This window comes from Calypte anna, chromosome 7 (assembly GCF_003957555.1).
Source record: "Calypte anna isolate BGI_N300 chromosome 7, bCalAnn1_v1.p, whole genome shotgun sequence".
In the NCBI taxonomy this organism is placed as follows: Eukaryota; Metazoa; Chordata; class Aves; order Apodiformes; family Trochilidae; genus Calypte; species Calypte anna.
Window position 1 is genome coordinate 22,258,867 of NC_044253.1, and position 288,358 is coordinate 22,547,224.

At 39.6% G+C, this 288,358-nt stretch overlaps 4 protein-coding genes across 11 annotated transcripts; all 4 read right to left on the bottom strand.

Moving 5' to 3' along the window:
* Window positions 1-4,515: 4,515 nt before the first annotated feature.
* CHRNA1 (cholinergic receptor nicotinic alpha 1 subunit) lies at window positions 4,516-15,229 on the bottom strand. The gene is made up of 9 exons (XM_030454606.1): window positions 15,128-15,229; window positions 13,138-13,283; window positions 12,979-13,023; window positions 12,477-12,586; window positions 12,198-12,393; window positions 11,314-11,551; window positions 9,961-10,184; window positions 8,452-8,691; window positions 4,516-6,536 (listed from the first exon to the last, which is right to left on the bottom strand). Exons 1-9 carry the CDS (start codon window positions 15,165-15,167, stop codon window positions 6,405-6,407), a joined length of 1,371 nt encoding a protein of 456 aa, XP_030310466.1. The 5' UTR covers window positions 15,168-15,229; the 3' UTR covers window positions 4,516-6,404.
* Window positions 15,230-29,723: 14,494 nt separating this feature from the next.
* Window positions 29,724-126,703, bottom strand: CHN1 (chimerin 1). The gene is made up of 13 exons (XM_030454058.1): window positions 126,444-126,703; window positions 104,366-104,404; window positions 99,787-99,842; window positions 94,170-94,201; window positions 93,171-93,284; window positions 79,081-79,369; window positions 59,761-59,838; window positions 46,951-47,035; window positions 36,612-36,785; window positions 35,856-35,933; window positions 34,564-34,701; window positions 33,456-33,561; window positions 29,724-30,647 (listed from the first exon to the last, which is right to left on the bottom strand). Exons 1-13 carry the CDS (start codon window positions 126,547-126,549, stop codon window positions 30,476-30,478), a joined length of 1,467 nt encoding a protein of 488 aa, XP_030309918.1. The 5' UTR covers window positions 126,550-126,703; the 3' UTR covers window positions 29,724-30,475.
* Window positions 126,704-141,618: 14,915 nt separating this feature from the next.
* On the bottom strand, window positions 141,619-183,987 carry ATF2 (activating transcription factor 2). 8 transcript variants are annotated; one of them, XM_030454214.1, is made up of 14 exons: window positions 183,892-183,987; window positions 180,087-180,120; window positions 174,326-174,394; window positions 173,612-173,681; window positions 171,353-171,449; window positions 169,803-169,921; window positions 167,730-167,858; window positions 165,563-165,741; window positions 165,122-165,236; window positions 164,857-164,943; window positions 158,084-158,233; window positions 156,832-157,038; window positions 150,650-150,755; window positions 141,619-144,305 (listed from the first exon to the last, which is right to left on the bottom strand). In XM_030454214.1, the coding sequence occupies exons 4-14, from the start codon at window positions 173,657-173,659 to the stop codon at window positions 144,079-144,081; spliced, it is 1,464 nt and encodes a 487-aa protein (XP_030310074.1). In that variant the 5' UTR covers window positions 173,660-173,681; window positions 174,326-174,394; window positions 180,087-180,120; window positions 183,892-183,987; the 3' UTR covers window positions 141,619-144,078. The 8 variants fall into 8 exon arrangements, with proteins under 8 accessions (XP_030310074.1, XP_030310073.1, XP_030310075.1 ...); XM_030454213.1 differs by having other exon boundaries at window positions 183,638-183,987; XM_030454215.1 differs by lacking the exon at window positions 183,892-183,987 and adding an exon at window positions 183,349-183,446.
* Window positions 183,988-188,069: 4,082 nt separating this feature from the next.
* Window positions 188,070-191,605, bottom strand: ATP5MC3 (ATP synthase membrane subunit c locus 3). The gene is made up of 5 exons (XM_030454447.1): window positions 191,432-191,605; window positions 191,270-191,347; window positions 190,213-190,290; window positions 189,640-189,833; window positions 188,070-188,314 (listed from the first exon to the last, which is right to left on the bottom strand). Exons 2-5 carry the CDS (start codon window positions 191,306-191,308, stop codon window positions 188,200-188,202), a joined length of 426 nt encoding a protein of 141 aa, XP_030310307.1. The 5' UTR covers window positions 191,309-191,347; window positions 191,432-191,605; the 3' UTR covers window positions 188,070-188,199.
* Between the last annotated feature and the right edge of the window lie 96,753 nt (window positions 191,606-288,358).

A 288,358-nucleotide genomic window follows, 5' to 3' on the forward strand; every position in this document is an offset into this window, starting at 1 on the left:
GATGCAATGGCTCAGCATCCACTCAAGCTGTCTGAAAAGTGTCCAGTGTTGGGATATGCACTTTGTACCTGTGGAATCCATTCCAATGTCCAACTGTTCTCATAGTAGAAAAATTTTCTTCCTGTGTCCAATCAAGATCTTCCCTGGAGCAACTTGCACCATTACGCCCTACCTTTCACATGTGACTCCTTGTAAAAAGGGAGTCTCTGTCTTCTTGGCAGTCAGCCTTTAGGTACTGTATCATATTGGTAGCTTCTCCAGGGATTCATCCAGTTCAAATGCTCACCGGTTGGCTGGAGGTACCCATCACCGGCATGGGCAGCTCTGCTCTCTGTCCCCTCCTCTGCACCCGTCGGCAGAGTGTGCCTGAGGGAAGCGATGCTCTTTGCCCTCCCGCTCCTGCTCAGCACCGCCCCGGCTGCCTGGGAGACCCGCAGTTAGTCAGGGTATCCCCCTGCCCCAGCTCCTGATGCTCTATTTGTCCGCAAAACTCTCCACACGCTTCGTTTTCCTTGCCCGCCCCCCACCGCCTTGATAGCAACCAGCAGGGGAGGGGTAGTGGAGCCTGGGGAATGGCAAGGCAGCAGGCAGAGATACACATAGTGGAGTAGAAACATGTATTAAATAGTGGGAAAGAAGCATTTGCTTTTTCCCTTTTAATGTCTGCAGTATGCAGAGGTGTGGGAAGGTCAATTACCCTTCTCTACATGATGCCCCAAAAGGCATTTGTGCTTCTTACCACAATTAACTCATGCAGATTTTTTTGCCAAACAAGCAATAGATTCTGCTTCTTTTCCCCTCCCAGCTTGACTAAGTTTTCTAGAAAAAAAAATTCTATTAATGCTTTTGAGTCCAACACTGAGGTCTTGGATGGAAAAATGCCCAAATTATATGCAACAGAGGAGCCTGGGCAGATAGGAGCAGGGTTGGAAGAGCAAGAGCTGAGTGACTGTTTGACCCAACACATTTATCCTGCATGCTTTTGTCTCTGTAGGATTTCATATTTTGGACCAATTTGAATGGGTTTTGTTTATTCCATGCATGAGTATGGTCCAGCCAAGCAGCTGCATAACACTGTTGTCTGAAGTATATGAATGTTAGGGACAGGTGTCCTGAAGAATTCAAATGGGTTCTTGATTCCCTCGTAATAACATGTCCTAGAAAGGACAAAGACTGAGTGATCTTAGTGCTGAGCTAACTTGCTACAATTTCTTTCTATGTTTTGAGCAGGACAAGACCAGTTGCCCAAAGACAGCATTATGGTGAGACACGCTGCTGTAAGAGCAATGGCGTTACTGATTTGCCTTCAGCATAAGGTTTCAAATCTTGCCAGGCTTAAATGTAGGTCATGTCTCTGTTTCTGTGTCATTGCATGCTTGGAACATTACAAGGTGGACACAAAAACAGATACAATTTTTTCTCTCTACCCCCTTCTGCCCCGTGCACACAACACAGATTACCTTGCAAGCAAAAATTATGGAGCTCACAAATGCAAAAACAGTAGGTACTCTGTGTTTACTGCCTTTACAGGTCTGAAGCTCCCTAAAGAGGGTCACAAATCCACAAGAGGCTCCTAAGAACAGCATGCTGCATTTGGGTCACTGGTTAGCTGAAAAGTCGCATAGAGGCAAACAGCTTCCTCTTGATTATGTTCTGGATAAATAGCATGTGATATGTTTATCCCAGGCTACATCTAAGATAAATAGCAAATGCTGATACAGATCTGCTTGGCTGTTAGAAGTTGGGAAAACACACTGGTGGGAGATCTGTGCTGGGTTGGCAGGAAACAATGACAACTCTTGCTAGGAAAGAGTTTCTCCCTTTTTGGGGAATCCACTCAGTGACCACATTGCTGCACTACAGTGGCCTTCAAAATGCTTTGGACTCTTGCTTGTTGATCAGTCTGGCTTGTCGCATGTTAACAAGTCAAATCATCCTTTTCTCTTTGTAGATAGCCCACCTACAGCCAGTGGGAGTCAGAAGGGCTCTTGCAGTGAGCATGGAAATAGTTGGTTTTAGGTCAGCTGTTCTCCATATCTCTGCCAGTCTTTCCTACTTTATCAGGGACGGAAGTAAAATTATTTAGATATTTTTTGCAAAGCAGTGCATGATTGCCCTCAGTATGTAGTAGGGCTTAGATTTGCAGAAAGGGAGAAAATACCTCAGAGCTTTGTTGGAAGTCAGTGTCAGCACAGCATTCTTCTGAGAGGTGCTTGAGAGACCTTGTACCCACTTCAGTTTTTAAGGAAGAAAAAGAGTGAGAGAATTTGCACCAAAGAAAATGGCTAGGGCCCTGGAGGCTGTGTTAGATATTATCTAGCACTAGTAAACATGAAAATGTGAGATCTGACAACCTGGATCCAATCACAGCGACCTTCTAAAAGTGTTCAAAGTGAAAAACATTCCTGATGTGTTAAACTCTCAGTGACTTTAAAGGTGACATCTTGCATGCCACCCTACCAGGAAACAAACTGTGCTTCCCTTTTCCAATCCTAGCACTGTGTTTGTGTGCTTCCTGGGTCCTGTGTGAGATACTCTTTTGCTCTGCTGTCCCTACCCACTGTGGCTGGGTTCAGCTGTGGAAACAGGAACTGCTGAGTCAGCACACTGATGAAACTCACACTGCTTTCCCACGTCTCTTGGAAGACAGCCACAGCACAGAGGCTTGCAGCAACTTATATCGTGGAGTAAAAACGAGTACTTAAATTGTTTTACAGCTGTCTGATACAATTATCTGAATTCTCAAAAGCTCTCAGACTGAAGGGGCCTTCTGTATCCAAGCACTAGGTGTAGGTCAGTGACCACACCTGGCATAGGCAAGCTCACAATCAAGCATTTAAACTTCAGTGAATGTCATTTTTCTGCTCCCTTTGTTGATCAGTTAAAATCTTTAAGAAAGCTGAGATGCAACAGGCTGACTAACAGAATAAGGCAGTCAAATTTATTCCATCTGCCTGGTGACAATGGGGAACAGCAGCCTGTTCTGATTACAGACTCATGTAGAGGTGAAATTTCTCCCTTGGAGCTGGTATAGGGTAATGGACTTTTAAAAATTCAGATAACCCCTTCAGAATGGTCAGGTCTCCTGAATGATGCAAGTGCCAAAAGGTAAAGAGACTTGGGATGATTGCATCTCTGAGAACAAAGCATCCCATGACACAGTAGAAAGTAGAATGAAGGTCAGCTAAAGGATGTGAAAGGGAGAGCTAATTGACAAATTGTTTAAAAATTGGAAAGAGAATCACACTGAAAAAGTTCCAGAGAGCTGCTACATTAGGGACATAAATAGGGTATTATCAAGAAGATCAGAGTGAAGAAAAGCAGCTTTAATAGCAAGAAGAGGGCAGTCAAAAGCGGGACAAGTCAACTTCTCTGAGTACCATTGATGTCAAAGTGGCACCTTCTCGCTCAGAGGCCCCTGGTCTGCCTTCATTTAAATGAGGTCTATTTACTTCAGTGCCACAGTGTTTACTTCTCATTATTTTTTTTTTACACTTTTAAAGAAATCTAGCAATGAGAGTGTGTGAGGTCTGTTGCTTGTTTTGCTTATCAGAAGCTGAAATTTGTCTGTTGAAGTCAATGAGGCAGCAGACACACATATGGGTCACACAAGGATTATCCAGGGCATCTCCCTGGGGCTGCCAGTGCTACCCAAGTAGGATAGAGGGGAGTTCAGTGTTATGATTGCAGAGAGAGACTACAGAGCTGTAACTGAGAGACTGTCAGACAATATGTACTTACACATGACAGTGAATTAGCTGTGACAGTGACTTGAGACAACATATTTACAGCCTCCAAAGCTACCCATTTTAACAGGCATACTGATGTGAGGACATGTTAAAAGGACAGTAGCAGATGAGAAACAGAAATAGACTGAGTATAGGTAAGGGTACTCTCTTCAGTAGATGGATACTGGTAGCAAGGGATATTAGTGGCACCTAAGAATAATGTACCACAAAGGTGAGCTAGGAACAGTGATTACAGAAGACCTGTACAATTTGTGTATTCAAAGCACAGCAAAAGAAGAAAAGCAGATGAACTGTCTCCTGAAGTGTGCTGACTGGTATCTGGGGCACTGTCTCATTGGAGACTCAGAGCACAATGCTCAGATTCTGCAGCCCAAGGAGGAAAGTTGTTAGCATTTGTTTTTTACATATCTCAAAGTTGTGACAACAGGCATAGTTCATCAAGACTCAGAGCAACAGGAAGGCAGATTTGCTATGCCTGTAAACAGATCAAACTGTCACAAAACTTTTCAAATAAATAATTCCAAACTTTTTTTCTGAGAAAGTGGACAGAAAACACTGCAACATGGTTGGCAAGGAGAGCCAGAGTTGAGAGGACAGGCAAACATGAACACCCACATGCAGGCACACAGGTGGAATTTGGAAGGTAAGACCTAGATCTGCCTTGAGGAAGCTGAGCAAAGATAATGGGAATGCTCACCGTAAATCTTGTTACTTGATGTTTATTTTTAATACCAAGATACAAGCACACATCACTCTAAGAGGATTGTTCTGTCAATTTTAGTGCCACTTGCAGTCTCCTAAATTAGGAGTCCCAGGCACCAACACACCACAGCTTAGCTCATCGTGACCCAGGGAAGTGCATGACTCTCTCCAAAGGCTGAGAGGTGATACTTCCCAAAGAGAGCTGCAGCAAGCACTCATCTATCAGCAGAGACCTCTCTCAGCATACACCTTCAGCAATCGCTTACAGGGTTAATGATCATCCAGGGAGGCAAAGATTTACCATCATCTAAACTGTAGAGCTGAGGAGTGTTGCAGGGATCAATTGCCCCGACAAACTGTTTGCTTTGCTCAGGACTGCAGCTCACCAGAATAATTGTCCAGCAACACTACGCAATGATGGAAGTATTGCACAAGGCCTCTTTTCTCTATAGAGCATTTCAAGTGCCTGCCCTCTGCAGACGTGACACATTCCTGGAGAGCACTGACATAGTACACGTTATTTTATTAAACTCTCAGCAAATTATTTACAGCTGTTAACAAAGTAGTCCCGTTGGGCTAGACAGTCATCTGGGAACAGATGAGTAACTTGTATCATTTTGCCCACCTCTCATTATTTTTGAGAAAAAGTAAGCAGCACTGCTAGGATTTCCATACCGGCGTACTGAAACACACAGCGGTTTGTTGCTTGTGTTGAGTATTTGCGTAACCCCTGTCTTTAGCCTAAGGCAGCGCTACTTCTCTTAAGCCACTAGAGTGAGCTGCTGCTCAACATTTGGATAAAGCTTGGGTGGTTGGTTGAGTTGCTCAGAAGCCTGAGGGTGTCCTGGCATTTTGTCATACACAGATAAAGCTGAGATCCTCTTTCCCTAGCAAGAATCTTCGTGATGCTGCATCTGAATTTAATGCTCACGATATATTTCAGCAGAGCAGGGGACAGTGTTCAGGGAAGAGAGAGAAGTGGCTTTAAGGTGTCACACTGGGCACACCTACCCACATTTGAAGTTGCACCACTCTCCATTACTTGTCACGAACCCAGCTTCCCACAACAGAGTAAGCAGAGTACAGAGGTTATCCTATGGATATATTCCTTCCCCTTTGGCCTAAACTTTTCCCTTAGCATGCAGCTGCTGAGCATTCATGCTCATAACTGAAAATTTTTAGCATTAGTGCAGTAAGAGTGCATTAGTAGGAAAAAATAAAGAGGACCATACTGCAATATGGTCACCAAGATGCCTGATGGCCACAGAGCAGGGCTCAGTGATAAAACAGGGGCAAAAAAATCCTCCCCTACAAGTCCTTTACCATGAGACTTGATAGCATAAATACCTGTGGGACCCAACAGGCTGGATTCTTCACACAGTAAGGAACAGTCTCCTCTTTGCTGCATCAAGATTTTCTACAGGTAGAGTCACGTACAAGAGTCAGTCATTTCAGATTTGTGCATGAAAATCAAGTGCATAAGCATAGAGTTTGAGGTATTTCTGCTGGTTACATCTAGTGTTACAAGAATCATTTGTGACCCTGCCAATACAAAAACCACAGAGCAGATATTGAAACCAGCTTGAATGCTAAAGCTGGATACAGATTTACAGCTCAGCTAAAGCTTATTACACTGCTATTGATTTCTCTGGAATTGTATCTGTGGGTTACAAAGTCAGACAGTCTTATTAACACAGTAACATTTTTAATAAATGGTAAAATGCATCAAAACCTGGCTGACGGCCATTCAGTCTACCAGTAACACAAGTGTTCCTCTTTGGCAATGAAATGCTGCTCAGAAGTGCTAAGTATGGAGCCTTAGGTTTTATTATCCCTGCTCTTCCCCAGCAGGGACCAATTCCTGTCTGTGAAACTTTCAGAGGCTGGCCAGGCTTTGATGGTTAAGATGCTTTCAGATGCTGATCAGGGTAGCAAATAGTTTCCAGCTGATGTTCATCCTTGCTGATTTAATTCAATAAGGCGACCAGCAAACACAGCTAATGTTCCAATAACACAAACTAGCATAAATATACCAAGGAGAAGATGATCAACCACCATTGCAACAAATTTCCATTCTTCTGCAGCCTGGGAAAGAAACAAAGGGGATGGTAAAATCTCTGCAAAACCTTTTTTGTTGTGGGTATCTTATAATTCACTGTCTTGAACAACCAAAAGGCTTTTCTTTAAGTTCCACTATTAGTATGCCAAAAAATACTTTTTTTTTTTTCTTTTTTCTTCTCAAAAGCACACAGCCCATGGTTCAGAAAGCCTAAGTTGCCTAGAAATGCAAGTTTCAAGACTAAACTGCTTAGATACCCTGGCAGTTTGGTGAACAATTTAATTTAAAATAAATTTTTGAAAAGCTTATTTTTAAATCAAAAGTGTTGCTTTTGGAAGTTTAAAACACTAAAACAAAACACTTGGTTTGATCCAACTGGCTTTTGTTTTTCTATTGCATTTTCATTCTGTTAGGATACCTAAACAACTGTCATCAATTTAACCTTGTTCTCTGCTTCCCATGCATAGTACACAGTCTCAGGCCTGAGAAAACATTCTCTGCATCTTTTTTAGTCTTTTTTTCAACTGTGGGACACTGTGAAGCACTTGCTCTGTGACGGTGCTTTCACAGGATGCTTTTGTGGGAAGCCAGCACCATAAGTGAGCAGAGTGCAAAGTGCTGAGTGCAGGTGAGCTCCAAATTTCCACCCTGTAACTCTGCCTTACAGAGTGACATATACTGACCTAATTTTCTCTAATTTTCTCTCTAATTTTGCCCCACAAGTAGAAGAGGCTGTTGTAATTCACAGATAGGGCACTCACAACCAATAGTGTTTTGAGGGCAATTTGTAACTGGCAGCCTCCAGAAGCCACAACCTTCTGTTTGTTTGGGAAAATTGGATCTTGAACCCTCCTGGAAGTGATATCAATAGTGCCCAGATGACACAAGCAGCTGGACTCCACTTCCGAAGGCAGCACTTGCCAGTAACCTGAAGACCCTCCTTGTAAGCCTAGAAGGAAGTGAAGCCCAGAGGTACTGAAGCAGTGCCAGTGCAGATGAAGGTAGCACCTTATCTGCAGGGAGGCAAAGGAGTCAGGGGGAACATGAGAACATGGCCACAGCCATTCCACATGCTCCAGGAATCTGGTCACAGGAACAAACACCGTGGTGTAAATCCTGCCCTTGAGAAGGAGGCACCTCCTTTTCAATAGTATCCCCATCTTCAGGCTAGCCTGCAGCTCAGCAGGAAAGGTCTATGATCACCTAGAAAGGTGAAGTACCAGGACTGAATTATCCATGCAAAAGTTGTGTGAGCTGCAATAACTGAAATAAAAGAGGGGGCTAATTGGATTGAATGTCCTAGAATGAGGCAGAGATAGGTTTTCCTGGGGAACACTGCCATGTGTGACTCTACAGGCACTTATCCTTCCTTTGGCTTGCACTGTGGAAAAAAGTCAGTAATCAGAGTAGCTCATGAGACGTGCTTTAGTTGCAGGAACTAATTCAGGAATAAAAGCCTTATCAACACTGGAATTATAATTTTTAAGTTATGTTTAGAACTTCTCAGATAAAACTACTAGCCTTTGGGAGTTTGGCTTGGTTCCTGGCTTTTCAAAAGCAGCAGGAGCTTGATTACCACAAGGGGAAGATGCCCGAGTGGAAGACAGGAGGAATGTGTTTTGGAACGTGCTTACAGTTCTTGAAACTGCTCTGCTGCATACAGACACTCCATGTCCACAGCTTCACACACAACATTTAGAAAACCTGAAGCAATGATACTCTTTTCTTTTCCCCCCCCTTTTTTTTTTTCTTCCCCAAGCCAAGATTCCGTTTCCATCTGCAACTAGTATCTCTTGCTCCTTGTTGACTGCACCAACAGGAGATGGTCCCCTGCTAAAGCCAAACCACAGTTTGCAGTGTTTTTGTGAGGCAGATATTTTGCCAAAAAGAGATGTAGCAATTGGAAAGCAAGAAAAGAATCATGCACAAAATATGCCTTACATTACTGGCTTCTTGGTCCGATTTCATTGTTTCCGCAATGTATTTGATTCCCTCTATAGCATTTTTCACATCTGGATTTCTGGTAAGCGGGGAGTAGAAGTTGACAGGCACAGAATCTGGTTTCCCAGAGATTTCAGAAATATCAATATCTTCTGCAAAAATGTTTTTGTCTTGTTTGTCCCTGGATGGTCGTTTCATTGTAGAGAAAAACATCATATTTGGGATTGTGTCAATAAAGATCTGAAAACAAAGAGGGAGAAGATGACATTTGCTGGTCAGTGGGGCTGTGTTACAGATGCAGCTGTGTGCTGAACAAATCAAGCCTCCCCCACCCCAGATCGCTTCCCATGCTGGAGCAGCTACAGATTCCCTCTTGGAGTTTGTCAGAGCCCACACCTCAGTCACCCTGGGGCTTTTGTCAGCCTTGTGCCCTGGGGCAGATGGAGTCACTCTTTCTCTGGAAACCATTTCCCCCACCATATACTGAACATCTAGGTGTGAGGAAGGGGTGTGACATTCTGGACCAGACCCTCAGCTGGGATGGGCTGACAGAACTCTCTCAGCCTCATCTAAACGGGAACATTTGGTTACAAATCTGGATTGAAGAATGGATTACAAAGGATCTCTTTTGGCTGCTTTTGTTTGACTTTGCTGTTACAAATGTTTGCTATACATGCATATAAGGTCTACAATAACTTCTTTTGGAGAAAAAGAGGCTTGCTGCCAGAGCAACCTTAAGCATGTCCAGTGTTTGCCTGTTGAAATCTCCCTTCTGCAGGGACTGTGCTGCAAAGCAAATTTGATGTAAGCTGTAGCCTTAAACGTATAACTAGAAAACCACAGAACAATCTCCTGTTCATGTCATGCTTTAACATGAACCCAGGCAGGTTTAAAAAAGGTGAGAATATAAGAATGGATCCACTTTGGTACTGTCTCCCTGGCAAAGAACTTGTAATGATAGACATCCAATTTTTTCTACATCTCATGATTCCATCCAGACTAATGTGCAAGGATCTCTTTGCTTTCCAAGGACTGCAGAGCAACTGTATTTATTGGAAAAGTACAGAGAAGGTCCTGGCTTTTGCAAAATGGGATGCTGAACACAGGTATCCCCCATGGCCTTTGTGCTCTGCATTCACTGGTACCGATGAACTTGGCCACCAGCAGGCAGCAGTGTTTTGCAGTCAGATGGAGAATTAAATCAGGAAATGTAATTTGAGACCAGCTAATCCTTTTTCTTTTCCTTGTCCCTTTGGCTTCTCATGTTTTTCTTCATTTGTTCACTGCAAGGCTCTACCCCAGTGGGCAATTTTGTTACTTAAAGCAGCACTTTAGCAGTCTTGCTGACTTTATGCACAGCTAAGTAGTAAACACTGGCTCTTGTGCCTACAGAGATTTAATGTGATGCATTTACTTCCCCAATTCTTGTTGACTTTTATTAGAAAACCTGCCAATAAAATATGGAGTGCTCAGTGGAAACCAGGAAACGTGCAAAGCCATGGAGCTCACCTTCCTGACCCAGTGTGGCATGGTGTGAGCGCTGGGGGAGCGGTGGTGGGTGTTGATGACGATGACCGTGATGACGATCGAGGCGCTGACAAACACCATTGTAAACAACATGTATTTGCCTATCAAAGGCACTGCACTGGAGGTGGAGGGAATCAGCTCCACGATGACCAGCAGGAACACAGTCAAAGACAGCAGGACAGAGATGCTGAGAGTCATTTTCTCACCTGCGGTGCAAAAAAACCCCAGTCAACCCAAACCAAAACCAACCAAACAAACAAAAACAAACTAAGAAACTGTTTGTCAGTGAAGAAAGTATAAATTTAAGAGGATAGGGTGTGGATGATGGCTGTTCACACAAGTACATGTGTGTGCATCCAGACTGCTATCATCTCCTCCAGCATCCAAAGCAGTGACAGGGCTGGCCAAACCTGGGAGCATCAGCTCTGGCACTAGGGTGGGAATCAGCAGGTACTACTGGGGTGAGGTACAGGCAGTGGACATGGAAATCTTAGTTGCCAGGAGCACCTCATGGGCCGTGGGTTTTGAATGATGAAGTGTGTGCACCTGATTAATGTTTACTCCACAACCTCCTGGGGCTTTGCTTGTCTTACTCTCCAGCAGGCTCATGCTGGGCTGGGAAGACAGTCAAAAAGCACACCTGACACTAGAGGTCTGTTGCTATTTGATATCTTCCAATACGTAGGATGTCAAAACTGAACCACAAAACATGATTCACACATCTTTTTTTTCTATCCAGGTCAAATGTCTATAAAGCTTTCCAACAAAAAAAAACGCATCAAGTAATTTCACTAAGCTCCTTCCTAATGCTTTCTTTATAAGCAGTAGGAAAAGTTGCAGTAAGCTGGAGTAAGTCATTATAGGGAGCAAAAGCTGCTGGGCAGGGACAAAGCAGGCCAGAAGAGGCCAGGGTTACTCTGTGTTCCACATCAGGTAATGCATGTGGATGGGTAACAAGCTCCCTGCTCCCCTGCAGCACAGAAGGGCCTCCTTCACCCTGTGAGCTCACTTACCATGGGATGTCCTAACACGTTAACTCAAAGATGGCAAAATACAAAAAATAAACTAGCCAAATCTGTGTGCTGCAGGAGATTACTTGATAGTTCATCAGTGATTTCAGTGAAAAATCAGACCAATTTATTTACATCAATAATTCTAGCTTTCAGCGCTTACCCTGTGTTTGCAGAATGTTTAGAGCCACCACCTCAAGCTGAAGTGTCCAGTCCTAGTAAGCACTGCCCTTCAGGGTGGCTGCTTCTTTCATGCACTCCAAATCTCTGAGGAACTTGTTAGAATAGAAATTTCTATGGCAGCAGAATTAATAAATTCACATACCTGAATCCGTGGGTAGATAAAAAACAAAGCCAGTTAAAAAGGAGAAGAGCAGGCAGGGAATGATGACGTTCACAATGAAGTAGAGGGGCAGGCGCTGCATGAGGAAGTGGTAGGTGATGTCCAGGTAGGGGGTGTCGGGGCAGCAGGCATAATACACCCAGTGCTTCCAGCCACGGTAATCCTTCATCACCCACTCCCCACTCTCCATGAAGTTACTCATATCTGGACGGTCACTCTCCTGATAGCAAAAAATATTTGTAAATTCTTAATATTAAATATTCTGAACAAATCAAAACTGGGTTGTCACTCAGGGCTTCCAATAACTTGCACACTTGATGCATTTTTGTGAGCAAACCACTATCGTCTAAGTTATTTTGCCTTAAAATATTGTCCTTTACCCAGCATTCGACTAAGTGTTTCACAGAAACAGTCACGGATAGTTGACTAAAAAGACAGACTGATTAAATATTTACAGGTAGGAGACATAACTGAGGAGACAGGAAAAGAGTCCTTTGAAATGGAAGTAATGAGCAGAGAAAAGTCACACTTCCCCCTCCAAAAATTAAGAAAATTAGGAATGGTGTGAAGGTGTAGGGGGATAGACAGGTAGGAGACTATTAGGGTAGGGGACTTAATCTTACGCAGAAAACTAAAAGTCAAATGGCACTTTTTGTACTAGATCTATAAACTGGGGTGCCATTCTGGGGTTTTTTTCCAATTTTTTTCCTTTTCCTTTTTTTTTTTTTTCCCCCCCCTTCTTTTTACAGGTAGTACCTGTTTATTTTTTCGTCATAACAAGGTTATATTCCATTCTAAATCTGAGATTTCTCTAAAAGCATACCCAGATATTTACTCCTTTTCTCAATTACAAGCTGCTTGCTTACCGGGTTAATAACAACCACTGTACCATCATACGTCCAAGTTCCCAACTTCATGCTGCAGTTCTGCTGGTCAAACGGGAAATGTGTGACTATAATTTCACAGTAACTTTTAAAAATAGCTGGTGGTGTCCAGGTGATCCGGCCCGTGTGCTCCAGAAGGACTTTGGTGTATTTAACGATGGCAAAATCACCGTCCGCGCTGCAAAAGTCAAAGGACATTAATTAACCATATGGGCAGAATAATTAACACAGCTCCCCCAGTGCCATCATGCTCCCCCTTACTTGTTGTACAGAACAAGGTCTGGCCGCCAGATATCATCTGAGGGGATGCGGATTTTTTTGACGCCACCGTAGTCATCTGGATTCCACCTGAGGTTCACGTCTGTCCATTGCTAAGGAGGAAGGATTTCAGCCAGTGAGAGCCTCTTTCAGCACTTCTGGAGAAACACACAGCTCCCTTGTTTTGGGACATACTAGTGGGATCCTCAACCTTTTTATATTAACTCAAATTTTGGTTTAAGAAGCTTGTTTTTAAAAAAGGAAAAAAAGGAAATAATATAAAAGATAAGTATACCAGAAGTCTACTGTTTGAAATACAATGCAAAATAGTTTTTTTAAGGATCCTAATGTCGAGTGCATTTTGTTCTTGAGACCCCTGAAAAAAGAAATGCTTTGTTATCTGGCCCATTCATCCAAGTTGCCTCTGAGAGTATAACAGAGTCAGCTATTCCTGGCTGTGCCCGGCACATTTATTTAAACTGGAAGAAAGACATGGTTGAGTTACCTGTTTCAGGCGCACATTGGTTGTTACAATCTGATTTACTTCATCCTAAAAAAAAAAAAAAAAAAAAAAAAAAAAAAAGATCCAGTAGCAGCAAACATCGAGATTAAAGGAAGAAAATTGTTTCATCAGAAAAGTGACACTGCCACTTTCATACTTTACCACACTAATAAGTTGAATGAGCTGCAGCCCCACAGTGACAACGACAGCATCCCGATGGTCCTCCACTGGGCGCACCACTTTGTTGTAATCCTTGAACAAGTCCTCCACAAGGCGACTTTCATCTTCATAGCACAGGACCAGCCCAGCTGCAAAACAGCAGGAGTGGCATTAGGGAGATGGGACAGGGGACAGGCTAAAGCACGACCAGCCTGGGGTGTGCTTGAAGGAAATACAGTCAGCAGCAAGCAGCCCACTGTGGGACTCCCCATTTCATGTGTGTGTTACGTGCACTGCAAATACAGTCAGCAGGGACAACCACCTATCTGGTCTGCAGGAGAACTTGGGAGTAAGGCAACAACAACCGCTGATGAACAAGACCAAATAGCCACCATGACTGTAGACATCAGACTGAGGATTAGGAATCTTCTGCAGGCTCTCCCAGCTCTCAGCTCTGCTTATATGCAACACTTGGAGTGCGGAGAGTACCCTTAATAAGAGATTTCTGAAGTGGTCTTCTCCACCTTCAATTCCAGGGTCTTGCCTGTAGCTGTAGCATTAAAGGACAGGGCCAACCACATCAGTCACTGAGCTGAGAGCACCTTCCAGGCTCCTTGCAACAAGTCTAGACAGAGCAGGAGCTCACACAGGCTGTGTTCGTGGGGAGAGAAAAGGAAACCACTCACAATGAAGTCTCACATTTCCCTCTCCTTTGGGATTGTCTCAGCTTGGCCTTGGAGAGCTCTGCCCACCCCTTGCCCAGAGTGACTCAGCAGTGTAAGAAAAGCATCAGGAGTGAAAATGGCAGCAGTGGCCTTGTTCAGCACAGCTTTAGCCGTGGGTGTGCCTGGCATTGCACTCCCAAAGGCTGAGAGCTCATAGAAGAACTTTCTACCTCACTGCAAAACAGATGAATCCCGTTCATTTGGGTGGTCTGCTGCAGAACAAGCAGGGGCATCACCAACCCAGACTGGGCTGCTTCACTGTTACAGAGTAAAGCAAAGGGATGGAGTGCTTGAGGTTTTTTGCTATGTGACCCCTCTTAAAGGCAGGGAGAGGGAACAGAACAGCTGAGCCTAAACCACAAGCACTCTGGGCAGATCCCATCCTTGCTTTACCCCCCTCTCAGTTCGAATCCTGGGTCATTGAAGCCAACAAGAATTTCGCTGCTGACTCCAAACTAAGCCAGGATTTCCCCTTGTTTCCTAGCTGACTTTTCATAAGCTCCTTTTATATAGTTGATCTGAGGTGCTTAGGATTCTGTCTTGGCCTTATCCTACCATGAGATAGTATTAAGCTGCTTGGATGCTGTTGAGAAAAGCTGCAGACAAGCACTGCTTGCTTCCCTGGACAGGAGGCTGGGCTGGAGTGAGCAGGAACCATCTTTCAATTTTTAAGTTATAATCACACCATCATATCTAAGTCAAAATCTTTGCTTTAGCAAAATCCCACAAATTATTGCCTTCTGGTGTAGCTTAGTAGGAATTTAGTATACTGCTTGAATACAGTGGAGAGTTTTTAGGAACACAAAATACTTCTTTTAAGGGACAGTTTAAGAAGAATTATCCTGGTACAACACATGCAGCTACAAGCCAATTCTGTTTCCTTGCCAGTAGGCTCACAACTTAATGAAATTTCTGGTAATGAATTTTTAGATTTCAAGCCATGTTTACTAGATCCTTTCACACATTTTGGGATACATGTAAAACTAAAGTAAACAGAATCATAGCAAAAGGATAACAGAGAGAAATACAAACACAAAACCTTATAATTTCAAAATACTTGGTTTCTGAAATTACAGTTATATCTGAGCTATTAGCAGTGCACTCCAAGGCTGTCATTTAAATGATCTGATGTGTTCACAAACCCTTATCAGTGGGACAGGCTGCTCCCAGAACACACATTTGCTCATACCATGGTACCCAACACCCTGGTCCTGCATGCTCAGCAAGGAGCTGGCCCCCATTCAAGGCAATGTCTAAAACACCTTTACCTGCAGAGATGAGGAGGAGTATGAGGTGGACCTTCATCATCCCTGCTTCCTCTTGCTGCAGTCACACAGATGGAGAAACACACAAAGCGCCTTTGAGGTCTCTTCAGAAGGGGGCTGTGCTGCCTGCTGCCAGGGTGCTGGGAAATATAAGCACTGAGGTATTCATTTACAGCACCTGTTTTTTTGGGAATGACAGCTGAGGGCCACTGCACTGCCGGGCTGGAAATGGGAGTACAATGTGTTTCACCAGTCAAATATTCTATGCGGTTTACAGAAGGTCATTTTTCCAAAGTGGCAATGTGATCTGAGACTTAATAAACAAATAAACATAAATAAAGAATTATCTGGACAGTAACTGAAAATTTCAGAAAAATGCTGAGAGGTCTCTGAGCTGGAGACCCAGAGCTTTGTGACCAGAGAAACTTACCAGATTTGAGATTTTGTTTCTCTGAGGGAAAACAGATTGCAGTAATTTATTTCTGAAGCACCTTCACCAGAGTACAGACTGTGTGCTAGGATGAGGCTGCTCCCTTTGCAGCCATCACTGATGGATGAGAAATCTTTGAGCAAATATATTCAAGTGAGAAAGTGAGATCCATCTCATCGAATCTACTGGGATTTTCACAAGATTCTTGGTAGAGCCTCCCCCTTGAAAGCTGTTCACTAACTTAAGTAACCTGCAGTAAGAGGAAAACCCCTCCCATGGATATCTGAAGACTTACTGAACTGTGAAAGGCAAGTAGCAGGAGCATTACTGGTTTCTATAGCTGGGAAGATCCAGTGGATTCCTGAAGGGCATGCTTGTGCTTGCTCATTATTGTCATAAATCACCTGGAAAAGAGGGGAAAAGTGAGGTGTTTGGTAATAGGACTCAGTTATTCAGGCTAGAAAAGCAAATGACCAACTGTGTAGAATGTTAATTGTATAAAAAATAATATTTATATGGTGAGCATCTTTGAGTTCACCAGTATCACTCAAAGCCAAAAGCCTGAGACACAGATAGTTCTGTGATCAGCAGTGTGAGAAAAGCAAGTCTGTCAGTTTCTAGGAAAGCAAATTAAGCAAACAGTAAAGATACCAATAAATCCATGGTGTCCTGAGTGCTCTTTGCAGTTCTGGTCCTCTGGTTTCAAAAGGAGACCTGGTAAAGTCCTGGAAGAATGTGACCATGTGACATACATGGTACAAACTGGCCTCTGTACTTGGGACAGATAGATATTCTGAAGAGTCTGGAAGAGAAGCCAGAAAGAGCTTTGGTAGGGTTTGTGAAATCCCAAATGGCTGGAGAAGGCAAGATCTGGATTCACTCACTGTCTCAGTGCAAAAAAAGCAGAGGGGCATAAGGGAAACGTAGTCACGCATCCCTGTCTCCAGAATTTGTCACATAAGTCCCAGAGTCACCACCTCACAGAAGGCCAGGTTAGTGTTTCTGGGGAAATACTGCCTAATGCTTCAGCTGTCCTTGCACTTTTCTCCAGGCACTTGCTGTTTGGAGACAGGATACTGCATTAGGTGACCTAACACAATAATTCTTACACACTGCCTCCAAATTCCTTTTCCAGAAAACATTCTCCACAAAAACCTTTCTTAGCTTTGGTCTCTGGGTGACACCCTTTGTGCTGTCTGTCTGCTGTGTTTGGCATTTCATGACAGATTTTTGTTGTCTTTGTTTATTTTTTTTTAATGTTTTTTTTAATTACTCCTCCTCACTCTCTCCCCTCCAATAACTCAACATCCAGCTTTCTGCCATGTATGTTTATCCTCCAGTAAAAACTCTCCATCTACATAACTCTGGCCTTGTTCCTGGGCTGTGCCTTTGCCAGAGCTCCCATTGTAGCAGATATCTTATTTCAAACAAGCGTCTGGCTGCTTCCAACCTTTATCCCAGGCCAGGCAGCTGCCATGCCCCGTGGAGATACAATTGCATGGAAGCACTGCAGGAATGCTGACGATTGCCCTCCGGATCCTCCCAGGGTCTCTCAGAGCATTCCTGCCCACCCCCAGGCAGGGCTGGCAGGTCCACTCCAAAACAGATGGAAGAAAGCATTGCCATGGTCTCTGGCAAATATATAGCACTTGGGTAACCAAATTTCTGTCCCTTATTAAAGAAAAAAAAAAAAAAAAAGGTCTAGCTGATTGGAATGGGCAGGATGCATAATCTGTAAGCAGCCCCAGGAAGGCTGCAGCCTATGTTTGGGTTATTTCTTCTTGCAGCCCCCAGCCCAAGATCCAGCTGCTCCCCCTGGCTGGGAGTCAGAGCTCCCGCTGGAAGAGGCAGGAGCAGGTATTTGGAGAAGGCCTTTGGAGAGAGACAGCCTGGCTGCAAGGAACATTTGCTGGCAGAGACACAAGACTATTTCCCTCCCCCCCAAAATCAAGGCAACCCATGCTCCTGTGGGTTAAATATGTACAGAGAAGTGAATACTGCTTATTGTTAACAGAGGAATGTCACCAGTCAGGACAGAGAGGAAAAAGCAAAGGGGGGAGACAAGCTACAGTGAGTGCCTGAATTTGATCCACTGTTATGAAGGCTGCTGCTTTGTTTTGTTTTGTTTTAACCTTCAGAGCATCAGGACATTCTTTGAAAAATGTTTTACTCCCACACAGCAAAATCTTTTTCAGATCTATCTCAACTCCAAGCTTTCTGGCTCGGTTTTTGAGCTCTCCCCCTCAAGACCCCAGACAAACCCACTTCCTATCATACTATTCTAGCAGACAAGGTCTCCTCCATATCAGTGGGAAAGAAGCAGAACTCACTGATAGCTGAATTTAGGACACTGCTTCTTTCATTCACGTACCAGAAATGATTGCTGGGAGGGCTTCTGCCCACTCCAGCCTGAAGGAAGCCTGCCATGAACAAATACAACATCAGGCAGGTATTTTTGATCAGGTGATGTCATGTAGCCATGGTACATGTGAGCAGAATACCTACTGAGTTTGACAGAATGAAGAACACAAGATTTTCACTGAAATCTTTCTCACAGAATTGTGTACATAAATGCAAAGATCAGCAAGAGCAGGAGAGGAGGTTCAGAGCCTGGAGGGGGAAGCAGAAGTGAAATTAATAAAAAGAATAGATAAAAGGTAGATATTACATCAGGAAAATTAGGGGCACAATCTAAAAAATAATACCAGTGTTAATTTCATCTTTAGCTTACAAATGCAGTATTTGCATCTTAATGCATTTTGGTATCAGAAAAATGGCACTGCTGGTGCCAGTAGATTATGGCAGCACTGGATAAGAGAAGGCAGATGGTTAGACAAGTAATCTGTGAGTTTGCCTTGTGTTTGTTACCAGATTGCCCCTAATTATGGACTGCACGGCATACATTGCCCCCTGGAAGCCATCTCGCAGGAGTCTGTCGGATCGGCTCTATTGCCACCAGATGGCAACCGATGGCTGCAAAAGATGCAGAGGGCACACGACGAAGGACCGCAAACAGCCCCTTGCAAGAGCAAAACTGGGAGTTACTACTTCCAAGAAAAAATACGTGCAAGGAATTGCGACACTCTCAAGATGCCAATGGACTCCACTTCCCCTGTTAATTCCAGGGCCCATAAGCACATGCTAGGCATTATTATAACACCAGTATGCTTTGACAGATAGGATTTAAGTCCACAAATCAAGAAATTCAAAGTTGCAGTTTTGTACTGACACACACCTCAGCCATCCTGCAAATATATTTTGTCTGCATAGATGTTTGTGGCAATATTTTTTCAGCGTCTCTTTTCTATTAAACAGGCCAGAGAATTAAAAATACCAAAAACTCACTCAAAATTAGTGATCTTAAGCTTTGCAGAACTTTCATATTGTAGCATAAACATGGCACATTTTTATCTAAAAAGGATACTTCTGAAAATTCCTCTGTAGTCTGGAAAGAAAGTGAAGAGGGAGGAAAAGGTTCATGGTCAAATAGAGAAACCACATTTATGAAATACAGAGATCAGTGGCACAAGAGTTAACCTGGTGCAGGTGAGAAGAAGCACTGCTTCCTTTCAGAGGCATCAGCCCTCACAGCCAAGCTACTCAGATAAAAATGACTCTGGCAGCAGACACTTGTGCATCCATCTGGAGCAAGGTGTCTGCAGTAGTGAGAAGGGACACGAGCAGGAACTACAGGTACAGAGGAGAGGAACTGGTAAGAAGGTTGCAGCTCCATGTTGCCTTTCTGTTAAGGAAACTCCAAGAAGCCAGCCCTGGAGTTGAGGAACATTGCTAAATGAAGTAGCAGTAAATTCCAGCTATTATCCCTGGCTGCGTCCAGGACTGAGAACCAGGGATTATCTGTGGGACCTGGGTGAGTCACGCTGAAGACCCAAACAAGACAGCAAAAGAGGTACAAATCCATTAGATAAACATTTGCCTGGCGTGCTCCTACGGGGCACAGCAGCTTGCATGGGCCATGCCAGGCAGCAAGGACAGCAAAGGGACAACTTCACTTGCCTGTCCTCTCATGAAGACCTTCCTGCCCTGCAGGACTCCTCAGATACTGCACCTGTGTGGCCAGGAAAATCTCACTTTTACTTGGATGCAGTTAGAGGACACCTGTATTAAAGTTATTAAAATCTCTACCCTTTCTCAGCAGCACAGATCAGCAACTAGAAAATGCTGTCATCCTGGTAGAGACCGCTAGTATTAGGTGTTACTACAGAAAAAATCCTGTGCAAGAGATTTGTCCTAGAGATATTAGAGGAGGGAAAAAGAGCAAATTGTTCTGAACTGTTATTCTGTAATTGTAACCTCATCAGGAACAGGAACCTCATCATCCCTGTGCCCAGAAGCACTGTGTCTTCACTGCTCAGTCTAAGCAGCACATGACTGCACAGACTTGGTTACTGATGTGAAAAACACACTGGGGCTTCCTTAGATTTAAACTTTTTTCAATGACCATGCCAAACTGGTGCTAAACCAAGCAAAGGTTCAGCACCTGGAAAGCCATTTTGTCTGCAGCCTCTGGGCAGAAGTTTTCTCTCTGAAGACGCAGAAAAACCCTGTGAGGCACAAGTCTGACAATTGATATAAAACTGGCCAGGGACAGTGGCCTGGGTGTCAAAGTTGGGACCCAGGTGGGCATTGTGAGCTCTGCCACACACTGACAACAGAGAAAGCCAAGACAATGTTCAAGCAAGTGCTGAGCTCCCAAGTGCTCTCCTGGAGGTGTCTGCCTCTGGGGATATCACTATATTATCATATTCTATCTGTACATATTCTGATACTGATTTACTTTTGTAAGTATATAGTTGAGATACTACAAGAGCAGAAAGTAGAGCCTGACATTGCCTGGCTTGTGGAAATGCATGTATAACACTCCTATCCCTTTTCATACAGTACCTTTCATGAGTGGGACCACAGATTGCATGAAGTCTGAAGTGCGTCTCTTTATGCTCACATTTACATGTTTAGATACACAGATCTGTTTTTTAATGAGGATGATTCTCCAATGGAGTAATTGCAGTGCAGACTATTCAATTTTATCTTTACATAAAAGCAAGCCACTTACTCAGCTCCTGTGAAGTCTGAAGCATTTTGGTCAGTATGGTAGAATCCAAAGTTTTTCTTAAGACATTCTAGGGGGGAGCTCTACTACACAGCCAGTAGGAAGAAAAACTAACTATGTAGGAAGTATATATTAATGTCCAAAAGCTGCTGTGCTGATTGGCTGCTCCTCTTATCCAGTTTCTGGGGAGAAAAAAGAAAATACAAAAATCACATTTAGCTCTTAACTTACACAGGCTCTTCTCTGATTGCTGGCCAATGACATAACTGACTACAATCCTTTTGCAATGTCATCACCCCTAAATACAAAATCATTTAACTCCTGGAGCATGGAGCACCCCACAGCACATTCTCTTCATAGTCCCAGCTATGGGATGAGAACATAAACATCCACCTGGAGGTCATCAGCTTCCCATGGAGTGCTCACACCATGGCAAGAGGCAGGTATGCTGAACTATCCCACATCAAACCTGCTGTAAGCACAACTAGGATAAATTCTTGCAAGCATAAAAAGCTTTTGCAAACTTGTGAGAGCCCTGGAATATCTAGCTTAGAGGTGCAGATTCTCTCATTGCTAGTATTAGCTGGATGAACACATAGAATCAAGCTTATTTTATTTTTAAATCTGCAACTAGGCCAACTGATGGAGCACTCTCTCCCTTTGCACAACACTTCCCTTCCCTAAGCCCTCACTGAAAACAGAGATCTCTGCAAAGCATCCCTTTCACCTACAGCTGCAGTGGTTGCCTTTAAAAAGTCAACATTTACCTCACCATACCATCTGAGCCAACATGGCATTTTAGAGCAGGAAATACTGTCCTCTACCTATGCTGCCATTAACTCCCAGGGACAGATTTGTGCTCCTGCACATGGATTTGTTGATGTGGGCTTTACCCAGGGCTGACCTCATGCCAAAATCTGCACTTTTATTGCTTATGTTGGGATCTTTGCCAGCACACACATGGCATTTTGTTGGTAATTAATGGAAAATACTGGCTTATGTGGCTCCTGGTGTGTAGCTCTCACCTGTCACACAAAGTTTATTTTGCCTCCTTGGCAGGCTGCAAGATCTTTGCCATGCTGGTCTTCTGCATTGGATGACAGGGAACTTACAAGCTTGTGTTTGTAACTGATAAAACAGAAAAACAAAAACATACCCTAAATTCAAGAAACACCTCCAGAGTGATAAGTAAAATATTTTAAAAGCCACTTTTGGAGTACATTTTGCATCACGTGGAGGCTCTGAGTTCCTATGGGAGTGGTGGGGGCTTGCAGGGCTAAGGTAGAGCTGAGTGGGACTGAGGGCTGGACAGGAGTCAGGAGGTGATTCCCACTCCTCTGACAGCCCACACTATCTTTGTATTCTGGAATGCACATGAAGCAAAATTCCAGATTTTCCTTCTCACTGATACTTGGGATTTGGCAGGAGTTCAGAACACCACAGTCAGGACTGTCAGGAATTCCTTGGTAACCACATGGCACAGCAAAGGGAGGGAGCAATGGAAGCATCACACAAGCAGCACAGGAGTGAAAACCAACACAAGAAACAACCACAGAAGAGAAACTGGCAGTGAAACAACAAGTTCCAGCTTCATGATCCTTAACACTGTCTCATTTTCAGATCAACTTAATTGTGAAGGTCTTCCTCACAGTAGGCAAATGCCACATCCACACCAACTTCTCACACAGCCCTTGAGTCTGCCTTTGTTTCCAGCAGTGTTTACACACAGCAGCAGTTTACACAGTACTGAAGTGCAATGGTTTTATGGTGCTGGCAGTCTTGTGTGCCCAGGTGATAGGTGTCATTTTGCACAGCATCCAGCTGGTCCAGACTGCCTTCATGATAAAGGCAGAGAAAATTCCACGTGACCATTTTACTTGGTCGGTTTCCCTGACTATTTTAAGCATTTAATTCTGAAAACTTTGTGAAATTTTTCCTTTCTTCTCTTTCTGTGTCCTCTGCACTTGCAGGTCACTGGCTCCCCAGGAAGGTTGTGAGAGCAGAAAGAGCCTCATTTCTCTGACTGTGTCTGGTGTATTCATGTGCCAGCATAAATGGAAGGAAAGGAAAAAATAATTATAAATCAACATCTCGCTGTCTGGTACATGTGCCATCAGTGCTATCCTGCAGATAGGTGGAGAGAAGACAGTGTTTGCACTCCTTCTTAGTATGCTCTTAATTAATTATAAGCAGACTAAAAAGAACCAAAGAATAAAGTGGAAGATTTGGGCCATTAAAATCTTTTTATGATGCAGAGGACACAGTTTCCACACACAATGCAAACATTCACTAGCAAACAGATAGCTGCCTTCCATCCCTTTACAAAATGAACATACCTACAGGCAGTGGGCAGGTGCAGGGCAGGATGTCCCTCAGGCACAGTGCTGGCCCCTCTCAGAGCACTAAGGGTGACAGTCCGGAATGGTGTCAGCACACCCAGGCTGCTGCTGATCCCTGCCTGCCAGCAGCAATGGTCTCTTGGGAAGTTCTCAGCCTGCACTGTTGGGTGAAGCAAAGCATTCAGTTTGTCACTGTCACCTCCCAAAGTGCATTTTCCTTTTAATTTATGGCACTGAAAGGAGTCTTTGGCTGGAGTCCAAGGAAGCTTTAGGAGGTGGGGGCTAGCTAAGTTAAAGCTCTCTGTTGCAGTTACTCAGAAGAGGAGACTTCGGTGTAGATGCACTGGCAGATAAGTTTTCTGTACTTAATTAGCAAACAGACATGATGACTTAGGAGTGAGGCTAAATCTGGTGCCAGAGCTGCAGATGGAAAAGGTAACATGAGTTGGGGGTTTCCTCCCACCATCGCAAGAGAAGAACGTAAGATCCTTTCTAATGCTGGAAGAGGTTTCCAACCCAAGGAGGGACACAGACAAGCCAGCCCATGCTTTCCACACAGTACCAACAGCTCCTTCTTTAGCCTCCTCCACTGCCAAAATCTTCTCCAGGCAATGCCAAGTCACTTCTCTGCTGTAACCAGCCCTTCCTGATTTACATTACAGAGACAGAACTTCGAAGAAAGCTTTAGACAGACCACTGCTCTTTCTCCAGTGCAGGAGCAAGAAGCAGCTGTAGTGACAGCTTGGCACCACGTTGGAAATGATTAAGAAGCATGAGCATCTGGATTGCTGCACATGGACTATTGGTTCTGGGTTGTTTTTGAACAAGATTGAAAACCAATGTATCCACTGTATTGTAACACATTTGGAAATGATGCCTTTTTGCTGAAAAGCAAAATGACACATAGGTTGGGGACTACTTCCAGGAGAAGTTCACAGGTACCTGTAAGGAAGTCATTTGCAAATGTCACTGCAACTTATTTAGGGAATAGCTTGCAACAGATCCTATCACTCCTACACATATATTTGATTATTGGCTTCTGCCTACTTTAAATAAAGATGCTCAGCTGGGCATTTTTTTTTTTTTTTTTTTTTTTTTTTTTTGGTGAGGTATCTTGTACTACACCACACTGATGGTGATTAATCCCACCTTGCAGCAAACTCAGTGTGCCTGAATTCCAGTAGTTCCCTTGAAATTGTCATGTTAGAGTTGTTGCATGGTACATACAACATACGTCCAGCATCATGATGCCAGAGAAAGTGAAAAGGGTTAAAAGAACAGATAGCAGTTAAAGGAATCTCTCCTCTTCTGCTTTTTGAGAGCAGAGTAGGTGCTGGAGATGAGCAGGGAATTACAGCATCGTGCTGTGCTAAGTTCTTCCAGGCTTTGTGACTGATCCTTCAAGCAAGCTTTAGGATACACTACCTTATGAATAGCAGTCTACAAAATGAGTAATTTCAATACTTTGAACAATCCTATTTGCATTACTGGCAAGTAATAAGGCATGAAGGGAAAAAAAAAAAAAAAGAGGCACTCAGTATTAGGCTTGAATTACAAAAATTACAGGCAGCATAGTGCTTGAAAATGAATCCTGCTAGGCTGCCAAATATATTTTTCAAAACAATTCCTAATTGCCTCAGGAAATACATTAATCAGAGGCTCCCAGAGGTCTAAGAACCATTTGCTCCAATCCACCGAAGCAGAGTAGTGATAAAGACCTGAGTAATACAAGGAGCTACATATGTCCTTGAGACAAACTAATGACATGAGAAATAGGAACAGATACCTAACTAAAAGCTCTGAAACAAATTCCTTGAGTAGCTTATTGATATCACTCCTGGGAGAGAATAAATAAGAAAAAATGGTAGTCTGACCATGAAACTAGCAACAGACATTAAAGAAGTTCATGACTCGTACTGTCCAAATTGAGATGTAGAAGGTGACATCAGGAAGAGTATCTCTGTGCCATGGCCCACATCATTTAGAGAGCAAAACAGGCCAGCATGAAGAAACAATCAGTGTATGCAAGGGCTGGATCACTTGATCTACATGTAGGTCTTCCTCTTCTTGGCACACCTGCCTAGGGACCTTGGGTCCTGTTGGAAGAAGAGCTGGCAGCACTAACCAGTCCAGTGCTGCAGAGAGGGGATGCTGGGGAGCAGTAAGAAGGGATGCAGTAAGAAGTAACACTCAGCTTGCACGCCCCACTCTCAGGCATGTATCTGCAGCCCTGTTCTTACACTCCTGCCAGCCCATGAGCAGAGCAGAAGGCAACATTCCTTACATGGGCTGCTCTGCCAGTGTTTTGATCCACAGCATGTTTCCTGACCCTCCTTCTCTTCCACTTTCCAGGCCTGTGTGCAGTTGCTAAGCAGTAATTTTGCATGGCTAAAAAAGAAATCCATGATTGCTAGGTTCACTAAATGTTTTTTTTTTCCTTATTGCAATATAATTATAGCTATAATGAAAACATTGCAGAACATTCATCAGCAGGGAAAAATTAGGTCAGGACCAAAGCAAGTATATCATATGTGTCTTTTAGAAGTCATCACTTCTTCCTTTGCCACTGGAGAGAGCAGGAAAAGTTTGGTGTTACATACAATCATAAATAATGAGATTTTTCATCCTGCCAGCCAATGTGGCATAAACAGAAGCTTGCATTCTTGTTTCAGGAGGCATCTTGCTTCCCTCATCACAGAGCTCTTCTAAATCCTTGTCACAGGCTCCCCATGGCACCAGCACACTGTGCTTTTCCCCTGCCCCTCAGGCCCAAAGGGGGATGGTGATGCACCCTTCTGGCAAGGAGCTGGAGGCAGTTGCACCCCTGCCAGGGAAGGAGGCCCCTGCCCAGGCCACGGAGCTGGCAGGGAACATGTTGCTTGCCTGAGGGGTGGATGGATGTGCCTGGCACACCCTGGGCCATGCTCATGCCAGGCTGTCCTGCATCCCTGCTGGGAGGGGACCATGAGGCCCTGGGCCCAGCTGGGGCACCTTTCTCCCCAAGGTGTGGAGGTCTGGCCTAGCTGGTAAGAGGGTTAAAGCAACCCTGTGCTAAACTGATGGGTTAATTCATTGCTGGGATGTTTTCCTGAAACTGCCACAAGATGTTTTCCCTTTTCCTTTTAAAGCTCCTAATTATGCCCTCAAGCACTGTCCTAAATACCTTAGTTCCCCAACAGTTCTGATGTTTAACTTACACTAGACATACATTTATAGCAGTTATTCACTAATGCCACAATTTTTTATAGTTTTGCCTTCTTTTATCCTTGGTGAAGACTTGTTTTTCCTCTTACTCTGTGAAAGTTCCTTGACAGCTACCAACTTGTACCTCTTGCCCATGTCCCTCATTTCCTCCTTAGAAGTCAGAAGTTTTTCCTCAGTTTAATCCCTTCTTTCCCACCTTTTCCACTGTGCCCAACTGCCTTTGGATGAGATGTTGCCAGTGGTGTGGCTCCAGTCTTTGCCCAGCCACGTGGCCCAGCCACACACCCCGCAGCCCAGGAGACAAGGTCAGCTCCTGAACTAGAGAGAACAGGCATTCATCATGGAAATCAGTTCCTTCAGAAAACAAACCAACTGAGTGATATCCTTTACTTCTTATAGACCTAGGTTATTTATAGTATTGACATTTATCTAATACAAATATTAAAAATACTAGTTTTGTGTTTTATTAAAAATTTGAATAAATATAACTTAAAATGTGTAAATGCTTATATGTCCATGCAAGGCATCTTTCTGCTTAACAAAATGATGTGCCAAAGACAATATTTATCTCTTTGTTACCTGCTTTAATGATTACCACTTGGGAAAGATTGGTTTCATTAGCACAGTAACAAAAATGAAAATAAGATTAAAACGGAATCTGTGTCTGCAAACTTAATGGAAAGTCACAATGAAGTTAAAGAGATTAAAAACCATTCAGATTCCAGAGATTCAAAGCAACCCAGTATTTTATTAGCTGCTGGAGTTCTCCCATACCTCATCTAATGTGACATTTGAGGAAAATGAAGTGTGCTTGTTCCAGCAACGACCTGGCTGCCTGACCTCTGAGCTCCCTACTAACCCCAGAATTAATCTAAGCTTGCTATTTTGGGTGTCTTTTCTCTGACTCTGATCCAGCTTTGCACCTACCATTGCTGCTTCTGAAGGCAGTGGAAAATACCTCAAAGCAAGGGAAGCAGCCGTGACTGTCAGCAGCATCGAGACAGAGGAGCTGGATTTTTCATAAAGAAGAAAATGTAATTATCCTAATTAGTCCTGTTTACTACATACATGCTTCCTGCTATAAGCTTTAGAAGTGGGACCTCATTGGCCTACAGGTTTGCTTGCACAACAGTGAGGCACAACAGGTGCCTTTACTCAGCTGAATCAAGTGCTCCTCTGGCTCCCCATGGATGCTGAAGGACATGAGGTGCCTGCAGCACATCCAGAGCTGCTGAGGGGGCAGAGCCATACCCTGTATCAGCTACAAAGTGAGCAAAGAAAAGGATGCTCTTGCCAACTGGCAGGGACAGTAACACAGACACTGCAGTGCAGCAAGCAGGTCATCCGTGTGCAGAAAAAACTTGCCAGAATTATTTAGAAAAAAATCCTATCTGCTGATCACAGAGCTAATAATATAGGAGTGCTGCCACACCATGGAACTGAGAGCTGAGTGCAGTGACATTAACAGGACATGACAAAGGGCCAGCCACATTGCAAGGTACCCCAGGAGGCAAGGCAGGAGGGATGGATTGCACAGGAGCATCAGGCTATGCAGGAGTGAGGAAATGCACCACATGCTGTGGAGGCAGTGGGGAAATGCAGGATGTTTAGAGGTGCTGGCTTGGAAACAAGGTAGCAGTGGACATATGTGGCTGCTGGAGATTGCAAGGCAGATGTGACTGGGGAGCATATGGGCCATTGCTCTTGGGCTGGGGGAAGACGGGGGGGACAAGACTGTGGTCAGAGACCCAGTTTTCCAGCTGTGTCAGTTCACTGAGGTAAATAAAATTATAATGTGTACTAATTAATACATGAGTTATAACAGCAAGTCGCTTTCAGTACTGCAGCTTTTAAAAAAATAATAAAACAAAAAAAATAGGAGAAAAGACCAACACCTTAGATTCTCTCAAAAGCTCCCCCTGCTCTGCCCCTACCCCAGCCCCTCAATAGTCCTCCCAGCCCAGAGCAGCACTCCCCACAGGCTTACCAGCATGCATCCCCAGCTTGACCCTTTCCTTCCTGGGATCCTTCATTGTCCTCTGCCAGAAGAACTGGAGGAGAGCTGTCTTCTTCCCTTCCCTCCCCTCTCTTCTCCTGGCCAGGAATGTAAGGAAATGGGATAGAGGGAAGCACCTCTCTGCTCACAGGAAGGGAGCACAGCTGCTCCCAATTGCCAGGAGATTATTCCTCCTCCTCCGGATCCTGTTGGCTGTCTCTAAGGAGGAAAGGGCAAAACCTCTAAGCTGCCTCACTTGGCTGCTCTCCTTTGGGGCAGGCACCTGACCAACCCATACTCCTAGGATTATTTTTTTCTTCCCTGCAGTTCCCACACTCACTCATTCCTTTCTCCTTTTTCCTTTCTACTGCCAGTCATTCAAGCTGGGACTTTTGCCAGACCTTGCCTCCCCAGGAGCAGCTGCCCCACTTCTCTGTGACTTGCTATTTCACCCTCACACCTGCCTTCCATCACTGTTTTACCAGCTCCCTCAGGCTTGTCTTGGGCCATGGGGTTCTGCTTTCTTTGATAGTCAGATGTTTCCACTGATCATAAAAAAAATCAGGGTCCAACACATTTCTCAGTAGTTTTGAATTGAATCAGTGTGCCATTTGCCACTGATCCCAAAGCAATGAGGAAGAGGAGCCAGGTGGGTGATGACACATTCAGTCACAGGGGATGTTGCTGCCTTCTCTGCTGCTCCTGGCTGCAGCAGTGCCACCAGAAACAGGGCAAGCAGGGTGGTTAGGGGTAGGAGGATTACAGCACAGAAAATCCTAATAACACCACACCAAACTCACTAGCAATACATTTTTTTTCCCCAGAAATGGTAGAAATGGATAAATTAATACTTGTAAGGACTGATAGTCATTCCAGTGTGAAACTCCACATGCACACACCCAGGCACAGCTTCTCCTCTGGGATGGGTGTTTCTGCCATGCTGGCAGCACTCTTGGGAACAGGCCATCAACAGAGGGGCTGCAGCAAGGCGGGTAGAAGTGATTTTTTTTTTAATGCATTGCTTTACCAGAGCGAACACAGAAATTATTTATAAATTTTGGTGATTTTCCTCTCACACAGAAGAAATGTGCTTACATGAGGGCAGCACTTGCACCAGTGCCAAATAACTTAGGTGCAAAGCAAGAGTTGTCTGATGTATTTGCATTTGAAACTTACCAACTCTGGGCTGCTACAGCTGCTTAATGGTAAACTGCAATTCCAGTTCACATATAGGCAATTATAACAATATGTATATAAACCATGAAGTAGTAGATGGCTTGAAAATATTTTTTGATTTAAGAGTTCTGAAGCTTCCTTGAGAGGCATCATGGACAACCAAGAAAGAAATGTTCAAACTACAGAGTGATTTGTGGGAACCTCACCAAAGTGTGACACTCCAAAAGCATTCAGGACAGAATGGTCTTGACAAAATCAGTAAAACTCTAACTCCTTTTGAGTCAGAGGTTGTTCTGTGGTTGAGTCAGAGGGTTAGTGTCGAAGTAAAAAATGAAACAGTATTTTCGAAACGTGCTTGTTAAGTAAAAATAAATAGCTTAATGTTAGAGGTCTAAAAGCAAAATTTAATAAATTAATATATGCATGCCAGATAAAAATACAAAATTACAATTGAAATAGCAATAATAATAATAAAGGAACACTGCTCAGCATTGCAGATTCACTGCAACCACCATAAACATCATGGAGAATTTCTTAAAGTAAACAGTTAAAGTACAGGTTTTGTTTCTGTTAAAAACAAATTCCTATATGATGAAAAAAAGTTAAAGAAATCCAAGAAGAAATCAGTGGCAGAGAATGATATGAAATGTCAATAAACTGCCAGCGGCTCCATTTCACATAATCCAGTCTTCTTTTTTAGTATCAGAAACCAATTACATAGAACATAAAAGCAAATTCACTACAGGTTTACACGAAGAAACATGCTGAATTACAATCACAAACTATCCAGAACAAAGATGCTGCACCAGTTCAGTTGTTTTCTTCATAGAACGAGTCTCACCAGAACAGGGAGAATAGGGAGCAAATCATGCAATAGCTTTAGCCTTTTTGTTTTTTATTTTAACATGATAAACACCCAGGATTACTAGTACTGGAAAGTATGTGTTAACCGTTTTCAACATCAGCTGAATGGCACTATAGAAACGACAGAAAGTTCCTTCATTTTTATCCTGAATACACTGAAAGCTCTAGCAAATATGGAATTCAGCAACAAGAGCCATTAAATTACTTTAAAATATTCCTTCATCCATAGAACACTGTTGCTTCCTTTTTTATTACAAAACCCCCATAATATTCAAAATAAAATGTCTTCATTTTTTATAAGCATCTCCACCACAAGTCTCTGATAACGGATGTCATTCAGTGCAGCCATCGCATCCAGCTCTGGCGCTCTCATAAGAGTTGGTCCAAAGACTATGCCCAGATTCTCTGCACTCATCAGATTTTCCTTTTCATGGAGTGTTACCCTGTAAAAAAAGGACAGTGTTTTTCACATTCCTTCTGTGCCAAACTATACCTGTATATGCTTGAAAACCAGGGAAACTGGACAGAAATGTCTGCCTTTCCCCCAAGCCTCGGAGCGGCTGCCGTTTCCAGCAGCATAGACAGGGGGGTGTGGGGTGAAACACTCAGGAGTCAGAGAGCATGAATGCTGTGGGGGTGTGTAGTGAGTCAGATGTGTCTGTCCTCCTGCCATGCACACAGACTGTGTTTATTTGCAGGAGGGTTGGTACTCCACACCGAGGGAGGGGGCTGAGGGTGAATTCAGACACATCAGAACAATTTTGCTTTCGTTCTTTACAGCAGCACCATTTGGAGGCCAACCCCACAGGGAGCAGGCAGTGTTAGTAACTATGTTAGCAGTATTTTAGTCACTAGAGATGTACTACTGTGCCCACTCAGGTGGGATTCTTGCCAGGCCCCCTCTGGTGGCACATGGTCACACTTCTCCTCCCTAGTGCCTGCAGCAGCAATGGGGGTGAATTCACGGATGAATTCTTTGCCTTTAGGCACTACAGGCTAACTGTGCTAAGCTGGAAACCTGGTTTCTCTTCAAGACAAATTATGTCCTGTGGTGTGTACTAAAAAAAAGTGAAATCATCACTTTGGGGTGGCTTTGAAGCCACCAGGGTCTCCCTATAACCTCATGCACATGGCAGTCTGAGCGAGTCATTATAAACCGTGTGCTCTGACAGACCCACGTCCACACTCCCCTCTCTGGGGGTCCTCAGCAGCTGCCAGACAGCTGAGCCCCCAGCTCAGGGAAGCCTCCAGTGCCTGGTTGCCATCTGCAGGAGAGGAGGAGGAGGAGGGGAGGTCATGTTCTGTCACTCCACAGGAATCTGACCTGTGCAAAGCTGTGGGCTGAGGCCCTGCTGGTGTGGAGGCCACCTCCAGGAAGGTAATTTGCCCAAGAACTGTACTCACAGGAGAGAAATCCTCTGCTGGGGCTATTGCAGAGCCACATCTGCTCAGCAAATGCCAGAAGGGTCTCTAATACCCAAGCATGATGCTCTCAGGGGCAGTGAGATTGTATTTCTTAACATGGGCTCGGGGGCAGCTTGTGCTCTCCTGTGCTGCTCTGCTTCAGCATGGAGAACTTTGGGTCTGGCATGAGGGGCAGGAGGAGGAGAGCCTGGCTGGGGGGTCCTGACACCCAGTGCACCATCGCTGCTGCCCACTGCAACAGGCACAGGAGACACAGATGTGCCCCAAAACCTAAGCTTCTGCCTTGTTTATCATGCTGAACTGCCTCACTCAAGGAAACAAATTTAGATTATGCAGATGTTTGAATACACACTATGGTTTTAAAGAATCCGTAAGGATTCTCAGAAACAATTAAGAATTCAGGGACAGCAAACAAAAGAATCTTGTTAAATTATTTCTTTTTTCATCACTGTGGCACCTTGCATTCTATGAGCAAATTCTTTGGTATATAAATAATTTTTTTCAAGATTTTTCTTCCTTTTTTTTCCGTGCTGCCATTAATTTTTATTTTAAAACAAGTCAGACTGATGTTTCCAAGCTGCTGTATCTTCAGTCTGTAATTATTCCAGATAATGGGGCTGTGTCTGATTAGCAGAATTCAGCAGCAAGACAACAGTCTGTTGAATCCCACAGCTGTTTTTAGCAAATGAATTAGAAGGAAGTTTGAAAACGAGTGAATTTAGTCACCCTTCTATGCTATCATTCACCTATACCAAAAATAAGATGTGCAAAAGCAATTTGCTAACTAGAGCAGCAACAGCTACTCTTGAACAGGGTAAGGAACTTCATACATCATAAGCAGAAAGATGTATTGTGGGGTTTTTTTTGTTCCCATGACTCTCATCCCTGTATCTGTTCTAAGACATAAATTAGAAATGTCATTGAAATAAATGCACAAATCAGGCAGAAACCCTGTAGTTGAATTTTGCCTGAGGCACTCAGCAGTGTCAACATATTCCTACTTATAGAAGAACTAGAAAAGGAAAAAAGCAGAAGAGAAATGAAGTTTATTTCCAGGGAAAGGAAATGTTTCTTATGTATGGAGAGTAAATGCACGTTACTTGAGAAACAGAAATGAACACCCTAACACACTACATTGATTTTTTCACCCTGCTTTCCTGAAAGAAATTGAACCCATGCTGTTGTACTGGATATTAATTCATCAGTCTAACATTTTTTCAGTCTACTGAACAACTTCAATCATGTCTCATGGAGTGGGAGAAACTTTAGACAGAATTTATGCTCCTGTAGTTTTCAGAAGGTGGCAGGTGAACAAGGGGCTTCACACTGGTGAGGAATGGCTGGCAGATCCCACCAGATGTGTGACTGGAGGGCAAATTAACACCATACCTAACTGGCATCAGCTGAAGCCTAGCATGTGCTGTCTTTTTTAGGATGTTAGGGATAACCAGGGTAAATGGGACTTACCAGAAAAAGACCCCTATATATAGCCATTAAGCTATGTAAATTTTTTGCCCAGGGAGTGACTTATTACTCCCAAAAGTACAGACATTTTTTTACTATATTCACTGTAGCCTTAAATATAAAGAAAATTTGTTAGGCATGTAACTTTTGTGCTTCAAAACTGTTTTGGGTTTTTTTTACTAATTTCTTTTAACTTCTTTACAAGTGCTTGAAGTGGGATAAACCCCAGTGCTCAGGTATTTCCTGCTGCGTAGTCTATCAGTCTGTCTCCAGGATTTGGTGGGCTCTGCCCAGACTTTTCTGGAGGTTCTTAATTATAAACTAGTTTGGCTCAGTGAGTTCCTGCCAGCCAGTGCCCATACCTCTTCAGATGTGCCATGAGATACCGTAACGTTTCACAGTGTGCAGGCGGCAGCAGCTTCAGCGCCTCATGGAGAATTTCCAGCTGTTCATCCGGATCGGCGGTCTCTGAAACACAGATGTTCGACTGTCACCACATGTACTGCAAGGATTCACACACAGAAAGGAAACAGCGGTGGCCTGCAGCAAAGATAGGGTCTCACAGCTCTGCTGGATGACTGATTTCCAGAACCTATCCAAACCTTGTAGTGGAGGATTTGCCTGTCCAAAGTGGTGCTCAGAGAACCGTCAGGATATGACTGGTTTTGGACAAAACTCCCCAGAGCAAACTGCACTCCACCAAAAGATTCCCTGCAGCCTACTAAAAAAATTCCTCCAGCAATCCTTCCTGACTGGATTAGTTTTGCACAAATAATGTACAGGTGCAACCCTAGGACAGCAGAAAGTACTGGGAACTTTGCCATCAGTGTCTGGCTGTGTCCATACTACTTGGAATCAGCCTTCTTTAGAGGAGAGATAAGGCCAGAGGCAGGCTCTGGATTTCTACCCAGGGCTACCTCACACCTTTCCAGGTGGGGCTGCTGTGACTGCTGCATGGCAGGGATGCTTTAGGCAGCCAGGGAGCCTGGGAGAGATGTTCCAGCTGGGCTTACTGCTGTGCTTGCAGACTCACTGTCAGCCTTGAAGGTGGGCTTAGGATGAGTGCTTATTAGCTTACAAAAACACTCCAAATTTTATTTATAAACATATTCATAAATCACCTTCTTCCTGGCAACAAGCTTTAAAAGTTAATGTTTAAAATCAACAAGCTTTAAAAGTCACTGCCAAGTAGCAGGGACTGATGCAAGACAGGCAAAGCAATGCTATCCACAATGTGTGATAAAAAGGAAGCATTCCTGGTGACAAATGCAAAGAAAGCTGTAACCATGATCATGTAGCACCACACAGCCATGTCAGAATGTGTAGTGAATATTTACTCCTGCAGTCCTTACTAAACTGGGCATGCAGGGTAAGAGCTGGTGGGAGAGCTATAAATGAATAGGCAAGCACTGTACAAAAGGAGAAGAAAGGTTCAGCATGAAAACCGTGAGGAAAATCTGTTTCACTTACTTGCAGACTCTATAAACTTTGGGTAGGCATCATACGTGATGAGTGGAATTGGCAAATCCCTGAAGTACAGTTTAAGTGCACCAGTGATAATATTGATATCTTCATACATATTCACAGAAATATCAGCTTTTTCCCCATCTGTGTGGAGAAGGCACTGACATTAAAGCCTTGGAAATGTAAATAGATGTAAAACGGCATTCAAAAGAAAAATAGTAACTTGCTTAAGCAAACATTATTAAAAAGGACAGAACTACAGAATCTGGCTTTTATAAGCAAAACAGAGAGTTAACTGGGCTGTGAAGTTCATAATTTCAGGTTAAAGCCTCAAGCATTTTACAAAAAAGCCTGTATTTTTTTGCTTCAAATGATCACAAAAAATGTTGGGTTTTTTTTGAGGAAAAAACCTGCCTGCCTGATCTAGCAGTACCTATCTTGTAGGAATGTGTAGAAGTTTAGCTATTTCTGAACACACTGCATTGCCACACAACACATTTGTCAGCACTGCATGAGAAATCATGGGAATCTAGGAAAAAAAAGTGAAAAAACCCTAACTTAGTCCACAGCCTCCTCTTTTATAGGAAAAAACGTGTTCACTATTTAGCTACAGCGTACTACCTACTCCTGACTGCAGTGGACACAGATCCAGAACTTGGCTTCTCCAGCACACCCCCACCCTGCTAAAGCTGCAGAGGAGGCAGATGTTGTCTGAATAGGTCCAGTGCTCCGGAGAAACAGGAGAGAGAGTTTCCAGCATGGATTTTGGCCTTGATTTCCACTGGGATAGGGGGACTACAGCTGGAAAGCCTTTAATTTTCCCACTGCCTTTTCTAAGAGAGAAGAGTTTGTTCTCACTGACCTTCTTTTCGACTGTAATAATTCAAACTCTGTTTTCAGTATTGTATTCATCTTATTATTTTGGAGCTTTCATCCAGAAAGATGGATTTAAGTTGCACAGCTTTCTTAGGGCACTTGCCCTCTATCCCTCCCCTGCTGCCCTGAGCGTAGTTTTACTTGCAAACTAGGGCAGTAGTTCAGAAAGCTTTGTCCTTTCCTATGCACGTCATTACTGAAGCACAGATACTGATGGAAGGAGAAAAGCAGATTTTGGTAATAAAGGGCAAAGTGAAGCTGATATGCTTTTCTGATGGGGAGGCTCCCCTTCTGCTAGCACAGCTGCCAGACTCCTTCAGTCCACTGGTGCAGTGAAGCATGAGACAGACAGAGGCTGTGCAGAAAAATCGTGTATATTTAACAGATCAGCACAAAGTTCCAGCATGCAGGAAAATCTGTACCTCTGTCAAATGCCATTTTGACATCTTCAATAAGATCACTAAATCCTGAGACTCTGTATAGTCCTTCAGAATTGAGACCTGCAATAAACATTTTAGCAAGATTAAAATTATTCTTCATTTTACAGTTTTCTCCCACCCAGTTCTTCCTTTGCCAAGTTTTCATTTAAGGCACAAAAAGCAGACACATTTTTCTTTCAGAATGAAATTTTACCCTGGCCTTTTAAACCTTGACCCTTGCCATTAGCTGCCTTGTTATATCAGCACTAAATTATATTTACATAAATTACTTCAGAGATGAAGTAACATATTAAACCAATTACAAATGATTTTAAAATAACTGAGATTAGCATATGTGATGTTCAGTCATTATTTCAGAATGAAAAAAAATACTCTCATTCTAGAAAAGGATACTTAGTGTGTGCTAAGGGAACTAGGAAAAGAAAACGCATCAATACAAATAGCAAATTCATTTAATTTTTTAAAATAAAAATATTACTGGAAGGATATGTGCCAATATATAACTATAAAGCAGTAATTGTCCATTATGCTATTCCTAGCAGAATCTATAAAAATTATAAATGGATATGAACCATGAAATAATGCAAGAATATTAGGTGTGCAGGGTAACTGGCAGCCATAAAATGTCTTGTGCAAATCTGTTTTGAGCAATCAGACATTCAGCAGAAACCCAGATGACCCAGATCAATCTAAACAGATTACCAGTAAAGCAACGAAAGGCCATTTCCTATGCCTTACCTCTAGATTCAATTTCCCTAATGCACATATCTACTACCATTGGTCTCTTAGTGAAGTGTGCTTTTACTAGCGTTGTAAGGTCACAGCTGTACACTTTTTTGACATGCTTCAGGTCTGGCTTGCAGTCATTTGGGACCATCTTGGAACATTGCTTGTGCACATTTAAACCACAATCTGAGAGAAAGATGAAAAGGCAATTAGGCTGGTGTTTAGTGAAAACCTATCCCGAGATCATTACATGAGGCTCCTGCAGGATCTGACCCAATCTCACAACTGCTACTTCAGACACCTTTTAACCATCACACGTGTGAGGTAGGAACAGAGCTGAAATAAAACAAATTTTCTACTCAAGACATTTCTTTTACTCACAGAAGATTTAACACAGAGTGACAAACTTCCCATCTGTCTTTTCAAATGAAGATGTAAGGGCCAGTTGTGATCCCCAGCACTATTACATATGTTGCTATATGGAGTTCCCTGGATTTCTACAGAATAAAGAGATTTAGGAGCTTGAAGGATCAGCGCCTTGATGAAAGCCCGTACTTCTCACTGCAGTACTGAGTATATGTCTATATGGATTCCCTTTGTAGTCCACTTCTGCTGATTTTTCCCGTACTTGTAGTTTCATCAGTGCTCCACAGATTATTTGATAATGTTCTTTCCAAAACCCCAGAGTTTATCACCAAGTTTAATTTCCAGTGAGTCAGCTGCAGCCTGCCACTAAAGTGGTTTTATTTACTTAGTAGGCCTTTACAGCACACAGCTTTGTCACTTAAGCTCCTCTGTAAAACATCCAATCTCTAGCTGCAATTAAAGTTCAGCATGTCACCTTCAATCAGTCAAAACTGACACAGATCCCCATCCAGATGAAATGGATGATTAAAATTCCCTTTAGTTATTTCTATGCAGGAGCAGCTCCCTTCCTTGTGAGGAATGGTTAACACACAGGACAGGGAGCTAGGAATGCTGCATTTCCCACCTGGTTCTGATTTTGTGCTGTGAACCCCACCTTGGCCAAAGCCATGCAGTGCCTTGCCTGCCCCCCTGCAAACAAGCTGTACCACTGGGGTGCCATGGGGGCCCACCTTGGCCAGCCTCATGGCTTGCCTGGACCCAGAGCCCTCTCCAGAGCTTTCCCCAGAAGCTGGATGTCTCAGCTGGTTGTGCTGAGCCCTAGGTGGCGGCAGCCTCAGCCACTGTCCCTCCACAAGTCCCTTTTGGTTACTCGGTTCCTTCAGTAGTTGCTCAGCCACCTCGTTTGTGACAGAGAGGAAATAAAAACAGCCAAAGCGCTTGCTGTCATCTGAGCACTTATTTAAATCCTGCATTTAATTAAGTTCTCTAAGCCCCCCCATTGGAAGGCACATGACCACATGACCTCTATATACACAGCATCTACCATACTGGTGGTTCTGGGGTGTGGAGCAAAGAAGCTCTGAGCACAGCATCCAGAGCAGGTCAGGGGAGCTCCACCTACGCTTTACAGATCTAGGCCAGTGCTACATTTTGTATGAACTTGGAAAAAAGGTCCCTCCATGCTTTAAATAGGAAACACAAATTCATTGGAAACATGACCTCAACCTTTTGGTGCCTCAGTGCTTCATGGGAAGAAGCAGCTGTTCTTACCTCCTTGGGGTCTTGTAGAAACAAAATCATTAAATGTTTGTGGAAATGCAGGGGAGAAATGTCTCCTCTTTGGTGTAAGCTGTGAATGCTCTGCTGTAAGAGCTGTACTTTTAGCAACAGCAGGACAAGATACTAAATAGGTACTATTAAGCAAGTACCATCCATTCTGCTTTCAGAATAAAGATGAAGTTGTGAAGTAAAACTAGTAAGTCAAATAATGAAATAATTAAACAAAGAAAACCTCTTAACACACACAGAAGGGAAGCAGATTAAGTCTACACAGGAAATTTTAATGCCTTATTTCCATTATTTTGAAATCTTAACTTCTCACTAACAGTATTTACAAAGCAAATGTAATTATTATATATGGAATTCCTAAAATTTCTGCAGGAAGCACCTAATCCAGCATGTGTGAAATTCTTTAGCATGTCTGTCAAACATGATGCTTACAAAACTGGACCGGCAGCATCTCACTCATGAGGATTCACAAGTGATTTTTTTGAGCACAGATTAGCTGCTTCACACAGACAACAATATAGCTCCGAGTCATATTTCTGGGAGACCAAGGATAATTAGGACTAAAATATACCCCAAAAATGAAAAACAGGTTTTCAAGTGTCTTATACTTAAAACAATTATCACATTCACTGAGATCATCAACAAGAACGTTTCATTAAAAAAAAAAAAATCTAACATGTTTTCAATGTGAAAAATCTTGCTCTTGAATATAATTGTGCTGTTAATCCCACAGACTCAAACGGGCTTTGGATCTGACCTCATTAATGCCAGGATAATAATTACAAGTGCTAAAGTCAAGTTTTCTCCTCTCATTTGTTCTTCGCTTGCACTCGATTAGATTTTATGTACCAGTCTACTGCTTAAGGGCTCACAAACATTCCTGAGAATATTTAAAACCTAGAAATATTTCAGATACTTAATGCTGAGAAAATCCATGAGCACTACGTTCAATATTACTGGGCCATGTGGTATCCTTTTAATAATGGAGGCTCTTCACCTCTCATGTAAGCATAGGAGACCACCTTACTTTAGCAATTCTGCATCAATAAATACTTCTAAGAGATTTCAGTGAATTTTCAACAGCAGAATTGTATTGTTTTTCCAATAAAGAGGCTGAAACTCACTAACATGGTGCTTCCCTTTTCCCCAGCTAACAAGAATTCATGAGAGGCAAGAAAGCCATGTCCCAGTCACTAGCCTCTGGTTCAGCTGATAACTTAGGATGAAGGATGATGCCCTGATAACTCCAAGAAGGTAAAAAGCACAATGGCAGGAGGTCCGTTCCACTCCACAGAGCACTGGGAATGTGCCAGTCTTGTACTCCAACTGTAGTCATCCTACTTGTTAGTACTAAAAGACAGGAATTGCATATATTAAATAAAAACATCCTCTCTTCTAATTGCAAATGCTTCATGAAAGCTTCAAAATCCATTGTTTTAGAATTAACTAGGAAGGAACAAGAAAGCTGAGGCCAGAGTCTCTCTGCATGCTGCCACATGGTTAAGTCTTAGGACAGCTTGCTTTGTTCACATGTGAGCTTCAGCATCTGGCTGGGTTTGTTAAGACCAAGAAGATGGAGTTGATTTCAGATTTAGGTCTATTTACTTTTGTTTGTATCAAATTAAATCCAGAATAGCAAATTGGCATTACCAGCTTTACTCCAGATCTAATGTAACCAGAAGCTTTATCCACTTCTTACAGAAGGCTCATCAGAGGTTACCTTCTGGGTGGATATACCATTGGAGAGAAGCTAAAGCAAACCCCCCCTAAAGCATTTTATCTTCTGACAAATCCTGTAATAATACAGGACAGATTTAAAAGATACAGTTATGAACCCTTGATGGTCAATAGGAAAACTTCTACTAAAATCAGAATTTCACTTTATACAGAGATGATTTCTCAGGAATAGAATTGTAAGTCAAGCTTACCATTCCTTTTTACAGTGCCTATTGAACTGCAGCCACCAAATATGATAAATGCATTCATAAACTCAAGAGTTTATAGGAAGTCTGGAAATTTAGGAAAAAAAAAAGGAAAGAGTAATTTTAGATGACAGGTTTAAAAGTCTGTGATAAGCTGCCTTGTCTTTAATAGCATATTGATTTAGGAGTTCACATGGACTGTGACATTTCTTTTAAGAGAAGTAGTAAATTTAAAACCAGCCTGACAATACTTTCCTATGATGCCTAGAAAAAGGTTTGGTAATGTTTTAGAAACAGCTAATGCTGATGCTAGTCCACTGGGCTGAAAGAACAAGTAACGTGTTCATATTAATACATGAGCAGAGGCAAAAGATATACTTATGTTAATACTGCCCCACGAGCACACATATAAATGTCTGCAGAGACTAAAATATACTTAGTTGTCATTTTTTCTTATACTGCTGATTTGACTTTAGTCAGTTTTATGGCTTATGATTTACTGGCTAACATGGCTGCTGATCATGCTCCATTGGAACAATACCATATGCTACCTGCATCACTCTAATCATATTTCTGAATTAAACCAATGAAAATTTATGCATTTTGTCACTCTGAGGAATGGCTGTAAGAGCTAAAAGGTAAATTTACATTATCTGCAAAAAGTCCTCAAAGGCTCTTCAGGGGCTGAGGGTAAGCAAGGGAGGGTGAGAAGTGTGGGAGTGGGGTGCTGATACCACACACTGCCTCGGGCAGGTCCACTGTGGCACCCACCAGGCAGCGTAACTCCTGCACCTCTGGCAAGCTGACATGTGAAGGTGACAGGTTCTACACAAGCACAAAGTATTATCATCATTACTTTTGCAAAGGTGAAAAGGTTAGAAAGGAATTTGCTCTTATAAATCAGTCATGAACTCATAGCTTTCCTTTAATAATTTAATGCTCTTTCCTGTAGCAGAGGAAGCAATGTTTTCTGTTCCCTTGGATGCAGTGTGTGTGAATAACCAGATGAACATAGCAACCCCACTGGCCTCTCGTGCTGTGCTATGTGCTTCCAAGAACAAGGCAGAGGTTGCTATAAAGCTCTGTTATCTTCCTCCTCCTCCTCAGCAGACCTGTTCCAGCCCACGTGGCAACACTGGAGCTGCTACACTGCCTTTTGTACATAGCATATGAGAATGTGCAGTGCACATCTGAAAGCAGCCTTGGTTCCATCGGAGCCTTACACCACTTCATGACACAGCACCATGACAAAAACTGCTTCCCCAGTCCTGCTATCATCCATACTACTGTATCATGCACTATAGGGGACATTATATTTAGCAAGCATTTTCTAGATGGCAGATAGTTACTTGGCAACAAAAAAACCCTAATACTAAGGAAAAATCAGAGCTTATGAAATAAAACAGAAAAAAGCACATCAAACCAGCCAATTCCCCCCTATCCCAAATTAAAAGATTACATATGTCTGTGCCTCCAAAAGCTGGTTAGAAAACACAGGTGAAATGTTCTTTCAGCAGAACACATTTGGTGGCAATGGTATGATCTTATGGAAGTTTTAAAAGATCACAGTTGCTCAAAACTTCCCTGGCTTCTTACCACAACACCTGCCTCCCTCCTTCACAGCTCCCCACAGGCCACTGGCTTGCTCAAGGCTTCCAGGTCTGTGTGGGCTTGGAGATAAAGCTGCTTTTAGGACTTATAGTTTCAATAACGCACAGCTCCAGAATAGCTTCCCCATGGGAACGGCTCTGCAGTAAGACTCCAATGCCTGATTAGCATTTCAAAATTTTGGAGCTCATTCCTCACAGGAACTCAAACAGATCCTGAGCTGGTGGAACAGCCTGTCAGGCAGTGCACGTCTCCTCCAACAGCATCACCACCTGCCTGAGGTGGGCAGGGACTGCTCTCCAAACTGTCCCCTTCCCACAGCTCTGATCTTTATGGCCTTGCTTTGCTCTTGTTCCCTTTTTGGGCTGAATGCCTGTGCCTTACATGGTCAGGGAAAACAGCAGAATTGGGGTGCATATCACAGAAGCAGCCTGGATGGTGTTTTTAGGGTACAGGTGTGGGCAGAACAGGAGCTTATAACAACCAAGGCATGCAAAATACCTTGACAGCAGATAACACAATAAGCATGCTTTGCCTTCCTTTTGCTCAGGAATGGCATCAGCTGTTCTTCCAGGCACTAAAAGCAGGAGCACTGTGCCTGGACAACCAATGCCTGGGGATGGGCAGGCTCCTGTGTGGTATCCTTCATCCTTATGCACCAGTGGAGCGATACAGGGCTGTCCAACACACAGGATTTAATAGCAAGGCAAAACAACCCAGCACAGGAAATGGGGCAGTTGTATGTTTTTCAGCTGCTGGAGAAGGAAATGGATGAAACGGGGAATTAAAGCATCTGAGCAGTAATTCACAAAACAATCCTGCTTTGAGACTGCACTTTAACTTTTCTGAAAATGGACTCTTGGGGCTTACTGCATTCAGGGCTGGCAGTGATTTGCTTGGGTTCAGCCAGTGGCAGCTCGTTCCCTCCACACTGATAGTTCAGCTGCAAGTTTATTTCTATCAGTTCCTCAGAGAGAAGTTACCTGCCCCAAGGAGAGCAAAATACAGGCAACAGCTGCATGGGTGGCAGGCTGAGATAGTTCAGACCAAATCTACAAAGGCAGCAGAAAATTTTTTCGCGTACCACCTTAGAGGGTGATGCTGCCTAGTGTTAAAAGGAGCAGTTCAAGATACTATCAAAAGCATCCAGTGCAATATAGTAAAAAACCCCAAACTTTCCTTTAAGATAAACTAATTAATGGTCTTAAACCAGCCGATTACAAAAAAAGAAAAAAAAAAAGAAAAAAAAAGAAAATAATCTGATTAAATCACTTACTAAGAACAACAAGCAAAAAGAGAGAGGATGAAGCAGATTATATAATAACTTAAACAGTTTTGACAGGCTGGGGAAGGGGACAGGACACAGGCAGAACTTTGACAAGTCTACTCGTCTGCTTAACTAGAGCTCTACTCTGGTAGTACACTAACAGCATCATTAATGCCATGGTCTAGTCTTTGAGAATACACTATGCTCTGCTAATGCTTCTGGGTGTTACATGTTTGTATCATTCATAAAATCATACTCTGTAGTGCGTATCTGCAAATTTTCTTTGGATATTGTAGTTGCTCTCCTGAACACTTTCTGGGCAATGAGATGAGCCCTGTGAGCACAGGGGGAATGTAATTAAGAATACGCTTTTTTTAAGTTCATGCATTGGATTCTGAGCTGAGGTAAACTCACCGTCATTAGCTTCAATGTTTACATAAGCTGGTGCCATTATAATTTCAAACACTTCTTCAGTCATTCCTACTTATGGCAAAAGCCTGCAGGAAAGCACGCTGGAGATGGAGCATGCTGTCAGAAAAGCCAGATTCCTTGCATACAGATGAGTCTTCACCTCACAAAAATTTTAAGAGCCTATAGCTATGAAGGCCTCTCTTTATGGCAGGAAAAGACATACTCCTCTTCCTTTGTTTGCTGTAAACTTGAACAAGGATAACCTAGGGGCAATCCATCTGCCAGGGGTTAATTGTACAGGTCTGTACCCAACAACAAGATACTGAGTGCAGTCAGGGCTGTGTTTTGGCAGAGAGGGACACATTCAGTCATGCTGGACTGCGACCAACAATGAGTCAAGGCAGTTCAAGTTGCTAAGGCATCCTTGCTGGTTGCTATGGCATGTCTACTGTTACGAATATTTAGTTCTTGTTTATGATTTTTCAAAGGATTGTCTTAGTCTGTGTGACATAAACTGATCTATCAGTCATTAGAAATAAGCTCTGCTTTTTCCTCTGGCTCCTCTTTCTCTCTGAAATGGGTGATACTGATCTTTGTTGTCCAGCCTTGGACTGACCCACTCTTCCTGCATGTTTTTGTACTTCCACAGAGAAGAGGATTTTAAATGGGTGAGAGTAGCCCATGCAGTAATCCATTTATATTTTTTAAACTTACCACCTCGATATAACAAATAGAGGCCTCTGGATATGTGCAACTGTTTGCTATAAAAAGCAAATGCTTTAAAAAGTACAAAATTACAAATGATCAGTACAGTTTTGCCCATAGGCATTTTCAAAGAAATGATTACACAGACCACCAAGCTGATTTTGTGGACTCCCCTGGAGTGGCATTGAAGCCCATTCGAATGCAAGTGGGCTGCTTCTGCCAAAAGCTGTAATTTTTAAAAGTATGTACCCACTCTGAAAAACAATGGCCTCTTCTGGTACCTTTTTTACTGTGCCTCACTGTTTCCATATTAAAATGGCTCAGCTCAGAAGCAAAATTATTACTTTGTTTGTAAAAAAGCAACACTCTAAAACCCACGTAAACTCAGCCAGACTCACGACATTCAAGCCTGAGCTCTTCCACACTAGTATGTTAATACTGGTTGCACTTTGTGTCTGTGCACCTCTGACTTTCCTCCAAAATGGCCAGATCAGAGCAGCTTCTGGCTCTGACAGCTTGTACAGCCTCAGCTGGGAGCAGGGAGATCCTGCTGAATGTGAGGCACAGATGAGGTAAGGTCAGTGAACTGCTGAGACTGTCCTGCCATCTCCACAGGGCACTGCCTGGAGTTTGTCTGCTCTACCCAGCCACTAATTTCTATGAAACTTATAAGAACAAAATAATCTGGGAAGCGCCTCATCCTCCACCAGTTATTTCTGAGCCTTGGAGTGAGGGGAGGACAAACAAGGTGGGTCAGCTGCAACTTTTGTCCTTGGAAAGCCAATCTCTCCTGCTCCTCAGCCCCAAGCAGGGCACACAGGACACACTGCAGGGACCAGACCTGCCAGGCTGAGGCAGCCCAGGCTGCTGCAGGGCTGCTCCACAGCTCCTCCTCACACCCTGGCTGATGATGCTGCACATCAGTAGCTCTCCTGGTTGTGCCCAGTGACCTTGAGCATGACCTGAAAAGCTTCAGCCTCCCCCTGCCCCAATGCCTCACTGATGCTTCAGCAAAGAAGAGAGGTCTTATGACATGGGAGTACAAAATATAAGTAAGACCACAGAAATTACCAGAAGCTACCAAAAGTGAAATGAAACCTTACACAAGATACAAAGCCCTAATTATAGCTTCTGAACCTATGAAGTCATCTAATACACATATGTTCTTCTACACCACAAGGAGGAAAAAGGAGACATACAGTAGTTATTACCATCCTCATAAGGAGGAAAGGAAAACAGACTTTGGAAAATCACAATTTAGAAAACTCTGCAAAAAACCCCAGAAAATCAGCTCTACACTGCTTTAAAAAGCAAACAAACAAAACCAAAAAACAACCAGTACAAAAGCATATGCACTGTGGATTTAATTATAAAAGCAATATTGCTTTTTCAATCCACAGTGCCATGAAGCATTGCAAGCTATCATAGTGTTCATTTTTACTGATTTTCTGGATCAACGTTACTTAATATAATTATGAAAAACACATGAAATTTCTCCATAATGCCAAAACTGAGGAGTTTATTACAGGTGAGCAAAGAAAATGGCACACTTACTGCCTCATGTGTTATAAAAAATGATTGCTTTACTCAGAAAATAATTCAAGAGCAAAATTAGACTTAAGTCTTTATCTTTTAGCACTGTGCAAAATCAACAGCAGTAAAGAGTACTGACAATTGTCATTCATAAGTGAAGGATGTGGCTACTACCCTAAATACATAGTGGGGGAAAATACTCAGAAAGGAAACACCATTTATTTCCTGGACAGTTCTAAGACTATCAGTAACAACAGAATATTACATTCAGATAATTATGGGAAAGGATTTTAAAATATTTAAAGTCTGTTTGGCTATAGATTGTTTAAGTTTGACATGATTTTGCAGTTCTGTGATAAAAATCCCTCTTATTTGCTTGAGACCAGACTTCAGAAAGCTTCAGACAGAGCAGATTTTCTTAAATTAGCTTGAAAATTCAGTTTCCAGGGCAACATATGCAGGTCTTCATACATCAACATTTCTTTGCACCATTTTATAAATGCAGTTGCTTGCTAGAATGTCATAAATACTTCTTAAATACAGTAAACTATTTTGATCACTTTGATCCTTTTTTTTTTCCTTTGAGAAGAGCTGACTGTCCTTTCTTTTCAGAAGAATCATATTAATAAAATTGTCAAATTTTTTACTTCAGAGAGGCTTTACCCCAGAACTGCCTGCAGTGACACCTGTGCATATAATACATTTGTACCGGCACCTGAATGGGTACGTAACATTTCAGTAGGCATCCCTTATTCATCATTCCTTTTCTTACTTCCAGTTTGCAAGGAGAACTGACTCAGGGTCTATGGCAAGATGGGAGTCCTGCTGGCTTGTACATAAAATTAACCTGAATGCCTGTTTCACAGCAGCAAAGTGAAATTTGCTGATGCCCATTCTGCACATCAAGATCCCCATCTCACACCTACCAATACATCCAAGTGATATAAAATTAATAAAGCTAACAAGACATCTACCTATATTCTCCTCCATTCTAAAGGAGGGAAAAAAAAAATCCCTTAATGATTATATTTCTCCTTCATGAGTGCCTGAGAGGTGCTCTGCACCACTGCAATGACGTTACTGGAAGAGGTACCTGAAATCACAGGCAGCAGAGTGGATGTTTCCTTCTTCAGTTCTAACAGGGGTCAGATCAGACCCTTGCCATACAGAGCTATGGTGGAGCAGGCAGTATATTAAATATTTACAATATGAGGACAATCTTAGGAAAAGCAGATTGAAGGACTGTTACCTGCACATTTTACTCCCTGAGCGATGAGGCCCCACATAAAGTTCGCGCAGTATTCACACCAGTGTGGGCCCCTGAACGTGTGCACCTGGAAGACAATAGAGGAAAGGAAAATTAGAAAAAATGACCCAACTACTCCTCAGGCATCACTATCAATGGGTCTAAACATGGCAGAATTCCTCTTCTTTGAAGGCAGCATGGTGTGAGGAAGCTTTCCTTTATCACCTCAGAAAAGGAATAAAGAAATGTAAGAAAGTATTATCTGCCAAGACTCATGCAGACCTATAGGAACCAGGAGCTCTCCATCCCAAGTCATCCTGAGCAGCAGAACAGGGTCTGTGGGGGTGTGCTCCCAGCCCAGGGGGGACAGAGAAGGAACGGCAGGTTGCAGCCCTTCTCCTGCCTCTTGGCATCCCTCTGCCTGGGCAGGATTTTAGCCATGAAGGGAGGCTTTTGCAGCAACCATGCAAGAGTTCACCTCTCAGTTTAAAATGTCTCCTGCCTTGCTATCCTCTCCATAAGGTACCATGTGAAATGCGTAGGGGGCTGCAAGATTTTGCTTCGGGCAGAGGGAGTCCTGCCAGGCAAAAATGCTGGTGCTACAGAAATGCTGCAAATGTACTTATGCACTTCCCAGTTCAGCGTAACTCTAAAAGGAAATGAATTCTCTTCAGATTAACGCCACATATTGAAAACCCAAGTGAATCTAGGATATGGCAAAGAGAATCCACTGAACCAGGAAAAAATTCAAAGCTAAAGAAGAAAAAAATTAATGCTGCTTTCAATCCCAGCTCACGTGCTTGTTACAAATCCTGCAGGCACTATTAGCCGCTTCTGATTTTATTCTGATAAAGTTCCTGCTGTAGGAAACCACAGGATTCTTTACAGAGAAAATCATTACTTTCATGGCCAGCGTAAAAGGCTTTGAGCCTGCATTTAGAAGACACAGGCCAACAACAACAACAACAAGAATCAGTAACTGATTATGATAAAGTAATGACATTTGCTGTGAAATGTAATAAAAATGCTTTAGGCTTAAGTCACTCCAGAATTACTGAGTGGGTATCAGAGCAGGCAGTAACCTCAAGCATGTGCACTGCCTGGTAGGATCAGCATGGAGCAGAGAGAAGGAGCTGTTGGAAACATGCCTGCCCAACATCCACACAGGGCTCTGGTTATAAACATCAAAATATGACGTGGCCTGACTGAGGTTGTGAGCATCCCCTGTGACACTGATTTAACTAGCAGCTGAGTCCCAGGTGACACTCAACTCGAGCAAGTGCCAACTCAGAGAGGCTCCCAGCATTCCAGATTGTGTTTCAGTTTTGGCATTTGGAAGCTCTACACCCTCCTGGGCATTTGCTGCCCACGAAGCAGCAGCACAGCAGATTGCTGCTTGTCTGTAAAGTTACTCTGGAATTCACCAAGCAATTCATGTGCACTAAGCAAGGCTCATCATGGCCTCTAGCCCTGAACATCTCTGTAGGAAGGCTGATGGTGCCCAAGGCCATGTCCTCACAGCACTGGCACAGGCTGCCTCCCCCTAGATGCTGTCCCCACCCACTGCCACACGCCTTCCGAGGGTGACAAGTGCTCCACCAGCCCCCTTCTCCCTACAGCTCCAGCTGACTTGCACAAAGTGAACAATGACAAGACTGTCAGCAGCTGTAATCTCCATTTTCTGTTCTCCTCTTACCACAAAGAGATTTTTCACACCTTCTTCTCTGTTACCCACCTGCACTACCCACATCCTCTTGGCTTTCTTCCTCAAGCTTGTGCTATTTTCCAGGACTTTGGCAGTGTTCCCTTCCCAGAATAAGCACATTCTAATATCCTCAAGCAAAAAACTGTGCTTTAATGCCTGCAGGACTTACAGAACTTTTTCAGGTAAAAAAAAAATTGTCACCACATTTTTTTTTGGTCACAGGAATATTCCCACAAAAAGACATTTGTTGGAAATATTTATCAAAATTCCTGATGAGGAAAATTGAAATAAAATGATAATTCAAAAGTCGATGCAAAATCCATGCTTTTTTCAGAATCTTTTTCAGTTTTACACATTATTTACATATTTTTATTTTTTCAGTATTTCTGATTGCAAAGGAGGAAGAGAAGAATTTTTTCTTGTTCCTTGAAATGCTGACATTTTAACCTCTTTCTTTAGGCAGAACAAAGAAAAATTCTGAAACTTTAATATTTCTTGGTAAATAAGAAGAATGATACTATCCTGTGCCTCTGCTTGCTAATTTCAATTCATCAAATTCAACATACGTGCCATTTCCTGAAGCATTTCTAATGGCTTTCCTGGGAGCTAGGGCCTTATCCTGACCCCTCAGGGCCACCTCCAGCACTGGTACTCACCAAATCTCAGATGCCCAATCTCTGCTGGCTGTCATTTCAGCAGTGAAAATCCCTCCTTCCTGACATCTTGCTGCTGGCATGGTGCTGCCCACCGTGGTCTGCATGTTTCCACCTCCTCCTGACTCTCCCTAGGAACTCTCTGGCAACGTTCACCACGTTCTAGATCTGTCACCCCAACCTTTTGCCTCAATTTTTATTTTTACTCCAAAATTTATTCCAAATTTTTTGAGCTTAGTTTCTCTTATGTTTCTAATAATCATTATCCACCTGGATTTAAAAAAAAAAAAATTAGCTTCCTGCTACAGCCAGTTCTCCTTACACATCCTGGCTCTCAGGTCACCCCTCAGAAGCGTTTACATTACTCATCATCAACTTAAAAACAACAAGGACAAAACAGACTTTCCTCTTCTCTACCAACACTTCGTGTATTGGTCACCCTTCACAAGATCAAGACTGACTTTGCCCCTTCAGGATCATTGCCTCAGCATCATTAGCACTGTTCTCTTGTCCCATGCATCCAGGCTTCCTCCAAATACTGAAATAACTTTCCATATCAGGCAAGAAATTAACATCTCAGTTAGAAGATTTATCCAAAGCCTACTCATCTTTATGCTGCCCCATCCAAATTACTCTTTTTTAATCCCTTCTTCTGATCTCAAGTTCAAAGCAAATTAAAAGGTGAGGGTTGGTTTCTCTGTGTTCCATAATGCTCTACCTTGCTTTGTCCTCTATCTGACATGCAACAGGAAGGTTCTCTGGCAATATTAATGAGGAGACCCAATGGCCATAAAGCCCTTCTGTCCTCACTGCACACAACCCCACAGGATCAGCTCTGAAGCCTCTCTTGGAGTTTCTAAGTGGTGCTGACTTTTCCTGGGGTTCAGTGGTGCCAAAGCATTAATCTCCCCACTGCCATGGAGGGGAACTGGACATCTAACCTTGTGCTAAACACACAACATCTCTGGAAATTAAATTAGACGCAGCAAGTGATGCCAAAAAATAGCAATAAATTGATCTTCTGAGGTCAGAACAACCTCTAATCCTGTTTCATCCTCCAGAGCCAGGGTCTGGCAGCATGCTGAAAAGAAACACGTTTGCATCACTTTGCTAGTTCAAGAATCAGCACCTGCAAACAATACTGCATTTATTACATGACACTGTTTATGCAGCATTCTGATTTTTATATTTAACTCCCCATTCTAAAAATCTGCCAAGCAACTTGCTTGTTTTCAAAACTGAAGCATGCTTTCCAGAAAAAATTCTGAAAGCACACCCAGCAAAGTCCCAGAGATCCTGACTTAAATTACAAGGGGTTTCTTTCTCCTTATAAAAAGAGCATCTGCCATATGCAGATTTTACTGTCTTATAAAATGTGAGAGAGCAAGATTGCCAACTGTGGTTTTATATCTCCCAGACCTTTCATTCTCACTCCCACCCTAAAAATCTTTCTCTTTCCATAAGGTTTCAACTGTGAGTAATTTTTTTAGGAATGGGGAAAATGGGTGAGCAGGAGAGCAAAATAAACTGGTTTTAATCTTAATTTGTAAAATACCAGGGATAACTTTCAATTGAAAAGAAAAATCTAGATAATTTTAAAGGACAATACCTGCTTCAAAAACTAAATAAAATACTCTTAGTGAGCTATTACTGGAAGTCTAAGGTAAGAGGAGAGATTCATATTGGACTTACAGCTAAGCATTTCTATTTTGGACTCTCCGGAAACATCAGCAAGGTGTAATAAACATTTAACTATGGTGATCTTATGTAGAAGGACAGTTTTTTGGCTTAGGCTTGAAATACCTCTTCTTACACACAGAGTAAAATAGCTTACTAACTCTTGTGATTAATAACTCTGAGTTAGAGAATTTTATGTATTTTGCTTTGCATTTTATTAAAATATTTCTTAGATAAAGACAGTTTTAGAAGCAAATAAAAATTGATCCAATGGCTCTGACAACAGATTATACCACAAGCTGCAACTCCTTAAACATCTCCCACCATTATTTCTAAGGCTCTCTAAAGGTCACTGTTGAAGTCAGTTACCCATGTATCATGTAACTCCACTCATTTTTTATGCTTTTGGCTTCTACTAGGCAGTTGTTGAGCCAGCCTTGATTACTATCTGAAAACCAAGAATGAGGCAGCAGATAATTAGAATTCCTAACCAGGAAACTTTCATTATATCACCTGTCACTGCACGGAAGCAGAGAATGAGGAAATATCACCAAAATGTGTAAATGTGATATGAGAGAACAGGATGGATTGGTTGAGCTTTAGCAAAGCCACTGCTGGGAATAAAGGAGGGATGGATCTGACAAACTATGGTTATGCCAAGTCAACACCAAACACAGAAAACAAAAGCCTTTGTGACAGTATGCAAAAAAGCCTTCTTTTGCCTAGAGGCTGCTGCCATGGTCTCCCTGAACACCAGCTCTGGCAGTACCCTGCTCCATGCAGAGCACCTCTTCCATAGCCCTTCCATACAGTTCTGCTGGCTACACTGCCTGTCAAACAAATTCCCAAGGCTGATAGGACACTGAGGATGAAGGCTGTCAGCTCAGTGGTCCTGGCTGATTTGCAATTCCATCAACTGAATTCTGCCTGTTGGGACTCTACCAAGGTTTTAATTGGATATGGGAGACATCTTAAATCTCAATTAAAATGATGAATTCAGCCTGTATTATTAATGCCTGCCTCTCCTGTCACAGCTGGTTACATCAGGCACAGAGCATACCCATGTGAGCACCCAACAGGCCATGATCCATCCCTGGTTCAGCCAGAGATGACCTGGATGTGAAGGGTACAGAAAAGGTAACAGTGAGAAAGTGAATTGACTCAACTACCAGTTTGGGCAATGCTTCAATTGAATCGCTGCATATATTACTGTGATTAGATTGTGCCTCTGAAACAAAGGTCTTGAGCGCTCCCAAAATTCCAGTACATGATATTCCTCCTGTGAGGCAAATATTGCTGCTGATGAGCAATCCGAGAAGTGAAAAGACTGCCATGACAACCCACACAGCAGAGCCCTAGCTGCGAGAAAATCACTTTCATGCAACGATGTAGCAGCAAAGGCAGTAACTGAGCCCACTGGAAGGTACCTTCTTTGCCTACATCAGCTGGGGTGTTACCGTAAGAATTCAGCCTGGGATCACCCCAATGACTTTGGCCAGCAGCTTTAGAGATGCTGGCTGAACGCTGCATGGCTCAGAGCATGGAGTATGAACAGAACCCTTAGTGCCAGTGAAACATAGTGTGAAACGCTGACACAAGTGTTGAGCCAGCAAACCTTCCTGCAGGTCCTCACTTGCTTGGAGCCAGAAGTGCTGCTGTGTCTTGTTTACCCTCTGGCTTGCACTGATCATGTCAGCAGCAATGGGAACAACTGGAAATAGCAGTTAGGTCATGCTCTATGAAAGCAAAACCAAAAAACTAGAAGGTAGCTGGTTATTGTCTTTTTTTCTGCTTGTAAATTCAGTTAGCATGGCCACTTTTCTTTTAGGATGGAAGAGCAGATTTTCTTTAGATTTATAGCCAGAAACCGGAACACTGTCCATTCGACTTCAGGACCAAGTTACTTGATACCTGTGCCCATGCAAAAAATCTGAAACTAGACATGAAAACTGAATAAAATTCTTAGAGTTTAAATGGTATATATACACATACTTTATATGCGATACGCAACTGTGTAAATCTAATAATGATGTGAACAGACTATAAAATTCCAAGAGATTCCTAAAGAATTGCTTTTGCAATGCTGCTAAGGCTAATTTGCACGAAAAGCTGTTAACAATGAGAGAGCACCACTTGTGCCAGATGCTCCATGAGGCAAACTCCCCACCCTACCCAGCAGAGTGCTTTGCTTCTCACCTTCACCACAGTCATGAGCTGGTCCACGTGGAAAACTCATAGAATCCACATCTGGGGATTATTAAAAAGACTGGTGATGTGGGAAGAAATTATAGCTTCAACAAATTAAGGATTTAGAAAAAAGGTGGTGGGTTGTTTGTTTTCACAGAGGCAAAGTTTGAATTCAGGGACAAGCCTTAAGAAACAATAAGGGGTTAAATAATACTGTGCTATATGGAATCTGCTTTGGAAAATCCCTGGTTTAAAAAAAAAAAAAAGTAAAAAAGTAAATGTAACATTAAATAAATACCTCAGGAGACTAAAACCCATCAATGCCCAAAGCTTTACTGGCTTGAGCTGTCTTATAAAACACTCAAGAGTTTCAGAAGCAACAACACAGAGCTTATGAGATCTTCACAGGAGTTTTGTGAAATTTTTCCTCTATTTTTGTTCTCCAGATATTTTCCCTGCCTCTGAACATTTTTTCCCCTCAAGTAACAGAAGTAGAAAAGAAATATCAAATTTCCTGTGGTTTTCTTATCTGTGAGAACACACAGAGACTCTCCCTGGGGACTCTGGTATAGGCACCCAGTTCTCTTTCTGAATATTCATTTGAGTGCAGTGACTCACTTAAAGATGTTTTGAAAATACATTCAGTGCCAGGTCTGTACCTAATAAAAAAAATGAGTATCCTCTTTTCAGCAGAACTAGACCAATTTACCCCAATTCGGCATCTGCCCCAGTTTTCAGAAGATCAGAAATAGAAACGAGTTCATGTTAAAAGTCAGAAAAATGGCTCTGCTTAATATAGTAAGAGTCTGTTATAGTTTCTGGTCTTTTCACAGCATTTCCTCTGCACTTTTCATCTCCTCATTTCCCAGGGTTTAGGCACAACTTTGCTAAGCGGTTCTTGTTAGAATAACAAGATTTGGCATGGAAGTGATTTGCTCTGACTTTTTACACTAGCAAAGCACGTATCACAGATTCAACTACACCAGTAAAATTTAGGTAAGGGACAGGTCAGCTTTTTTGTTTCAAAGAAGCAGTATAAATTTCACTGGCAGAGTTAGCCTTGTTAAACTCAGCAGTCTCTCCCTTACAAGGATGCTTGCATCTGCCTACACCAGCAAAGCCTGTCCAGTAGACTGGTCCTCATCTGAGCCTTCACTTTTTGTGCAAATTTAAGGCTATATTCTACCCCCAGTTATTTCTGGAAAAGCATGTCTCTGCTCCAGAGCTCCCCATTTGGCCTTCCTAATGGGTCACACTCAAACAGAAAGCCAGGGTGCTGCTTCAGTCGACAAGGGAAATGAGGAATCTCAACAAACAGGAATAATCAGCATCTCTTCTGACTTGGCTTAAGCAGCTGTGGAAAAACAGCTTTGCTTTCTGGAAGAAGTGTTGGCTTGAAAGGGAATTATGCTCTGAACCGATTCACCAAGCAACTGTTACTTATTACAATTAATTGACTCTGCTGTCTCAGGCATTAGTAAGATAGTGACTAAGAAACAGCATGACAGAACAAAATACTGCAGAGAGAGAGAGAGAGCAAAAAAATAGTCTTCTGGAGACACAATGCATCTATTTTGTGAAGAGCCAGAGAGAAATGAGACAATACCCCAGTGAAAATGATGCATGGAAACACAGATTTCAGTCCATCTCTGAAAGGCACAGCCACCTTCCTGCTCCAGTGAAGCACCACAGTGCTAATCTAGGCAGCAGAGCTGTTTCATGCCTTGCACTATTGGCAGTTACAAAACACCTGCAGAGTGCTCCGCAGCTCATGTCATCAGGACTCAGAAGTGTCTCAAGGAATACCTATAACCAGCCAAGGGAGCTAAAAATCCCCCAGGGCTCATGAGTCACACAGGCTGCTGGCAAGAGAAGACCTTTAAGGTATTTTGTCCAGGCTTATTTTAAATTTGTCAAGTGAAGGAAAGATTATTGCACTGACTGAGTTTCATCACTCTAAAGATTTCTTGCTGTTAATCTCAAATTTTCCCTTTCTTCCTCCTTTTAAGCTACCATCCCACAATTCCCAGCTAACAATTCTCTTCCATGACTGCCCTCCATGCCATTAACATTCTTCAAGCAGAATTTTACTGTGTTCTCCAGTCCCATACAAAGGGCAGGCAAAAGAGGGAGGTCAGTGTCCAAGACCAAACCGTGGCACCAGGTAGGGAAGAGGTGCAGGAGATGTTCCAGGTTAGGTAGGAATCAACTTGGGGCAGAAGGCACCTCATTAGATGTATCTTTTTTTTCTAACTGCAAAAAAAAAAAAGGGACATATATGGGAAGACAGAGAGAGGAGAACACAGAGAAAATCCAGGTGATTGAGCAAAGGGAACCCTGTGTGTTCACTATTCTAATAAAATTGCTGCACCAGAGAGAGCTGAGGTTACCTTAAGCCCAGCACTGATTCCCCTGCAGTACAGGACCTTTGGCTAAAGCCCACCTCACACATTCCAACACAGAGCTCCTCCTGGTCCTCCATAACCAACCTGAAAGTTTCAGTCCACATGGCACCTTAACACAGGCCCCTTTTAACTGCAAATCTGAGGCTCCTGCTGCTGCTGCCTTGAAGCTCCTACACCTGTCTGCCCAGGAGGTGCCCAGCTGCTCCCTCCCCTTAAAACTATTGAATAGATCAGCTAGGTAAGAAACTGTATTTTAATTTAAAAGCTATCACAGTTGCTGCACTTTGGAGACAAGCTAAGCAAATAAGGGATTTATAAGGGACAGGAAAAAGCATTCGTATTGTCAGAGTGAGTCCAGCTGTAGAATAAATTTATGTGAACTATTAGGTAAAAATTTAGTCTGTCCACTTCTGTGACATGTTACAGGACTTTCCCCTACGATAAAGCTGCTTTTTTTTGCTTCAGTTATACTCCTTGACAGCACTTTAAAGAGCACCCACAGATCTCTTGGGGTTTCCGAATAAAACACACTATTGTTCACCTACATTGGGTCAAAGAATAAATGATATCAATCACACATGTGTCCATATAGGTATATGTGTACCACAAAGTGTGGGGAGATTTCTTACCCATAACGGGTAAGAAACTGAAAGAGAAGAAAAGCCTTTCTGTGAAAGAAGGTGGGGCTGAAATTTTGAGGATGAAGTGACTGTCCTGGTTTGGTCTGATGATTCACTTTTCCAGAGATCTCATTTGGTGTGCTGGATTCAGAAAGGCTGAGTATATGGCAGAACAGCAAAAGAAATCAAATATGTAAATAGAGAGATCCAATCAAGTCCCACTCACAGTCCTAGCTAACCTCCAAATCTCATTATTCAATTCCAGCTAAATAAAATACCATGTCAAACAACATAGATGTCTTTTAGCTGATAATTTGAATTAACAGAAAATTAATCTTTTATATTAGATTTCTAGAGGAGAACACAAATATTAACTTAAAACTTTTTATAAATTAGAAAGTTCAAATACACTTAAAAAAATATTTGTAATACCTAGCTCTCAGCCTGAGAACAGGAAAACTCAGTCAGATCTGGCATTTATAAATCATCATCCCTTTCTTTACTTATGAAGATTAATTTAAGGTAATTCAGCACTGTGTTTGTATTTGAGATGTGCTTATGAGAGACCAGACCTCCCCAGCCAGGAGAATATTATGGAGCTGGAGGAGATCATTACTCCTGCAGAGCTCGCATCACCCCAGCTGGCTAGCCTGCTCGCTTCAGGCAGGAGACAACTCACATTCCAGCAGATTTAAGTAAGATTACAACCTTCCAAAACCTGAGCCATGCCAGCACTCCTAGCAGAACTGTGTTTTCATAGATTAATGGATTTATTCAGGAGACCTCTTGATGATTTAAGAGTTAAAAGCAGTTTTCACATTCACCCCTTCCCGAGGCATCTGCCCTCCTAGGAGGGCCATCACCACACAGCTTCTTGCTTACTGTGTTCTTCTACCTGAGCTTTGCCAGAGTCAACAGTCTGAGGGGCCAAAATACACCTGTGTCCCTATCTACCCACCCGACAGGGACAGGAGGTGCAGGGGTGGAGGGAGAACAGAGATCTCCTAACCTGAGGCCAAGCTGCTCAGGCATTTGCCTGCGCATCCTGCCTCTGGAGCGGCTGCTGCTGCCTTCGTCCCTTCTCCAAGACAGCGGCACTGCTCACTGATGTGCCCTAATGATTTTCCCCTTCTCCTCCCTCTGCTGGGATGCTACAGCATTTCCAGTATAAAGGCATTTCTGAAACCCCTTTCATTTCTGTCACTAGTGATGTGCTTCATCAAAGAAGCAGCTGGGAAAGGGCTTGGGGTCCTGATCTGTTGCCTCCTGTCTGTATAACAAAGAGATTAGCCGCAGGGGTACAGAGCAGCCTGCGTCCTCCTTTTTGCTGGTGGAGCCTCTGGGGACAGCAGTCACTACTGGTTAGCTACACTATGTAAATTTATTTAATTTCTGGGTTGTTTTATCTTGTTTTGTTTTAAAAAGCCTAGCTTCCAAGTTTCGGGGACTGACATTTCCTTCCTTCCTTCCCACATGGGTGGCATATTTGCTGCTCAGCAGGCAACTCAGGAGACTTCTGTAGACATTTTAAATGATGACGTCTATGCATGTGAGAAGAAAAATTTGACATATGCAAGGAATGATAGAGAAGCAAAGCTCATGAGCTAATGATGGCCATTCATATCACATCCATAACACAATAATTACGAATAGCTTATGGTTATTTTATTTTTTTTTTAAGTGGGACAGTGGCCACATTTAGAGCATGTGAACACCAGCAGCACTCCTTCAATATTATGATGGTTGCTGCACACCCTTTAGGAGTAAGAGTTTCTTTTTATAGCAAAAATTATTTGCATAAGGTGAGTCCATTTCACTGGCTTGAGTAAAGAGTTACTTCTCAAGATATATTATTCTGGCAACTGTATATATGAAGGAACTGCAGTGCAATTATTATAATGAAAACAACATGTGTGCAAAGTTTGTGCTGTAGCTATGACCTTAGACCAAGCAAACAGTTTGTTTTTGAAAAAAAAGACTAGAAAACTTGCAGCTTCCAAACTTTCCATAAAGAGTATCTGGAAGAAAAACAAACAAACTCAAACCAATGAAAATCAGGTTACCATATTATTTTCGAAACAGATGTGTTTCATCCTGTTAAAGGCAAGCAATTAAGTAATACAGATATGCTTAAAATTAAATATGGATTATCCTACATAAAGTGTAGTACACGGGAATTTGCTATCTCTAAGAATTATCTTCAAAGGAAGGAAAAAATGAAAGTTGCAAGGTGTTTCCAATCTCTAGGACACTTCATGAGACTGTGAAAAAATATTCTGCATTTAGCTGACAGCCAGTAGGAATATCTTATACTAAGCATCCATATTAAACAGTTTTTTATATAACATTTTGTACATGGGTTTCAAATTCATTTGCATTTCATTTCAAATTCAAGTGAAGCAAAACATCCTGATCATATGAGGTTTCCAATTTTGGTGATTATCAGAACCCAAAAGACAGAAGATGATTTAAATAAAATCAGGTAGATGAAGATGAACAAACATACATGCACACATGTACATTCAGACATGCATATGCATGTGATGGAAAGCAAAACTGAAAATAAAGGGCCATTGACAGATGCTTATATCACCAGATGCCTGTATTATATTAATGAATTCTCCTCCTCTTAAAGAAAATAAAAGGAAGAATACATGGGAGAAACCTCCACACATTAAAGATAAAGTCTGGGCTCTAGGTTACTTACATACAAAGTTTGTGCAGTCACCTACAGGAATTCAGTACAACACGAATTCACCAAATTTTACAAATAAAGGCTATTATACAATGCAATTAACTGCCAAAAGGTTAAATTACTATATCCTTACTGGACACTTATTACAGATACAGACACAAAACATGCATATATTGTATTGAAATGTTACTTTCTTACCAAAAAAGTGTAATTTATTTAAAATAATTAAAATAGTAATTAGAAGCTACATAGAAAGCTAAGCAAATTTTATTAAAACACAAGGTAATTGCTAATGCCAGCAGCTCCAATATCCCCACTGCCATGCTGCTTTCAACAGACTCAATTCATTAATACAGGAGAAAAGCCAGAAACTAAGAGAAATGCAGACCATCTGCTCGATCCAGATGCAACAGAACATGCTTCTTACCACCAAAGCTATTTACCAGCGACAAACTGAGGTAAGATCACTTTAATCCTCTAATGCAGATCTAAAAGATTTTTTGGCATCATATAATCATAAGCGAAACTTAACTACGTTAATTTCAATGGAAGGAAACTTTTCAAGTTTTTCTCACCTTTTGTGTCTCTCGTGGTACAAAGCCGCTAAATAAAAGAGATAAGCTCGACGTGGCAGATATCATTGAAACAAATACATGCACACAAGCAGTCAGCAATAATGTCCTTGTTCTTCTGCTGATACGTTCTAAAGACATATAACTGATTTAACCAGCAATAAGATTTAAGCTTGTGAATTAATTCCTAGAAAGTCCTAGCCTGTACGTACATTATTTCATTGCAGTACTGGACCCATTTAAAAATAAGAACTATAGTCACTGCACCTTAAAAAGAAATAAGCAGCTTAATTTCTTACCTTGAAGTTATGAATCTTCTCGTATTTTGGAATATGTTCATTTTCTTTCAGAGTTGCTCTTCTGACAAGCGATGTCAACTGTGAATAAGCAAAGAGTTTAAGAGGTTGCCAGATTGTCACAGATGACTTCCGAGTACCCAGTTTCATCCCCAAGGCTGCTAGCAATAAATCTTGTTGACGGCTCTCCTGCCTCGAGTTGTGCACCGCAGACCTATTCGCTTTGTGCCCTGGCCAGGACTCTTTGGATGGCATGTTGGGGCTGCGGGGAAGAAGGCACAGCCCCCCGCACCGATCTTCGCCCTGCGCCTATCAGATTCGGCTGGAAAACACGGGAAGGACCATCTCGGGAAGCTAAATGGCTGGGAAGGGCAGCGGGGCCATGTCAGGGCACCTGTTCACGGCACGGATGACTGCGCTGCGGAGGCTGAAGCCCGCCGGTGGGGGGGCGGTGGGGAGCAGCGGCGGGGGGCAGCCCGCACCCGCTCCCTCCATCAGCGGCCGCTCACCCGGACCCGCAGCTCCCGCCCCGGGGGCGAGGCTGCACGGCGCGGCGGGAGGGGGGAGAGAAGCGGGCGGAGCGGCACCGCCCCGGGGCGGGGGCGGCACCCACGGACCCCCCACCGACCCCCCTGGCCGCCGCCAATGACGCCCCTGCCCCGGGGGCTCAGGGAGAGGCACCAGAGGGAGGGCTGTTGGAGGGTCGTGAGTCAGGCAGAGCCACAAAATGGCATCTCTTCACCCGTGGGAGTGCGGGGGTGTCAGGGCAGCCGCAGCTGCGTTAGCAGGGGGACATGACAGAAAGTGGCTCTTCCCGACCCCCTGACTGACAGGGTTTGGACACCAAGAGGTAAGGCTGGGAGCAGCTAATGCAAGCTTCGATGCTCATCACTTCGACGTTTTTCAATGCCTTTCGTATGAAATGAGGCTCGTCAAGCTGTCCTCATGTAACAGCCTTCTCTTGTTGCCTTGTGAACCCAAATGCTACCAAAAGTTAATCACAGCACACTTTCCACCAAACATCTGAACCCCAAATTGCTGTGGTGCCTCTCAGGGATTTATGAGCATTAACAGAAAGTGAATGACACAGTCTCAAATCAGCCTGACACCTGCCATTTGCACTGATGCAACTGACCATGAAACATGCACCGGACAACTTGGTCCTCGCTACCCCTCACACAAGCCAAAGGAAATTACTTCACACCAGGATCATTAAAGCGTTTCCCCAGGCTGCAGCAGAGCCGAGGTGTAAGGGGTTCACGTAGGATCCAGGCAGCCCGTGAGCCCACCCAGCCGGAGCTGCTCACGGGGCAGCCCATCCCAGGGAGACTCTCTCCAGATCCTTGCTGACAGCCGGGAAGGGACGCCACTACAGCAATTCTGCTCCTGCCCTCGTTTTCTAGTGCTCTCCAGGCATTTTTGAACAGTCTTTGTCAGAGGCTGCAAAAAATGGACCTTTGGTCCGACTTACTACGGCAGTGATTTATACTGTGGGAGTGAGCACCATCCCGATATTTGGGACACACAAGGACCTTCCCGTGTGCCCAGCCTGCCCGCGCAGCCAGCCAGAGCCCAGCCCACAGGCTGCAGCACCACAACCGCTCGCCCTTCTGCAGCAAAGGTATTTTTATCTCTCCTGACTCAGTAACAACCAAAGACGAGCACAGTTTGTCGCAGTCTTCTGTGTGGAATTGGTGTGTGTTTTGCGGCTGGATCACAGTATTATCACTTAGCTCATTCCCGCCAGTACAGCTGAGAGTAATGCTGACTGTGAACCCTCCTCTGCTCCTTTGCATGGCGACCACTACCTTCCTACCTTCTCTACAGGTTTTAAAAACCTGCAGGGTTTCAGCCAGGTCAGGTAGCAGAGATGAAGGATCAACATATGTCCTTCACCAGCCACTAATCTGCAATGCAAGTTAATAGCTAATAATAAAAATACTGGCTATAGATTATACAGGATGAAGCTGTCAGACATTAGTGGCTCATTCAGGGACCTTGGAAGTATCTGGCTCAGTTCCCAGCTTCAGTACAAACAGGAGGTTGTCTGATACATCCTATTGAGAAATACCTTTCCAACAGCTACCTCAATCTACCTGTCTTGCTTTTAATTGCTCATTTCTGCTGCAGATGAATAAATGTCCCTCTCTTGTATTTTTCTGCACATCCTTCTAAGTGTAACATTCCATGGCGGAGATCAGGAAAAATGAGGTAAGAGATGGCAATAACTGACCACATTATCTATGTAAAGTGTGAAAATAGTAGGGACTAAGGAGAAGGAAGCAGACAGGCTTTTGAGCTCATTCTCTTCTTTCTTTCTAGCTAAATCCATCTCATGGTTTCACTCCCAAGGACTACCATGGGAGTCCTTGGCAAAAGTCCTCATGGAGCAAGGTAGACCTAAACCTGCCCCAGAGGGTCATCCTCTCCAAACAGATTTGAGTGACAAGAGGGACAATATGGTGTTCTGGAAGCGTAGTTCCATTACATGTTTCCTTGAAAATCAGAATTCCTCTTTCTTTTTTTTTTTTTTTTTTCTTTTAATTTTTTAAGGAGAAGAAAAGAAATCACAAACTTCATATTAGGAAAGAAACTCTTGGAAAACTGAGTTTGTTTCAAATAAATAACCCAGTGATTTTTAAGGGTATATGTACTATCAGATTCAAACCTTATTAGTTTTTGTATAATTCCACTTAAGAAGCAAGAGAAAGCATTATGAATTTTCCTTTCAGCTGTTGGCAGAGTGCTTATTTGGTTTTTGACATACTTATTCCTTAATTGTCATTTTCTCTCTTCCTAAATCTGAAGAACTGATTTATTTTCAATTGCACTTCAGAGTCACGTTAGTATAAACTGATCTCTGGATCCTGGAAAATTAAATCTTAAGAATGCCAATAAGAAGGTAAGCAAAACTGCCCAACAGGGAAATGTCCTATCTCATGGCTGTAATTATGAAAATGTGTTATGATCTGGAAAGTAGTTATAAGATTATGAATTTTAATTCTAACACTACTTTGTATTACACTAATCTAACTCAGACTGTGCATTGGTTGTACATAAATCAGCTTCCTGTTGTTCAGTGCAAAGCACTTTCTGCTGTTTACAAGCCCAGGAACACTGGGCTCAGCTACACTTACTGCCCTTTACATGTGCTCTCTTCACTATAGTTGAGTGCACCAGAAACCTAGATTGAAAGAAATCCATAAAGTTAGCAATTGAAAAGCTAAGAGAAATATTTTTTATGTATTTCCCCAAAAGAAATTAGTGTTGCAATTAAAATTCATACAACTGCTTTCAGGTGACATAATTCTACAATACATTCACTCATTCTTCTGCTTTTGCCTAACTTTGGGAACTCAGCACTGCAAGCTAGTGGTCTTAACTAAACTAAACTTAACTAAAACATTCTGAAAACTAAAATGAAGAATGACATTTCTGGTATACACACCCTCCTGACCACAGTTTGGGTCATCAGGCAGGTCCAGATCTTCAGCTTACCAGTATATGAGACAATAAAGAAAGAGAGAGCAAGTCACTGTCTTCAGGTAGCCCTCATCATTCTGGAGATGAGCCACCATCTCAAAGAGCAAACAAATGAAGTCATGGACCTGGGGATTCAACTCAAATCCCGTAGGAAGATGTTTTCTCCCAAAGCACTTTCCTGCTCCAGGCATTCCATGCTGTCTCTGTTCCCATCCTCCAGGTCCTGCTCTTCTTACACTGTTGGTTGGCTTTTGATTCCATGCCTGTTCTCCACCAGAGGCATCCCCGCCTGCCTGGAGCCCCCTCTCCAGAGCGCTTTCATTTCCCAACAGTTACAACTTGCTCTGAAGTCTGCCTTAATGGGGACAATTATAAGAAACTAGCTGCTACGTAATGGATGAAAAAGAGGTAGAAATCTCAGGAGAAAAGTCTTCTCCCTTCCACTTTTCCGAGTCTTGATTTGATTTTATAATTAATTGTTTGTGCCAGACATTTGCAATCTTTGCATGTCTAGGGGACAATATGCCATGCATACTCCAGGAAGAAGGAAACTAAAGGGATGTCTTTTTTAAAGTTAACCTAAGGATGTCATTTCACAGGATTTAGTTGAACTGAAAATGGAACAACTGGAAGTAACAGCTGAGCAACCTCTCAGTAAAGCACGCAAGCAGAGCACCCTCTCATGAGACCCTGCACATTTTAGTGACTTAAATGCACACTAAAAAACCAAACCCACCAACAGGACAACCTTTAAACCAAGACACCTGTTTATAGATGCTACACTGCACACTTGGACTCATGGAAAAAATAGAAAGGAAAAAAGACGGTATCCTGCTATTTCAAATGTTGCCATTTGTTCTAAAATCTCAACTATAAGAGGGGTTCAGCCTAGGTCCTAATGAGACACCACTTTCCCTATTTCCCCCTGGAATAGTCCTTCAGGCTGCAGGAGAAACAGCTGTTTTCTTGAGCATTATTTGCTCTGGGTGCTAGCTGTACAATGTATGCATATTTTCTGGTACCAATCTCACAATCAGTAACTCTTATTAAGAAGTCACCCATAGGCTGCAGTAAATTCCAATCAGTTACTCTCTGAAAGACATGACATGCAAGTTTAATCTAGTGGTGCATTTCAGTCAACACTGGACAAACTCTTTCTGAAAAGGCAAACTGATGCATTTCCCATTTGTTGTGTAATAAACCAAAATCACTTCAGAAAAAAACCCCAATAAGTCAAGAGTCAGGTTAAGCTCAACAAGTTCTAACATGCCCAGACTAGACTTGATCAGACCTCCTGAAGCCCACATGCATTTCCAATACGTTGTAGTGTTTAGTTTCATGACCACTTGGCTCCCCTCCCAAACACAGTATCATATTTTCATCAATCTTGAGAATGGACTGCAGGCTTTTCATTCTCGTATGGTATTTTCATATTGTTATGACTAAATATGCCTTTATTGTTCCAGATTTCATATATAATATGATCTCTTCCCTCTAAGGAATGCATTTTAATAATAACCAGCAGTTATATTGCACACATTTTAAAAAAATCAAAGATGATGTCCTATTGTACTTATCTCAAGTAACAAGATATTCGGGTTGCTATGTGGTTAGCCACTGTATATTTTGTTGTGTTCTGTTTCACTGTATAGCTAACTTAGCCAAATGTAAATGCTCTGAAAATCCTTCCTTGCCTGAACACTTTATGAGCATATTTTATGGGCTCAGTACATGATTTTCAAAAGCTAATCAGCCACACTGTGAAACTGAGTCAAATTCCCCCAAAGCAGTTCTTGATGGAGACTTGTTCCATGCTAAATATAATTTTCCCAGTCATATCTTTCACAGAATTGTTTCAGGGGGAGAAGGGGTGTCCAAATTTTTGCTTTTTATTTAAAATTGGTGACAAGCTGGTTTTTAATTTTTCTTCATTTGTAGCCATGCTGATACCAGGCATAGCCTCTGCTCACAGAAAGATGGTGTGGGCAAAGGGCAGGAATGCCGGTCAAAGAATTAACTTTTTTACATATAGAAATTAAAAAGTTTTGTTTTGTTTTAGTTTTTAATTGAAAAAATCCAGCCAGTGTTGCTTGGTTTTAAGTATTCTTGTTAAGTTAAAAAAAAAATCAAAGTTTAAATTATGGAAAAAACTATGCCCTGTATTGCTGGTAGAAATTACTGCTTATGAAGTGAGATCCTTTGGTACTGTATTGTGCAATACAATTAGAGTGTATTAGTATTATTTAGGAAGATTTTATGCTTGCACTGATGTGCTTACCAGAAATACCCGGCAGTACCCTTGTTTTCACAGCAAGGGAGCATACTCATAGAAAATCTGAGTGATCTTAGGGGAAGCCAACAGAAAAGTTCTTTTTCTGTAGTGTTTGTCCTAAACCTACTGGTCACTGCAGCTGATTCAGAACTAGGTCAGCCAGCTTATTTTGTTCCTAGTGGAACAACGAGTTGTAGATTTGCTCCCGGCAGTTACCAATATGGGCCTTTGGAAATGACAAGTTGAAACTGCACATGGGCAGAAAGCATCCACTGTGATTATTTCTCTCTCAGTAACTGACAAGGCAAAAGCAATTAATATTTGCTGTTCTAAACAGGGACAAAAAAGCAAGACACTTTTCAGTGGCAAATGCCACATTTCTCTTTTTAGGGAGGGGGGTATTTTGGTATGTAACCACTGATGTAGACGTGGCAAAAATAAAAGAAAAATCTCACAGTACCTGCAGTAACAAGTTCTGCTTTTGGTCTCGTTCTGGAGGAAGCATGATAACATCAAGCAACCTAGCTTTTAGTGTGGGTCAGTAACTGGCCCACTGTGACCACTGAAGGAGGGGAGTTAATTCTGGGAACTTCCTTCACACCCATAGGTACAAATACCACTACAGGGGAGTATGTGGGCATGTGAGAATGTGCACATGCAGGGACAGGGACGTTGCAATTCACCAGTGGTGCTAAGATAGATTTTACAAGCAAAAGCTACAACTTCAGCTGTGCTGTGTAAGTAATGACAAGGTTCCTCATGGGGTCAGGTTCTGGGCAAGGGGCACAGTCCTGCCCATCTCCTGGGGCTCTGCTCTTATTCTGGTTTGGTCCCGAGCTAGTGTAAGCCACAGGGTTTTCCCTACAGACACTAACACACGACACCCTCATGGCCAGAGATGCCTTTGTTAAAATAACTCCTTCCCAGGAGAGGAAGGACAGAGAGTACCAGTGTGCTCACAAGGGGTAAGATGATTGATCCACAAAAGCAGAGCTGCTACCGAGCTGCATGACACTGAGGCAGGACATGACAATCAAACAACATAATAGCTACCCAGAAAGCTAAGAAACAAGTTCCTTTCTCTCCTAACTCTGACTGTGTTGAGGAAAGCAGTTCCCCATGATTTCAAGTCCAAGTTGAGGTATCAGCTTCAAAAATTCTCTCATTTTAAGGTTGGACCAGATGATCTTTGAGGTCTCTTCCAACCTGGAATTCTGCTATTCTCCTTGCTTTGCAGCAGCTCATTACCAACTCTAGCAATTCTGTTCTTTTCTTAGGAAAAAAAGCTGCATTAAAAGGAGGCCAACCCCAGCCAGACTTCGTAAGTAGAACACAGAAAATATCACCTCCTTGCTAGACCAATCTTCTGAAACCACAAGAAGCTGGTCATAGTTTATTTCTGATCTGACCCACACTACTATAAGGATTTCCTCAAATAAAAGGAAAAATAAAATTAAAAAAAAAAAGGCACACCAACAAGTTTAACCATTTCATTTGATGAGGAACCTTACATGCCTCCTAGCAAGAAAATGTTGATGGTGCCCAAACTTTATAAAAGAAATAATTTACAACACTCTCCTTATGATATCCATTTAAGAATCACGTTGATAAAAGCAGTTTTCACAATAAACGTTTATATCATTTTGTAGCTGAAAATGTATCTACACTTAGAGATAATGGCATTCATGTTATCCACAAGGTCTTTCTACTGTTGTATTTATTAGGGCTATTTCATTTATTCCTCATGAAGTAGTAGCTTTGCCTACTAGTATAACATGGGCAAACAGTATGAAAATTTCTTTTTATGTCTCAATAATATTTCCTTACCTGATGTATAATATTAATGCCATATTAGCCTTGTCTGGCACTCTGACATGGCTAATATAAGCCCTTTTTGTTCTACAGTAGTTCAGTAGTTCAATTTAGAGTAAATTAATGCATGTTATAATTGAAAACTGCAGCTCATTAGTTCATAAACACTGTATTTCAGACCACACCTGTTCTTTTGGAGCATCCTCTATTCTGTATCCATCCACTTCTTCCTGAATAAGCTATGTTGCTATGATACATGTGTTGTCACCACAGTTTCTTCCTCCAGCATACTGTCAGTCCATAACCATCCTTGCTTAGCATAAGACTAAGAGTACTAAAGTCTCCTAATCCTTCCTTAATTATCATTGATTCAGCCTCATGAATCAAAGTGAAAACAATGCTTAACCAGAGGGAATGCTAGAGGTGTGACACGGGCACGCATCCTTCTTGCAAAATGTATAATGGTGAAAAGCTGCTTGTGGACCAGCTCCCTGCAGAAAGGTTACCAAGTAGGGTAACCCCAATGTCCAGCAGCATTCCTTGAAGCCCCTGGCCACCAGCCTTCTAGGTGCACTTGTCTCCGTGGGCATAGCTGCACCAGCAATGTGGGTCAAGATCTAAATTCATTTTATACAATACAATTATTCAGAAAATGAGGTAGGCTGATCATCTTTCAAATGAGTCTCTCATGTAGGCTCCCACTACCCTTGCATAAATCTCTATTTAAAGCAAGGCTGTTATGAACCTGCAATGAATGAAACCAGAGCTGAAATGGCAGTGGAATTATACTCTGCTCCCAAAGTCAAATTATCAGTTATTATCAAATTATCAGTTTATTGCCACCCATAAAATCTTCTAATCCCTAATCACATTCTCAAAAAGGCTCATTTTACATTCTGTTTACAAGCGTTCTAATTTTCTCATTTCTCTTTTTTCACATATGGTTCATCTTTCCTATTTATTCCCTCTTAATTTCCTAATCAACATTTTAAAATGCCTCAGTCATGAATTTTTTCATGTAAGGGCAGGAAGCATCCCATTTCCCTAGAGGAAGCTATAACTGTTAAAAATTCTTGCTTGAGACAGGCACACTGGAATCCATGGTCAAACCCAGCATTTTTGAAACAAATTTTAGTAGTGTCTTGATTTGAAAACTGAATAATTTTGAATTATTAAAAATGGAGCTGGCAATTCAACTTCCCATTATAACTTTGGGCTATGCAGATTATTTACCTCTGGGGGAAGAAGTAGGTGTTGGCACATGGACAGGTTAGATTTCTGTTACCCAGGAGGGTCTTTGAATGTTTTTGGGGTTTTTTGTGGGGTTTTTCTTAAATTTGTGGTTTCTTGTAACACAGTGTTTAGATGATGCTTATTTTCAGTTGAAGTACCCTAGTTCTAGGTCTGAATCCGTAACTCGAAGATCTGACTTTTGGCATTTCAGAGGCATAGGATCTTAAGATAGAAGCTCTTCTTTAGAGTATTAGGCACATTGAAGCTAAAAGACTGTTTGGGGTATAATTCCATTTTTAAATTCATTTGCAATTAATTAAAGTACTGGCAATGAACAAAATGTTTATCCAGCACGACTACTTTCTTCTCACTCAGTGAGATTTTTCATGCCATGTTACAGGGCATTTTTTTATTTCTACTGCCACCATCAACTAGCTCTTTTAAGTGACAGTGGTCAGATTTCTAACACTGAAGTTGTCTGAATTTTCAACAGTAAAAATAGCCCAAGAGAATTAATCCATAAGGCCCATAAAAAAATAAAAATCCAGTAAGCTGTCAGCATTATCAACTTGCTGAGCAGTGACTCTGCCTGATGAACTCCAGCATGTGATAAAGGTGACTGGCAGCTCCCAGGTACCAGGCTGCAGTGCTGACACAAGTGCTAGCAAGGATTTGGAGGCTGGAGTGAATGAGAAGTTGTCAGTTAAGACACTGGGCACTTCAAACTCTGTGAAACATAATAGCACATGATACTATTTGCAATTTTTGAGCATTTGTATTAAACACATCATTACTTTAATCAGCAGCCAATTCACATAAATACCAAAATGCAGATGTAACTCACTATCATATTAACTTTGCTGGAAATGCCTTGAAGCATTTCCTAAAGTAAAATCAGAGATCTCCGACTAACTATTTGGTACGTGACATAAAGCACAGAGCCTTCAAAATATTTCACCATTACATGCAAAATAGGAATTGGGAATACAGCCTTTTATATTTTCACAGTATTCCTCCACTCTTCTCTCAGGAAGGAGAAAAGCTGCTTGCCTCTAAGAGATACTAATCTAATTCACAAACTGGAAATATATATAAAAAAAATTACTAAATCACATACAGATATGATTAACTTTTAATAGAGGACATTATACTTTGTGCTACTAGCGTTAAAGTTCCTTAGGCAAGATACTTCAAATAGCTTTAGCTCTAATTAAAGCAATAATAATCCTCACTTAAAAGGAATATAGTCTAAGTGTATTACAATATGAACTTCACTATTAGAAACACATCCTCTGCTTATCTTGGAAGTTATATGGATGTGAGGAATATCAATACTAAGATGACAAGGATTAGAGCCACAACTGTTCATCAGTTGACGATCAGTTTTTTCCCTGTGATTCTTACCTATAAAACATTAGGACTGTAGGAAGAGTGAATGCCAGAAGCAATGCTGTATTTAACTGCTGATGCTGTGCAGAAAAAAGGTTTAATATGGAAAAGTTTAATATTCTGAAAGTTAATGATCTAAGGAAGACTTTGCAAAACTGTCAAGAGCCACAGTCTTTGCTAATGATGGGTGTGACAGATTTGAAGTAATAAGAGCAAGCAGTTTATTGAGCTTAGTAAGAAAACTGCTCTTCTAACGTTCAAATTCAGAAAAGAAAAACATTCAGCTTGAGACTAAAACCGAGTATGACAAGTGTTATCTGAAACTACCTTTTTCTTGTGAAAGATTAAAAGGAAAGAAATAGGGGCCAGAACAGATCAGCTTCTGCAGCATTAACCACAGGATAAATGGCTCTTTTTTTCTTTCACAGTCTCATACTTCATTTAGGCACCTCTAACTACTCCTTCCGCTACCACTTTTAAAACAAGCATTTCACTCTCCATGGGTCTTAAGGGTTTAGTAATTACTTATGAATGGGCAATTATAAGTGGAGCAGATGTGTCTGCCTATCAGGGGATTCTCTAACAAAAAGGGGGACAACACACCACACCATTACAGCTCCATGTCCTTTCCATCTTTGGAAAGGAAGCCAAATTACATGTATTTGTACTTGTGAACATGTAAACATTGCTAGATGTAAAACGCTATCCCCCTTGGATCTAAATAAAAACCACCCCCCTCCTCCCACTGCAAACAGTAAAATGAAAAAGGATCTGAACAACACCAGAGGTAAGTAGAGAAAAACCCTGATAGTCAGGCTTAGCATGGATTTATGCAGGCTACAGAGCTGCAGAGGGCATAAACCACAAGACATATTGGATATTAGTTCAAGCCAAAGGTGCTACCAAGCCCATTTCCTGCAGCTCCAGCTTTTCCTTGGGCCTCTCACATTCAACTACTGACCAGACCTGACCCTGTCTATTTTATGAGATTAGACACAATCATAGCCCAAGGTGATTATTACCAGCTATACAGTGTCACATTATAAAGTCTAAGTGAGGTAAGAAACTTGTAAATAACAAAATTATCCTTTTATAGGGCTCTTAATTCAACAGTCCAGTCTGTTTCCTGTAGAAGCGATTAGTAATAGAAAATAATTAGGAAATGCCAGATGGGAGGAGGAGTTAAAAAAAAGACCCAGAACTCACATAGCTCAGGAAAGAGAACAACAAATGAGGGAGCTGCCAGTTAGCAACCCAACGCAGTCCCTCACCATCCAGGAAGTTCTTTGCACAGGCAAGAAATGACAAACAGACCCCTGCTTTAGAGACTGCTCTGAAAGAAACCCAACTTCTCCTTTCTGTCACCACTGCATGGATTATTCAGTTGTGTGAAGGCACAGAAAGTCAAGGGAAACTACAGTGGATTGTTTTCTTAAAAAATAAAAAAATATCTAGTTTCCTTATATATGGCTATGAGGTTTCTCCACTAGACATTAAGGCAGTTGAAATCTCAATTATAAGGCCCAGATTTCTACAGGGTGTTAGGACTGATACCATGACAGCTCTCCGTTGCTCATCAGGAACTGAGTTGGACCCGTGCCTTTCTATGTCCAATCTACTGAAGTCCACCAGAACTGGAAAAATCTCTCTCCTCCTGAAAAGCCCCCAAAGCAAGATACCCTCTTTGGCTCTTCAAGAGATTCCTTCCTCCCTCCCTCCTCCCTGCAATCTTTCTTGTTTGAGCCTATCCCAATTAAAAAGGAAGAAAACTTTTTCTTGTACAACTAAGAGAAGGTATGGTACTTTCTGAAGAGGATAAAAACATAACCAGATCCAAACCACCAATCATTAGGAACCCTGGAAAGAACTGCTGGTGAGGACTTACAGTGCCAAGGAAAAAAGGAAAAGAATAATAGCTTATTCATTGCTAATGGTTTCATTTTATCAGTAACAACACAACCAGTATTCTTCAGATTTAATTGCACAGCAACTGTACTGCTTTACAGCCTTTTTAACAGTTGTGTACACTATTCATTTCACAAAGACTTGATCAGGCACAGAAGATAATTACTGTCCACACTTTTGCTTAGGGTCTGGCCTGTGAGTCTGTGAGCAGACTCCAATTTCACAGGGCAGCTGCCTGTCTCAGTATAATTAGACACTGGACTTTCTGATAACTGTATCTTTGTGTACACATCTCACATGCCAGATCATAAAGGAGACACACTTGCAGAAAAAAGCAGAAAGTAACATGGAAATTCATCTGAGTCAAGTGACTTGTACCCAAAACAAAAGGCTGAGGCAGGGTGGTGGCCTTTAGCTGTGCTTACCTACAAAATGAAGGAAACCTCTCACGATGGGAAGCACACTGAGTGTTTGAAATGGAACCTGAGCTGCTCCTCACTGTCTGCAGTTTGTGGAGCCTTATTTGTTTTAAAACCTGCAATACTAGACCAATGATACAAGCAGGCTACAAACACCAGCATGTGACTTTTACTTCACATTAATCCCACCCATTATTGCCTAAGCATTAAATTAATGTGCTTTGGAGGCAGAGGCCCACACACAGCAGCAGGCAGGTGAGGTCCTGCAGGCTAACTGCAATCAGCTGGGATGCCATTTGTAACCTCCAGCAGCTAATAGAGCACAGCTGTGCTGGCAAGGAGAGAAGAATTTGGCTTGGAAAACCAGGAGAGCTATGGGACCATGTTTAGCCCTGGAGCTGAGACAGAGGTCCAATAAGAAACCCTCAAAAAAGAAGCCTGGCTTGCTAATATATCCTTTATAAGCATGGGATACTTATAAGGGAAAACCTAAACATTCTGTGACCCTGAGATTAAATTAGCAAAGTTTATGCTTCATTTGTAAATTCTGAATCTTAAAACAAAATCAGTTTATATAATCTTTTTAAGTGTATCAATTTTACTGCCACATTGAGCATAAATAAGAGCTTAGGTTGCTCCTGGTGATAATGAGTAGAAAAAGTACCCTGGAGCTTGGAGAAATTTCTTTGTGCTGATGACTGCACACTGGACAGCATGTGCTATTAGCTATCTTTTCTTAATGTAGTTTATTAAGTTAAAAACATATATGCTTATAAAAGGCATCATTACCATTGGTAGTATTAGTCTGAACTGTATGTGCCATGTATTATGGCAGATATGGCACTAGACCCATACTGCCATAAATGCTAATTCTCAGAAGGGCAAGATGAGGAAGCCTGAGGCTGGGGCAGCCTCTGCACAGTATGATGTTGCTGATGTGCTGCAGCAGCTACCTAAAAAGTAGATTTCATTCTGCTAGGAACTTTCTTGGTATTGAGAAAATTGCCAGTGCTTGGAAGTCGCTGATGAAAGATTAGTTAAACCCAGAAGAAATAAATAGAAGTTTTTGCCTTTCCTAGAGTTATGTTTTATTTATAAATTACATTAAACTTACAGAGTGATTGTCATGGACACCTGCACAGGGACTGGAAAGGAACATTTGTGAGAAAAATTTGACAATCTCCTTCAGTTAATCCATGGGGCTCTTCAGTGCACACTCTCCTGCGTCTTTAAGTGTATTTTAAGGTAAACATCTAGTAGCTGTACTTTTAAAAACATTATTGCTTTGTTGCTCTACTTGTTATAGATTACCTACATTATCTATTGCTTTACACATCACACATCCATCTTCTCTCATCAAATTTAGTTAAACCAAATGAACATTTCAAACTACTTCCAACACTGAGATTGCTTCAGTCTCAAAGTGCACTTTCTGCCCTGATTATTGAGGCCATGCTTTCTTTTTAGGTCCTACCAGGTTCAGCACTGGCATTGCTGGGCACTAAACAGTGTTGTTCCAAGTGTCTTACTCCATCAAAGACCTTGCTAAAGGGCCTTATGCTACTATAACTTCCTCAGCTACATTTTTTGACGTCCTTTCACTGGAGATAAAATAAGCCTTGGTGAAGGGTTTTAAGCAGATCTTACCAACAGATTTAATTACAAGCAAAATTAAAAAAGCAGTAGTGTCATTAATGAAAAGATTAGTATCAGTTCAAGGCTGGAAAGTGAGACAGGTCCCTCCACAAACACCCATATCACCCTTGATTTGTACGTGGAGGCTGTTATGAATCCATTAACAATGTGTGCAGAGATTGCAATTAACTTTGTGACTTAGATTATGTTTGGAGGCAGGCTTAAAAGCATGGTTCTTACTAAATGGCACAGATTCACACTTACAGATCTCCTTGCACAGGGCTGCAGACAATCAGTCTTCAAAAATTGTAGTGGAAAATTGTATTACAACTAAGGTAACTGAAAATAGAACAAAAAAGAGCTTTTTTTGGGTTACTGCTGCCACAAACTTTCTCTCAAATTTCTTCCATCTGTAGGAATTGAAGATATTACAGTCTAGAAGAGGTCTTTAATTGATCTGCAGCCACTGATGTTTCTTGAAGAAACAGCACTTTATCACCAAAGTAAACATGAATGAAGGTTTTTCAGTTGCTATCCTAACTTTAACCTCAGCATCTTTTTCTGAAGTATGGAAAAACTCAGGACTAATTATTTCATTGTACTGTACTAAATAATCAATCTTTAACAAATCACTCATACAACTTCTTACATTAATACCTCAAAAGCATATCAAAGTGAAAAAATATTCACGTTTTACAGGGCTTTCAAGAAGGGCTTCAATATAGGTATCTAGGTATTTATTAATTTTTGAGAGCTACCATTTTTGTAAGGTACTTAACTGAATCAGGTCATCTGTTCCAAGCCCATAATTACCTCTGAGAATGGAGAATGTTCAGAGATGCATCAGTATTCAAAGCACGGGAGGAACAGTAAATCTTGTGATACTGGGTATTATTTCCAGTTCCAGACAAGGCCATAGAGACTGAATCCACATGGGAAGCCCTCTTTCAAATCACTCTTAGCCCTCTCTTAACACACAGACTACGATGGCTGCACAGCTGAGTTCTGAACAATCTGCAGACTGTTTTGGGAACTAGAATTACCTTTTTAGCACAGGAGCTACAATATCTATTCAGGCTATTTAAGTATGACAAGCACTCTCTTGTTTTCTACCTCCACTTCTCCAGTTATCTCTGACTTAATTTTTCATACATTATGAAAATAATAAATCATTAACCAGAAATTTAATGTTAATTGTTAATATATATACTTGTATATGGTAGGTAGGCAAATTCCTTCTCATAATCCATGAAGCACATGCTGTGCACTGGATTATATTTTCATGCTTTTCCTATTAAAAACTTCACCTGAAATGACACCACAATATGGTCTCTTGCAGGACTCAGGAGTACTGCAATTTGTGTCCTACGGTCCTCATCTAATGATTGCATAATTTTTGCTTTTGTCTCTTTTACAGTCTTTAAATCCTTCCCCTTTAGTAAGGTTCATTTTTAATATTTTGCATAGGACGAGTCACCGAACACATGCAGAATTCTCCTACTATAAACTAATTGCTGAAAAGAGTGGGGAACAAATTAAGTATCATTAGCACACGCTGGGAGGCAGCTCACACAGCTCTGGTGGCATTCCCTGCTACTGCCCCACCCCAAATTCAAAGCTAGGTGAACTGCTCGTTTTTATTTCATTCTCAGGTTTGAGGTGTGTTCTCTGGCTGCTCAATTTCCTCCACTTGATTTTACAGCAGAAAGCAAAATTACATTCCCACCAGCTGTTCCCAAGTCAGAGCCTGTGTCTCTCCTTTCCTTCTTCTGAAGGGTTTATCTTTCACATACCACCCACACAGGATTGGGCAGCAGTCATAGGCAAAGTTTAGATTTGGATCTGAACAGCCTCAGATCTGCAAATCTGGGAGTATATTTTGGCTCAGAATGACCTATGCTCAAGACCCTGAATTCTTCCTCTCTTTATGGAGGAGGGAGCATATACGAAAACACCATAAAACTGATAAAGATGCACTAATTGCCAAATGCTGTACCCTGGAGAATTTTTCATCCTCACCATGGGTTAATGGGCTAGTGTTGTAGCACACACATTTTCTGTTTGGATCATAAGACAATGGTTATTTTTCTTGTTGGATTTTGGGCAATTTTCTTTGTATTCTTTGTGAGAATTGTCACTATCAATTCAGTGATACTATCTTTGAACTGGACAACAGGAACTGCTCTGCCATGTCTCTCACTAAAGAGAAAGAAAACCACTTGACCTATTTATTAATGTCTTATAAGAAGGTTTCCTTATATCATGGTTAAATGATTAAAAAGGTAAATACTGTGCTATTAACTAAATTTTCAAATAATTTTCAGTGAGAAGTAGAAATCTGCACAAAAAGGGTAAAATAACTGTCTGTGCACTTTAGTAGAGGATATATATATTTTTTCTCATTGTATTTTTACTATTTTACCAAAAAATCTTTATAAAATAGCTGAGAGATAGGGTCTTCTGTTTAAGTGAAGATGTAATCATTCCATTGTTCCTCGTGCTACTGTTAAACCAGGAAGGCTTTTTTTAAAAAGCCAGTGAAATATTTCCTGCCATGCAGTACTGCTCATGCTTTAGATACAACTTTATTGTTAAATGAATACATATCTCATTATTTCAGTGTTATTTTTACAAAAAACAACCACCACAGGTCATTCAGTCATCCACTTCTTCAGTCCTTCAGCCAGTTAATTGCATTCACCCCACTGAACCTGTAACAGTTCCCCTAGGCTGTCATGGTGACAGCTTTAGTGGGTGTGCAAGGAGCAGAGTCTCCCAAACAGGGATAGCAAACATTTGGGAAAGCCCACTGATGTCTCCTCTCCCCACCACCACTCCTCTGTTGCACGTAACTACCACACTTCATGAACCATTTGACGAGGCTGCCACCATATCTTTTCCCCTACCCACGCTCCCCACATCTTGTGACTTACAGGGGAAGAAGAAAGGATTTGGCAAGCTTTAGCTGGAGACTGAGGCTTGTTCCAAATGCCGAGTTTGCTACTGGGGTTGGGTGTTGGCCATGGGGTTGAATGTGGATATGTGCCAGGTGAAGTGGCACTCAGGATAGTGTCATCTTCCAGCAAAGTCCCTGAGAAGTGGAAAAGCAGCAAAGACGTGACCTATGTGCCACTCCACAGTAAAAGGATCACTATGCCTCCTCCACACAGCCACAGTAGTAATCCCAACTGGATTACTTGAAAATTAAACTAAACTCTCCACTTTTAACTGTCCTGTGATGTCTGTGTGCCTCATTGTGATCATATCAACATGGTTTCGAATCAAATAAAAAGAAAGGCTCAAAAGCTGGGCTTCAGGCCAGTCAACACTGCTGCTGTTGGACTATGCTGCAGATGAAGCCACTGTAGCTGCTGGTAAGTGCCAAACAAACTGGGTGGGATGTTGCAATTACACTAACCTCTGTAAAGGTTTTACTCCTAAAATTAGAAATATTTAATAGTGCTTGATTTATTTAATGAAAAATGTTTCAAAACAATAGGCATACCTAATTGGTGAGCCTGATATAGCTACCATGAAATCTACTAAAAACTGCATTCTTCAATAATAATAATTGAAATTCCTTTACTATGAAAAACTCTTAATCAAGCCAAATATATTCTGAAAGAACAAAGTTCTGTTGTAACTCAGAAGTCACTTAATGGAGGAAGAGGTAGTTTTACCAAGGAAACCCAAAGCAATGACTTCCAGAACTCTCAGAGAAGATTTGAACCCAGGCTTTGCATTATAATGAACATCTTCTGATACCATGCAAAAAATCCTTTTGAAACAGCCGGCTTCAAGTCAGAGACTGTGAGTAACTGTAACTCATAACTCACCCCTCTACTGCTGGTACCTAACAGGCAAGAAATTGGATATTTAATGTGGTCAGCTGGCATCAATATCCTCACAGTATTTCTTTTGTCAAAATGATCTGATAACAGTGAAGATTCATACTTTAAGCTAAGTTGGATGCTTCATCTTTCAGCAAATTCAGTGCAGGGTGACAGACTTTGCTGGAGGATTTGAAGGATCAAAGCTATGAGCCTCCTCTCTGTGTGGACTCAGTATGGAGCTTAGTTTCACTGCAACAGTCATGTATGTTGGAAATTATCAGTGAGACCTTTCCTCTAACTCAAGAAAAATTCAAATCACAGACATTTCTGATTGGAAAGACAAACATGATCCAAACTAAGGTTAGCATTTCTTCTTAGCTCTGTAAGGATGTTAGATACTCCTAATGTCATTCTGAAGGGTGTGAAATAGGGGAGAATATCACACTATTCTACATACATTAACACCTACACATGTGGAAAACTACACTTTAAAAAGAATTTCCTATGTCATCTTTTCAGTAAACAAAGTATTTAGTTTAATACAAAAGAACTAACATTAGGTTTTCTTTTTAAGTTTAGTCTCTGTCACAAAAAAGAAGTTTAAGGCAGCTGCTTTGTCTGCCTGATACATTCCCAACCTCCTTTAATATTTCTTTTTTCATTGGTTCTAAGATTTCTTTGTTGTTCATTTTTCTTTTATAATCCAGGGCACACTCAGTCTTCAGCTGATACTGCAACTCTTTGAAGAGAGCAATCCTTCTTAATAAATCTGGATGCGGCCAAAAATAGCTCTGTCAGCTTCTTCTGACAGGCTGAACTTAGCCAAGTGAAATGTTTTAACATTTTATCATCTTAACGAAGAGTTTTATTTATAACATGGACAACTTTACTTCCACTGTATGCAGACTGCTGAATAGATTACTGAATGCTTTTGTTTGGGAAATGCTGAATATAGTTTTTGACCAAGTTTGAATTTTTGAGCAAAGGGTAATTGTCTTAGATGCTGTAGAAAATTTCAAGAATATTCTTACCTCATTTGAAATAAAGGAGTGGCTTAATGGTAACATTTATAACTGTGGAAATACCTGAAGAAAGGAATCTCACAATGATACCTAACCTACCTCCAAATCAGAAAAATTTGCAATATGCAAAAAGTACCACTAAACCTATAACCACTGAACCTATAACCAGTTCAAATATTACTAGTAATGCAATATTAGAAATAAATGTGTAGACTAAATAACTACAGACACCTTTTAGGTCTATATAGTAGGGGGGGGAAGGTTAAAAATGCAAATAAAAAGTCTAGCAGGAAAAGGAGCATGGGTTAACAGTTGCTTACCCTCTTTTCTGCTACCTCATCCTCTCCTGTAGACCCTTTGTCATCATGTTCATCTCTCAGGGTTGGCATACGGTTTTTGTGCGCTGGCTCTCTGTTTAACGTTGTATATCCTATGTGTTCATAAATTGGATTTATTGTCATCTTGGCAATGTATTCAGCTGCCTTCGTTTCAATATAAAGAGTAATCAATCCATCTGTCACCAGGTCATGGATGGACTCAAAACGTTTCTCCCCGACAAAGTGCTTTCCATCGTAGTAGAGCCTGAAGTTTCTGGTTTGACTTCCAAATCTGCCTCAATGAAATGGGAAAAGTTTTTTTTTTATAAATAACAGTAAGCAGAAGAAAGAAGAGTAAGCAAGCCTTTGCAAACAATAAAAAATACTTAATCACTTAAAGCTGTGACTATGCTCTGTGTCTGGTCCAGAGGAGAACGAAAAACTCAACTACTACTTAGCAAAGATAGGAAGGAGAGATCAACATGTGCAGATAGCCAAAACAGTGACTGTCCCAGAAGGAGCTGTTTGTTCTCTTATTCTTTAGCCTCCCCATTATCCCATGGAAAAACTGAAAATTACTTCACACTCTTTATGGCTTTTTTTAGAACTTTACTACTGCATTGCTGTAGTCAATTTGCTTGGCTCTGATATGAAGAGTTCTCATAATAGAGTTCTCTATTACAGCTGATCAATACAGAACTAGTTTTGATGCCGTCTCAGCCCTCTGTGCCCTGCCTGCTTGCAGGAAGAGGCCACTCAGGGTTCAGCTGAGCATAAGTGCCAACAACTACACTGAAGGAGAACTGCTGCCAGAACTGGAACAGCCCAGGACAAAATGGCACAAGGGCAAGCATTCTTTATTCCTGGCCAAGGGCCAAGGACTAACTCTACGAGCTTTCTACAAAAGTCCTTCTGTGTTATGCTTGTTGAGTCCTGAGCCTCAAACAAATCTTTGTAATATACAGGATATGTAACACATAAGACATCTGATGCTAGCAGTCCTGCAGTTGCAGAGGGATAGGACTTTGATACAGCCTCTTAGCAACCATGAGAATGCCAATTTTACCTGAGTATTATTATATTTTAAAAAAAATGCACTTTGAATCCACAACAGTTTTCTGCCTGAAAGCACCCAAAACTGCTTGCACTTGGCAACAATCAATACACTTCCTGCAGAGAAAATGGAATCAAGAAGCTGCTTTCACAGCTCACTCCAGTCTTACTCCCTGGTCAGAAAGCAGCAAGGGTGGCTGCCTGGGGTATTGGGCCCCCTTGTGATGTCAGATCTCCCAAATAAACATTAGAAACTAAATCTGAAAGGATGAATTGCTTTCATTTGACAACCGAATGCTTCACAGGAGATGGTAAGGAACAAAGTAAACACTGGTGCTTTGCTGAAGTGGCTCCTTTTCAATGGGGCCTTGCCAAACAGGGAAAAGCATCATTTTTAGGCCTCGCTTCAGCTGAAATATTTTCTTCTTGCAAGTATGCCCAAAACCACTTCTTCTGCAATCTACGTGTTTTTCTTGTGTTCTGAATTGAATGCCAAACCTTCCCATCCCCCTATCAATAATCTGACAGTAACTGTAACTTCAGGAACTGCTATTTTTATACAAGGCTCAAAGGTGAGGAAACTGTGGCTTGAGGAAACTGTGTTCTGCTCAATAAGAAAAGAGAGCATGATGTGTAGAAAGTACCTGGACATTTCACCAGAAATGGATTGGTACTTCTAAGCACAATGTCATGCCATATAAACTAAAAGTTCACTAAATCAAGTGATTTATTTCACTGAAAAAAAGAAATTACAAAATGACAGAAAAAATAATTTTTACCCAATATGCGTGAATACGCATGATGTTGAAACTAGAAAGATAATGTCCTAAGTTACAGCAGGAGGGATAGGAACATGTTTAGGCTCATTCTTCAAAGCACCTTTCTACTGACCGTAGTGTGTGGCACACAAGTGTTGACCATGAGAAGAACTCCTGCATACACTCCACTGCCACAAGTCAACACGTGTGCCAAGAGTGCTCAGTACTGTGCAGTGCCAAGGTGAGAAACCTTCACTGTCTTCTGCTCAAGTCAGTGGCAATAATGCACATGGAGCATATACATGCACTGTGATGTTAAATTGGATAGGAGAATGGAGTAAGTTTAAAGGTGAAGAATAATGGTCCTTGAAAGACAACATGCAACAGTGTTATTTTTATTAAGACATGTAGCAGGTGAATTGTTCTAATCAGTAAGATGCTCTGACAGTACTTACTGATTACTCTTACTTACTTATTGCTCTTAGCTTTGTAGAAGAGAAAGTATTTCATCAAGAGAAGGCACAGAAAAGCTTCTCAGGGCCTACTACTAAGTACATGTGATGTCTTGATTTTAGTAACATCCTTCAGAGTCTAAAACAAAGTTCTGAAGAGCAAGATGGCCAAATACAAAGAATGAATAAAGGTTCTTAAAAGGATTAATCCTGTTCACAACAGGGTCAGCAGGTGCATGGCTCTGCCCCAGCTATGTTTTTCTGGGTAGCTGCTATGCTGTACATCTGTTCAGAATGCTGCACATAAATCATAACTTGGAGAAATACTATAAGGAAGAGGATTCCGAAAGTACACAATCTTTATCCCACTGCTCCTGACCTGCATTTAGGCACAGAACTATCTCGTGAACAATGTTCCACAGTTTTCATTCTGTAACAATGTCCCATGTCTAAAGTCATCTCTCTAGAAAACAGATGAAAACTTCCTCCTGTATGGACACGGGGAACTGCACATCAATTGCTATTGGCGAGTGTGTCCTTCTAAAGGTACATTCTAGGTTTAAAACACATTTGATAATTTAACAATTACCACTTAAAACATTTAGACAAATTACTCTTCATCAGTGTTATAACCACTTGGAAAAGGTGCTTGTATACCAGCTGCAAGAGGCACACATTGAATGGTTTGGCTTCAATCTGATTTTCCCTTAGTTCCAAATCAAACATTTTTCTCTATCCTAATTTCCTTTTGTCTGTGTTGTGGTGGAACAATTGAATCCTATTAGCAACAAGGAAGAAAAAAACTTCCAAATCGCCACTAGTCAATGAAACATCAATCTCTTACAAAGACTGTACCATCAATAACATGTCACAGAATCCTTTTTTTTTCTTTTCGAACTCATTAAAATTTCTGACCACACAATGATACTATTTTGATCAACATAAAATATAGATGCAAACATGTGTCCAACTGCAGATGATTAATTAAAACGCAACCTGCAGTCCTTTCAGACTTACTTTATACTATATTTGAAAATTTTCCATTAGCAAGAATATTTCCTTATGCTTACTTTCTATAACATTACTGCAGCCTGGTTAATTATACATCACTGTGGCAACTAAGTAGAGCCAAGATGTGATATTCTAACTTCCTGATGGTCTCTTCCTAAAGGCAAGCATCAGTACCAGCTGTTTTTTGAATAAGAAATAAAAAGCAGGACACAGATAATGTATGTTCTCTTTTGATTTAAAAAGGGGAACATTAAATGTTTTTGCTAGAAAAAGAAATAGACCTCTGACTTGTCACACAGTCTCATTGTATCCATTGTGCATTTGTTTAGAAGCAGCAGGACTACAGATAAAAGACTTTTTTATTCCAAGTTGTCTGCAAAACAATCACTCTGTCTAGTCCCTTTGGCTGCCAGTGAGGTAGGGTGGGTAACAACGTGGGAAAACAGATTAAGTGACAGAGCAAATGTGGCTAGTAATAAAAGACTGAGGAATTGAATAAGGTATCATAGCATGAGACAGGCTTCAGACTCAGCCACCTACTCTGTATGCAGCATTCATTGATGAAACAAAAGGAAGAAATGAAGGACCGAGAACCCATCTGCACCTCCTCACCGTCCAAGAAGATGGATTTTACAGTCCCCATGCAATTTGTACAGTAGCTATTCACCTCTTTCACAGGCTGTTTTATGATGAAAAGATTATCTAGACAAAGGCATTATTTAAAACATGTAGCTGTAACCAAACCACAAAGTTAACACTCCTCAGGGCTACTTGTGTTCTCATTAGTTTTGAGCAACTTCATAAACTGAGCTAGGAAATCTTCAGTTCTGCACATGTGCCTGAAGGTCACTCAGACTTAATCTTCTGTTGAACAAAAAATGTCTTAATGTGCTTTGTGGACAGAAGGTAGAAGTCTCATTTAAAATTAGGTGCCAAAATTTCAGTTCAAGCTTTTGAAAACTCTGTCATCTTTCAAGTCACTAGAGTCTTGACTAGACTAGAGTCTTCATAAAAAGCCACAAAAGCATAAGCAATCTTGCAGTCAGGAATGTCTTCTAACCATGCTGTGTTCATGTGAAAGAAAAATTATTCCACAGATCTTCTTTTGTCCCATTTCCTTGCCAAAGGAATGCAAGTCTTGCATGCAGCCAAAACCTCTTCTACACAGTTATCCCTGAAGGTCTCCCAATTCCTGAAAGCAGCTCTTTTTTTTTTTAAATTTTTATTATTTATTGGCAACAACATTTCTGAGGATGGCTAGGCAATTGTAGAACTTGCCATCTTCCCAAAGTATCTGCCTGACAAATAGCATCATGTTAAAAAAACCTTAGCAGTAGTTTAGGAGAACACAATATGCAAAAATTAAATCACATGCATCTAATATGAAAGTAAAGGTGCATGTTACAGAGGCTGAGACAAAAAGTCCTCATTGTCTGATATGGCTGAGAAAGATGGCAGAGTGCAGCTACTATAGATGGTGTTCCTGTGCCATTTGGAAGGGCAGTATTGGCTGGCTGGCTAACTGTTGCTTGATGAGCATTAATTAGGTATAAAGTTATCCCTAAAAGCTGATCAGAACGATGTACTGCCAGAATGCATCATAGTTTAGTTTTGCATGAAAAAAACACAGTATCCTTCAGAACAAGTCTCAGGTGGAACAGCAACATATCTACCCCATGCCAGTGCAGACCAAACTTCAACTTATTCTGTCTAATAACATTCAGGCCATGAGTAAAAAAACTCATAGCTGGTACTGGATCACTGACAGCAGCCTCCCAGCAGTCTCTCTCAATGAGACTGAAGGCTGTTATAATAGTCTATGTATAACATATTCATTTTAGGTAGTATTCGACACAGTTTTTCTGGTGAACTGAGAAGCAGAACAACATCAGATCCATAATGGAAATTCCACTGCAATGACATGTACTGTGGAGAGAGACCTGCCACAGCATAGGGATCAAACAAGTTCAGTTGTGTTTCACTTACAGCACATTTTCCTGACAGGAAATTTCATGACTGTCATATTTCTTTTTTGCTTCTACAGGTTTTCTCACACTAAAAGAAACGTGATATTAACATCTGCCTTACAAAATATGCATATTTTAATTCAGTATATCAAGATAACCTAAGCTAAAGACATCAAATGAAACTCTAAAGAAATGTGATTATCATAAAATAACTTTGCAGGCACAAAAACTGTTTTTGGAGAGCAGACTGGAGAAACATTGGTTTTGTTGTTGTTCATAGTTTTTTGTTTTGTTTTGTGCTGTTGGGTTTTTGGGTTTTTTTTTTGCTTTCTAAATGTCCACTCTACAGACTGTTGTTCAGAAGTCTAAAAGTTTAGATTTAAAAAAAAAATTAAAATCTCCCTTAGATTAAAAAGATTAAAAACAATGACAGTCAAGATTTCTGTTCCAGAGTTTGTGTCAAATCTGATTTGCCTTAAACCAGTTAATCCCATCTTGACAGGTTTACTTAATTGACTTAAAGCTATTACAGAATTTGCTACTTAAGTTCTTTCCTCAATGTATTCTATCTTTCATCTTCAAGTAATCACTCACCACTTTTTCAGTGAGATTCACCAACATATTTGCCCTGCTCGCTAAAATGTTTTTTCTCAAAGCTGCCTTCCTTAACAAGAAAAAAGTATATTAATGCAAAATTATGCCAATTTATTATTGAAATTTTTAGAGCTCATGGACTCATCAAGTTATAAAATAAAGAAAATTTGCTTGCATCTCTTCCTAGCACCTATCAAATCAGGAGGAACTATACTTAGCTAAGCTGAGCTATGTCAAGTATAGAAGAAGGAGAAGGAACAGGAACATGGGGACAGGTAACATTTTTTGCTGTCAGTTGTTTAAGTGTTTCAATGATTCATAAATGTTTTGATGGAAACAATTCTAAGATTAAAAAATAATATGAACATATTGTGTGTTTTTTTTTAAAACCATATTTATAAAGCATCCATAGTATCTACAGTTGAAAGTCTTTTTGTTTATAGATGAAGCACAGGAAAAAAGTTGTTTCTCCTTTCAGAGGGCTTCTGAGCTCCACCACAGTGTCTGACCACCAGCCCAATGCCTCAGGTGCAATGCTTAATGCATCAGGTTACAGCAGATATTTGTAGGGTAGCAGGAGCTATAGTCAGGGGTGAAGGACAAGGCACAAGAGAAATGTGAGCTACATGAACTGAGCACAGACAGTTCATGGACAAGTTACTGAAAAGTTCACACCACCACCAAATCAGAGAATATTCCTCTGAGAGGTTCTGAACATGAGCAGGAGAAAGACTGCAGCAAGCTGGATTGCCAAAGATAAATTAGCCACCCTAGCCAAAAGAAAGCAGAGCTGACAACAACAGATGGGAGGAGGAGGGAAGGAGAACAGGAACACAGCAAGAAGACATCAACCATAAGGAAAAAAGGATTCTAGTCTGCAGGAGGGCCTAGGTAGCCAGTTAATTACTCATTAAGGTTAGCAGCTATTTATTATTATTCTAAATACTTAAGCAAATCCACCTCAGTAGTGCTCAGCTGCACTTACATAAGGCTGATGACACATAGGGCCTCAATACTAAACCTTCATGTTATTGACAAAGTAATAGTTTACTACTTACTATGAGATCTTATATAGGAAAATAAACTTTTTATATGAAAGAAAATTTAAATAGCGATCTAATTGTTTTACTTCAGAGCAGAAAAGCAAGCTCCTAAATTTATCAACATCCTTTCCCCTGGGGCTAGCTCCTGTGATGTACCCAGCCAACAGAAGGACAGCTTTAATTTCAGCTGAATTGAAGCCTTCATAAAATAAATATTTGGCTCTTCACGACTAAAAATAATAGCCCAGCATATTAGCCAGAATACCTATTGTGTTTGCCTATTAAAACAGCTTTAAGCACGAATGGCTTCTTTCATCTAGAGACAGCCACAGATACCTGAGTGACCAGTTTTTGAACATCACATGAATTCTGTGCCTATAGAAGTGTGTTGGGTTAAGCTCAGGGGAGAAGGGAGAGTTCCCCTTCCAGAGCCTCAGCCAACTACAGGGAAAGGAGCAGACTTCTGCAATTTCATTCAAAATAAAGGAAAATGTTCAAAGTGGGTCAGAATGAAACACATTTATCTCACAGATAGGTTTGATCACATTTTGGAGCAATGCTTAATATTTAAGCCAGCTAAGCTTTAAAGTTGGTGTCTGTACATATGTGTGTATGTATATATTTATATAGTTTCCCAGGTAGCAACCAAGGAATATTGTGTAAATATTTTAGAAAGGTTTCTAGAAACTGAATTTAGCCCTTGCTACTGCCAATCACTGCATCTGTAAATCAGGTGCAAAAATTATGGACATAGAAAGATATGCAAAGTTCTGTCTTTAAAACAGTCTTTATAATTCTTTTCTACCAGCTAACATGGGATCAGAATACCATTACCACAGAAAAGTGAATGGATGCAGTCAACTACTGTTTTGCTGGGCTCCTTCTGACTACTTGTTGATCATCTGTGGATTCAGGATAAACTATGATCAACTTTTGGTATAGTCATAATAAAAAAAAAAAAGCAATTTGGCTATTATAACATAAAAACTTGTTTCAAACAATTCTTCTTTCCTCAATTCCTCTCTTGTGCCCCAGTCTGTACAGCAAGACTTTCCAAGAGAATGCAGATGCACAATTTAAACTCTGAATTCAAGCAGCCTTGTGCAGATGTCGAATGTTACACACATAAGAAATCCCATGGCAATCACCACATGTTCTGGAAGAGCATGTGTCCCAAAAGAGCCCACTGAAAACTAGCACCATTTGGCTACCAAAGCAGTTGTCTGAAATTTCAAAGGTTCATTTGCAGGGCTATGGTCTAAAAGCTACCAATTATGTCTCCCTTTAAAATATCAGTGGATAGCATCTTAATGCGATTTCATAATTTAGGGAGAGAGAACATTTGTAACAATTTCTTGCACAATGCAAGCAGCTGGTTGACTAAACTAAGGATTACTGGGTTTTTGACATTTTTTTCCCTCAAGAATTCTCTCTTGATGCTACATAATCCTGATTGTGCCCTTACCCCAAACATAAAGAAAACATGACTCATAATCATGGCTAACATTATTACTTTTTTTTTTTAATCATACTGCAGAACCTTGTTTCAATTCATTTTCAGTATCACAACAATAGAATTTGCAGGAAGGGAAACCATGGTAACCAACTCAACGTGTTACAGCAGATATCTGCTGAAAAGAACATGCAGAACCATCACACTTCAACGCCTACCACTAGTACAATCTCTACCCGTTTCCTCTTTATCCCCATCTTAATTATTAAACAAGCTCTCAACTACAAAAGGCTACATTGCAAACCATGTCTTACTGTTGCTGTCATTTGCTACAGGTCCCAGCATTAAGCACTGCACTACTTTTTTTGCCAAATATAAAAACAGATCTAATACCTACAGGAGTAATTAGGTATTTTCCATTCTTTTCATCTGTTTTGAACATTTAATTAACATTACAATATATATAATATATTTTCATTGCCACAGAGACTTGCTGATATGTATGGACACACATAAATAACTAAAATAATTTTCTTGTAATTTTTTTAAACCTTCGGGTTGCAAAGCATTTCCAGTGGCATTCTCTGATTAATTAATAAACACTGGTGAATTCTGCTATGCTCTCTCTATTATTCTTTATTTGTTTTAAACAACCTATGAGATACCACATTCATGATTAAGTACAAGTATTAAACATAATAGGGTACTGATTTGCTGTTCTTATTTGTGTTTATGCTTCACTCTCTTTTATCCAGTGTCTGAAATGATACAATTTCACAGGTCTGCTTAGTCTCTGAACATCAATTATATTTGAAGGGCAGCTCTACACATTTAACTATACTTACATTTAAATTATGATTTTCTTTTTCCCTAAGAACAAACTTCTACCACTTCTACAAATTCTGAGAAATTTGTTTTCTGAAAATAAAACCTCTTTTGTTTCAAATTTGGATTTAAAAGGTAGTCTATCTTAAAAAAAAGAATGAAATTATGATTCAAATCAATTGCACAATAATGGATGAAAGTAGACAAAAATAGCACACCAGAGCATGATCAAAATGCAACTTCTTATATAAGTGGAAAGCAGATTTTACAGTAACTCACTGGCAATCTTAATAAATGAGAAGTTTTTTAGGGGTAAGAATCACTTTTTCTATCTGTTAAAGAAGAAATACTCAGTGTCTTCACTTTGAACTCAGTTAACTATTCTATGGCATTAGCCTAAGAGTATTTGACTCCCTCAGTTAAGGCTGCAAAAGTTGTTATTTTTCCTGCCCTATATTTGGTCACTTAATTGGTGCCAGGCTATATCTTTAGCTTTTGCAGCCCAGGAACAAGAATTTTAGATTCAGTAAAGCTAGTTCTAAAAAATCATCACAGCCTAATGTTCCACAGCAGCCAAAGAACCATTTAAAAAGGTTTAGTGAACAAAGAAAGAAAACTCCATGGCCCACTTTGTCCTGAAAAGGATGTGCAATCCTGACTCCCTCATCTCCAAAAGGTCATCACAGAGCAAGAGAAAGGCATGGAGAAAGATGTCAGAGATGAGAAGGATTTTGGAACAGCTTCACTACAAAATCTGACTGTACAGCCTAGGGTTCATCAACCTGCAAAGACAACAATAAGGGGGACATGAGTGGTATGGAAATGGTAAATAGACCTCAGTTGTTTACTGTTTTTTATAATACAAAAACTAGGGAGCATCCAATAAAATTGTGAGATAGAATCTAAAAAAAAGATGCTGCTTCCCATAAAACCTAGTTGAGCTGTTGAATTCATGCTCCAGTTACACACAGCAAAGTCTAGGAGGGATCAAAAATCTGCTCAGAAAGCCACTTGACAAAAATAAAAAATCTGTCCATCAAAAACCTGAAAATAGCTCTAAGGTTCCTGACTGGAAAATTTTCAGAGGCTGGAAGAGCACACCAGAGAACTACTACGACATGTTCATCTTGGTCTTGAACTTTCCTTTCCATATCTGCAATTTTATATCCAAAGAGTGGATAATGGACTGGACTGTGAACTGGTCCTTTGATCTGACCCAGTGCATTCATTTTCAAGAACTTCCTAATACAGAAACAGAGATACAGAATCATAAAATCATTAAGGTTGGAAAAGACCTTCAAGATCATTGAGTCCAACCATAATCCAACTGCAACAACCACTAAACTATATCCTGAAGCACCACATTTAAACCCTTCCATAACACCTTCAGGGATGGCTATTCCACCACCTGGACAGCCTGTTCCAATGCCTGATCACTCTTTCCGTAAAGAAATTTTTCCTACCCTAAATCTCTCCCGTATCTCCAATACTGAGCTCTGGGGACACTGCTTGTGACGGGCTGCCAGCTGGGTTTAACTCCAAGAAGAAACTCTTTGCAAACAATTACCCAGATCTCTCTGCCCATTTTATGACTTAAAGCATCCCTTAGAGTAAGGAGTAGAAAGGTCCATAAAGGAACTTTCGTGCACCAATTGCATTTGCATTCTGTGCATTTTGGCTGTAGCTGAAGGCTGAAGCATAGTTTGATTGTCCAATCTGTTCCAGATTTGACAAAAACATGTATTTATAACTATGAATTCTGTCTGCCTACAAAGGAGTTATGATTTGTGTTCTTAACAGTTTATTCTTTAACTTGTAAAAAGATCAGGTGTTTAGCAAGTGCAAATCTTCACTGCAAAGAATCTAAGCATCTCTGGAAGATGTCCTCTTTAAGTGCAGCCTAGAAGAGAATAAGCCATGAGGATAGAGACAGAAAAAGAGGCAATGTCATTGGTGTACACCTACAACACTCTGAAGTGATCTTCATTAATAATTCCTGAAGAATATAAATATTCAGTTTAAAAAGTTGAGTTAGAGTTCAATTATTCTCTATCAGATTTGCAGCACTGAGGATCATGTATCCACAAATAGAATGGGAGTCATCATAAGGATTCTAAGTTCTGACTTCACCTTTCATTTAACTTGCTTTGTAGCCAAAGGTTTATTTCCAGTTTAACCAAGTTAGAAACTTTACCAACACAGCCAATACTCAGTGTTGAAGTTGATTTAGAAAACTAATAAATCAAACAGCAAACACTAGGATATCTTCCCTTTGAATTCTGAGGACACACTACCTTCATGTAATTCAGTAACACTAAAAAATATCAGACAAAACAGAACTACAATTGGAACCAAATTCAAAACAACTTCACCAACGGCAGTATGAAAACAACACTGACATTTTAGACATCAGCTACAGGATTTTACAATGCAACTACATTTCATAGGTGTTTTCTAGTTTGTCTTAATTATAATTGGCAGGACTGTCAAAGACAGACAGGTCAGGCAACAAACATACACGGTGAGAGACAGACTGAGTAGATGTGCACAAGTACAGAGTGCATCAAGGATTTATGTCAAAAATTGATGGGTACCCTCTGGCATTTAAATTTTATTTAACATTTTCCATTTGTTTTTCAAATTATGTCTGAAAAACAATCAGAAAACATGGAGATTCTACTTTATGTTTTGTCATTATGTTATTTGTGAGAGGATTAGAGCATCTCCTCAGCACTCCTGTGTCTGTTTATATAAAACTAACAGCTGACCAAGTTTTCTTTCCTCCCACACCTTCTAAAGGGGAAAGCAAAGGTAAGGAAGCAAAAATCGTACAGAAGTGACCTTAAAATTAATGTAATTGCTTCAATGACAGAGTGGTATTTAAGCCTGGTAGGAAAAGCTCAAATTGATTTACACACATAGAAAAGAAAGGGAGACCCTGAAGCCAATCAAAATCTTCCACTGAACTTCAAAGGTTTTGCCCATACACACAATCCTACTGACAAGCTCCATTTCTGGACATGGAGATGACATTCCAAAATTCCTGCTGGTAATACCTAAACTGCAGACAGAGCTACCTGGCAGTGTAGTGACATGAACACAAATTATGATCTGAAAAAGTGCTATAAGTTACTGGTAACTCATCATGACAATCACAACAAACTTCTCACTCTCAGGATGCACAGACTGAAGATTAGAGATGCTACAATGTCAGCAACACACTCAGTGGGAGTATTGCCTAATGGGTGCATTCTGCATAAATAATTCCAGCAAGGGGAAAAATGGAAACTGAGAAACACAGAGTCCTGTAATTGTTCTAGTATAGAGAAAAAGAAATGCTGGTGGTAAAATTTCCGTGTGTGGAAGACACAGCGCTGGAATTCACAGAAAATTTCACACAAGGTGTTAGAGCAAAGACCCTCATCTGTACTCTTAAAGGTCAACAGCAAGCCAACAGAGCCTTACTTGCTCTGAGATGCAAAGCAGCCACCTAAACTATTGTCCTTAATTTAGAAGTCATTCAGGTAATGCTTGAACATAATGCAATGACTGCCACATGATGCAGTTTCAAATTCTGAGGTGTTTTGCCAAATGCTGAATTTCCTTAAATTAAATCAATGACAACAGCTTTGCTATCATTTGAAACTGTTCCAAATTGATCACCAACACCTATCCATTCTTCTTTTGGGTACAGATTTCATTGTCTTCAAATAGGTTTTCTTGTTTGAAAGAGATACCATCACACATAGAAAAGAACCATCTTTTGAGTTGCTGGACTGGAGGAGCATTCGTAAAATAAGATATATCAATATATGCTGCAAGATACTTGGAAGCTTCATCATTTGCAGCCTGTAAGCCCTGGGCCTTCTGCACTGCCAGAAGCAAAGGGAAAAAGTTCTTTGTCTTAGGCAGGTGTTAAAACAACTGCTTCATTTTCAGCTTTAAATGAATATTGTAGGAGCAGAAGTAGATGAAATGGAGTATTAGTCCCTAATAAGCAAACAGCTTATTTACACTGTTAATGCAAACTAGGGTAAATGTCAATAGTGTTTCTATTTGGAATCTTGTTACTACAGAAATAAATATCTCAGTAAAACATACCTTTTTTTTTCCCTGAAAAAAAAAACCTATTTCCTCACAATCATTAATTCATCATATTCTTACATTAAATGCAATATTATTTTACCCATATAAAACTTTCAGTAACTGCATCTTGTTCAATGTTTTTGTGTCCCACTCAGCTTTAAGCCATTGCTAATAATCACCATCTCCCATATGAGTATTTATATGTACAGCCCTGGCCAAAATTACCTTCATTACCTTAGAACTAATTAAACTATTTAAAATTTACAACTATTTAAATTATCTTTTATTTCAGTTTTTATCTCATATGTAAATATTTTATTTATATCTGATCCACTCACCAGAATTTTACAAAGCGAGGCAACAAAACTGCAAACAATGTTAGCTAACAGGTGTTCAGATAAAAAACCCTCCTGATTTGTCATCTCACAGAGGGATGACAGAGAATTAATTGCTCTTCATCAGCAGCTAGCTAGCAAGTAACCCACACAGTGAAGCAGTCATGCAAACTCATAAAATGTCTTATTTCTTGACTGCGTGCTCTCCCAGTGTCTAAACAAGGTCCCATCTATAACATAGCAGGAGAACAGCAAAATGCAGCATCACCTGCAAGAACACATTTACTATTATCCTGGTGGTGCAAACAACAAGGAATGTTAGCACTTCAGAAAGGGCTAGGGAAGGATAAAGGTACCAAATATGTAACTACAGTAGAAAGTATCAGTTAATTAAATGCTGACCATGATTTTTTTTAAACTAAAAATACTCACAAGGAAGTTTAAGCACTAAGGTCAACAACACGGTACAAGCTTTTGAATATTTTATAATTCAAAAATTAAATATTAATTACCAACCTTAATGCCAAAGTGTAGGTTCCAGGTTGCCGTTGGCTTTCACGAATGAGATAACTTCCCTCTGCAACACTTAATAACCGATCAGCTTCCTCCCTTGAGATCATCCCATGGAATCTAAGGAACAAAGACTTTATGAAACACATGCTTTTTCACTTTTAAATCACCTTTTCCTCCTCTTTCAAAAACACCAACCATGGTAATTAAAAAAGAAACAAACAAAACAAACACAAAAGTTAGTGATTTGCAGGAATTTACATCTTAAAATCTCCCTTTTGTTCTGCCTTTGGAGTCTCTTTAAATGGTTTAAGAAGGTTTCTATAAAAGAGTATCTATGAAACAAGGCTACTGTTTTCTAAATCTGCATCCATTAATTAAATATGTAGAAATTAATCTATTTTCTCCTGCTGTCTTCATGTGTTTTGTGCCAGTGGCATGCAACCTTAACATTTTGAAGCATTCAGGAATATTACGGCAATTTGCTAAAATCTTGGGGACTCATGTAAGCTCAGTAATCAGTGGTGTAACCATCTAGCAATACTAACATCTTTATCAAAATAAACACAAATAAGATATGCTTTTTCCCCCCACATTAAATCTAACCATCTTTGCCTTAGCGTTCTGAAACAGAAGTCACATAGATACTGTACACTCATACTGCAGTTGTAAGCCAATTTTTTTTTTCCCTGCACATAACCATCTTCTGCAAAAGCCATCTGGAGGTGGGGGTAGAAAGATATAACCCTTTGAAAGTACAGAAGTGTGTTTTTCTCACTTAAATACAGCTCAATGATATTCATATCCATCAGAAAATGCAGCTGTTAATTTTAGGCAGACAAAAGTGATGGTACTTCAATAATGATCTGATGGTGAGCAAGATACACTGCTGTAAAACCACACAGAAGAGTCAAAGGGCCCAGAACAAATGCTTCCAATCTTTTCTGTAACCATTACGAACCAAAATGTCAGGATAAACTAGTTTGAGGGATATATGTTACTTACTCTCTTCCATAATATTTGGGTCTGTTCTCTACCTAGAAGAAACAAGAGAAATTGTAATGTTTTGTAACAAGTGAACCCATACAGTAAGCATGCTTTCCATAAAAACCCAGAAAGGGATATAATGTGAAAGTACAGACAAAAATGCCAGAATTTCACTTCTGGATGGAATATAGGAAAGCCAATGGCAGACCTGAGGGAAACACTGCATTTTTGAATGGTTTAACACAGAGAGACAGAATGAGCTGTTTGGACCACATCATCCTCAGGGCACTGCTAATACAAACTGATGGCATTAAGTGCTGCTTTTGCACACTGCCAGAAAGGGGAAACAAGATTTATTTAATGCGTGTAAGTGTACTATTTTGGTGAGTGCACTAATACAGTGAAAGACCTAAAAATCTTTTAAATTTACAAGTTATGTTCCATCATAGAGCTGTTGGTGCCACTGCTGCAAGAAATGAAGCCACTACCATACTCGCTCCAAGTGAGGACAAATGGTAAATGAGATGATCATTAGCAAATGCCCAAGCCTTGCACTTCTTGACTTCACTAAACTGTGATCTGCAAAATCACTTAGAAGACCTCAGCACCAGGTATGAATGTGTTAGGCTGCGTACCATGAGCCTGTCTGTGCTCTAGAGAGCATATAGTATAAATGCACAAAACAGGAAAGGGTGACAGAACCCAATTCACCTGCTAAGTGTTTCAGGTGAAGTAACTCACCTGCAACTATCGGCAAGTAAGGAACTGCAGATCACCCAGAAATCAGCCCAGTAATCTAAACTACATAATCCCTCCTTGCAAAATGTGAAGGAGGAAACTCTTTGGGGAATAATATTCAACAGCCTGAACTACAAGAGTATAAAACGATCCACCTATAATAAAACAGAAAATACAGTAAACTGCCACTTCAGTTTCTTTTTTCCAACTTTGCAGAAGGAAGCCTATTAAAATAAGCCCTTCTCTCCAGCTGTCTCACTAGAGTATAAATATTTCAGATGTCCAAAACAACAAAAAATATATCCTGGTACACAGTCTAAAAAAAACTTTTCCTTGTTACCAGCAAATAAAATGTGATGATTCATTGCTTTTGCAAAATCATTCCATCACTGGAAAGATTTACAATGTTCTAAAAGATTTCTTTTTCCTACATAAAAGTAAACAAGAGTCAACTGGTGTGGTAACAATGTTCAAAGGGCCTAAAGAGACCAGATCATTTAAAAAAAATTTGAAAGTCTTATTTATTTTTGTTAAATGTAGGCTATTTCTTCATTAGAAAGGTAGCAACATGAATGGAGAAAATGAGAAAACATTATATTGCTGTTGTTGTTATAGAAACTTGTGACAGTTCTTTAACAGAGCCCTCCAGATACTAGTCTCAGGCAGTTATTGAAAAAAGAATCCTGTAGTGAATTAGATTTTCTTGTCTGACTCTTGAGATTTTGTATTTCTCCCAGTGAGTAAAGTAAATTCATACGACAGAACTGAAAAATTTATATAGGCAAAATATCAATTTCAGATATGCATTAGTCATGTGACAGGGCATTTCAGAGTTCTTGCAAATCCTAAGATAAATTATAATATTATACTTTGCGTGCAAACATTTGAAAATGTGAACTGGCAGACAACTGGAGCAAAGCATCAGAGAAAATCTCTGCTGGACTTCCAGGCAACTCCACCAAGGTTTATTGCCTGGTTTGTTTTTATTGTGTTTTTGTTTGGTTTGGTGGGTTTTTTGGTGTGTTTTTTTGTGTATGTGCTTTGTTCCCCCCTGCCTCATAACTTTTAAAATTTATTATAATAGTAGGTTTCTTGACCTCTAGATTGGATGCACACATTGAGACCCTAAGACAACTCCATCAGAACTCAGCAGGGCCCTTGTAATTCGGTCAGAAGTAGCTGGGCTATATACACACCTAGTGCAGTCCATGTGAACTTCATGAAAGACAGATTGCCTGTAAGCCAAATTTACCTTGTGAGATAGTGAATACTGTTTACTTCTCCAGCTCTCTATAATGCTTCCTACAAGTACCATTACTCCAACTTTAGTCATAGTAATTTCAGCATAAAAGGCATATAGCATTTGTTCTTACTTTAGGTATCCCTAGCTGCACCAGAACTAGAAGAAACACAGTTTCTTGGTCTTTCGTACCTGCCTGGACTTCATAAAGCTCCTGCCAGACTGTATTTCAACACAGTGCCATTGCAGCCATCCATGTGAGCACCTGAGTCCAAACATCCATAGACTTCATTAGCCAAACTTTCACCCTCACTCAGCCTTCAGTCAGACAAAACCAAAACATTCATCTGGACTGCAACTAAAACCTACCTAAGGAAACCTACCTAAGGAAATAGGTTTTTAAAATAAAATCAAAGCAGTAACAAGAAAATGGTCATTTTAACTAAAGTTGTTAGTTGAAAATACAGTGTTATTATCCTCTGAAGAGTTTCTTTCTGATTTGGCCCCACCACTGAGCATGACTAAAGGCAGCCTCAGCTACTTCAGTTTCTCTGCACTCAGCAAAAACCAGCTGAATGCTCAGTCTTTTGACTTCTCGGGACTTTTTATTTATGGTAAAAAAATTCTTACTGCTGTTCATTTAGCCAGTATTTGTCACAGTTTTAAAAACTGCATCTAACTTGGGAAAAAAAAAATAACCAAGATACTCGTTTTCAGAGTGCTAATTTGTCTAGCAGAGGCCACAGGAAAGACTCAGGTCTTGCTATGATGCCAGCAAGATACACAAAGATCAATGAGATATCCACCACTGTAAACTGTGGTTTTTTCAAACTGAGGGGTGAAACCAATGAAACCAAGTTTTCGAAGAGATAGATGGGGCAGGCTTGGCAAGTGCCTTACAATAGCCATTACTTTGGAGAGGACTTTGGTTACCATGAAATTTGGGAAGTTATTCTGGTTAAACATCATATAGATAAGCCACCACTGAGAACAGTGCTGTCAAGGATGTGCATTTGTGCATTATATGTGCCCATCTATGCTACATTTATTGACTACTCACCTTTTTCACAAGACTGCATAGGGATGTGTTTAATAGGCTTGTTAAACACTAGCAATGCATTAGGATGAAGCCTCATAATAGGGCAGAAAAGCTAAGTGATTTTTATTATGCCCACCCTTTGTCTGTTTGATACCTTCATACATATTTATTTAAATTTATCTTGGAGTCCCTTCATAGAGCAGTCAAGAATGCCCTAACATAGGTCATTCTGTTCAATACGTCTCAGTATGAGCACTTGTTCAAGATGTGCCTTTGTACCTTAAATAAGAGGTTGGGGTTTTTATTCCAATTATTCTTTATCAGGTACTTTCTCCTCTAGTCATCACTCTTGCTTATGTCAACAAGTGGGATACAATAAGGCAAGAAGAGCAATTTATGTGCTAATACCTTACCAAATTACATGTGTTTCCCTCCCACTGACCTCTTTGATGATGTCTGGATGAACATTCTCTTCCTAATATTTATGAATTTGTTTATACAGCTGAATAATTCAACCACTTAGGAGAAGATTCTGCTCCCCACTGACTCATGCATGGCTGCTAATAGAAACCCAGCTGAGAAAGAGCAGATCACAAAGCTCAGCATTAGCAGGAGAGGCTGAAACCAAAAAAGGTTAAAAACATTGCTGCTCACTGAATATATTTTCACTTCAAATCTGTCTCAGCTGCATAAATTTTCAATACTTATAATGAAAAAAAAATCTGTATTATAATGAATAATACAGAAATACAGAAAAATGAAGGTTCTAATTCTTTAAGACTCAAAACATTTGCAACTGAGGCTCTCAAAGCACCTAATTGAAGAAACTGAAGAGTTATTGCTAATTACCATGAGAGCCAGGCAACTTTATAAAAATATACTCTAAGAAAGTCTGTCATTACATGAGCAAAAAAAAGCAGGGTTCTGAAATACCACCCAGAAAAAAGAAGACTACAGTGATTGTACAGGCATAATGTCAGCACCCCAATAAACAGAGTGAGAAGGCTACCAAAAATCCCCCAATCATTTCACAATACGCATATACACATATACCTACCTGCATACAAGCACAACTATTCAACATTAAGTAACAATAATATACACAATCCATTAGAGGCAGGGAGTAAAATATTTTATCCTATTATCCAAGTGTGCACTCTGCACAGTCTCAAACTTGTATTGCAAGACTCAGATATTTTGTACGTGAATGTAATGAAAAAACATATCATAGAGAACACACAGAGCAGAGAACCTTCCTAATAATGTTGCAGTGGAAATAACTGGAAAACCTCCTATTTTTCACAGCTCAGATCTTACCTTCTATAGTTTTCTCCTTCAAATCTCCATCCCAGCTTATTTGATGTATATTTATATCTGCATAACACACTTAACAAGAATACCCCTGCTTGTATTCTTATTATCAGTAGAAACATTGATTAAACAATTTTTCTTGCTACAATGCTTCCTGTAAAATTAATGTATTGTTCTTTTCTATATCCACGTCTTGCTTAAGTGCAATTACCTGTAGTTATACCTTCTACAACAATACAAAGAAAACAATGCCACCAATGCTTGTGTTAAATTTCCACATTATCTTAAAAATTGACAGAGTATTTCACAGAATCACAAGTAGGCATTTGAAAAGATAACACCAAAACATCTGTCTAATTCTATAAAGTAATCCTCTTTGTGATCTAGACTACAAGATTCTGTTCCTGGCAGAACCCTCTATATTTAATACAACGTTGAAGTAGCTAACATATTTTCAAAGATTAATGTGCCCTTTCTCTTGGCACATTATAAAAATGTTCAAGTTTTATTGCAGCAATATAATAACTTTCAGTGGTGAACTGGTGAGAGCTGTGTTTTGTAATACTGCTTAACATGTCAGCTCTAACATTTCAGCATTTTTGAAATTGAAATGAATGTTTCCCAGGTTCTTAAGTGAGGCTGCAAGAGAGATGCACCTATGAGTAAAATCTTTCTGGCACAGACGTTTGGTATCAGTTAAGCCTCCAGCAGCACAGCTCTGCAGAGATGCTGCTCTGCTGGATGGCAGCTCAGGGCACTGCAACAACCTGGGCTCTGCCTTGACAAATGACCCCATGAGCAGGTACTTCTGTATCACAGGATATCAGAAGGATCACATTGTTTTTGTTTGGAGCCTTAAAACCTGGGGCTCTGCATAGCTTAGCTACTAGATCCTAGCATTAATGAGTCTTAAGTATTACAATTCCAATAACATCATGAGGGGAGGTTTCAGCTTCACTCTGATTTATTGCAGACATCTCCAAGTGATGTGTGTACAAATAGGTGGGCAGTTCCCCTTTACAACTCTGCTCTTGCTTCTGTGAATTTCTGACCCAAAAAGGAGGAGAAAACGGATGATTCTATTTACCTAAGAACCAAAACCAGTAGATGATTCTCAGATATACATCATACTCAAAATAGTTTAGCTTGATTTTTAGATCAAATGGACTTCCACATCCCAGTGCCCCCAAGATAACTTACCTATCAAAGTGCCAAGTCTCTGAAGGAAGCAACACTTGGGTTGGACATCATTAAATATAGACTTGGGATTACTAGACTCTATAAAACTTACTCTTTGTAATACCTACCTCACAAGTGCAGGTTATCCTTCTAGGATGGGGAGCTTCCTGTTGCAACTGATACACTGAGAGACAGTAGAAAAATTTTGATTAATCCAGTCATTAGATAAATTAAGCACTTAACATTAATTTTTGCTGGTTTTAAAAATTAAAGATGACTCTGTGCAAGATTTAATGCTAGGATACATACATCAAGATCTCAAAACATACTTATAAAATGTTGCTAGCCAACCTGGAATTACTGATTAACTTTACAATTAAACAATTGAGTACTATGGAGTCAGTCACTGGGTAAGAATACTCGAATTTCTATCAAGCAGATCAGAAAAGAATAATGATAAACACAAATTAAATTTCATTATATGTCAAATCAGGCTTCTGTCAGACCTTCTTCACTAAGCAGATGGAGCCCGATCCTACTATACTGGGCACATACTCAGTCACCTGAAAAATGTCAAGAATTCACAAGAATTATTCAGAATTCTGCAGGATCAAACCTTCTGCTTTTGGCACTGCTCTGTGGTGATATTTCTGGACAAAGGAAAAAAATAGGCTGTGCATTTTCAGATTTAAAGACACGAGGAGTTGAGCAGCAGGGTATAATAGTTAGGGCCTAAATTATGACATAAGCCTCAACAAGTCAGACTGAATCTTAGGAGCCAGCTATAGATTTAATGGTACTAATGTGCGGACTTTGTAAATAATACCAAAGGAGTGACCTTCAATGTCTATCCCAAAATGAGTTTGGTTTGGCCAATCATGTTTAAAATGAGACTCTTGACATTAAATTAGTATTTGAACAGTACCCTGAAACTGACAAAATGGACAACTGGAATTGTAATATTTTAAAATTAAGTTATTTTTCAATAACCAAGATGTAATACCAAGATGTAATAACATGCGCTATCGCCTTCTTCAGGTAATAAGATAATGCATTGATCTATCTAGTAAGATTTAACTTAATTACATTTCTCATTTGATCACGAGTCTTTTCCATTGACAAATGCTATACCTGTATACAAAATTACATGGAAATGGAGAAAAATGGTAAGATGCTTGATGATATGACAATCATGGGAAAAAAGTCACTCCCTGTGTTCCCAACAAGAAACCTAATGTTTTCTCCTGACAATACCAAAAATCAATCCTTGCCATTCTGTACTAGCATAACAAAAATGTTAACTTGTAAGCAATGGAAAATAGCACCCTATTATATAAACCTGCATTTTTCATTGCAAGCATACCATGACCATTTGTTTAACCAGCACGGATTCCCTATCTTCCATTGTAATAAATCATATCTGATGTCACTTGCCATTGTCCACGTCTAATTCTGCAAACTGTAGAGTCAAGCTCAAAGGAAAAAAAATATTCATAAAGTAAATATGGATTCCTCTGAATTTCATAGAAGAGCAGTGGAGACACAATCAGCACGTTCCTCAGAAGCTAGCTAAAAACTGAGATTTGTTTCCCACCTTACTTGAAGTTGGCTGGAAATATTTTCTGGAAGGAAATTCCTCTTCTCAAAAGTCAGTACCTTTCTCCTCTTCCAGTCAGAAGCACAGCAGGTAGACCAGTTAAGTTAGAAAAGATGATGTGTATTCCTCCTCCTCTAACTGCTGTATGCAATTCAAAGCCCCAGTTTCCTCGCTGCAACCATTGCCAGGGAAGCCAAGCAAGACATTTCCATTCATCCATCATGAGACAGAAATATAACCAAGCCCCATGACTCTGCACTCAATTCTGAACTATGGGAAGGCTGCACCATGGCAAACCATGATGGTGAAGGAGAGTGGGTGCACATACTTCTGCATGTACCCAAACCTTCAGGTCCTGGGAAGCTGTCAACAAGGCTTTGTTGTTGCAGAGGATGGGCCCTCCTGCTAGAGATTATGGCATGGAATAAACTGAACAAAGAGCCAGTGTTCCCCAAGTTCACAGAAGGTACAGAGCTGTGATTCACTGTTCATGCTTAAAACTGGGAGCAAAATACACAGATCTCAGTAACAGCGATTGCAATCATGACTAATGATGTTTATCACCAAGGAGTAATGTGTCTCAGTTTTATCTTTCAGCCATCCATTGCAAGAAAAAAGCTTGCTGAAATCATTCTGTGTGCAACTGCTTAAATATTAAGTGGCTGACTTGGCATATGACAGGCTGGCATAATAAACGATGATCACAGAATCACAGAATCCTAGGGGTTGGAAGGGACCTCGAAAGATCATCTAGTCCAACCCCCCCTGCCAGAGCAGGGCCACCTAGAGTAGGAACGTGTCCAGACGGGTTTTGAATGTCTCCAGTGAAGGAGACTCCACGACCCCCCTGGGCAGCCTGTTCCAGGGCTCTGTCACCCTTACAGTAAAAAAATTTTTTTGAATATTCAACTTGAACCTCCTGTGCTCCAATTTACACCCATTACCCCTTGTCCTATCACTGGTCACTACTGAGAAGAGCCTAACTCCATCTCCCTGACACTCACCCCTTACATACTTGAAAACATTGATGAGGTCACCCCTCAGTCTCCTTTTCTCCAAACTAAAGACACCCAGCTCCCTCAGCCTTTCCTCATAAGGGAGATGTTCCACTCCCTTAATCATCTTAGTAGCTCTGCGCTGGACTCTTTCAAGCACTTCCCTGTCCTTCTTGAACTGAGGGGCCCTCAATGATTCAAAAGGCACAGACAGGCTTTGCCACTGGACTCAAACACAGACCAAGGTCCCAGGTATCTCAGGCACATGACAGCAATTGCATATGCTGGCAATTACTAAAAAACACTCAGTCATCCACTAAAGAAAACACTAAAGATGAACAAATTGAAAGTCTACAGCCTTTTTTATACTTGTTGCCTTTCTGTGTTTTCAAGTAACTATAAGAGGCCTTGACATTCCTAGACTGCTAAGGTATATGCAGTTTTCCAAACTTTTCCATGTAATTTTAGTACAAATTTCACGATATCTGATTATTTACTTAGAGTCTCTGAAGTTCCTTATAAGACATGGTCTCATTTAGAGAAGTAATGCTCATAGTGCATAGAAGATCTTGACAGTATAACTCATGATCACTTCAGCAACTCAAAAACTCAAAACCAAATCCAAACAACAAGGCTGAGTTTTCAGTTTTAAGGCAGAACTGATTTTTGACTGTGTCAGGTTGACAATGGCAAGGACAGAACAGAGACAACTGACCTGTTCTCTGTGAGTCATTAACTGGTCTTGGTGACAGAAAAGCTGTTTCTCTAATGATTATTTAACTCAATTATATATTTTTCTAGCTGACAAAAAATTTTAATCTGCTCTCATGCACTTACTCTTTTTTAAATTGTGGTTTTCACTAAGCTTTTATGATCAACCTAAAATCTCCAGTTGAAAAGAATCTCCCATTGCAGGATGGAAACCTTTTTGAAATAGCTATTTTCTCAGGTGCTAAATATCCCCCTACATTTATAGAACAACATTTTCATCATGTGAAATGCTGCCTCAGCAAATTCCCTTAGCCATCTTGAAGACACCAACCTTTAAAAATGTATACAAATGCAAATATAAGTCTGACATCCCTAAACTGTTAAGTGTGTTAAACACACAAACATTCTGCTTTCAAAATCTGCTTTTGCTGGAAGACTTTTCGGTCTTGCTTTGGCTCCTCTGTTCTCAAAATGTCTCACACCTTAGCTTTTCTGTTTACAAAGAATTAGAATTTAGAGGTGAGACAGCGTGGGAGGCTACAATGTTTCACTGCAGAGCCATGTCTCAGGTGTTCTCTTAAATCTTCCTGAACTTTCATCAGCACTTCCAAACAACATATTATCCCTTTAGATTTTGAAATACAGAAAAATTCCATGGAAATTTGGTGTTTTTTGATGTGTGTTAGGGCTTTTTTTTGTTTGGTTTGGTTTGTTTGCTTGGTTTTTAATGTATGAACGAAAATCAGAATGCTGTGAAATTCCCAAGGGAATGGAGCTCAGGTCTCAGGGCTACATGCCAGGAGCACTGCTCTGCACACCTGCCCAAGACAGCCAACAAAACCACATCCTCAGAGCTTGGGCATGTACACCAAAAAGCTGCAGAGCTACAGAGGCAGGCTGGTAGGAAACCAAACACTTCTAGTTAGGGTTTCAAAAAACTGCTTGTGGTTTGTCACACAAGGCCAAACAAATGCTCTCACTTTACTACATCAGCAAATTCTGGGGGAAACTATTTATATGAGTTTTTCTAACCTGCTTAAGTCTCAGCTCTAGTGATGCAAGGTACTAAAGCACAGGAGGCCTAAAAGCATGCAAATGGCAGCAAATTTAATGCATGAATGGTGTTTATGCAAGCCCCAGCTTCGGCAACCAAACCAGTATAAGCCAGACCCACACAGGAGTGGGACCACTTACATTAGTAAGGCACAGAGAATCTACTCCTCCAAATAAACTGCATTCACGTTTCCTAGAGGATAAACAATTGCACCTATCTCTAAATAGTAATGAACCCCTTGATAGTTCTTAAACTCACATTGTGATGAAAATTAAAAATAAGTGTTTTAAAGCATCCAACCGAAACTTTTAAAATTCTGACTTGGAAAGAAAATCTGTTGAGATACTTACAGTAAGATTTCCAAACAGGTGGTCTGTATTCATCAGTATCTGAAAGATAAAAGATGAATCCTATTATTTTGTGTTGCAAACATTTTAATACAGAAATAAGCCTGCAGAAGCAGTTGCACGTACCTTCTGAAAATTATCTTAACTATCAGAGTCTAAAACAACATGTTAAAAGATCCTTGAACTGAAAATATGAAAAATATGAGAAGGTATATTCTTTAGTCAGTTAGAATAAAAACTACAGAAGTACATTTGCAAAAATGGCAAACATAAATATGCAGCTGTGTAGGCAAAATAATGGGGTGGGGAAAAGGAATGCATATTATTTTACTATGTATATATCCACAAAATCACTTTTAAATTTCACAGTTTTTTTTCTTCATCTCCATTTATACTCTGATAAATATGTTTTTATCCAGCCCTGTTATTCCTGACATTAGCTTTTTCCTATTCTGGATGGAAATTAACAACTCCTAAAATAAAATCAGAGCATGTACTCCAAGTTCTGTCTCCCTTGAGACTTGCCAACAACTGATGTGACACTGCGAGTTCAGGGCTCTGGTGCAAACTTCATCTCTGATCCAGAACTGTTCTCCAGCTCTGACCAGCTTCAGTTCTGATGCTAAAAGGTATGGAGGCTTTCTGGAGGACACTGTGCTCATCCACCTTGAAGCTGGCAGGAGTTACTCAGCACTCATTACACCACAGGGTCACAAGTTGAGGATACCACAGAGCGAGGCAGCCAGCCTTGCTGTCTGAAGCCTCTTCTCTGCATAATTAATTTGTGAGCTTGGTGTGCAACTGTCTGCTCATTGGAACTATCTGTTGCGTCCAACAGAACTCTAATTAATAGTTTTTATTATGTCAAGATCAAGCAATCTAGGAACCCCATGCTTGGATTTTGGCCTGGGTAGCATCCTGCCTCCTTTTAGGATTAGCAATTTGCCTTCTTCAGATGCTTGCTTTCTAAGTCCATCTCTCTCACCTGCTGTCAGGTCAAAGATCAGATCTCTAGATCTGATCTTAGTGGAATGAAGTATTTTCCAGTTTAGTTGACACAGATTTGCCCAGATCCTTACCAGACACTTCTAGCACAGTCTCTGCCTTGCCTGGGCATATTTTTGGTACTATGCATAAAGAGGCTGCAGTCCTTACGGACTACCTTGGTGGCAGTGGGTTTTACAAATACAGTTCATTAAGACTGACTTAATTATGAAGGCAGCCCTTACTCAAATTGCCACCCTTAGAATACAGCGGGGCTTGACCTTTGGACAGTTCTGCAGATGTGCTGTCGTGTCCTGGGATGGGTCAGAGCACCTCAAATCTGCCCAGAGCCCTTCGGCACCTCACCGGGTGCTATAGCAGCAACAGATGCAGCCCTGGCTACTCATTCCTAATTTGATACTTTTAATTAAGGCAGTGCAAGTCCTGAAGCATTGTAATGGGATCCTTTAACACTGCAATGTCACATGGAAAAAAGGCGAAACATGTAAGTAAAAATAATGGATTTAGTCCCAGAATCTGAATTTACTTTTACTATAGTGTGGTTTTATTTAGCAATATATGCACCAGTTGGATTTACAAATAAATAATCTAAGTAAAGAAAAACACACACTGTATTTGTAAAATATGAGCTGACTGTTATGAAAATACAAATATCTTGGCAGTCTAATGTATACTTGCTTGCACTGAAGCCATATAATTGCTACAGCTAAGGGTAGCCTGACTATAAAACTGAAAAGCAACAATGTTTGTGCCAGACAAAAAATCCCAAATCTTGTTAAAGTCAGACAAGAACAGCAGTAACTTTCATACAACAAACATTTAACATCCAGAAATTGGAAGGAATGATTTATGTTTTGCAGCTGTGAACAAAGGATTTTGTTAGAAAAACTGTTGGTGAGCTTTACTGCCTTTATAGTGTGACAATACCCTCTGGCTATTCCATATGAGGTAATGAAAAAAAAAAATGGTCATTTCTATTGTGATGAAAAACAAAATCGTGTAATTGTTTCTGATAAGAACATTTCTATTACTAAAATCAGTTCACTACACAAAGATAAAATAAAATGAGCATAAATATAAGACCATTCTGTTAGTTATCAACTTTTAAAGATGAATTAATACATTTAACACATTGTCCCATTTAACACATCACAGTATTTTGAAATGTATTATTAGGAAAAAGGGCTTGATTTTCAGATAGCACAGACTTCCACACAGTCTTTCCAATTAGGCATCCATACCCAAAAAGCACTTTAAGGCATGCTAAAAAAATCAACAGAAAATGCTGAACTCAAAATATATTTTCTCACTAAGACTGCACCACTTTCTAATTAACGCAATAAACTCTTCCCTGTCAGTTCTCAAATTTCCTACAGCTCCCATCAGCACAGTATCTCAGCTCTGCTAAATGTTTTCCATAATAAAATAAAACCATTTTCTACAAGCTGTGAATCATGTTTTTTCTTAGCTGTATTTCCTGCCTTAAGTAAGATTCGGCTTTAAGTTGCTCTTCTCTAAAGGTCTGGAGCACTACAGAAAATATAAATGCAAAAACTGATCCTACCAGCTCTGGTGAGCCCTTAGCCAGTGTGAGGGTACTCTCATCAGCAAGTACATTTTAGATCAGGCAGACTGTCTATGTATATAAACTAGTTTCAAACTCTGACCAGTTCAACCTGACAGACAATGGTGCCGAAAACTATTCCCAACCTTCAAAAATTAAAATGCTTGATCATTTCCTATTATCCTAAGCAACAAAGGTTTTTTTATTTGTCAGATTTTTTCTCTGATTAGAAGGGTGGTTTTGAAGATTTTTTTTCCCTCCAATATAATGGGACTTCTCCACATTCTCAACCCAGAATCCATACTGATATCCAATAATTTTCCAGCCTGGTACAGATCAGAAAAGAAACAGCTGTCTGCCCAAAATCTGTACATCCAAGTAGAGCTTTCATAGTGAAAATATATATATATGCATAAAGAAAAGAGTAAGAACATCTTAATCTGATGCATCACTTGAAATTCCACTGAGACCCAAAGCTACATGCAAGGTTGAGGGATGGGAAGAAACAATGCTGCAAGACACATGAAAATATATTTACAGCCCTTTACCCAGTAGAATAGTATTTTTTGTCTTGAAGTCACAGGAAAATCAAACTCATCTTTGAAGCAAGCATCTTGTTACAGACCCTTAACATCTGAGCCCCTAGTTCATGCATGGACCTACATTTCTTATGTACCTGATGGGACAGGTTATGTATCTCTCTGCTTCTCCAACAGCCAGAGTTTGCCAGCCCATCTCTCTGCCCTGTGGGCAAGGAGAGGAGCAATCCCTAACTATTTCTTAAACAATCCTCAGCACTTTCTTGTCATCATCTTCCTCCCTCCCAAACACACTCCTCTTTTTCAGGACTTTGCCCCCCCCAAGCCCTAGCAAACATAAGACCTCTCCCCTCACCCTTGAGCAATGCTTTGCTTTATCACCGCTGGTGTCCTGCTAGGACTCGCCTATCCAGCCCACTCATCTCCTCAGCATCTCAGTCTCAAGCCATCTAATCTCTACACAAGGTTTCCTTAAAATTTGCCTGAACACAGAGAAAAGAGAGCAGTAAAGCTCAGAAAAGCACAACAGGCAGCTTCCATTTACAGGCAGAAATGTCCCAATGAGGCAGGAGGGTTGCTTTGTGGGCCCAGTGTGCCCTGCTTTAACCACTAATTAAGGAAAGAGAAAGAAAACTATGCATCTTGGGTGTGATTTGTGTGCAATTAAGAAGGGAAAAGCACAGAATGATACTTAGAAATACACATTTGCACAGAAAAGGGCTTCTGCCAATAGAAAATCATAGAACTATTTCTTTAGGATTGGTTCATATTACAGACAAAAATGCTAAGAGAGCATCTCGGATTGTTCCATAGACACAAATGTGACTAATTGTGACATTACAATTTAGTATTTTCCCTTTGTTACTTTCCTTCCTTCTTACCCATTTCCATTTTATCCTTTATATAAATCTGGACAACTGTAGTACTTTCAGAGTGTACATTTTAACTGCAGATACAAAAGCTTCTACTATTGCTTCAAACTGTTTAGGCTGTTTGTCTCTGTGTATTCCTTTTATAGAAAGAATAAAAATGTTTACCTATGCTTGAAATGGTTCTTTCCCTCTCCCCACTGAAGATCAGTCAGCTCCAGGGTAGAGCAGCAGCAGCTTAACTACGCGTGGTAACCCCATAAAGCAACTTAAGACTTACTATGAGATTTCCTGTAGAGAACTCAGTTTTATTTTTATTTTAATGTATGCCGTTCCCTGCAGCATAGTGACCTGCAACCTGATGCTGGGGGTTAGCTTAACACTGTCTGGGAGGAAATAATCAGCTTTCTAATGACATGGCAGCTCCTGCCCCAGACTTTGATTTTATTTGGCAATATTCCTATTGAACACAGTTGAGTCCTCAGGTGGTGAAACCTGTGGAAGAGGCCAGTACTTAGCCATGTGGACCAAAGATCAACATGATCAGGAAAAGAAAATCCAACTGCATATTTTCTGAACCAATCTAGATCTTACATCTAACAGTGTAAGTCATAAATATGAGAATACACAAGAAAGTATAAAACATTTTTCTGTAAGATATGGCACTAACCAGTAGGTGTTTACATATGTTTTAAGATGCCAGTCTTGCTTTGTTTGGCAGCAGCATGTGTCAATTTAACTCTTGGAGAAATGCATGACCAGGAGACATGGCCATTTGCTGACCCATACAACAGACTCCTTTTTGTGCTCAAAAAACAGCTCCTAAAAAATTCCTCCTTGGCCTCAAAATCTTGCTTGTTAGCACCTTCTCTAAGCCCAAAGGATGCTCATAAAATCACTCTACTTACAGAAATGAAGCCATGATTTATTTGCTGGTGAGGTTCTCAAGCCGCAAAAACAGCACAGCTGAAAAGAAAATGTCATTTCATCTCTGTTTTTCAGAGTTCAAGTGCCAACAGCATTTCAAAAACTAAGCTCAAGCCATCATGAAGCATTTGAAACAGCAGCCAAGCAAGCCCTAGCACTTAGGACTTTTCTGTATTCCAACCAAAATAAAACTCAAACAGCATTTTGGTAATTAAAGGATGAATACAGCCAGTGCCCTAGGCAGTGGTAGTACAACAGATGGGCTACAGTCCTGCGGTTCCAGGATAAGCAGGAGAAGCTGGGTAAGCAGCACCCAGCAGTGCTGGAAACTTCTGCACAAGTCCCCACACAGCTGGTGGGAGGAGGAGGGGAAGGGGATGGCAGGCAGCTCCAGGAGATGGGGCAGCAAAGAACAGCCCAAACATCCCTGTCCTTGTGTGTGTACTGGTAGGAAAAGCACACACAAAAAGTCCTTTGCGCTCCTAGATGAGACCTTGGAATCCCAAATTTTTTCACAAAACCCCTCTCCACCCCATTGCTATCTGCAGACAAAGTTAAAGGATGGTCTGTAATAGGGTGGCAGGCAGAGGCAGAGTCTTGAGGCAAAGCAAGCAGCAACTGTGGGTGGCAACTTCCCTCACATGACCTGAAAAAACCAAGCCACCCCTTCCTTGCTAGCAGGGTACCATGCACATCACCACAAAAGGCTGCAGAGAACTTAATTTCTGCCAGTGCTTGGTAAGCAAGAGAAATCCATGGTCAACCTTGCTTGCTTTTTCTTAAGGAAAAAGAGCATTCAGGTCCTCCACATGAATAGAGACATAATCTTCTGGCTCGGTCTTGTCCTGTCTTTGCCTTCCCATAGCTCAGGGGTAACAAATAATTTCTGACCAAAATACCTCACACCATCTTACACTACTCTTTTAAGAGGTCTCATGCAATTCCTGTATATATTCTTTCTCCTAAATAAATGCAATGGTACTGTTACATTATGTTACAAAATATGCAGAGTTAAATATGATTGAATAAATAACATTAATCCAAAAGTAATATTGCCACATTAGTCCCTAAAAACAGTCATTAATGACAAAAAAACTAATGGCACACAGGGCTTAGACACATGTGGAAAACAGGCAGGGTTTCACAATCAGGACATCACAAAATTTCCTTTATTTATGGGAAGATCCTTGCAGGGCTGAGAACACCCCAGGCAATAAGAGCCACATTTCCAAATATACAACGTAATGCATGATACTCAGCAATGATGACTGATACTTCTAGGCTACTACTGAGTCTTTGATGCGACGATATTATCCTTGGCAGATGAATTCCTTTGAATTAAAACCAAAAAAGCTTTAGACACATCAAGGCTGTTCCTCAGGAAGGCAGACATCACTGCATGCTGTGAGGCACTTCAGCACAAACCATTCCAAACAAGCCACTACCTCCTCCAGGTGGAGAAGAGACACCAGAGAGGTGTTACCTTTACCATGCAGCCATTGCCATGCTCCCCCCCTCCCAGCCCACTCTGCTGCTGACACAGCCCACGCTGGTGGGCAGCTGGAGTGGGGCAGCTGCTCAGCGTTAAGATAAAGCCCAGAGTGACTACAGAGACAAATGGCCTCTAGGTCAAAAGAGGAGCTACTGGCAGCTTACACGGCTCACCTCCTGCCAGGGGATGACAACATGCAGGCTGGGGTTACAGGCAGCTTGCTGACCTGAAGCCAATGGTTTGCAGGCCTCAGAGAAGCTGGCACACGGGGAAGTCACAGCCACAGGGACATGCCCAAGCCTGTGGGCAGAAGGTATGATCACCAGCAATTCTCTTTAAGCAAGGTTTCAGACCACTTCCTTAACCATTGATGCAGGTAGCTACACTCCTTAATGAACATGGAGCCTCATGCTCCTGGGCAGCTTTTAAAATTAAACTGTGTTTAAGTTACTTAAGCAAGAAAACAAGAACATCAGCTGAATGCATTTTCTTCCCATTTTCCAAAGGCATTCCCCCATCTGGAAAAAAAAAAAGAGTATAATACAATATGGGAAAGCTATAGGCAGTGAAAACAGGCATTCACAATAAAACCATCCCTTCAGTGACATCATGGCACTACGCCATTACCCCGTGCCCCAGGAAATTTAATAGGACAAAACTTAATTTGCTCTGTTCCTTCAACCTCACATTTTTTCTTACACCACCTCAAACAAGTACAGTTAGGTTTCTAATTATGAATACAGTAAAAATAATTAAGAGAAAGCAAGTGTGAACTATGCCCCAAAAAGCTACAAGAGCTATGTCTGTGATGGCACCAAGAAGGAGAAAAGAAAACACTGTCAGCAGAAGCAAAGGCATCGAAAGAAGGGTATGCTCTGAATAATTGCATTAGTCTTCAGGGGTGGAAAGAAAAAAGATCACCCTGCCATCCTGGTTTCTACAGACATCTGATTTGGCAACAATACACTCTGTGGAAATGCTTGTAATGGGGTTGAATGAGAGACCCAGCTATAGAGTTCATTGCCTTTCATTAGCAGGTCTGCTGTTACTGCCTCTTTATGAATGATGGGATAATTTTATTGAGTAATATTTTACCTATCACAGGCACTGCTGCTGTTAAATGAACTCATCTAAGTGATTAGACCAGGTTGCAAAGCAAGGGAAGTTAGTAATCATTTTTCTCCCCCTTTGCAGGTAAGTAGTGGCACCTGAAGAAACTAATGATGACAAATAAAAATTTTTAAAGCTTTTATAGTAAAAATACTTTTTTTATCTTAAGCTGGAATTTTCACATGTGCAATGATAACAAGCAACACACAGATGTTGTCCTCTTTCTCTTCACTGTCATTTATTGGAGGAGTGGGAAATAGCACTTCCAGGAAAGCACAGCTAACTTACTGTTTAAGAAAAGTTTCAAAACCTCTAAAATTATTTCCTAGTGTTGCTGCAAGTATAAAAATGTAGGTTTCAGAGAAAGTAAAAAGAAGACAAGTGCCACCTTGTGGGCATTTAATAAAGACACAATTTAATGCTGCTTTCCATTTCCAGTAGGGCATCATGGCCTCCAGATGAACAGGCTGCAGCCAGTTTTCTGCATTTCTGGGAACACCACCTTTGCTTCCAGAGAAGGGACAGACAGACAACTGCTTCCTGATGTGGCTTTAGGTACAACTGGGTCAGACCACCAGCTCTCTATAATGCTCTGACTTATCTTCCTTTAGGAGTTATCATAGCTCTACAGATTCATAGGGATCCTGAAATATCCCGTTTACAAGAGCAAACAACTTCCAACTGAAAATGCTGCCAAAAATTAAATGTGCCTCTTTAATTTATTTATTTCAAAGAAAAACTGCCTGTCAATTTTATTTTTTCCTTAAACTCATCATGGCAAATCTGACAGTGGCTAGTTGAAGCCCAGAAGGGCTGGATCAATGAGTTAGGCAGTTTCCCATCCTTCCTAAGGGTTATTTGAAAGGTCATGTGCAAACTAATTTTTCAAGTTCAAAATTGACAGAAATATGCCTTATTGGATGAATCACATCTTTTAGATCTGACAGATAATTTGTCCAATTGTCTTCTATATCAGTACAGCAAGGTCTTGGAGCAATTTAGAGAAACATCAGGTGAGACAAGCTTGAACACTGTAATTAAGTTTAAAGTCCAAACTGCTTTTCGCTGGAGACTGTGTTTTGATCTTGGTCAGTGCAGTTTGCTTGGAAGGCAGGAGAAATACCTGTCAAGGCTATTGTTCTTCCACTGCTCTCATTCTAACCATGGCAAGGCATAATGTAGGAGAAAGCATTTGCCCTTTGACATATTCTTTCCTATTTTTTGTTTCCACACATCCTTCTTTGTCTCCTGTTTTAAAAGTCTTCCTGCAAAGACTGAGCTCATTTCCCATCACTAGTTTTACTTCTTCCAAACAATAATATCATAACAGGGGACATCAGTTTTACTGTAACTTCAAGCCAGTGACAACTGTTTTAGTCACAGCCCCAAGGCATTCACAGAAGCACATTTTTTGTCTTGATTTCTCCAACATATTCAACAGCCAATATTGACTGGACCCTGATCACACAAATATTCTGAGCAGTTATCCTAATAATGAAAAAGAACAATATGATAGGGTATAAAAGTGTCTTCTAGCTGTAAATTAATCCCTTACTCTGAATAAGAAGGCTGTCTGGTCAAGTTTGAGCAGAAAAGACTCTAAAAAAAAAGACGAGCTTTCAGGCACTTTTGAAATACAACCCCTTCATCCCTTGCATAATGCCCTAATTTGCTGAATGGGAAGGCATATTTTATCACTGTTCACTTGGTTGCTTTACTCCCCCCCCTCCCTCAACACTGATAATAAACATACATTCACTTTCCTGCTCTAAAATCCACTTTTAAATAGACTGTTGTGGTTTTACCAAAAGCTGAACCCACAACAAAAGAGCACAACAGTGTTCCTGCCTCCCTATCCATTGGTAAAAGCCTACCAAGAGCTTGTCCTTCTTTTCATTTTAGACTGTGCATTCATTAGTCTCCTGGGGGAAATACAAAACCAAAACCACCCATTAGCAGCTCAGGCAAAAATCAGAGTCTTCTAGAGAAAATTAAGAGCAGATCCCATTTCTGACTGCTGTTACAACTGGCCTAAAGATACTCATGTGTTCCAAAGCCTTTCTCTTTAACTGTGTCACATGGTCTAATAAGATGCTACTGCCTCTCCTTCTCCGAACTTGACCCATTTCAATTTTTAGAACAGAGTTATAACAAACCTATTACAATTCTTATTACAAACAGATTTTTCATTTTCTAAAACAGTCGTCAATAACATGCATCATTGCACATGCAAAAATGTGGCTTGTATTTACATCCTTATTCCTAGAACAGATGCAACACATCAACGCTCATGGCTTGAAGGAGGACAGACTACCAAGTAAAGCACCCTTGCCTGGAACCATGATCATTTTTTATAGTGTCATGAAGGAAACTCCTAAAAAACACTATTGGCAGGGTCAGAGAAAGGGAAATGGACACAATGTGGTGGGATACCTTTTCTTGAACTGGAATAAAGTTTTTACTCCAGAAATCATTCTCCAGCTGCTGTGAGCTTCTTCCCAATGTCAAAGCTGCAAACATCATTTATTATCTTTTCCTGTTCTCATACAAAACCTCTGAGTAACCTCCAATGGCACAAAGTAGGATGCTCTAGGTAGAAAACCTCACATTCCTTTTTGGCAGCTCCATGGCTCACTATTATAACTGTAGTCAAAGAACTACAGCAAAAGACCAACCTCTCCCTGTTTATATCATTACAGCTACCTTTTTTCATATTTCTCTTACATCATGGCAGTTTCATCTGCTGCACAAGGCAGTAACCAGAGAAGGGAGAGAAAGAAGGTGGGAGGTTCAGTTCACGGAGAAGCTGTGCTCTGGGTCCACTCCTGCATCACCGAGCATGTTGTGGGGCTAGAGCAATAGACAAATTATCATCTCAAAGGTGGTTTGGGAGTTCTGTAAGACCTTAGAGTTTTCCTGTATGGGCCCCACATGTGCCTTTAGGTCCCTTTGCTGCTGGAAACGTGAAAGCAGAGCAGGGAAACTGGGAACAGGCTCTTGGAAAGAGAGCTGAACACAAAGGTTTCTCACTGCCCAGTGGGAATGGGAGAGCTGCCCAGAAAGCTCCATACAATCAATGCTCACAGATAAGCTCCAAGTCCTTTCCTGGATAGCTCCACACGCCTTCCTCCTGTCCAGGAAGTTAATTCTGATGGTTTTCTCGTCTCTTTTTTTAAAGTTCTTTCTCCTTTTATCTACTAATTAGAAGAAAAAAATTGGCCTACCAACCCATGAAACTTGGGTTTATTACCTGTCACTTCATCGTGGCACCATGTTAAACAGGAGGTTTTCAAAACTTATTAGCTGCATTTCTTGGGATATTGATGCACCCCTACTGGAACACAGATCCCATGGGATTGTCCCGAGGTGACAAGCAGACATCTAAACATAAAATAGTTGCTGGTGAGAGAAACAGAGGCTCACACAGATGACATCATCCCACAGATCAAAGATCAGTATTTCTATTCCTAAGTCTTGCAGACCCAGTAATTCCCCAGCAGCATTGCCTCTCTGAGTAACAGCTCTTCTGGTGTCCTCAGCTCCACTTTGACTTCATAAAAAGAACCCATTATGGAAACTGGCAGCACAGGAAAATGTGTACAGACAGACAAATGGAGAGTTATAGGATGGGAAAGATAGAAAACCCAGTTTATTGCTAAAAAATGGTTATGGCCTACCAATGTGGCTAGATGGGAACTGCCAGGAGGCAGAATAAGGCAAGCAGTTGTCAGAGACTGTAATACACAGGATTTCCATGCAGAAATGTGGACAGATGCTATTAGAGCTCTGAGACACACAAGCCCTGCCCGTGTCTTCCACAGCTGTTCTTGCACAACAATGGGAGAAAGAAGATGCCTTCCAAAAACGGAGAGTTTTAAGAGTAATTTAAGAGTCATGACTAGCAGCAGGACTTCCCCATCAACAATTTAAAATGCAGAAAAAGGCTTTTACTCCTTCTCAGACCTTTCTATTCAGTGAAGAAAAATGCCAACAAGCCCAGCATCTGTGTTACCCAGGGTGAGCTCTGCCTCACAGAGCAGTGTACAACTCACTCATCTCAGAGGCTGCTTGGAGATACCCCCTGAGTCACCATCCCATGAGTGCAGCACACACTGTCTCACCATGCTTCAGGGCGGCAGCAACACTTGGGCTACATTTCACCTCCTGCAAATTCTGAACCTGCACAAGAGCAAGCTAGGGCAAAACATTGACCTTGCTTTGGTCTTTGGCCTGGCAGTCAGAGGTTGATGACAGGTACATTCTTATACAATACAGTTTCAAAAAAAGCTAAGAATAAGAGATGCTCCATCAAATTACTGATGAGCTTGCTGCTCTGCCACTGAGGAGAGGCAGGCAAGGGTGCTGGAAGAGGACTGAGACCACAGCTTCCTTTGATACCACGGGTAAGTGGGCAGGTACCAAAGGCAGCCAGGAGCTCCAGGAGAGCACAGGAAAGCAACAGAGCTATGTGCACATAAGCTCACTGTAAGAAAGACCATGATAAAAGTTTCCTCTCGTTCTTTTTTGTTTTGTTTTATTGGTTGGTAATTTTTCTTTATATACTTGCAAATATTTACCATGTAGAAAGAGTACCTGACATAATTTCTTTACCAAGTAAATTCTGGTGTTGAAATAAAATGCAACAAGAAGTTTCTGAATGTTTTCTCAACAGGAAAAAAAATCACCACTTTATTTTGAAAAAGTTATCTGCTCCATTAAACCAAGTCCTATTTATAAACATACTCTTTGAAAAACCTGAAAAGGAAATAAGTAAAATTAATTGCTGTGCCAAAAGCATGCTTCCTTTATTGAAAGGATATACCCAAGTGTGCATGTTCAGCCAGTAAGGCAGAGGTGAGGAAGAACTACATCCTGTTTGGGGATTTTTGTGGGTTGGGTTGTTTTTTTTATATGAAAAATGATCCAAGATTGCAGTGAAGCATTGTGTCCAGATTCATACGGAAAAGATAAAGCACAGATGAAAAAGTATGAAAGACTGATCCAACCAAGTAATTATCAGCAACTTTTATAGTCTGCTCTAGATTGTATATTTATGAACTATTAATTCAGCATTGAGGAGACTAACTTGTAACCTGCCTATGAAAGAGCAAGGAGCAGTTCAGTAAGCACTAGATTTGTTTTTCAGAACTGTACTATCAATCCATCTTTCACAGACCTCCATTAAGTCTGCATGAGGAATAATTCCATACCTTCTGCTACTGCAGCAGTACACAAGACTCTGCTACATGCAGAGTAAGTAGATGCTTTATTTTACTTGCTGTACAATTTAACTAGTTGTGGCTGTGGCTCTGCTAGCCATCGTAGGACACCATCACCCAGTGGGCAACAAAAAAATTCCAGTATTTAGGAAACAGTGTTTTACCTTTACTTTTGGAGGAGGAATTTTTCACAAGCAAGCTGCCCTAGAACTGGGGACATTCAGTTGCTGATCAGGTTCAGAAACTATGCTTTTATTTCAGCTTCTTAAATGGCAACCTGTAAGCAGCTGCTCTTGCAACAAAGGAAGCAGGAAGGAGCCAGAGATGGGCAGGAGGAGGACAGCAGAGAGGGAACCATCACCTCCCATCAGCACCAGGAACATCCATGACACAACTATTCAACAGAACCAGATTTTGCCACCTGTGCCAAAGCTGGATGGAGCAGTGGGCTTCCTCACAACAATGACCATCACCTGCAGACTGGAAGCAGCAAGGTCAAACCTGCAACTTCAACAGTGCTCCACAACCAAAGGATGCTGTTTCCTTAATGGATTCTCCCAGGGGACTAAGATTTGGTCATGTAAAAAACAAATCATCATATCCTATCAGCATTAAACAAAATTTTAAACAAAAGCTAATCAGCCCTGGTAGTCTCTCCAAGATGCTCATTACAGAACTGCTAACAAAGTCACAAAACTGAATTTGGGGATGGCTATCAAAACATATAATGGAAATCAGACTCCCACAGGAATAAATGGTATTTTACAGACACATTTTCTAAAAAGTCACTTCTAAAAAGTCACATTAACTAAAAAGTCACTTCTGAAACATCACTTTCTTCATTCAGACAGAGGTTGCACAAATATTTTGAGTGCTGGAAGTGTCAGATGTCAATCAGCTCCTGTGCATACACAGCAAATACTCCTTACTTCCCAGCTGAATGCGATCAACCCAACTCCCCCTGACTAGAGCTGGGAGATGGACCCACCACTCCACCATACAGCAAAACCCTTGGGAACAGGGTGGAGAATTGCAGACTATTCCCAGTGTCTTGGGTCTGTCCAACAAGGGTGTTTGAGGCCTGGATGCCATGCAATTACAAAGTCCTAGCAGCACTGCTAAATGCTTTGGAAGATGAAATATTCCAATAACTTTAAATGACACTTTTTGTTGTTTCAAGCCAGACTGAAAAGAAGCAAAATCTAGAGGTGTTTTAATTTTCTGCCCATATTTATGAAGGTATTCAAGGCAGATAGATACAATCCACCCCACTGAAATAGCAACGAAGCCTGTTTATGATTTTACAAGGAAGCAGGAAACATCTTGTATTCTGTTAATAACCACTAAACTGCCTTTAGGTCAGGTCCTGGGACTGTTTTGTTTCCCTTCGTCTGAAGACATATTTCTTAAGAACTGTACGATTTCTGTCCACAAGGTGGAGCAGCAAAATCGCCTGAGATGAAGATGCTAAGCTCCAAGCTAAAAAAAAAAAAAATAAAAAAATCGTCTAACAACAGCTAGTTGACTGTTGGATTGCACAGTGTACCTGTGCCAGTAGCCCTGGTGGATCTAATGTGCTTTTATTTGGAAAAAGTAACAGTATTCCAAAAGGCTTATATTAGGTATATGGCTTTGAGTTTACTGATTAAAGTAGTGTTTAAGCAATAACTATGGTACATGCCACGTAAACGTGTCTTGACACTGGGACATGCTTCCCACCACACAGAAAAATATTTTATTAAATCTAAAAATAAATTTTAAAAAAGGTCAAGAATTCCTGGAGGGAGTTTGTAAGAGAATGAAGTCCCCCAAACCTAACGAGGCAAAAAGGATCAGCTGAGCCCCCCAAAAATGAAGAAAACCCAGATTTACACCTGAAACATCAGTCCTTGGCTGATGAGAAGCATGCATTGGCAGAGCTTGGAAACCCTTTCTGGATCCTCAGATCCAGATGGTATTTCACTTCAACACCATCAGAAGAGATTCTGTGCTATGCAGGCTGTCTCCACTTCCTAGGGCACCACTTGATGCCAGGGAGGAAACCGATGCCATTGTTCAATGGTGTGTCTGAGCTGCTGATATCACAACAGAATCTCTTTGAAGAAAATTTCAAAACCTCATCTTAATTTATTACTTGTTCGCACAATTTGACCTGTCGTTTCCAAGTTTAGCAACAAGCCTCAAACTTCCAGTTTCTTAAGATTCCAATACAATATTCACAATCAACAGAAAACACAATTTTATACCAGGCAGTGCTTGAAGCACTTCTAAGCATTAAGTTGAAAAGCCATGATTGAATTTTTTTCATCCTCTTCTATAAGTGTTGTGTCACTTCTCTGATACTTTGATCAATTGATACCAATTTACTAGTTAATAGATCTATCTTCTTTTCCCAGTTCCTATGCAGCTTTTCCTTTCGATTTTTCCTTGAGATTGCAATGCCAGCAAAACCTTTTCAAGGTTGCTCTCCTTATTTGCTTCATTAAGCTTCTAGAAATTAGGTAAGGTTAACACAGCACCTAGGAGAAAATAATCTTACCATTCACAGCACTTGGACACCTTCCCTCTGGGGTAGATGCATGGGAGTTACAAGACTGAGTTTCTGTCAAACATTGTTTCAATTTTTAACAAATCACTTTCATTTTAAAATCTTGTTTAAATACAAAAAAAAAAAAAAAAAACAGTACATTGTACTAATGTCCCTGATTTGTTCTGTCTAATTAGACCCTTTGCAGTTCCTGTTGTGACTAGATGTTGAATTCCTTAAAACTCTTTTAAAATTAGCCTGCCTCAGTCAGGGCTGAATGAAGCCCAAGTATTTTAAGAAAGAGTTAACACTTCAAGAGCAACTGCTATAAATGTGTTTTAAAAGATCACTTTAAATTCACTGCTTTACTGAAAAAGATCTGTCCAGGGCAGTGCAATGTGGGATATGTGTTCACTGTGACAGATGCTTCAAGGGCATAAGATGAACAATGAAGTTCATTATGCTTTGTTTTTTGTTTTGGGTGGTTTTTTTTGGTATAGAAGCATCAGTGATGGGTACCATTCCTAGAGCACCCCACATTTCTGTTCCCTGTGTAGTGACAAAAGCCCTAGCATACATGCCCCATTCCATGAACAAACTTCCACTACCTACTTCAGTTAAGAGCAGATTCAAAGAACACTTTTCTGGCACAAACTGGCTCTTTACTTAAGGAGCTGTGCCAGTAAGCTTTTACTGTTGCAGCTAGCCACAGGTTTTAAGTATAGTTCAGGGCCACATATAAAATTACAGCAGAAAACAAATTGAACTGTAGGTATTCTGTTTCATTCCTGTTATTAGAAGGCTCTGCACATAAGACAAGATATAAGCAGAATAAATTTTGAGTACTTCCTATCCAGCAGAGAATCTGCAGGTGTAATCTGGCTGTGAGACACCCCTTAGAGGAACATTTATTTTCTATGTACCTGTGTACATAGAAACCGATTACCTTGTGCTGGTTTTGGCTTAGTTAAGTTAGTTAGGCTAAGTTAAGGCTAAAGTTAGTTTTCTTCATAGTAGCTTGTAGGGGGCTATATTTTGGATTTATGCTGAGAACATCGCTGATAAGAGAGATGGTAGTTATTGCTGAGCAGTGCTTGCACAGCATCACAGCCTTTGCTGCTTCTCACACCACCCCAAAGTGAGCAGACTGGGGGTGCACAAGAAGCTGGGAGGGGACACAGCTGTTAGGGTTTATCCCAAGTGACCAAAGGGAGATCCCATGCCACATGGTGTCCTGCTCAGCATTTAAAGATGGGGGGAAAGGAGGAAGGGGTAGACATTAGAACGATGGTGTTTGTCTTCTCAAGTCACTGTTACTCATGACAGAGCCCGCCTTTCCTGGAGATGGCTGAACACCTGCCTGAAGATGGGAAGTAGTTAATGAATTCCTTGTTTTGCTTTCCTTGCTTCTCTATTAACCTGCCTTTATCTCAACTCATGAGTTTTCTCATGTTTAATCTTCTGATTCTTTTCCCTGTTCCAGTGGGTAGAAGCAGCAAGCAGCTGTGTGTGGCTTAGAGGCTGGCTGGGGTTAAGCCATGATGCTAAGCTAATCAAGCACTCTAAAATTTAAAAGCCTTCCCTAAGCAAGCAAAACATTTTATTTGTAAAACAACTATTTGATTTAATTTCTCTAAGACTGTCACACTAGAAAATGTGCTTGTACCAACATAAGCATACCCTACCTTTAAAAGCAGCCAGAGTATGGACAGCTTGCATGGAGAGCGTTAATCACAGATGCACAGAACTTAAAATAGTAATTTCTTAATTAGCATTTCAAGTAGGGAAGAACTTATTTCAAAAGGTTTCCTTCAGACCCATAGTAGTACATTGATTCATTAAAAATTACTTCTGTGCCGTATGACACCAGAGCTCGCAGCTGTGAAAAGGAATTCTGTTAAGTGGGCAAATTAATATTTACTTGTTCTTTCAACAGGGTACGGACATCTGATATGCAAGTATAATTGGTTTCTTTGTCCCTATCTTCCCTGCCTGTAGCAATGTTTTGCTTGTTTCCTTTAATCTGATATTTTCCCTATAAATTTCTCTAAAACTGCCCTTGTTCATCATCTCCTTAAATAACCATATCTGTCATGCTGACTACAGCTCTGTCTCTAATCCCATTCATCTGGAGCCATTCATCAGAATGCAAGCACTTCAAAGATTAAAAGAGAATTGCTTCACTTCTCATTTCTTAACCACCAATATTCAGGAGGGTGAGTTTTCATCTATTGTCAGGCTCTGAGCAAGAAGGCAAGAGCATGAATAACTAATGACAAATATGTCCATGAAAATCTCTCCTGGACATTTTGAAATGTCTTTGTTCACACAAGAGTGCTGATGAGCAAACAAATGAACAGAAAGGAAATTCATAAAACGTAAGGACAACTCATAAGCACTAAAACACAATATAAAACTGTTTTTCTTTCAAAGTACAGTGCTGACTTTCTTTAAATATGTCTTAGGACAATTAGAGACAGAAGCAAATAGCAAGAGCAATGGGATAACTTAGTACTTCTCATTTTTCCTCTACCTTGTTATCTTTCCTGTACTTGAGTTATCCAAGTGGAATGACAGCACACACCTCAGCCCTGTCACTGGGAGATCTCAGAGCCCAGGGGGCATTAGCAGATGGGTGCTAAGAACTCTAGCCATAGAAACAACTGATTGCTCTGCCTGCCCTGAGGAAGCTGCTACCCTCAAAGGGATTCAGCAGAGCAGAGCCGAGGGGAATCTTTCATCTGCCCCCTGCAAAACCAGGTGACTGGCTTCAGACCAGCTCCTCAAAGGCTGATTGTGAACCCACTGGTTTTTGTGCTAAAACAGCAGAGAATGGCAGCTTACACATCACTGCAGCTGCTGCAGCAGCAGGCAGAAAGAAGTGATTAGAGAGAAAGAAGAAGCTACACCTGATATCACCACAACCTTTGGAAGGTAGTGTGAATCTACCATAGGACGAAAACAGCACTAGTATTGGCTACCTACTGAAGTACTTATGCACTAAATATGTGAAATTCTGCACTCAGTGTATGAAGTTCTGCACTCTTCTGTGAACCAAAACATTTTGAAAATGCTCACCAACTCCTAGTAGCTGATTCACAAATATAGATATCAAATTCATTGCATACATTAGTTGTGACAACAGGATTAGGCAGCACTTCCCCACACACACACTTCTCAGATACGGTGATTGGCTTTGAGTCTTCTACTGATGCAGTCCTAGCTCAGGACCTGCTTTCCTCTGTTAGACCAAACAAAGTGCTTGGCCACTAGAATACAATAAACTCAATGTACTGGTGAAACTCTACTTGTATTTGTATCGCAAAATGCCATGTCACACCTGAGTGACCACCTATGGTCACAACAGACCATTTCTTCCACCTTCCTGAGTAACTATGAACCCTATCAGGATGAGACTTTTGCCTGAAGTCACACAGTTGATAGCTATGCTTTCAGTCAACAACTTCCACGCTCTCCCATCCCCCAGTCGCTTCCAACAGGGGCTGCTCCTCCTCTCCATCTCTGTGCAGCTGATGACCTCTCCTTCATAACCCACACCCTGCACTGACACATCAGCTGTAACACTGCACAAGCACGGGCAGCTTCCTACCACCTTTTATGCAGCCAACAGTCAGTACAGGATACCTTGGAAGATCATGACTGGGAGAATACAACAAAACAAAGAAAAATAACAAAGACAGGGAAAGTGAAGAGTCTTAACGTTTGCCTCCTCTTTGTTTTAATGTTACATCATAAACTGGACAATGAACTGTAACTGAAAAGGAATGACAGGAGGCACAAACAGACAAAGGTTTAAAAGCCTTTTTCTGGAGTAGAAAAATGCTGCTAGTACAGCAGAAGCTCTTTTCTCCAACCAACTTTCCAAAGTCTTGAGGTGCCACCTCAAAGGCAGAAACTGCAGTTAGTGCTCCAGCAGTTACATGGTGCTGCTCTGAGGACAGCAGCAAAGGGCAACCTCCAAAAGGAACAGGAAACTCCCAACCACTCTGCCAAGTAGAAAAAATAAGGCATACTTGACCTTTCGACTGCCTGATAACATGTATGTTTCAATACAAAACCAACATTACCCTGATCTCTAGTCCTGTCCCCTTTTAGTACAGTCTTTGAGCTATGTGTGAACCGAAATATCCATAAAACAGTATCAAGAGCACAGAAAGTGTGTTATGACATTTCTTGTTCCTTCGCATCCCTCTCTTCTCTCTTGACACAGAGATGAATTTAAAGCCACCCAGCAAACTTGGTGGATTCCCCCCCAAGCTGACATGGCAATTTATCTCAAGTTTTACATGCTTTGTAGCAAGCCCTATTAGAAGTAGCCCTACAATGTGTACAATTTGGTTAAGTGTGATACAAAGTTACAGGTAAGGAAAAAACAAACAAACTAACAACCATGCAATATTGAGCCTAGGATTTATGTGAATAAGCAGTAACAAAGCAAACACCTCCCTTAGGACCTGCTTGCTCTGGACAGTTTTACTAATATAACTGATATATATATATTTACACCTACATGTGAATTTAAAATAGTACAATTATAGCTGCTTAATCCTTCTAAACAGATACATTAATTCATTTATTCTGCCTTTCCCCCAGTCTGCTGATGTTACCTTGGAAGGGGCTTATATTACCACAAACTAAAACCCACTTTTTTGTGAGTTACATTTTTACTGAGTTACTACAGGTTAGTTGTGGTGCAGCAACTGAAAACGCAACCCTCCATAGGCTGCCAAAATTCAAGACAAAAGCTGAACACTGTTCTGCAGGTTCAAAGAAAGCATGTTGTGGTCTGTCTTTGTTACATATGGTAAGAGACAAAAAGTGTTTTGAACTACCTCAGCTCAGAGGACCCACAGCAACACACTAAGCTGTGCTAACTCAAATGTAAATTAATCTCAACCTCATCTGCAAACAGATAGTGCATTTTCGGCACTTACCTAATTCCCACTCACACTCCTGCATTCATAGTTTTAGCCGTACTGCTTTTACATTTATGAAAGGCACCACATTCATTTACTGACACACATTAGCCTGATTTGTTGCATTTTTTAATCGTCACTTTGCATTTCCTTAGAAGGGTGAAATCTTTAGGTTTTGCCCTTGGCAAGATATTATTTAAAACCTACACACAGCTGAGTAGCCCAGTCTGTCTTCTCTTTTCTCATTGTCTTTTACATGTATCAATGTCATTACTCTAACAACAGATGTGACAGCACACAAAAACATCTAATTCAATTTACTTTAGAAACAAATTTGTATGAATAGAAAAATGTCATTAAGTAGATAACATACACGTGAATTTAAAAAGAATCACTTAGGCTTAAAAAAAACAAGTACCTGACTTAGGAACACCACTTTATTTAAAAGTTGAAATGAAAATATTCTTAATTTTCACAGCCAAATATTCTTAATTTTCACCTTAGCTACTTGCCATGGAACAACTGTATTTTCAATAGCCTAAAAATTTGATTTTTGACAAAGGACAACAACCTTGAATGCCTGAATAGCCTACACCTTACAATGATACAATGCAGTATGTACCACAGGCTATCTTACAAAAGCCAGTCTGCCATTTGAGCACCCTCTACGCTGACTCCTAAACCAAAGAGCTTAATGCCCGCCCCGCAACTGACAAGGCAGAGGGACCCAGCCCTGGCCCCTGCCCCGACTCTTCCACAAGTCCGAGGGCTCACCTGAACTGAGTAAGATGAGGCCTACAATGACAGGGAGAGTTTGCTCCCCTGTGAACTACAATTTAACACCTTTTGCATCCTGAGAAACTCAGGACAGAAATACAGATTTAAGCGACAGCACTGTAGCTAAATCCAATACTGCATAGATCTTATCTACAGAAAAACGTTTTGTAACATGCCCTAAACTTGGCTGTAGACAGGGCTTGATATACCACCACAATATAACAGGTGTCAACATTTTATGAAAACCCAGGAGACAGTTTTTATTCTTTTGGGAAATCATTCGAGCCAAAGAATCACGAGTGGAATGAAACAAAATTATTTGTCTACAAAGGAAGCAAAACCCATAGTCTGAACACTTAACAGTCTTCATATCAGCACTCAAAGTAAACAGTGATTTAAAGTAAATAGTTTTATTTAAATCACTTCTGGTGTATGAGCTTCTTAAGAGTAAGAGCATCCCGATTGTCCCGTTATTTCCGTCCTGATGTTAATCACGCTGATTTCTGCTTTCCTTTACATTGTTGTATTTACCTCATGTTGCCAGAAGCACTTTATAGCTTTTTTTCTTTTTTTCCCCTCTGTAAAATTAAGCATATTACCCATAAGCAAGCTTAATAAGCTTACTTAAGAAAACCCTCATGTTCAACAGTTAAAACTACAGCGTTCAGACGCTGGCTCCACTGCTCCGTCTCCACCTGAGAACCCGACCGACTCCGTGACCCGCAGCCCCCGACACTCTCGCTCCTTGCCCCTGCGCCTCTGCACACTCTTACAGAAACGCACCCGAGGCCCCGCACCCCGATGTTCGCAGGAGCGCGGGGTCCTTTTCCAGCCCGCCCTGCAGCTCCCCGGCCCTGCGGGGGGGGGGGGTTTGCTGAAGCACCGCAACTTTTATTTCTCTGTCGCGCCCCGCAGCCCGAGCCCACGCCGCAGCCGGTACCGGTGGCTTCCCGCGGGGCGCGTTGTTCTCCCCGCCAGCCCGGGAGCAGGGCTGTGCTGCGGGCCCGGGCCTGCGGCAGCCCTCCGGGCCAGAGCCCACGCCCAGGCGCTGCCGTGCGGCAAACAATGGGGGCCGGCAGCCCCGCGCCCGCCGGGCTGAGGCAGCGGTTACTCACCGAACAAGGTCAGAGCCATCGCGGCGGCGGCAGCGGGGCGGGCCCGGGGGGCGGCGGGGGCTGGCCGGGCGGCGCGGGGCTGGCATTGGCGCGGCAGCTCTCGCATCAGCGGCGGGGCGCGCCTGCAACACAAGTTGGGCGCGGGGCTGTCAGGGTACCCCGCCGCACCGACACCCGCTGCCACTTGCTGCCGCGGGGCGGAGCGGCCGCAGCCCGCGGCGGAGGAGAAGGGAGGGCAGGGCCCGGGGAAGGATGGGGAGGGGGGTGGGAGAGGATGGGAGAGGGAGGGACGGGGGACGGCCGGGGCAGAGCGGCAGCAGCGGGGAGCTCCCCGCTGCCGCCCCTCCCGCCCCGCCCGCGCTCACGCTGCGGCCCGCCGCCTCGGGGAGCCATCTTGCGCCGCCACACGACCTGCCCGCCACACGGTTCCCATGGCAACGCGGCCGGCCCGCCGCCCGCCGGGACACAAAGGGACGCCGCGTCCCAGGCCCCCATCCCGTCCCTCGGGCACCGGTCGTGGTCCTGCCGGAGGACTCCTCTCCGCTGCGGAGATTGGCTGTGGAAAACAGACCCAGGGTCCCCGGCCGCCCCCTGGGGAGAGACCCGCCAGGCCTGTGCCTCTTCAGCCTTGGCAGGGCTGCGCCTACCTGGGACAGGAGAGGAGCCAGCGGTCTTTAGAGAAACACTTTCTTGAAACGTGAAGAAATTTTCCACTTAAATGCCAGCAAGCATAAAGAGAGCAAAACTGTGGAATTCCCCTCAAAATGTTTTGGTGAGAGAGATTTCATCCAGCCCAGCTACCATCATTCTTTGCTGTCCAGGACTGTAAATTTCGGAGCTGAAAGCATTTAATCGAAAACACAACATCATGGCCAGTAGAAATCACTTGGACAGGCTGCGTTTACAACCTGGAAACAGGTGTTTGGAGCAGAGGTCAGCACTCAGCAGAGGCTGCGTGATCAGCCTCCACCCACGGGATCAGTTTGGGGATCCAGTGGTTTCTCCACCTCTCAGGTGCAAGCTCTGTGTGCCGAGAATTTAAACCCAGCCTGAGCACGCCTGACACAAATTTTTACTCAAATGTAATCCATTACAGCTGGGCAAATCCACAACGTTCAGCGAAGGCTTCGGAGACAGCCAGGGCTGGCAGGTGCTGTTCGGAGCATCATACAGCCAGGCACACCTCTGCTTGGGGCACTGTGGTGACTCCCACGGTGGATGTGCAGTGGGAGCCGTGTGTTCCAGGCAAGGCTTTTCCCGTAGGACAGTCTGAAGGAGGATGAGCGTGTTACATAGGCTTCATATACAGCCACTGCAATTAGTGGTTCCAGTCACAGAAATGCAACTTAGGGTCAGCAAGTACATAAAATACATCTTTCAACAGTGCAGCTAAAACATAAAGGTCTGCCTGAAAAATGGATGTTTTATGTATTTAGTAGCACATGGGTTTTCATACTCTGAATACTACCTACGCTTTTTGTAAAGAACAAAAGGGAAAGATTGTGTGGGAAAGTTTTGAATATCTTTGTATCTGTTTAATAAAAAAAGAAAACCATGGGATTTGTTATGTCTGTCAGATATTTCAAAATACAGGTTTTAATGTTGGTATATTTTGCTTAATGTGCAAAGTTAACAAAATAAACATTTTATCCTAGAGTGATTGTTTCTTTTATTGTATTCCTTCCCAAATGAATCATAGCAGGATTGACCTGACCACAAAGTTTTCCTTTTGCATATAGAAAGTGTAAAAGCTTATTGAGCAGATGGAATACTGAGAAATAATATTTTAATTGCAGTGCTTAAAGTGTGCTTAAAAATAGATAAAAAATGGTTTGGAAAAAAGCAACACAAAAAAATCTTTGCCAATCTGCGTACATGATTTGACCTTCATGTTTTTGCTTTGTTTTTTGGAAATAACTTGGATCTTAGTACAGATTTTTTTTTTTCTCTTACATTTCCTGGAATTAAATCCCAAGCTTTCACTCCAACTTCCTTCAATTAAATAGCCAGCTTTTACTCCTTCACAATTCCAGAATCTTTATTGCTATCTACTAAACTTTATGTTTATGTTAGAAATGTTTTCCTGTCCAAAGAGCGTATAATTATTTTTCATAATAGGCATTATCAATACTAGAGTTGTTAAGATCAGCCTGAGTAAATTGATAAGTCATTTCAATTGTCTAAAAATGCCTTCACTATTAATGCAGTTATGGCTAAAACCTAGAGGAGCGAGTTGGTTATTTCACCATCAGTTACTGAAATGGTATTTTACTGTGGTAGAAAGAATTCTGCAGCTGATCTGTATTTTCAAAACAAATTGAGTTCAATCATTATTTCTGATCAGATTATTTGCTCAGTTTGGGAGCCTTTGGCCTCTAGCAGCCTGCAGAGAACAGCAGCAGCTTTTGGAAGGACTTCATTGCTGGGCTCATACTCAGTGCTCCCGAAGCACCCTCACAGGTGTTGGCACAAGAAACCTGGTGGAGGTGGCAGGGGAGGTGGCTGCGTGCAGTACCTACATTTTACCTAATGGCAACTCTGGCTTTTACAGAGGCTGATAGCCTTGACACAGCAGGATGAAATCTAATCAGGAAAAAAATTAGCCTGAAGTTCACTAGGTGAAGGTCTCTCCCCTCACACCCTCATTTTTTTTGAGCAGACTTAAAGCCCTCATGGCAATTTCTGTCGAACAACATTATTATCTTAAAATTACATAATGCCTTATCAGGCCAGCACATCTTAGTGCACCAGCAATAACAATGATTTAACTACAACTCTGGGAATTTTGTTTGAAGAGAGTTGGAGCTTAGCAAGCACTAACCCTCCATCGCCTTGCACAGGAAAGGCAGATGCTCCGGAGCAGCAAGCACAGAGCCCCAACCTGGCCTCGAGTGGCCAGAGGGGCTGTCCCTTCCGAGAGACCCCAGCTCACACATTTCTTCTTTTGCAGGAGAGAACACAAAAGAGGACCTTGTTTTGCATGACTGAGGTAGTTTTTCATTTATTTACATGGCAGCAAAGATGAGCTTGGTGTCTTGTTTCCCTGCCTCTTCCTTTTCAAAATTGGTTAGTTAGCATCACATTTTGTAGAAAAAGCATTGTTGTGCTTGCCACCTGATAGGGGTACTTTAAACTCCCCAAAAGATAAATACTTGAGTAACATGCTGATTTCTGGCTTGTCCATTGTCCCTTGGTCAGTTTCTTGCATCATCTCCCAAGCCTCAAAGGCTCATTAGATATTGCAGTCAGCTATTACTGCTCTGTTCTTCAGGTAAAATTTCATTACTGGAATTTGGGGTTCATTTCCAGTGTTTAGGGGTTTTTTGTTTATATTTTGGATTTTTTTTTTTTTTCGTTTTTGGATTCTCTTCTTTTGCCCCTAACTCCTCTCCCCATATTGGTGCTGAGCACTGGAGGGACCAATGGACCATTTTCCACTGTGGCCTTTCTTTGATCCATCACCTAGTCTGAGGGGCTGTTACAAAACTGCTTCTAATATCCAGGCATTTATTCTTCAAACCTTAACCAATTTACTAATCATATAGTGATAAATGAGACATTGAAATTAATCACTGGCATTTTTAAAAATTTATACACAACTGTAAAGAAAGGTTCCCAGCTAGTAAATATAATGTTGTGTGAAGAAAAAAAACTTCATAAATTAAAACTGTCCTGTATTATTAGGAAGCAGTACAAGTGGGATGTTGCCTGATGAATTGAGGTAGCATCTTATCACAGCTCATGTATACCTGCAACAGACCCCCTTGAGAGCAGGAAACAGCACCATAGAAGCCTTGTCACATGCGGATTTTAATTTCAGTTGTCATGTGTAAGTGCTGGGAGTTTGTGGGGTGGAAGGATGGCCAAGTGCTACCTTACTGAGCAGATTCAGAGTTCATGCTATTACGGGACACTTACTCCTTGGAAAATGGTAAGGCAGATTTCTACCATTTGTGCATTATGATAAATTCAACTGTTCTATCTAATTTACAAGTCATCAATAAAAAGATTGAAGACTGACTACTAAATTCGTGAATTAAACTTATTGCTTATATAGATGACAGCCATATGGGCATAACATCAAGCCTATAAACACACCCAGAACTGTCATTACACGTCACCAACATTTTGGATATTCTTTCTCCCTTTGATGAGAGAACTGGAATTTGAGTTTATCTTTTGGATGCTCATTATTTTTCATTACTAGAAACATAACAGCAAAGTCACTTGAACACAACATGACCCAACACTGTACTGGCACAGAGGGAGACAGAATCCCTGCACCAAGAACAGCAGCTATGAACAACCTTTGCAAACCAGACATTACCAGTATTTTCCTGGGATCTCTGCTTGTCGATAGATGTTGGGGGTAATTATTTTTTTTTCTTTTATCAACATGGTACAGACTAACAAAGTATCAGTTACTAGGAGCAACTTGCATGTTAAATTTTATAATCATTGCCAAAGAGAGATGCATGTAACCTGTCCACCATTCCTGTTGTTTTAAATCACAACTAACACATTAAAACCTCACATTTGGCATCTTATAACAACTTAGAGCAGTTCAGTATGCCTAGGTGATGTAAATCAATGAAATAAGGAATGGGCTTCCCATGCCTGACCACAGGCCAGTGGATTGTGATCACTCAGCATGTTGGGGTTTAAACTGAGTCCCAGAGCTTTCCTCTTGTGACAGGTTCCAGGTGGTGTTCGGAGTAAGCAATAGAAAAAAATAGGTGTGTGATTCAACTGCTTATAATGGCAAAAGGGGGATTTTGGCCTGAATATACTTCAACAGCAGACTTTGTATGAACTTTCTTATTTCTTGTGTACACACTTACCGGCATGTCTCACTAGCACAGACTTCTGAGACAAGATAAGTTATTAATAAAATTATTTAAATATTAGGAAATTTCATATTGCTTTCACATTTGCTCAGACATAAGAGATATATAGTCTAAGTTTCATCTGCAGAACTCTTAAAAACATAGCCCAATATGGTTTTTATCACTTGTTTTAAGTGAAATGAGGAGGCTAATTAAAGAAATTCCAGGAAATTTCTGCTTTCTGTCTCCTAGGGACAGGCCTCAAGTGTCAAAGGAGATAATACTGGTGGCTATAAAACACCCAAGTGTGTTTGTACTGGCTTTAAAATTCAGCTTATAGCTTCTATTTAACTTTCATAATATTTCCTTTTTATACCATGCTTAGAAATACATATTAAGGCATTAGCTGAAGTAGTGCTTCTATATATTCGAAGAAAAAAATTGGAAATTGCAAGTCAAAAAACAGAAGGCAAGCCACTGGCAAAATAATTTTTCAAATAAACTGTTATGAGTGTAATTTCATCTATAAACACTTAATAATAAGCTGGCCATTAAAAAAAAAAAAAAAAAAAAAAAAAAAAAAAAAAAAAAAAAAAAGTCTGCAAGATACTTCTCGTCCTGACTTTTAACATGTATTTAACCCTGAGCAGATATTTCTTACTTGAAGCCATAAGCTATGCTACTGAAGCAGTTCTTCGTGCAATCAGTTGAGACTTCTGGAATAGTTGGATCCACCTCTGGATCCTTGGATGGCTTTGAAGAACTGAAGAAATCCAAACCTGAGATCTTATGTGCTATATAGAATCTGCATTCAAAAATAATGTTTTAAATGAGGGTACAAGTTATCCCATGCAACTTGCTTCTCAGAGTTGCATCTTCTAGGACTCCAATGGTTCTCCGAAAGAATGACCAAGTACGAGAAACATTTCAGGTTGTTTTAAAGCTCAACAATGTGTTTTATCTCAACAAGGTTGGCCCTGTTAAAACAAACTGCATAGAATTTGGAGTTGAATTTTATGTGGTTTAGAAAATGGACTATATCAGTACGAAGTGAACTTTGGAAACATTCTGAGGCTTTTCTGCTGTATAGACACCCACAATCTCCTTATCGAGTTCCTCTCTAGAATGAGATTTAATGACCTGAAGGTGCTTCTGAATCTCAAAGTTTTGAAGTAGCAGAGACACCGCATAACTAATTTGCAGTTCAACAAGTCTCTGAGAGAGGTCTGCTTTCTCCCACCAGGAAAATTTTTTAGGAAAATATAAAACCTTCCAAACTGAGCAAGCAAGCACATGCACTGGTGGCTCCTTGCTGCTCTACTGCACTTACCAGAAACACAGCTAAACCTGCAAGCAGGCAGGTAACAGCAGCAGGGCACAAAAAGCAGCACAGCATAAAACTGGAAATATCTTTAGAGATCAGCATTCAGTATTGCAGAGAGATGACATTAACCAAAGCAACTTCAAAGAAATGAAGGAGATTAATGTTTTTCCTCCTAATGATTCTGAAGTGCTATTGAAGGAATCAGTAGCCTTTCCATTAAACATGTTGTTCAAATCAAGTATTCCTGGACAGGAGAGAAGAGAATCCTGGAATTAATTGTAGGATTTAATTAGGATTTGAGATTTTCACTATACATTAATTGATCTGCCAGTCTCACAACTGCTTTAGTGAACTGCAAGTTATAAGATTCCTTATGAAAGGAGAAAATTATCTGAGACTTTCTGAGCCCTTTTATCTGCACCAAAAATCTTAAGTTATGTGGTCACCATGCAGAGAAATTTCTCTTTTCTTTACCTGATGTCATGTTGTTGGGTTTTTTTCTTGGGGAGGGAGGAAGGGGGAAGGGAAAAAAAAAAAGTGTTATTTCCTCTCTAATAGTAAATCAACTACATCCCATGGTTGTGCACATTTTGCTTATTGTTAACCAAGACATGTAGAAAGGCTGTCAGCAGAGCGAAACTAAATGAGCAGATATCCAGGTCCTAAATTGGCAATGTCAAAGACAATTACTAGGACTTGATGACTTTTCAGCTGTGAATGCAGAAGATTTATTTTAAACAAAATCAGAGATCACAGAAGTAATCTTGCAATCTGACTCGCACATCACTGCACCAACCTCAGGTCTGGAATTCAGCCTCACATATTCAATTGTAAACTCGTGCAATCCCTAATCAAAGAGACATATGGGAAATTAATCCCTGGTTTAGACCTTCCAAAATTCAGCTCCTAATGGTTTTCTACATGCTGTAGAGCTGTGATACCAGTGCTTTCAGCCTGTGCAAATATGACTTCAGGATTCAGAGTTTATCTGCAGCAACAAGTCACTGATAAGGGAAGCAATTTTCAAAGAGCTTTTTTTCTTTTTCTTAAACCTCACTAAGTCAAGAAAATATGTGTTAAAAAGATGTAAACAAGCAAAACTCATGGTACAGCACTGCATGAGCAGGGGGATGCAGGCTCTCACCATTTAGGTGTGGGTTGCAGCAAAGTTTCCAATGCCAGTTTGCTGCTGGTTCTTAGAAAACAGCTGCTTTGGTTCACAAAGGGGAAACTGCTCTCCTTACTGCTCCCAAAAGGACATATTTTTAAGAAGAATGTATCTTAAACTGTTTTAAGGGAATGTGGGACAAAGAAACCTGATTAGTTTGTTCTCATTGTAAAAATCAAAAGCATTAATCCAAATTATCATGCTACACAGCATTAAAATTAACTTCTTCTTTATAGTATATAATCATTACCCATATAAAGACAAAAAAACATTAGAAGTAACATTGCCTATGCTCTGTCCAGTTCTTTGAAGCACTGAAAAATGTTGTGTAGGCACTGTATATGGATTCACTTGTATTTAGCTTGATAGCTTCAGAAAACATACATGCAAAGTTCAGACAGATCATTACTAATCAGATTGTTTTCACTATTCTTTCCCCTTCATTTCAAGGTTCAATTGCATGACCGTTTGCTCACAAGATTTATTTTCTTTCCTCTATCCACAAAGGAACACCTTTCCTTCTGCCTGTGAGGAATCATATCCCCTTCAAAGCATCCTGCTGCTCTGAAAGCCTGTGAGTAAAGGGCAGATGCAGCCACAACACCTGCAAGATAACAGATGTTGCTCAGATAAAGGCATTATTCCATCTTTAAGAGAAATTGTCTCAGATCTAGGGATTCCCTCATGCTTTTTTAGCTAGGTCAAAGGCAGTAAACTTTTTCACACTATTCAGACTGCACTTGCCAACACTCCCCAACATCTTCCTGTTCTGCCTACCTAAATATGCTTCCCTGGCAGTTTGCTTCCACCTGAACCAGTGCTGCTCTAGTCCTGTTTTGGCTCTCTCTTCTCTCCCTGCAGCTGCACTGGCTGTTGCCCAAAGCAATGGCCTGGGGAGCCAGCCAGGAGCAGCCCAGGGCCCAGACTGCACGTGCTGGCATTACAGCAGGGTCAGTGGGCCCACAGCTGTGGGAGCTCTCAAATGCCTTTTGTGGTGAACTGTGCTGGGAGTGCCTTTGTTAATCAGACTCCTTAGTCAGCTGCAGTTTACTTCAAATATCATACACAACAAGAATCAAAATGAAGGATCTCTTTATCATTAAACACCTTCAGAGCCCATCAAACCAGCACACCATCTTCATCAACTTATTCAACAACGTCAGCAGGACAGATCAGATTTCTGCACCAGCCTGCAGAATACCTCTCGGAGACCCCCAGTCTATTTACAGCCCTGGCAACCACAGCTGCAAGCATTTTCCAGTGGAAAAAGGTAAACTGGACCTATAGATGGAGAAATTCAAATAGTGCACGGGTAGAGCAAGAACCTGTCAACAAAAAAGCTGCTATCACAAGGGAGTGCAAAACCACAGAATGATGAAACACTGCAGAGTTCTCTTCAGTCAGCTCTGTTTATAAAGCAGAAATATCTCCACCAGTGGGCTTAAATCACATGCAGGGTGTGACTGCTGTTTCCTATCCCCAGTTTACATTGATGAATACATTTAAATACAATCACAGGGGGAAGGTTCTTGTTTGTTCTTGCTGTACAAGCAAAGGCTGTTATTCTACCCCAGAAGCTTGACATTTTCAAGAGTCTGCTCTAGAGGCCAAATTTTAGGTCTGATTTATTTTTTTGTTTTGTTTTGTATTTTTAGAGTTTCTATTCTTCTCTAAGGAGTCAAGCAGGCAAATGGGGCTATGGAGAGGTTTATATCATTCCCTGGTAGTTCATTCAAAGAGCAAATGGAAAGGAAACCATTCAATGGTTTCCTCTTATCTCCCTGGAGAATGACAAACCAGAGGGAAAAGCCTCCTTACCAGGAGAGAGACAGATGAACAGTCAGTGAAGAAGAAGTAGCTTCTTTCAGCTTCTCTTCATACAGCACTGGCCAAATTAACTTTTTTTTTCTATAAACTAACAGCAAGGCACAGCCTGCCAACTCTGAAACTTTAGTAAACCCTTAGCAGGGGAAAACCCCATCACCTGCCTGAGGCTGGCAAGAGAGGAGGGAGGGAGTCCTCAAGCAGCCAGGCAGTGCAGCATCCCAGCCTGTACACAGGCACAGTTTTTGGGGAGCTGTACCTTTCCCCAGCCTCTCTGTCTTCCTCTTCGAAGAGCTTAATGTACAGTAAAATGTAGAATATCAGGAAAAAAATACAAGAACTTTATAACCATTTTAAGGATGTATTTGCTGACAATTCTTCGCAGCTACCACTAGATGGCATTTTGTCCCTGAGAAATTAGAAACTCCCAGGTGTAGAATTGGTACGGACATCAGGAAACAGCAGGAAACGGAATTATTTACCTCATTTGGTTAATAATTTATTATCCATTGTCTTGCATAAGCAACATATGACTAACCCAACTTGCAAATTTATAAGTCTCCTTTATTTAACTATAGATTGTGACTCTTCAGCCTTCTGCTCAGGAGGTAGAAGTTTGAGCTGTAGTCAGCACTTAGCAAAAATCTTTTCCACATTATTAAATGAAAGACAAATGTAGGCCTGTTCACAGACTTTGAGTATGCCATGGAAATCTGCCAGAAAGGCCTTGCTGCAGTAACTGTACAAAGTATTTCCTGTGTTATTTTTGGATAAACCCTTAATGCAGATTGTAGCACAAAAAAAGATAATTGCCATTCAGGAATAGAGCCATTACTATGTGATTAGCATGAAAAAATAACCTCATAATATTTACTTATTAATATTATGCTTTGCACCAGTTCATTTTAATTTCAAAAATGTACAAGCTGCAAAGTACACACTATTCTCCAAATAAACATCAAATCATAGAAACTTAGGGGTTGAAAGGGACCTTGAAAGATCAAGTCCAACCCCCCCTGCCAGAGCAGGGTTATCTATAGGAGGTCACATAGGAATGTGTCCCAGTACTGACCCTGGAGGGAATCCACTAAAAACAGACTTCCACCTAGACTCCATCCCATTGACTACAACTCTCTGGCTTCTATCCTACAGCCAGCTCCTGATCCACCTCATTACCACACTTCTTCAGTTTAGCTCCAAGGATGCTGTGGGAGATGGTGTCAAATGTCTTCTTGAAATCAAGATAAACTTTGTCTACTGCTCTGTCATCATCCATCCACCTGGTTATATCCTCACAGAAGGCTCTCAGGCTGGTCAGAGATGACTTCCCCTTAGTAAAACCATGCTGACTGCTCCTGATAAGCCTCTTGTCTTTGATGTGCCTGGAGACAGCACCAAGAGTGAGTTGTTCCATTACTCACCAGGGATGGAGGTGAGGCTGACCAGTCTGTAGTTACCTGGGTCCTCTTTCTTGGCAGTCTAGAAGACTGGGGTGACATTTGCTTTCCTCCAGTCCTCAGGCACCTCTCCAGTTCCCAACAACTTCCCAAAGGTGATGGAGAGCAGCCTAGCAATGACATCCATCAGTTCCCTCAGCACCCATGGGTGTATCCCATCAGGACCTATGGATTTATGGATGTGTCCAGCCTCATTAACTGATCCTTAACCCATCCCTCATCAACCAAGGCAAACTCACCCTTTACCCTGACTTCCTCAGCAGCATTAGGGGCCTGGGGCTCCTGAGGATCCTCCAGCTGTATACACAGAGGCAAAGAAGGTGTCCAGCAATTCCACTGTCACCAGGGCACCCATCTCATTCAGCACTGGGCCTATATTGCCTCCAGTGTTGGTTTTATCTGTGATGTATTTGAAGAAGCCCTTCCTGTTGTCCTTAATCTCTCTCACAAGGTTTAATTCCAAGGAGGCTTTAGCTTTCCTTGTTGCTTCTCTGCATTCTCAGACAACAGTCTTATATTCCTCCCAGTGAGCTGGACAGAAATAAATCAATAGACACATCAGTACCAAACTTTACAATCTCTAGAAGCTTATGTTTATAACAATCTAAGTGTGCCAAAGTGGTGACATTTCCTAGGCAGAGAAGTCCCATGGGATTTGAAGCACCCTCATAAATGTGCCTAGTATATTATAAAGTGGTTATGTTTGGAGGGGATGTGCATCCGTATCTGACAGGTGAACAACAAAATCTAAATTAGATGTGAAATTGCAAGGGTGGGTAAAGCTCATGCATTTTTTTCCCCAAACAAAATGACTTTGCCAGACCTTTGGAGCAAGGTAAAGGCCAGAGTTCATAACCAGCTGGTACTTACGATTTAAAGAGACTGCAGAAGGTAAGCATCCAAGTCAGTATAACGTTTCCATCCCAAAGAAGCCAATGCTGTGCCAGATGATAGGTGGAAGTGACAAATGCAACTGTGCTGACAACGCAGTCCTATTAGAATCAGAGCTCTAAAAACTTTGAGTAAACTGTTAAGAGACAGCATTAAAAAAAATCTATATATTCACAAAAGCCACAGAATGTAATTTAGTAGCTTGAGATTTATTAAATATTCATCAAGATGATCAAGTGTTTAAAATGCTCCTATCACCCAGTGAAATACATAGTTTGCATTTACAGTGATAATCTATTTTTTTAAGCAATAATCATTAGCCCTTTAAAGCAATTCTGATGAAAGGGAGGACAGATAACTTTTACTCCTTTTGAAATCAGAGCCATGCTGACTATGAAGTTTGATGGCATTTTACAGACGACTGCAATGATACTGCCTTCGAGAGCATGGCTCTCAACACACAGTCATGGATAACAAGATGTTTATACCACCTACCTCAAGTGAGATCAGAATGTTTCTAACATCACTGTAATATTTAGAAGAAGCAGATCATCACAGAATGCATCTTTGCATCAGAGTAAAGGGCAGGTATAATTAAGCAGTGAACACAGCACCTTCTCACATGGAGGGAATAGTTAGCAGTGTGGACTCTTTTCCTTCATTTTTTTCCAGAAAGACAATTTATTTTGCTGGTAAAGCAGAAGTCTCATCCTCTCTTTGCTTGTCTTCCTTTCTACCTGATTAGAATCCTAAGGCAAGGATGTAGTTTCCCATTTTAAACATAAATTAATGGGCTTTTTGAAATTGTTTCTAAAATGCATCAGTCCAGTGATTCATCAAGGACATTATTCTTGCCTTCGGTAATGGTCTAGAAGTGATTCAGATAAAGAGAGGGAAATACTATTTATGTGTCATGCCAAAACTGGCTTGTGGTCAAACAAGAGCAGGAACTTTTTAGGTAGTAGGAAAAAAAACCAACAAAAGAGTATTTTACCTTTTGTCTCATGGGTAGCTAAACGCACCCTTCAGATTTGCTTGCATTGCATTCAGTCCACATGAGGACAGATAGTATTAAATGAAATTGCAATAGCTCATGTCTGCACTCTGATGGATTGTTAGTCTTAGGCAAAAAAAACCTGGTAACCTGTAACTCTCTGCTCCTCTGAATGTACCTACATGACAGCACACTCATGCCTGACGTTCACCTCAGCCTAACACTGACAGAGCTCCCTAAGATGCAGAGTACTACCCTTTAAGCTCATTAATTGCAACCCAGAGTACCTCCAGGCCCTGCTGTCCAAAGAGGGCACAAATATTGCCCACTTCCTACTCTGTGTCTGCTATTGGTATTTAAAAAAAAAAATAAAAAATTCCCAGAAGCATGAATCCTTTGCTTCAAGCTGTTCTGTACCTTCCAAGCTTACCATTTCAGATCAGTCTATGAAGCTTAAACTGCCATTTATCTATGGATTAAAGATAATATATTTGCACAATGATCTTGCAACATTTTTCTTATTAATTTTCAGATTAAACTCTTTTACTGGTAATTTATTTTAAAAACTTAAGGAGCTTCTCTCCTCATTATCCTCCTCCCCAAAAATAAATTGGAAAAAAGTGCTTGGAAAAACATGTATCATATTTATAAAATTGTAATAGTAGTGGCATAGAGACTTTGAGCATCACTTACAATAAAACAATTACACAAGTCAGATCAAGCTTGTGTCTTGTTATTCTATTGACAGCCATGTATTAGATTATAATGAACCCCACACCTAGGAAGTGAAAAATTCTGAGGACAGATGCACTTTGCTGAATTATGAAGCCACCCACATACAGCAACTGCTCATCATTTGTACAGCTCACCTGTAATGAAATTTTTGCAAAATCACAAGTTCTGTACTAGAAATCCAGGACATCCTTCCAGACCAAAGTATGTATTTTGTAATATAACTTGTTCTAGGAAGATGTTAATGTCAAGATTTCATAAGCTTATCCCATCTATTCCAGCTGAAGAAGACAAGTTACCCAGTGTGCAGAAATTCCTTTCCCTATTACAAACTCCTTGAAATGAAATTTTACAATAGAAAGTAAACACAAGTAAAGAGCAGGCAATATGCAAAAAGAAGAAATTCCCATCTAAGTGTATAAGCACTTTCAGGGGCTCATATTTTGAAAAGGAGGAAGTGAAGAACAAGAAAGGTCATGATCCTAAATTCTATGGAGAGAAAAAAAAAACCCACAACAGAAACCACAAAGAAAAAAGTCCCAAGAAGATCTAAAATTAAGAAGACAGAAAACTCACTATGAAAGAACATAAAACTCTGAGAACCCAAATTATTTCAATTACAGGGCCATCTGGGCCTACACAGTAATATACAAGAAATGGTTTAAATAAAACATTCCTGTATTACTGTTAACAAGATGGTTGAAAACAAATGTAAAGGCAAAGGCTACTGTAAGGCAACGTTACACTCACTGTTCTGCAATGTAAATGAGTGCAGTTCAAATTATTTCTCTACTGAGAGAAGCAACAGGCAGCATATAAATGCTAATAACCTTTATTAGACACATTGTCATGAGTTTATTAATCATGTCATGAAGCATTGCTGAAGTTTTCTTAGTGCAATTTAACCTACCTTACTTTATTAGGATGCACTTAATTTCACTGTTTTCTCCTTATTATCATTTATGAGGACCAATTAAGGTGTTTGTGTCTGTCTCCAAGCAAATTACTTCTGCAATTCTGGTAGGTGAAATCACCACTCATCCAGCACTTCTATCATCTTGTTCCATCAGTGTAGTATCTTACTTTGCCCAGACTCGATTAGCATTTTAAAGAGAAAAAGGTTACTTACCAGGTATAAAGCCAGGTCTTTTTATATCATAGACAATAAAACTGGGTTAGTTCTTCCCCAAATGTCCTTCTATACAGCCTTTGTGGGTGGTTTTTTTGGTTTGGTTTGGTTTTGTGACAAGCTTAACTCATACAGCTGGACAAAGAACACAACAAACCAAGAGGCCTTGGGTATTATTCTCATATTGGTCTCAAAGTTATGTGCAGTTTAAATTTAGTTTCTTTTGGTCAACGCATGCAATAAATGCAAGTACACAGCAAACCGACCCTTTCTTTTTGCCTCTCCTAAACCTCCATATCAAGAGTTCTGTCAAAAGCTTTTCAAATGATGATGCAATACGGTGTGCCACACCATGCATCATGTTTCCAGCATTCATAAACCAGCCCAAACACCTTATAATATTCTAAAAAAATAAACATGAGTGAATGAACTTCTCAACAGAACAGTGAGCGGTTCATCCAACTACCTCTGTTACTTCCCAGCTCTATGTATCCTGAGATGAAGGTATCTGGAATGTAGCTGGAAATTCTGATCACACACAAGGCTTTTGCTTTCGAATGCGAGGCAACCAGAAGTGGCTGAGCAGCACCCGGGATTACCAAGCTGTGTTTATAAACTCATTTATCAGCAGATTATCTTGGGGTCCTGGAACTAACAAGACAAGGCCAGCTCCTCAGAAACTGCTGGGACTTAACTGTAAGCAAAGGAATTTTGCTGATTTTCTAAGGAAACATATGTATTCTTATTAGCATCATTTTGCTGTTAGAGTAATGACTTCCAGAAAAACGCTTATAATTGCAAGGATGAAGAAATAAGTCTGAAGACAGCGATGACTTTTAGAACAATTATAATTTCATTAAAATAGGAACATAACTTAAAGATAGATTTTATTCTCTTTGATGATTTACTCATGCAAACTGCACATAAAAGAAAACAGTACAGTTTGTGAAACATGTCAAATGTAAAGACCCAAAATGCTAGGTACAGAAGTAGTGTGACATACGTCTTAAAACGGAATCCATGGTAGTACAACTAATAACTTTTCTCTTAATTGCTGAATGCGGATTTGAATGGTTCTCCTTCCATCCCCACTGTTAAGTTCATTAACTGGTTACACATCTCCTATACACTTATGTAGACTTATTTTACAAGCGTGACAATTTTTGTTATAAAAAGAACTCCACTTATATAAATATGATTGAAAAGCCTTTGTGTTTAGGAGAGCAAATTATAGTATAATCAACGAGGCCTTATCTAGTCCACCAAAACTACAATGAAAAGTGACTGTATAGCTTTCTTGCAGAATTCACATTTTGTGCCTTTGCAATTAATTTCCTTCTTACAAAAGGTCCATTATATTTCACCATCTTGGAAATGTTCACTAACTGTTACAGCTTTTTATCTTGAAATTGGGAAAGCAAGACCGTTCAACAGATGAGGTTATCAATTCAATTTCCTTTTTTAAAGTTTTAAAGTACAAAATATTCAGAATCCCTATTGTTTTCATGCTTAAAGCCCTGCAATAATACATATATGAGTTAGACACTTCTTTGTCCAGTTTTCATTATAGCATGGTTGTATATATATTGTAGAAATTATTATTTTCTTGCGGATCAATTACATTTTTAGATTTAATCTGAATCAAATAGAAACTTGATGGCACTGACACTTAAAAACACACAGCATAGTGTGGAGAAGGAAGAGCAAATGAACTACACAACCCAGTATAAGTGCATTAAATCTTTGTTATATACATAATGGAATCCTGCTTTACTGCCAGTTGCTACTATGCATCTGTTTTTGCTATTATACAAAGTTTTCTGACCTGAAAGCACACATCTACTTTTTTAAAACAACTTAATCTATTGTAAAATATTGTACTGTATTTTGAACATGAGTACAGAATCAAAATAGATAATGGCACATTTAAAAAACTCAGTATCCTACAGATGACTGGATAATGAGAAAAAGTGTACCTACAATCATCTCATCAGAAACAAACTACATCATGGAATGTTAGTTATCCAAGTTCGCACAGTAAATAACATTTTAAAACTGCAATCACCTATCAGCCAGCATCACATTGAAGGCATCTTTAAACATTCAAGCAAAAGACTGCTGGCATTAACTACTGAACCATTCTCACGCACACACCACACACACCACATTATAATTACATTGTTTCCAAGATACGGTAGATACTGATTTTTTTTTTTCCACAAGAAAGGTATCAAAATTTTTGCTACTAAAAGATGACAGTGCTTACACAAGAATTAAGTACAAGTTAGCTTGCAAATACAAGACGAATGACAAAAAAAAGTCTTGAGTTGTCTGAAGAAGGTTTGTAGGCTTTTCTGGAATCTAAAACCATGAGTAAACTCCTTAGTCTCTGACTCAAAAATCCACAAAATCTCAACCCACTTTGGAATACTAAGTATTCCAGATTTTAGAACCCTGTATTTTACAATATGCTTACTGGTTTCAGCCTAGCAACAAGGGGTAATTATAGATATCTATCCTGACTGGAGAAATAAAGCTTTCCTCCCCCCAAATGAAAGTGTTGAAGGGGAAAAAAAATGCCTGACATCAATTTAAAATAATAATAAAAAAAATCTATTTAGTAATGATCCTCATCTAGAATAGGTATGTGCATAATATTACTGTATCTCATATACTGTACTGGCCCTATTAAAGAAATTAAAAATCCCAATAGTTAAAAAAGCCAACCAAAATGCTATACATAAACCAATCCAAATGTTTTTCTTCCAATGTTCTTCCTCTCATAATGTGCAAAACAACAAAAAGGCAAAAAGGCAAAAAGACAAAAAGCAAATTTACTGTTACTGTCTTTCTCTTTCCTACTGCTTTATGACCTGGCGAATGTCACAAAGTCAATAGGGACTATGCAGAACTTTGGTATAAAAATGTCATGTAATATTATTATCACAGCCTTGGGGATGACCTTTAGTAATTCACCCCAATGTTTGTTGAAATAATACCAAATTAAAAATGAAAGAAACCACATTGTACTGTACACACACTTTACACATTAAGCACAAAAAATAACTAGTAAACTAAGACTTAAAAAAAAAAATGTCTTCTGCAAAGAGACTAGAACTGGTGTTCTGTCTCATCTTCACTGCCAATCATTAAAGCCAAATTGAAGTTGGAATTTTAAAAATGAATACTTTTAAGCTACAATCTCTCCTAGATGGAGACTGGTCTTTTGTCGATTTCCCTTTAAAGTCACAAATGTATCTCTAAGGAACAGATGCCACGCCAGTTTCTAATCAACTTCCTGATGGCTGTGACTGGGAGGGAGGTGCCATGACCATCTGGGAAAGCCCCGGCTCCGTGCTCTGGTCCGCCATCTGGGTGAGGACAGAGGTGGCCACGGCCTCTGCCTTGGAAGTTGAGCTCACACCATTGGAAGTGCTGACAGAGCTGTGCTGGATTGCCTCCGTGTGTGGGCTGCTCGGCACCGAGATGTCTTCGGAACTGTCATCTTTATCTGCAGCTGAAGAAGAAAAATTAATTCATTTTTTTCCCCCAGAATGTACAGCACCATGTTCTGGGTAACGGCAGTCACCCCTACGTGATTAAAATGCACGTTGTAACTCGGGGCAAATAGCACAAAAATCTTATTTTTATTTTTAAAAGAAAATACTACTTTGTAAGCAAAAAATATGGACTTAACATATGCTGTTTATAAGCATTTGCTTAGTCATCAAGTCAGAATAGTTCTATGTTTCGTAATAACTGTGACCATGAATATGATATCTGAAAAAAATATTATTAAACCACTGTACTAACTGGACAATAATTCCCCAAGTTTTCAACCCACGTTCTCTTAACAGTGAATTTCAGTAACTTGTTTTGTATACAAATGCCAGTCAATAAGACTTAAAATTTTCAAAACTTATTTAAAAAATATCTTCAAGAATACTTCAGGTGTTCACAAAACTGAAGCAAATTAGTCACACGGTTGCATTGCTTTTTTTTATGACAGCGTGTAAACAGATTTAAAAATAGTTCTCATCATGCAAAAGTAGAATTTACAAAATGAGAATGGTTTCACATCTTACTTGCACAGATATTCTAGTCATGCTAAAATCACCATTTATTTTCCCAGAGCTGCAAAAATCAGACAAGACATTTTGCAAACACTCAAGTAAAAAGCTGGTAAAGACTAGAAAAACAAAAAGGAAAATAAGCCTAGTGGGTTTTTGTTCAAAACTAAAAGCACAAACACCAAATTTAATTTTTTTACCTTTCTGTACAACTTTGTGCTACTTAGTGTTTTCAAGTATTTTTCACGTAAGTTTTATACAAGGACTTAAACCTATTACAGAGGTGGAATCCTGGAAGTCCCTCTTAAATCACTACTGCCTACTGTGTGATGTAACAATATACAAAGAGACACACACAGCCAGAAGAAGCATGAACCATTGCTTGTAGCATAGCAATGGAACAAAGTGTGATTTTCTCTACACTTGCCTGTGGAATCCCTTTCAGATCTGCTTGAGATTGGCCCACAAACTCAAAAGTTACCCAAGGGAAGAGAAGGGATAGAAAGGGATGACACTAACACTAAAAGACAAACACCACTGGGATACACTGTCTCATTTCCACAGAAAACCAGGCTAACAGCAGCAACTGAAAGGAACGCTAAGCATGAACAATGATGAAATGAAGTTTATGATGTACTGAGGTTTATATGACACAGTAGCTCCAGGTAAAAAAAATTTACTAAATTAGCAGTCAAGTCTCCAACATAAAGATCTTTGAAGCAATTGCATGCATACTAAGAGCATACCACTTCAAAGCCTGAAAACAATAGTTCTATTATTAACTACTTCTGGAAAAGAATGGTAAGGTCAAAAAGGATGGGAAAGCAAGCAAAACTGGTGTATTTCTTTCAAAGAAATACTGCCTAAACAAACAATCTAACAATTTCTCTTACACCTCCACTACATGAGCATGGATATAATAGTTTGAAAGTATCATGGTGTTCTTATGCACAAGGCCAATTATTTTACAGACACAGCATCTTTTCAAAATCAGGCTTTTCAAGCATTAAAGGAGATAGAGATGATAATGAGCCAGGTCTGCTGGCACTTATCACATATTCTAAGGTTACGTGGTAACTGTATACAGCAAGAGGAAGAAAATTAAAATACTCCTGAAAGACATTCTGTAATCCTCAGTAGGATTTGCTCATTCAAGAACAGAAAGAACATGAACGAGTGCCAATTCAGTTAACGCTATTCAACAAGACTTCATCTTTTCTACACCTCTGTCAAGACCTACCAGATCTCATGTGAAAACAAGTAAGAAGGAACACATGTGAATTTTGTTTAAAAAAAGAAAGCCAGTTCCTGAAAAATACTGATTTACTTATTATGAGAGTAGCATACTCTTCCCCCCAGAGAGAAAGAAATAGCAGCAAGTAGGACAACATGCACCAAATACAGTCTACTTGCTGTAACACTGGCTCTTCCTTTGCAGTGCTGGTGTTACTCTCCTATGAATTTCAGTCTTTCCATCATGCTTCTTTTGCTGATCCTGGCTGATCCCTTTGCTGACCAAATCCCCATCATGAAATGCCCCAAGCCAGAGATGCAGAGGAAGTAAAACAGATCATTATCTTTCAGCCAGAGAAGAAAGGTCTTCCACTGTTCTGTATCACTTTAACAAGTAAGTGAACATGTAAGTTGTTAACTCAAAAGAATAATGTGTAATAATATAACAGTGGTAAAGCATATGAGAAAGGCTTGATTTTCTGATTTTGATGGGCTCAGGAAGACCATATATGCAATGGAAGAAAGAGTTATGAGAATACTTACGATCACCAATGTACAATAGAAGTTTTCATATCACTGAGCAGATGAACAAACAAACTGTGCTGAAGAGACAAAAGCACATGATTCAGGCATTTTCAGATGCCAGGGGCTAGAGGGAGACAGGTAGTTATATAAGATGCAGACCTAGCACTAGTTTACAGTAATAAATTTTGACTGGAAGTGTAAATCCCTGCAACAACTATAAGGTAATACTTAGATATGAGATGCCACCTTTAAGAATAGCTGTTTAGATTTCCTTCAGAATCCTTCCTTATGTAGCCCGAACTTACAGGAGTAGCAGCCAAAAACTGAATACAGAAAACTACTTGGAGAATTAAAATGAAACAAAAAAAGCTAATCAATGAATATAGGAGATACTTAAAGGCACCTCATTACAAAGGTGACTTGTTTTCTTAAGCCTGAAGACTAGGAATAAAGAACAAAGGCTTTCAGAGGACCACATGAAAGTCGTATTAAACTTCCAACTGATTTTTCTTATTTGAAGAGAATTGCCAGGCACAAGACTGTGGTTTCCAGGAGTGCAAATGATACATACCAGAATCATAATGCAGCTAACAATGTAGAAAAAAGCCTAGGCATTTAAACTTTGTAATGGCTACCCAATCTTGCCCTCAAACCAAGGAAAATGCACAGTCCAATCTAGAAATTAATCTACAGAAGTAACATGTGCTGTACAATAGAAGCCTGAAAATTTACAGATCTGTATCACATGAACTATCCTGAAGGCTATGAAGTTCCTAGACAGGCTGCATCATGAGAAGGAGTGAGCTGTTCTGGTAATGGAGAATAACATGGGCTAGACTGAGCTACAGTAATGATTTTTAAAATACCAAACAAACCACAGAAGGGACTTTTGAGGATGTACCAAAAAGTACCCTTTTAGAGTAGTTTAACATTGCTATTATTTGCTTCCTATCACTGCTTACCAATAGCTCTCAGGTAAGCAAACAGAGAGGGATTTCAGTCCCCTGATAATCACCAGAAAGGAAGCCCCATGGTAATTCTCAGACTACCCATGGAATACAGAGGGAGATGGCCCTAAAAACCGTGGTTTCCAGTGAGTTGGCCTTTGTGAATATCCCCTGAATTCCCTAAAGGATTTCCTATCCACAAGAGGCTGTAGGAACATAGCGAGTTAAGTAACTCACATTATTCAAGGCCTGAAAGAGGGTAACCATCTTCTACCATTTCTTTAAAACTCACCAGAAAAAGAACACAAAACAACATTTAGTAACACCTAAATCGCAGCTTCTATTTATATTCCTTTATATTGTTTTGTACATATGCTCCTGATTATTATGATGCCCTTTTAAAAATATGAAAAATACCTAAAACACCCTTTTCCATATTTTTTTCCAACTCTAGTTTTCACAACACATTTTCTTCTCACAAGTTTTCACCTTTTTCCTGTCCAAGTCCAGAAAAAGCCTGAGAAAATATAGGAATATTGCAGAAGACTTTCAGTAATAGTCTGGTATAGAAGAGCTAAAATGAAAAATAAATGAACAGCACTTAGATTTCTCCTATACACAGCCTTCCCCCCCATGCACCCTCCCAATGTTCAAAGACTCATTCAGAACCAACAGCACTTTCTTTGGGAAAGAAATAAGCTGAAAACTCAAATATTGCGAAAGAAATTCATCCATACTGCCTCAAAGCACAATAACCATCTTTATGGTTTCTCTGTCCTGATTACATCTCCCTTTGAAGCAGGCACAAGACTTTTTAAATGAGGAAAATATGATCCCAAATAATGGGTATTAGCACTGTCATGCTTTTCACTTGGCAGGAGATAAAAATGTGGCTGGGAAATCTGAAAGATGTTGAAATGCAAAAGTGCCAAAAATACCCGGAAAAGCAATGGATAACTTGTGTCTTTTTAAGCACAAAGCAAATGAAATCCCATTAATTTGTGGACTTAGCTGTTAAAACATGGTCTGCATGGTACAAACTAGCACTGTCTCAGCAGCGCACAACTTCCAGCACTACAGGAGCTCAGTAATCTGATGTCTTTTATTTCTTTCACAGAGATAGACAGTTACACCACTCAATAAATTTTTGAAGCAATTCAACTTAGATTACTTGATGAGCACAGTGTATTTAAAAAAACTTTACATGAACACCATTTTCATAAATGTATTAATTAAAATCATATTTTCCTCTCATCAGCTGGACTGTGGGTTATGTCACTCAGCCAACAATGCATCCCTAGCAATATTCACACAGAGACAATGGGACAAAACCCTTTCAGAGGGATTGCATTACAACTCTCATTCATGCTGAACTTTGACTTTCAAGAAACTAGGTGAGCTCTCCTTCCAATCTTCTTGCTTACTATTGTTTCACTTTTCTAAACTGTAGGCATTTTCCACTGACTGGCTTTTTAGTTCTTACTCATTTTGCACTCTTTAGTAAATGAGCAACATTACAGACCTTTGCTGAGGGCAGAGAAGAAGCATTACAAAACAGCATACTTCTTAACTTCAACAAAGAAGTCCTTATCCATGTAATTAGTTCACCCATTTAAGACTTATTTTTAAATATTTTTCATGCCACTTCAGGAACATATTTCCTCAAAACAATAAAATTCAAGAAACCTACAGTTTTGTATTTATTTGAAAAATGTTGCATGCATAATGTTATCCCCTAGTAGCTTCCATATATAATTATGTTGTTCTGTCAGATGGGAGCCATAATGGCCTCATCCCTGCAGCAATCATTGTTAATATAAATCCCGAACATATTTCTATACTGCTCCAATTTACTCCAAGATGCTATTTTCCATCTTGTCAAAATGACTGGAGATCAAAGAACCAAGATTTATAAGCTCAAAACTGACAAGATCAGTATTCTAAATATATATGGCAATAGAGAGATGCTAAATCTCCTGAATCTTTTAAATTAAAAAATATTGCCCATTCTGATGAAATTGCTTACAATGACTACAAGTAAAGATGGTGGCCATTAAGTTTTACTGCAAGCACCTGAGGATCTGTTTGCATGCAATACAAAATGTTCCTTTATTCTCCTGAATTACTGACACTGGCAAATTAAAATGAAGTGGCTACATATGGCAGAAACAATCTTCACATTTACAAATATCCTGAAATATCACTAAATCATAAAAGCGAAAGCTGTGGGTTATATATTATGAATGTTGCCTAATGCATCCCCAGCTCAGTTATTTGTAACAAATTTGTGTACAATGGACAAAATTGGCCATTTATTCTACAGCAGCAGCAGCTGGTTCTGGCACTGTATATCATATCCAAAAACGAAGTTACAAGTCAGGAAAGCATAATTAACCTTTAAAATGCTGGAAGGAGGAAAATCAAATGAGCACCTTTAAGTAAAACTATGCATTAGGAAAACATGCTACTGAAACTCTCATAATTCCCTTAGCTTTAGAACTGCACTTAAAATACCTTGTTTACAGAAAAGTAGTTGCTTAATGTGGAAATCAAAACAATCTAGAAGACACTGTACAGTAGGAGCCATGAACCTGCATTTGATTATTTTAATGCCTTGACTGATCCTGGATGTTATGGCAAATGAGGACAGCTGTTATATTACCTCTACTGCAATCTCATTACCATGAAGAAAAAAACAGAAACAACAAGGACCTTTCTCTATACTAAGCTAAGACAAAGTATAAAAAATGGTGTATCACATACCCTTAATACTTTAATTATATTTTCCAAAGCAGGTGTAGTAACCGATAGTCCTTAAATGCTAATTATCATAAGCACTTATTAAATCAACATTAACCCTTCAATGTTATGCAACACTTCAAATGAAAGGACTTAAAAATGTATTTATTAATATCACATAATCATTCCTGTATTCTAATAATCTTCCAAGATTAAAAAAAAATAAACCCAAACAATCTTCAATGTAATTTTAGAACTGCACTTCTCAATTTTAATGTTCACTCAGTTCACTCAGGCAGTATTTCACTGATGCAGCCTAAGGCTATAGGTAATGGAACATTACTCACTATGATAGCCAGATTTCTTCTGCATGGCAGTTACAGGGCAATCTTTATGAGCCAGAAGAAGCTGTTTCAGCTGTGCCACTTCATTTCTCAGCAGGGTGACTTCATTCTAAAGGAGAAGAAAGTTATGTACTTTACCAGGCTCAAACTATACACATTCTGAAGATAAGTATTAAGTTTTATAGGATTTTCAATTGTTCATTTAGGGGTAAATAAAATACAAGAAATTTCCATTTGGTATATATGGCAAAAATCATGCACAGGTTTCTTTTATCTCAGAATATGTAATATTTGCTGAAACTTGGCTAGCTTTATTTCAAGATTTGCTTGAACTAGGAAATGCTTTTTTGGAAAATACCCCATACAATTTTCAGTTTGCAGATGTAGAGTCTATATATAGTCTCATTCACATGATCCAGCCACTGTAAGACTCCTCGGCAAAGTTTTATGATGAATTCTAACCAGAGCAAACCTACATTTAGCTACCCACATTTTAACAGATGCCACAGTCAATGGTAAAAAAAAGGCTAAAACCCCCCAAATTAGCCAATGCTAAATGTTTTTTCTGTGACTATATTTACACTTGTTGAAAGAGAAAACCTCATGCTTAGTAAGTATCTGTTGATTTTCTTATTAATTTTCTCTTTGCCAACCACACAGAAACATGCTGTTTACAGGAATAATTGATAATCATGACAATATCCCGAAATGTCAGCTTATGGCACTAAATCAGAGTGCAGTCTAGGAGAGAGAGCATTTGCACAATCTAGTGACTGGGTTAATTTCCAGGCTGTGCCTTTCCACTGTTGGGTGACCTTGAACAAGATCATTTTACTCCTTTGTGCTTCTATTTCCCCATTTGTAAAATGGAGGGCAGTGACACTTACCTTCCCCATACAGCACTTTGATATCTATAGCTGGGAAGAGCTACATAGCTGCATTATATATGACAACCCCAATTAAGAGCGTTGTGTGTTTTGACAGACTTCACCTTAAATACTAAAAAAATGTGTAAGTATCTATAGAATCAACTTAATTCTAATGCTTTGTGATACTTGTATCTTGTAGCAATGTATGATTTTCATGTATTATTTTATTTTAAATATAAATCCTTTCCACTGATACTTGACATTAAGCTGTAAGAACCTTTGCAGATTAGCATAATATACAATACACATGAGGTAATTGTTTGGTAAATGCATACATTTATGCATTTGCAAATTAAAGAAAAAAACAAACACAGGAAAATCAGGTTGCAACTAAAATTAATTGGCAAAAAACCCACAAGAAAGTCGACTTATTTACTTGCAAGCTAGAAATAAGGCAAGGCAGACAGAGATGAAATGTAATCAAAAGGATTCTAAAGTAAGGAAAACAGCTTTTAAGAACAGAATTTATTAGGTTTAATTACACTAAGTAGCACTGTTTATAAATACTGTAACTGTAATACCAGATTTTTATAAGAAAATCTACTCATGTCCTCTCCACTTAGAAGACAAAAAATTTCAAGCCTTTATACTTGTAAAATCTTGTTGAACTATTAAGGACTACTTTTCAGTCATTTTATTGTGTCAAATATCTATTTTAGAAAATTTATATTTGAAAGAAAAACAAGAGCTGAAAGCAAGACAAAAATCTCACTTCATGGACATTTCCAATGAAAGAAAAATGTGACTGAAAAAAAAATAAATTAAAAAACCCCAAGGTTGCAATGGAAAGAATGTCTCTAGTAGCTGATAATGCATGTCCTGAAATCTTGGGCTGTTAAGAAAGGACACTGTAGTGAGACAGGACCAGGTGCCCTGAGTTATTGATGAGTGGGTGTGGGTTCACCTGTGTCTGGCCTCCCTCCTGAGTATGTGCAGGAGCAGGGGGCCAATAAGAGAGCAGCTGACACCCACGGAGGGGGCTCTCACTCTTCAGTGAGGATGGAGAAGCCCACAGCTCGAGAAGCCCCAGGAGCAGGCAAGAAGGGGTAAACCCCGAGGCCTCAGGAACAGCCCTAGGACATCGTCCAGGAATGGGCTAAACCCCGAGGCCTCAGGATCAGCCCTAGGAGCAAGAAGGGCTCCTCCCGCTACAGGACACTACTTGTGCTTCCAGCTCTGTCTCCTCTTAGTTCACTGTATTATTTACTGAGGAGCCACAAATCTGGATACCAAGCAGGCAGTTGCACAGAACCAACACAGTGCATGGGAGGGGGAAGTGCTGATGTAGTTTTGAGACCCTTCTTGATGATCTACAGAAGCAGCAACATCCAAGAATATGAACCATGCTGTTAGTTTAAAGGAATGTTGGTCAAATAAGTGCTCAGTTTAGGAAAAGATTTTCACAAATTTTATACCATAATCTCCTACATTTTAAAGAAGTATTTATACACAAACAACACTTATAAGTATGAAGTCACTGTTCATCAGTGTAATAAAAACTAGTGTTAATGAGAATTTTTTGAAAAAGGAGTTTACAGATTAATGTCAGTTTTATTACAAAAACTAGGAATTTTGCTAACAGAAGCAGAAAAAGCAAGTATGTTAACTTACATTATAGCAGATTGGAAAAAAAAGGAAGAGCATTCTTATACTAAAAAAGTTGAGGCATTTTCATTGAATAAATAGTTATCACTGCTATTAACATGCACACTGTTTGCTAACACTGCCAACACCATATGCAATGCACAAATCATTCCTGGAAGTAGAACAGAGTATGTCTACTAGGTAAAAGTTAAGTGGAATGCCACAGAAAGGTAATCCATCGTAGTAATTTACATATTACCAGTAAAAACCACTTCTAACTGGTGGCAACGGGGAGTTGTTAGAATCAACTCCAGCATACACTGTAGTTTCTTATCATGGATATGACAACAGCAAGTCCTTCCATCTCATTCAAAACATGTTAACATCTGGTGGTAATTTAATGTGTGGTTATCATGTTGAACACAGGCTAACAAGACACCTGAAGCAAACACTTCAACAGCTGGCATGAAGAAAGATTACTTCAAGCTTTTGAACTGGAAAAGTCCTTCTCATTAACGCCATAGTGAATCAACCACAGGAATCAACAATTCTTTAAATAACCATGGACTTTACATCACATGCTGTCTACATGAATTTTTATGTTCTCATCTTTCAAAATGTTCTAGTATTAGAAAGCAGGGTCCTAGAGGAAAGAATATCTTTACTTGCACTCCATTTTTCAAAAGATACTTGCATTTGTGTATTCTTTACAAAGGTATGCCATGCAGTGTACAGTACATTCTTCTGTATCTGCCTGTTTCTTCCTGGATCTAAAATATGTATGTAAAAGTGGAACCAGATTAACCCTTACTCAGGAATCTGTGGGACAATATTTGTGAGATATATTTATGAAAACTATCATCACATACAGGGAGATGTGACTTACAGGGACAGGGGATTGTCTGTGGCCAAGTTAAACACTGCTCTTCCTATTTCTTTTTTAAAACCATCAATAAGATATCCCTGCATGGGAAAGGACCTTTACTTATGGGCTTTTCTTTCATAACGTAGCCTTACCAAAGCAGCTTTTGCAGCATTAGTACAAACTGCCACTTGACTGCTGAACCTTTAAAGGTTCCTGGTGAGGAAGACAGGCCATTCTTCTACTAACACTTCGCTCTCAAGGACCAAGTACAGACGATCTAATGAACTTTGGCATCTGATCCTGCAATACGACTGAGCAGCCAGTGGGGACACACTGTCAATACTTCCTTAACACCTTCTATAGCATACAATTCCCTGCAGCATTGCCCAAGGCACAGAGGCAACACCTCTAAATGTACCACAGATGTGGTATATAAAAGTCTAAGATCAACAAGGAAGTCAGCATATTAGTAGAAAACACAAACCACGACAATCAGACAATAAACAAACTTTACAAGGTTGGAAACACAAACAAAACCTTTACATAGTCAAGCTTCTAATAAAGACAGCCAATCTAGCCTAAATATGTTACTGGTGTGACAATGATGATAAATTTTCACTTAAGCAAATATTTGAAAAAGATTGGTTAAAAAAGAAATGACATTCATAATTTAAAAGGTGGAATTAGAGAGAAGCTCATCTAAAGAAAGCTGAAAACTATGGAACAAAACAGCTCAACCAAGCACATCTCTTCAAAATCTTTCTGTATCGTTAAAGAGATTCCAGTCTTAAAAACCTTGACATTGGTATCAGAACTTTTGACATAGATGTTACAAGAAAGTTACTAGCTGGCTTGAAAGGAGCCAGAATTGTTAGGTAAAGCAACACAATGTAATAATTTACAATTAACCTACATTTGGAAATGTGACATCTCAGTAAATTCAGCAGAGCAGGTCATTTAGATATTAAACAAAATATGAACTACTAAACCCTAACACTTGATGTATAAAACTGTGCTAAGGCAAAACTCCAACTTAGTAAATTTACTCTCAAATATAAAGTAAGCAGTCATGGGTCTTAACTGCCCAGTATGCTGATCAGCCTGTTGAGTGATCAATTATTATGGAAATACAGGATTGATTAATGTTTTCAAATAGAGTACAGTTTAATTATATCTCTGACACTCCATTTTCTTTACAAGTCATTCTGTTCTTCACAGCTAGCAGTTTTGCTTTAGGCAGATGTAAGAATTATTTTTCTTGAATTTACTATTACTGAATTAACTCTTGGAAACATGGAAATCTTTTGGTTATTGTACTTACACCATTTTCAGTTATAAAAATTGGTATGTGTCAGGTAAAGGTAGTTCACATAATACCAAAAATTGTTTTAACAAGGAAAAATTAAATATAATCAATCTTCTTTGTTCTAGTTCCTGTAGATCTACCTTTGCTTGTTTCTAGCTTATTTAGGTCATGGTGATATATATCATTTTATAATTAAAGAACTTACAGTGAAGACTGTGAATGCATTAAAGGAACACATCTACAGATTCTGAACAGGTATGAGAAAGCTATATATTTGCAAGAAATTTACCTAATGCTGGTGCACAGTGTCTTGACTCTTGGAACACTGGAAATATTTCTTATGTACTTAGGTATGAATTTCTTACATTTTACAGTCTGGGATCCTGAATATTTCTGAAGACATAAAGCTGAAAACAATTGATACACTGTAAATTTGATTACATGATAAAAAGTATTTTCAACATGCCCTAATTTCCTGTTGATGAAGCTGGGACATATTCTATACCAAATGGTACAAAAGAGGAGTTTTAATAGGAAGGAAAAGATCCGTGAACCTGACTCACTGAGAAAGAACAAACTTTAAAATATCAAATTATTTTCCACTGCATTTTCTAAACGAATGCTTCACTTAGGAAATGACAAATTTTCTCTTCTGTTTAATTCTTAAAGCTTTTAGACTGTCTATTTTGAAACAATACTTTCTGTCAATTTTCACGTGCTGCTGGAACACGTTGAGAAAGTATGATTTAACATTTAATAGTAATTGAAACAAAAAAGGGTCATGGATTGTTGTACTGGAGTAAAAGTGTCCCCAACATGGCAACTTCTGAACAACTGATGACCTCAAGATGAGGTGAGAAATTGACTGGCAACATACACTAGACTACCCTCTTACAGTATACTTCCCTCACTATAGGATTTACGCAGGTGGGCAATTGAAATTTGTACTGCCACTGCCTGTGCTGTACCTGTTCTGTGGACAAAAGAGGCCTTCAGTTTCCAGTGATGTCAATCTGGCACCTTTCACGAGCACTACATTCACTTTAAAGGAAAAAAAGTGAAGTTAAAAAGAACCAAAGAAAATAAAACCAAATCTTATTTAAATAACTTAGGCTGTGACACAAGTTATTAAAAGCAAGATATATTTAAGGCAAGGCTATTGCTAGTAAGCCTTTACTTCAAAGCATCTTCGTCATTCTTATTTAGTATCACAGTCTGAAAGTTATTTAAAATGGAACAAAGGACAAAAGGGCATGATCCTAAACTTTACACCTCCTGAAATCTGAGTATTCTCTTGTATTCTTATTTTACTGGTATATGCCATTAACAATGACTTTTCAATGTATTTGCCATTAACACTGACTTTTCAACTCTGACCTGGGTCACCAGTTACAAAACCATTTATGTTTCAGATTTCATAGACAGTTCAAGTTCCACTGATCCAGGATCACTGCTAAGAATGGGAAAATCTATTTGTTTTTACTTGAAATAAAAGGTTTACCTGTAACTGGCCGTTTAGCGAGCTCAGGTCCTCAGCTTTTTTCTCCAATGACTGCACCCAGACTTTCCGTTTCTGTCGGCACCTGGAAGCAGCAGCGCGGTTCCGCTCCAGGAACTTTCTCCTTTTCTCATCAGGGTCTTCGTTGGCCGCTCTTCTTCGCCTCCCACCTGTATTTGGTGTTTGTGGCGTAGGCTGAGCTGGTGATGCCTGAGAACAGTAGCAAGTATTGAAGAAGTTATTAGTGTAATTCATGACTTAAGCTACAGCACTAACACAAATCAGGTCTTGAGAAGAGCATTCACAACATTTCTAAATGCATTCAGGTTATACACATTTCTTCTGTGGAAATCAATGTCATTTACCTCCACAGCTGTATTTGAAAAACTTTTGCTCTATTTACATATTAACATAACATGGTAAGGAGTGTAACATTTTAACCATGGCTCTGGCTTTGATTTAAAACTGCACTAAGAGAAGCCACTCACTCCACAGAGCTAGGTATACATGACGTTTGGGATCTGAATAAAGCCTGGAAGCAATACCACTTTAGATGAGCTCTTTATATTTTTTACCAATTCTGCTGACACCAGTATTTGCAAAAGGTAAACTTTAAAAAACTCCTTTCACCCAAAATAGCTTTTAAAAGTTACATTTAGCAGAAAAAAAAAAATCTTCTTTTGAGTCTTCTCAAATAGCCTTCCCACAAATTTAGTCACAACTTTTTATGCTCAATATATAGCAGCTATCTGACAAAAGCTGTCAATGCTGACACTTACTTATCCCTGAGACTCTTCATGACAATCCAGAAAAGAACCTTCAAGCAAATTAACACAGGTGTAATACTCAATGCAGATAAAAACATTTCTGAAGTGTTTATGATATAAAATATTAGACAGATGCAATATAAACAGAAAATAAAAGTACTTATATTTTTATATTTACAGTAACCAGCTGTACAATTTTCAGTTATCATAGAATTTCCTGTTAATGTCCAGAAATCAGGAGGACTTAATTCTAAATTTGAGAAGCCTGATAATACCTATTTTGAAAGTATCATCTTGAATAATACATTTCGTAAGCACTTAAGAACATCTAAGAGCTGGAAACATTTTACTGCTACAAGACTATTGACTTGAAGAGGAGACTGTAGCTCACAATAATTTCTATTTTACAAGTCAAAAGTAATGAAAAAAGATTCCTTTTGCATAACAAATAAGGGGACAAGAAGTACATGTTCACACTGTTGCCATACCGGTGTTTCAGTTGTCGAAGTTGCAGGTTGTTGTAGTGATTGTGGTCGTGGCTCCTCTGACTGAGTCCTAACCAGCCCACTTGGGTGTCCCTTAGCAGTATCTCCATTTGTTACCTGAGAATGCTGCTGGGTCAAGGCTGCTTTCAATCTCTGCAAGCAGAAAGAAAAGAGGAAAAAAAAAAAAAAGACAGAAATATTCTATCTTGCTAACTAGAAGAGTTACTAATGATTTACATTAGTAATCACTTCCATTTTACAAACAGGGGCTCCAACTCTAAAATAGTAATTTCTTTTTATAGGCTTCCAACAGTCCTCTAGACACAGACTCACTAACAGGTGACAATTTCTTGCAAGCATGACAGTAACAATGAGGCTTTACACAGGATCTAAAACAGAGAAGGATGCTAAGCTGTATGGAGAAGCAAACAGAAAGCCTCCTTTGTGATGAACTGTGTCCACAAAGAGATGACTGGAAGGCCATAAGCAGCTGCTGAGGTTGGTATTTCATAAGGCACAGCTCAGAAAGAAAACAACTACAAATGAAGGATCTTAGGTTAAGAACAAAAAACCAAAAATCAACAAAGAGCACAAAGTTCTTTCAATTTAAAAAATTCTAGTGTTCTTTTTTTAAAAAGTGGAGTCATACAATTCATGGTCTTCACAAATAATCACCTCTACAATCCCTCTTATGAGTAATTATTATATAAAAGCCAAGGTCTTTGCTAAAAATCCTCAGTAATGCATAAAAGAGTAACAAGCTTGATAGGTTGTACGTAAAGATTAACTTCTGTTTATATAGAAATATGCAAATGCATCCTAGTTTATCTTAGAAATTAGCTTAGAAATTTTTAAAGTTATTCCTTGTACACACCCACTAAGAAGAAAAGTAACTTCAAGGTTCAGCTGTACATAGTACATTCAAGAGTTACTAACAATCTGAAGAGCATTTCAAACCATTTTACTGAATGTCTCTTGAATTATTTTACTCAATTCTTGCTGGAATCTATAAAAACTGTAACAGATAATATTACCTTTATACTATAGTCTTCAGTCTTAAGTGATAAAAGGTACACTGAATTTCAGTTGATACAAGATACTTCTAATTCCATATTATTTCTTAGAATTCTTAACACTTCACTGATACTGTGTAACTGAACATCAAATCTTCAGTGATACCTAAGAATTTACCTAAACAAATGGTACTCAAGAACTGGATTTTTAAAAGAATTCAATACAAGTTTAAGAAAAGTTAAATGTCTTCATACATAACAGTTTATGACAATTCTAGTAACTTGTATCATCATATTTTAGGATACGAACAAATTATTGCCAAAGTACTAATATTAATACAAAGTCTTAAAAACGCTGGAGCTAGGCTGCATTTGGCAAGCTCAAAATGAGCAGAAAACTTTGCACCTATTTATGTAGATATTCTGTATAAACTGTAGTAGCCAATGTCTCTCAACACTTAAGTCACTGGAATAAAGTGACAGCGCTCTCCTACCTTGCATGATGATTGGCTTTTTTGGATCATATTTTACAATTAAAAAACCAGATTGCAGATGAACTTCACTGGAAGTGCAAAAAATCTCCAGGTTTCCAATACATCAACTATCAAATCCATACAGTTGGCTGTACCATTTAACCACCACCAGTAAATACCTTATTTTAAGACTACAGAGATACACAACTCCAGCATTCCTCTGCTGGCTTGCTCTTACAGAATTACTTAGCCAGTGACTTCTGTATTAAGTCTCTTACACAGTGACTGCTCTACATTGAACACAAGAGCCCACCAAATAGATAACATAAAACATTGATAACCCCAAATAGAACATAAATATTCCATGTTAATGAAGTTCTGTTTCCCACCTCATTTTTGTATTAACTCAGTAAGCTTCCCAGAATGAAGAAGCTGCTTTCAGAAAAATATGACACAACTTTCCAGTAATTTCCACAGTGCTCAACTTTACAAATTTACAACAGCTGCAGGCATCAGGGCAGGAACACACAAATTTTTAAGATAACATGCCCATAATTCTTAGAATATGTCCAGTGCTCCAAAAATCCTAAGCCCTTCAGTAGTTGTTTTTCTTTACAGCATCAAAACAAACCCAAGATTCAATGTCTTCCTTCCTAATTCACCTTGGAAAAAAAAAGCTAACAGAAAAAAATTCAGTCCCTGTCTCCAGCTGAACAAGCACAGAAAAGTCTAAGTGTTTCTTAATTGTCTAAATAAAATTTGTAAAACCAAACTCTGTGATCTAAGGGAAAGGCTGGGAAGATGATTTACACGCACTCACTTTAAATTCTAACTGACTCTGGCCACTAAATAATAAAATTAAATTTTCTAAACTACCACCACATCACTTTCATACCACATAAAAGACATTTTTTAAAGAAAGTAGCAAGTATTTAATATTAATATGACAATTTTAGCTGATACTCTTCCCATATGTTATTAATATCTCATTTTTTTAAAAAAGTATTTTCATTTATTGCCTGAATTTCTTTAAAAGTCGTTCTTCTATCACCTCTTGCTGTTTAGCAGGATGTGACAAACCCTGGGGACCCAAAAACAGTAGTGACAGATGAATTAATTGTAACAAATTAGTTACAATGTGTCCATTTTAACTTCAGCTGAGGTCTTAAAGGGTACACTATCTTCTTTCAAGTCATCATACTCGGCCATATTTAAAAGTTACTCTTTCAAAAATTCCTCAACCAAGACACAGCAACTTGCCACCTATCTATACTCCTGCTGCTATGGGAAGTAAAAATTATTAGATTTAATCCAACTCAAGTGTCTGAGTATGTGAGCTGAGTTATAACAAGCTAACTTATTCTCATGGCAGTGGAGCATAAACACAGTTAGCATGTGTGTGGCCAGAGTTCCTGATCTACTCTGCTTGTGACCACGTGCAAATCTTGATGTAAGCATCTGCCACAAGAATGCCCCAAAACAACAAACTATGAACTCCTGCAAATGTTTTTTAATACTTGCTTGAAGTGGGTTACTTGAAAAATTTCACTAGCATATCCATTTCCTTAGTGAAAGAGAGACAAAATTCAAAAAGACTTGGGAGATGAAAGAAAAGTAAGTGGGGTTAATTTATGGCAAGTATCTGTTATTATTGCCTCGCTCCATTCTTTTTGTTTCTGCATTTCTGTGTTGAAGAAATATTTGCAAAGTTAACCTAAACGGAAGTTCATGCTATTAAATTTGTGTATTTTACATTAATTTGAAAATAGCAGTAGAAAATGAAGGACAATTAAACATTGTAATTTTGTAAGCTTATAAGTAAATAAATTTGAAAAATTACTGTTAAATGTAATGCACTATGGGAACAGAAACAGAAAGTAATTGGTTTTAGATTTGTATTACAGAGTCTAGAAGTTGAATTCAAGCAGTTATGCTTAAAATTATTCACAAATGCAGAAATATTGTAAATATCTGAAGAATATCTATAGATTTTCACAAGATCTCCAGTTCACGTATTTAAAAGATTTCATATTTTGCAAGGCAGTGCTGGAGTAAAATACTAAGTGGGAGTCATGCTTCATGTGCATAGTAAGTTACCTCAAAGACCATGAGAATGTCAGTTTTAAAAATCAAGTATACTGAAACAAAAATTAGAATAAATGTATACAAGCATTACTACGCATGGAAACCTCATGCCAACCAAGGTTTGTTTGGTATTATTTCATTACTAAAGGCAAACTAAAATTGGTACCTGCAAAGAGCCTAATAGCTCTTATAGTCTTTACTAGCAAGGTTTTATTGTTCACGTATATCCTTGAAAACAAATCCTCACCGCATCTGTCAAAATTTTGTAGGACTGGAGCATTCCATCAAGACCTCACAGAAACAGGATAATATTCTCCAGAAACAATTTGTGAAAAACTCAGATCCATATTTCATATCTGCCACAAAAGCTCATCAGAGTAATAACCCTCCTTCTCCTGGGTGTTATCCTACCATCTGCTGCTCTATTACTTATCTTTATTTTGCAACTAATTAACAGCATAATCTTCTAAATTCAGCAAGTTAATTATCATTATTGTGGTCTTTGCAGCATCATCAGTCCTTATGAAGTCTTGTCTCTCCACCCCCAGAGAACATATGAAAATGAAGTAGGTTGTGAGAGGGTCTGTTTCTTTAGAGCAGGCTCATTAGGTGTTTGCTGATGAGCTCGGCATGCAGAGAGACAGGTCAGAGGAATTCTGCTGAACACAAGGTCCCATGCCGGGCTCCAGCAAGTTAATGTCGGGTTCTGAACATTTGCCAACCTGCCCTTTGTCACTCAGTAGACACCTCCTGCACAAAGCCTACTGGTTGCCCATGCCAGGCTTTTCTCTGACTGTGACAGAAGTTTCTATATGGTTAGGAGGAGATGTTTATTTGGTACTTAAGAAATTTTTAAGCCCTTCACAAATGCCTGCAATTCACACAGAAGTTTGTGCAATCCAAACATTGTTTGCATCCATGAGCTGTACACTCAAAAAACCAACGTTCTACAACCAGCAGCCACTCACAGCTCACATTTGCTACACCAAAAGCATACGCTTGCAGATCTTCTCACAAAGAAATTCTGGAATATTTAGAACATGCAACCTTATACTAATACATTTTTAATTTTTTTTAACACAGCTATTGAATGTACTTCTAAGCCTCTCTAAAATACCACAAAATTCAAAACTGACTTGCATTTGATTTTACTTAAGTATACGGAAGTAGTTTCTTTAGCATAACTAGAAATATGGAGTCCCATATATAAAGATATATGGAGACCTTATATAAAGAAATACATGATGGTCATATACTTTATGAGTATATGTAACTCATAAAGAAGCAACATGTAGTCATCAAAATAGAAGAAAAATGTGTTATTTTCATGTAAGTAAAAATACAAAAATTAAGCTCCATTCCTCTTTCTATTATGAAATAACAGCACTATAATCTCTATTTTGGTTTTTTTATCAAATTTGTTCTCACTTTCCTTTTAAAAAAAGTAAGCCTACACAGCAACAGCCTTTTGCACACGAGAGAAATGAATGATTGCAATGAGGAAAAACATCAGAGCACAAAGTGCTTGTCTTATCATAAAACTCTGAAATCCATTAGGTCCTTGAAATATCATGCAAGAAATGAACTGCAGAAACAGCCTCTGTGAAACTACGTAGCAAGTCTTCTGTTGGTTTAACCAGGAATACAAGCAAAAAAATAACCCTGATTACCATACCTTTGCAGAATTTATTATATAGTAAGCAAAATTATTTTCAAGATACATGAAAAAGAAAGGATTTGGCACCACAAAGATTTAAACTTTAAAAATTAACTCTGCAGTTAATAAAACACCACATATCTGCCAACAATACATCATGCGGCATAGTTAGTTTTCCTTTTGGAATGTTTTCTAACTATATAAAGTTTCTCATTAAATTGCTCTTACTTTAAGAGTGGTAAGAAATTAAGTTTTTTTATTTTTGTGAATAGACCCTATAAAAAGTAAATGAAGATAAGAAATATACATAATTCTGATATTCTTGAACTCTGCTGATGCTTTACACTAAGCAAGAATCAAGGAAGAATACTGCAAATACCCTTTTTACAGTCTCAAAAAAAAAAAAAAGCAACCACTGAAATGCACAAATTAGCTTAATTCTAGTGAGAAGACTACTAAGACTTAAATTTTAGGTCTAGTGATCTTTGGTTTTCCTTGCATTTGAGTGATTGCTTCTTCCAACGTGAGATCAAAGCCTTCACCACGTAGACACACTTTCTTCCACCCTTTTATGCTTGTAAGAAAAACTACTCAGGAATACACTTAAAAACCTACTTGCTTGGCTATCTAAAAATTCTTTGGAACCCACTCCTGGATTTCATAAAACAGAATTAAGTACATGAATCTCCTGACTCTAAGGAATGCAGAATTTTTGAGGAAACAGTTCTTGTTTTCATTTTCCTACATTCTTCTCTCCTGGATAAATTCATCTTATCAGAGCTGTTTATATTTATGTATTTCCTCAGGTATTAACAGATTCCTTTTCATACTCATAGAGGGACAAGAATGCACAGAAACAGCCCTTTTTCCCTTCTGTTCCTCTCTACGCTATCTTAAAAGTCATCATGTTCAACAGAGGATTGATTAAACTACCACCATAACTGGACACTAACATTGAAAACAAACAAACAAACAATTTTTTTCTGCTTGATTTAGGCATGACTTTCCCAAATAATTCCCAACACTGCTCTAACACAACATAAACGACTGCCACACAAAGAAATTTCCTAAGTATGTCTGTAATATATATATAATTACAAAATTATTGACAAATGAACTAAATTCAGTTGTGATTCTGAAAATTTTGTTAAAAAAACTTTTACTTTTCCTTTTTTTAAAAAGAGATACCATACAATTTGGGATGAAACACTCTGCTTCACTGTTAACACACTACTAATCTTGTCTTTCTTCCAACTAACATTTCCTGTCCTCCAATACAAGGAGCAAGAACAAGTTCAGTTAAAAATCGAATTCATTTATAAGAATGACTGAAACAGGATCAAAATGACCATTAACCACAGAACTAACACAGGCTGTAGTTTGTAGTAAGTATAAAATAAATGCAGTTGTTACTTTTCTGTTTTTATCAACTTTGTACTTGCAGAATTTAAACTAACAAAAGAACCCTAAAGCTGTTTAAAAAAGTAATAGAATTTAATTAATTTCTCAAGTTATTCTTCTTGAGGAATAATGGAGTTTTTCACTTACCAATTTAGCCTCAGACTGCACTGGCTGTGGGGAGGAAGGCCCTGGGATTCCTGGGATACTAGGCACCATGGTGACAGGTCTAACAAGCTGACCAGATAAAGTATAAAAATGAAGAAAACCTGAGTATGTTATCATAATAGAGAGCATATGACAGCACTACCCTCTGAAGCCAAAACAGCTATCAAGCTGCTTAAAACTAAGTTCTATGCTGCACTTAGGCAAATTTGCTCCACTTTCAAATTAATATAGCATCATGCTTACTTACTGGAACTGCAGCAGGGACATGCACATTAGAATTTGTGATAGATGCAGGAATAGCAACAGGCATGGTTTGTCCATTAGGAAGATGTAACAGCAGAGGAAAAGGACCTGGAACTGGACTGAAAAAGGAATGAACTATATAAAAGAAAACTTATCCAGATAAAAGAACAAGTTTACACATTATTTTAATTTGGATTGTTTGCTTACAGTTGTAATGTAATATTTACTTGGAGGTCAAAAATATGAACTTAGTGATGTGGAGAACATGGAATTATATTTCACATGTAGTGAAAGTTGTATGTTTCATTTGTAATAAAGCACCACATTACACCAAAGCATCTCAAATTTGTATACTAAATGCAAAAACAGTATCTGAAAATAAACAAGACAAAATATATTATAAAATTCCATAAGAAAACATTTTACTAAAATTTATGTAACTTACACTATTGGTCTGTTAGAGGATGGAGCCTGGGTAATAACAGTACTAGACGTTGGTGATGGTATTGCCTGCTGAATAATAACACTTGAGTCAGAACTTGTAAGCAGTACATTAGGAACCTGTAGTGATGCTGGACGAACTATTGTTGATGTAGGCTGTGCAGTCTGCTGTAGCGACACCTCCTGAGCAGGGAAAAAAAAAAAAGATTAAACAGTTTGTAAAATTCAATTATAAGCCATTAATTATGACTTCTAAATGAACACAGTTCGATGGAACAAATCAGTATTTGGGCAACATTACACAATGACCTCCAAAGAAGGTCAAAAGCTCCTCTGGATGAATCATTTGAACAATCAAAGTGAAATGATTTTGATGACAGTGATTGTAATTGCATGACAAACCCTGGCTTGATTTATTCTAAGCCTACTATTACTTATAATTCAGTTTTGATCAGGTATTAAGTTTCCTTTGCCAAGAAACCCACAGGTCTATAGGTATCACCATGTCTACCAACACGCTGAACAAGGAAAGCATTTTATTGTGTCCTTATGTACATTTCAGTTTCAGATAATTGTTCCAGATTCAAACAAGAGAACCAAAAGTTTTATGGTTCAGTAAAAAGCAAACCAAAAACATCTCTATTTTTGAAAGCCTTTATCCCCTTACTTGTCTTAATTAGCGTGCTACTAAGTTCTACAAGTCCTGCCTGATTAATCTGGTAGCCTTCTATGATGGGGTCACAGCCTTGGTGAACCTGTGCAGAGCAACAGACATCATCTACCTGGAGATGTGCAAAGCATTCAGCACTGTCCTGCACAACATTCTGATCTCTAAACTGGAACAACATGGATTCGATGGATGGACCATTGTTGGATAAGGAACTACATGGCTGGATGGTCACATCCAAATGTTGTGATGAGTGGTTCAGTGTCCAAATGGAGACATGTGAGAGGTGTTCCTCAAGGGTCAGTACTCAGACCAGTGCTATATAATGTCTATGTTACCAACACAGACAGTGGAATCAAATGCCCCCTCAGCAAGTTTGCTGCCAACACGAAACTGTGTGGTGAAGTCAACACTCTGGAGGGAAGGGATGGCATCCAAAGGGAATTTGTCCAGCTTGAGAAACGGGCTTGTGCAAACTGCAAGAAGTTCAACAAGGTTAAGTCCAAGGCTTTGCACCTGGGTCAAGGCAATCCCATGCACAAATAGAAGTTGGGTGGAGAAAAGATTGAGGACAGCCCTGAGGAGAAGGACTTGGGGGTGGTAGTGGACCAGAAGCTTAACTTGAGCCATCTGTGTATGCCTGCAGCTCTGAAAGCCAACCTGGTCCTGGGCTGCATCAAAAAGCACAGACAGACCACTGAGGGAGATGATTCTCCCCCTCTACTCAGCTCTCGTGAGACCTCCATCTGGAGTACTGTGTGCAGTTCTGGAGTCCTCAACCACTCCATGATTCTATGATTTATTGAAGTGCGGATAGAAATAATTAATCTCACTGATTTTGCTTCATTTTGTGTTCTCCAAGAGAACGCCACACAATGAAAACACCTCAAGTCACACACTGAAGTAATTATTACTATCAAATAATTTATTTCTTCTCTAGAGCAATAGTTCTAAAAGTGATTTGACTGCAACATCTTCTAGTGACAGACAATGTATCTGTTTTCTATGAGTATTCAAGTAAAACCTAAGCAAGCAGATGCCCAAGGTCACCATTTTTAAACATACTGTCATAGCCTAAAAAGTGTAAAATTTGAAACACAATTACCTGGTGTTTAGCTTTAAAAGCCAGCCCATTCATCTCTGCACATATTTATCATAAAAAACAAATTTATGATAAACAAAGGATAAACATAGAAAAGTACCTATGAAGAGTCTCAAACTGACATTATGTAAAAAAAAAATCATAAAAAAACAACAAAGAAACTGAACCTTCTCTGTTTTTATAAATGATGATGCATAAAATAGGATAAAGAACCCCTGTAGTGTTTTATAACATAGCATAAATATTAACCAATTAGGTATGTATCCACAGGAATATAGCAAACAAAAACTCTTTTCCTTTCAACCAGCTAAGTCGTGCGGTAAACGGTAATCACCACGTACAACAAACTTTCAAATCATCAGAAGTTTAAAAAAAAAAAAAAAAGTTCTAAAAGGTTCTGACCTTTTCATCATTGGTAGTAGACTCTGGATGAGGTAAAGGACTATCTTGATGAGTTGTCTCTACAACGGAAGGTTCTTCAATTTTATTTCTTATAATTGGCGTTGCAAGAGGAGACAGATCTAGAGGCATCTAAGAGCAAGAGTGTAAAATAAAATTACTCCATGTCTAAAAATGTAAAATATTCAAGAAAATGTAAAGTACTAAAGAGAAATATCAGTCTTATAACAGATGCTGATAGGTTTAGAAGATCTTAATGTACATGCATTACCAGTCAAGGCTATTTGCATCTGCACAAATACCAATCTTCAGTAAAATTCTGTCTTTCAACACCATTGTCACACTAAGTTCTGTCTTCTTGAGAATTAATAAGATCCTTAAAAGTTTTTCTTTCCCATGAGTCACAGGAAAATTAAAGCTGAGGAAGGACTGTGCTACATTTAAAAATTACAGTTAAAAGAAGATATTATTCTTCTTTAAATTATTGTATCAAATGCCACAAAGCACAAAATCCTAACAACACTTCCAAGTCAAGAAAGCTACTGTGTACAACATATTTCAAACTTATTGCAGAAAAACATTATTGAAGAAGCAGGTTGTGTAGCACCACACAAATGAAATGCCACAAAGAAACTAAGTTACAAAAATACTAAAAGCAATACTACGTATTTGACAGTCTATACTCCTGTCTAGTCTGCTATCCAAAAGAAACTTCCCCAGATGTTTATCCTCTATGTTCTTCTATATTATTTTTTGTTCAATTCAGTCCTAGTTTTCCTGTGGAATATATTACTAATGGGCAAGGAAGAGTGTTAGAAGTAGAATCTCTTTCTATACCACATCTGAATATGATATATTACAGAAAAACCTAAACTATCAAAAATCTAGAAAGTGTTATTCTGGTAATTTTTTCTGCTTCTTGCCATGATTTTTTATACATATTTATCCATCAGGACTGTGTTTTTTCTCATTATACAGAGGCAGCTTAGAAAATTAAACTAAAGAAATTGTGTTAAAATGCCTAAAATATTTCGCACTAAAGGTAGAGCTGAATTACTCAGAAAGTGAGGTATTAGTAAATCCAGAATCAGTATTACCATATGTAGTGTTTTAAGAACAGTTCACATACAGCGATTAAAAAAAAAAATTAAAAATCATGATTTGCTATAGCTATTGTAAAAAAGCAAGGGTGAGGCTTTGTCAGGAATGAATAATAATCCATCCTATTAAGTACCTATTAAAATCTTCACTGAAACAAAAATCCTGAGACACTTGATTCTGTAAAGCCTGTATCTGTATACATGAGTATAAAAATCTATTTTTACTGCTGCCTATGGAAATTAACCAGGGAGTCAGCCCAATACAAAATATTTTGCAGTAGTGTTTAAATGTTTGGGTCCCTAACCATTTATGATGAGGATGTACTAAGATAAACAGAAGAAACCATATTTAAATATATGGGAAGTTCTTCATAAAAACACAAAGCTGCAAAACAGATATAGTCCTAATTTCTCTTATATTTCAATCTGAACATTAAAAAGTATGGTTTTAGGTTGTGGTCAATAATTTCTAGCCAGAAGTGACTTCAACATAGAGTGAATGTAATTATAGCCAAATAATACTTCTTCTGATTCTTAGAATAACATCAGTATTTTAAAACTAATCAAAATAATCAGTGCTCACAAATCCCTCACATTGTTTTCTTGCCAATGGTTTCCTTCCTGCCAAAACTCATTATTTTTCAGAATTATTTTCTTGCTAATTCAGGGCCTAATAAAACTTCAATCAAAGCTAATGACTGACTTGAGCAGATAGACTAGACACTTAAAAGCATTCAGGCAAAGTCAGTGTGTCCCATTGTCCATGTTAACTATGTAAAATTAAGCAGGTAAATGAATCTTCAGAAGAGTCATCTCACATTTGTATTGTCTCCATACAACTTTTATAAGCAGCTGGCAAATAATTGTTGGTATTGTTAAGAAGACAATATACTAATCCAAAGTTTGCATTTTTAAATGGAAAAAAGGAGAAATGAAAAAAGTAGAAGCTCTGAGAAGAAAAAAAATTTGAACATACTTTCTTAATGTCATCTTCAGAAGCCTTTTTAAACTCATTTTCAAAAGGACTTGCTAATTCATTGAATAAGCCCACTTCTTCACAGTTCTTCAAGAATCGAGTTGGTGTTGGTGTCTGATCTGAAATGAAATGTATAAGTCCCCCACAATTTTATTTTAAATACCATTTATGAACCTACTTCTCATATTTTTTATGACAAAAGAATACAGAAAAGAGTCGATGTTAAGATCTCTCCTAAGCTGTGCAAGCAGGCTCCCTTCTGCCTTACAGGGAGACCAAGCAGAAGGCAAACTCCACCTGCTGGAGACAAGCAAACGTTTGCAAACTCTGTCTCGGGGGCTACCACAGCTTTTCTTAGGTCTGTGTAGAGCAACCAGAGGGAGCTATTCCCAAACGCCCAGGCTACGCCAGCAGATCACTTCAGTGAGCAAGCAGGCTCTGTTTTCAAATAGAGGTAACACATACATGAGGTCTGTAATTCAAAAAGAGAGAGGGAAGCGCACAATTCCTGGGCAGTTTGCTTCTTTTATCTCATGTAGTGAAAACAGCAGTGATTGCTCTCAAGTGCGTGGAATGGCTCAAAGGAAGCACAGTGTGATGCTGTACACAAGATCCTACTGACTCCTACCACACCTCTATAGTCAAGCTGGAATCTTAAGACTTCTCATATCAGGGCGACTACTGTGGGAAATAGTGAAGCAGTTTCAAAAAAAAGTCTTTCTCTAAAGTTTTCAGTAGTATGTAAATTCCCCTTATTTCACTGTTATTATCAGGTCAAAAATTAACCACATTTGCCACAGTGTTACCTGCATATCAAACACTGTGAAGCGGCACCTTATGCATCTTACAAACCAGCTGGTGTTCAGGACTAAAAGCTGATGCACTTGCATAAGGCTGCAGAGATGAACACTGCCATGCTTTGATTCTCAAACATACGATTATTTGCCAGGTCCCCTTTCTTAGAGTATAACTACTAAGGACCAGATTAATAATTTTAAAATGTACCACTGTTGGTTTAAGAGTCTTTTTGTCTGCTTGTCTTAAACAATTAGCCACTTATAATGAAAAAAAAATTGGAAAATGTCTGAAAAGCCTTTGTGCAGTTCATTTAGGCTGTTCCATCCCTTAGAAAACAGTCTGACTGTAACTTGAAACTAATTAGCATGTGCTATCTTCATTCAGTAACTTTAATATTTATAGTATAAAAATAAATTTAATAAATTTTAATAAATTTAATAGTTACAGATCTCATTGGGCACAGCCTTTATTATTGTGTTCTTCCTAGATGTTTATAACATAATGTAATTGGTTACTGAAGTATTGATAACTGAAAAATATTTAGATTATATATCAGATTCAAAAAAAGTTATTTATGGAGATAATACTGGCTTCAAATTCTGACAAAAGCACACACTGCAGAAAACTACAGTGAAGAAAATGTTTCATGCTCTCCAAATGTTAAGTCTACACATTATGCACGCAAAATACATGAAATGTATGCCCATTCCAGTAGAAGAGTGAATGAACTAGTTATAAAAGTTTATACTAACCAGCCACAATGACACTGTCATTACGAGCCGGGCCAAATTTCAGTGTCATCTCATGTTTATGTTTATGGACAGCCAAATGATCCTCATTGGTAAAACGCTGCAGTAGAAAGTTTTAAGAAACAGTTGTAATTTTCAGTGTAAACAAGGTAAATGCATATCTACAGAAATGAATTTTTTGCAACACTTAAAACTTTCTTTACTATGTTAACAGACAACCCTCTTAGGGAGATACATCTTGTCCCTTCCTTAACAGTTCCAAGTAGAAATACTGTGAACTCAAATGATGCTTGTAGTAACTAAACAGAGATGATACCAGCAAAATGGTAGTGTAAGTACCTGCATTTACCTAAAGTCCCAGATAAAATTTCATAGTATTGCAGACTTCATTAACTATTAACAGCCATTTGCTATACTAGGGGATCTTGATAATGTTGAGTAACTGATTACCACAATATGATTTCTCTATTGTCTGTACTATCACAAGGATAAGAATTTATCTGTTAAACACAGGCTTCACAATATTTAATAGTGTAAAAATGAAATGAAGTATACAATTCTGCCCCCGGCCATTTACTATATAAAATAAGAGGCAGACAGAACAGGAAACAGTGGAACAACTGAAAAGCTGTGAATGAACTAAACTTATCAGCACTTTTAAGGTCTCTTAATTTTTCAGAATTATGCTAGTTTTGTGCATACTTCCACACAGAACCGGGGTACATTCCATAAACAGTAAAACAGACAAACTAGATAATGTAAATTAGACACTCTTATTTTCACTAACTTGAAATTTGCTATGCATCTGTACTTGTGGGTAAAGTTAGTATTTTAACTGAGATAATCTAAGAAAATGTTTTCCTAGATGCAGCTTTGCCAGAAAGAACATATGTTACAAAACATTCAGATTCTTACTTTTCTTTGTGAACACTTGAGTCTCAAATTGTGTCTCTGACTATTCCTCAATAATTGAAGTGAATATGGATCTACTTTGTAGTGTATACACACCAAGTGTCGTGTCTCAGAAAACAATACAGAAAGCTTAGTTAACCTCAGAGTACAGTCATCCAGAATACTTCTGTGAGAAAGAACATGTGTGCACCTGAGGGGGAAATTAAAAATGCAGGATCACTGAAAGACAGGCTGATATAGACCAGGCACTTTTTTTGTTAGAACTCCGTTGCCAAGGGTTCCAAACGTGCAGCTCTCCATAGCTCCAGTGCCTTATTCTCTAGATACAGAACAGCCAGACACCTCAGTGTTCAGCCACACTAAGACACCTGAGCACATCACTCTATCCCCACTGTGGGACAGAGAGGCTCCTTCAGAGGGAACAGGATCTCCAGATCCTGACTCCCAGTCTATTCTATAGTATGAACTGGCAACTGGAAAAGCCTTGCCCATTTTCAGGAACATGAATTTCTCAGGTATCAAAGATTGCTGTAGCACCATGATGCATCTTCTAAGAGACTGAGTTGCCAAATCACTTCTGACAGAGCTTACATCAAGATTTAAACAGGATGGGGACAAATGTTGCTAAGGAGAAGGCAGTCCTGTTATTTTGATGTCTCTAAACATATTAGACATAGTAAGAAATCTTGATCCTTTCCTGCTTTACATACAACACAACATCAATGCTACCACTAATAATAAAACTATGTTTACAGAATAAAAATCAAAATATTTTAAACTCAAAATCCAAATAAATACAATTGCACTAATATAATGAAAAAAATAAGCTTGTTTTAGACAATAATTCTATTATAAAAAAAGATGGAAGGGTGTCCATTTCATGTAGGAGATAATGCAAATTCATTTATTTTTTAGATTACTATAAATAATTACTATAAATTACTATAAAGCTTCCTTTTAAACAAACATCTGCTGAAACACTCAATAGTATTTTTACTTTTTGGCTCACATTCAGCTCTGTAACTTCTAATGCCAATGGCAATAGAGGTTAACAGTACAAAATTAGGATGGTTCTTAATTTATTGTTTCAATGAATGCAAATAAAGCGAGGAAATGAAATTGTCTTCAGCTCAAAAATGGTAATTAGTTGTGGGTTTTTTTTACTGTATGGATAGCATTTTCTGAATAAACACACAAAATACTAGAAATCCATGATGTCACCTTCTTTTCCTCAAAAGATAGGTACTTCCTGATATTTTTCATAAATCCATTTTTCTTCAATAACTAGAGATGTATTTCAGTGTTTTGCTTTTATTGATCAATGTTAATAACTTCAAGTCAGACCATTACCTGGCCACATCCAGGGGCAGTGCATAAAAAGGGTTTGTCATCACTCATATTCCACAGGTCGTTGTGCTACCTATATTAAAATGAGAACAGAACAAATTTTACAAAAACTGCAACAAATTAGCAGTACATCAACATCCACAAGCTATTTCACTATTTCATAGGAAAGAATTTCTGCCTTGTGGCTACACTAGGAATTGAAATACCCCAGATTCAAGTAGAGTCTGGATTCCAAGCTCTGTCAGAGAGGTAAACTAAACCTACTGCAGAGTAGGTTTTGAACATACATTTCAATTGGAAAGGCCAGTATTCATACATAACTTGACTAGTAGCAAAAAGTATCTAAAAAGATAGTAAGACAAATTTTTACTGAAATAGAAGTAGATGGTAATAATGATCTAATCCCCACAATTAAAAACAAAAACAAAAAAACATCAAAGCAGCAGACAATCTCCAGCAGTCAAGGATACAATGCCAACAGATGAGAAAAAGTGTTGATTCCTTAGTCTTTTCATAATCTAGAAAGCTCACCTTCAAAGAGAAGTTAGCAGACTGCCCTTTTTGTAAACTTACAAATTTAACTACAAAAACAAGTATTTCTGTAATGTTTCAGCTATACAACTGAATTTCCAACAGGCCAAAGTATTTAAGAATTAAGTAAAATTTATTAATTATATTTTGTACTGTTTTATATACTTACCATACAAGTAAACATACCTGTCAGATTTCACATATAAACCTGTTTCATAGGGCAAACTATCATATCCTCCTTTTCATGGCAATGAACTGTAATTGAAAGAAAATATAACTTACTACGCATGTTAAACATGCCATGATACATGACTTTGTAAAGATAAACCATGTAATGCCCACTATTCACCCATGAAACAACAGTTTTTCAAAAAAAGGTTTTACTTCAATATATTCGCTAATTATCCTCTAAATATCTGCCTTCTACACAGAAAGAGATGCTTCTGTTCTCTCATACTACAGGCACAGAAAAAACACTGCAAGGTAGAATGCATCAGTTCACTTCAGGAAAAGAAAAAGGGACATAGAAGGGACTGAGCCAACCTGTGCTGGACAATGCATAAAACAAGTAAGTGGATGCTGTGTCATCAATGACAAAAAATAATAAAGTTCTGGTACACAGAACATATAAAATAAAAATATTGTTGTCACATCATTAAATCCAGTAGTGATAAGTAACCAAAGTTACCTCATTTTAAGGTCAAGTACTAAGGTGGGGTTGGAATCAATGTACCAAATTAGCCAAGTAGCCACCAAACTACAAGCACTCTCAACCAATCTGTGGCTTTGCTCTGGAGGAAATGCATTCGTCTTTCAATACAGGTATTTGTATGGAGATCTAACAATGCTAGTTCAGAACACTGCTTGGCTTGATGAAGCAAATCAAGATGAATTAAGATGTCTTCACAATTAAAGATCATGAACAGAGTAAATCCCTCTCTCCCCAACAGGATGATCATGAAAAGTTGCAAGGTTTCCAAAACTGTCTAACCGTGCTAAGAATGTGTACTTCTGGTACATCATTTAGCACTAGACACAAGCCAGATGAAGTAAGTGTAAGCAAATAATTTAAGACTTAGTAACTCAGAGAAGTATAGGGGACATGGTGACCGATCCTTTTGCCTGCATAGACTTTCTGGATGTTACTACAAGGAGAAGATCCCAGTGTCTTGGTTACGGGCAAGAGTAGCAAAGAAGTAAAACACGGAGTGGAGGAGATTCCAAATTATCACTTCTAAATACATACATTCAACAGGATGAGAATACTGAGCTGAGATTACAAGCCAAGAAGAAATGAATGGCTGCCAGAAACTTTAGAGTCTTTGGCACTGACAATTCAGAGAAACATTTATGTCCCAAAGAAAGGATGCCAAAGCAAATCAGAGCAGGAGATTGTTTCACTGTTCTTTGCAGAGTTCATAACCTGTCTCAAGTTTCCAAAGGGATGAAATATTTCTTGAACTGTTCAAACTGTCACCAATAAAGAGTACTAACAAAGCTATGGACAAGTTTGAATATTCACAACTAAGGCTTAAGGATAAAAAATAAAGGCCCTTACCAATGAAGCTTTGTATTATCTGGAACTTTAACAGACACTTAAAAACTATCCCCATGAGTTTATTATTCTTGTTCAGCTATGCAAGTCATATTTTGTTAAATGCAGATTCAAAACTAAAAAAATCAGTCTCCTTTGAATCCAAAAGGAAATTGCTTTGTTAAATCTTGATCATGAGGCACAGTTATACATGGCTACAGTACACACATACAGATAAACATTATGAAAAGAGTTAAATCTCTATCAGAAATGCCTGAAGGTGTAAGAAAAAAATTGATTTTTATCCAAAGGATGATGATTTTGATTAACTGAAATGCATGTATGTAGGTTATTTTTTTCACTCTGTTCCTATAGCTTATCAGTCTTGGACAAGTGCATAGTATCAGCCATAAAATATACTCTCTCCACAGCTACTCTTTTTCTTTGGTCTTAAGCTGTACAACTTCTCAAGTCTGCTCATGTTCCTTTTTAAAGGAATAGTACCAAAGCATGTATCTGTATATGAATCATTAGTAGGTTCCATGTTTTGGTTTGTGAAGTCTGTGGTTATTTAATGCCTGATTGATAAAATAAGAATCAATCTTTGTGGAAAGAAAAAAATTAAAAAGATGTTGTCCTAGCAAACTTACTGGAAAATAAGTTGGAGATAAATTCATTTCCTGATCTTTGTAATATTATTTGACTGCAGGCCACAAGGAATGTTGTGAGGTAATGCCTCATAAAGGGATTCCAGCTAACATCTGAGGAAAAAAAAACAATGTATCTTGAAGCACTAAACTTTTTGCACTTAAAAGAGAAAAGAAATTCACTCATGCATTCCAGCAAGACCTCAAACATTATAAATCTAAACAGAAACAGGATCTGGCAGGATGGGAAAATGAAGGGCTCACATTTGTTAAGTGTAGCCAAATTAGTAAGGATCACATTTACCTATTACAAAGATGAATGCAAAACTTGCACCTCTAACCCATAAATTCCATGCAGCACAGCAGGCTGAGGGCCAACTGCCTGTCAAGCAGCTTTGAGGCAGAACTTTTAACTCCTGGTGGACAGCAAACTGAACATGATGCAGCATCATGTCACTTGCAGCACTGAAAGCTAAAAGCCTACTGGGCTGAATTAGCCAGAGCACAGGAACCAGAGGAAGGGAAATGGTAATTCTCCTTTATATGGCACTCAAGAGGCTGCAGCTGGAGTGCTCTGTCCAGTTTTGATTCTCAAGACAGATGACAGACTGGAGGGAAACCAGCAGGGGCCCCACCAAAATAGTTAAGAGGCTGGACTATTAAAACAAGAGGGAAATCAGAAAGCAAAGTTTGCTCAGTATGGAGAAGGAAGGCTAAGGAACGATCTACTTGCTGTCTTACACTGCCCGAGGTATTGGTATTTAGAAGACAGATCCACACTCTGGGTGGTGTATAACTAAAGGATGAGAAGCAACATTAACAAGTCATACCAAAAAAGTTAATGAGGTAGTATAAGGGGAGAAGAAAAAAAGAAACAAAACCCAAAATTACACAGTGAGGGCAGCTACTGTGGAACAGGTTGCCCAGTGGGGCTGTGGAATCTTCAGCCTTGGAGGTACTCGAAACTTGAGTGGAAGAAATCCTAAGCAATCCAACATAACTCAGACTTGAAGCATGGCATTAGGACATCATAGTTAAAAACAGAGATGAACAATGGCAAAAGACAATCCAAATTTGGGTAATGTTCTGACAGCTTTAGAAGACTTAACTGCTTTTCCCAGTTGCTACCGAGGAAAACAAATTCCATTCTTTGCCTCCTCTTTTCCTTCTAGATTGTTGCCTGACATGAGTAACAAGACTAAAACACAGAAGGCAAATTTTCAGAGAATCTGTGATTGCCACTGACTTCAAAAGGTTACTGGTGATTGACTGCTTTGGAAGAGAACATCACAGTAGCAAAGAATTTAGAAAATACTCTTTCCTTGATATTCGACAAAGCAACTGAAATGACACCTTGACAAATGTTACCCACCTACCAAATGAGAATTCAAGTATGTAAACTGCTAGTTCAGTCACTAGACATTAATTGCAGCCCCCCTGGACTCCTAACTGGGCAACAGCGAGCACCTTGTCCCACAGAAAAAGATGGGCCCTGAGGAAATCCAATCTGAATGAGAAATTCTACCATTACTTATTTCTTCAGATAAAATGTACAGTTCAGTGAATACAGCCCACTGATCTGCAACCCTCTTCTGTAAGCCTTCCAGCATTTAATAGCTTAAAGAAACCCATGCAGAGAATTCTTTTGAATTACACTGAGAAATAGGATCAGAGCTGAACATGGGAAAACCATGAAACAGTCTTGGCAGTGTAACCAACTTTTGTACTGAAATCAGAAAGTAATCTCATTTTTTTGTTTGTTTGCTGCAGACTTTCAATGCAAAAGTAAAATACTTTCACATCACTCTTATTTAAATGTCATAAGCCTCTTTCCTCACTTACAGAAAGTAAATAGTACTGTAAAATATACAAATAAGTATATATACATACTTAAAATATTTACATAGAAAAGTTTGCAAGAAATTTGCTAGTGTTTAGGATGGTGTGCTTATTTAAAAAAGAAAGGTGTTTCTATAAACATCACACTAATGTTTATCTAAATGCACTACAAAAATAGCTTCAACAATAATTTGTGTATATTTGTAAGATTTTAATTAAACATCTTTGGTACACTTTCTGGGCACTATCACTACATACTCTGAGACTTGCTTCTAAAATGCCTTCTTGTAGACAATCTGTAAAAGAACAGAATCGTACACTGACTTATGCAATGTCTTGTTGGCTTAGTTTACTGGCAAAAGTTCTTCTGTTTTCTCTTCATTCCCTACATACAGAGCATGCAAAACACAACTGACAACTCACTTGATTTTTTTTTTGTTTTAGACAATTAAATAACTGCTTAAAATATAAACAGTTTTCCAAATTTGCTGAGAAAGAAATAATTCTTTACAGACATCTAGGAAAGATTCGTCAGAATTGTAGCTTTTGAACACTTTGCCTTTAAAAAATATGCTGTGTGCCAAAAGATCTCTACTAAGCACTAACTGCTCATGGGCTGTGCAGTTTTACCCTGTAATTACTTATTCTAAGCACTGCAGCAACACAGAGACTGCCTTCCTTACCTCAGGGCTGACACAAACACCATGGATGAAAAACAGCCTGAACTGAACACAGAAATGAGAGACAACTATATACAAAGTAACAACAAACAAAACCCCAAACAAACAAAACCCTAAAGTTTTCAATTTCAACATGCCTCTAATGGCCAGCAAGCAAAAGAGATGCACATTCTCACAAATGTCTCACCCCACCAGCCTGGACAGTCTGGCAGCTACAGCAGCTCCCTGATCTACTGCTGTTTACAAGCAATGCAAACCCAAGTTTTGCTGCTAGACGGACCACTTGAGTCAGTGGCTCTGACTCAAGACACAGCTGTATATTCTGGTTTGAAAAAAAAAGAGAAAGTTGGAAAAAAAAAACTGTATTAGGACATTGAGACAGATCAGAATTATAGTAGCACATCAGCATCAAGCCTCTCCTGGGGCAGTACATTACCAAGTGCTGAAGTTCCACTATCAGTGATGTATTTTCCTCCGGATGTTTGCATTTCCTTAAGATCCATCGTGCCTATTCAACATTTCCTTTTATTCTTTACATTTGATCTGGGATTATGCCCCTTTTTACTGCAAGGCACAAACCCTTCCTGTATACAGAATTATTAACTCTTAGTAAGTTTTTCTGGAGGTCTTATCATAGTGCCTAATTGCTTTAGGTAGCATACCATTTTTAAGATTTTACTGTAAGGCTTCATTTTACAATAGGAAGCTGATGCATAAACGGGAAAGGCCAACATTTTCAGGTCTTTATCAATTCTAAGAATTTTACTTGAAGTGCATAACTTTTCAAAGTAAGGCCAAATGGACTAAACATATTTGCAACAGCAAATAACAACATTGTCTTAATGGTCACTTGAGGAGATGAATTTAGTGTTTTTCTTCACTCCATCCAATAGTTTTGATAGACCTCCTTATATGAGGAAAAAAAATTTTTAAATGAATCTTACAAATTAAAACACTTCAAAATAAAGAGAGATGGCTCTCATACAACCAAACGAATCAAAGCAAATCAAAGTGAACACAACAACACTTATTCTTTCAGCACTTAGATACAATATTGCACAGAATAAATTTTAATCACCTCTCACATTTAAACCTATCTTTATTTCTCCAATTTTCTATAGAGGCAGACTCTCAAGTTTTGTTTTCATGAAAAGTCAGAAGTTAGAATGTAGAATATACCACTACCTAAGAAGTAGCATAAATAAATGAAAACAACACTTGCAAACTAAAGGACAAAATCCACTTACCTGGAGGAACGGGAACAGCTATTTTTTCAGTTTCCTATAAAACAAAAGAAGAAAGGTGAAGTAAAAATAGTGTAATTAATACTTGACCATTAAAGTCCAATTTCAAAAGTGTTTTGATTTACTCTATTTGTGTAATGCCATAGGATTTAGCATCCTCCAAAATTAAAACTTAATTATTACGAGAATGGAGGAGAAAAATTTGAAAAATAAAACCATTTTTATGCTTATAAAGAGAGTGGGATCAAGAGAAAGTACCTCAGTAGATTATTCAAGAAAACTATAAACCATAGTACAGAGTATTTAAAGGCTGTAAATCTCAAAACTGGTGAACAGGAAAATGGGAGCTCCCTCTTCACAATTCACTGCTTAACTGAGTGGTTGTGCTATTTACTAGAACACACATGTTCTGTTTCAGAGTTAGGTGGAAGAAAAAGGAAGAATGTAATGTCTGCTTCATAATTCTCAGATTTTTCTGTGAAAAAGTAAAACACTGTCTGTTTTTTCCTGATCTTTTTAGTTAATTGCTTGTAATTGATGTCTAAAGTTAATTCCATACCTTCCTCCATCTATCTAAGATTCTATAAATAAAGGGAGTAGCATCTGGGTAAGAGGAAAAAGATGCAAAGACTTAACAAGTTTAGATAAGAACAAGACAGCCAGTTAGCCAGCTGGTCACACCTTGAGAAACCAAGCAATTAAGTTACTTCAGCTTTGCTGAAGGAGCAGGTTTTTTCCACATGAAGGTGCATTTCTGGTAAAGGAAAAACATAAGTGGAATAAAGAAAAGTCCTTAGGCCTAACACTATTTTTCAGAGGTGCCTTGATCTATCTTTGACTTACTGGAAATTCACGCTGTGTGAATGCACCTCTTGTAGATAAGTGAAAGGCCAAGGAATCTCAGAGTAGAAATAAAAACAGTTTAATATTCCACTGATCTTTTCACAATCTGATTACAGAGATACCAGGACTTGCCTTTCCCAGATCAATTATCTAGGTCTGAATGTCTTAATTTTGTCCACCAATCTAACAAGTGTAAGAAATCCACTCTCACTTTGTTACGTTGCTTGCAACAAATAAAAAAAAAAAAAAGCAAAAATTTAATTAATTTTTGCATTTTCACAGATTGTATCCCTGAACTGAATACCATAATTAAGAATTTAAGTTAAAAAAATTAAAATGTATCATAAATAACCCACTGCAAGATTCCAAATGCTCATTAAAACAGTATGACCTTTTTTTCCTTTAGCAATAATATAAATGACCACTGGCATTCACCTAAAAAGGTAAGCATACTATATTGCTTACTGAATAATTTACTGAATAATAATTACTGAATAATATTTACTTAATAATTTACTGAAGAAAAGCTCCTATCTGAACTGTAGCTACCGGACAAGTTCTCAGGGTGAACTGAAACTGACAGAACAAAGCTGGAACCAGTACAGCATAAACTAGAAAAAAATATTGATTGCATAATTCTTAAATATTGACTCATATTTCTATCACTAACTATATACAATGCCTCCTGAGAGTGCACATTATTGATTTGTAACAAATGTAGTTAAGTTATGCAGGAGGACAATGATAACTTGAAATCTATTAATTATTCCAACAGAGAAGTGAACAGTATTGAATTATATCTGCTTCTTTGAAAATGATGAATGGATTATTTTTATACATGAATTCAAGATTATTTTAAGAAATAGATAAAAAAAAGTTGAGCCTAGAAATAACACACAAACTTTCAAAGTTAGTAAGTCCTCAGAGAGATAAACATGCATTTGTAAGTTTAAACTAATCAATAGTGGAAAAAAAAAATGGCTGATGATAGAAAAGGAATTCTAGGTGACAGAAACACCTCAAAAATTATGTAAACAACATTCAAAAGAATACCATATTTCAGATAGTCCTCTGCCACAAAACAAAAGTAGCGTGAAAAACAATATTGTTTATAAAGTTATGCACGATTAAATTTAAGACCTGAATGCACCTTGTATTAGATGCTGCAGAGTCTAGAAGTTTCTGGAAAAATACACAAAGATGTTTGTATTTCTAGAATTCAACTTGAGACAGAAATATCAACTACATAATGAAGGAGAAAGAGGGCTCAACTAGTTGATTAAGCAATTATTGCAATATTATGCAATATCAGTATTAAAACATAAACCTGTAATGAATTTAAAAAACATGCTGCTTCACTCCATGTATACATTAAGGTTTTCTTTATATTATTATTTCGCATTTCTTTTGATGCAATGTATTACGAGCAGCCCCTAACAAAGTTAGTTTTTGCATTTAAATGACAACTTTCCAATTTTAACTCTGGAATGCAGAACTATAAACACTAAGAGAGTTCAAGTGATGCCTAACTTGACCACAGTTTGTCTCTCTGAAATTATGTCTGCAACTGCATGTCCACTAATAGACCTTCACATGTTTCTGGGGAAGACTGAATAAACAACAACTGGACACTTACAGAAGAGCACAACCTCAAGGAAGGGTTCTCCTCATTCTATCAGCTGGTGGTGAGTTCAGCATCTAGCAGAGACCTAGCAGTATTATGACCTTAACCTCAGGAACTTTTGTTTCCATTAACTCTAGCTTTACACTTAGCATGAGCTTGGGACATGACATTCACTGTCATAAGAACGATAAGACAAGGTATAAAACAAAAAAGCCCTAATTTTAAAAGGTAGGTGAGAAAGTACACTTTGGTCATACTCAGGGTTACTATTTGGAAAGCACCAGATGATTCAGAATTTCCAGCTTTGTTAGAATTTCTCATTCTAGTGCAAGGAAACAGGTGACAGTGTCTGAATATAAACATGGCTGGTAGGAAGCAACATAATAAAAAGCAAATGAGGGACACTGAGTGCACGGACAGGACACAGAAACATACTCATGGATCTCACTCCAAGAACAGGGATGCAAAAAGACTGCAGAATGATTAAGACTGCAAAAGCAACATGGCAGAAAACACATCCCCTAGCACTAAACATCAAGATGCATTCTGGCATAAAACATTTGGGCCTAAAAAACATCTAGCAGCCATCGTTACTTGAGGGTCTGTGATGTGTTTTTTTAACGTGAAAGCTTCAAAGCCCTTTTATTAAAACAATTTGAGGCACAATACACAATAACGCACCAAGTCAACGAGCAACTGCTCCCGCAGGCCCCACGTCCATGCCCAGATCCCAGCCAGACCCACACCTCCCTCTGGTGCAGGAAAGCTGCTCCGACCCTCCCCCCTCCCGCTCCGTACCCCTCTCGGCACCCTCCGCACCAGCTCCGGGCGCGGACCAGGATCTTCAGAGCAGAAGATGGATGCAGGGAGAGGCCTCCGCAGGACAGAGCTGAGGCGGAAAGGCTGAGCCTGGCCGCCCGCTTCCTCTCACCCTCCCCCTCGTTTTCACCGTCCGCCCCCGCGGCGGGCCGGGCCCGTGCCGGTACCGGCGATGCCCCGCAAGGCGGCCCGCTTCCCGGCAGCTGCGGCCCCATTCTCCCGCTCGCCTCCCCGCCCCGCTTCCTCGGGCGCCGGCAGGGACCCCTACCTCCGGGCGGGTAACGGTCTCCGCGGCGCCGACCGGGCCGCCCCGCCCCGGCTCTAGGGGCGGCGGGAGCCGCAGGCCGTGGTGGGGGAGGGGGCTGCCGTGGAGAGGAGCGGCGGCGCCATGTTACTGCCTCCCGGGTATCTCCCGCCTACTGCCGAACGGGGCCGCTCCCGCCCCTCCACCCTCGGGCGCCGCCGCAGCGCGGAGGGAGGAGCCGCCGCCGGGCCGGGCCGCGCCGGTGTTTACAAACTCACCCGGGAACGCGGGCCGAACCACACATTAAAAGCCGGGTCCCCCACAGGCTTCCGTCACTTCTCGCGATAGCTGCGCTGACATCTCCGCGAGCGGCGGGCGGGGCGGGGGCGTCACCGCGGCGCTGATTGGGCGCTGCCCGCGAGGGGGGGCGGGGCGCGCGACGGGTGGGGCCGCTGGCAGGGCGGGGCAGGGGCAGTGGGGGGGGCGCCTCGGGGTGCCGCTCCCCCAGCGCCGGGCACCGGCGGCAGATCCGCGGCTCTCGGGCGGAGAGCGGCTTCGCTGCCTGCCCTGCACCGGTGCCCAGCCCCCCGCCAGCTCCCGCCAGGGACCGCACGTGGACAACACACCTGCCGCCAGAGCCAGGCAAACGCTGTCCGTGAGCAGCCCAGCGCGTTGGGTGAAGCTGCGGGTGATGGAGCTGGGCGGGCAGGCTCGGAGATGAGCCCCCTCCTCTGCTGACACTTCCGAAGGAGGGCGGGCAGCTGCTGCTCCGGAAGGCAGCAGAACTCGGGTAGAGACCAAACCACTGCAAGGCTTTGCTCAGTGACAGCACTGGATGTGCTTGTCACATCTCAGTCCTCCGAAAGGCTGCACGGGCTGTGTGTATTCATGCCTTTGGCTTCCCCCTCTCTGTCCACCGCACCTCATGGCAAAAACTGGGTGCATCCCTGAAATTATACTTGCACTAGACCTTCACCTTACCTAACCTTGTGTCACAAATGCTGCAGTACTGTACAAGGAATCACATAAAATTTACACTGGAGGAACTTAGAAGCATTTTGGATTAATTTATAAAAATACCATAATTATGTATGGCAACAGCTTACCTTGTATGTGCTCTGAACCACACCTGTGGGGTTTTAATTCTGTGTCTGTGTATCAGACTGCCTTGTTCCAAGACTTATTTGAGCATACAAGACTGAATAACAAAAAACAAAACCCACTTCTAAAAATAAAGTACTAGTTCCAGCAAATTATATTACATCCAAGTTTCTCTGAACTTGCAAAAGGAGATACAGTCTATGCAATTTCTTGTAAATTGTTTGGTGGGCACTTCACAAAGTTCTTTGATGTAAGGTGGGATAAAACCACTGTACTGAAGTAGTTCACTTAGAGGTGCAATTATGCTTTACTGTAACCATTTTATGAAGGGCTCAAATGCGAGATAGTAAACAGAAGAACAAAGATCTTGGTTCCTTTTTTATGCAACAACTAAGCTGTATTGGAACAAGTATTGTTCAGCACTTTTAGATCTACCATCACATCGCAGCATCAGTCCCAGATAAAGAGCTGAAGTTTAAGTTCTCTGCCTTTCCTCAGGCTGAAATTTGTGCAAGAAACATGAACAGAGGGAAAGCAGCAGGATGGAAAGGCTGAATCACTTTTACCTGCAGCAATAATTTAAGAACATTATTAGCAACATAAGCATTCCTTCCTTATAAGGTAGGGTAACCCTGTTGTATACATCACTATCACAGGTGGCAAGCTGGAGCTACTGGAACAGCCAGCAGAGTAGATACTCAGCAACAATGAAGATCTCTGCTCCAGCTGGCTCCATCTTCAGCACTGAAATATGAACACTATTTCTGGATCTGGACAATCTACATCACTAATCATCCAGAGCTGACAGTCTCTAAGGTCAGCGCAGTCCACATCAGAAAAAAAACAGCCATAGGTTTTCAGGAAAGTGCAGCTGAGAGTATCACCTCATAGAAATTTGTATCAGGCATCTCTGACCTACAAAAAAGATTTTTTTAATGTAGTCTTATTTATACTGATAGCTTGCTGCTACCCAATCACTGCAAATAATTATTTTTAAAAATCCCAAATGTTTTCTGTCTTACATAACAATGGTTATTTCTTTTGTGGGCATTTTAGGGAAACAGATAATTTTTTGTAAAACCACTCAAATTGGCTGTGCTGTTGAAGTGCTCAAGTAACCACTGCCACTGAGCTGCTTTTTCAAGAGCAGTGAAAACAGCAAGGACATCAACGTGCCCTGTGATTGTTCAGATGTGAAAATCTGTTCATTGCTCATAAGCCCCTTATTACTTATTAGGTGGATAATCCCCTCCATGAAGGTTTGTTGCCATGCTTTCAAAGACCTTGATTAATCTTTATCTGTAACACAGAGATCCCATTCTTTCAAGGCTGACATAGCTAATAGCAATTTTGCTTAGGTTTAGCCCACGTTCACCAGTCTAAGAGTGAGCCAAAAAGTTACAAACATGGGAGATGCTACTACTAAAACAGACAGGCTTTACATATATACACACAGGGGCATCTGAGATGTCTGCTGCCCTTCTGACATGGCAGAAAAAGGGCACATGTTGACAGGATGTGAACCACGTGGGAAAAGATGGTCTGTAAAATCAAGAAATCATCATTCACAGCTGATTCAAATAGGTCATGGTGAATCAAGCAACTTTCCTATTGAGCCTATGGAGCAGTAGCTTAGCCAGACATCTCTCTACATCAAACACACAATTGGAACTCAAGCAGAACCATTTTATAATTAAATAAGTATTACTGAGAGCTGGACTAGACCAAGGCAAGTTTGAAGATTCTTATTGAGCCAAATTCCAGTGGAATACAAATCTGAGGCATGAATTAAGCTAGTTCACTAACTAGTCCATTGATATTAGGAAACATGGATTGCCACCTCAGATGCCTGCACAGATCTTTGCAGCATTGAAGGAACGAAGTCCATGACCCACCAGAACAGCACTACAAAGCTTGGCTTTGGCCCATATTATGTGATAAACTTTAGTATATCTGCTTTTCAACCAGGGCAAATGCACTGTATGTCAGCTCTGTGACAAAGTCACTTTAATGAATGGGTAAGTACATTCAGTAAAAAAAAAAGCCAGTGTGGACACAGACCACGTGGAAGATGGCTGCAATGTGTTTTACTTCCACTCCTCCCTCACCCCCTAAAAAACCCACTTCCAGGCCTAGCCATATCCCATGCTGTGCTAGGGATTAATATTTTACGATGCTGCATAACCTACACTTTTAAACCTCAGACATAGGTAAGGATTTCCATGATGACTTTTAATCTTTTTGAGAACTTTATCTAACAACATGCAGGGAAAGCAGCTTTTCATGCTAGGTCAAATTTAGACTACGTGAAGAGAAACTGAATTCAGATGAAAAGTGAAGCCTTACCTGCACCTTATACAGATCTGAGAAACACTAGTAATTTCTCCATTTCCCTAGGGATAGGCAGTTTAGAGTAGGTAGTTTCCTAGATTTAATTCAGTAGCCTTTTAACAGCAAGACAACAGCCTGTACCACACCTGCTCACCTTCTTCCACAGTTCAGCTTCTTCTGTTGACTGAATCTTTATTATTCTGAATGAAGTCTGAGATGCTATTAACCCCTCCTCAGATTACTATATAGGAGCAGAGTATATTGCTCTAAGTGTAGAACATAAATGTACTTAGATTGTTAAAAGACAGATACTGTGAGGCAGACTTTGATAGTGCAGATAGGTTTTACCAAAAATGGTTTGATCCTACTGCTCCTGAAAGAACTGGGGAGATAACACAAGCCTGACTTAAAATTAGGGTCCTGAAGTTCTTCCTTTTAATTATATGATACCAAGAATGGAGTTAAATGTGTAATATCAATGTGCCACCACTAAATGCCCTGGACGAATCTAAACCAGTCATTAGTTTAGTTTAGCCAGGACACTGCTCAGAAAAAAGTAGAAATTTTTTACCATGGTGATCAAGATTTATAGTTTGACTATAGAGAGAAAATTTTCCCCATCACTGTTAATGGATTTGTGTTTAGCTCCTTCTGTCAAGAGGTGCCAGAACACCTTACATGCCAGGTAACCTCGGGGAAAAAAACAACCAAAAAGCCCAAACAAAATATTGTGCACAGAAACAGCTCTGGTTAAGTCTGAATTAAGTGAAGGAAAAAGGCCATCAGTACAGCCTTTCCCATTTAATCTGTGTATCCTTTGGTCTTTCAAAGATGTGTCACATTAGACTTAACAAGCAAGTGACACTTCTATATGTACACTAATAAATAAAATATTTGACTCAAAGTCATTGTTTTAAGAGTCCTACATGATTTATCATTATCAGGAGAAATGCACAGCAACTGAATGACATGATGCTATCTTCCAGATATCCTAGTGAGAAAGATAATAAACGCAGGCAACAGGTTGACAGTTAAAGATGTTATCTTTAATGAAATGACTTCGGAAATAGCATCAATTTCCATGACACCAACATTCTGGGAGTCCCATAAAATGCAGTTACATTCCAATGCCAAAATTACAGGCAGATCTCCTTTCACATGGCAAATAGGATCAAGAAAGCAACCATCAGACAGAAGAGACCCATAGCTTCGGACAGGGCGAATCCCAGGATAGCATATGAGAACAGCTGCTGCTTCAGAGAAGGATTTCTAAAAGAAAGTGAACGTGTGAGACCTTTTATCTTTACAATGTAGGTGTTTTTCATACAGTTCAATGCATCTGAGAGATTCAGAACCTCTTATTTCCTTGCCACAGACTTGAGGAAAATCTAATAAACCTAAGTCACTTTTAGCAAGAATTTCACCAAAGACAAATGACTTGGTAATTAAAACTGGATTCAGGTTATGCAGATTGCATATGGCTTTTCCAAATGAGCCGTTTAATGACTACATTCACATATGCTTTTGAACTTGACTTCTCTACATCCTGCAATTTGGAACTATGAGCACTATACTTTATAAACTTATTTCACACCCGTGACATTACAACTATTTCACGGAAATGTGTGTGCAACATTTTAAGCAGTTCTCAAGTAGAGGAACTGAAACCATCTAGAGCAAAAAAAAAAAAAGAAATACACAGCTATTTGTTGCAAAAATGCAATTATCCCACCAAGGATTGTGTGGAAGAGAAAACCCTTCAACACAGTACCATAAAGTAACGTTCTACAGTCTCCTATTGGCATGTTCATGCCAAATTCAAAAAAAAGATATTTTTTCACTAAAAACACTTGTTTCTTCAAATGAAAAGCAAGCTTGTCTTCAGCAGGGCTTAAAAACCTTTAAGAGTTACTAATCCTAACTGGTTGCAACAGTAATGAAGAACATTAAAGCTTCAGTAAAGCTTTCTTATGCCTGTGGCAGCTCTGCTCTTCCATTTAACGTGAATTATTCCCACTGCAGGAACATTGTACACTTATCTGGATGAAAGTCATCCCTACATAAAATCCTCACCCTCTTCAGTTTTCTAGGAGGAATGTTTACTCTTTTATTACATATTCTGAGATGCCAAGCTGAGCATGTTAGAAAAATGAATTAAGCACCCATTTCTAAATATGTAAGTCTAAAGCATACAAATAATAACTGTTCATAAGCAGTTTTCCTCCAGTTTCTCTTTTATCCTCCCCTCTCACATGGGAAATGATTCAGGCTAGATTTTAAACCCAGTTCTAGAACTGAGTGCTGAAATACTGGACTTCAGTGACCCAAAACACTGACCAAGTCTAATGATCTCATGTCTTTCATGTCTCTTCTCCAGGTACAGTGTACAAAGTTCTGACTTTAACAATACAGCAGTCCTGATAAATATGCTAGTTTCCTATAACACTATTTAGCCATGTTTATCATTAATACTAATCATTAACAGTGTTCTTTACAGTACCAGCATCCTTACTGCGACTTAGCTTATCTGAGAGCACTCTCTCAAAATATACCTGCATGCAATCTGAGAGTGTTTTAAGAGAGAGATTAATTACCTGGCATAACCAATGATTAGACTACCGAAGACTGTTCCAATACCAGCACCAGAACCAGCCACACCTACTGTAGCAGCACCAGCACCAATAAATTTGGCAGCAGTGTCAATGTCCCTGCTGATAGCACTAGTCTGGAATTCTCTAAGTGCTAGCTGGGAGACAGTATTTTGGGCCCCTTTAAGTGTTGAGTTGCCCTAAGAAAACAAAAAATGAAAAAGCATTATATTCAGACACAGACCAATTTCTATGAACCCTCTGAAAGTGTTATTCTGCAGTTTTAAAAGCATTGTTAGAACCAATGTCTAGTTCCTCTTGCAAGACCATAAAAGTTTTAACTGTTAAAAAACTTCAGAATGTTACCTATTCCACCTGAAAACAATCAACTTTAAATGGGAAAAACTTCTCATGGGAGACAGCAAGACAGCAACAAATATTATTAGATGTTTGATTTAAAGCAACTTTCACAATATATATATATAAATGTATTTGAGTTAGTATAAGTGAACTCCAGGTTGAGGACATTTAGGCTCACCAGGTAATTTAGGAAGATACAGAATTTTGTTTATAAGGTACCTCTCCATTCTTGACCTCTGGCCTAGACAACACAGATGCCGAAAGTGGTCTGTACAAGACTCTTGATCCAGCACGGATCTGCAATAGGAAGAAAAAAACTATAAAAAAGAAACATTTGATCACAACTGTTTCTGTACAATAGTCTGTAAGATTCTAAGGCTATTATCTACTAAGCCGTTAGTCTTACTTGAGAAACAGCAATCTTTGCATAGGTGGGGACTCAATAAATGATACAGAAACGAACACTGCCATGCAATTTGATAGCACAGTTTTTAGAAGACCTAACTGCGAAGAAGAGGTGCATCCTTCAATAAGACCAGACATGTGTTATACTGAGAAAAAATGTAGAAAAACACGACAAAACAGACCAGCAGACAGTGATATACATGGTAAAACAAACAAACAAAAAATGGCTAGCAAAATGAATTCTAAAGTTGCTAAATGCACAGACAAAACCTAGTCCTTAAATCTAGAAAGGTATAAATGAATGAATCCTCTTTCACAAGAGGCCTGCATATGTCCTTGGGCTTCCAGCAGTCTAAGGTCACATCGCCTCTTGCACAAAGCTCTTTCTGCAGGAGAAACCTGTGCCTCTATCATGAAAACAAAGACGTTCTGCAGGCTAGGGAGGACATTTTGAAGGACTGTCCCTTGTCTCTGCAAGGGCAAAAAGTCGCGGCCTTGCGTAGGGAAGCAACAGGCTGGAGTTTGACCTAGAGCAAGGCGCAGAGTGCACCAGGCCTAAGAGCTTTTCGCTGCGCCGTCCTTCCCCTTCACCGGCGGTGTGAGCAGGCCCCTCACCTTGGCAAAGGGCTCTGGCCCACACCAAGGAGGCGGGAAGAAGAACGCGGCCTTGCCGCAGCTTGCCCCCCGCCCACTCCTCACACTTAGCACTCGGCCGGGCTCGTCCTAAGGGCCTGCCGCAGGGCTCAAGAGACCAGCCCGACCTCCCGCCGCCCCGAGACGGCCACCGCCGCCGCCGCCCCCGCTGCAGCCCAGGACGAGAACGAAGAGAAGGCCCAGCCCCCCAGCCGCGGGCCCGGGCGCCTCTACTCACCAGGGAGGACGAGGTGGCAAGCTTGGCGCAGGCGAACATCTTAGCGGGCGGCGTCCCGGTGACAACAATCCGGTATTTCTGCGGAGAGAAGGAGAGGGTGAGGAGGCCGCAGAGGCGAGCGGGCACGGCGATGCGGGCGGATGGCGCGGCACCACCACTCACCCGCTCCGGCTGCCGCACTCCGAGCCGTCGGGCTGCTGTCTCTGCGCAGGCGCGGAGGGGAGCGGGGCGAGCTCCCGGATGCAGCGCGGCGGAAGAAGGCGGAGCCCGGCGCCAAGGTCACTTTGTACCCACTCCATTGGCAGCGGCGGGGGGTGAGCGGGGGCTCGCCCCGCCCTGCCCCGCCTCGGCGCAGCCGCAATTGTGCCGGACCCGCCGCGGGGGCGGAGGGGCGGGGTGGGGCCAGTCCTGCGGGAGGCAGCCGTGCAGCGGAGGTGGTAGCGGTAGCGGTTGCGCTGTTGGTGTGACCGTTAGAGCCGTTACCCGGCGCTACACAGCAGACGCAGCACAGAGGCGTCGCTGCCGCTGGAACCCCGCGTCTGGGGCCAGCGCAAAGGAGAGGCGGTGGCTGAGGTCGCCTCGCCCTGGCAGGGCAGCGATGGCCGGTGTGGACAAAGCCTACTAACGTGGGGAGTGTTAAATGAGCTATGGCGTCATCTGTTGAGGGGAAGGAGGCGTGACGCCATCGCAGCACGTGATGGGTGCGGGCGATCGGCTCGGGGAAGCCCCCGCTCCCTGGAGAGGGAAGGGGAAAGGCAGAGCAAGGCGTCTGCCCGGGACCGTTCCCCTCTGGCTGGAGCTGCTGCTGCTGCTGCTGGCAGGGTGCGGGGCGTTCCGAACTCCCGAAACGAACCTGAAACTTTTCCGGCCACGCTTGACTGTCTCAAGATTGATAGAAACAGGGCGGGTCGGAGGACCCCTGAAGTGTTAAAAATATCCTTACTATCTGTAATATGTGTGTGTTTGTGAATTCACGTTGAATAATTATTTGAATAATTATAAAGAGTTTACTAACCAAACTTTTGTTATTTTGCTAATCCCATTTTGAGAGTACTAATATCTGCCTTCAACCTTGTGAAAGATGCAAATATAACTGTTCGTTGTGTAACTACAAGGCTTAGGGGAATAAGAAAGAAGACATCCAGTTTCCCTACCTTGAAAACGCTACAATGTATATTCCTAAACTGATTTTGCTGTTCACCACATAGCATTGCAATTTAAGGTGGTTTTACTGCTGACTGCAGAGTATTGCTCAGGGAAGAGCGAAGGAGCACATGTGCGGAATAGAAGGGTACCAAGAGCGCAAACTGAGGAAGACTACTGACTTCATCCAGTGACCACCAGATGGGGGTCAAAAAGACCCTCAGAGATAAAGTGGGCATGTGCCTTTGAAGGCCTGCCTCTTCCAAGAACTAATAAACATAACCCAGCCTATTCCTAGAACAGTCATGAATATATTAGAATAGTTATGAATATGTATTAAGGTATGTAATATAAATGAAAAGATTAAACTTTACGGTGTGTGTGTGAGTGGAGCGGAGACTCCCCACGCACCCAGCGCTGTTTTGCTTATTGCAATTTTATTAATTAAATTAAATCATTAACAGAAGAATATTGAGTCTTGGTCATTTTTATATCACTATCTAATGAGACATCTTTGCATAACGGGCAGGGTCACACCCAAGTAATAAAATCCTTTTTAGTCATGCCTAATCGGAACAAGATCATCATTACTGAGCTGTGCATATGTTCCCCAAATTGCTGCTTCAATCACTTAGGTGTTCTTCAGTGTTTTTCACTTGATACGGGGAATTGGTTATTTTAGTGGTGAGGTACCACTGTTAGTAGCATTAAAGTCAACTAGGAGAAACATAGAAAAATCCACACTTGGGGTTAAGCACAGGTAAACATATTATTGCAAAACTTGCATTGTATACAATCTGTGCCACAAAACCAACCTTAAATTCTAAAAGAGCCTGCATGCTACAAACTGATGGGACAGGAGGATCCATGGAAGTGAAAATAGTGCCTTAGGGGTTGGCTGCTGGCCTCCAGCAAACTTCCACACACTTGTGGATGTTGCAGTTGCTCATAAAGCCACGGGTGACATGGGTGAGACATTCACTGTATCAGCAACTGCAGCACCCACCAGCAAACAAGATCAATGGGCACTTGCAGCAGCTGCATACTAATGTTAGTTGTAATGTTGTTTAATAACTTACCCTGGAGTGTCTTCTGATCCCCAGGTACAGTGGAGTTGCACTGAATTGTAGGTCCAATGGTGAAAAGACAAGAGTGCAGTTTCAATTTCCCAGATCTCTGCTCTCTGCCTCTATCCCAACTGCAAGTTTGGTTTGGTTCCAGGCTGCATCCAGAGCCTTAGTAATAGAGCAGCAAGAAGGGAATCTATGAAGGCCAGCAAAAGAGATTATAAATTACCTTTTTCTTTTTTTTTTTTTTTCTTTTCACATCTTACATTGTTTGGGAACTGAGGTGAATAGGCAGATCAGCAGTGCCTGTTGAGTGATTCTTCCATAGACAAATGATAAATAAGGAATAAGTATCAATGGCAAAACCCTTTAATGGTTAGACAGAACTGTAGACTTTAAAAAAATGCAAACTACATGCTGTTGTGGTAACAAATATTTCCAGCACCAAGAATAAGACCATATAGCACATGTGGATGCCCTACTGGTGGAATGACCAAAGTGTAACATGTTGCTGTATACTAGCATACAAAGTGCACTGTTCATGGAGCAGTGGACTTCCTTTAGGAAATGTAGCAGCAAGCAGGCTGTTTGCAACACAGAAATTTGCCTGTTCATACAAGTAAGTACAGCAGTTAGAGGCATGTTTTCTTGTTGGGAACCTAGAGGTCTCTGCCTCCAGGCATGAAATGGATCTTCCCACAGCTCTTCTGAAAGGAGAAGAAAGTGGACTTTACCGTCCTGTAATGGGACACTACCCTTTGCTCTTTTGCACAGAGCAAAATTGCATGGATTTTAAAAAGTGTCAAATAAGCCCCTTTTTCTTTCATAAAGAAAGTGCTATCTTGGACTAGATGATCTCCAGAGGTCCCTTCTAACCCCTACCATTCTGTAATTCTGTCACAATTCCCAGCCTGGAAGGTTTTGGGAAAAAAATGCATTTGGAGGCTGTTGGATCTGAACAGCATCAAAACCACCATAAAACACTTGTATATTGTTGCTTTTATTGCATAACAGCTGATACCATATTTTAAATGCAGCTGAGCTGTTGCTCTCAGGATTTGGAGGAGCAGTCATTATTTCTGCTGACCAAGTTCAGCTTAATTCAAGCAGATCTTAATTTTACAAAAGGCTTCAGTTAATCTCAGGTAGTTTCCTACCTGGTTGACCTGCTGATGATCCCCAAGGAAGTGCACTGAAGAGAAGTGCACCACATTCCCAGAAGTCTATTCTACATGGAATATCTTTTTTAGAAGAGATTCCTGGTTTTCCAACTGTCACTTCCAGACAGGACTAATTATGCCTGTGGGCAGTAGCCAAGGTCGCCACAGGAGGTTTCTTCCCCATTTAGCCTCTGGTGAAGAAAATGCAGTGCAGCTCTTTGAGCAGTACATGGTGCCTAAAGAGCTGCTGTGCTTCACTCCCACAACCTTCCCCTGCTGAGCCAGGTTTATGACAGGACAATAAGAACAGCAAGTGACCACTAGCTGTGGTTTCCTCATGTGGCTTTCTCCTTTCTCAGAAAGGAAAGAGAAGATCATCCCAGATTTCCCAAGCCTTTTGAAGAGTTTCCTTAGCACCGTAAAGATTCTCACAGTCATTTTGAACATAGTTTTAAAAAAGCAAGTCTGTTTCATCTTCACTGGCAAGGAGCTAATTTTCTGAGTACAACAGGCAATGGATCAGCCCTACAGTGACAAGCAGTTTCCCTTTGGAATCCCAAATTTAACTGCAATCTTCTCTAGCAGGCTGGGATTGTCACAACATATGAGTATCAGCAGAACAGCTATTGCAAACAAATGGCAGTTTTTCCATAACTTCCAAAAGAGATACGTCAAGTCCTATATCTATGCAGTTTGCTGTCCAGAAAGCAAATATTGAGGAAACTGGGCACAGTACCTGTAAACTGGCACCTCTGCCTGTAGAGAAGGGTTGGTTTGGTACAGACAAATTTCAGCAATTGCAGATTGGTTCAAATGAATGACTGAAATCCCCTATGATGCTGAATAAATCAGTATGTCCACAGTGCTTTGCACCAAAGAGTCAGTCAGAATTCAACATTTATTATTAATAAATGATAAAACATTAGTCTGTTCTATATTTGCTGAAGGAGAACTCTGGGCTAGTAAGGAGAAATTCTGTTGTCCAAAGCCTAAATAAAAATTTCTTATCGCAGATCGAAACCTATTCCTTCAGGTTAAATCTTATATCCCAGTAGAGGGTTATTACCTCAAAGCATGTCACACACTCACACTAGTATTTTTAAAAAATAAGTTTTGAAGAGGAGATGCTACTGGAAAACCAATATATTCCAATAACCCTTAATTTTTGGAAGAGCCCCCAAGGATGAAATCGGATCAAAGGCCTCCTGAGATTGTCCTGTTTGTGAAATGTTTTAAAATGTGAGGTGCTATTATTATCTCAGGGTTATCTCTCCAGAACTTCCAGATTTATGATGTACTTTGCAGGGCATTGATTGATACTGATTTACAAAGTCAGTGTTTTTCACAGTCTGGGCCCTGTTTCAGTGTGGTGAGTATCTTGCACTCCTGCTTCCATTCACAACCAGGACACTGAATCTTCCCATTCGGAACTGCATAGGTTTTCTCAGATAACTGGAGCAATGGCTTGTGGAAAGAAAACATATAGAGCAGAATTATTATGCTTCAGAATATTTAGACAAATTTAGCTCTGAGAAGAAAGAGTGAAACTATTATTAGAAGGCTCTGCTTTAAGTAGAAATTCTCTTGGTAATTCAGTCTTAGTACCAGTTTACCTTGTTGATTATTAGTAATTGGCAAATCTTGATATAGGTAATGTTGGGAATTTAATGGCTGAGCTCCCTGGATTGGAAGTGATGGAAGAGAGAGGCAGATGATAAAACATTTTCTTGTCATTATTAACTTCTCCTTTTCAGAGGAAAGGCGTATCTATTTCTTGAGTGATCTTTGTCTCCCACAGTACTTACCCAAGCTATTTTTTGCTAAAAATTACCTTTCTTTTAGCCTCAACAACTCCTTTAAGTAGAAAGCTGTAGGCAACTAACAAAAGTAGGGCTACTGTTTTAACACCTGTGTCCTAGAAATGGAGGGCATTAACCACAGACATCATACCATGCACATGCTTAGCAAGATTCTGAAAGTATGTTAATGCAGTCAAGTGTTGAAATTCAAATAGAAAATCTTTATAATCCTTGTCATTTCACACTTGGGTCTCTAGGATGTACTTTAAATATCACAATGATTATATACATAGGGTCTACTACTGACATAGCCATTACCCGTTGAAATGGGGTGCTGCCAAGAAGCAAACCGTTCTGCTACAGCTGAAATTCAGCATGGAAAAGAAGTGTTCTCACCTTTATCCTAACGATAGGATTCTGGTGGAAAATGAGATCTAGCCTCCAAGGCAGCCTTGCCAGAAAAGATGAGTAGAGCTGCTCTTGCTCTGGCTAACAAGCCCTATTGTCCAACATTCAGGTTCTGCTGGTTAGCTTCAAGATGATGTACAACAGTGTAAATATACAAATATGGATACAGCCACCCTTTCTAAAACCCCAGCATAGTACAAGGTGCAAGATAATCCTGTATTTTTAATAACCATCTTATATGTCAGCAAAATTATAAATTGTCTAAGAAACTGTCATTACATATTTTAATGTAATATTTATTTGTATTAGCAATATAACTCAAAGTGAAAGGAAATGTTAGGAGCATGAATAACTTCACTTTATGCTTCACATCTGTCACACTCTGTGTGTCTGAACCACAACTTTCAGGGTGAGCTTTCCAGTATTTTGAAATCATCATTATGTATCTACTCAGTTGTTTGTTTTTTAATTGTTTTTTTGAGGAAAAGAATAAACAATGCACTGATGCTTAATAGAGGTAACTACTATAAATATGCAGAAAATTCAGAATCTTCAGAATGACAGTACCTCTACATGAATTACTTTAGGCCATCTGCTAACTAAGATGTCTTACTCAGAGGACTTGTGTCTTTCCCAAGGTCAGTTAAGGCTTCCTCTTCATTATATTGCAAAAAATCCCTGGTAACCTGAAATGGTCACTCGGTTGACTGGGTAACACACATACAGATTTCTAGTTTACAGAGTATCAATGTAGTAGTCGAAAATAAATTCAGCAGTGCTTTTTATTCCTACCAACAGTATTAAAAACATTTTTAACAGAAAACAAAGTTCAGCTGTAAGTTGACACTATTAGCTGCATTGGTTAGAAGACATCAGCAACCCAATTACTATGCCTTCCATATGGGACATACTTTCTGATTAAACACAGCTCCAGAGAACAGCACAGACAGCCAAGACTTGGGACATATTAGAGCCAGTGTTTCCAAAAGTATCAATAAATTTTGGTTGCTGAAGTTGAAGAAACCCAAAATGGGGGGAGGCTCTTCTGAAAGCACCATCTTTTTTACAGGGTGAATTTCAATTTCAGAGTTGTAATTTTGAAGCAGTAGTAAGCTATTTTTAAAAATTTGTTTGTTCTTCCTGTTTCTCAGCATTATGTATGTTATTCTAGGGAAGTCTTTTTGGGCAGGATATTGTGGCTGCTCACAGTCCAAAAAAGAGAAATAGGAAAGGTAGCTGTCCAGTGTTCAGAAAAACAGAGGAATTACTAATTCACATTTGGAGATAAGTGTTTTGTATAGCTGATCTGTTATGGCTATTTTTGCCAAGCAAAAGCAAAAGCAGGGTACACATGGAGCTGCCAGGACTGTGCCAGAGGACTTTGTCTTCCTCCACCCTCTGCAGAGAGCATAGCTCCTGTTTATAAACCCTAGTAGGAGGCAAGATGGGAATATAGCTTGTTAATACATGTAAGATTCATTTGCTTAACTGAAAGGACTTCCAGCTATGAGTTTAAATTCTCCTACATTTGCAAATTACTTCGGGATCAGTGCCTGAAAGGCAGTGTATAAATGAAGAATATTCATTATAATCAAAAAATGCTTCAATCTGAACCATTTAGCAGAAAACCTGTGGAATCATTTTGACCCAGTGCATGGGTTCTGTACTTCAGGACCTGGTGCCAGTATGAACCCAGAGATGCAGTTGCTCTCACTCAGCTGACTACTGTCATGCTTTGCATGGCTTAGGTGAGCTATTTTGCACTGACTGTAATTGATTTTGCTCATAGTTACAAAAGAGATCTTATAATCTTATATTCTTATAATCTTATAAAATACAGAAGCTCTGGACAGCCTGCTCTTTCTGAATTCTTGGAAAGGACTCTGTCCCTAATACTCAGTCTTGATGAACATACTGGTTCTCTGGCATGCCTGCATTCACTCCCATCTGTTGTGCTGGCGTTGTTCCCACTTGGAATTATCTATGCCAATTTCAACAGGGCATAGGTGCTAACCAAACACGGCTTTAGAGGGACAGCTTTCATAACACAGCAAGTGCATCTCTTTTGCCAGGAGATCCTGCTGTTTGCAAATAATTCCAGCTTAAGGCCACATGCTTCATTACATGGGATCACATCTGTAGATGCTTGTGGGCATTATAAAAAAATCAACAAATGTCTACTGTAGCTCTCAGTTTGGCTCAGTGCTTGGAATTTTGCATGTGGAGAATGAGTGCTCTGCACCTTGTTAACAGGAGAGAGGCATAGGCTGTTATAGACTCTGAGCAGTCTCAACAGGTTTTTGCATCAAAGCTGGAGGCAACAAACTGCAGAAGTTTACCAGAGCTGTGCTGCTTTTTCAGGTGGCCCTTAATTGCTTTGTGTCTACAGTATATTCTGAGGGGAGAATGATAGAGCATTGCCTTCTGGCACCACAGCTTTTCACCTTTCCAGGGTCTAAACAGGTTTGTGTACAAGGCATACTCTGTCCCCACACTGCTCTAATGTGTCATAAAGGTAAAGCAAAATTAATGCTGCGTATTCAAATTAATATTCTATAATGCTCTGGATAAGATATATAAATGCAATATTTCATAAAGCATTATCATATATTAATATATTATTGCTGCACTTGACTCCTCTTTTCCCCACTGAACAAATGACTTGTGTTAGTAGAATTATTATGTACTGTATAAGGCTAGAAATGGTTTAGGAAAGAACAAAACCTGTTCATGAACCTCACCTGAACAGCCCTCTATTTTCAGCTTTACCATACAATTTTGTTATTTAGCAAACGAATATTTTACCCAGAATAACTGTCCAAAAGAAATATTTGGAATAAAATGAGATTCAATACAGATTATTTCCAGCATATACTTTCAGTTACACATTTCCAGTAACGATTACTGACTTCTAGGTATTTTGCTATCCAGCCAGGATCTGTGGAAAAGAAACAAAAATCAACTCCCTCAACACCCCCAATGTTTTAACAATACTATGCTATGCTATAGAGGCACTAGGAAAGACCATGTTCACATGTCCTGTATAGTAATATGTTTTTGCAAATCATGAGAGTTGTTATCTTTATAAGTGAAGCACCCAAGGCTGGTTTTAATTATATTTTTTTATCTCCCTGAAATAATATTGAATTTAAGAATGTGCAGAAAAGTCAAATTTTTAAAGGTCCTAGCATTTTCAAGGATGCAGGGTGACAAGTTGACATATGAATATATTGGAAAATTCTATTGAGAAAACCAGTCTAAAATTACCAAGCATTTGTAATGACTGTACATTTCAGAGTTGTACTGGGTACATTTCTGTTCCTTTTTGTTGTTGTTGATTAACATAAGTTTATCTAATCAGGTATAGTTGACAAGATTTCTTAGGCTTTGAAACTTACTTAATATGCTTCTGTGCTATTTGAAAAGTCAAATTTCAAAATACTTACTGTGTTGAGCTAAAGAAACAAAAATAACTGGTCCCATTTCAGAGTACTTTACTGTTCCTAAAGATTGTTCCTAATCTTTACCTCTTCTCAAGTGTCTTCTTGCCACTGTCTTTTTGGCAACTTACCCTCTGAACCGTTAACACTGATTTGTTTTCCATATGTCTTAGACTCAGAGATCCTCTTTTTTTTTTTTTTCCCCCCTGGCTCCTAGAAGTAATTCCACAAAATAATTACATTCCTTGGAAATCACCTGTCCCTAAGGGAAGGAGAGCAGAGTTTCAGAAGAGGTGTGTGTTATTAGTGCTGTGGAATGAAAAACTTCAGCACGGATACTTGAGGAACCAGGGTTTTTCCAAACCAAGAGCTCCTTAGTGCTGAAAATTCTAGTCCAGTGCATTCAGCCCAGAAGCTGCCCCATGTGAGGGCTGTTGTAGTTTTGAGTGAGCTGAATTTTAATTATTCTGGATCAGTGACACCAGCAGAGTTACAAAATTATAATCTGGCTGTCTGGGAAGAGTCTCAGTTGTGAGTAGCTGTTGTGAGCAGCTAGTCTACTATCTCTGGATCCAAACCTCAGATCTTTCCCATAAAATGCCCAGTTGGCCATGGTACTCTCACTAGGGAGCACCTAATGGCAGCATAGGCAGGGCAGGAACCTGTGCAAAGCAAACTGTGTTTATTTATGTTACTTGGAAACTTTGTCTTGTTGAAACACCAATAATTAAAAATAGCTAATTCGAAGAAGCCATGGTTGGATTGTTCCAGTTTATGGCTGCCTTGTGTTTTTAATGCCTCCAAAATGACTAATAGTGTGTATAAATAGTGACATCCAGTGTTCAGTTAGATCAACCACAGGTCCATGTTTCATAAGGTCATTCAATTAAAATATTCATTACACGCCCAGTTTGAAATGCTGTGTAAAGATAGTAGGCTAATTTGAATATTAACTACCTGCCAGCTTCAACACACATCCACAGTAAACATTTCCTTCCTGACTTTTTGGAGAACAAGAATGGTGTGCCTCTTGTAGAATGCTTTAACTTCCCTTTTTATGACAGCAAAAGTCTGATTATTCCCAGGTGTTCTTGATTTCTTCTTTCTCTGCTCCTGTTGCTCTGAATGTGGCCATTAGGGCAGCAGTCATAAAGGATGTGTTCACCACTTCCTTCTCTGTCTGTCTCTCAGCATAGCTACAAGTCCACTGTCTTCAATCCACATTAATTCCCTGAGGTATCCACACAGTATTTGTGTTGACTGCCTTAATTTTGATCTTCTCTAATCATTCCCTGCCAGATGGCAGTTAAAGTTTACTGGTCCCTGTAAAAATAGTTCCCTTTCTTCTTTTAATCAGTCACGTGTGTTTGCTTAGCTAACTGTTAGATGTTCAGAAAGCATGAAGGGACCACCAACACAATTACTTCAAAATACAGATCCGTACTGTGACTTCAATGTTATGTAAAAGCAACAGGTTAAAGGGTGAGCAAGATATCTGGAAATTTGCATGGACTACACAACTCAACATTTTCTGGCTTTCTTTAGATATATTAAAAAGGTAAAAGCAATGGTTTGTGACATTTCATGTAATCAAATGTTAACTATTTTTAGTATCTTCTAGACTCAAAGGTTTGTTTATGCTATGCTATGCAAGAAAGCATATGAGTTTTTTAGGGAATGAGAAATACACTTAAACAGGTGATTAACTTTAAGCATCAGGCCAATGCCTGTGTAAGGCCAATGATAGATAACACAGCCTTGAGCAAGAGACTTTGGCATGTGCTTAATCTTAGGCCCCTACATAGTTTCACTGAAATTATTTAACTTTTTGTACATTTAAGACTACATATCGACACCTAATGGCAGAGGATCTAAATTTCCCAGTATGCATTTCTTTGAAGCTTACTAGAGGTTTGAGGGTTTTGCTGAATCAAGAATTTAATTTAATTGCATACTTGTGCTATGCCTAAGTAGCGAATCACTTTGGAGGCAAATAGTTTAAGCCATATCAAACACCTATGGAGTGAGCGACTATTATTGTACCATTGAGGAATCTGGAGAGCCTGGGAAAGTGGTAGGCTAGAAGTCTAATCCAGCTCACAGTGCTTCCAGAGAAATGATTGCTGGGGAATTAAATGGGGGCTGACCAGGCCCTGAATGCTTTGCCTAGAGCAATACAGGAAATATATAGCAGAGTCACTAACAGAACCCAGATCTCCTGATTCAAATTAGACTTCTTTTGTATCCGACATCTGTGTACTCTGCGACTGGATGTGTCATTGCAGGCTGTATTCTAGATTAAAGTCTGCATGAGAAGACCAACTCGTGCTGCAGGCAACACACCCACATACACATCCCAGTAAGATGAGACTGGCAGAGGCATAGACCATCCTACATTATTTTCCTTAGTGGAAAACTGAGAAAATGAGATCCTTGTACCTTCCTCCAAAACATGTTTTAATAACCATCTTCAAAACACGTTACCAGACACAACAGTGTGCACTATAACAGTACTTCCTGCCCCCTTTTTTTGTTTGTTTTAAATGACAAGGATGGGACTCAATTATACCAAAATTTTTATTATCTGAGGGGTTTTTTTGATTTTGCCTGGGAGTTGGACAACAAAGGGAGTTGTTTCACCTCCTATTTTCCCCATTCTGTCGTAGTTGTGGTAAGTGAATTGTGATTAAGTTCTAACATAACAGACACAACTATGATATTTTGCTTAGGATTTTGATCTGAAAAGAAAAAATTCTGTGCTTCATCTAGGTGTTCTTCCTCAGTTCCTTTTTACATGCAGCTTTTTTTTTGTAAGATCTAGACCGGAGAGTGGAGAGGTAGATGGGACTGTTTGTATTATGATAATAACCAAATTGACCTCATTGAGATTAGGGCCTCAGAATACTGGATGCTAGAAAAAAATATAATAAAAGCCAATACCTGCCCAAAGGAACACAAAATGCACAAGATATTTTGTAAATCTGGGACACAGAAAGGTTGATTTGCCCAATATCAGAGTGTGGGAGTTGCTGGTGACTCACTCTTGGTCTCTTATACCTTTGCCAATGGCCTTAACCTCAGCAGTATCCTTCTTCTCTATTTATATTTAATTATAATGGAAGCAGAGTCCAGCTTTGCCAGATTTCCATATGTCTGATCTGTAAAATCTGTCAGCTGTGGAAAAGTGGACATATCTTTATTTGTTTCTTCCCTAGTTTCCTCTCTTGTTTCCATATCAGAGAAAAATGCATAGTTCCTTGCCTACTTGGCTAAAGATTGCAAACATACAAATGATCAAAACCGAGCTTGCTGGGCTGATGATGGATAATAGCAGGTGCTGAAGTGAAGGTGTTCCCCTATGGACACAACCCATCATGGTTGGGATGATGCCCAGTTCATTCGAGGGAACATGGATCTTTGAAATGGAAGGGGAGATAAATTGCATCTAAACACTCTAATGATGATAATGTAGAGAGACAGATGTGGTAACTGAGTGTTAGAATCCCTCCATACATTCTACTATTATATTGTCACAGTATGTTCTATTGACTAGTGTATGCCAGATACAAATACAGAATGTTGTTTGAGTTTATCCTCTGAACTTCTCTAGATGTGTGCACCTTAGAGGTAAAATGTTTTTCTCTGTCAAATAGACACAAAGGTAATTTTTATAAGCTCATATGAAGAGTACATTGGCTTTTATTTCAGCTTCACAACTTTTTATCAGCAGGGAATTTGGCTTGTGGCCACTCACACATTTGTGAGGAAGGTGCTGCGCAGGAGACTTATAGTTCAGAAGTGGCTTTGAGTCCACTTTACATAAATGTAAGGGACATTATGGTTTCACAAGGTGAAAGGAAGCAGAAGAGGAGGTGCAAAGCACTGCCAGGTGAGTCTAAGCATGGAGCATACGCAAGAACCACACAGAACATTTATACACCTGATGTAGTAAATGCCAGTTGTTAAGGCAGAAAGCCAAAGGTAATGAGCACTGTGAGAACTCCAAGAGTTCCTTTTTGGCCCAGATTTTTGCCTGTAATTGAAGCACTATCCTCTACTGAGCCTTCAGGTGCTACTGGAAGGATTTTATCCAGGTTTCAAGGGAGAACCAGTCCCTAAAGAGAGGAGGAAACTTTCTTTACATTATAGCTCAATGCTAGAAGCAAGATATAAACGTGACTCATGAGTATTTTTAATAGAAAAAGAAAGTGAAATTCCTAAGAGAGGTTTTGATTTTAATTTAGGAAGCTATTTTTATGTAAGATGCAAGACTAAGAGAAAGCCAAATATGTTTATATATTAAGGCTATTCGAACCCTAGAAAATATCATGAAAGGTACATCAGAATGCCTTGATTGCATGTATTAGAATTTATATTTTAAAATATTTCCATATAAAAAAAAGAATAAGTCCAATAATAACCATTCAGGAATGCTGTCCATCAGTCTGTACTCTCCATCAATTTTAGCAAAATACTAGTTTTCTTTAAACCAGCTTCTAATTAGAAGGTAGACACAGACAAGGACTGGTAATCTCATTCCTAAATAACAGATTTATTTTTTTTTTTAGCATAGTGAGCTCCTTCTTACCTGCAACATTGAATTTCAAGGAGCTGGTGGCTATTCTGTGATGCTGAAAATTTATTTTTATTTCTTTCTGGTTTCCATCCCTGGAATATTTTAAAGTATAATCTATATTTAAGAAAACAGACAAACTGAGAAATCAAAGACTATCTAACTCAGCAACCTCATTATAGTGCACATAGTAGTCATATAACTGCACTCTCCCTTCACATTCTATCTTCATATGTTTTTATTTCACTTACAAACTGTTTAGGATCAACACTTGCTTTTACTTTTTTCAGGGAACCAGGGAAAATTTTGAATTAATTTTATGATTTAGTACACTACATCTGTGTTCAGAAGCATCCTTCAAAAGTCCTGCTTGGCAAAAACCTTCCAAAACTTTTAAAGATAAGGTAGTAAACCTAGGAAACACTGAAGACACCATCAATAAATCAGAAGAATAAGCAAAATAATTATTAAAGTTATGGAGAACATGCAGGTTTACAGATAATTGTAATGGAAAAATAATTTGCTAGTATTTTTATGTACAACTGGTTCAGTGTTGTCCTATAATGAAAGGGAGAAATTGTCAATTTAATTCGAACCTTCATGTTCAAAACAATGGACCTGACACAATGGACTTGACTGCAAGTTGGAAACAATGGAAAACCCTTGTGATTCAGTTGTGGAAAGACAGATTGACCAAAGCACTACACTTGATTGCACACCCTCAGGGATGAGGCAAACTGCTGTCTCTTTGTCACTACTGACATTGGTCTGGGAAGACACATATTTAATAAGTAACTTTAAATGAACTACTTCCATTACTGGGCAGTGCATATAATTAAAATTCAAAAGCATAGATAATGGGAAGGACATCTTTTGCCTGTCCTAAAGTATTTAAGGACACCATATAATTAATTTCTCTGTTTTTCAGTAAGATATTCTCTCAATCATACAAAACAAACAACACTGGTAGAATTAAAACAAACAAAAAAAGGAGTCTATGGTTCTATAAAACAAAAACAAAACCCCCTCAAATTTTACTTCAGCTACAAGTGAAAGCAGACCAGCAGGTCTAACATCAAAGAATCTTCTATGCTACCTGGTATCTTTTTACCGTGTGGTAACAGGGAGAGATACTTTTATCAGAAGGGCTTTTGAATTTGATTTTCATGCAGAAAGCTTTTCCAAGAAACAGAAACCCAAGTTACAGTACTAGCTGGGAGAAATACAACAAAGCAAACCCATCTTTCTCAGAAAAAAAAATGTTAAAAAGAAACGAGTAGCTGTATAATGTATCAATACTTCTGTCAGAGCTGGTACCTGGAAGTTACACAGGTATATTAAACTGGAAGCTTACCCCCTTTTACTGGATCCACCTTCATTCATTCATGGCTCAGCTTCGTAAATGAAGATTTAAGAAGGGCTCTACCCACGCTTGCTGCTGCTTGGTCACTCAGGATGCTGTCATCTCCTGGGTCAGTCTTGAGCGACCAAAGTCCTGAGCTGCCTGCATGCAGGGTTGAGTCTGTGGCTTCCAGTGCCCCTTTCCCTGGCTGTTTCACCCCTTTCCTGTCACTGCAGGGCTGTACAGGTGTGAGTTCACCCTTCCAGCCCGCCCTGTGGCTTTTTCAGGTGAGGCACAGTGTGCATGGAACAGGCCCCACCCTTCACTCCTGAGGTTCATTGCCAGGGCCCAGCAAGCTTGGATGGTGACAGCAAAGTCCTCAGGATGTAGGTTTAGTTCGAGTGTCCTTCTCTTGGATGGCCTTACAGGGCTAAACGAGCTCCATCTGCCTAGGTTTGGAGTTAGAGTTATCCTTCTCCTCAGGTGTTTGCTTGAAGGCTGCTGAGCCCGTCCTGCCCATGGACACACTTTGTCTGACCCTCCATGGTCACCCCCTTTTCACAGGGAGGAGGCTTTCTGCCCTGGTGAGGTTGGGAGCAGTGCTGGCAGTAGCTTATGTCTCCACTAGGGTCTCCCATGCCAGCCAAGTCACAAGTGTATCCACCTAACTCATTAGGAATACATAAAAACATTAAAGAACTGCTTTGCACCTGTTATACTATGCTTTGCATTTCTAATTTTAATTTTTAATTTTAGCAGAAGCTGCTGGTGGTTAAAAATCTTCACCAAGTGTATCCATGCAGGGTGGAAAAAGCCAAAGTCATTAAATTGCATGTCATACAACAGAATAATCTTGCATTTAATTACTACATTTCTAAAGCAATTACTAAGTTTGGCCCAGGTGCCTGTCTAGAAGGAAGCCAAGTTTTTCTTCCATTTTGGAATTTTGCCTCCACTGCTTTCTCCTCAGAGTGTGCAGTGAGAGCAGAGCCTGGCAGAGGTGGCCCCCAGCATGCAGAGTGCTGTGCAGGATGCCTGGGCACAGGCACAGGACCCATGGGCAGATCTGTCCTTAGGGAACAAGCTGCTCAACTTCACCCACCCAGCATGGGAAGCACTAACAGGACAAGTTAGCCTCTCTGCAGGAGTCAGAACAGATCATCAGGCTGCTTTCCCTTTTTGATTGCGTATAAACATTTCTTTCTTTACAGAGGAGCCTATGTCCTTGAGTTTGTTGTTTTTTTTTTTTCCACCCATATATTCCCACAATAACTTCACACAGAACACATGCAAAATGTGGGTTTAACTATAAACAGGCATTTAGTAGATGCCTGAAATAATGGAACACTGAAGGTCTGGAAACAAGTAAACAGCAGTCATAGTAAAACTTTACAAAAGAAATTGGCTCGTCTAATTTAAAATTGTAAAATGACCAAGTTCCAGTTCTGAATTAATACCAGAAGTAATACCATGACTTCACTCCGGAAGCATTACTCAGTGGGATTATAAGTGGAACATTTTAAGCTGCAAGGATTCATCTTCAGAAACATCATTCTTGGAGAGTAACATATCCTGTACCTCCCAGTCTTGGAACAGGCTTTGGTTAGTTACTCATACTTCTTTATATCACAAACTTCAGCTCGTGGTTTTGCTGTTCAAGAACTGTCTAAAAAGTTAATTTGATGTCAGCAAGGGTTAAGAGTCTAAAGAATTTGGCTTTCAGTGAAGTGTTGGATTTCCCTGCATACTCCTGAAAATCCTTTCTCCAATATTAAAATACTTCACTGCTTTTGTCCACAAGAGAAAATTCCATGCAGTTACTTATGGCCTCCCCTGTAAGCTATGATGAGGTACCTTCAGAGATAGAAGATGGTCTATTACCATGAAGTGGACTTTTAAGTGTGGTGAGGAAAAGGAGTTGCTTTTATTTATTTGTTTATAAAAAAATATCCAGAAGATTGACACCTAATTCAGGTGTGCAAGCCTGCATGATATGAAGACATTTGGGGAGCTTCCCCCCACTCCCACCACTGTGGAAATTGATTGCTTGGTGAGATAAACCACTGTTGACAAAACTGCAAACTCTATGTAACAAGAACTGAAGTGATGTCCTGCACCAGAGAACAATAGAGAAAATGTCATTTGCACAGTGTTCTGTCTTTCTATTACCCAAGGAATCAGATTGAGCAAGATCATGCTAAATTCTGCTCAAATACTATGTAGAAAAATGTCAGTCTTCAAGTTTTAATTATTTTACTCCAAAAAGGATATAGGGATGGTGGTCTTAAATTGTTGTGGATAAATATTTTCCCCTGGAAAAACATGTGAACTGTCTTTCATTATGCTAAAAGTTTAACCTGAGTTAAACTTATTGCTTCTTTAGTGTCTACCGTTCTTCTGTGATTGTGTAAGTTTGGTGCTTCCTTGGAGGATCACTGTCCACATAGAAGTTGCATTTGAACTAGGTTAAAGTAGCTCATGCTTATAAGAGAAAAAGTCAAGAAACTGGAACTATGCTGTAACTTTCATTGTATTACTCTAAAAATATTGTCACTGCTGCTGGTGGTGACTTGTCTGTGACTGCCAGTGTAAAAAATCTGAGTAACTGGAAAGTCTTTCTGTATTTGTTAGAAAACTGTATTGTAATGATAGTAGCTCAGGTCACTAATCTAAACTTTTCTCCTTATGTACCTGGATGCAAATGTGTAGTCAGCACTCCTATTATCATCACTGCTTCCAGTTGTATCCTCGACAGATCACAACATGAAGGTAATTTAGTCATCTAGATCTCTATTCTTTCTGTCAAAAAAGCTCAGCTTAAATAGAGACTGTCAACTGATTTGAAACGCTTTTTGTGATATGCACTGATGTGAGACCAACAAACATTTTCACTTAGGTACCTTAAGTAGACTCTTAGTTTTAGCTGTGCTATTACGTTTTCCTGAAAGGTCCCTTGTCCATAAACAACAAAGTTTCTTGCAACCGAAATGCATTTGGCTGTTGGTATTTATTTTCTTTTTAGAGAGTAATGAGTGGGGGACATACCTTCCCTGTGTCTAAATTGCCTGGTGATTTCTTGCATGTATGAAGATACAAGCTGGGTGCTAAACTCTAAATCCAGGCTCAGATTATTCCTTCAGATGCATGTGTGCAGTTTCTACAGCAGTCACTGGAAGATGCATACACAGGTTATATATTAAAATATTATAGCATTTTATCCTTTTGCTTTGGCTGAGAATTTTAGTTCAGAGAACTGTCAACAAATTAATTTAGGATTTTACCTCGTTAGAATAGCTATATTATGAAAATGAGAAGACCTTTCACTCATATGGTGTAAGACAAATTGTCTAGATGTTGAGTGGTCTTTGATGGGAAAACATGAATTCTATACACACATCACCTGGGTAAGCTGCTTCAGTTATGGTACTCCTGAAAAATTTCTGTTTGGAACAGGGTCATATATTGTCATATATTCACAGAGTTTTGGACAGAATGCCTCCTGGATTCCAATTTGCATCTTGATTCTGCTTTTGAGGTAGTATGGTATTTTTAAAGAAAAATCATGGATTGCAAATGCCTGGCATTGCACTAGTTATGCCACACTGAACATGTCAGGTGGAAGAGAATTCAGTTTGACACTAAAATTGGGGCTGTTAGCTACTCTGCATGTGCCAACTGGGAATTTTGAATTGTATTATGAAACAATTGTATCTCTGTTAATTGTAATTTTATTTTTATCTTTCACTACCAGCAGAGGGAGCTTCACTGATTAAGTAGCACAAACTTAGGCGTTTTTGTACACTGAAATGCACCACATCCTCCATCAGCCAAATTCTTCCTACAGACACAGAGACAAAACTTCTAGTCTTGTCAGCAGAAATCGAGGAGAAATATCTGAGGGTAAGAATGATCCTTGAATCCATTCAAATATTTATATTTTCTTGAGAATAAACTCTTCTCTATGTCTGTCTCTTTAGCTCCAAGTTAAAGGAGTAGCCTTGTATTCACAGGTTTGTGAAAAATAAAAGGCAGATATGGATGGTATTTGGAATACCTGACAACACAGACTATGACCATCACAGCTTCCAAACTGGAAGCACACTCCAAAGATCTTTCGCAAATGTTTCTGATTTTGCAACTTAAACCACAGTTCTATGGGAAAACACTTTTCAAATATCAAAACTGTTGTTATTCAAAACCAAAGATTTTAAAAGATGTTGGAGTGCATTTCAAAGTTATGAACTGATTTTCAGACAGTATTTAAAAGTGTCAGTATTACCAAATCAGTCCTCAACAGATATGTTAGCGTTTTTGATCAAGTCTAGCAGAAAAATGGAACATCACAGCTGAAGACTGGATATAGAACAATATACCTCTTCTCCAAAGCTCTAGATTTTTAAAAAATGTTTTCTGAGGTATGAAGAACCTCTGTTAAACAACTCCTAATTGAGCCCTAATTTGACAGTGGACGTGTTAGGTGGCTCTGTGATTTTTTACCCATTTTGGTAATAATTTTTACCAAGTATCAACGCACCTATTGTTGTAACTTCATATGAAGTAATATAAAACTGCACAAAAAGACCCCCGTATATCAGCTTGGATTTAGGGTTATTCTCCCATATTTTCACAAGAAAGCAAAAGCACCTACTAGTCAGGACTATGAGAGTTAAGCCAATGTATATACTCAGCCAACATCACCATGACAAAGGTGTTTTAGACTCAGTGAAAGGGCTGTGCACATGAAATATTTTTTCTTGCAAGCCTCTAGCCCTTCAGGCCCTCTAATGGAAGATTTCCTCTTTCACTACAAACCTTATGTGCTTATAAACACAGCCAAAACAAACCTAGCAAAATCAGTTCCTGCCCATGATCATCTCAGTTCAGTTCATCTCAAAGACAGATATCTAAAACTGAAAACCTAACGATGGTCACCCACCTGAGTTTCAATACATTATTTCTAATGAATATAAAGCAGTGGTAAAATTGGGGGAAATGATCAAGACTTTTGCTGATGGTCTTGAATAAAAGGAAGTGAGGGATCTCAGGGTTCCTGGGGGTTCCCCATCATTGTAGTATCACACAGTTATGTGTTTGAGAGGGTACATAAGGAAGCATTACTGCCAGATACCCAGCTGCTGTCTGACACATGGACGTGTGCTGCCTGAAGCCTTCCCATCACTGTACAACCAAATTATACTTAATAACCAAAATCTGTTTCCTGTATCCACTGTCTGCTTACAAGTCACAGTCACTCCTGTAGTCTTTACTTAGTGATTGGTGTCCAGAATTTCAGATAAATTAAATCTTCATACCTCGAGTGACATTAGAATAGAGACAAACCACTCTTAAATATCCAGATCAGTGTGGTCCTCCCAGCTACTTATTTGGTTGAGGGCTCTGCATTGATCAAAATTTTTAGTACCTGCAAAGAAAGAACTTAAAATTTCATGTCTTTCCTAGCCAAAAGCATCTTCACTAAAGGTTAAAGTTGCTGTGTCCAAATAGCTTGTACATTGAGCTGTACTGCCATATGATCTATGCAAAAGTCATAAGGCTTTATTTTGTTAAACAGATGTCATTTTAGCCAGCTTTGAAGAAAGAGTAGAGGATGGATTACCAGTGTATGTGAATCATCTATTTACCATCCTAATACCTTCTAATTCTTAGGCTAATTATTAAATGTTCACATTTTTGGAAAGAAATTACTAAAAACAGCAAAGCAATTAGTCTTGCAGCATGTGGTGTCATTAATTTGTATGCATTCATATTCATAACTCAGGTTCAAAGTAGCTGTCATTAACTTTTGTAATTGGATTCTTTGAAAATGAATGTTGAGGATACCTTACCTGAATATCTATCACACTCCATTTTTCCATGTTGCTATATATGCTTCCTCTTGAAAATTATTTACCATTTTTATAATTTACCAGAATAGTTCACCATGTGAGAAAAGAACCAACATTTTCAGAATTCAGAAGGTTGAGTGGCTCACTATTCTAACCCAGTAACTTAAATACCAAGAATCTCTCTTTCAGATAGTTCCAGTCACTAAATGTTAATGAATGATATGGCATTTAGTAATGTAGCTAAAATGGGTCTGAGTTGTTGGATCCATAAGCATTTTTGTCTGAAAAGGTGACTATTTATCTTAAACAAAGTTATTGCTCTATGATGTTGCTTTCTGATCACTGCATGTAGTTAAGTCAGAAATATTTTTGCTACTAATACTGAATGGTTGAAGTTTCTATATGAGTGCAAACATATTCATAAGCAATATGATTATTTACTTTCCTATTGCTTAATTTACCCAACTATAGAGCAATCTGCTCCAAAGTTTTCATTGAAAATAGCAAATATGCAAAGATAGGTTGCCTGCTTTGTTAGTGATCCCTAGGTGCATGTGGCATTTAACAACCCATAAAATATGACAGGTATATACAAAATCTGTCTGAGCAGGAAAGGAGATTTTATTGCTCAGGTTTTAGTCACATATGCCCTACATAAACTTGTGCAGTCAGATCACTGTTTTATTGTTACTTACCATGTGTTACACCTCTTAGGTGTGAGCAAGTTAGAAAGCATTAACCTTATCTGCAGAAGAAATAACCCCAAATAAGTTTGTGGTAAAAAAAAGCTTTTCTGTAGGAAGTAAACAAAACCAAAACAAACAAAACAAAACAAAGCAAACAAAACAAACAAAAAAACCCCAAACAAAAAAACCCCAAACAAAAAACAAAACAAAAAAACCCCAAACCCTGGAAACAAATCTACATATCTCATAGATGTCAGCCAGAGAAGAAAATGTCTAGTCTTACAATCTTAGTTTTATTAACTTCTTTCTTAAACAGTCTATCTCCCCTTACACACTGAAATACTTGATGATGCACTACCACAGACCACTGAAGTCAATAAATAAATTACTATCTGCTATCAACATGCCCACTATATTCCTTCAAAACCCCTGATATTCAGAGCCTTTTTAGCCCAACACAGAAGAAACATTCCTTATCTTTTGTGGCTATGTGCATAAATTTATGCAAAAAGTTAAGAGAATCACGAGGTACATTGTGAAGGGGTAGGTCAGTGGTTAACAGTGAACTCAGCAGGATACATCTGCACTCTGTTCACACTTTTTGGATCCCTTGTACAGCACAGTTGGAGAGGGCAAAAGGAAAGGTGATGATTTTGAGGCACTTCTGCAGATAGGGGAAGATTTCAAAACAAATTCTACTGGCTTGTTATTTTGGAATACACAGATTATATTTTCTTTAATGCACATATGAGTCAGAATTTATTTTTACTGATGACTCTATGAGTTCAAGAAGTATGTTAACAGCCTGCAATGCATTAGAAGGGCAGGATGTGAACCTACACAGGATATGAATTTATAAATCCCAAAGGAGTACAGTAGTAGCAACATGTAAATCAAAGTTCATAAAGCCAGGAAATATTTCACTTTAGATCAGTTGATACAAAGTAGTAACATATTTATTGATTAGAGGAAACAGCAAATACTTGTGTGGGACCAGACTGATCAGAGGGCAATGCCCTGAGAAGGGTTAATTCAGGATAGAAGACAGGGAGAGAAAACAAGCTGTATTTCAGATTCCAGCATGCAACATAGCAAAACCACTGAGCAAGGCTTCTGAAAGCCAAGTAAGGAAACTTGTCAGCTTTTCTGTTTCTTTGGGCACTTCATCCTTCAAGACAAACTGAAAAAAAGGAAGACCTACAATGTCTTCATTTAAAATGTTCCAGGTAGCTGTTTTAAACAACATTGGCTAAAATAACAGAAGAATAAAGAAATAGTACCAAGAGTCTTTAAGACATTTATCCTGCGTAAAGCTGGCAATTTTAAGCTTCAGATAAACTAATACTGTGCTTTTTCAACGAAAACTTCAATATAAGTTCCTTACATAATGGGGAAAATTTTGGCTTTCTCTGCAATCACATATCCACACAGAAATAACATCGTTGTACATGTAATTAATGCTTCATGGCTTTATGGCTGAGTACAGATATCTAAAGGCTACAGAACTATCACCTGAAGAGTGAACCCTTTAATTTAGTCATAATAGTTGATAGTAGTTTTTCTGATTCTATGTGTTTTTTTAAACCTAGTTATTTAATATTTCTGAACAACTACGCATAATAAGAAACAATCAATTTTTAAACATTGCAGAGTGTAAGTTGAAGGTGTTAATTATAGGTAAATGCCCGATCCCCTTTCCTGCCTGTGGGCTAAATGCTACAGTTTTAGGTTGCTTTCATTTTAGTAACCATTTGATCTTTCCCAGGAAAGGATTTTGTACTATTTCTTTTAATCTTCTCTGCATGCAACTCAAAACTGGCTCACTGAACTCAATTTTAAGTCAGTGTTTGTGTTTATGAGCAAAAGATTGCAGGATCTACAACAAAACAAATAAAAATAATGTTTATAAATATCAATTAAAAAAAACAACTTTCTGAAGTAAAGTTAGATGCCTGTGATTAAATGAATGATGGTGCTATTCCCTCTGCTTGCTATGATCTGTGGGAAAAATATATTTAGAAACTTCAGACCTTTGTAAATTCCAATAAGCTATTACCATCATGCCTTTTCAACTAGTGAGCAATCTAGCAAGTAATTTTAAAAATGTGTTGAAAATAAAACAGATTGATGTTTCACTCTATGCATATGAGGATCTTCAGTGACTAGAACCAATTAACCAGACAGAACAAAGTTAAACAAACACATAAATCTTTGCAGGGTGAACATGCTATGCAGTAAATAATGTGACAGTGCCACTGTCATCAGATAATGTGCACTGTGCTAACTTCCACTGAGCCAAATTTTGGCATTATTATCAGTGCCAGACAGGCATATCTTGTAGATTTTAAATTCTATAGATAGAAAGTCTACAGAAACCAAAATGGCTCAGCTGACTCAAGCTAGACTGGATGTAAGTTAAAGTGGAAATGGGTCATGCAGTCAGCTAAGAAATTGCAAAATGTGTTTACCCACCTCAAAATATTGCCCCATTTCTCATTCCTTTTGTAAGAATGCCTATAAATCCAAAAAACCTTGTTTTCCACATCCATTGTTTTAATAGCGTTCCAAAGAGACATTGATTTCCCAACTCTCTTGTAGCACTGTAACAAAAAAATAGGCTGCTGGTGTTAGGCATAGCATGGGTTGAGGCAAAGTGACAAACCAGCTGTAAGACCCTAATGCACAACGGAGAAGTTGCAGCAATATCCTAATCACACTTACTACAGAAAAATACCCTGCCAAAAGGATTGAATAAGTGCTTGACAAACAAAGGAGATGTTGAGATACAAGGAAAATAAGAAATAACAAAAAAGAACAAATGAGACATTTAGTACAAGATGTACTATCTGGACCTCGCAGAAAAAGATTTCCATGCACTAATATAACAAAACCAGAGTCAGTAACCTTATTTGGACTGGCTTTACTTTTAAAACTTAGTCAGGCAAATTTATACTCAGCCCTATAAAAAGTGACTAATTTCCTAAATTGTTGAATTGAGGAACATTGTATGACATAACTGAAAGTATAAGTTAATGTACTGAGTGTTCAGTTTCACTAAGATGAAATATTATTAATGTTTATTCTCAGTGTTGATTGCTTTAATACCCTGTATTTTGATACAGAAGATAAGATGTAATGGGTTGTTTCCATATATCACAAGTAACCCAATTGCTCTTTTAACTGTAAATTCTGAAAGCATTTTATTACCTAGAAATTCAAGCAAATGATTTAAAATTAAACCATTTTTCCAGCACCTGTAAAAATGTGCAAATGATAGAACTGGCAGTATGATGATTGCTTTACAGATAAGCGTTTTCTTCATCATCTTTGAGGACATCGAGATTTATGATCTAATCACTCAGCCCTTTAACAGGATGCATTTGAGTTTGATTAAAAAAGAAAACAAATAGCAGTGCAGATTTATTAATGAAATCTGAGTGACCTTTTCACTTATGGAACTCTCTCAAAATAAGAGGTTTGAAACAGTGCGGATTCCTTAGCTGCTTTAGCTCTGCCTGCCCCAGTATGCAGCCTGCTTTTGCTGAGCTATTTCACATTGGCAAGTGCAAATTTTGGAAAGCCATCTCCCCCTCCCCCTCCTTGAACTTTAATTGCTTAACCTATATCCTAATTCAAGTTGCTCATAAACCTTAGCCTTTGTTGTAGGTCCGACAGCTGTGTTATGTCAGTAGCAAGTAAAACCTTCACAAAGTTCCGGAATGCTGCAAGACGTTTTATAGGCACTGCAATAAAAGGCAAATTGAATTTACAAAAATGCATTTGTCATTGATTAAAAACTTACAAAGTTAATTGGAAACACTGTGTAGGTGTTGCCACACAACTAGAGGTGTAACTGGTGGTTTTAATTCAGTTTGAGTACAGGGGAGAGGAGCCATTTATGTAAGGCCAGCAATCTTATTCCTTTTTCTTTTCCCTTCAACAAACAGGGAAACAAACAGGGTGCATTAACTGGAAATCTTCCATGAGTAGTAAATATTTAGCAGCATTAAGTTTTTAGCCAAGGAGTAGTGACCACCTCCAGGTGTAGTTTTCAAGGCTGTATCAAAGAAAAATTTGCAAGTATCAGTCAGTGCCTCTCTGAAATTGTAGAGTCCCTTGAGAAAGTTTTCCAGGCCTTTTCTCACCCCCTTGTTTTACACTGGCAAATTTGACACTACTGTAACTACCATTCTTTCAGCAACTGGGGAAGGGAGAGGGAGGTAGCCACCAGCCCAGGCAATCAGCACCCTCCCCCTGGAGCTGAGTGAATTATCTCCACATAATCCACTTAACCTTTGCCACTGTGGGACCTGGGAAGCTGAAGGTATTTTTAAACTTGAGTCTTTTAATTGCCAGTTTATAGTATCACTAGTCCAGCTCAGCTGGAAAGAGGATGATTGGGAAATAGTTCCATGAGGCAATAGCTTTTCACCTCAGCTAGAAGTCCTAATTATTATTGGTTTTGTAGCTCATTGTCTTCTAAGACTGTGGACACAGTCTTAGGAACTACAGTGAATCCACAGGTGATAGAATTTATTAAATATATTACTACTCCTGGTTAACACAGCTAATATGCCACTGGTTTCAAACTGCTTACAGTGTTGAACTAATATATTGTTAGTAATTGTCAATATACAGAAATATCCAAGCTAACATAACATATTGTGGGAACTTCTCTGTAGCATCAAGGTTGAGTAATATGAGAAAACTGCTTTCTAATTTCTGCATTTAGCAATCTCACTCACTAAAATAGTTTATTCAAATCCCATGTGATCCCCTTACCAGAAAAATAAGAGACACCTTAAGCAAATGTTGAAGGATGCTTGTTGATAGTTTTTCAAATAAAAGCTCTGGAAAAAAATAATTCAAAAGTTATTAGTTCAGTAGATTGCAATACTCTGTGAAAGTGTTTCAGTATATTTTTGGGTGTGGCTGCTTAAAGTTTAAACAGAATATTACTTACATGTATATGCCCACATCAGTAATCATCAAATCAGGAAAGTAAGCTTGTATATGTTCTTCACAAAGACACCAAGAAGTGGAAACTGCACCTTTTCTTTGACCTGGAATCTTCTCAAGAGCCCCAGAAAGTTATGCATTAACAAAGTTCAGCTTCTTTGTAAATCTAAATCTTAGAGTCCCTGGATTGTATAGGTTCATACTGCCCTATGGACATCCCTTGATAAAAGTAAGATACCAATATTTTTTACAAATAACCAGGTAATCTTCAGACCTGTAGTTTTTACTCCTCATTCTCTTCACAGTTCTAAGTTTCCCACCAAGTGGTAGAGCTGAAGAGATCCCACGGTTGTCTTTCACTGCTGGATGCCCTCACAATTCACTGTATAAGACTGGTAAACGTGAGTCACTTCTCAGCAATGCAGGTAATCAATGTCTATCATGCTTATACTGCATAAACCAATCCCCAAAAATACAAACGATACACAGTCCCAGAGGAATTCTGAAGAAGAATTACTAATTCTGCCATCTCCTTGGTTAACATTGTTCAGTGTGTACTCAATCAAAAGAAAACCTCCCTATATGATACTTCAGCATCAGTGCAGAAGGACAATTATTCTGGGAAGTTAACTCCAAAATAGAGTTTCTCACTACAGTTGCTGTCTCACCTCCTTGATCATTTATTAATGATGAGGAAGCAAACAGCAGTAGTCAGGATTCAGAAGCAACAGCAGGGGTGATCCAAATGTACCATTCCTCCTTCTATTCTACAATTCAGCATTATATGATGGAAAAATCATACTGCATTATTTTTCACTTGCAATCTTTGAAAAGAAACAGACTAAAAAAGTAAAAACAAAGAAAAAAGCATTTATAACCCTAGATATATAATTTTATTCAGTCATTCTGAGCAAGAAAACGTCTATTCCACTTGGTTGGGTATCCCTTCTCACTTTCATGCTTTCACTTTTTTTTTTCAGAGAACTGAAGCTTCTTTTCAGAGCATCTGGTGCTGCTCAGGACTGGCATTAATAGAGGACTTTGTACTACTTCACAAATGAGTACCAATAAAAGCTAGGTAGGGGTTACAACTCTGTTTCAAAAATAAAAAAGAAAGAAAAATTTCCTCCCTAATGCTGCAATCTCCCTGTGACATCCTGTACTACCCAAGGTCTTGAACAGTTTCATGAATGGAGGATGTTCATCTTCACAAGTGGTAGGTAAAACACTTCACCATCAGTATGGGTGAGTGTTTTACCATGGCTTTCAGCTTTTCATCTTTCCTGAACAATTGTGAGCATATAAAACAGATTACCTTTGTCCTTCCTTTGGGCACAGAGGGCACAGAGACAGAAAACACGCTTTCAGAGCTTTACTGGCAGCAGGTAAATATAGGAGATTATATTATCTAAAGTAATGTTTTATACAGTTGGAGCAAAGTTCCTTGTATGTAAATTCTTCTTTATGAGTTTAACTTCAGTTGCAGCTGATGAGATGGATCTTTTACTAAATCACAAGAAGGCTGTTACGATTTCAGTTGTATTTTTTCCCACAGAGGAAGAAGACCTCTTGCTCTCAGCTCAAGGATTTGTAAATCCACATTAAAGATGATGCAAAGGAGCAGAAATGAAGCTTATGAAAGAGCACAGGGGCTTTTCCTTCATATGTACAGCTGCAACTGAACAAAGGGCAGACAGCTCCTAAAACTGTACATGTGCATTATACCACAAACTAAATTGGAACTTACACATGGATATACCCACCACTTTCATTTCCACCACATAGAAGTGTGCATTGCTGCCTTTCTGAGCAAGAATTTTTTACTTTAATCTGACTGAAAATACCAGGCTGATGTAGCACACTGCTGAGCAATTTAGCCAGTTTGATTCACTCATTCATTGTTGTGAATATGAGGCTCTTAATTTAATAACATTATTCAAAGTTAGTAAAATGCTTATCACTGGTGTCTGATCTCAAGTGGATAAAAAAAAAGAATCACCCATTTCTTACCTGAACCATACAATAAAGTCAACTTGCTAGAAGAGGCCCACATTCTGCAAGATCCCATGAACATGAGTGCAGTTTTGATTAATGAACCTATGTCATGAACTGCCATCTCCTTTATATTCCCATTGCCACTATCATTATTACAATTCATATACTACTTTTATGTGTGTGAATATATGTGTGCTGTGTTTGCTCATCTAGCTAGGCACAGCATGCTGTATGCTGAATATTTCTCTAGGGAGGTAAATTGTCAAATGCAGAAAAAGTTCACAGCATAACTAAGAAATTAAGTATTTTTTCTATCTCATGATATATTCCTTGTACCACACCTCCTTCTTAACTGGAAGATATTATGTGGAGACAGAAATTATGATTGCATTTCAACAACGGAGGGAAAATATCATATTCACATAGTGATTTATTTTAATTTCAGGAAGGATTTTTTTCTACATAAATATTTACTTGTGTATAAAGAGTAATAGGAAAGTGAAGCAAAGGAAACACTCAGGTGCTGTGGGTAATGCACCACTTGTTGGGACAGAGAAGTGTGTCTTGAAAAGTAGGGGCTATGAAGATTTGGAAGCCATGACTGAAAAGCAGGTGGAAAAGAAGTCTCAATGTGACAGAAAAAGATCTAGTGTGATTCTTCCAGATTTAGATGGAAATAGTGAGAATAATGTGGGGAATGATAGTAATAGTCATACATGTGACACCAAGTCTGTTTCTGAGGTAGGGTGTTCAATGTGGTATGTACCTCGACTTTGGAAGTATGTTGACATTTCAGAAAACCTCTGAGAAAAATAGAAAATATAAATTAAAAAACCCAAACTCTAGGAAGTAGGAATCTACCTTTCCATAAAAATTTGGAATAAACTCAACCTATTTAGTTCATTCATAGTTAACTAAAAGATAGCTTGACCGTGACTGATAATTGATAATTTTCAACTGCAGATGAAGATGAACTTATAATACAGTGAAGCTGGTGATACAATCATAGGAAAATCTAATGACTGAAAAAAAGACAGTGAAGCTGAGAGTGAGCAGAGTGTGAAGGGTACTTAAACACTGGAGCTGTTTCCACATGGCAGATTCATCTTCATCTGAAGATTTTATATCAATCTTAATGTCATTCTGAAGAACCAGGCTACCTCACCAGAAACTGAAAGGCTTGATGCACAGATGAGTTTTTACTGTCTGTTTTATCCAGGAGGCCAGGTGGTGTCAGACCAATGCAGTGTTGATGTAGGATTAAGAGCAGCTGATGATCATTGCTGATAGAAGTGAGCTCCTAGAGCACGAGTTGGTGCCTGTTTTTCAAAATTAAAAAAGAGATTTTGAGGATGTTTATTGGCTTGTGTGAATGAACTGTTGGTCAGTTTTAGACCATAAGGTTTCCTTTTCAATCAGAAACAATGGGAGATGTAATCTATTTTTAATGTCAGTGGGGAAGTCCATAGGCAGGAGCCAATGTCCATGAAGTTCACCACATTACCTTGATCACTAAATTCTTCTCAGAGAATCACAGATTTCATCTGTCCCAGCTGGTTCTCTTGTTTGGCCAGAGTTTCTTCAGAATCTTCATCTGCAAAAGCTACTTCAGTACGCTAAGCTTCTGATAAATGGAAACAAAAACAATCATGCTGGAAGTGCACATTATGAATACATTTCTGTGCTGATTAGAGCTCAGGGCTGCATTCCCTGAGCAGTCATTTCCTTGGAGATCAGGGTTGTCAGTGAAACTTATGTTTCTATCACGGCTTGAACCAAAGGTTCACCCATCCTACAGGTCTGTCTCTGACAGTTGTTTGCAGCAGATGCCTGGCATACACTGTGTGATTTGTCACATGGAATGGCCACGGAGATTGCATCTGGGCTGCTGCATTTCATAGTCAGTAGTGGATTTATACTTTACAAAATTGTCTCACTGTCTATTTTAAATGCACCATCTCCTTAGTTCAGTGTCTGCTGCCTATGTGATCAAGCTTTGCTTGCTTCACAATACCATTGATTACCATTGCATCTCCTTCAGCCATCTTATAAGGCAATTTTTAGTTACTTAGGGATTTCCAATCTCTTCATTTATTTTTTGCATGGAACTGCTCCAGGTCTGGTCATCCTGTTGTACTTCCTTGATTTTTTCCTAGTTGTGCTGTGGCTGCTACACTCTGATCAGAACAATAAGTAGCATACAGGATATGAGCACATCAGAGATCTAATAGTTCAGTGTTTTCTCTTAAAGTTCTTCCCAAATTATTCTTGACAGTGTTTGCTTTATGAAAACTGAGGAATACCAAGTTTATGGTTTTATAAAGCAACCCAATCTGAGATTTCTTTCCTGAGAGACAATAATTTGCTTACAGATGATTTCTCCACACTCATCTTTTTACCTTGTTTGACAGGAATTTCAACTACCATTTTATTGCCCACACAGTTATCATGAAAATCATATGCAATTTCTACTTATGGCTTTACATTTGATTAACCGCAATAATTTTATATCTTCAAACTTTGTTCTTTGATAAGATATATACTTCTCCATCTTACTGTTTCATTCAAAAAATGAGAGAAAAAAATATAAATATATATTTATGTATATATAAAAAAAAGAAATTTATACATCTAAACAGAATTTAATCTGTTACATTTTCTCTTCTAATTTCTCTCAGATTTTTCCTGGTTTGTATGACAAGAAAGTTTCAAACTGGAGAAAATTAGTGACAGATTATTAACATTTCTTTAATCACAAATTCTGAGCACTGGTAACACTATTTCTAAGGTATATGCCATCTGAATAACAAATCCTACCTTTTATTGGCTGTCTCATTTTGTTCTCCTTCATATTTCACATTTATGATATGTTCAGACATAACCCTGTTTTGTTAAGTACGAATCTGTGTGGTCTTTGATGTAAGACATAATTTATTTGACAAGGAAATATGAGACAGTGCCCTGAATCTGCATTTAATTGATGGATTGAGAATTTCTAGCATTGCAACAAGACAGATTTTCATCCAACATGTCATGGAAGGACCATTCTCTTAATCTGTTCTCCTGTGAATTAAAACACATATGTATATATGTATTTTTGAGGAGTAATTTTAAAAAGTCTTTACTGAATGTAGCTAGCAGAATTTTCATACACATCTGACATCCAGATACTAAAAGTGACTGATGCTATTATCTGTTCATAAGGATATTTTTATATCTGTGATAAGTCAGTGCTCCATCCTGACAAGTTTTCAGTAAATGTCTCTAACATTGCAAATGCAGACAATGCAAACGGTATCCAGTGTTAAGGCTGGATATAAATATAACCCTGTTTCATCCATTCAAACTTGATGTGAGTTTGTTCTTGTAATTCAACTTTCTACCATTTAATAATCCAGCAGCTCTGTTAAAAACATTATTTTCTAATTCAATATTTTCCAACAGGGTTTTACATTTATTTCAACATTTACTTATAAACATTTGCTTATTAATTCCAATACAATCCCTTGCTACTGGTTGTTCTTGTGACACTTTCACATTGAACACAAGGACACATTTTTTTGGTCACCTTTTTTCTGCCAGGATTTCTGCTTCTTAAGTAGTGCATTATGAAGTTATTTTGGACCTATATGGATGCTGGCAAATAACCAGGCCCCCAAACAGGAAGTTTACAGTATGCCTTTGTCTACTTTTTCTCTTAACAAAAGAAGTTTTATGCGTGACTGTTAAATGAATACTACTATTTTGTCTAAACTTCTGTCACAGATGTCAATACAAATGTTGCCATCAACCTTAGCAGCACCAGGATGTGGATAAAATATGAAAACCTAATTGTTGGCAAAGCACTTGATTCTCCACCACTGAACTGAGTTGTAATTTTGCCATTCATATTGTTAGAAAGCGGATTGAAGTCTAACATCTTTAAGCTGATTCCCTCTTCGTTTCACGGAAACAACAAAACAAGATTGTAGACAAGGTATGCAATTTTGATTTTTTCCATATCATTGTAACTTCAGAAAACTCTGCAAAGCAGCCTAGAGACAGCCTGGCATCAGTAAAATTAAAATGAGGATTCTGAAACATATTTTTCCTCAAATTTTCCAGATACTTGTGTGTTTATGTATATATTACTTCATGAGTCCTTTAAAACTATTTATCAGAAGATAATAAATTAATTTTTTCCATTCAGGTGTTTTCCCATCAAAATTAAATTAGAAATTAGATAAGTGCTGGGATTTGTTTTTGAGAAAGGACTAAGAAATTGCAGCTGCTGATTTTTTTGTACAACAGGAAAGTAAGCAAATAAATCCTTAGTAATACAAAAAATGTAACAGTTAAACTATGAGCGGTTGCTGTCTTTATGCTTTAAATACCTTCTTACCTTTTGGTGCCTGTATGTAGAGGCTGAGAAAAAAAAAAGGAATACTAAAAGTCCAGGTATTTATAAAATTTGTTCAGAAACTTATAACCACTGAATGTTCAGATTTTTCTGTTTACACTTTAAGCAGGCAGGCATCATGGTTATGACAGGAAATGAATTAGAAAAGAGGGAATAAGCAGCATTTTAATATTCAAGTATTCTACTGATTATTAACTTCTTACTTATTTCTCTCCCAATTCAGCCAAAGAAGCTTTCCTTCAGGATTTTCATGTGACACTTGTAATCTGTAGTTGCTTCCCTCATAATTTATTTTTCTTCATTATCACTAGTTTAATTAGGTACCTTTGATTTTTCCTAGGTAACCCTATGGATCAGCACATGCTCCTTTCCCCCTTCCATCCCTATACAGGTCCAGCAGTAGGATGGGCTGTGGGGGTGTTGTTTGTTTTGGGGTTTTTTTGTTTTCCTTCTCCCCTCTTCCCGAAGAGTACAATTTTAACTGAGTTTAGACCAAGTTTTGTGTCCAGCACTTTGCCTTATTTATGCATGTGAAGCAATAAACCCATTCCTCAGAGAGTGCCCCATAACAACAGCAGTCTACAGGAGAATGGATACAACCCCATCAGTGGCATTACAGCAGTGGAGAATCATCATTGATAATCGACATCAGAAGGTTCTTACTGCCTAGCTAAATCCTTAACAAAACAAAGGCAATCATGCTAACATCAGTATCAAGACTGCACTTGTAAAAACTTTGTGAAAAGAGAATTTTATGTTTTCATGACATCTTACAGAGCCCTCAGGGACCAGGTCAGAGACTTGGAAAGCCTGTAATCTTTTTCCTGTGCAAGGATTGCAAAAATTAGACTGCATATTCCAAAATTAAAATAAAAGTAAAGGTGAGGTAATAAACAGCAATAGCCTCCTTCAGCTGTAACAACCTCTGTCTTGTTTTTACTTTGCCTGAAAATTCATGCCATAAAATAATTGGCATTTTTCATCATTATGTCTTTATACCTTTCATAAGAGAACCACTCTCCTTGTTATCTTTATTCACTGCTGTAAAAAAAATATCTAATGTCCCTTCATAAAACAATGCCTTTTCTAAAGCTTTCATTTTAGAGCTAGCATTAGGCCATGATGAATTGCTGAATGGTTGATTTCCTGACACTCTTTCTTACTAACCTGTCCTGACAGCTTCTGGATTGCTCTTCCTGGTAATTTGCACTATAATAATGGCTACAGTGAGATGTCTCCTAACTATTTCCTTTATTTTTAACAAGATTCTTAACACCCTCTGTAGGTGACAAAATGCAATTACATACATGAAGTGTCCCCCCGAGGATGGTTGTTCACAGATGCCACCAGTACTTTAGCAGAGCAACTGTTGAATGAAATGAAAACAAAGAATTCGATTCTCTAAACATCCAGTTCAAATAAAAATTTTAATTAAAAGTTATGAAAGCATTTTATTGATTAACAATCTTAGTCATTAAATAGTGTAGTTGATTTTTTTTTTTTATGCTGGATTTGCTCTTCCTTGGAGATCTCTAATTGTTGTATGGCTTTACATTTATTGATAACTCTGTTTGATGAATACAGATGCCACCTTTTATGGTGGTCGTTGACAGAGTAATCATATTGTGAGAAACACAAGGCTTATGTAGTAACAGCTGTTGCAGTTATATTTGCTGATATCCATTGGGAAAATGTGTTTGCTGCTGTCATGGGTACACAATAAATGGAAGGTGCAATAAAGCACAAGCTAACATTTTGAAAATCCTTACAACTCTAGGAACTTTATTGCAGATTACAAGCACTTTGATCTGTGTCCAGTACTTAAGTCTTAATTATCAGACTAATTGCACAGACTATGTTCATTTTCAGTGGTAATCCTTTTGTGATTAGCTTCTGTGTTCAATAACTGACTTATCCTTTAATTAAAAGGACTATTAACCTTAAGGCTGCTGCTGTGGCTTGGGATTAAACCTATAAAGAGTTAATATTTAATATAATTGTAAAAGCCTTTGGTGAAAGGTAGAGTTAGAAAATATAGTGATTCTGTCCTTTACCGTTAACTTTCTTTAAGAGATAGCTTGTTATATATCAGTATAATGCATTTTACTTTGACATACTACTATCTTAAATCCATTAATGACACAGAAGAATATGTATGCACTTTGAGCCCTTCTCTCAACTGCAAGCAGGGAATATTTGTACTGGATATTCCCTAAGTCTTTCTATGCAGTCATGATCCATGGTTGATCTGCAACACACAAAAAAACCCCAACATTCAAAAAACCCCCCAAAACCCACAACCAAAATACCAAACCAGAGTGAGCATATAAAGTCCTGCTTTTTTTTTTCCCCAGCATTAAATATTTTTGTATTGAAGGACTGAGCAATTCCATTTTTGCTTATCTGGAGGTGACGAATATATTTAGGAAATGGGAAATGCTATGTGAAGTTATGTGCTGCAGAGGAAAAGATTCTGTAGTTTTGCCCAGGGCCACTGCAATCCAGCTGTCTGAAAGACTACAAAGCAAATCCAGAGTCATCAATTCCCAAGTGTGTGGACTCTGCCAAAAAGCCAGATGCTGCTTTGGGAAGCATTATTTATCTTTTCTAGTATGGCATCTGGGTCCTGCTATGAGCAGCCATGCCTGATGTCTGTGACTTAAGGTTCTACTGCTGCATTACCAACAACTTTTTTTTGGTAAAATATATATGTAAAAAATATATACGTAAAAAAAAAGGGGGATATTTTCCCCCCGTCCCCCATTTAGTCATTTAAATAGTTACAAAAGCAAGCCAGGTGCAAAGTCCTAAAATCTACTCTCCTCAGCAGCCTCACTGACCCATGAGGTGGTGTGGTATCTGTTGCTGACTCTGTAAATATTTTTCTCTTTCTTCTGAGTGTGGTGAAGAAACTTAATTAAATTAGGCTTCTTAGAGACAATATTCTTCACTGAAGTTGTTTATTTTCTCTAAATTTAATCTGGAGTTAAGACAACTACTGGTTACTTGCTAGTAACTATTAACCAGCCACTCAAAAGATTTAACAAATTAAAGAGGAGGGTTTATTATTTTGTACCCATATTTAAGGCAGCAACAATACTCCTAATTTTTAATTAGGATTATTATTATTATTGTTATTATACTTTAAAAGAAGGACTTTTTTTCCTTTGAATGGGCAGCATTTTAGGAAATAGTATAAAGTAGCACTGCCTTTGTACAAGATTTTCCTCCAATATGTTACTTTTCTTTTATTACGCAGATTATATATATAGTGAGTGTGACCCAGTCACACTCTTTCCTGAATGGAGTGGAGATAAAAGCAGCATTTTATCTGAAATCAATATAAGTGACTTGTGGCCTGTGATGGGAGTGTCTGGCTCCGGAATTATTATCTAGTGTTAAGTGCTGACAATGCAATAGGATCTCTACAAGACATGAACACAGTGAAGGATCTCCCAAAGCCAAATGCCATCTCAGGAAGAGGGTCTGGTCAGGCTGCCTCTCCGGGCTGTGACAGGAGGAGACTCACACCCACACTTTTCTGAAGACAGATGAAGAGCAGAAATGGAAGCACCTCCTGATGGATACAGAATGAAAGGCTGAAGTGCTCTGCATTAACATTTCCACATTATAGTCTAAGCACTGTAGCCAACAGCAAATTTGACTGAGTTCAGAAAGCTGAGAATGGACCAGGGATTTTTACTCGTTTTCCAAAAATTGCTGGTTTTCACATACAGGGGATTAGGTATTGCTTTGCATTTAACTACAGCACTATGATTATTTTTGGTAATTTCCTGTTTGGTCTTAGTCTTGTTTGACTGTTGATACTTATTGTTGTTTGCATTGCCACAGCTAGTTAATTTTTAGCTGCATACTAGAAAAATAAATTGAAAACTCAAGGGGAACTGAGATTCCTGGAGAAGTAACTTAATAGTTTAAGAAATAGGAACTGAATATGGAGGAGACCTTTCTCTTTTCATTGACTGCAGAGAAAGATGCGCCTGCCTACATTAAAGCTGATGTCTCTTCAGAAGTCTCTTGCTCTGTTCCTCCTTGTTAACTTGAGCAGCTGCATGGAGCCACTTCCCAGGGAGGTGCCAACTCAGGTAGATTTTATAGATTTCTTTTGATACCTGCTGGGAGATCTAGAAGTAGCAGGAAAACCATGACATGGCACAATGCTATGAAAGCCATCAGCCAGCCTGTAGTTTCAGTCATGTTTAATGTTAGTATGCTCCAGCACTTCTATTAGAATAAAAGAATCATGGATAGAAATTAGCACATCCACTTCCCTGAGAAACAGTAATGGATACCATTGAGATATGAATTGCTGCCAAGGCTACTGGAATTACCAGACCACACGAGCAGAGATCTAATATGCCCTCCAGATATGCCCATACAGATAAAGTACCAGAATGCCTGCAGTCAGGGTGACATATGCTGGTCTGCCATTTTTTTCTAATTATAAGGATTCAGAGCACTATGCTGGGCAGTCCAGCTCATTTGATCTCACTAGCATCACATGCACAATCTGCAAGAGTGGTGGAAACATGGGGCAGAACAATGCTACAGGAAACTCTGACAAAGAAAATGAGGATGATCGTAAATCATTATTCCCCTTAAAGTCACAAGTAGTATTGAAGAACATGCCTTATTGCTAAACTGTGGTCTTCCCAAGGCAACATTTTTTGTCCCATCTATTTGATTGTGCCCTTCCTCAATCCTCGTCACAAGGTGATGAAAAATACTGTATTCTTGAGCATAAAGGAAAGGCATTCTCTTATGCCTGTGACAGGGAGAGATAAAAAGCCAAGATTGTCAGCAGGTATAACAGGATCACCACTAAAAGCACTGCATTCTTATTAAGAAAACTTTCAATCTCTTTTTTCACTTACAGTCATCACAACACTGTGCCAATAGGTGCTGCTCCTGAGTGTCCCTGAAATGACCCACTACGGTCTAAGCCTCACTTTTCTCTTTTATAGTTGCCTGCAGCTTCTGATAATGCACAGAAAACAAATTTGTAAATGAAAAACAGCATCCAGTTTTATTTTTCTTGGAGTTTTTTCGGGGTTTTTTGAGGGATGGTGGTGTTAGGAAGAGAAGACAGAGGAGGCCTATTGGGCTGGAAGATCACCCAAGTAACACTACACAAAATGTCCTCTTCATAGCCAGAGTGTGATTAAAGAAGTATTCGTTTCTGTGTGGCCATCCATATCTTACCTAGCTGACATCCATTTAACTATTTTACTCACTTTACAGCACTATCCTAGCAAATTAGCATACACAGTTATTTTTCCAAGACTCCAGTTCAGTTCGGTACTAAGACTATGCTTAACTCAAAGCATGGCTGCAAATCTATGGAATAAACTTTGCTACAGGCCTAATAATATTACTATACTGAGTCAAAACTAATGCCAGTGCATTTCAAAGAATAGTACAAGAACAAGTACAAGAACATATTCTTATGATAACTTTAAAACCACCATGAAAACCAGTTAAAGCATGTCAGTGTTTACTGTAACTGTAAAACTGAATAAGGAAATCAAAATGAGTGGAGAGGTTACGTGGAAACAACTACTGAAATTCAGCCCAGAAAACATGACTAAGTTCCACATTCAAAATAGAAGATATTTATAGCAAGTGTACTCTTTATCAATTAAAATTGGTAAATACTGTCTTTTTAATAGCTATAACTACAGGTTTTAGTAGATGGTAATAATCTATTTTCATCTGGATGCTCTCACATTTAGAGAAGCTCCTGGGCAAATGGGAGCTTTTGTCCCTGACTGAATTCTGACTGCAGATTTTAGATGGCTGGGCTGTGGTCCTCTCCTCTGCACCAGAGCAGGTGTAGTAGCCTATGGCATTTTTCCTGTCACTGCCAGCTCTTTGCTGATTTGTAAGATGATAAACACCTATTTCCATGGCTCCTGGTAAACTTGTAATTTTCATGATGTCATCAGCACAAGTCAGAAGAAAAAATGTCAGTGGAACAATGATGTACTCTATATAAAATGAGCTGTTAAAAAAAGAGGAGTGGCTAGGCATGTAAATGCCCAGGCTTGCCAAGGCACAGTCATAGCTATCTTGACCACTCCAGGATATATTTACAGCTTCCCCCTGCACTTTATTTACTTACAGTAGCACAGAGAGTACCACAAAAGGAGTGTAGCTACACCCAGACAGACCAGTGGGAGACTGAATAAACATACAGTTAATGACAGCTGCTGTGCACATTTGCCAAATCATTTGAGTGTCCCTTTTTTTCTGTCTTTTAATGTCTCTAGGGTCTGTACAACAGAAATACATAGTTTAATATGGTGTATAGGTTTTTACCACATTCTTTTAAAAACTAAGAGAGTAACCAAAAGCAGTGTAACAAAGCCTTCAGGTGCCAGAAATTAAACAGGAAATATAGTTAAAATTCAGAGAAAACGTGATGTTATCAAGAGTTTTGAAATCAAGTTGCTATGTTTTTACATTATAGGATGAATAAGGGAGAAAACAGAGAGCCAAGGAGCTGCAGTGATAGACTCCTACTGTGTGGCTCAGCCTGCAACCAAAGTGTAAGCAAGCACTACTCGAGGAGCTCTCCATTGCTCCTGTGTTGTCAGTGAAAGCAAAGCTGGAGGAAAAACTATGGCAGGTGTTAATTTCTGCTGTAACCAGCTGCAGTTATTGCAAAACAGGACTTTCACTAAAAGTGGAAAGGTAGGAACTTAAATAGGCAAGCTGAAAGGTTCGGGTACCCTTGGCTGCAGAGCCAAGATCCATTGCTTGGCAGGTCAGCAAACATCATGTGCAGACCAGGACCACCACCTCTTTGTCAGCTTTTACAAGTTGTTTAGGAATAGAGACCTCAATAAATTTCTAATATTACTTTAGGCTACTTTTCTTTGTCCTTTTATCCAGCCTGCCTTTTCCAAATTTACACAGAATCACAGAGTGGTCAAGGTTGGAAGGGATCTCTGGAGATCATGTAATCCAAACCCCTGTTAGAGCAGGATCCCCTAGAGCAGATTACACAAGAACACATCCAGGTGGGCTTTGAATCTCTCCAGGGATGAAAACTCCACAACCTCCCCGGGCAGTTTTTTCCAGTGCATTGTTACTCTCAGAGTGAAAAAGTATTTTCTCACATTCAGGTTAAATCTCCTGTGTGCCAGTTTGTGACTATTACCCCTTGTTCTGGCCCCATTCTTCTGACTCCTCTCCTTTAGATATTCATAAACATTGATGAGAAAATTATGACTGATGTATTTTCAGCTACCTTCAGAGCACATCACCCTGCTCCACCTAGCCACTTTCTAGACTCTTTCTAGACTGACAGAATCAGCAGGATTTGGTGTTCTTAGCATATACAGGCATATCATCAGCATTTTAAATTTGTGAAAGTACAGTACTTTGTGGATTTCCATCACTATTGCTTCACATAGTAAATATTAGACTCACTGATTCATTGCTACATTTTTACAGGATACTTCTACTGAAGCTGGGAAGTGAATGAGTAAAAAGCATGGTGCTGTTCCAAATCAGAACTGAGGGATGACCAACAATACACAGTGGATAACAGTGAACAGACACTTGCTTTCATGACTAATGGTGGCACATTAAGGCACCAAACAGTACTTGTCCAAAGACCATATTGTGTTACTTCCCATAATTATCAGTCAGCTTTGAACACAGGTGAGCACAGAGGTGATAAAATGGCAGATGACTAAATTACTTAGCTTGGTAAAAACCAGAGAGGGCTGTGAGATTGAGACAAACCTAAATAAACTGAATGAGAAAGATGCAAAAGAGCACGTGAAATTCAGTTCTGACCAACAGGAGGTACCTCATGCAGAAAAGGATACCCTAGGCTTATCATTTAACTCCTGCCACTTAGAAGAAAGGCTTGGGCAGGATCAGCATGAATGCATTACTGACTGGCTGACTCAGCACAATAAAAGCTACAGGAATTCCTCAATGTGGGCTTTTTTATCATGTGTTCTTCCAAAACAATGTTTTGATACGTCCTGGCAAACACAGACAACCAGTGCCTTTCAGCAATGCAGTCCCTATTTTCTTCACATTAAATATAGCCAATTTGGTACCACAATTGGTATTGCATCTCTGTAACTTATTGCTTTCTTTCTAAAATGTGGGGAAGTCATGTGATTTTTATGAAGACTGCACCACCGGTCTATTTGTATTGTATTTTTAGAGACATTCTATTGATTGAAAGAGAACTGGTTAACCTGAGATGTAAACAAGGACTGCCACTGGCCTTAACCCATGTGGTTAATATCACTGATTTGTCATGCTGAGTGATGTGAGAAGAGGAACGATTGGTTGTTGATTATTGAACAGCTCAACACAGGGCACATTTGGCATGTCAGATGAGAGGCTATTCTAATGAGCTAGTGCTGCCACCAATTACTTAAGACCCAGCACCTCCTCTACAAGCTATTTTGTACATCTTCAAGATGTTTAAGTAAATTCTAGAGCAGAAATGGATTGTGAATAAGATGGTTAAATTTGAGAATCTGCACAAATATTCCTTTAACATAGTTTCAAGTACAGCTGCCTGCTAATGGAGCTCTTCATTCTCTGGTGATAACTAATTAACATATAGCACAGCAGTCAATTTAAGAAATGTTACATTCTTTGTACAAGCTGACAGACTTGTGTAATTGAAACATCCCCCTGTACTTTTTATTTATTTATGGGATTCAGGAATTAAAATTGTATCAGCCTTGAAAATTGTTAGAAGAATTAACTCTGGGAAGAGACATTCCTGGTTATGTGTGGCCCATTATAATGATACTGTTTTCTTTGGGGTCATAGCTGCAAGCATTAGAGAAACTATGGCAACCAGTAAGTAATAAATATTATATCCCTGATTGTATCTCAGAACTGAGCATGGTGGTCATAAATATCTGTAGTTCAGTATGAGATGAAATTCCCATTTTGTTCTTTTTTCCTGGATTTGAAATCAGATTCCTCTGTTTCCCGTAGAATAGACAAGAGCCATGCTCAGATCTTCTGTAGACCTCTCATAAGACCCTACAGAAAGGTATCTGACTTTGTGATGCAAACTCATGATCTGAAAGACTGGGACTAACACCATCACCTTCACATATTTTTAGTCACTACTGTTAAGAAATTATTTAACTGGCAATTAACAACCAGCCAGCACATTTCCATTTCAAATATGGTTAAGTAATTTAAATCTGTAGAGAAGATAACCTAGACTTTCCAGAACACCTAGGCTGCTCATGGGAACATGGGACCCTTGATGATAACAGCCCACATTATGAGCACAGATAATGACAGGAGAAAGCACTGTCCAGTTTCTTATGCATTCTGTTAGGCCAAACCAGGAGCTTATGTCAGTTGCCATGGTACATTAATAAAGGTAAAAAAGCAAAACCACATGATGATGTCTCTTTGACAGAAAAGATTGATGATAAAACACAAATAATTGCCCTTATGTCGTGGGGATACTTATTCTTCTAATAATGGGGCTATGAATTTTGTTTAAAATAAATCTTTTAAGTTACTTTTTACTTAAATCTTTATTTAACAGAATGAGGATGCTTGCCTTGGAAACTCTAGAAGTTCCTTTCTTTGTAATTTTACAATGCAATCTAGCAAGTTATAACAACAACAGAATCTTCATTTGAAGTATTTTTTAAACAAAATCTTGCAGTAGCTACAATTTTTTTTCTCTTAAAAATGCCTTTATAAAATCTGACTGTAAACTGAATATTGAATAAAAGTGAGCTTTTTTGAGCCTGATAGATCTAAATAGGCTCAAACTAGTGTATCTGACTATTATTTCTGGTTTTGGTAAGTGTGCAAATGAGCATCCTATGTGCTAACCTGCACAGAAGTACATAATGGCTGCTTCCCTCCTTTGATGAAAGCAAATGTGTATTACAACTGAAAACCTATTTGAATCAAACCTTACTGAAAAAGCAGCTTATTTTTAGATGCACTAACATCATGATTTATGGGTATTAAAATTAATAATTTTCTTCTACTTTTCTGTTAGATACATAGGATATGAAAGGCTCTTTAAAAATAAAAAGTGTTTGTAATAATTTGTTTGGGCTTCTGTAGTTGTAGCACCTTTCTATTTTTCCTGATGAAATATTTGCTGCCTCCAATCACCAGGGGAACATTACCTTGATGAAGCCACTGAAATATGCTCCATCAGTCTCAAAGGGTTTTCCTAGACTACTTTTCACCTTCTTCTTGCCAATTAAGCTGCCACATTATGTATGATAGTGAGGGTCACTTGTTTTTTCCAAGTGTTATTCTGAATTGGTGAAGATGACAGAAGCATTCTGGTTTAGTGAATAATTAGAGTGTATCTTAAGGTCCCAAGCCCCTGTCTTGCACTGCCACATGATGACTATTTTTAACTTCATCTCCTATCTTCTAGCATGCTGCATGCATTTTTGCCAGGGGAACTTACTGTAGTATTCTTCACTGCATGTTTATATTTTATAGTAAAAATCTATGTGATAAAATAACTAGAGAGATGATGTTGAAAAATACAAAAATACTTTAAGAAAAGAAATGTGTAATGCAGAGCTTGCTTCCACACACTGAAGTAGAACATTGCTCTAAGACCACATAACATTCATTATACTCTATTTGCCAAATATCTATAAGCAATCCTTCAGGTTTTGAAACTGCATACATCAGTTCATAAACACAGTAAAACCAGCAATATTTCTCAATTTTTAAGAAGAGAGAAGTGAAATTCTAATAATCCTAAAATAGTCGCCCACTGCACTGGATGAGTTTTATACCTGATGGCATTTATTTATTATTGAAAAAACTTACCAGCCCATAGTTTCTGTACAGTTTTGCCACAACACAAACTCAGAAGAAACAGGAAACAGAGAAGGGAGCAGATTTAGTAGCTTTCTGCAGTAGTAAACATTTATGGCCTAAACCAGTCTTTCTAGAAGGGAGACAAGTATCGAGAACGTTGAGATTAATCCACTGCCCCAGACATTTAACAAAAAAGCTTAAAGGGAAAATTACTGTTACAGCCTGAATCTTCTTATTGAAATAGCAGAAATACTTTAGCTCAGCTCGGCTTCCTCACATCATTATTAACAAATTTTGCTGCAGCAGCAACCACCAGAAACAAAGGAGAAAATGGTACAGTAATGAAGAGCTGAGTTTCTCCCACCTTCCCCTCATCTTTCAAGTTAGGGCAATGATGCATCTTGTGACCAAGTTCCTTAATAGATCCAATTTCTAAGAACAAAATAAAGAAGATTAGCCTTCAGGAAGTGGCTTCTACTAATCTTTTTCTTTCAAAATGTAGCCACACAACTGTGTAACTTCCCCCAGCCTCACCCTATTCCTTGTTACACTCCCTTCCTTAACCTCAACTCAAGAGAAGTTGTTTTTGGAACTCTCAGTTCTTCTTGGTTTACACAGCTCTGGCATTATACAATCCCTTATGCTGGGAGGGACACTGGACTCATCTCAAATATAAGTAAACATCCATAATTTAATGAAGTTGTTCCTCTGAAGCATGTATAACCTGTAATTTGTTAGCCAAGAGGCGAGGTAAGGCAGAGAACTAGGGGTTCTACTTGCCTTATGCCCTGGATCACCTTGATCTTCTAGATAACAAGAAAATACCCTCTTCTCAACTCTGCTGGAATCAGGGGTATTCATTACTTGCAAAAGAGGCTGGGAAGTGGAGAACAGAAGTCCCACTTCACAAAGGGAGAGATGCTGGGCAGCTGATAGCACAGTTACAGCTCGAACCTTGGTCTATGCCTGGTTCAAGCTACTGCAGGATGCTCTGACTCACCCAGCCCCAGCTGCATAGGTAAAAAGATCCTCTCAACCTACAACCTTACATTTTAGTGAATTTTCTCTTCCCTTTAGAACATGACATTTTGTTGACTCATCATCCTGCTAATAAGGACATTTCAGTTTCTGTGTGGGAGTTTGCCTTCTCTAGCGAGGATTTCAGCTGGCAATTTTGTGTTATGTGTTTCACTCTATATTACTTCATACAACTTGAAAAAATAAGGGGAACAACAATACAAAAAATGAGTGCAGGCAAAAAAAAATTGAAATAGCTAATTCCTATCCAGGTTTTTATATTGTTTCTTTAAGATATTCTGAAATAGCATAGTAAGGGCAGTAGCAAGCAGGTAACTTGGATATAATGTTTATTTTAGAGTTAGTGATAAATCACTGTGAGATAATAATGAGAGCATATGTCTCCAACAGCTTTTCAGAAAAGGTGTTCTATTCTAAATGTAAACTAGTGGACCAAAGAGATAGTGAAGATTTATTTCCTCTTTCCTGGCACAAATAGATTTCTTTCCTTAGCATATTAATGATGATACATTTAAAATGTTTACAAAATACCATTACTTGAAATTATGAAATGAATGTAATTAAATTGCCTACAAGCCCTTAGGGCTGCAAACACCAGCTTAAGCATTAGTGAGACAGATTGCAAGCCAGGATTACAGTTGTTTCTCTCATGCTGGGAGAAATGAAAATAGTATTGCAACTGAGAGCCATGACACTGCATACCACAATATGGCAGAGAGGAAAATTTCCAGTAATAGATAGCACCAACCTGAAATCCTGCTCATATGTACAACACTGCCAGTTTGTACCACTGACCAGGGTTATCCAGGAGAACATCTGCTAACCAGCTCACTTGGAACTTGCTATATTCACATTGAAAATGGCCTTGTATTAGCAAAAATATAAAGGGAACACACCTAAAAGGGATCTGAGCCTGGAAAAAAAAAAGGAAAGAAGTTTTCCTAAGTAAGGACATTATCATCTTGACCAGCAGCTGTCCTGAGGAGTCACCACTACCTCATGGCTCCTCTGGGTGCTCATGGTCACCAGTGTCTGACTCAGCTTCTCTGTGGGCTGGTATTCTGTGGGGTAACTGCTTCTCTCATTCACAGTGACCCTTCTCTGTGCTAGAATATAAAGGGATTTTCAATTCAACTATTAAGACCTTATAAAAAAGTCAGCTCCGTCACCTACAAACCAAGATCCTCCCACTCCCTTTACAGCTTTGATGAAGAGTATGCTCATCCATGTTAAAAACTCCTGCTTGCCTTGGCAGAGCAGGTCACCTGCTGAGAGAGAGGACACAGCCCTCAAGGGACCCTCCTGGGCTTCCTGCAGTTCCAGACCTGCCTGTACCCAGGCATAAGCATAAACCCTTTCTATATTGTAGATGCTGTTGAGTGGGAAGATGAGAGCATCCTTTTGACTTCAAGACAGCTTTGCACTCTAGACTTCTTACTGCTTCAGCCTCCTGAGATCTAGAAGCCTGAGAAAGATCACACACCTCACTCCCTTGGGTGGTATGTTAGTTGTAGTCTCAGAACTTAAAAATTAATGGAGATCAGGAGAGAGATACTGTTTGTACATGATGTATCTATTTCTGTACACATTAGAGATTCTTGCTGACAGAACCAAATTTTTCTTTTGCATCTTACAGTATTTGATGTTTTAATCAGAGAAACATCTGGCATAAACAGTCCCTATGCTGCTTAATTTGCTAGATAGGATTACTTCTGTCCTTTTTCTTTCAGTTCTCACTTGAGGATCTAGTATTGGCCACTGTCAGAGAGAGGTTAATGAATTTGACAGTCATTCATTTGGCTGTTTCTATATTTGTCTTTTTCTTTTCCTTCTGCCCAGAGTGTTTTGATGAATACCATTACAGAGAAAAGCTGTGAAATTCTGAGTTCCTCTTAAAGTTAAGAATTTTAAACTTTTATGTATATTTGTATTCATACAAACATGACCTATACTAAGACATCTTTGCACAACTGTACTGTAGATAACGTTTAAAGCTCATTTCCTACAAAGTCTGATTTCAGTTTTTCTAAACATATGTTGAAGAGAATGGTCTCACAATTAAGACTGTTGCATACAAAACATTGCATCTCAGTTTGATGGTTATCTCAGCAACAGTGTGTTGAGTGATTCATTGAAGAAAAAAGTTTCCACAAAACCTCAGAAATTGCTGATCATAATTTCTCATTTTTTCCATTTTGGGAACCATACAGATTCCAAATGTGTTATCCATACATGCAGTTGGAGGCAAAAGAAGGGCAGGACATACCAAGAACAGGAAGCCCTGAGTTTAAATTGCTTTGTGTTTGTTGTGTTCTTTTAAGTCACTTTGTGTTTTCCACGTACTCTCATGTATAAATTGATGAAAATAAAGCTTACAAATGAGAGGTATCTTGCAGCTTAAATGACTGATGCTCAAATAGTACCTTAAACAGAGTATCAGATTTTCCAAAGGTTTGCTTAGAGAAAAGTGCTCTTTATTTCCAAAAAAGAATGTTTCAGAAGTCTCAAAAATAATTGAGATTTACTCTCCCTTTTTCAGCTCACCTATCCTCATGCAAAATATGAAGGCAATTTCCAAGCTGAATACATAAGTAGCAGCAAGCTGTAACTCTGTAAAACCCTCATAGCAACAATTCCTTCATTAAGCACTTGTCCCAGTTCTTGGGAAACATTCATCCAGTGGGACTGGGGTTTTGTGTAAAATCATGTAAGATAATGCAATAAAAGATTCTGCTACATAGGGCATGTCCCAAAAGGGTCAGGTTTGAATATGAATAAATTATCCGTAATAAGTTATAGAATTATAAAATCCCTTCAGTAATGATTCCTGGCACAGTTTGGGAGGTGAGCATCAAGCAGACCAGCATGGACACACACAGTAAACAGATTAAAAACAAACAAACAAACAAGTTGTCTTGGTTCCTGGGAACCATTCCTCGAGTGAATCTGGGGTTTTGTGTAAAAAGTATGTAGGAAAATGTAACAGTTATAATGTAATGGATGATTTTATTACATGGCACAGACCAAAAAAAGGGTCAAATTTACAGGACATGAAGGTCATAGAGACCTGCATAGGGGTTTCATCATGTACAATAGGTTTTTCTGTGTCCAGTGCTCATCAAGCAGGAAATATCTTCCTGCGCATTTGACAAAAGATTGCCTTTCACTCTTCAGGCTGCAGGGACTGCACCCCTGCCTTCTGCCTGTGCAGGGATCACCCACAGACACCAATGAAATGAGCAACTCAGTGCATGGCATCATGCTCTGTCCCAGCCTGGATTCTAAGCTAGATCTCCCTGGATACTGACCTGCCAGGGTCTGCTGGTGTCTTCAACAGACACAAGCCCTGAATGCACAGCCTAAAATGTGGAAGCAACCACAGAACTGCAAGTAAAGGCAGAGCATGCACAAGCCTGAATAGCCATCTCCTCCTAGCTGATGAAAAGGTGGGCTTGTTGTAACTAAACACCACACCTGAAATCTCACCTTTTCAACTCTGAGCTTTCCATCCCCATAACCAGAGGAGTTTTTTATAAATTTGTGACAACTGCTGAGATACAGAAGATGCAGAAGAAGCCCCAAAGGGTTCTTTTCAATTAGCACAGACATTTGTCACAGCACTCCAAAAAGGATGGCTTCTGCTTAATACTGAATGCATCAGCCTACAGCTAGTGAAGAGAGCTGGATTAACACTAGTATTTGAAAGATTTGTCATGTAAACACCAATCCTATACAGTAGGGGAGTCACTTTGCTGCTCTATCAATTTGGTGTTCTCTTTTAATCATTGCTTAAAATCCACCTTACTTCTCTGTACCTTTGTGGACTGAGGGAGCATTACATGCTGTTAACAATGCCACTACATTTATTTTCTGTCTTAGAACAATAATACCTCATCCTCTGCTAGTCTCTAAAAAGACATGTTAGGGTGAGTAAATTTTTGTTATTTATACAGCTAATCTCAGTGTGACTACAGGAAACTACAAAAAATGGAAAAGAGCATCAGATTAGAAGTAGAAATTAAAAATCAAAAAACCTCAACTCTTACCAGTCATAGTCCTTAGTAACTAAAGCATTTGCAGACTCCTCCAGATGTGTTAGAAACACATTAAAGGAATTCCCAGATACCTGAGAAGTGCACATTCTCTCTTCTGCAAAATCAGCACTACAGAAACTGAGTCGGAAAAACTCAATATTACATTTCCTAATCATTATTTTCTTACTTTAGCGGAAGGACCAGTCACCCCACAAACTTATGAGCTTTTTGGGATACTTTGGGTTTATTTCAAGGATAAATCAAGGTGCTGAGTCTGAATTGTGGTGGCAGCTCTTAACCTATAATTAAGAGGGTTCCTCCCAAGACCAGATTTTACCCCCGCTAGCATGGAACTTGTTCAAAACCTCAAGGCACCAGGTTTCAGATGAACAATCTCAAATACCCATGATTGTCACCTGTACAAACTGAAACAAATATAGAATAATAGAATTTAACTGCTTGGCAAAGGCCTGTAAGATCATCAGGTGCAACTATTAACCTAGCACTGCCAAGTCCACCACTAAACCTCATCCTTAAGCATGTCCCTTATACAGGTCCTGAGCCCTAAGCACATTAAAACCAGTAATTGATATGTAAGTCCCGGTCTTCCTGCTCCACACTGATAAAGTGATCTATCTGACTGGGCAGAATAAAGCCACAATGCTATGGTTGCTGATACAGGGATGTAGAAACACTTTGTCTTAAACATCCTGGGAAAATATATTAGTTCAGCTGCTTCAACATGCAAGGAGATCCTCTTGTAGCAACACAAATTAAGGTGTTTTAAGATCAAACAACTCGTCGCTTCTGAGTCAGACTCTTTTGAGGAAAGTCAGGACACTCCCTCAGGGTACCAGCATCTGACCATGAGCTTCCCTCAGGTGACTGGTTCCCTGGGATTTGTGTTTCCCTTACCATGTTGATTGAGCTTTGGCAGCTGTAGAGTTTCTGGACTCAAGCCTAAAACTGTATGAAATACCCAGGGCAGCTCAGTCCAACATAGGCTGTCGCTTGTTGGAAGTTATGCTCTTGCCATTTCTGTAAATCAGGACAGGCTTGGCCATCACCAAGAAAAGCCTGTGGGGAGGTCTGGTCCAGGGCTCACTACAGCTTGGCTGCTCTGAGTCTCCTCACCTCTGTTATGCTTGGAAAGTCATGTATATTTGTACCTTGAAGTACCAAAAGTTAGACATAGCCTCTACCAAGTGAGATGTGGAACCACCAGACAACACTTATCTCCTGCTGAATACAGAAGGATGCCATTTGGAGTGGAATAGCAACATTAGCAAACACTGAAAGCAGCTCGTCTTTGAATCCTACCATGGTGATTTGGTGCTTTCCTGGGAAGTATTTAATTTGTGCATGGTAAAAAAGGAACCTTACAATCTCAAGCGAACCTTTATGTCTACTGGTCTAAAAGACTAAAAAAAAAAAAAAAGAAAGGGAAGGTCCTCCTTAATTTTGTGAGATTCAGGTGAAAAAGATGTCCAGTCAAAAGTGTCAAAGTACTTAAAAGCAACCCTCAAAGTGTTTCAGTTCAGCTGGAAAACCTATTTTAAAAAACAAAATCACTGATAAGAGCATAAAAAGGTCACTCCCTATCCCAAGGGAATGACATGAATTACAAATCTGTATCAAACTGCAGACTTCATACCTAGGGTCTCTGTAAACAGGGGTGCATATTTTCTGGACCTCTGGATAAGTGTTTTTTATCAGAGTTGTACCATTTTTTAAATTTTGTGTTCCAATACTCCTCTGAGGCTACTGATGTACCATACTGGCTTGCAGTGGTACATCTGTTCTCTCATTATGCTCTGCTCAGGTCTTTAAATACCTGGAGCAAACCCCAGACTCCAGATTTACCTGCTATTTTAATGTAGCTGATCTCTCTCTTCTCTACTTGGCAGTCAATGTTATTGCACAGGCTGTATAGCTGAAGATCATAATTTTTTCTTTGTGCCCAATAAATGCAGCCTTTCAATAGGTTAATGCTTGTATCCTGCAATTATTTCAAACAGGTGGGCACTCTGACACTTGCCATTAGCCAGTCCACAACACACAAATGTATTGATCAAGTCAAAGATGCACTTCTGACTTGTGCTAATCAATGTATCAGTTCTCCAAGGGTTTTTACAGTGTAATGAGCAGGAAATATATATACCACTGCTATGTTTCTCTCTCTTCAGGGAGCAACTGAGTGCACTTACAGAAGAGCTGATGTACTGATTCACAGTAAAGTGAAATGACATCTTCAAATAAAATTTTAATCTTAAGGATGTATGTAAAGTTTAGAGGAAGACTGATGGGCAAACTTGCAAAGTTTGCAGAATTACAGCACTTCACACAGAATTATATACTTCATATACTAGCTAGGTAGCTACTGTGGAATTGTACCTTTTATTGTGAGTTTTCACAGTAAACTACAGCTTAACCTTCCCCCGAGGAAGTCAAATGGTGCCAGGGGAAGTGTTTTTGATGAGGAATTAGTAGCTTATGTTCCCACTAAGCTGGACCCAAACACATTCCTCAGTGTGCTATGTTTTTGGAGGTGATATTCTCAAACTCTGTACCAGTGACTGACCTTTAATTTAACGTGCATCACACTCAGTCTTGGACTTGCAGCTCTGTGTTAACAGCATCAAGCCCCATGCATTGTCCATTAGCCCAAAATTATTTACAAAAATGAACAAATCAGTTCTCTGCACACAGTCATAAAAAGAAAGCTTGATGAAGGCTTGTGCTGTAAGCACATTGCACTCAAATTTACAGTTAAGATTGAAGATCTCTTTTTCACATGATATTTGTTGACCCACTCTCCACTGGATCTTTCAGGAAATATTCAGCAAATCAAACATCTTATCTGCAGTCAGTGGTGTAATTTTGCCACCTTCAAAAGAGTTTGATGTGTTGTCTCTGATAAGAGAAGAGGTAAGGTGGCAGATATAGGGCTTTAGTAAGGTACAATTGAGATTCTGGGTCAGTGCAAACCAGTGTTGACCACAGGGGAGCTAAGGAAGAGTATCTGAGGTTACAGTAAATATGATGTAGAGGGGAAAAAAAATCCTCTAAAAACTTTTGTTTATAGTCAGCTAGATTACCTTAAACAGATAACAAAGCATACTGTAATCAATCCCTACAGATTTTACTGTATTATCATAGTTATATTTGGCTCTTACATGTCTCTGAACCAGACATTTTGATGAAGTCTTTTGATACCTGAACACCTATAAAAATATAACTCAACGTTGTCACCAGCTGACCCATTTCCCATTGCCTACTCTATTCAGGGGGAAAAACTCCTGAGAGGCATAGAAGGAACCTAGGAATTCTTAATATCAACATTTAATGTGTAATCCACTGGCACAGAGTGTGTCATGTATTTTAATGGCCCGAGTACATAGATACAAGTGTACAACTGCAAGCAGCTAATGATTTTTCTCTGTTAATTGAGGAAGTCTCGGCTGCTAATCTGAATGCCCTGGGTTCAAACCCTGTGGATGACCCAACATAAATTGTTGTTTTACGAAGCAAAGACTTAAATATGATTGATATAATTTAAGCTATTTAATCTTCCATTACAGAATGATTAAGATTCATCCATCTGTTCTATAATCAAAGATGTTAATAAAGTTATGAAGATAATAGTATAACAAGTGTTTTTGCTAATCCCAAAATGTTGGGATAGTTCTCATCTGAGAGCAGTGAGGGACACAGCAGGAGGAACAGTCCATCTCTATTAGGAGTGATTAATATAACTTTAAGCTGTAATTACTTGGATACATTCACACAGGAGACAGCTACCCAGCTATTAAGTAGCCTTAAGAGGATGATTGTTTGTGCCAAAAGGTGCAGCAGTTTTTCTGACAGTTGAGGAGTTTATCTCCACCAAGGGCCTCAAGGTTGACTCCTGCATACTAAGTGTCTTAGATGGACAGTGGCTTTTTTTTTTTATAAGTGGCTAACAAAAAAGAAGTTACATCATCTCTCTAAGCTTGCTCCTCTAAGGGGATATCCAGCAGCTTAAGCAGCATGAGGGCTTTACTCATAAGCTGAAGGCACCTTGTGCAGCTTAATATCTCCATAGTCACCCCAAAGAATCAAGAACTTCTCTGGGTATTTGGCGTTGCCACTTTTTCAAATGATCTAGATAGAAGCCAACAGAAAACGGGTGAAATCTCAGGGGTATTTCTTCTACCCCATAGTGTGAAAAGCCCAGTGTGCAACCCCAGTGTGCCATTCCTAGGTGTCTGCCAGGGAAACACACTGGAGCAGTATGAGCTGGGCAGCTCACAGGTATCTATTATCTGTGAAGCTGCAGGTCTCCAGAAAGCTAATACCACAGTCTGCAGATGGGAGAGTTTTGACAGTCTATCCTAGATACTGAGTTTTGTGGTCAGTTCTGATTTCTGACAGGAGCTGAAGAGGCACCCAGGGAAAAAGTGCTACTGCAATTTAGCCAGACTGCTGAATGAAGAACTCATCACTGGAGAGGGCTTTGAAGCCAGGTTTCTGATACAACAATAATCACATCACTGTAACTGTTCCACCTTAAAACCACACATATTCCTCACACACTGCTTCTCTTTGGTGAAATGTTCCTTACAACTAAGGTTTCTGGTAAGTTGGATGGAAATATTTTCCATTTAAATTTGAGATTTGCCTGAAATTGGTCTTTTTCTATTCTGCATCAATTTTTAAATGGAATTTTCTTTCTCTCTCTTTTTATTTCTTTGCAATATGCAAAGCTGGTGTCATATTTCCTCAGCTTTACTATTATCAGGCTAGAGCAGCCTCATACACCTGGAACATACCTGAAACAAAATAAAGTGCATAAACCTAGAGGGAGCCTCGAATATTTACATCTTTACTAGATCTCTTGCTTTGGTGGCTTGGAGTTGTATGTGTTTGATCATTAAAAGATGAATTTAATTTCACCTGATGTTTCTGAAAAAATTCCAGATTACAGCCAGAGGTCTTTCTAATGTTGCATTTAATTGCAAACTTTTTTTTTCTGTAAATTCTGCCTATATAATATTCCAGACCTGTTCCAAACCATGAGTGCCCTCCAAATTCGCATCAGCTGCAGGATTCATTAGCACATCTGTTTTATATCAAGGTAATAATGAAAAAAAATTTCAACTCTTTAGATTTGATCAGCCTTTGAACCAGTACTCTCTTTCCAATAATTTTCTCGTTCAGCTAAATATCTACTTTTTAGCCATTTATTGCTCATCTTATTCTTTTGCCAATGGTCTATTAAATAACATTTACATGAGACACTTCACCAAAACATAAACCAAACTGCTAGTTCAATACATTTTACTCACAGTTCCACATTTGACTTTTCAGGCATTTTATCTTCAGGGTTCTCAGTTTCTTAAGACTGTATTCTACTTCTTATGCATTAGTAACTGGAACTGGAGGAGAGTAAAAGGACAACAAAAGCAGGCTCATCTGAAAAAAGAAAAAAAAAAAAGAAAAAGGAAGGAAATATTTCTTGTTTCTTCATAATTCTGAAAGTTTTTATAACTTAACTGGAAAACAAATGCTCTAAGTAGAACCATGGAAGTAAGGATAACAATAAAGATAAGGAATGAAGACATGGAAACCATAAATGTTTAATATAACGTAGAAACTTTTCCAGTGTATCTGCAAACTTGCTGCCTTCTGGCATCTTAAAGAATCTGTTCATATCCTCATAGAATTTATTCAGTTTCAAATGTTTATTTCAGTTTCCTGAGAAAGAACTGAACAGAAACCAGCCCAGTTAACTCAATAGTGAGTTAACTTTCATGGATAAAATATCTGTTTCAGTTTTCCTTCTAAATAGTAAGCTTTGTGGTTTTTTTCCTACTCTTTCCTTTCCTGTTTGCAAGCTACATTCATTACTGCCACAAAGAAGGTTTATCTGGTGACCAAAGAATCAACACTTAGGTCTTTACCTACATAGAATTTTTTTCTATCCTTTTGCATCAATTATGGAATCAGCAAATGGACCTTTGTTTTATCATAAAATCTAATATATTTATGCCTCTAGACTTACATTAGTTTACATTTTAAGTCATTTATTCTGGTAACTGTTTTTTATATTTGGAAAGCATGTCTAAGTTGCAAACTGTTAAAATTAAGCCTCTCTACTTCAAAGCAAGTAAAACCAGGTAATTGCAAAATCAGCAAAATGTCAGCCACTTTCTCCTTCCCCATGATGAACAGCAAGTGCTCTGATCTGCATATGCATTAGAGAAACAAACATGGATGGACTGAAGTAGGTGCATTATAAAGAGTAAAATGACACATAGTTCAGATTAAACAGAGAGGCTCCTGTGGTACAGTATTGTCTCTACTACTTTGACTTTCATAGAAAGAAAAACACTTGTTTAAGAGGAAAAGGTAGTATATGCCATAAAACTGCAAAGCCTTCCTGTTTATTCCTATGTTTATGCCTACCACTAGGTCTATACACAAAATCTTCCATGAATTGTCTCTGTAGTTAGATGTTGCTGTTTCAGCAAAACTAAGATTTGTAACACACTACATTAGGTCCAACTAAATCATTCTCTCCTAGTGGAAAAAGCCCAATAGGGGAGCTCACACTGCATTCTGCATCACCATTGCTAAACCTTTCCTGATGTCACATCTCTTGACCTCATTGTAAAAATCATGAAATGTCAAATGTTGTCTGGATCTCTGTTCACTGAGTTACAGTCCGGATTAGAGCCCTAATCCAGAAGATAAGTAGCCTCATCACTACTGTGTTGAGACAATGTGAGATTGAGGGCTTTTGGCTCAATCTTCCCATAAAACATGAAAATAAATGGAGCAGTTTATTCTGCAAAGGTCCTTGAATCCTCAGAACTTTCTGCATAATCTCCAAGGGAAGCATCATACCTACACTGTGCTGTGATATTCCAGAGGTGGTTGTGTCCTTCAGCCCTGAATATTTGGGGTGAGCTGGAGCAGTTAAGGCTCACAGTCCTTTTCAGTGTTTGTGAATCAGCAACTTAATACCTGCTCTAAAAAGCCATCTAGACAGTTACAGTTCCTATGTATTGACAGACCAGAGTACTGAAGCCTCCTAAAGACAAAATCACACTCTTAATAGTCATCAGAAATACCCAATTAGCTGTAAACTTGAGGTTCACAAGACAGGTAATGATAAATATTTCCCAACCTATTTTGATTACTTCATTTCATCTTTCAGTAAAAAAGACTTCTAATTGCAGTGTGTTACAGTATGGGAAATAAAAATAATTTCACTATCAACACAGATTTCTAATTATGTCAGAACCATTCTGAACAGGAAAAATTTCTAATCAGCTCACATTATAAACACTAAATATTGAAGCAAAACACTGAGCACTTTGCAGAGTTTTTACTTTATTTCACAAGAGATATTAACTGGATCCAAGGTGGGCTTGCAGACAGGCTATAGTAAATTGGACCAGAAATCATCAGCCACCTACAGTCTGAATTTGACCCCATTATATTAAACAAAGAGCCCTGAGAAATAATTGAGCTGGGAGCTGCACAACAGCCAAAACCCCCGCTGGCTGGCAGTGTCCAGCAGAGAACAAATGAACCCACTACTAATGGTAGTCAACAGCTTTTTCAGAGGACTGAACTTATCAACCTCTAAAGAAAAAGCAATATTCTGCCAGGTCCTTAAACAACCAACATGATGAGAAAACTGGCCAAATTCTCAGCTACTGCAGCTTGTTGCAGCTCTTCTGAAATCAAAAGATGAATAAGAATTTAGATCTAGTTCTGGTCAACTTCTCACTGCCAAGCTGAACATGTCTAAAGAGTAATACACAACCTCCAGCATTATTCAGTGCCTGGGGCCTTACTTACTCATGTTTGGATTATAGATGGCATGATCTCTCAGCAGCCTGGGTACAAAGACAGAGTCCATAGAAGCACTGATGCACGATTATCATGCGTTATCATGCACGTGGCTTGGCTGAACAGGTGTGCTCCTCCCCAGGTGAACATAGTAAGTCTCTAATGTGCCAATAGCTCATCAGAAAATGCTGTTACAGGCTCTGAATTCAGTCCTTCCACAGTGGTGGCAGCTGCCTGAGCAATGGAAATAGGATCAGGTTTTTCCACTTTTGCATTTTTAACATAGTGAAGCACTAAGTGGCTCCTGCTCCAGAGTAATTTGTGTGGATCCAATGCTGTGTGATTTGCAGGCATAATAAGGAGCAATGTGGATCTACAAATACAGAAATGTTGATGGCTTTCTGGCAGTAGTCACTGCTAGTAGCTATAGCTAGAGACATTCATGCTGCAAGTTAAGGGACTAAAACAATCTTCTTAACTAAATTAGTTGGAATACAAAGCCCAGCTGCTATGAGAAGAGAGCATTAAATAAACTATGCCCCACTTAAACCCCAGCACACCATGATTTCTCTCTAAATGTGGCACCTTTCAAAAAAATGCTCCTACTCTTTGCAGAAGTCAAAAGAGCAGGTAATTAAACCAGAATCTGAAGGGGCTGCCCCATGCCAGGCCTGACCCTGCTGCTCCTGTGGTGCTCAGGCAGCTGTGCCTGGGGCAGGACGGATGCGGAGCCTGTGTGGCTCTGCTCTCTGCTGAGCTGCTGGCTCAGGAGGGGGCAAACCCGTCTGTCTATCAGAGGATATGAAGGGGAGAAGGTCCTCCTTTCCTACCCAGAGCACTTTCAAGCTTCACTCATTCCTCCACAGGGCCTTGAGCCATAGGGCTTGTCCTCAGCAGGGTTCATACTGGGGAAGTGGGTGGGCAGCACAGAAATTATAACTGATCTGGAAAGAAAGCTTTTATGTGCTGGGGAATTCTTGCATTTTGTGAGAAATTCTTTTGATATTTAAAATTTAACAGTGGTTTGTTTTTTTTTTTCCTTGACAAATTGATCAGTTAAGGTCTTCTCAGGTTCTTCCAAATGCCCTTCTGTGTACAGGAACTTGTGATGTAGATCTGAATTTCAGCACAGTCTGACACAGGAACAGTGTATTACCTGCAAGGTGCATGTACTTTACAGCAATAATTCTGGTACCACATAGCAGGTCACTCTGATTAGGACTCTCTTGCCATACACCGTGTTTTGTCTTTTTTTCTGCAACTGATCAGGGAATCTCAGAATTAATTAAATCTCTTGATATACTTAGACAGCTTGTAGAATAAGTGGTAAAATATTCAAGACACTGAACTGGTTCATTTGATTTCATCTCTGTAACCTGAGATCCAATTTAATGTTGTATCTTCTACCCTCTTGAAGATTAATTACTGCACCAGTTAGCAAGTCATCTCACCTTCTTTCATTTGTGAAGAGTGTAAGTCAGTAGAAATGTAAGCCAGGCATTGCTCTGGCTTTGTACATGACCAGTGAAAATGCAGTTAAAGATTTAATGGTCCAATATATTTAGCAACAACAGTCTTTTCTCAAGACCTTCTCTAGGGCTAACTCAAGCACGGTCATGTTACAGGTGAAGGAACATTACTGATGTTTAAATTCTGCCTTCAGTTGTCTCAGTATAAACACAGAAGCCCTCACCTCCAACTCCCACTATCAGAGAAGTGTTCTGGATTTACACTTGTGTTAGGGAACAGATGTTAATTATTTAGATTTTTCAAGTAATTTTTAACTTATCAAGGCATTATAGGAATGACAGCATTAATGCTGGCAGAAACATCACAGAACTGATTTTGCAGTTACAGCATGGGAGTCTCTCCTGGCTCTGCAGCGGGCTGATGACACAGCAGAGGGGGCACGAGCATCTCTGAGCTACAGGGTACCAAAGCATCCTGTTGTCAGATACCTCTGGTCTAAACTCTTCATCTCTCTGAATAAAACAAGGTACAGAGAGAACTTAAGATGCCATGGTCTGTTAGGTCTGCCACAAGGAGGCTTTGGTGCAAGGTGACTGGCAGGCAACAGGTTCATGCTTGTGCCAGAAATAAAATTCTAGCAGTTAAAGGACGCACAACAACTTGAAAACATAATGAGGTAGAGACATAGCAAAGGAGTACAGATACACTCTTCATCTTAAGAATGACATGTTCAAGAGGCTGTAGGTTGCTGGAGAGTAACTTCTTGGAAAAGTTAGTGGCCAGAAGAATATTAGTTTTAATTCTCAGACATTGAGTCAAACATATTTTCCTGCCAAAATGAAATTTATTAATTCCCATCCATTTTCAGAAGCCCATAAAAGGTGCAAATCTATCATTAAACACATCTGTGGTTTTAGATAGTCTTGGAATATAGCTTGCTTTGTAAACAACCCTTTCTTATAATTTTAATGCATATCACAGGTACACATAGCCCAAAAAAACCTCCCCAAAACTGTGCTTCCTTATGTGCCAAAACCTGCCCCAGCCCTGGTGGGCTTTCATTTTGCCAAGGAAACACCCATCCCTACAAGCACTGTAATTCTTAGAATTACTGTTAATATTGTCATTACTTCTTGCAGTGCCCAGTAAGCTTGTTCTGCATAATGGCACCAACATCCCTAACCTCAGTACTTGAGATACTGTACTTACATGGCCTTTTCAGAATGTAAGCTCCAGTGATTTTTTCCTAGAAGGACTTGTCCCAGAAAAGCCAAAGGCGTCTTCTTGATTTATGCCCTTAGGGTTACTGGATTCTGACAACAGGTTTTTTTCCCCCCAGGAAATGCAGGATCCAATCTCTGCATTATTTCTCCATACAACTCCTGAAGGACTGCTTACAGCACCATCGAGGACCCCTAGCAGTTGCCTTCAGGAATACTCCAAAGTCTACATTTTTTCCAAAAGTTTCTCTTAGGATCCTTCAGTGATACACCCTAGAAATATATCCAAGTGCAAGCATCACCCTGCTTTAGCAGGGCACCAGGTTGCCTGTTACAGACAACATGCAACAAGTCTTGCATTAATTCTGATGTCCATCCCTTATCTTGACATCTGAAAATGGCACCTTCTGGCAGCTTCTTCTTTGGTATTGTCTTTCTTTTAAGGATGATGTATAGTGGCAATTTTGCTTTATCTGCTAAGACCACCAGCAAAGTGGCAATCCTGTTTTTTCATTGGCAGTATTTTTGGTAAGTGATTTGGGCTTTTTTATTGCTTGGTAACAGGATATCTGAAAAATCCAGTGCGTGATTCAAGAAAAAAAGGGATGTTTGATTTGTGTTGCCTGTGTGCATTAGTAAAAAAAAAATTTATATCTTGCTGCGTTGTGTTGAAATGATACTGAGGTTTTTTGTATAGTTAAAATAGAGTTTTTCCCAGTGTTGTTTTACATCCTACATCTTGAGCCTGAGTATTATGTCATTTATGCATACCAAAAAGTGATGCTTTTGACTTCCAGTTCAGCAAGATCTGTGTTTGGAGAGAAATTTAATTTTGACTGGAACCCTGAAAGGAACTCCCTCTAAAACTAGCAGGAAAATCTTGTTACAAATTTCTTAATCTGAATAACCCATTCTGAATTTCGCTATTAGTAGAATCATATTTTTCTTCTTTTTATAAAATCTACAGAAAGACAGCCATTAATCTACTCAGAAGTTTTCATACTTCTCAGACAGTCATGCATAAAGTCTCCAAAGCATTGTCAAAAGGCAGGAATGGTAATCAAGATGTTTTAGAGACTAATTACAAATTTATTATATAATCTAAACTGTATTATACATAAGATAGAAGTAAGTAAGCAGTAGAGAGAGTTCATTCTGTCCTCAGCTTTGAAGGAGCCTGTGATTCAGAGCAGCTGCTTTGGCTGCTTTTGTTTGTCATCTTGAAGGGGAGAAGCAGGAGAGCAGCAGTTCTCACAGCTTCCCCTCCCTGGGGTAAATGGTGGAGGCTAATTAGGCAACATCACTACTGAAAGGCTATACTGGAGAAGCTCAGGAAGATGCCTGTCATCGCTACTATCTTAATAATGCTCATTTTTTTTTTTTTTTTTTTTTTTTTTTTAATAACACCTGCCCGTTACTGTATATCTGTGCTTTCAAGTGAAAAGCAATGATAATCCAGTAACATAAAATCTCACCAAATAAGGAAAGCAACAAAACATCTGATTTTCCCAGTGCTGACATCCCTAGAACTTGGATACGAGGCTTCTCCCTCAGTATCCAGCATTCTGGTACATTCCTCCACAGTGGTAGAAGAGGAGGACACTAGCCCGTCTTCCCCCTTGGATTATATAGCCCAGTTCAGGAGCTGGAAACACAGGGGTCTGGGTGGAAGACCTCTTTTCTGGTTATCAAGATAGCTCATGAATGCTTTCTGGAATTAACAGATTAGCAGGGGAAGCACAGGAGTCTGCAGCTTGCTGGAATTTCATGTGAAGCTCACTCAGCTGCCTTGCTTTCCAGAGACACCAATTCTCTGCTACCTCACTGAAGGTGACAATAAACATATGCAGTAAAAGAGTGATGTTGTACTCTGCTCTGTGAAGCTTTGTGGACACTGCAATGCTTCTCACAATAAACAGCCTTGCTGGACCCAGAAGTGGGTTATGAGCTCAAGATGTGTAGCAGTAGATAAATTAATTAATTATGTCTGTTTTCACATGTGCCCCTGGGTTTCCTGGGACAAGCCTGGTACCACGTGTTACTCTGACCTGAGGCACAGGGACACAAGTGATTTGGAGCAGATCCACTGGCATGACCTTGTAGTGCCAAAGCACCTCCTGGCTGCCTTGGGATCTGCACCAGGATGCCATGGGCTTTCACTGGTGATAACCCACTGCACCCACATTTCTCCTGCCTTCTTCATTGTACTCTTTCCTTGTTGTAAATGCAATGTAGCTCCAGGTACTGTGCTCACTAGCTAGAGAAAACAAGTAAATGACCTTCTTTAAAAGAGGAGTGCCAACAAAACCACAGGCAGCTGACAGCCTTACCCAGCCCATAGCTCTTGTCTACCCTGTTGCTGATGCAAAAAGAGCAAAAGCAGTTTTAACACTTTGGCTAAACTGAGAAAATCACAGTAAAAGCATTGCAAAAAGTTTTTTCCTTGTCAGTCACCAGCAAGAATCTTTGGATTTTGCAAAAGGATGGGAAATTATCTTTCTGCATTACATAACAGCAAATGCCGACCCACAGGAAAAGGTAAGTTTAAGCTTTTGACAAGAGAAGTTCTTACCTCACACCATCATGTTATGCCACACAATCTCCGTCTGGTCTGCAACATCCCTTTTGAGCTGAGGTAGAAAAGCTGATTTTAATTATTCGTTTTCCTAAGGGAAAAAAAAACCATCCCCCCTCTCCAGCGTCCACTACATCCTTGCCCTTGCCCGGATTGACAGCTCCTTTGCTTCTGCTTTGGTGCAAGACCAATGATATTTTCCTCCCCAGGTTAAAAAGATCAACAAACTTCATCCAAGAGTCTTGTTCTGGTCTTTCTTACATCATCACAAAGAAGGAAACAGCAGTTACACAGCCCAAAAGAGAAATCCATGTTCAGTCACCATCTTAATTTGTCTCTGGCTTTGTCCTTCAGGCCTGTTACTCCCCAGAGATATTTTAGGACTTACCTCTCTCAGATTGTTCTACCAGACTTCTTACATTGGCTTTCATTTGAATTTTCATTGCAGTGAAGAGCTGAAAAAGTCTGAAATGTCTGAATTTTCCAAAATGCAGAAATTCTATCTCCCTACTGACACTCTAAATGAGCATTAAGACTCATCTTTCTATTAGCAAAGCAGCTTCTGATTTTTCTGTTTAAATGTGTAACTTTGTCTCACTTGTAAGCTGATGATAATCAGAATATATTGGCATTAGGCATAGCTGCCTTTTTGGGAGACTCACATTTTTTAATATGGATCCAGACTTCACACCTGAGGCCCACAGCTAGTGGATGCAATCATGCTTTGGAAAATAAAGCTGTGCCATGATGGTGAACTTCAAATCAGATTATCCTGAAAACTGTAGCAGCAATGCCTTCAGCTAGTTTAGAGACACATGGTTCTTAAGTCCAGACAAAAGCCAACTCTGGAGGAAATGATCCAACACTACAAAAGCTGGGACAAGACAGAGTGCTTGCCTGGGTCCCAACCCTGGAGCTGAGGTAACTGGGAAAGCTGATTTTACTAATGGTGTTACACCTCTGCCAGCCTGCACATCTGACACAGAGAGAGCTGGTGGCCAAGCTGCCTACTCCGGTAAAAGCAGCAGCTAGCAGTGAGATACAGAAGCTGTCAACATCAGGTGATGTGAGCTGGGTGGAAGCCCCATCCCACCCCAGCAGACAGGTGAGGCAGCACCCTGAAAAGCTGGAACCACGCTATAGGATGCACCTTGCAAATGGCTGGTCCATCCAGTCCTCCAGGCAATAAGCCCACTTCCCCAAGTTTCAGGCTTAAATTCTTCTACATGAGGGAGAAAGCACTGCCAGCGTCAGTCAGGACTGCAGTAACACTTGTAGGAGAGCACTGGGTTAATGCAAGGGCAGGGCTACAGGAATCCACCTCACAAGGGCCATACAGCAAGTATACAATGTCTTTAGGTAATTATGGTTGAGAACCATTTGTAATTTAATAAGGGAACAAGTACATTGGGTGGCACAATGGGAGTTTTGCCTGAAGTGGACATGACTGAAGGCCCGCAGAGCACAGGGCATGCTCTGCCCCACTGCCAAAGCTCAGGGGAATTAAGCCACAGGGCACAGTTAACAGGTAGAGTTGTGAAAGCTCTTGGGAGCCTTTTTTCCTCCAAACAACTATGCCCCCCCTGCCCGCCACACTTAGGCAATGCAGCACATGGTTGTTTTTATTATGGTTCTGTTACTTCACACTGTCCAGTTTTATTTCAATAATAAAAATATAGAAATATAATTAGCATCTTTGTTTTAAGGCACTGAGTTTTTAAATTACCACATGTGACAACAGTTATGGCAGTGAAATCGTTAAAATCATGTAAATGCTTAAACCATGTAGGCCTGGGAGATTATGGTTTCATTAGAGAAAAGGCTATAAAGTTAGACCTAGGTAATTACCTTTCCCATTAATGCTTGAAAATTCTTTGCTCCACTGAGAAGTGATTGTGGTGCATCATGCCTTCTGTGCTTTTACATTCAAACTGCAGGAGCCTTTATTTCATCAGCACAAACTGCAAGGAAACAGCGGCAGCCTTCCAGGTGTACTTTGCAAATTGGGGTTTAAATGTGGAACACATCAAATTAAAATTCAATATTAATTATTTTGTCTTGCTAGGAGCCTGAGTAGTTTAAAGCAGCAAGGGTAATTGTCTAACTCATTGTATGTGTCTACAGCGAACTTAATCATTATGTCAGCTTCCTAATAAAAGGTTATTATAGAAACAAAGATCCCAATTTTACATATGGTAGGCAAGGGAGAATTCGAAGAGCTAGTCTCCAAGGTAGACTTGAGGTTCTTGACAAATGATGCCCATGCTGTGATCAGATACTTAACAAGAAATCTCGTTATTAACTAGGCCTGTACAGATAATTAGCACTTGAGCTTCAAATTTTAAATCTGGCTTGAGATGTATAATTTATCAAAAGCCCTAGCTCGCTGTCAAAGTCCTATAATAAGGCAGTGTTATTGATGAATTGAGATTAAGAGCAGATTGAAGAGAAAATTAGGCCACTGGTTAGTCTGAAAGGTCTGATTTCAATATTTGCAGTACTAATTTGGTATTATTTTGGTAAATGGATGTGGTCCCCAAGTGCTGCACAATATGAAAGAATAAACTGTGCGTCATTATTCTAACAAAAAAAGTATTGTTTACTGTATGCTGAATTTTGCAGCACTAGCAGTCTGGTTAATAAGCTTCTTTACAGGATAAGTGTACCTGTTTTATTGCATTAATTTATTATAACACATAGAGAATGCTGGGCTTTTATTCAGGGTGAGAAAATGTAGCTTCTTTACATTAAAGAATATGTTACACTAGACTAATGATGATCGAGTGTGCCAGTCCCTAATCTAGCTGTTTCATTTGTATCTCTGAATTGTCTTTCAAGCATTCTTTTCTTTGGAATGCAGATAAGTACCATTTTGTATATTCAAACCACATAAAGGGAACAATCTTTTTTTTAATGATTACCAGTAGCATTTCATTGCCAGTGGCTCCAAGAAAAAAAAAAAAAAAGGAAGAGGGACGGTGTGTAATCTATCTACAGTAAAATGCAGCTGCAAGGGTGTTAGATACACATTCGCGACCCTTAGTATGCTAAATCTTTTTGATACGCATAATGAAATGACATCTAGGGCAGTATCTGATTTCCAGAATTACATTAGGTAAAACACGAGATTGGGACAAATTCTATTTGTTTTTTTTTCAGGGTTTAATTCTTAACCTCAGCATGCCGATGGTATGAAAAAAAGGCTCTATGCTTTACCATATACCCTGTCACATATGTATCAAATGCAACTATGTAGCACTGTATAATCTTATATACCATATCAATATCCTCCAGCAAAATAATAATGTCAGTTGCTGCCTGTTTCCAGGAAACTTTTCTCTGACAATCCCTTGTAACCCGTTACTGGCAGCAGTTCCTTTCCCCTCAGTTTCCAGCTGTCCAGCAGGGCATGCCAAGTCACAGCAGGACCTGAGGAGTGTTTGTATTCAACTCTGGCACTGAGCTTTATGGAGATTGGCCTTCTATATTGTGCACTTACAGACAAGCGGGATTTCCAGGACCCAGTGGGGGCTCCCTGGTGTTTATGCTGAGGTGGTTAGCTGGTTGGCAAATTGCTTTGGGCCAGAAACGTGTGACAGAGGAAAATGTATTGCATTAGCTTTTCTATCAATAACATCTTAACACTGACTTATAACACAATTGCTTTCATACTGACCTGGCATCCTAATTTTAATTTTGGGATTGACTGAAATTTTGCAATCAGGCGTCTTCGGCGATACTGGAAAGAAAAGCCTTTCCTTCCTTTCTTGGAAATAATATGCTGAAATAATATGCCCAGAATATAAACTTCAGCCACTCGAATAAGCCGTCGACTAGTATGTAGTTACACTGATTTGGAAAACATCTAATAATTTAATGTATACATGGTTATAATTTTGAGAAGCCTTGAAATAATTCTATCTTTTAAATTTTACTCTGCTGTACATAGTGGACTGGCATTTTGCAGGACCACTTGAGTCTGGCAGCAATTTCAGTAGATTTGTAAGAGATCCAAAATAGGTGTGTACTGCAATTTGCAGCAGACAGAAAAAGCTGATTTTCACTTTTGTGAGGGTTTTCATTTGGGCCCTTCCAAGTAATACTCACGTATCAGGGGCTGATTCTGATCTTGTTTACATTGAACATACTTCTGCTGTGCATTAGTGCAATCTGAGATGGGGAGACATTCCTGAGTAAATTGAGACTAACATCAGTGTAAGACATAAATCTAAGGAGCTTTAAGGGTCATTTAAGATAAAACTAATAATTAAACTACAGTTTAACTTTATTTAGGAAGTATTTTATATCTTAAAAAAACATTTTCAAGTATACTCAAAGCAAAAAAAAATATTTAGATATTCCAGAATGTGGGAGAAATATGAATATGCATATGCCATGGGGCACATTGCAAAGCACTGTCAATTTAGGACACTTTGAAACTCCTCAGATAAGGCTGCTTTCTAGTAAGCTTAGTTACCCAAATGCCGACTTTGAGGTCCTTTTACATGGAACATTCCCACAGCTTGTAAGGGGAGCTGTGCACACAAAAGATCAGCAGTGGAACGCATGTTTCTACATTTCATTATATTCATATAGCAAATGTAATTATAATATAAGCCTTTTCATTAATTGGGGAATAACAGCCACCAATGATCACTGAGCAAAAGAAAAGAATGGAAATGCTTATTATATAATACCTGCCATCTTACACTACCTTGTTAAAAATAAATGGGTTTGGTACTCAGGTGGTTTCTACAGTCATTCCTATATTCCTTGTTCAGGCCGTTTGGCAGGGCTGGTGTAAATGACCACATGTGGGCTGTATGAATAAAAACAGAATAGAAGCAGGCTTGAGGATTCCTGTTGATATAATTACAAATAGCAACTACTTTGTCCAGTGCAGGATGGGATTTTGCCAAGATACATTCCTTCAGCTAGCCCAGGTCCATTCCAAAGCTATAGATACTATTGTCATCTGTATAGTCCCAATGAACCGAGTTATAAAATTCTGGGAGGAGGATTTCCTGCACTTGGAAGAAAGGCAAAGTTATGTCTTAGCTCAGGTTGTAAAAATACTGATTTAGCATTACTAGTTCAGAACCAGGGTAAGAAGAGCAGAGGTTCGTCTGCTGTATTAGGGGAAGCGTATGCACACCCCTGAAAACCACCGAACGTTTTCAAGGAAAAAAAATGAAGCACCGTCAGAAACCTGTGTATTTTGGTGTGTCTCTCCTTCGGGAGGGACCCTCGCCTCCCCAGCCCTCAGCCCCGCTGCCCGCGGCCCCGGCTGCCGGGACGCCCTTGCGGGCAGCCGCCGACAGAGGTCTCCAGCGCACCGCGGAACCGTCCGGGCGGACCGGGGCCGGGGCTGGGGCCGGGACTGCTCCGTGGGCGGGGGTAGGGGCTGGGGCGGTCCGGCAGCCCCTGTGCAGGACTGGGCTGAGGGTGCTGCGGGTGCTGGCAGCGGGCGTTGCACTTTGTGTGCATCGGGCGTTGGTGGCTCCCGTTCGGAAGGGAGCTCGGTGCCGCCTGTGCCGGGTTCGGTCTTTTTTTTCTCAGAGAAAAGCACAAGCAGCCACTTAGGCGGCAGGGAGGGATGGCTTTGGCCTGAGACAGGCCAGGGGCCCAAACTTGGGTAAAATAGGACATTCCTGATAGGAATGGATACCAGGACGAGGTAAAATAATGCGTGGCTTTCGCTCAGCGCTCCAAGCTTTCTTCTTTCTGTTTGGATTAACCAGGTCATTCCAACAGACACAATACTGGCATTTTAGTATTCAGGCAATAGAAAGCACAAAAAACTACTTTTTTACAGGTCCTAGTAAATAATTCTGCCATTTTATTACATCAGTGAGACACTGGCAATTACTTAATTTTTTAAACCAATGCAGAGTTTTGGTTCTCTCTTTTTGTTCTCTTTTTCTTTTTTTATTAATTATTCAGGAAGACAACTATCCAGAAAGCTTAGGGCATTTTCCAACCGGAATACAGCTCTATAATCTGTGACAACGTACAGTGGTTGATGAGTTAGTTCTAGAGGCTTCTGAATTTTAATGATGTTGGAGATGATATTGTGTGTCCTTCAGCTTGTTAGAGTGACACTAGCACTCCATAAATCATAATACCTGTGTATTGTAAAATCAATACAAAAGTGCTATCTCAGCGCTAAACCTTAATAAGTTTTTCAGTGCTCTAACAGCTTAAACTTTGCTGTAATGCCATTGGACCTGCAGGTTAGGATCAGAGCATGCTTAATTTGTTTTGTAATAGAGACTTTTCTTTAATGAAGGACCGATTAGTAAAGCTTTGGTTGCCACTCTGGTGATCAGTTGGCAGAACAGCCTTTGCAATTAAACTCGTGTATCTCTGTCCTGAAGCAAAAAAGCAGGCTTAAACAGTCAATAAATGTTAATCCAGTCAGAACCTGTCTGTGCCTTTGAAGGCTGCCCATGAGGGGTTTTTCAAATCACATTTTTTTCATCTTATTTTAAATATGGAGGTCCCCATAGAGCTGGTACGTAGTGTACAAGGCCTCCCACTGCTCTGTAATAAGATCTGGCATACTAACAGCATTCTGTACAGATCTGTCATCTTTAGGTTTGTTTGTTCCTCCCTATCCCTACATAGCTATCTGTAACTACTGGATATGGAAAAAAAGCAATCGTCACATTTTACATTTCCTACACAAGAGTAAAAAGGCTGCTTTAAAAATCTTTGAACAAAACATGTTACTATGGATGCATACAATTTTTATCATTTACAATTATCTCCATCTCCCCCCAGTTTTTTTCCATTATTGTTTGTTTCCTTGTGGGGTGTGAGGTGAAGAGGAAGTTTTCATCCATATGTAAACTGTAAAGCATACATTCGAAGTCTGGAGCTGCCAAGCAACTGTCCTTAAAGCAACGAAAAAAAAAGTTGAACCTTACCTAAACTGTTGTTGCTCTCTCTAAAATATGCTTCTCATGAAATGCTGCCAGATATTTGTCTAATTCTGTTTTCTGTTCTTGTCTGCTTGCTTTCTTTTCCTATGAGCAGGATTAAAAAAGCAAGCTGATAACTAAAAGCAGAGGGAGGATTAGTGGAAAGTTGGCTGATAGAGCTGGGAGGGAAACATGGGTAAAAGAAAGAGGCAATTCCCAATCTTTAAATGCTTTCCATTTGCAGAAACACAGCCTTTGCTATGAACTTGATTTTGTTCTATTTCCCAGCCTATTTTCTATCTATCCCTTTAGCTGCATGCATAGCTGTACATAAAGCATTAACATACATGGGAGAGTGCATTAAATTTAGCCTAAAGATAACTGGCATCCACTTTATGTTATTTTGTAAAACTTAGCTTTTGCTCTTTGTCAGGAGACAGAGAGTTGCAGATAAAAAGATTAAGAGACTTGTGTGAGTTTCTGGATTGGAAATGAAAATTTCCTGCTGGAGAAAGAAAGGACAGAAAAAGAGGGATACCAGCCTGTCTTTACTAAGGGACAAATTCATGACTAGCACAACACCCTGACTTCTTCTGAGTCCCTGTGTTCCCTGCCATCCTGGCCTGGCAGGATTTGAAGGACAAGAACTGGCAAGGGAAACTCAAGATGGGCCCCTGGGCAGCACAACTGGCACAGCACAATCATGCATGATTTTGGCTGAGGCAGGCAAGAGTGCCAACACTGTGATGGGATGTTCTCTGCTATGTCCTGGGGGTTGTCAGAATAGTACAGACCACTGAGGTGGCTTCAGGTCAAGATGTGCTAAGGAAGTGATAGCTAAGTGTAGCACTGTAGGCATTATTAACTATGTCAATTTTATGTATAAATAATAAATAAATACAAATATATACAAATATCCTCCACATTTGCCTATTTGAAATAATTCAGGTCTGATGAAGAATTTTACGTTCTCTTTTTAAAAAGGCCAATACATGCATTTTAAAAATCACCACTTTTCCTTCCAGTTTCAAGCACTGCCCCATTGTGAGACCAATTGCAGGCCGTGAGAGAAGTTCTGTTGTACACATTCAGTGATCATTTGAAGATGAGATAAAATAAAGAATATATTTTACCCTATCCTGTGCTGTGTTTCCCTTTTCATTATACCAGATTCTACCTTAGGTCTTGGACATTTAATTCAGACTAATTTATGAAACAGGCACTTGCCCTGACTTACCTTTCACATCACCTCCAGTTTTGGCCCTCTGTTATTTCCTAATTCAGTAGCCAACATTATACAGGCAAGATCTAGGCTGACTCTTATTTTCCTTCACCCACTTGTGATCTCAGCAAAGTCTTGCAGCAGACTTTGGGTTCCTGTTCAGTAGGCTTGTGCGCAACCGTGCAGGAATCATAGAGGAGGTTCTTGCAGAAATACAGAAATCACAACTTCAGTCTGCAGGTTTTGATTAATTAAAAACATGCCTAGAAAGGGAGGAAAAGGAGTCAGTGTCTTTCAGCTAAAATAGAACTAAAAAAGGGATTCCAAACAGGCAATGGCATCTTTAAATATTAGGAAGTGCTTGTTCAGTGCATGAAGCTGTAGAGTCCACATGATAGCATGAATACTGATGGCCAGCAAGTCCTGCTGATCCACAAAAGGCATTTGTAAATTAATGTTCCTGAATGGTAATACACTAGTTATTACGTGTAATTTTTTTTTCAAATGGGATGTGCTAATAAAGTGTTTAAATTCTTTTAATTTTATTTTCCAGCATTCAACCACAAACAGCTGCACCCTGTGTTCCTGACTGCATCTGGTTAGTCATGTATTTTGGTCAGCACATCCCCAAATTTAATAAAACAGGACTTGAGCCTGCAGTCTGTGGAATACAGCTGAAAGGGAATCCAAGGCAACAAACACCTCTTCAAGCAAAATGGTACACAACATGTTTTTTATCACCCAGTAAAGCATTAAGAAGTGCATACAGCATTCAAAGAGGGAGAATGTCTTCATGCCCGTGAGTTCTCTAATGGGTCAGGAAAAAGTGAACAGGAGGAAGGACAGAGACTAACTGTGGACAGGGGCATTGACCTAGGGTTGTTGACCCACAGATATCTGTAAAATCCCTCTAGATGTTTTCCAATGTACCTGCTCACCTAGTCCTGCATCATACTTAAGGGTGAATTAACCTTGCAAGAAACTGAAGCTCAAACAAGCAGGACTATGTTGGTTTCTAAGCCTGGGTCAGTGAAAATTAATTCTGACCACATGGTCACAAAGCTGGCTGTGAGGGGTCAGTGGAAAGGATTAGGATTAGGGAATGGTTATATCCTCTCTATTAAAAAAATTCGGTTTATTTATTTTAAAATTGTCTGTTTACTGGGCCAACAGTTCCTTCTGGAAGACTAGAGTTGTTTGTGAGAAGGCAAGCTGTCTCTATAAGCTGGGACTGGGGTGTAGAGGTGGGTCTTCAAGAAAGGGGAAGGGAGCACTTGGTTTTGTTTGCTTTCCACGGGGTGCTAGCACTTGCTGAGAGATAACTGCATGATCTCAGCCAGAGAGTGACAATTATTGCAAATGGAGAAAACCCAGAAAATTTAAACAGGCCCTCAAGGTGACAAATTCTGTCTGTACCTGCCTAAGAGTGTGTGTGTCTCCTTCCCAAGCTTTTCCACTTGCACTCTATTGGGATGCCACTGGTGTCTGTCAAAGTCACACTAGTTATTCAGAGTGGTGCTCCCTCAGAATCTGGAAGGGGTAAAAAAAAAAATGCAGAGTGATCCTCATGTGAACCACAATGGTCTGGGCAGTCTCTGTAATTGTGAGACATACAAAGACTCCAAGAAATTTAGGAGGTTTTGCCTGTTGTTTCAGTGGACTCCAGGGTCAACCTTGGGTGGCTGCAGGAGGTGAAACTTCAAGTAGACTATGGCCTTATAAAACATCAGCAGACACATACTTGAAAGCCTAATGATCAGTTTAGCTTGGCTTAATTGGGTTTATGTGTTCAAGGATATCCTGGCAGCTACTCTTGGAGAAAATTAACTCTGAAACAAAAGTCTGCTAATCTGATGGAGAGCCTGAGTTTACCTCTGTGAGAACCTGCTCTCTTAGCTGAATCCTTGCACTCAGGAAGCAGGGCTGAGCCCAACTATCTCACTTACTCATCAGCTTTCTTTCTGGGATGGTGACAAAGCTGTGTGCTCAGGAAGCTGGTGAGATGGCTCAGTGCTGCTTACTCACTTGCTTTCTCTCCCTTTCAAATCTGATCCACTCATTGTGAAAAATGAGTCCATGATTAATAGATTCTTGAATTGGCTTATAATTGGTTATTCTACTCTATAATATTAATTTTCATCTTCAACTGTTCATTGATTGAAGAATACTGGATGTAGATTGTTAGTTTGCTTTGTGACACTTATATTGAAGAATGATTTTGAGAATATGTTAGTGCATTATGATGATATTTTCCTATGCATTCTTATTATTCCTGTGTATTTCTCTTATTTTCTACCTTTGCAGAAGCAAGGCTAGCCTCTGGTTTTTTTTTTAATCTATTTTTTAAATATGCAAATATTAACTGATAAAAATGCTAATAATTAAAAAATCAAAACATGTAAAAAAATATAACCTCTTTAAAATGAGGAAGATACGCCTGAATCAAAAAAAGCCAGCTTTGCTAATCTTACCTTTCTTAGTTCCTTTCAAATACTTCTGCTCCAAATACAAATACATCCCTCTCCATTTTTTAGTGTTTTCAGGTGCACGGTACAGTCCTGTTTCTTTGGGCATTTCTACCAGAGTGGCACTGAAAGAAAAGCATTTGCAATAAGATTACTAACACTACTCATTTTGCTTCAAACTTCTGTGGATATAGATGGGCTACGTGAACACTTGTGAATCAGTGCAGAAGCAATGCTTATCCATAAGATGGAAATGTAATAAACAGTGGTTTACCATCCCCGACTGGAAGAGATCCCTCAGTTTGATCTGTGGCACAAGCCCAGGAAAGGCTGATGTTGCCACTGCTGTGTGCAAAGCAGAGGAGGACACTGATGGTGTCTCCATGTGAGTGTTTGGACACTCCTGTAGCCCAAGGGGAACACCCGAACCTTCCCTTTGGCACAGCTGTTCCAAGGGCTCCAGGGACTACTTGAATACCTGTGCCCTCGTGGGAGCTGTTTTTGTGGGGCCTTCTTCCATCAAAGCTGCTTGATGTCCTCATGGAGTCAAGATGTGAAATAAGTCCATCATGCAAGTGCAACAACCTGCTTCCCAACTTCCCTTGAGATGATTTAATTTAAACCAAAAAAACCCTCACAAGGCTACATGCTTCTCACTTCAAACCTCCACACTTTTACGAATTAACTTGCTGCAAAACACTGCCAAATAATCTAACTACACTCATTTAAAAATTGGTTTATTTTGTTATTCTCTTCCAAGAAGTGGCAAAGCTAATTTTAATAGAAATTTGTGTTTAGGAAACAATCAACAAACCACACACATAACCACATGCACAGCCTGACTTGCTGCTGGGGTGAACCATGACATGCCAAGTTTCAGCCTGGAGCTAATTTTTTACAGCCAAGTTATAAAGTCCTGAAAAGGAGTTTTTATTGTGGAAACGCTGACAGGACCATAGTAGTGCTACTGGCTGCCTCTCTAATTAGACTAAAGAATGGAAAGTTATATTTTGCAATATGTGGTAAGCACTATTGTCTTGATGTTGCTAGTTTATGCCAGAACTACAGAACTACTTAATTTGGTGCTATGTGTTCTGTTACGAGTTTGAAAAGGCGAGTTTGAGTCTTTCACTGTCATGAAATGTTGGCACTTTCAGACAGCAACCTTGATTTGTATTTTCAATTATATAAATATTGAAAGGTGCAGTTTGGATTTGGTTTTGGTGAAAGTAGCAGATCCCTGCTGTGTTCCCTCTACTTTGAAGAAGATGTGGAGTCCATATGGTGGTTCTTGCATGTTTTCCAGAGACTACTTTTAAATTCCTTCAATAAAAGTTACTTTTATTCCTGTTTAAGTGTTTTGTGGTAATGTTTACAGAGAAACATCCTGCCAGCAGACTAAAGTAAATAAAAGACAGGACACCAGTAACATAAAACACATCATTTTACTACTGTTCTCCCACCACCTGCACTCCCTCATCTCCGCCAGAGCTCTCTGCTTGTAATTCCACCTACCTGGTCTGGCTCCCAATGGTTTTGACTTTTGCAGTGCCTGCTGAAGGTGGCAGGAGCAATTCACCTTGACACCCTCTCCTTTTCTTCTGCAAGTCTGCTGTAGTACCAGGGTGATGAAACAACTACTGTACTTTACCATCTCTTCAGCAATAATTAATTCTTTGTGAGCTGTGACGTTGTCACTGTGCCTCCTATTGCAGTGCTTAGCAGCTCTCATCACAAGTCTGTGCCTGCTGATGCCAGCCACTCCACAGCCAGAAACCAAAAGCAGACCTTTCTCCAAAGGCTGGGCAAACATAAGGGAAATGTATAGCTGCAATTGTAAGATTACACAGTCTTGAGACATACCAAGCTTATCTTAAAAAAATGCATAATAATACAAAAATGAGTTAACCCACTGATTTAAATGAGACAACTATGTGATTAAGTGCCATGCTGTGCTTTCATTTTGCTAATTTGTTTGGGTTTTTGCTCCTAATACAGTGCCTATGGTGTCTTGAAAAATGTTGCTCTCTTGCAGTTGCTATATAATTGTTGTTGCTGCTATTGTTAGTGTGCTGGGCTTGACACAGACCTGTGCATCAGGGGAGGGTTATAGTAAGGTTCTCAACACCCCTGTTTATTTGTTTTAAAAATACTGTTATTCCTTCAAGTGCCTACAAATCCTTAATACTTATTATCCTCTCAGAATAAATTCTTATATTTACACCTGAAATCAAGTCATTGCTTGATCTCTCCCTCCTTTCTGGATGAAACTCTGAATTCATAACAAAGCTTCCCCTTGTAGTCAATGTCATGCTATTTGGTACTTCAAGGATTAATCGAGTGACAATAAGAAATCTATCTATTCCCTTTATTCTAGTCCCTACTTTCTACTCCCATCCATTTGCAAGGAATGCCTTTGTCTGGTACTTGACGGTACCTGCCAATGCTTCAACATGGAATTTAGTATGTCTGCTGAGATTACACTGAACGCAGCAGTGGATTATTTTCTAAGTGCTAATCCTTAATGCAGAGACTTGTGCTTGTTCAGCAGAGCAAGGTCTCTGTTTCCTTCCTCCTTTGTATTTCATTTGCTGCCACCTACGTGGAAGGCAGCCTCTCAGGTACAACCTGATGGGCTGATGTATTGCGATTTGACTCAACCAGATCTGACCCAATGAGCAAAGCTCAGAATTAGATCACAGTCTCCGTGTGCATTAAGGTCTACAGCCTACAGTAGCTCTGTTAGTCTGTTGAGCAACCAGACTGGCTCTGATTGGAATTACCATTTTGATGCTCTGCCCTTCGAATCTCTTAATAAAGCAGAAAACGACCTGTCCACTTGTTCTTCTGGCTGTGGGGAGGCAGAGTGGCACTACCTGAGTGAGGGAAGAGAAACTTTAACTTAATCCATGCTCCCAAGTACATGAAGACAAGGAGGAAAAAAAAAGTAATTGAAGAGTCTGATCCCTATTTAAAACAGGGACTTCTCCCACTGCCACAAATAGGACCTTCTGCACCCCACAGAGGGTCAATGACAGTCCTGCCAGTGCTCAGCTAAGTAGCCAGACACCTCCTGCATCAGCTCCAATGCCCAGGTACATTTAAAATCTACCTCAAATCACATGCTGCAACATTCACTGCAAATACTTTGCACTTAGATAAGCACATACAGATGCCTGGACACTGCTGAATTATGAGCACCTGAGAGTCTGGAGGAGAAGGAATGGAAACAGAAAGCATTTCTTCAAAGGAGGAGGTAATTTTAGCAAAGTGAAAAACTCCTTTCTGAACTCTTAGTCTGAACACGGCAAATAAAGTAGATGGAATCAGTGAGACCCACTTCTAGGGCTGTTGTACCCTATGAACCTAAAACTGAGAAAAAGACAGCCTCATCTTTGAAAAAATAAGTTCTTTAAGCACTGTGCTGACATTTCATGTTAAGCAGTAGGTAAAAGCTACTGGTCTAGTATGAGCAAGAGAGAATCTACCAAAATAAATTGTATTATTTCACAACTCTTTACACTGAACTGAAATCTGGGTTTACAGTTCCAGAGTAAATATGTGAAAATATAAAGACAACAGATTTCAAGAACAGCAGAGCACAAGATTCTTTTTCAACCCAGCGATATAAAAATAATTATGTCCTACCATATGCAATAAACACTGAAGCAAGTAACACCCAGAACTGCTCACAAAAATAAGTAACCTTTCTGCATTAAACTAGCCATTCTGAAATTCAAAGTAAAAGGAGGAAAACAGTTAGCCAAGGTTAATTGTTAAAAAAAATAAGCTGAAAAAGCAATAAAAGCAAATCAAGAAGACAAGTAAAAATAATGATGAAATGAAGAAATATATGAAAAAAAGGTGTTTTGTACTATCCATGAAGGTGATAATTGGATCTTAATTATTAAACATTTTCATTATTGAAACTAAAATATATTGATGTTTTTCGTGAGAATCGGCAAGTACTTTTATTGCTTTGTAATATAGTATTGAATTGTACTCTAAATCTAATCTGTATATAGATGTTGAGAGTGTTCACTCACATATATTTGTAAGCATGCATAATTTTTAACTGTACCATTTTTTATCTTCTAGCAAAATAAAAATCCCACAAATTAAAACTGACTTGGTTTTGTTAGAATAAAAATCTGTAAGTTGCAGCTTAATGAATCTAAATAACTTTGAACTGAAAATCTCAAGAGCAGGACTTCATGTGAGGTTTCAAGCAATTCCTTATTTCAGCCACATGGAAATACACTACAAGCAGCCTTCCCATGCTATTTACTCTTCTAGATGAAAATAGTAAGAATAATAATTAGCATTTTTATTATGATATAATGTCAAAGCAGATGAAAAGTATGATTGAATAGCACTGAAGGACTGTCTGAAACATTAGTATCCAACAGCTAAGCAAACTCTTTTGAACATTAAGAGAGAACCTGGTTCCATTTATTTCTCTTTCAATAAAGGTTCAGCTTCTTGTAGCTGACCCCAGTTAAACCCATGAAGAAGATCTGGCTGATGCATGTTCATGCTTTCAATATGTGATTAAATGTTACACACCCCAGTTCGCCCACTAAAACAGGAACTCCTGTATGGAGAAAAAAATGACCAGTGAACACAGTGTCCCTTTAAGGGCGTGCAGCAGTTTGTTTGTCACAGATGCAAAGAGCACCACAGGTATAGATCTCAAAGGTGACATCCAGCTGGAATTTGCAATAGGTTTAGTCACACTACATTGATAATATCCTCAGGGAAAGGGCTTTGTGCCAGCGGACGCAGCGTACCAGATGGGACAGCAGAAAGGAAGAGTCCGGATCCTGCACATCTCAGAGCTGTCACTCTTCTTACTGTCTACAACTACCTGGGCTTGAACACAATGGTTTCCATCTGGCTTTGCAGGAGCAGAAAGTGCTCTAAGAACAGCCTGGGGACTCCCTCATTCCTTTGCAAGGTCCCAGCTGAGGGGCTCTGCAGCACCTGGTGCTTCTGGGCAGCAGCACCCTGATATTTCTGTGCCTCCCACCAGTGGGGCCAAGGTCTGTGGGACAGCCCAGCTACAACCTCACCTCAGCTCTGGCAGCACCTCTAGATGAGGCCCGGGTCTTTTGGGATGAAAGCTGATAATAGGGGAGCGAACAATGTGTGGGGAGAGCACTAGACTCAGCTGAGATGAGCAAGATAGTAGCTATCCTCCAGAAACATACCTGGGGGACACTGGAGAGGTGGCCAGGATGGCTCCAGCTCCCTGCAGCCTGCAAGAGACCAATCCAGCACTGTGCTGAAGCCAGCAAAGAAATAAGTTTCTTTTTTAAAATTCTCTGATGTTTTGTTCTTGGAGATTTATTTACTGTTTTCACTGATATTAGTCACACATAGCAAGAGACTTTTGTGGACCCAAAATTAAAGCATAGTAGGACTGTTACAGAGCTTGGGGTTTTTTTACTTGAAAAACTGTTTTATACTTGAGAATTCTCTCAGGAAGAGAGCATACCATTAAAATTTTATGCGTATATTAGAACGTTAAAAGAACAGTGGTAACAAGCCCTGTGTTTTAAATACTGAATCCTGTATTAGGAGCCTCAAAGTGAAGCCTCAAAGGGCTCACTCCAAAAATTAAGGACCACTAGGCTTTATACCAAAATAAAATCCAGGGAGCTGGGAATACCAGGGGGATTAATAGCAGTAGTATTGTATACATAATGAGCTCAAGTGATCATGGATGACAGATTCACCTAAACACAAACTGGATTTTTAGCTGCATGTAGACATGCACAGGGGCCAGCAGAGCAGTGGAGTGGACTATAGAGATTCAAGGGTGGTATGATCACTGACCAAGGCATCCTAGCAGCCCACAGCCTCTTCTCCAGGTCTCTGCTCTTCCATTCGCTTCACAGCACTTTGTGTCAGATCCCTTCAGGATGCTGCAGTGAGTTCCTGCAGGGGAAAAGGTAAAAACTGGTGCTCGCTGCCATCCACACTTCTCACTGGCACGGTGTCACTCTAAAGCAAGGCCATAGGTTTTACTGGTGTGATTCAGCATTTGTACTTCTGTATCTGAGGTAAAAATCTGACATAAGAGAACCTCCAAGTGTGTTGTCCATGGACATATTAATAATTGCTCTCTAGGCAAGTCTCACCAGTGTTTATTAGACCTGTAGCTGTACTGTATCTGGGAATGTAGCTCACTTTACACAGCCTGACTCTATGTTGTCTGGGGTACTGGTAGCTACACCCTGACCCTCCCAGGTTACCCTTCCCTTTATTTACCATTTATTATTTGTTCCTCTGCAAAAGAAGTGCTAGGCAGATCTAAAAGCACACTGTTCTAGTCTGACTGGCTTTTATATCCACTTTATATACTCTCTCTCCACAAGCAAAAGCCCGCAAAACTTTAGGGAGCTGGAACTACATGGAATACATATTTAGTGTTACACAACACCATTTTACTGAATGTTACCGTAACTATTCTAACCCTTTGTTAATCAACAGGCAAAGAACAAGAGACAAAATATGCTTCAACAAGCAGAAAATGCCTTACCCAAAAAAAGATTGGGAAGAAAAAAATACTTAGTGCTACACTTCTCTTCTGTTGCTTTTGTTAAAATTTTAATGACATATTCCAAATGTTAAAACATTTACAAAAAAACTAGGAAGCTATAATCTGCATACTTTTCTTTTAGAGCTCTTTAGCACATCTTCCAAGAAGTCCCAGAGATGTTAGCCAACCCATTATGTGTAATGAATCTTGGCATGAAACAACAGCACAGCAGCAACTACACATGAAGCAGACTATACCATAAATTATCTCAAATACAAACCAAATTCCCCCTGTTTATCATGTATATAAAGCACCAGTGTTCAAGATTCCCTCCAGAAGTGCTGGACTGTGTGTAATATTACTCATAGCATAACAAGGTCTAGTTCTGTCATTGCGATTGCTTTTTTCCTCCAATGATAAAGTGCAGACATGTAGCAAAAGGAAGGCTGTCCAAAGAAATATAAATATCAACAGGTTTAACAAAAAGTCTGGGGCAACTGCCTGAAAATGTGGATCTCCCACTGTAGATCTTTTTAAAGTCTTTAGTTAAGTCATCAAAGCTGTCTCTTTCTTCACTGGAGAGGGACAGCATAGCCCTGCTGGCCTCAAGGCTGAGAATACCTTGATTAAGAGTAATCAAGATCAGAATATAGCAGAGAATGTGCAAAACCCACTCGTCTACTAGACATATATTTATATCACAAGCAATAGCACTTAGTACCATCATTCAGCTCCCTGTGCTACCTCCAAGAAGAAATCCACACCCTTGTGTCCAGGACACTGCTAAATCTGGCAATAAAAATGGCCCAAGTTAGCACAGCCTTACCTGCTTCATCTCTGCAGAAGATATCCAACCAAGGATCTGAGAGATGAACAAAATCTCCAAGAAGCAGAATACATGCCTGTAAGCCATAGAAATACAGAAGCAGACATGTTACTGAACAGGGAGCTCCTACCTTGAGGCCCATAAGCAGATATTTTTGGGCAGACAGTGCTGACAGGGTGCCCTGCCAGAGAGTTAGCTATGGTCTGTAAATGTATTTACCTAGAAATCAATGGAAACCTCATCCTGTATGCGCTCCATTTGCACACTGCATACACTTCCCAATTCTATCTTGAGGTAACATTCATCCATCTCAGGAAGTAGAGCTCCTTTCCCCAGCAGTGAGACAAAAACAATGTTATTTGACAAATGTGTGAGCCTGCAATTACAACTTTTGCTGCCCTGAGTTTTACCCTTTGGATGCACATTACAATTTTGATGCCTGAAAAGTCAGCCAGAAACACTGGATGGGAAACCTGCCACAGAGGGTAGGTGGCTCCTCTGGAAGTCAGTTCTACTGTACAAGAAAGTGAAAGAATCTTTATCAGATTTCTTAAGAGAGAAAAGTGTTTTCTCTCTTAATTGAAAGCTCTTAAAGGTTTGCAATGTTGGAAACAATTCCCAGAAAGAAAGATACCACTGCATAGTCAAAAAAAACTTGCCGAAAGGCTATCTATTGGAGCTTTCTACCTTAAACTGTCTTATTTTATGAGGTTTTTTTACCATTAAGTGAATACATTATATCCTTATTGTGTAGATGTCTATGTACAGAATGTCCATCTCCTAGTATCTATCATCAGTTTATACACAGCCATATAAGACATGTTAAAATTTAATTACACTCAAATTTGAGCATGTGCAACATCCTTTTCACTATTTTTTTTAATTATTCTATTGTATGATCATTGCCAACCATTAAAAATAATCTCGTAGAGCATCAATGTATGCAGCAGAAGCAGCAAATAAGAACACATAAAATTTTAAATATTTTCACATGACCTACTTGTGTATTTCTTTTCTCTCATAGCTGAAAGGTTCTGTTAGAATTTGTGTATAAGCTGTGTTAGTTTTCTGTGGCGGGATTTGTACATAACAGTGAGTCTCTGGGTCTTGTTAGTTCAGGGCAAAAAGTCATGCTTGGAGCAGTTGCCCCAGCAGGAGGATAAAAGATGATGGTTGGTAATTACATCAGTTTTGCACTGTTGAGCAGATGTTCTTGCAGATAGATTTTGGCTGGCATTTACAGAACAACACTAGTGAATCTCATGATAGTGCTGGAAGAATGCTGCTACAAGTGGATGGAGCTGCATGCTTGTAATAAAAAGATTAAGAACAGACAAAATAAATGAAAAGAAGAAACAAATGAAAAGTGCACCAGCTAAACTGCTTCCAAAACTGTATGGGGTTTTGTTTTGGTTTGTTTTTTTTTTTTATAAATTGTATTTAATCTTGAGTACCCTGAATGTGGGCCAGTGGATTTAGAACTTATTAAAATAAGCTAAGCACCAGTTGTCAATATCCAGAGAAGACACAGCAGTCTGCATAGGGCCAAAATTAGAGAAAGGGAAGGAGGGGCTGCAAAGTAATAACGTGCTAAGAACACCCCTTATCTGCATACGACTGACAACAGTTTGAAGAAAACTGGACAGCTATCAATATAAGGTAAAATCTGTTAGAAAAAGAGCACAGTTTGACCCCTATGACTGCCTTTATATAGATTCAATATAATGGGCAAAAAGGACTGTACTTTTATCTTTATGGGCAATTCCAACTGTTTAGAAATATTAATTATGTACATTATTCATCCCTGGGATGAAGGGGCATTTTTTCCTTCATTATATGACTGGAAATTTACTGGTTTAACACCACATAGCAGCTTGGCTGACAAAATGTAATTGTGGCTCAAGAACATCTACTCTCAACCTTGTTCTCAGGCTGTAGATAAGCTTCTGAACAGGTTCTCCCTAAGGTGGTAGGCTCAACATAAAAAACAGAATGATGAAAATGTGCCACAGACTAGGAAATTATCGTTATTTCTACGAAAACAAGCTCCTGAAGCCCCTGAAGCTTAATTTTTAAATAAAGCAATTGAATGGAATGTATAACTTTCTACAGATTTTTGTACTTTGAGTGATGGAAATATGATATCACAGTTGTAGCTGGACTCTTGATTTGGCCATGCTGTGGGCTGCCAGCATGCCTGTTAATGGAAGGATTTATCGACAAGAAGTGTTTTAAAAACAGGGCATTTACAATTAGATTAGAATCCATTCCCCTTCATTTTACCTAGTCGCTGGAATGCTGACTTTCAAAATCCCCTCTTTCTTGTGCTGGGTGAATGATGCTAAAAAAAGCTACAAACTTGTCCTTACTGGCCAGTGCCAGTTTGCAGAATTAGATTCGGGTGCTCTGCTTGCCCCTTTCCCATCAGACACCGCATAAGGCGTCAGATGAAGTTTTTTGTGCACTGCCAAGGGTGTTTGCAGTACTAAAAGAGACTCACTGTTACCATATGCTTTGCTTTTTAATCTTGGTTCCAAGGGGGAAAATTAGATACAATAGCCAAATGACAGCAAATGGAGAAGTTTTCTGAAGACATGGAGGGCTATTGCAAGCTCTGATTCCAGCTAAGGGCATTCTTTATTATACTCACTCCAGGACTGAATTTTGCAGCATGGTCTCAAAGTGAAGCTGCTGATGTTCCTCCAGTGCAAAAGATCTCAATAAGGAGATGACTAGAAGGTTGCTGGTAAGACACAGCATCTAGAATGGTGAGGGAGAAACCAGAATATGTTAACACATCAAAATTTTGAATCCCAAAAAGTAGATTAAAAATAAAACAAACCATTTCCCTCAAATTATATACTATTTTTTTTCTCCCAATTCTGGACTGAACTAAAGAAGATGGGATGTCTGAGGAGAGCATTGCGAAGGGTATCACCCCAGGGCCCATGGTGGGATTGTACATTGGCAGAGGGCTCTGGTAGTATAGTTTTTTAGAAGGTGAAAGCAAGCATCCTATGGGAATGCCCGAGTTCATACTGCAGGATCAGACAGATTTTGCCACCTACTACCTTGGTCCTGTTGTTGCATCTCCTTCCACTTTGTCTCTCTCTCTGAGGGATGCAGGTATCTTCTGCAGTACTCAGCTGTCTAAAGACTGTTCAAGTGCATCACATGGCACCAGGAAGGCTGTGCAGTCTTGCTGTGAAATACTTCTCATGGATTTCTAAGCACAGCCTTGAATGAAAGCAATTTGTAGTCTCAGTGCTCACGATGCGTATTTGCCCAAACAGCTGGAAGAACAGAGAAAGCATTTCTCTCAAGTTTATGCTCATGTAATAAAACTATTTCTTTCTAATGTGTTTGACTCCTCCACCTAGGGCATAATATGGTCATTCTTAACAGCAAAGTGTATAGTTACCCTTTGCAAATGTAAAACACAAAAGAAGAATGCAGCAATTCACATGGGTACTTCCTAATGCTGCTGTGGTTTTCTCTTGGTCTCTCCTGTCCACTGGCAACGTGAGCTCATTCTGTCTTGCTTTCTTTCAACCCTCTTCAAGTGCACTGAAGTGCAACTGGCTTCGTTTTCTTGGGAATCTACAGGGTGAAAACAGAGGAAATGCGGGTCAGGGGTAACAGTACGGGTGCCATATGGAAAGGCACCCTAAGGAAAACAAAAGGCTAAAGAATCAAAAATAAAAGAGAAGGATAAAGGGAAGGCTGAAGACACCTTGCTTTGAAAAGGTAAAATAAGCTCACCTTGCTTATAAGGTGATCCACAGAAATATTCTGTCTTCATGACCTCTTCTGAAGAAACAGTGCTCCATATACCATACCATCACCTACCTTTGTAATAAATCAAATGACAGAAAAACAAATGTCACTTATTAGAACATTGAGGTTTACTGTTCAAGTGATTAACTGAGAATCATTTGTATGATTAAATGCTGGAAAATAATTTGCTTTCAATGTGAACCTATAGCAAAGATCTCATTACACAGAAATGCTGCATATTAGTTGAAGCAAATTAACATTCAAAGACTTTCTGGAGTGGCTGCTAATCACAGGCTGTTAATTACTGTCATTACATTTGACTGCTGAGGAGACTACCAAAGAATCATTCTCATGATCTTGGTATTTGAAAGTGATCTTCACCAATAAAAACACGTCAGACATACAGAAATTGCAAATTGCTGAATTTGCTGATGCAGTTGAAAATTCTGCTGACTATAAGTACCCATCTGGTGATAGATGCATTCTTGACACAGTTTCAGTGTTTGGACTTAGGAAATAATGAGTATCAATGTCCTAGCTGGGGAATATACAAAGATGAAGGAGCCCTTTGTATCCTTAATTAAGGAAAGTAGTAGCAGAGCTCGTTCACAGATAAGTGACTGTACATAATAATCATGTATTTATGTGAGGGCCTGTTATGCTATATTACTATAGCAGCAATTAGATTTTCACAAAGTAGTTTTAATAAAAGGCATACTTACATAATAAATAAACAACTAATTTCCATGGCAGATTAATTATACATGCTTTAGAATGGTCACAGTTTTAAGTGAAACCTATAGAGGCAGATTACAAACGCACATGTACAACCTCATCCTTACAAGTGAACATATTTCTTACTTGTAAATCAGGGACACACATGCATGAATTTCAGGATGGATGCCTCTGTAAAAAGCAGGCTCATATGTGATTTTTTGCATGAAAGAAAAATCCACTGGGGACTGGGTAGGCCAGCCTAGAAACAGTCTCACCAAGAAAGCAGAGGGGTCTTTGGAAAATGTCAGACCCTCACTCAGAGACCTGTAGCATGAAGATGTAAAAGGTCTCTCCTATGGGGTCTTCTAACATCTTCTTTTCCTAGCTTGGTCTTTAGCTTACAGTAAAAACAACAGGGCGGGGCTAGTTCTGTTTTCATCCTACAGGAGGTGGAGAAATTATTAACGTGCTTTCTCTGATACAGAATGGACTTAAATAATTTAGAAGTAACATATTGTCTATATAATTTTTTCACATGATGCACATAACCTTACAAATTATATTGAAACTTTGTGATGACATAGCAAAGCTAAATGCTGAATATATTTATATTTCATTAAAAATATGGTTTAACTGCTTTTCAGTTCATGAATTACCTGTAAATAGACAACCATCATTTTGAGTATATTCATTATTAGAAGTGATTGTACTATAACATAAGGAAATAACTCTTAATTAGTTGGTTGTTCACAAAACAATTTGTTTCAGGTACTCTATATTCCAGTAGATGGGATGCTGTAAAAGTCTACAGGCTTTTCCAGACAGAAAAATGTTACTGCTGTTCTGGGAAGACGATCAGCTACAGACAACAAATTGAGGAAGTTTTGCTCCTTGGCAGGCAGGCAAGGATAGCAATGTCAGTCCATTGAAATTACTATTGGTCTGACCAATAGTTTTGAATTGTTAAACTTTTTGAATTTATACCACAGTCACAGCACTGCTTTGATTAAATAATCACAGAAAACGCTCTGCAAAGTCTTTTTTTTTTCCCTTTAGGTTCATTGGACTGGTGTGTTTGAGGTGTGTTTACTGCTAGAGATGCTAAAAAATTATTGGTCGCACCTTTGAAAAAAAAAAGGGATGATTTTCAGCAACATTTTTCCAGTTCTTGGGCAGCTCTATCTGCTAAGTTTATGGATTTGACTTTTTACATAGCTGTTATGTTTGCATGAAGAATGCAAAAGTATAGGTAAGTGTCTGAGGCATGAACATTGCAAACACTTTCCCTTTAACATTTCATATGAAAATAAAAGTAGTGTAAGCACCCTCTGCTATGTCTTGTTTCCCTTCTGGAGAACTCCCACAAATCACATCTGGAAACATATTGCAAAAGGACAACTTCTCACCTGCTCAGTCTCCTTCCAGTTTACAGAATCTGAGAACTCCAGTGTGGAGTTTCCCTCCCCTTAACCTTTCCTGCAGGATTTCCAATAGCAACAAAGGTTCAGTGGGGTTTTGCTGCTGCTGCTGCTGCCACCAGCATCAAGTGCTGCTGAGTAGATGCAACAGAGTTCAGTTATAAAATCACAGACATGGGAGAGGTTTAAAGCATTCCTCTAATCCTGCTACCCTGCACTGAGACCATAACACATTTGGCTACAACTGCACCTAAAAAACTTCAGTACAGGTGACCCCTGAGAATTCAGAGACTATTTAAAGGCCTGCACGAGGTAGCAGAGTCAAGCAAGCTGTTTTTTTTCAGCAAGCTCTATTCACTCCATGAGGGTCCACACTCCTATCAGGTGGTGAAGACTTGTAAAATTGACAAGATGTTGGAAGTTATTGCTTGATCATCTCTGAGAGATGCTTATCTTCCCTTTTTCAGAAATCTCCTGCTGAGAAAAACTCCTACACAGCCAAGTCTTCTGTTTTTCTGTGTCTGGAACTGTAAATTTTTCCCCTCATACAGTTAAACTTTTGCAGTACAAATGAAATATTAGATCTTTTTCTACTATCTATGCAGAGATTATATATGCTGTACTTGTGCTTTTGATTTCTTCATCATAAGATAACTAATTTATTTATATTTTTAAAGAGAGAGGTTCCCAAAAAAATCATCAAATTTCCTCTATCCTTGTTATTTCCATCTTTTGCTATGCTGCCATTACTGGCAGAAATAAGATCAAGTTGTAGTAATTAATATGCACCATGTACTTAAGTAAGTGATCTGAAATATCTGAGATTTTCTACTACCACAGAAGACAGTGTTCCCAACACCTAAGCTGTTCCAGTGCCTGTGGCTGTCCCTCTTGAGATGTGAGTTACCTTTGGCCCTGCTTACTGACATATTTGCCATCTGCTCTCAAACCTCTGACTTGTGTCTCAAACCTGGCTCTGCACATGGGGACACAAACCAGTCCATCCCTTCACCAGATCTGCCCAGACAGAATTGTCTGTGACCACAGGGGGAGCACTGGGGCATCTGTAAGTATTCAAGACTCATCAAAATACCCAGTAGTGTCCCAGCTTACTCAAATTCCAGCCTAACCATTTCACACAACTCAACTACCCATCTCCTTGGCTTGTTTACAGTTCTGCTGCGGGCTGCAAAGCTTTGTCCTTACTAAAGATCTTAGCAGGGTAGTGACTTGCCTTTCCAGGCTGGTGGAAGTGTGCTCAATCAGCCCAGTATGTGCCTGGTCACTGTGACACAGAACATATACAAAAAAGCAACCTTCCTTTTTTTGCATGGAATTTTTGTCCAGTTAACTTTCCTGTATGTTAAATCAACAAATCAAACATTAAACAATAGTGTTTAAAATGCAGCAACTTTGTTCTTACACATCAAATTGTGTGTTATTGAAATGCCCAGCAGATTAACAGTAAACTAAACTGGAAAGTTTCAAGCCATAGAACATGAAATATATTTGCATGTGTTAAATGGTTTCTTGATTGCATTGGAGCTTCCACTGAACAGTCTCCTCACAGAGTTCAAGCAATTAAACACTATTTCTTTTTGCATAACCGTAAGTTATATGTCCTTTCAGTTAAACATGATTTTTGTGAGATGTAGCTATCCAGATTGTTCTCAGTAATAAATCTGCTACTGCATAATTGATTAAATAACTGTTGGCTAGTTCATCTTGTTAAAATATGTTCATTCATTTTTTTAAGCATGGATGGCCTTGGAGAATGGAAGCCAGGAAGAGGGAAACAACACACCAGCTCAATGCCTGTACAGAAGGGGCCTGCCTTGTGTAATCCTTGCATTGCAAGCCAAACCCTGCCTGGAAAACACGGAGCTGTTGCCCAGGAAAAGCTTCCAGAAGGGACCCTGAGCAGAGTGGCAGAGCAGGCAGCCAGCTGCAAACACACAAGAAACATTTGGTCAGCTCAGGACACATTCTGAACAAACAGATTAATGAGAGTTACAGCAGATTATGAAAAACCAATAGTAGATAGTTAAGTCTTTATGAGATTTAAGTGAGCTAAAGGCTCAGGGCCTGATTCTTCCCATGTGGTGATATGTTAGGGATTACTGTAACTCCAAGGAGGCCCAGCCACTCATCTTCTGGGGAACTTTGAACCTGTTCCTGATGGGAAATCATACAAGGACTGGGGAGCTGTGTGTGTGTGTGTGTCTATTACTGAGACTTCTCCATTGCTGCATACGTAGTAACTCAACTGCCCATTGCTGTAGCAACTCTTCTAATTTTTTAGGATATTCTGGGTAAGTTTTCTGGTGGTTTTGATGATCCTTTTTCTGAAAGGATAGTCTATCTAAGGGATGCTTTATTTTAACACAATCTGAATGCTCTAAGTATTGCCTGACAGGATAAAGTAGTTAGGACAGATGTCCACCTGTACTTGTACTTCCTCTCCTCTTTAGAAAGAGAGTTTAAAATACAAAATATTTGTAGAATAAGTTTTCCTCGGCTATATTAACCTAGTTTCCAGTAATCAGCTGTTTATGGACTTCCTATATTGAACATTTTCTTTGGATCACTTTAATAGCTACCATATTGCTCAAATATCTATACATTTGTTGAATCACCTCTAAAGCCCATTTATAATTTTGGCCCCCAGGGTATCCTGTGGCAATGAGTTCTTTGGGACCCTTGCTACTTGCAATAATACCTTGATATGGCTTTACCAGTCCGGAGTCTGACCCATTGACTTAAAGTAATCTTGCTTGAAAACAAACCACAAGAAGAGAGAACAGCAACAGCCCTAAATAACCAATTGTACAATAGCAGTATATTTTAAAAAGGTAATTTACATAAAGAGTTAAAAATTACCAGATGGGTAGCACAGGGTTTCCAGTGGAAGAATTATAAGTACACTTTCGGAAGTAAAAGAAGTGGGTTTTCACATTTATGAATGAACACAACTGTGCTAAGCCAGGTATAAAAGCAAATAAAGTTAAAGGTTCCCTGCTGCAACGCAGCAAAATTAGTGAAGTACTTTCAGCACGGAAATAATGAACATGCTCAGGGCTTTTGGCTGCAGAGAGAATTCTGGTTCTGGAGGTGTGCACAAGTTGCAAATACTTGAAGAATATCACAGGGGAAATGAATTGCAATTAACAAGCCAGAGTTTATTTTAAAGAAAAATCAGTCTAAACAGATCCATAAAGATGCTGAAAGAAATCTTAAGAGTGACAGGATAGGTGACAATTTGAAGAGATTGCTACTATGAGATGCTAACAAGAATTTTGCAATAAATCAAATCCTCAGCTGGGTATTTGTACCCAACAGCGTCTTTCTAAACATCAACTCCTGAAATTGAAATAGCAGAAATAACCTACAAATCAAATAGATATAGTGAGGGGGGCGTTATTGCTGCCTAATCCAGTCAATAACTATTCCCTCTTATCAGTGATCAAATTATTTAGCAATGCAAATGGTGACATTAAGGAGCCAACACAGCTGGAGGGACACTGTGATCACTAACAGCTTTGTCATTTTCTGCTGGCACACAGAATTGCAAATGTGAGGAAGCACCATGCCACAAAAAGAAAAGTGGATCTGATTTTTTGGTATGTGCTTGAGCATTTAATCACTGAGGAAAAACTTACGTAAGAACCAACAGTATATCAAAACAGCGTGGGCGATGCATTATGAATTGAAAACTGGAGTTATATACTCTGTAGGTCAGTACAGAACTACCAGCAATTGATGTAGGGGAACTCAGAAATCAATTGGGAGCACCAGGCTCTCAAGTACACTGTCTTATTAATAGGTACCTGATCACCATGAGTGATTATTCTCTACAAACAAGGATTTCTAGGAACTGGCAATCTACCACAAAGTATCACAAAAAAAAGAAATATACCTGTGTATGGAAATGAGGGGAAGACCTTCATGCTGAGAAAGGAGCACAGATTCCTAAATTACCCAAACTTCAGAGCTAAGTGACAGTGGCACTGAACTGCAGCAGCACCTGGGTATGGCGGGAGAGAAAAAGGCCAAAGCAGGGGACAAAGGCAAATTCAAGTTTAGAGGACACAGCAACAGTTTGTCAACATCTCTGTCAACTTTTCAAGATGCAATTCTTCATCATAATGAGAAGCAACCTCAACGCATGGCATTTTCTCTGTGGTGGGCTCACTCTTTCTCCCCAAATACTTCAACAAGCCTTAGTCTGTCACTGGAAAGCTACCAATCTGTCAGTCACAACCTTTGATGTCTCACCAGTAATTCTTCCTCTTGCTTTCCAAATGCAATTGCTGCACTCACACCACTCACAGCAAATCAATCTCTGTGCTCTGCCAGATCACCAACTGATTTCAGTGCCTCCCAGCCCAGCTCCTCCTCCCATGCCACGCCTCCACTCGCTAGCAAAAGCCCTCAGGAGTCCTCTCTGCCAGCACTGCTTTGCTCTTAGGCTCTCAGATGGACCTCAACAAAGCTTTTCAGTTGCTATCCTCTTGTCTTAATAGCAGTCTTTCCCATCCACTGCCATGCAAAAGATAGAAAGGAAAATACAAACAATTCCAATGCTAGTGTGAAGAATGATATTTCAGCGAAACCTATAGCAGATACTTATATGACAGATTTTTCAGAGTAGTTCAGAAATCTCCTTTACAGTATGGTATAATATAGCATTTCTATGGAATGATTAGGAGCAATTCCATGTAGTTTCACTGCCTGCAGAATGCAACAAAACCCACACTGTCTGACTCTGGAGTGGTCCAGTCCATGCTCACTTCCATAATCCACAGTCACCTTAGGTGGTGAAGGGAACCTGGCTCACCCCATCGCACCAGCTGTATTTACCTTAACTCATCCTTTCAAGCCAATATGTGAGACAAAGCAGCGACCCCCACCTGCCTGCAAAGCCATGAGAATCACCAATCCAGATAGGAGTCAGTGTGCTTTGCAAAGAAGGCCTCCTAAACAAGAGGGGGACTTCAAATCAGAGTCTGGAGCAAGCTGGCCCAGCACCAGGCAGTGATGGTGACACAACAAAGCTCCAAACCCACATCTCCAGACTGCACCCCCAGCTCTTCCCCAGGACATCACTGTGCAGCGCTGGGTTTATTTTGTTACCACTGTCCCCTGCAAGTACATCAATAAAGTGACAGCAACAGGGAATTACAAGGAGCTTCTAGCTCCTTATTAATGTTGATGCACATTTAGAGTGAATAACAGGCTCACAGTATGTAGGCAAATCTAGAAAATGTGCAACTAGCAAATTCAGACTGATATAAACAGTACAAAGAGTGATATGCACAGTACAAATTTGAAAGAGGTCACTGCATTTAGCAAGGTTACTTTGCTCTTTTTTTATTATTATTATTATAACTTTTCCACTCACTCTTATTGCTCCAGTAATTCTAATGAATGTGTATGTGCAGGTGTAGCGTATGCTACTTCAGTCATCTTCTTACTGTAACAGATGATGTCACAAATATGTGCCCCCTCCAAAATCAGGAAAACGTGTGTGGTACCTATTCTCCTTTGAGTGATGGGCCTGCAGCATTGAGCAGGTAAACGTTTGCTGGTAGGAGCAGTATTTTTCCCATGGCTGTGCGCTGCTGAAATGTTTTTCTTTGCTCGAGTTGCCTGGCTACTGCAAAGCTACTTGAAATGATTCATGGGTCTGACAGATGTCTGGTACAGCTGGATGTGTCCTTGATTATCCCAAAAGTCTGGACAACGCTGTCATTCACCATTGCCCAAATTATCTCTATATTGACTGCAGAAGCCTCTGTGACAGTACTGTAATGGCTAATTACCCAGGATACCTTTGATACTTACTTGATAATGGTTTAAAAGAGTTAAAAAATGAGAGAGAGAGAGAGAGAGAAAGAAAAAAAAAATTGGAGTAAAAACATACTAGTGAATTTTTTTTCCTCTTATATGGTCCAAACCAATATGTGCTTTAGACTATGCAAGAAGGTTCTGCATGGGCTAATTAAATCCAGGTTGTACTTTTAAAATGAACAATTTCCCAGTAAAATAGATAAGAATGAAACATGAAGAGTCCTGACAATGATAAATCATAAGCAATAGAACAAGCTATTAACCAGGAGAGAATTGTACATACAATACTCTTGGAAAAAAAAAATTGCTATTCATCTGCTCTCAACATATAAGTTGCTGGAAAAATAACATGTTCTGCTTAGCAGATTACAAAGAGTGGCATGGGTAGTGATGCTAAATACGTGCATGGCTGTCTGTAAAACTGCCTATGTGGAGGTATGAAACCAGAGTGCTCCTATGAAAGCAGAGATCATGCTAGAAACTAGTACCTTTTGGAAAATGTGGTTTCTGTCAAGTATCAATATAATAGGAAAACAGATGAAAGAAGACGGGGTACAAAAAGAAATGTTTAGTGCTTTTTTTTTTTCTTTTACTTACTCAGTTAAAATTACCTTATCTAACACTGTTAGTAGAAGTTTATCTATTATTCAGTCTATTACAACATCTCTGAAAATAAAGAAACAAGAATTCAGTATTAGCACTGGAGGAACTAACCACAGAAAAAAAATGAATAAATATCTCTACCTATTTGCATAGCTATGGCTCTGTAAATATTTTAAAAAACCATGAAATATGGAGCAAAACTGAAATATCTTTTCTAGTCCCGTTGCTCAAGCTTCTTAGAACCTCCAACACAATTATATGCGGGCAAATAAAATTTCCAGTTCCTTCAATGTGAACTACATCCTGACTGCTACAAATCTTGCAAAGCTAAGTTGGTTACAAGGCAGGACAAATGTTTAGTAGCATAGTCCCACCAGTTCTATGCAGCAAGGTGCATGTCAGCTAAGGATCTGCCCTGACAACACAAATCTGAAATTTACAATAAGCATTAGAAAAGTATGGCTGGAATAAAACAATCTAATCCAAACAATAATTTGTGTTGATTTCCATTTTGGTTTTCCAGCATATCAATATCTTGAAGACACGAAGCTGGGCTGAGTATATAAATGAAAACTGTCAGGGAAATCACAAAACTTGAAGTACTTTCTTCTGATAGAAATAGAGACTCTTTCTCATGTATGCCTTTCAAGATGAGGGGTCAGGAACAGACTCATTTCAGATATTTGCTCTTTCAGCCAACTAAACGGAACACACAAAATCCCAAGAATGCTCAACACCAACACTGTTTGGTTACAGGTTTTGCAGTGCCTTAGATTTCAGCTTTGAGCTCCCCAATGGCTTTTGAACAATCAGAGTGCATGTTACCATGACCAATTACTTAATTTTGGGCCATAGATACCTCATGTAACAGTCAGAGACAAGTCTCAGTCTTGCAAGTTGTCCTTGAACTCATCAGGTAGGAGAGAGACATTGACAGATGTTGTCCTGTAAATGGAGAGGCTGTGTATGAAAATATGACAATTTCTTCTGGAAGTCTTCTGAAAAGGTTTAAATTTTAAAAATCAAAACCAAACAAACAAAAAAACCAAACAAACCTAAACGTTCAGGCATTTTTTAATTTTATCCAACTCATTATCTACTGCTATGGCAGGGTATGGACAGATCAACAGGAAAGGGTGGCACAGGGCAGTGCTCTGCCCATCCTCAGGCCTTTAGCCCACCCTTTGTCCCACAAGTGATGGTGAGGTTGTTGAGCTGAGATACCTCCATAGCAAGGGGACTGTCCCTCATGTTTCAGTATTTTTTTCTTTTATTCAAAATTATTATTTTGATATTGATTTTATATTTATATTCCATGCCTGCAGTATTAGGGAAGAAGTGTTTGACTCACCATCCAGGTACCTAAGAAGTTTATGTGTTTTGCTTTGACTGAACTTTCCTGCTCAATCGTTGTGCCAAGATTTTCAAGAGACCTTTTTTTTACCTTCCTGTACCTGAAGCACTTCAGATGAGTTTTGTAAACACGATCCATAGCACTTTTCAAAAAGCTATACCTGGGACTCACAAACTTATCTCTCACTCTTACTTCTTGCTTGTCACTTTTAAAAACCCAGACTCAAGCTTGAACAGAATTGCTCTCTAAAAAAAATCAGTTTCCCAACTAACTGTCAAAATTATATTTCTCCCCCTCTTACCTGGTGTCCAGTTGCCAGTAATCAAGCTCATTGTTTTACCATGGTCACTACAGGCTGAGAATTGCAGTCACATCACCCTTGCTGCCTAAAGGAGTTGTTGCACATCTTCCTGACTGGCTTTGAGACGATCCATATGTTTATGCTCTGATCCAGGTGGGACCCAAATTGGGATTATTCCATTTGTGACTATGAAATGGGGATTGGGATGCATAATGGGCTACGTTCAAAAGTACTTAGCATCTCCAGTGACTTTTGTTTTGAGAACATGGAAAATAGATAGGGAAAATATTTTCTAAAGGAGAGGGGGCCTGAGCCCTGCAGAAAAAGCTCTATGCCCTGGTCACATCCCACGGCACTGGCTGCAGGGCAGCTCTGTGACATTTCTCTTATGCTTCCTGTGGAAAAGAGGCAGAATGTGAACTGCAGAGCTTGAATTCACTCTACACTAATGCAGGAATTCAGAAATGTCAGTTTTAATCAAAACTTCTTTTAGTATGCAGGAAATATGCTGTTCACCAAGGACTTAAAGTTTCATTGCAATTTTGTTTTAATACCTTAAATTAAGTACTTCTCAGGAGATGATAAAATATACATCTTGCACAATGTGATATTTTCCATTATTTAAATATTGACAAATACTAGTTTTGTTATTCATCATTTTTAAAGACTTTTTCCCCCAGTATATAAAACACCTTTTTCAATTAACATTGTCCTGCTTATGTTCACTCAGAATATTCTTTTCTTTTCTCCATTTACTTTTCAAGGATCTTGGTGGGGGAGGGGAAGAAAAAAAAAAATCAGTTTGGATATCAGATCCCCGTGTATCTCAGTACTACACCCACTATCCAGATCACTGTAACTTTCTTAAGAGCTATCAGACACATTTAAAAATCCAATAATTAAAAGTTGCAAATGTATGTTAAACTTCACCACATGATATTTTCTAGGAATGCAACAGCCTTTACAGGTAGGGTAACATGAAATTCAAAGGAGAGTTTGATTACATCTAATCTGGTAAAGAAATGAAATCATAAGCATATGTATTTCAACCAGCAAGGAAAGAAAACAAAATAATGCATCAAATCCCTGAGTAAGCAGTCACAAAAGACCTGTAAGTAACTCAACTTTCTACCATATTTTATTATCCTTTCCTGGTTTTATAGCATTATCTGCTACAGAAATGCGAGGAGATTTGTAAAACACTATAGCATTTAAGTCATTACATTTTATAGCTAATTTCTAATGTGGATTTGATTTTTTATGAGCACAAAAAGAATCTAATTTGCATTAGTGACAGTAACTAGAGAAATTTAACACCTGGCACCAGTTGTACCAGAAATTGAATATTAGCTACTTGGGTGCTAAAAAGCACATTCATACCTTCTAGGGGGATTTTTCATTTATTTATGCTGTACTCTCATGTTTATGATTACAAAAGTGTTCTTACATAATGATGGAGGAAAACTCTCAGGAATGTAAAAATACTGTGCACTCGATAAAGGGAGTTCGCAGCAACAGCAGCAAAATGAATCATTTACAGACTAAAGAATGTACAAACCCAGAAATAAATCTCCAGAGAGACATAAAATTAGAACAGCAGCAATGTATGGACAATTCATTTCCACAAGTGATTCCTATTTATTTATTTATTTTTCCATAGATGCTGCTGCTTTCTTGAAGCAATGCAATACACCCAAATTAAACCTCCATTTAAGGAAAAAAACTAAACCAAACCAAACCATAGCTGACACAAACAAGAACCACATTTCCACATGAACAGTCCACGCATTTATAAAGGGTGGAAAATTAGGAGCTGCAAAATAGGCGAAGCCGCTGTAAAATGATATGGGAAGTGACATTTTACATAGCCGGCTACAATTAACACATTGATGGCATTTTGCTGGGCTCCTTGCAGTGATAATGCTGTTGTCAAATGTGTTTAGTGCACCAAATCTCCTGGAGCCTTCAGCTAGGCAGCAAGCTTTTGACAGATTGAAGGTTCGGAGATAGGCTATCATGACAGATGGAAACTGGCACCGATGTTCAGCTTTCGCCGATCACAGGGGACCTGCCCCCCTTATTCTTCAGGGCTCAGCTCTGCAACCTTCCCCCTTCTGATGAAAGCAGGGGATGGCATTGTTAAATAGTGCATCTGTGTGAGTTAGACTACTCTGATGAAAGCATAAGGCAGACGCTCTGTGAAGCAAAAGACAGCCTCTGCTCTAACTGCATTTTAGATAGACTTGGGGAGGACTCCAGGGAGCTGGGATAAAACTTTGGTAAATTTCAGACAAAAAGAAAAAGCCCACGATAGCCATTAAATGGTGCTTCTTATAGATCTATATTCAGGGGCTGGAGGAATCCATATATATGAGCTGCAAGGAGCTGTTGTGCGAGGCTCTCTGTAGGAGACTCTTTATTACTGTTTTGATCATTTACTGAAATTGGTTCCTAAGAAGTGTACATTACACAGCCCCATCCAGACAGCAGATCCAAACAGGAGCTAGATCCATACAGAAGGAGGGTGTGAAAGCAAGTCTGCTTTACTGTGAGCATCCAGCGTGCTCAGGGGCTAATTCAATTATTAGGAGAGGCTGTTCTTGCAACTGGTCTTGATTCTTGGATGCAATGTTAAAAGCAAGGTGGGAGCTTGTGTTCTTGAGCTTTACACAGCTGGGCATAAACAGGCAGATAATACAGTTAATTAACCTCTCACCCCCCAAAACCTTTTGAAGAAAGGCATTTGTTATTTTTTTAATCAGCCTCAGGATATTTCAAAGGCGCTTGTCTTGACTATATTTGCTTCTTTCTCTCTCTGACAAATTCCTGTTTGATTTCTTTAAACTGGGCTGTAGAGCTTTCTTTTTGCTGTCTTAATCTTCAATTCCATTCTCGCTGATATAGTATTTGGAGCAGCACACTGCAGCCCATTTGAGGTATGATAATCAGCTGATTAGCTAGTGAAGTCGTTTTCCCTGAGGCTCTTTTGTGTGCAAAATCCTCACACTCAATTGACATGTGGACATCATAAAGCTGATGAAATGCAATTGTAATGAACAAGAGGGAGAGGCATCTGCAGCAGTCTAAATGAAAGACCCTTCCCTCTCAACATGCTAATTCAGAAAATCTGCTCTTAACTTGTACTCCCTCTGGATCCCAGTGGAGGTGAATCTCCATGAATGCATATTCAAAACAGCATATTAGCCTCAGAAGCAAGTGAAATTTGAGCCTGGATGGACCAATTCTAATTTCAAGACAGA

What these genes read in the sequence shown, in the direction of transcription:
- ATP5MC3 (XM_030454447.1), bottom strand. Translation starts at nt 191,308, where the DNA reads ATGTTCGCCTGCGCCAAGCTTGCCACCTCGTCCTCCCTG. An exon ending in TTGCCACCTCGTCCTCCCTG is followed by an intron (nt 190,291 to 191,269) that starts GTGAGTAGAGGC and finishes TTCCTATTGCAG; the next exon opens with ATCCGTGCTGGATCAAGAGT. An exon ending in CTAATCATTGGTTATGCCAG is followed by an intron (nt 188,315 to 189,639) that starts GTAATTAATCTC and finishes ACTTTCTTTTAG; the next exon opens with AAATCCTTCTCTGAAGCAGC.
- CHRNA1 (XM_030454606.1), bottom strand. Translation starts at nt 15,167, where the DNA reads ATGATGAAGGTCCACCTCATACTCCTCCTCATCTCTGCAG. An exon ending in TGCCACACTGGGTCAGGAAG is followed by an intron (nt 8,692 to 9,960) that starts GTGAGCTCCATG and finishes CTTTGTTTTCAG; the next exon opens with ATCTTTATTGACACAATCCC. An exon ending in CGGACCAAGAAGCCAGTAAT is followed by an intron (nt 6,537 to 8,451) that starts GTAAGGCATATT and finishes TTTCTTTCCCAG; the next exon opens with GCTGCAGAAGAATGGAAATT.
- ATF2 (XM_030454214.1), bottom strand. Translation starts at nt 173,659, where the DNA reads ATGAGTGATGACAAACCCTTTTTATGCACTGCCCCTGGATGTGGCCAG. An exon ending in CTGCCCCTGGATGTGGCCAG is followed by an intron (nt 171,450 to 173,611) that starts GTAATGGTCTGA and finishes TTTCTACTGCAG; the next exon opens with CGTTTTACCAATGAGGATCA. An exon ending in TGACAGTGTCATTGTGGCTG is followed by an intron (nt 169,922 to 171,352) that starts GTTAGTATAAAC and finishes ATTTCATTTCAG; the next exon opens with ATCAGACACCAACACCAACT.
- CHN1 (XM_030454058.1), bottom strand. Translation starts at nt 126,549, where the DNA reads ATGCGAGAGCTGCCGCGCCAATGCCAGCCCCGCGCCGCCCGGCCAGCC. An exon ending in GATGGCTCTGACCTTGTTCG is followed by an intron (nt 104,405 to 126,443) that starts GTGAGTAACCGC and finishes TTTATCTTTCAG; the next exon opens with ATACTGATGAATACAGACCA. An exon ending in ACCTGTTTGGAAATCTTACT is followed by an intron (nt 99,843 to 104,365) that starts GTAAGTATCTCA and finishes ACTGTCTCTCAG; the next exon opens with TGTATCAGTTGCAACAGGAA.